The 212,319-nt window shown below is 40.2% G+C and overlaps 10 protein-coding genes across 17 annotated transcripts; 5 read left to right on the top strand and 5 right to left on the bottom strand.

Moving 5' to 3' along the window:
• Positions 1–2,795: 2,795 nt before the first annotated feature.
• dok4 (docking protein 4) lies at positions 2,796–35,071 on the bottom strand. 2 transcript variants are annotated; one of them, XM_041221441.1, is made up of 10 exons: positions 34,841–35,071; positions 26,736–26,790; positions 18,138–18,370; positions 8,311–8,418; positions 7,836–7,950; positions 6,985–7,104; positions 6,448–6,637; positions 5,079–5,217; positions 4,644–4,761; positions 2,796–4,166 (listed from the first exon to the last, which is right to left on the bottom strand). In XM_041221441.1, exons 3-10 carry the CDS (start codon positions 18,201–18,203, stop codon positions 4,036–4,038), a joined length of 987 nt encoding a protein of 328 aa, XP_041077375.1. In that variant the 5' UTR covers positions 18,204–18,370; positions 26,736–26,790; positions 34,841–35,071; the 3' UTR covers positions 2,796–4,035. The 2 variants fall into 2 exon arrangements, with proteins under 2 accessions (XP_041077375.1, XP_041077376.1); XM_041221442.1 differs by lacking the exon at positions 26,736–26,790.
• Positions 35,072–52,411: 17,340 nt separating this feature from the next.
• Positions 52,412–88,987, bottom strand: ccdc102a (coiled-coil domain containing 102A). 3 transcript variants are annotated; one of them, XM_041222102.1, is made up of 10 exons: positions 88,883–88,987; positions 74,716–74,749; positions 72,195–72,912; positions 70,977–71,197; positions 69,490–69,598; positions 68,328–68,444; positions 66,861–67,070; positions 59,609–59,779; positions 59,200–59,303; positions 52,412–55,619 (listed from the first exon to the last, which is right to left on the bottom strand). In XM_041222102.1, the coding sequence occupies exons 3-10, from the start codon at positions 72,834–72,836 to the stop codon at positions 55,493–55,495; spliced, it is 1,701 nt and encodes a 566-aa protein (XP_041078036.1). In that variant the 5' UTR covers positions 72,837–72,912; positions 74,716–74,749; positions 88,883–88,987; the 3' UTR covers positions 52,412–55,492. The 3 variants fall into 3 exon arrangements, with proteins under 3 accessions (XP_041078036.1, XP_041078037.1, XP_041078035.1); XM_041222103.1 differs by having other exon boundaries at positions 74,722–74,749; XM_041222101.1 differs by lacking the exon at positions 74,716–74,749.
• A 9,866-nt stretch (positions 88,988–98,853) lies between these two features.
• On the top strand, positions 98,854–117,254 carry LOC121296062 (adhesion G protein-coupled receptor G3-like). 2 transcript variants are annotated; one of them, XM_041221226.1, is made up of 14 exons: positions 98,854–98,968; positions 105,223–105,324; positions 107,373–107,813; positions 108,248–108,320; positions 109,152–109,278; positions 109,678–109,809; positions 110,368–110,481; positions 111,402–111,447; positions 111,927–112,027; positions 112,534–112,649; positions 112,949–113,214; positions 113,822–113,912; positions 114,995–115,263; positions 116,590–117,254. In XM_041221226.1, the coding sequence occupies exons 2-14, from the start codon at positions 105,261–105,263 to the stop codon at positions 116,721–116,723; spliced, it is 1,974 nt and encodes a 657-aa protein (XP_041077160.1). In that variant the 5' UTR covers positions 98,854–98,968; positions 105,223–105,260; the 3' UTR covers positions 116,724–117,254. The 2 variants fall into 2 exon arrangements, with proteins under 2 accessions (XP_041077160.1, XP_041077161.1); XM_041221227.1 differs by lacking the exon at positions 110,368–110,481.
• Positions 117,255–119,588: 2,334 nt separating this feature from the next.
• On the top strand, positions 119,589–130,759 carry si:dkey-181f22.4 (receptor-interacting serine/threonine-protein kinase 2). 2 transcript variants are annotated; one of them, XM_041222283.1, is made up of 12 exons: positions 119,589–119,724; positions 121,060–121,233; positions 122,635–122,788; positions 123,131–123,286; positions 123,620–123,768; positions 124,583–124,632; positions 124,945–125,106; positions 125,363–125,448; positions 126,633–126,701; positions 127,127–127,295; positions 127,458–127,622; positions 129,248–130,759. In XM_041222283.1, exons 2-12 carry the CDS (start codon positions 121,076–121,078, stop codon positions 129,520–129,522), a joined length of 1,593 nt encoding a protein of 530 aa, XP_041078217.1. In that variant the 5' UTR covers positions 119,589–119,724; positions 121,060–121,075; the 3' UTR covers positions 129,523–130,759. The 2 variants fall into 2 exon arrangements, with proteins under 2 accessions (XP_041078217.1, XP_041078219.1); XM_041222285.1 differs by having other exon boundaries at positions 119,589–119,744.
• A 1,187-nt stretch (positions 130,760–131,946) lies between these two features.
• Positions 131,947–141,317, top strand: LOC121296051 (Y+L amino acid transporter 2-like). 2 transcript variants are annotated; one of them, XM_041221210.1, is made up of 10 exons: positions 131,947–132,030; positions 134,896–135,488; positions 137,032–137,157; positions 137,407–137,551; positions 138,031–138,154; positions 138,474–138,577; positions 138,992–139,088; positions 139,306–139,455; positions 139,921–140,104; positions 140,650–141,317. In XM_041221210.1, exons 2-10 carry the CDS (start codon positions 134,954–134,956, stop codon positions 140,838–140,840), a joined length of 1,656 nt encoding a protein of 551 aa, XP_041077144.1. In that variant the 5' UTR covers positions 131,947–132,030; positions 134,896–134,953; the 3' UTR covers positions 140,841–141,317. The 2 variants fall into 2 exon arrangements, with proteins under 2 accessions (XP_041077144.1, XP_041077143.1); XM_041221209.1 differs by having other exon boundaries at positions 131,948–132,030; positions 134,885–135,488.
• A 1,075-nt stretch (positions 141,318–142,392) lies between these two features.
• Positions 142,393–145,920, bottom strand: slc7a6os (solute carrier family 7 member 6 opposite strand). The gene is made up of 5 exons (XM_041221147.1): positions 145,681–145,920; positions 144,218–144,547; positions 143,283–143,489; positions 143,073–143,190; positions 142,393–142,782 (listed from the first exon to the last, which is right to left on the bottom strand). The coding sequence occupies exons 1-5, from the start codon at positions 145,864–145,866 to the stop codon at positions 142,640–142,642; spliced, it is 984 nt and encodes a 327-aa protein (XP_041077081.1). The 5' UTR covers positions 145,867–145,920; the 3' UTR covers positions 142,393–142,639.
• Positions 145,921–146,103: 183 nt separating this feature from the next.
• On the top strand, positions 146,104–150,703 carry LOC121296653 (pancreatic secretory granule membrane major glycoprotein GP2-like). Its single transcript, XM_041222418.1, has 9 exons — positions 146,104–146,184; positions 146,583–146,631; positions 147,345–147,446; positions 147,546–147,754; positions 148,201–148,358; positions 148,587–148,832; positions 149,295–149,457; positions 149,978–150,086; positions 150,433–150,703. Exons 4-9 carry the CDS (start codon positions 147,554–147,556, stop codon positions 150,576–150,578), a joined length of 1,023 nt encoding a protein of 340 aa, XP_041078352.1. The 5' UTR covers positions 146,104–146,184; positions 146,583–146,631; positions 147,345–147,446; positions 147,546–147,553; the 3' UTR covers positions 150,579–150,703.
• A 100-nt stretch (positions 150,704–150,803) lies between these two features.
• On the bottom strand, positions 150,804–164,672 carry LOC121295993 (adhesion G-protein coupled receptor G6-like). Its single transcript, XM_041221107.1, has 14 exons — positions 164,548–164,672; positions 162,745–162,850; positions 161,628–161,897; positions 160,631–160,820; positions 159,744–159,888; positions 159,113–159,247; positions 158,503–158,625; positions 157,573–157,618; positions 156,248–156,351; positions 155,564–155,682; positions 154,881–155,149; positions 154,308–154,407; positions 153,590–153,873; positions 150,804–152,833 (listed from the first exon to the last, which is right to left on the bottom strand). The coding sequence occupies exons 2-14, from the start codon at positions 162,809–162,811 to the stop codon at positions 152,679–152,681; spliced, it is 2,007 nt and encodes a 668-aa protein (XP_041077041.1). The 5' UTR covers positions 162,812–162,850; positions 164,548–164,672; the 3' UTR covers positions 150,804–152,678.
• A 417-nt stretch (positions 164,673–165,089) lies between these two features.
• LOC121296153 (adhesion G-protein coupled receptor G2-like) lies at positions 165,090–176,685 on the bottom strand. Its single transcript, XM_041221406.1, has 13 exons — positions 176,604–176,685; positions 175,203–175,294; positions 174,315–174,447; positions 173,615–173,762; positions 173,230–173,358; positions 172,628–172,735; positions 172,319–172,358; positions 171,908–172,002; positions 171,291–171,406; positions 170,847–171,115; positions 170,398–170,500; positions 167,596–167,882; positions 165,090–167,273 (listed from the first exon to the last, which is right to left on the bottom strand). Exons 2-13 carry the CDS (start codon positions 175,249–175,251, stop codon positions 167,185–167,187), a joined length of 1,566 nt encoding a protein of 521 aa, XP_041077340.1. The 5' UTR covers positions 175,252–175,294; positions 176,604–176,685; the 3' UTR covers positions 165,090–167,184.
• A 4,257-nt stretch (positions 176,686–180,942) lies between these two features.
• Positions 180,943–202,083, top strand: LOC121296429 (matrix metalloproteinase-15-like). 2 transcript variants are annotated; one of them, XM_041221996.1, is made up of 11 exons: positions 180,943–181,030; positions 182,004–182,549; positions 189,042–189,190; positions 189,448–189,570; positions 189,922–190,229; positions 192,879–193,040; positions 193,398–193,645; positions 195,177–195,315; positions 196,225–196,375; positions 197,519–197,634; positions 198,521–202,083. In XM_041221996.1, exons 2-11 carry the CDS (start codon positions 182,427–182,429, stop codon positions 198,949–198,951), a joined length of 1,950 nt encoding a protein of 649 aa, XP_041077930.1. In that variant the 5' UTR covers positions 180,943–181,030; positions 182,004–182,426; the 3' UTR covers positions 198,952–202,083. The 2 variants fall into 2 exon arrangements, with proteins under 2 accessions (XP_041077930.1, XP_041077929.1); XM_041221995.1 differs by lacking the exon at positions 180,943–181,030 and adding an exon at positions 181,176–181,456.
• Positions 202,084–212,319: the final 10,236 nt, after the last annotated feature.

Raw genomic sequence — 212,319 nt, 5'->3', positions numbered from 1 at the left:
GCCCTGATAAAACAGGGGTTAGCTAGGGGAGATGGAGATGGGGAGTTAACTACAGTGGCTCTTGGGGTGGGCGATATCAACCTTATAGCATGCCTTTGAGAGGGCAGCCACCAGCCCAAAAGAGACCTTTTGACTGCAAATGGACAGACAGATAAATAGATAGGCACCCATCCTGATTTTATAATGCGTATTATACTGTATACCATATCTAACTATAATACATTTGAAATATAGTTAAATATCATTCATTAATATATATATATACACATACTGTACTGCACACACACATTTTGATTCGAATACAGCATTCCTCACTGCCAGCTCTGTTTCCTTTCCCCTCTTGCCTATCTATTTATACAGCTATCTGCTTATATATCTTCATAATAAATATTAAATAAGGGAGGGTGAAGCAAGCGCAATATAGGACATTGTTGAGCCTATCCAGTCCAATCAGACTTGAATATAACAAGTGCCTTAAAGGCCATTTCACAGACTGGCCAAACTGAAGCACGCCACCTCTACACAGCAAGGGGTGGAAAACCAAAACTATCAGAATAAAGGACTGCACTGTTCCCAACTCTCTGTTGAGCATCACTGTGCCACTGCGAGTTTATTTGTTTATCCTGATGTTGGGCAATACAAATCAATCTTTATTTAGATGGTATACAAAGGAAAGGCCTAGCTAACAGACAATACTAGCTGTGTATTAACCAGGAAACTTCCCCAGCCCCTCTTTCACCACCTTACTCAGTGAAAAACACAACCCTCCCAAAGAATATCAGAAAACCAAAAGAATTATCTGCATGAGTCAAACTGGAGATCAGCTTCAACAAAATCAAACACCTGGTTCCCCTTTCTCTGGAGAAACTGTAACGCCCCCTCCCTCCCTCCTCCCCCACCCCCCCTCTAAAAACAAACAAACAAACAGAAAACGGTCTTAAGGCAGAAATTCAAGTTCTAGAACAAACAGAAAGAGATCTTTATCTAGAGCAGGTGGATTCTAGGAAAGTCTTGACATGAAAATGCAAGCAACTCATTTTGTATTGGCTTTTCATTTAAAAAAAAAAAACCCACCGTTGTCTAGTTTGTCTGTTAGATAGCACTCTGGTTAGGCAGTGGAGTGTAGCGCAGATGGCAGAGCGAATTAAATCTAGGGTTAAAGGGCTGGGCAGAGAGTAACTTTAAACACTCCGTTATAAGATATAGAGAAGACTGTGCTAGACTATACTTACTCCAAATTATCATTAACACTTTTTTTCGTAAAGAAAAGAAACACAAATCACAATTCTAAAACAAGTAATAAATACCTTAAGACTACTTGAAAAGCATCTCATTAAATGTCTGAGATGTTCGGTAACCTTATCAGGTGAGTTTTGTCTTTTTGAAAAAGTGCCCATGAGTATTTAGAGTAGCTTGGAGAATCAAGCCTATTGCCTTCTCATTGAAACTGTTGTCTAATTTTATTACTAGGTTCCTTTCCTTCCAGGCGTTACCAGGGAGACATCAGAATGCTATCCATAGCCCCCACCCATCCATAAGAACGTTCCCTTGCCCCAGTGGGCACACTGACACATCAAGTGAAACAGATAGCACTATATACACACACGCCCTTGATGCTGAATTATTTACAGTTTACAGAGTGAAGAGATCTGTTCAACAAAAGCTTAGCCCTTCTGAAAGATGAAAGTGACACTGAGCATTAACTAGCCTTTAAAAATAAGGTGTTCCACTTTGCATACCAATAAGGGTCAGAGGTCAAGTAAATATGCAGAATTTCTTAATCATCTGTTCCTCAGTTAATTGTAACCTGCTGTCAATTAAATAGCTCATTTTCTCTAGCCTTTTCGCATGCCTGCTTTCATTTACTATGGGAATGTACAACGTGAAAATGTGCAATGTTGTGGAATATGATTTTTTTCAAATGTTATAAGCATAGCTGAATTGCAATAGGTAGCGGGTGTGAGTAACCTGCATTGCAGAAAGGTAGTATGTTTCAATACCTGGGTGGCTACAGAGATGGATTGCATTTCGGAAACTAATAGTTTAAAATGTGCATTCCTCAATGGATGAAGTCACCTCTTTCCTACAGTGATTCGGTACTGATGTGTCAAATTGCCTTGCCATTCTATCATAAATCTGCCAGCCAAAAAAATATCAATGAGTCAGTGTGACATTGCTATTAAAAATAATAGTTAGCTTATGCCTAATCGCACTTTAACGTCAATAAAAAAAAGGCATCCTACACGGTACACATGCATTGAAAACTGCATTGAAGAAACCCCACAATCTAATATACATCAACAACACTGAATAGAAAATGTTATTGTAATGTTATTGAAAACAGTCACTTGAAAATGGGACTGCTTTTGTTATCCTCTCTCACACTTAGTTCATCTTGTTCAGATATCTCTTGAAGTGGAACACCTTAGCTAGCTCTAAGTAAAGCATTTGGTCTATAGGTCTTCTATTCAGATAGCTGGGACATGCTGAGCCCTTGACACCCACAATGCAATGTGTTTATCTGCTCCCCAATACAGGCTGCAGGAGTTGTGCATATCACTCTTAGTAAGAAAGATGTTCAAACTATAAAGAAGTTTTCTCCTGAGTTGTCTAAACAGATTGCTTAAAATCCTTTCCAAGTGCAAATGTTACTTCAAGAACTCACAGGTCTCTAATCTGACCTAATATTAAAAAAAAAAAAAAAAAAACCAACAAATAATAATAACAAATAATAACATTAATATAATATAATAAGAAAATAAAACATAGAAATTCAAACCAAAACAGCCTTTTAAACACCTGGATTATCCTCTTCCTTGTAATGTGGAGCACAAATTATAACCGAGATAAAGCACACCCCTCGCCTGCTCCAGAATGCAATCCTGTTTCTTCAAACTGGTTTCAAATCGTCACCAATAAAATTACACCCAGTGAAGAGCGAGGGCGAGGAGACGGGTTCAGCACACAGTCTTCTCTGCCTCAGTTCTAAGATGATGTTGCTGGGCTCGGATTCAGAACCACATTCCACAGTTAGAATGGCCCTTTAAGTTCCTTTCTTCTGTTCTGACACATTCCCGGTTAGAAAAAAAAACAGGAATTAAAGAGAGCAACACATCTCCACTGCTACAAGATCATCTGTAGTAGAATAGTCCATTATAGAAAGCAGACTACCCTTATGTAACACAGCAGCACATCTAAAACCTTGTTCAGGTTCTCCGAGAGGAATGTGGGTGTGTTGTGCATACTCAGCAGTACAGACTCCTGCTCTACAGAGGGGTTTACAGGATATACAGCTGCAAGATTAATGGCTAAAAATAGTATCATGTGCTACTAATCCACTTGGCCTTGGCTGCTTCGTATGATGCTGTCCTTCTCTAGGTTGCCTGGGATCTTTCGAATCACATCAACTGTGAAACATAAGAATCTCCACTTAAATACGACAGCTAAAGGTGGGTCTGCAGTCCTGCCAGCCTATTCGTCAGTAATCTGCTGCCTGGTGACATCAAAGGTCAGGGGCAGGGCGAAATCCTCTGCTACAAGTGGTGCGTAAAGATTGTTACCATTCCTCCAAACATCAAAACAACTGAAGTACAGATTTCCACCAACCATGCAATGAGAGTTGCACTCTTTAGGAAGTGTCTAATAAAAAAAAACACACATTTTTGCAAGAAAATAAAAACGAAAATCTAGATGCTTAAAATCGTGAGCCGCCTTCTACTTTTTTAAAATCTCAAGTCTTCATCCTGTGTGCAGCTTATCAAATCTTCAAACCAAGAGGATTTGAATTCTCTTCTTCCGTCTCAGAGGGTCCCTTTATCTTGCTTCTGCTTTTAAGCTAAAGTTACCTCTGTGGGCTCCTCTTTTGTGAACGAATGTCCTGCAGAAATGCATAAGAATACTCTTCTCTCTGTCCTGACTCTTGCAGGACCACCTCCCTCTGTTTTGGGGGAGTAGGTGGGGTAGGGGGTGGTAGTCCAGTCCCAGCAGAGTTGAGGAGTTAAGAGGGAAAGAATGCAGGGAGACCACACCGGCCTGTCACTGACCTGGGTAGCTGGGGAACATGCCAGGGCGGCGGTCCATGAATGCAGGGCCGCGGGGCTCGAGGGGCAGGCGGGTGGGGTGCAGGTCTGCTTCAGGTTCCCCCTGGGAATCTACATACAGGTCACCTGGGTGAGAAGAGACAAGAATCAGGTCAGGCTGTGGCATTCCTCTTATAAAAGTTACCACTGTGTTTTTGCATGGTATTTTTGCACTTTTATCATGCTTTTCCCATGGTTATACTATGCATTTGCTAATGTTTACCCTGACATGACTGTTTTAAAATATGCTTTACCATACCTCTCTGTTAACTCTTCTATGCTTTACTATGACCACCTTTTAAAAGGGTCTTACACAATTCTTCATGTATAACCACACCAACACAATATATACACTTTTAAACTGCCTGATCTGATGTCAGAAGATACAAACAAATACTACCCTGTATGAATCAATATAAATATCAGAATATCTAACAGCCACAGTAAATGGTGATTCAATGCATAATTGATGCACTGAGCAGCTTTTATGAGCAATCAGATATTTCTGAGGCACTAAAGACCCGCTGAGTCCTTTCTTTGCACCTGTGGGGTGAGCTCACTCACCGTTGTCCATGTCTGTGCTGCTTTGGGTGCCAGTAATGTGCTGCCAGAAGGCGCTGCGTGGCAGGATAGCAGTGGGAGTGCAGGGGTAGGAGCCTGACTCTGAGCCTTTCGACAGCAGCTGGAACAGAGAAATAAAAACCTTTATTATACCAGAATTCACAATGCATTTGTTTATCAAAATACATAAGAACCACTCATTTATCTGTTATCTGTTCCTGGACCAATAAGTAGTCTGGATTAATGGGTGTTTTGGTATGAGGAGACGTACCGTATATAAATAATGGCATTTTGTTTTCCATAAACACTGCAAATAAGGTAATGCTTTCTCATCTATGCTCGGCACTCCTGCTGAGTTTCACAACTCTATCTGACTAGTCCTGGGACGACCCGTGCCCCCACAGTGTGAGAAGCCTGACAGATATATAAAGGCCTGACCCTGGCGTTCTTCTCCATCTCCAGCAGGACCCTCTTGTGCTGCTCTGCGATGGCGAGGGTGGCTGAGTGCACTCGTTGGTAGATCTGTTCCCCCTCCCGGGTCTGGAATGTGTAGAGCCCCTCTCCACTGTCACACATCCTGGAATACACACACAAGCTCCCGTCACAGGCTGCTGCACGACAGAAGAATACTTAGAACTCAGTCATGTTCCCTTGAGTGCTGAACAGAGAATCGGCAGGTGTGCTCCTTTACGTCTGCATGATTGTGAGAGAGCGCGAGATGCATGTGTGTGTTTAATTGTGTCTGCGTGTTTGTATGATTACATCCACTCTAGCCTTGTCCTTACTTAAAGTGTTAAGCAGGTGTGTGTGTGTGTGTGTGTTAGGGGTTGTATGTGGCCACAAGTGTGAGTGTGGGTTAAACTATGCAGCCAAAAAATAATCAGCATCATCATATTACCAAAACTTTAACTGGGGACTTAATCTAATTTGATGTAACCTATTACACACGCACCTTTCAAAGAAATTGAATACTGTTGGAACCACTTTCTTTACATTAAGACAGTGCGGTTTGCGACAGGAACATATTTTATGCAGATTAAACTGGCTAACACTTTGCTTCGTAATCACTTTCACGTATTGATTCCAGATCATAACTGTTCTTTAATTTTCTTCTTGCTACTTAAACAGCCTCATAAGCTACGTCTCATCACAACATCTGCTGGCAAGTGTTGGCATGAAAATGCTTACTCTCCCAGAAAATAATACCGCCCAATACCTTTCTGCTTTTTATGCTTGCCTAAACTTTACCCTGTAATGCTTTTCTTTTACTACCCTTCGTTAAGCTATAACAATGAAGTAACACAGGCAACTGTTAAAATAGATACCGTCGCTTTAAAGCAGATATTTAAATATGATTGCATTATTTACATTACATAAATACTTCAAAGACTTAAACAGCTGCCTCCAAGAATATGTCAGGCAGTTGCAAGGAGTGATACTGACATCAACAGACATAAAGTTTACCCTGTTGTTTTATTTATCTGGTATGGATTGAAAGCTTGTACAAACACAGCATTGCCCACATTCTGCAAAGCAGTACAATAAAGGACTGACTTTCTACCACTAGATGGCAGTCTTAATCAACTTAAAGGCAAAAGACTCCCACACTGTCTTTGCACTGTATTATTCTGTATTAGGATATCTCTGCTGTTTGCTATAAAGAATGGACTGGCCTTTGTCAGCATTTATAATATGAATTGCTGTACACATAATAATGATGTCAGGTAAGAGATTTGCTGTTGTAATTCTGTCTGTGTGAGGTGTCAGATTGTTGAAATGTTGCTTAGTCTCAGTCCTGGTCTCTCACCGGCCAGCCTCGAAGGTGAATCTCGTGACGTCCCGGCCGTAGCGCCGCAGCGAGCAGAGCGGCCATGTGACAAGCTTGGTGCGGGGGTTGTGAATGTCCCAGAGATAGATGTTCTCATGGGTTATCTGCATCATGCACTCGCCGTATATATCCAGGTTTGGGCAGGGCAGAAGGAACACGTTGAAGCGCTCTGTCAGGGGGAGAGAAGGTAGAAGCAGTGCTGTCACAGCACACAAGAACCTGAACTGAACGCATGGCAGTCAAACTGCAAACAGCAGCAGCGAGTGCTGTATGTTATTCTTGATTAAACTCAACACCATATTAATAAATCAGGGCTGAAAACAGAAAAAAAAAAAAAAAGTTTAGTGTAAGATAAACAGAAAAAAAACATGCTTTGGGCACTTTGTTGTAACTGTACAGATAAAACACGTTTCCTTGGGTTTCGATTCATTTTGACATTTTTATTATGCTCTATCAGACTCATGCCAGACAGCCTACAGTACTGCGAGTAGGCGCTACAGCCCAGGAGGCAATTACCTGTATGTTCACACTGAACTCCAGCTGCTAAGAGATCAGGCTCCCCCAGGCTGATGTCATTGAGTCTGGCTCCCAGGCACTCAATAGACAGGATCTTATACCACTCCTCAGCTTCCAGCTCTGTGGGAAAAACACAGCCAGAGGATCTCAAAGGCCTTAATTCTCAAGACATTTACTGGAAGCACAAGATTGCATTTGAGCAGGTAACTGAATGCTTTCCTGTGTACATGATCCTGAAAACCAAACCCACTGAGTTCTCTTAATAGTAGCTGGGTCTCAGATCTCAGGACTAAGGAAGGCTGTGTGGTTCAAACAGTTAACTTTAATTATGCAAAGACGGCTGTCAGGTTTGAAGCTTGACCGCTTCTCTGAATGTTTTTAGTGCTACATTTTCCAACTGCAATTGAGTTTGTGTCACCCTGACTCCTATATGAGCCTTTCTAAATCCATCTGTACAATGGATGCGGACTCTGCAGGTAAATAACTCGTGCCTCAGGGCAGTGGGTGAGTGGGTTTCTTTTTTCCATCATGCTAAATGCGTCACTCGCTCACAAACATGACGTTCACTGAATCCAATAAGACTGGCAGTCATAGTTATGCAAACAGCATTATTGCATTCCATATTCTCTAACACACTGATTGTCTTCTGTGTTCAAAATCAAATAACTGTAAAAGCTTACCATTTAAACCTTAAAAAAATAATCATAATATTTATAATGCTATTTGTCTATTCTGCTGATCCCTATGCTTCTGAATATGGTAATTGTGCTTAGCTTCACCAAGAAAGCTGAAAAATCAGGAATTGTGCAGGGCACTAGTGTAAAGTGATATAAAAGAAGCCGAAGTGTTACCTGACTCGCAGGTAAAGGTGCGGGACGTGTCGTCAGTGAAGACGATGGCTACTGCCTGTCTCTTGGTGTCCCGGGGCAACCTGGTCACATTCTTCACATTGCTGATCTCTGTTACCTGGGAAACACAGTGAGTGACACACAGGAGCGGATTGCTAACTTGTCTTGCTGATGCCGTACAGAGATGCCAGCAATAATAAGAAGTATTCACCTTTAATGTTGACTGGCACGGCCATTTTAAAGACACTAAATGGTCTCATGGGATTCTGTAGTGATAATATTGTAGGGCTCCAGATCCACGGGAACAGTTCTGCTTTTTCAACACCCAGGTACGTTTCTTTACTCTAGGAGATGCAGGACTACAAGTACCACAATGCACTGCGATACAATGCATTTAAAATGCATATTTCCACTCAGACTGCAAGTCTGTAAGTGAAACACTCTTGGGTTCAGAGCAGCTGGAAAGTGTTGATCATACCTTGGGGTACGCCCTGATGTAGGCGGACTTCTCGTCTGGGTATTTCTCCAGCCGTCGGGGTCCCTTGCTGGAAGATTTCTTAAACACCAGCCAGCATCGACGGTAAATCTGAAAGGAAATCAGATGGACATGAGCTCCACTGGCCATCATCTCATCTTTCCAGTCAGGTTTGTTTTTTTTGTTGAGACTCCATAGATCCCGCTGCTGCTCTTTGAATCTACTCTGACTCAGCTGTGCCGGCTGTCTGTGTCAGGTGAATGAAGTGAAAATGCGTCATCGGCATCCAGGCTTGGCACTGAGAGCTTGTGAATGCTTTGGTTTTTAACAGCCGACTTGCTTAATGTGTGCTGTATAATTCATTTTGTACCTTGATCTGACCACTGCGATATCATTTATCTGCATGCTACTGTAGTTCATCACAGCTGAAAGTATTGGGCTCAATGAAAGGCTACAGAGATTTATTCCTGTATGTAGCTATTGAACTCGCTGCCGTACAATGCAATCCAAAATCAATTGCCACGGTTTGTCTTCTACGTTTTGTTGGTGCACCTGTCTTTTTTTCTCTGTTTGTATTTTAACCGTAAAGACAGACTTCATTTGAAGTACATATTAGTATTAGTATTACTATTAACCCCTTCCCTCCAGAATAATTTCAATTTCTCAGGTTCAGCAAGTGAAAGAGACAATTGGATTGAAAGCGGGAACTTAGGTTGTCCATTTATTTGCCGTCTTCCTGCTCAGTACGTGGGATGCAGTGGAGAGCTGATGCTCGAGCTGGACATTTCAAATTAAAAAATACATGAGTGCAATTTTACTAACTTTTGATTGGAAATGCTTTTAAAATGGATCCTCATGTTAGCACCACCAGAGCTATGAATTTCTTGGTCATGATTTGTGAAGAACAGGTAACATTGCAGGGTACTTTGCATGCCTGCTTGAGCTATCTGTTGCCTCTGTGCAAATGACATTGTAGCTCTAAGGGCTGATTCCTGCACAACAATTTGTACAGCCGCTTGCAGAATGTTAATGTATTGTGCGTCTGAAACCAGTCAGACTGCTCCATCCATCCTCGGCAGGGTCTCCACAATCTAATCAGGAGCTGTTGAGAAGATAGCCACCCCCCAGGCATGCTAGGGGGTGCTTCAAGTGCCCAGGATTAAAATTAAATAAATTGATTGTTTTGGTTCCTTCGTCTGCTCTCCCAAGAGTAATAGTTTTATTTTATGTCCTAAAATATCACTTTCAGGGAGAAAATGATTAGGAAAAAACACACACACATATATATATATATATATATATATATATATATATATATATATATATATATATATATATATATACACACATAGAGAGAGAGAGAGAGAGAGAGAGAGAGAGAGAGAGAGAGAGAGGAGAGAGAGAGAGAGAGAGAAGCTCAAAATCGGCCAAGGGTTTCCCAACGTTTCGGTATGGAAACATCCCTTTGTCTAGGGAAAGCAGGAAAACAAACAATTTATATATATATATATATATATATATATATATATATATATATATATATATATATATATATATATATATAGATAGATAGATAGATAGATAGATAGATAGATATGAATTAAATATTGTAATTTACGTATATAAAACATTAAATACAACACTGAAGTTATTTAATTGAAATTGAAATAAACAGCAGAGGAATATAATTCAAGGGCTCTTAGGTATTCCTAAACTGCTTTTTTCTAGTCTAGTAACAAGAACAGATGTTTTTCTCGATTCAGAAGAAAAATATGTTGACATTTAATAGCTGCCCTATAGACCTTATAAAACAGCCTCTTTACACAAGTTTGTGCTGGATATTGCAGGTGTTCCATTTTGTTATCCTTGTTGTAAATACGGATCACCACATGCAAACACAAGAGGAAATTGAACTGGTAAACATCACCCTCTTTTATTTTGTTATAGCTGATCTGTCCTGACCTAAAACATACTGTATAATGAATACTCTTCAGGCAAATGAGAACTATGATTTATACTGTAAAAATATATTGGCAAGTAATCTGAACAGATACGGATTAATGACAGGTACTATCTTTGCCTGGTTTATTCATTTATGTTTTTGTCTGTTTTCAGCTATATTGCACTGTGCATGCATAGCAAAGCTACTTTTCACTACTTATGTGCTGTTCTTGTAACATTTCGAATTAGCTATGCTAATCAGGAATCATTTCCTGTAATACAAGGACTCTGCATTGTCATACACCCTCCCCTCTGACTCTGACCCAAAGTAGTTTCAGATATTTATCATAATAATGATATCTCGCACTCTTTTCCCATAAGCCCTTTCGCAATTATGAGCAAAAGCCATTTAATGGTGCCGGGCGCAAGAGTGGGTCCGGTACCTACACATTCTTTACTGTAGGTTAATCCAATTAATCAAACATCCTGTAAAACCAGCTCATTCAGGCATCGTATTATTGCAGGTTTAAAAAATGGGATGTAGAAAATCAAAGGGAAGCTCCATCGGTCTCCAACATTAAAGACCCACAGAGGTCAGTCTCACAGTAGAGGCCGCAGTAGTCTACTAATCTCTAAGAAAGTAACTTCACTCTGGCTGTTGGAGAATGGGGTAGGGAGTCTGGAACTGACACTGCCTGCAGTGTGCAAAGAGCAACCCTCCAATCTCTCTGTAGTGCTGCTGTACAGATATGGTTTAAAAAACCAGGGAACTTGAGTTCACATTGCAAAGAATCTAAACTACCTTAATGGCACCATCACATATTTTGGGATTGCACAAGGTGCAAGCAATGGTTACAATAATGTTAAATGCAGCATATGCAATGCATGCATTTCTGTGCTCATTAAAAAAAAACGACATGTTAGGAATCAAAGGGGTTCAATGAAAAATACATGTTAAAGCAAATGTCACTGCGACCAGCACTCAATGTTAAAAATCCTTTTACTATTCACACAACTTGACAAATTTGTCAGTCCTTGCTTGAGAGAAGGATCAGCGGGGATGGCAGGATTAAAGTGTTCTGAAATTCACTAATTTATGAAGAAAAAATATATAACAATAATTGGCGAGACAATATTCTACCAGTCTGAATGTTAAAGAGATGTGAATTATTAATAAACGCTATCATCAGTTGCTGTAACCCTTTGAAAAATATTCTGCAGCAGACAGTTGTTGTGGTTCTAGAATAAAAAAAATAAACTCTTCACAAAAATTAAACATATATTGATACCTTGTTATATTAATTCTGCTTCAGTGAAGGACCTCGATGATTGCATTTGCGGTCAGCTCAGCTGGTTTTGCATTCTCGCTAGCTAAATGGAGCTGCAGTAATTCTATTCCTGTATTGAGAATCTGAGGGAAAGTACAAAGGGAGTGGGGAGAAGCTGGATGTTGAACATTGTTTTCTTGACAGGGCTTCTGTTTACATTGTTTTGAAAGAAGATGCTTCTGTCTGGTTCAGTCCTCATTAGGGTGCATGCTGTACAGTGTATATTCCCGTGTGGGAAAGCTGAGATCAGTTGCAAAGATGGATTTGTTTTCAAAAACACACCGCCTTGAAAAAGTATACACCGAAATGTCTGCTATTGGTGCTAATATCTTGATGGCTTTAATCAGCTTTCACCCAATGAACAAGGACTGTGAACTGTGGAGGATGGTGGAGTGGAACCAGGCCATGCCTCGGCTGGGCTGCACACAGCTGGGAAGGGAACTGCTTTATTTACACAGTAAGGAGGGCAGCACTGCAGCATGCTGGTATCTCTCTAGTGAACTGAACTAATAAAATGCACATCTATATTAAACTAGTACATATATGTGATGTATTTCATTTAAAAGAGCTTTGTCAGAAACTCCTGTCCAGTTAACAGAACATTATTATTATTTATTTCTTAATAGATGCCCTTATCCAGTATGACTTACAGTTGTTACAAAGTATCACATTACAAAGTATCAGTTAAAAAATAAAAAGGCCAAAGCGCTTGTCACATAATACCAATGACTAGAGTGTGCATGGAGGCTAATTGGAGACAATATGCTCCCTGGACTCTGTTTCAGATTGTATCCTCTCCTTACACACACAATGCGCTCTGTTGTTAATGGTTAATACCAGTGTACACTGCATTGAATATATTGTACTCTGGATAGATGATTAGATAGATAAACATCAGACCTCTCTGAAGCAGCAATAGCAGGAGCATCTCCCACCAAAGGCTCTTTCCTCATTACTGTGGTAGTTTAATCTGGAATGCTCTGTGTGCCTGTCACTCTTCCCCGAGACCCCTCTGCTTGCAAATACACTCCCACACATGCACATACACACACACACACACACACACACACACACACACACACACACACACACACACACACATACCCACACATACCCACATACCCGCACACACACATATACATACACACATTTGAGGGTCAAAAACTCCACACAACTCCAAAGACACCACATTATTATTATTATTATTATTATTATTTATTATTATTATTATTATTATTATTATTATTATCAAGCAAGCTATAAATTACAGTGATAACATTTATAGGCTTAATGCTTCAAAAAATGACAAAATGTACATCAATGACAGTGGGGTTCAATATTTTAACGTGGAATTACTGGCCCCACAACAAAACATTCCTGTAGGAACAGCCGAATGCCAAAGGACTTATACAGTAGAGGTTGAAACCATTTACAAAGACTAATCCACTCTGGAATGACAGCACAGCCCACTCGGCACGTCTCTATAATCTACTCTGTAGGAAAGGCTCCAATCTCTGTGATCTAAATCATTACTCACAAACACAATCTTTTCAGAGATTACATTAACATACATATTAAACACACTATGGGGTTTCAGCATGTCTGCAGTGAATGTGGTTTCCCAGATCACTAAACACAGGCAATCGAATGTTTACGATCAATGAAGTTTAATGCTGCAACAAAAATATGTTTAACGACCAGAACCAGGACCTTCATATATACCTCAATAATGACTTTACTGTGATGCAAGTATTGTGATATAAATATTCTGTGACACTCCTGGAGTAGCTACAGAACCAGATATATTGTTCACAGTTGCCTTGGGTTGATTTTTAAATACATTTCTATTCACCTCTGTAACTTTCTATATGGGTTAACTTCTACTGTGGCCAAAGAGCTACCATTGATTGGTACAGAAAAAAACAAAAAATCTTCAGAATTCGGCTGTCTGTTTACTGCGCCACGGGATGAGCATACATTTAAAATGCCTTCACATTGTTTTGCCTTAAATCCTTAAAGAACCAACCTTCTTGCTCTTTGACTTACTGTTCCTGAAAGCCCTCCCCCCTCGGGCGAGGAGGGTTAATTATAGAACCCCTTGAAGGTCCTGTGCTGCGGAGTGTGGCGGCGCCCTTGAGGATTCTCCAAGATAATTAAACCCGCGCAGACTGACTGGAGAGTGGATTTCCGCTTAAAGGACCTGCTAGCAAGAACACAATAGCAAGCAGTCCAAACAGCTTCTTTTCTTTTGAGAGTTCGATTTCCATTCTCAACGTGCATTTACACAAAATCAGCCTTGCTAGCTTGAACCTTCTTATCAGGGGCCTTCAATGGGTAATCCATCAGACAACCTACATATCCACCTGCAATTCCGACTCACGGCTAATCAATTATTGGCTACTGATGGCTCGGCACAGGTTTACAGAAATTTCTTGTCTCTCTTTAAACATTGACATAAGTCTTGTTGCCCAGAGACAGACTATCACAGAGCCAGCTAGCAATTCCGAATATTAAAATACAAATATTAACATACAATAACTGACAGTGAAATCAATTATATCTCTTGCGTTGACAATAAGAAAGTATGCAGTGGGGGTGTGGGTGAAATCACTTGCCAGAAAGTGAATAAAGATGAGGATCATAGCTAACAGGGAGCCGCTACATCCATTCCTAAAGCACCCCTTAGGAAGTATTTTTTTAACTGACTGAGTCTCTCATCTTTCCAGACAATAAAGGTTTTCTTGACATGAAGCGGAATGTAACTGTGGTATAAGTGTGCAAAGCGCTGTGCTGCTTGCTGTCGGAAAGGCATTGTTTTCTGTGAAGTAGTCACTTGGGAAACCTAGCAAGTGTCTGCTCTTGGATGCGTGATGGCTGTTTCATGCCATTCCGGCACTGTACTGTACGTCTGATTCCATCTTGTAATGCCGGGAGAAGGGAAAACAGAAAGGTGATTTACAGAGCGGTTTTAAAAAACGTTTCTTAACTCGCTCTTAGTAATATCATTCCTTGTCAGCAGGGTTCACAATATCAGGGGAACCAGATCTCCTTTTTGTTCCTTGGTAGAGTATGGGCTCAGTACAAGGTTGCTGCTTGTCTGGGTTTGAAGATAAGCTGTCGGGAGGCAGGAAAGACCTAAGCAGGGAACTATTACATCTGTGGTTATTTCAAAAGCCTCCATTTTTAAAATAATTGTAGGGCAATAAATTAGCCTCTGTCTGATTGGCAAATGCCTTGGTTTTGGGGCAGATACATCAATCAGTCAATCTTTATTTCATATAGTGCCTTTCATAGTGGACCACCATTACAAAGCGCTTTACAAGATGCAGTAACAATAAGAAAACCCATAATACAGAGAAATGCATAACACATGACAGTAAAAAAAATGTATAACACATTAAATACATTGGAAAGTGCATAGTACATGATAGTAACATAATACATGAAACAGTAGCAGCAACACAGCAGCTAACAGCAGATATCAGGCTTAAAGAGCATGGAAAGCAAGAGAGAACAGGTGGGTCTTGAGAGCTGATTTAAAGCGAGCGAAGGTGGGAGCATCACGCACCAAAGCTGAGAGAGCGTTCCAAAGAGTCAGAGCCATGAAGCTAAACTAGCGTTCTCCAAGTGTGGTGCACTTTTGCTTGGAATGACCTGGCTCAACTTGTTTTTTGCATTTGCCTTATAATACACAACATTTTAAAATAACATCAATAACAACAAATCTTTTTTTTTTTTTTTTTTGTCAATGGAAAATAATATTTAGTGAATATCATGCCCACCCAATTCTCCAAAGCTTTTCTTATTCTGTTTCTAACAGCATATCTTGCATGCACTCTGGGCAACATTGGTTTAAACAGAGTGCAGTGTATTTTCGTCATAGATCTAAAACAAAAGGTAAGGTACAGCCTCAAGCCACTGTACTGAGTGTTACAATGGTAACAGAGAATGAGATGTTTATCATGTTAATTTTCCGGGATCAAACCTACCCTGTCCTGTAATGTTTGAGTTCTACTGCACTCTTTTCAGTATATCAATCCGCCACATGAGAAGAACGAGAGGGTAAAACAATAGAAAAAAAAGGACAGAAAACCAAACGTCATTTATCAAAGCCCAAGGAAACGACTCAGGGGCTTTTCATGATTCAGAAAAACAAAGTGGCTGAAAGGGGAAGCCTGTTTGAGGTTTAGATTGGGCCCTTTGACACTGTCGGGCTGCAGAAGTGGAATACTAATGTAATCACAGCTCATTCTTACTCGTTAGTGAGGAAGGGGAGCTGCGAGATCCTAGCGAGAGCACAAGACAATTACTGCCGACACTCAGCTTATCCTTGATTAGCGGCTTTTATAGAGCTTTCTCCGTCTTAATTAGAAACAGAGTGAGTCTGGAGCACTGGCACAATTAGCAAGGCTGATTCAACGCTGTGTGTCTTTTCAGACAGACAGATAGCAATGCATAATGACGGCTTTTGACCATCTACTAATTGACCCCCTATCACGGTTTACAACAAATACAGTACGTAGGGGACATAATGCATCCTGGCAGCTTATTTGCAATTTCTGTACCTGTGAACTGATCATGAATCTAGCCTGGAGTCATAGCACCTGGGTAAATAAAGGCTTATTCATGCAAGTGATCTAAATGCAATATTTTACAGTGTGACACTTACTGTGCGTCCCATTGAACTGAAGAAAATCTTTCTTTGGTTCTCTCATCGAAACTGACAGTACTGCTCAATGCTAATATCTCTATCCTATTACCACCCTGCTGTCCTACGCATTCGAGTGAACAAGAAGCTGTAACAATCTTACTATGTACTTAATTTCGCTCCTCTTTTAAATTACCTGCGCTATACATCATCTGTACATAGTATGCCTGGCGCTGACCCAGGAGAAATGTCCCAACAGGTGTTTGCATTTCATAATGCAGGACCAGAGTAGGGCTAATTAGCCAGGAATTGGATGGACATAGAGATAGAACAAGCCTGTCACTGCACCCCCCTGTTCTTATTCCCCTCGGCACACTGTAGAGGCATGTTGGCGGAGCACTGCTGTGTGCAGTGAAGCACAGCCCCGCAGATGCCTGCTCTGTGGATAAGCATGGTAATTAATCATGGACCTAATAAAATACCATATTCCTCTCCAGGACTGTAATTCGTGCCATCTTGACACCAGGCCACTGCAACTCGTCAACCCCACAATGAGAAAATGAAGGACTGAGAGTCTTTTAATTTCCCCAAATGCTTTCCTGTCTGGGACTGCGTGAAACTGCGGACAATAGGACATTGGTGGGAAACCTGCAGCCTCTTCTGTTCTAAAATAATAATTCATCAAAAAGAGGCAAGTGGTTATCTGCAATCAATGCCCAGTAATGACATGAGACAAACGGATACTGGAATGCTCTGAAAGGAAAAGTCTCTTCTTGCTTGCTGATAGACAGCAGTGGGGTGATTCAACATATTTATTTAAGCCGTGTTGTAATCAAATACTTCATATTTTGTCTGCCAGGGTCTATGATTATCTCTGAATCAAGTTTCATACAGCTAACTGTGTACCATTTAAACACACACACACACACACACACACACACACACACACACACACAAACACACACACACACACACACACACACATAGAAAAAAAAACAATTACAGGAACGGTCTAATGTGCTCAGACATCTGAGGTTTAAAAGTAGAGTAGCTTGTGGAGGTCTGGAGTAGCTTAATGGACTGAGGCAGCTTATTGTGTAGATCAGAGGAGCCACAGAGGAAAAGCACTGCTTCCAGGTAAGAATTTGAGCCAGCATCTACTGGCAGGTCCAAAGAGACAATTGCATCGAGGAGCTCCGAAGCAGCAACATAAAGAACTTGGCACCTGATTCTGAAAGCATTTATAGAGAATTATCAGCCAATGAAACAATCTCCTGTCGTCAAGATTGGCCTGTCAGGCTGTACAATGAGATGAAAACGCGATCCCATGCACTGAATAATAACCCCAGTCAATGAAGACTCAGTCCCACAGCTCTCCTGCTTGAGGGTAAACAAACACTGCCTATAGAATTAGCTCATAAAAACACGCACACACCCTTATAGATTTTTAAATGGAGAGAAGACGTTCGTCACCAGCAGTACAAGATAACTTCAGCAACACCGCTTCTGCATCGCTTGAACACGCCTTCCACTCTATCCACTGAGCTACTCAAAACTACTGCCTTCCACACTGCAGCCCTGCCTTCCACTCTAGCCCAGCACTCTACCACTGAGCTACTCAAAACTACTGCCTTCCACACTGCAGCCCAGCACTCTATCCACTGAGCTACTCAAAACTACTGCCTTCCACACTGCAGCCCAGCACTCTATCCACTGAGCTACTCAAAACTACTGCCTTCCACACTGCAGCCCAGCATTCTATCCACTGAGCTACTCAAACCCCCTGCCCTCCACTGAGCAGCCACTCAAGCCTGTTCAGCAGGTTTTGTGTGAAGACTTTTAAGGAACAGAAAAGGATGTCACAATAGCTGAAATTAGTTTTAGGAGTATAAATAAAATCTCACTTGACTCACCCCCAGTTTTCTGCTTCTCATCCGAACGTAACCTTGCTTGACAATATCATTGAAGTTCGAAGCCATCTCTCTGTCCCCTGGGTTTTTATAACCTTGCCTTCTCCAGTTTGTCCACTTTCACCTCTCTTACTTTCTCTGTGTCTCGGTCTCTCTCTTTCCTTCTTTGGCTTTCCACAGCAGACCCTCCTTCACTCTCTCTCCATCACGGCTCTTTCTTTCCTTCTTATTGCTCTCTGCAAAAGAGGAAAATGTCAGTGAGGCCATGAGCCAGTGAGAAGTGGAACAAGTGGGGGGGAGGAGGGGGAGGGAGGCAGTCAGATATTTATGCACATTATGCAGGCCCACACTTTTTTAGTGGGTTGACTACAGTAGCTAGGACTAAGACAGTTCCTGAGGTGAGAGAGACGGGTGTGTGATAGTAAGCTTTATATTGTACTGTGTTGACTTTAGGCTTTCATCTATCACATGTTTCAACCAAATATTTTTTTATTACCAAATATGGGTTAACAGTCAGAAAGACACCTGTGTCTTTGGAACATTGTGATACATCTTGGTAGCAATGTATTGAATTTGATTGAATTGCATAGCAAAGTCTCACTGTTTATTCAATATGTCGTAGAAAGTAAAAACAGGCCCAGTTCAAGCCATATTTTGTTGGTAATACAGTCCAACCGTGTTCACTATCTTTAGGCAGTACACTGCCAACCTACTGTTCTTGCTCAGCGTGGAACAACCCTAACCTTGTTTCTTCCATAGTCTGTACACTCTGATACAGCAGGGTCAATATTAGAATGGGAGTAAACGTCTGATAAAAATGTATCCTGAACCAAATGAAATTCCCTTTTTGTTCAGTGACTCCCACATAATGATATTCCCCGGCTGCTTTAAAGGATAATTAGGAATTACGAACTGTTCACCCAGCCCGAGGCTGGTGCAGAAGTAAGAAGCGATTTACAATATGTTTAAACCGATTTTGCATGATCATTTCATAACAGGCCCTGCCCAGAGGCTCTGTTGTCACCTGCTTAGGTTTCCACTGGTGTATTTGAAACAAGATGATTCATTAGTATCCATAAAACAACTGCATCTGAAGCAGGCATGGCTGCTAACAAGACTGGGAAGAATTGCTTTTACAGCTGATAAAACAGCACGTTTCAAAAGTTACATACAATTAACAACAAGCCTGACAAACTAGCCCTTTGTAGTCAGTTAATGGTGCCGAATGAGCATTACCTACTGGGAATATTGTGTACTGTTATACTGGCATAGTACTTTATTATTATTATTATTATTATTATTATTATTATTATTAAAACATTTTTTTTTTAAACTTTTACGTATAAAAAAAAAAAGGTTGAACTGAAAAATAAAAGTTTCTTCCTCATAGCTTGTGTCATATTAGGGTTACAAATGAGAAAGTGAACACAGAGCCACTACGTCTGTGGAGAAGGGTGAGGAGAAATGCAGCAGTAACACTGTGGAGGGGGAAGCTCGAGTCTGTGTAGTGTGCATTTTTTTAATTGTTGCATTAAGTTTGGAAAAGAGGGGTTCAATGTTAGAACATAACAAAAACAATTAGATTTTGCAGATTAGATTAGATTGTCCTGGGGAGAAAACACAGTTTGTATATGTGTATGTGTTTAAAGTATCCTTATAATATACAAACTTGTTTATTCAGCTAACATTGGAAGCTGAGGACGTAGCTCAGGAAAAATGTGGTCAAAACAGCGACATGTTTTATAATGAGAGAGATCTTTAACATCTTCCTACATCTGATTCACAGTGCAGCGACACAGTGATGAAAACACAATGAATCCGAACGGCTGAGACACGTGGCCAATTAAAGAATTGAAATATGGAAGGCTTATATTATCCTGAGGGTAACTGAAGTCAACAGCACAGGGAAAAAAATTCTGTTCGGCCTCGCTTTGGGAATTACAACCCACTGTCGCACACTTATTTGACAGTTGAGGCTACAGGCCTAGTTTTGCATGGTTGAGATGATAGTTTTGCATGTCTGAAAATACAGTACACTATACTACAGTAAGCAAAGGAGATACAATAGGATACCACCCCCACGCATTGTTATAGCTCCCTGATACAGGCAGCAGATCCAGGTTACTCATTAAACAACACAGACCGCCACACAAACTCGTAGCTACTCGATGGATTATGAAATGAGTAATCTTAAGACAAGATCACATCCTACGACTTCCTGAGTCAGAAAGGGAGGGACATTTATCACAATTCTATTTCATAGAGGAAAATAGAGCCAATATTTCTGTACCCTGGTGAGAAAAGAACGATTAAAGGTTGTGTCTTGACTGGAACAGGCTGACAGCGTGCTCCGGGCTGCTTCCAAGCAGCCTGAAGCTGAAAAGAAACCAATGAGAATCAAATAGATTCCAGAAAGAATGTCATTTTTCACGTCGCTTTCACAAATCGCGTTCGCTAGAGTTGTTAAACATAATGAGATCTACAGAAAATTTTCTTTTTGTAGAGCAGAAGGCTTTCTTAATGGAACTTTTTTGGCACAATAAAAGCGAGATTTATGCTGTTGCTGCTTTTTTTTTTTTAAATTATTACTCTCTTTTTTGTTTCTACTTGATGAATATAATACCATGATTTTTTTTTTTAAATAAGAATATTATTAAGCAAAACAAAAAGTTTTCCCATACTTATAAAATGCATACAAAAGAATTTTAGCTTCACCTTGCTTTCCTGGACTTCTCTATGGTAAACAGCAGTAAAAAACCTAAAATGACTGTAGTCCCTCCGCATACCAGCAGGTGGCGCTAGACTGCAGAATCGGTGGAATCCAACTGAGAAAACAATGAAGTGTTAGCTTTTTAAATGGTGTCTCGAAACGGAATAAAATGCAGAGGAGCAAGGACTCACATCAGAAGGGACCATTCCCTGTCTTGACAGGTGACGTCTGAATCGAATGATCTTCCAGTTCATTAATCTGACATAAAGAATTACATTTATTTTCTGCATGAAAAAGGAAACGAGAGACTGATTGTCAGTTTCGGGTCAATTTCATGACCCACTTCCCTCTAATTCTGAATGGTAGGGACGGGGGAAATCGTCTCTACTCTGAAGATTTCAGGGTCAGACTGCATTTCCAGCCTTGATCTCTGACCGAGCGGACTGAGTGACAGAAAATCTCTTAACTTTTTTTCTTTTTCCAGAACCTTAGCAATTACCAGCATGTTAGCAGCTCAGTGAGCAATGGATCAATGGCTGGTCTGTCTGTCTCACTAGGGCACGTCTGTGGAGAAGCAATGCACTAGAAGAACTACAGATGACTGGAAAAAGCTGGCTTAATCAAATAGACAGTGTTCATTGCATTGGGTAATTAATAATACATTTTAATATTGGATGCTAACTTGTAACGATTGTCAAAGGAAGTCAACAGTGGTAACCCATATATAATATATATGGCTACTATATAGATTCTAATATAGATTATATATATACAGATATATATATATGTACTGAATAAGTTGTTAATTTCTATCTTTTCATTGACCTCTTTCTGAATTTTAGAAACCGATCCCTTTCATACAAAACTAACTGAAGCTATTAGTGCACCAGAAGCTGCAGGTGCAGTGACTGTGGGGGAGCCTGTAACTGCTCCAGTCCCTGTCTCTCTGTCTCGCTCTCTCCCAGCTGCTAAGGCTTCAATGCAATGGCAAGAATGAGTCATACACCATGAAAGAAAAAAAAGCCCATAGACATTCTGTTAAAAAATAGAGGTCATTTAAGGTCAATTATTCATCACGGTAAGCCCAAAATAAATGGTTACAGTAGCTGCAGCAGCCATCAGATTTTCATCTTGTTGCAATTAACAGAGACTAATTAACAAAGTGCATGCGCCAGAGAGATTGGCATCCCAAAAGTTTCTACCCCCCCAAATCTGTGCGTAGTCCTCCCACCCAATTAATTCTCAGTGTCTCTGTCAATGATCCATCAGGGAGAGTCCAGTTGGAATGGGGAGGGTGGGGGGGTTCACCTACTGAATTAGGGTCTCTCTGACAGCGGCTACCTTTCAATAGCTCCAATGTTAGTCGAACTCAAGGGAATTGGCTTCTTAGCAGCCAATGAGAAGGTCTCACCAACAAAGGCATATAAAATTCTCCTAGGAATAAGTCAGGCGTGATTTCGTGCACCAGATCTTCAAAGCTTTTGTCCCAGTGTGAAGTCTGAATTAATGAATTGTTGTATTAAATTGATTCTACAGTATGTTCACCAACAGTATGTTGTTTCTTTGATAGTTATAATAAATGTTTATAAACACCAATTGTCTTTTACCTTTTGGAAAGTAATTTGTATCTGCACAGGGTTAGCACCTGAGAAATCTTCATTCATTTTCTTTTTTGTTTTTTTGTTTTTTTTTTAAGAACAAATGGGGGCGCACATTAAAAAAATATACAACTTACAGATATATTCCCTGAACACCTCGGAGTAATGGCTTACTGACTAGGTATCTACGAGAGCTATCTGGAAAGATGGAGAAGGAGAGAGAGAGCGAGGGAAATCGAGAGAGAGAGAGAGAGAGAGAGAGAGAGAGAGAGAGAGAGAGAGAGAGAGAGGGCTCAGCTGGCTGGGTTGCTGGTAGGATCATTAGTACATGTCTCTGTCAGAATCAGCAGGCTGGCATCCCACAATCCCAACCTGCCAACAACCGCTCCTGTGTGTGTGTCAGCCCCACAAGGAATAGAGCACATACAAAACAGCTAAACAAACAAACCAAAAAACAGACTACCATAGGTTTGCAGCAGCAAGCTCTTTTTGTTTGAAGAGATCCTTTTTTTTTTTTAAAGAAATTTTCAGCAGCTTTCTGAAATGCACGTCTTGATATGCTACGTCTTAATGTGCGTCAAGATATGCTGGCGCACTTTAAACTAAAATAGACACAACCTAGGTAATCTCCAGGCTGGTTGTCTTTTTTTCTTTTTCTTTTTCAGAGAGATTTACAAAAAGTAGTCTGAGAGAAGCAACGCCAACAATGTGGTGATTACAGAGGTAATGGTTTCAGTGCTACAAATACTGCATCACCTGAACTTCACACAGAAAGAAGTAAACACTTCTGAGAATATCAGATGAAAGCATCATGACAGTGATTGCTTGGGGGCCTAAATCAACCAACAGGCAACACAATGCTGTCCTACTTATGCCAGAATAAAGAGGACAGACATCTCTACTGTCTGCTCATTTAGATTTTGAATTATTCATTTTTTTCTAAAGTACTGGGCCTCTGATACTCTTAGGTATCAAATGTTATTTTGTTTGTATATTTTAAATCCAGTAGGGACGTACAGACCGACTGCCCTGTTCACAAAGCAGTTCCAATTAGCTATCTTGTTATAATGATAAACTAAGGGCTATCAAAGTAACAGTCTGTTTATGGCCACGTTCTGTACGTTGATGTCTTTATAAACATTTCCTTTTAAAGTGCTTTGAAAAAAAATGAGAATAAACTAATAAATTCTCTCTAAACTGCTGATAAGGGTTTCAGGAAATACAAACCTTTTAATTAATGAAAATAATTACAAAGAAATATATATTTTTATACAAAAATCGTTATCCCATTATAGCTTTAGAATTTGCCATCATGCTTAATGAACTTTTATGTTAACTACCGCTGATAATTACTTTGTGTTTACACTCTCATTAAATGCTAATGTTTGTTAAGTTGTGCTGTAACTTTACAAGGCCAGTAAGCATTGACAACGAGTCAATCGACAAAGACTTGGCCCATGCTCCGCTGACACACAGGAACCCTGCGCTGTTGAAAAGGGTTTGCACCAGGAGATTGAGGGTCCCTAGGAAAGCAACGGTGGGTTAAATGTATCAGACTCAAGGTCTGACAGCCGCTCCTGTCTGGAGAGCTTTATCTTTTTTCTAAAGGGAAGGAATCCAGTTTCTGTTGATACAGTAGGGGCAGAGAAAGATAACTATCTGTGACCCTTCTCTCACTCTCAAAACAAACAGGCATGTCATTACTGCCAAGCCCACGCACACACAGGGACCACTGGATATGGCCTGAAGTTACAGACGACTTTTGTGGGAGGAAATTATTTCCAGAGAACAGCCCAAAGGACTTTTCAGTGTCAGTGTGGCCCGCAACTTGTACCCAGCTAGAGAAGATAAATAATGTATAAAATGATTTCAATGTAATGCACTGTGCCAAGGGAGCTCTATTCCTAACCTCTAACAGGTAGGACATGCAGACTAATTCAGACGCTGGGTTAGTTACCTAGAAACGCCTTGAATACGATTCTGGGGCTCAACTATAAAGCAAATATAATACCTGACTCATTTTTCTTTTTTTAATTAATATTTTTGCGTAGTGCACATTGCCGCTGCTGGGGACTAACTGTTACAACAGAGCAGTTCCTGATTTTGCCTAAGCAAACAATACCACCAGGCAGCTAAATACAATTACTGCAAGGAATTTTAAAGTAAAGTCAAGTCCAAATGCACACTCAAGTATCCTTTCTTTGCATGCATTCTAACATTTGGGTTTTAGTTATGTTAATTGTTTGGCTTGGGGGGTGGGTTGGGTTGTAGGATATCATAGCTGCTCTTATAAAAGTTTACCATGGTATTTTTGCACAGTATGTTTGCACTTTTACTATCCTTTTCCTGTGGTTACACTACATTTACTATAGTTAACACCGATTTGCCATGATTTTTAATATGCTTTACCATATCTCTATGTGCTTTACAATGCTTTCACTGTGCTTTACAGTGCTTTCACTGTGCTTTACCATGTTTTCACTGTGCTTTACCGTGCTTTCACTGTGCTTTACCATGCCTTCACTGTGCTTTACCGTGCCTTAACGTCAATGGTACGAAAGTGGTACGAAAGTCACGCATGGTACGGAAGTGATTACGAAAATGGTACGAAAGTGCACGGAAGTGACACGAATTGGTACAAAAGTGCCACGAAATGGCACGATATGGTACGGAAGTATATGGTACGGAAGTGACACGATCTTTCACAAATGGTACGAAAAGTGACACGAAATGGCACGAAAGTGACACGAAATGGTACGAAAGTTACACGACCATGCACGGAAATGGTACGAAAGTGACACGAAATTCCACGTGCTTTGACACACGAAATGTGTGGTGCTTTACCATGCTTTCACTGTGCTTTACCGTGCTATACCGTGCCTTCACTATGCTTTACCATGCTTTCACTGTGCTTTACCATGCCTTTACCGTGCTTTACCATGCTTTCACTGTGCTTTACCATGCTTTCACTGTGCTTTACCATGCTTTCACTGTGCTTTACTATGCTTTCACTGTGCTTTACCATGCTTTCACTGTGCTTTAGGGTTGGAGAACTCTCTGTAAATACCAGCTCTTTAAAATGCTTCCCTATGCTTTACCATGCTTTCACTGTGCTTTACCGTGCCTTCACTGTGCTTTACCATGCTTTCACTGTGCTTTACCGTGCCTTCACTGTGCTTTACCGTGCTATATCATGCCTTCATGCTTTCACTATGCTTTACCATGCTTTCACTGTGCTTTACCATGCCTTCACTGTGCTTTACCATGCTTTCACTGTGCTTTAACGTGCTTTCAAACGAAAACTGTGACACGAAGTGCTTTCACTGTGCACGAAAGTGACACGAAATGGTGCTATAATCATGCCTGCACTTCGGAAGTGACACCGAAAGCACTTTCATGTACACAGTGAACACGAAAATGGTCATGGAATGTGACACGAAATGGTCCAAAATGTGACACGAAATTGCACGAAAGTGACGTTAATACGAAATTATACGAAAGTGACACAAAATGGTTCGAAAGTGACTACTTTCGAGACATGTCCTTTTACGGAATGACCTGTGCTTCACGAAATGTTACGAAAGTGACAGGAAAGCTTTTCAATGTTCACGCACGTAAGTGTTTACGACATAGCACTGCTTGTCTTATGCTTTACCATGCTTTCACTGTGCTTTACCGTGCTTTCACTGTGCTTTACCATGCTTTAGCACACTGTACTATGGGAAACTTTTATGTTTAATGTGCTCCCTCATGTCAACTTATTTACCAAAAGTAAATAAATATCTACAGTAATGAAATACATACTGTATATACAAAGTGATATATTACTAGGTAAATAAGAATGACTGCGGGACGCAATTACAAAGTGGAGAGGGTTGGAGAACTCTCTGTAAATACCAGCTCTTTAAAAAGTCAAGGCCTCTGAGAGCTGGGCTAGTGAAAACTCTTAATCGAACACGCCCCCCTCGGGGTCGGTGCAAAGGCAGCCCTGTCATACTGCCCTGGAGTGCACTTGGGAGAGGGGAGGTGGAGGTCCCACATGGGGTCGACTGCAAGCCTGTAGCTCAGAGTTCTAACTGGCTCCATTGCTCACCAAGTGTTACTGGTCCCCCGGTAGGAGCCTGCCTGACCCTTTGTATTAATCTCAAGGTCGGCTATAGGCGGCACTGAAGTGAAAGGATCGGCAAAGCTGTATTAGCAGAGTTCTGAGGTTCCAGCCCTTTATCTTTAGTTTAGAATGTTAACCCTTTCTCTGTCAATGACTTTTCTCCGCACACTGAGCCAGTGCCTTACCTGAATCATGTTCCGGTATTGTTGTTATGCCACATTGCTGCCAGTGGTTCTTTTTCTGAAAGGGTAAGCGACACAATTAATGCCATCTGCTAAGAGAGAAACAGAAAATCACTACCGTCTGAAGAGTGGAAAGAAATTTTCTAACATGTGAGTGGCTGTGTGTGTGGGTGTGCGAGAGAGAGAGAGAGAGAGAGAGAGAGAGAGAGAGAGAGTGTGTGTGTGTGTGTGTGTGTGTGTGTGTGTGTGTGTGTGTGTGTGGTGTGTTGGAATTAAGTGTATCTCATAAAGGCTCTATCTTTGGGGTAGTGTCTCATTTCTGACACAGTCCAGAGCAGTCCAGCCTAACTCCAGACTTAATCCCTCAAGGCTTTATTCTGAGTCTACCCAACAGCCAGCTTGGTTAGAGCTCGAAGCCCAATCTCCTTTCTTCTCCTGGGAGAGGGTTTCAGATTGCAGCATGCCTGTGGTCAAACCTCTCTCCACCACAATAACTGACATGGTTTGGCCTTCTAATGATACATCCCAAAACAAAGATGAACATACTGTATGATGGCAAAAGGAATTATGAAAATAAATTACACATCATCATATTTGTCAAATTCTTCATTCTGTTTAGACATAAAAAACTGTCATGTTTTATTCATAGTGTATGTTCGGAACGAGAACAGTGCAGTTTTGCATGTGGTTGGTTTCTGAGAGGACACTCGCGTTATATTTTTTCATTAATATTAGTGAGGAAGGGCCAACAGTAAAACAGTTTGTAGTAGTAGATTAAGCATGTAGAAGACGATATTGTAAGCTGATAAATGTACAGCCACCACAATACAATTCAGACAACTGCATTGATTTGAAGAAGCTTTTATGCTAACTATGATTGACAATCCTAGGAATGTTTTCAATCTAAAAGTCATCAAACTTAAATTCAACTCAAGGTAGTAAAAAAATAAAATAAATAATAATAATAATAATAATAATAATAATAATAATAATAATTCTTAGCAGAATAGAGACATGTGAAGTCTGAACTATGATACAAAGTGGAGTCTGCAACGATTCAGAAGAAGAATTATGATTAGAAAAAGCCGATCATGTGAGGATACCAGGGAGCGGGGCTAGTAAATGGCACCAATTACCACTGCGCTCTCTTTTTTATTTTCCACTTATTAATTCTCTTTTAAAGAATGAGAAGAGTTGAAATGGGAAGTTATTTCAGCTGGATAGCCTCCGTTCTGCTGTCTTCTGAGCCTGTTCTCGCAGTGAAGACTGCCCAGAAAATGATGAGGCAGACTCCAATCTCACATCAAGTTAAGCAACAGAACCCAGGAAATGTAACAAGGTCAGGTGGAGAGCTGATTGTGACAAAGTGAGATTGCAATCACGGGAAGGCATGTTTTCAGCAGAGTGCTTGCACACAATTGAACTGCTTTAGATTTTTGTCTGGCACTCTCTTTTACAATGCTGGGTAGATAAAGAGCTAGCAGCATTTCAAATTGAGTTTATATTGCCTGTATTAGCTATCTTCTCTTCAGCGTGGCTGACGGTATCGAATTAAAGTTACGCTGCTTGGACTATTGTCATAACCTCCTGTGACAGAGAAAGAATGAACCTTGGTTATAAATCTCCCTCCCAACCGGTGAGGGCACTGTGTAAAGGGAACAGAGTGCCCTCGACTGGATAGCCTGACAATTCATTCCAAGGGTTAGGTGGAAGTCGGCCATCTAGAAAGGGGGCAGAGCTACAGTACACCAAGTCATCGACCCGGAAGGGAAGCGATGTGGCAACCGAGGATTGGTAGAGAAACAATTGCTCTCACTAATAAGGGGGCGTGACTGACGGTACAAAAGGGGACATAACAAGGTGACCTATTATGGTAACGCTGAACCAGAAGGAGTACTGTGAAATTATCTTGAGTGTTTTGTTTGTTTTATCATCATTAAAAATCTACTTGTTTGTTATTATTAGACGGCTAACATGATGTGGAGCTGTCGCTACAGACCAGCACTAAACCAGGACAACACTGCACTTTGAATCACAAATAAATTGTAATTCACCACAAGCACAATAACAATCACTCTGGACTTGTGAACATGTGTCTTTGTGTGCGTTCTAACTACATCCATTATTTACGAAGTGTGTGTTATTATTTTCGAACTTCAACCCGTGTTTTGGAACAGTGCGATACACGTTGCTGTGTATTGCCTGGGATTATTCTTTGTGGTTGCCAGACCAGGATTATAAAAATAAAACCTGTTCGGATTGCGAACTTTATTGTCTGTCTTCTGCTACACAATCACATCATCACTACACCTGCGCACTGCAAACCACTTTGCCACACCTCCTTCGCCCTGGGTTGGAGCTAAGAAAGAGTTTGAGCATTGAACACCTTTTAACCCTGGAACCAAAGGGCATCACTATAGTACTTTAGCTCTTTAGCTCTCTCGTCTATGGCACTACTCAATAAAATTACCAAATCAAACATTCTCTAAACACATGCCTGCGATGGCAAAAAAAAAAAAGCAAAGTTTCTGTGCTAAGACATTCGATGGAGCCTTCATTTAAACCATGTATTCGGCATTTGCCTGAATCTGTACACTATGCGTTTAACCTAATGATTTTCACACGTGTAAACAGCTTGGCTTAAGAATGCTGCGACAGCATTTAGAAAATCAAGTGCTGTATCATCTATCCCCCTGGCAAGCTGTGATGATGTTAGGAGCCCCCAGAGAGTAATCAGCAGGCAAGAAGAACATCTGATCGGGTTTAATTGCTCATCCCCACAATGCTCTTCCAATTTTAGTAGTTAATTCAAGCCCTGTCACCCTTTTGCCAGGCTCCAAGTGATAGGCTTTGAACTCCTTGAAGAGCTTCCTGGGCTCAAACCCGTCAAGGCGTGCAAAGGGCATGTCTATCCCATGTTGACCCAGCTGTGTGAACAGGTACCTGGTGTAATAACAGCAGACTAGTCAGTGCCACTCAGACCTGTTCTTCTACATAGAGAAGAGTGCATGGTAGTACTGACCCATACTTAGGAAGGGGCATTAGTTTAGATGTACTTAAAGAGCATGGTGTGATAGGGAGAGTGCAGTAAGCCCTGCACCTTTATTGAGATATTATAAACCACATGTGCATTGACTTTATAAGTCAAGCACTTTTATTTAAACCAAGAAGTTCTTGAAACGATTTCATTGTGTTACAAATGAACAGGTTCTTTCTCTCAGTACGGTAGGTACCAGCAATGCTTCTAACAACGGTTTCAGCTCCAAGCCCACCATTCAAGCCACTTTATTTACATGTGCTTGCACCCTTGGCTTTAGTTCTTGCAGATCCCTGAATGAACTCTGTTGTATACGAGAACTGCCGTAAATAGGAACAGTATTTTAGTTTCCTCTGGTTTGTAGCAGGGGGATTGCAGCTTTGGATAGCCGGTGTCTGGTACAAGGAAATCACAATCTTACCGTACTGACAACAGAAAGAAGCGACGGCCAACGCTGTCAGCTCTATGAGACTCTCCAGACTGAACAAAAGAACTTCAGAGAGCAGAGGTCCTCTATCTCCAAAATCTAATGAAATAATCGCTTCATTCAAACAGCTCCGGAGAGACAGGAAACAATGCAATATTTTATCTGAAACCTTTTCAATCACTCCTTTGTTTTTTGTTTTTCAACATTATCTGTTTGGTTATCATAAGAACAAAAAAAAAAAGTTTACTGCTGTTCCGCTATGTCTTTAAAAGGAGAAAAAAAAAGACAGTTACAGTATCTAAATCCCAAGAGCCTTTGTATTTTCTTGGAAAGACTTTTGTTATAACGAATGAAAGCAGAAGCAATAAACTACGCAAAATATAAAGCACAAAACTACTGCTAGGCCGTTCTGCTTGGAGCCAGATAACTGGCTGTCTTTGTCATGTAACCTCACTGTAAATGATAAGCACTATACAGCATTTACCCAGAGAAGCTCCTAACACTTTGGGAATGAGAATGTATGCACAAAGGGGCTATCCTGTTATACATATATTACTTTATATATTACTTCATTCATAAATCCTAAACTAAGAAACTTTGAGACATATTTTCAAAGTCAACTGTTAATTTTCACTAGAACCAAATAGCTGATTTACATCTCCAATGTGTTTTTTTTTTTTTTTTTTTTTTTTCATTTTATAACATTAATATAATTTTTCATTAAGCTAATTAAAGAACGGGGGAATCGCTTAAAAAAAAAAACACATGGCCCTTAGGGACATATTTTCAAGTTGTTTTTTGCAGTCTAATTAACTTCGATTTTTTATTAACTCATTTTTTTAAAGGAAATAAATAAAGGCAAAGTAATATAAATCGAAGGTCTCACAAGCACCATCTGGTTATTTGCTTCAGTTTTGAAAATAGACTAATTTTCAGTGTATTATCTATCCCTTACCAACAGCAGGCTAGCCTTTCAATAATGTACTGCTAACCACTAATGCTGGCTACCAGATCCAGCCTTTGTGTGAGCAATAACGATTTGTTTACGTCAAAAATTGATTGTAGCACTTGGACTCCATCACAGACACAGGCTCAGTTTAATTGCTGCACACAGACATCAGTTAACAGGGCTTTTCAATGTCACCCACTTAGACTGACAGCTCTGCAAAAACGACAACCACAAAAAGTTCAGAAAGATCTAGTAAAAAAAAAATCAAGATGAAACTCCATCCAATACTCTCTTTCCAGCCTAGAACAAGAAAACGTTGTTGGTGAACCACAGAAATGCCAAAAACTGTTAAAACATTGGCTGACATATATTTCCTTTTGCGCTACCTCCCCATATTACAAGCACAACATGATACAATATTATAATAAAAAAAGAAGACTCAGCTTGGAATTCTACTGCTGTTTCCACACTGTGTGAGGATCAGTGATGTCAGCACAGGCTTCTATGCATCTCAATCATTCACAGGTACTCTTCGTTCTATTTATATTCGCTTTGCAGTTGAAAGAGCATGCTTTGTCAGGTAATGTGTTGTGTGTTTAAGCGTTATTGCAGACTGACAGCGCCGGGTGCACTGCTGAGATTTTAAATGGTATCCCAAAAAGAAGGACCATTTTTAAGTGTCAGCTCGCCCCTGTTTCTGTACCAGTCCTGTTTCTTCCTCTCCTCCCTCCCCCTAGGCTGTCACAGGAATGGGGTCTGACATCTCAGCCTCGCAGCTTCTAAAAAGTAATCAGCCATTACAGCTACTTTCCAGCCCCTTACAAAGTTCTGAATAGCCTTATGTAAGGATCTTTTTTAAAGAGAAAGAGAGGAAATTCCTGATATAATATATATTTTATTTAGGCACTGTATGCTCGTTCCTTGCTTAGTTATGTGACTGCAGTTCAGCATCTCCCTCTACTGAAAACCAGACTAGCTCAGTGAGGTTAACCACATTCACTTAAACACAATTAAACTGATCAGCCTCTGGAGAATGCATTCAGTTTTCCAATGAATCATTGTCTAATTCCTTTTGTGCTTAACCACGATATGTATACAAAACCCGGGCGTTTTCTACGCTGCTCGTCCAAAAAAAAGTCACATATTTTAGTTTTGTTTTTATTTACGCATTTGATCTTACCCCTGATCAGGAGAGTGGCACTTCCTTGAAAACGGACCCCCTCCCCCATACACTTAAGCACGGTACACGCTAATTGGGGTGTTGATGTATAAAGGCTATCAAGTTATTCTACAGATGACTATGAACTTGTGACCCCCTGGCCCAGAGGAGAGTGACCTGAGCCACTAACACTCATATCTGTCAATAAACAAGACTAGAACAAGAATACTGGCGAATTGCAAACTGGTGGTAAAGGCCAGGTAGTTCAGTTCACATAAATGTTTTCTGTGGTTGAACAAAATGCAGTACTGCATAGCTAAAGCATTGTTAAGCACATTAAAACACGCTGAAATCATAGTAAAGCATGGTAGATGCCTATTAATGTGTGGAAAACTACACTGCCAAGTTAATTAATAGAAACCTTTCTAGAGGAAAGGTCTAGCTCCAGGAAGATTCTCTTTAAATAAACAAGCATTAGCAGCGATCTGCTCGCCAGCCTGTCATTTGCCGAGCAGAGAACGCTGCAGAGAGTGCTAGGTGGTAATTAAAGGGTTTTCTCAGGGTGTGTGAGGGCAGTCTGGCTGCTTTCACTGAGCCAGTCAGCCAGAAACAGACAAGTCCCACAATCCTTTTCACAAACCTTTTTTCTGCTCTGCTGTAGATATTCATAGGGCTGCTTCACAATGGTTCTGCAAGCTTATAGCTGATACCCTGATTGTGTTCCAGGGCCTAGCGTTTCAAAACTTACTTCCTCCCATAGCCTAACCACTAAACCTATTATCTTTCACACTCAAACCACTGAGCTATTGAAAAACCCCTGCCTTCCACACTGCAGGCCAGCACTTTAACCACTGAGCTACTCAAACCCGCTACCTTCAACACTGCAGCAGTATGCATCAATCTTTTGCTGTGTGTTTCAACGTATAATGTAAACTCCTTATTCTCCAGTGGAAATCTAAACACAGACAACAAGGGAGTGTGCGCATGATGTTTATATATGAATCATTTAAAGCAAAACGCACATACAGATCCACCATTAAGAAAACGCTCCACAATTAATGCCCAATGGGATTGGAAACGTATTCCTGATTCACTGAACAACACTAGGTGCAGAACAATAGGGGGAAAATAACTTGTAATTGTGTGTGCAGTATTAATGAACGCATTGAAAAAAAAAAACACCTCCTTTCAGGTTTCAATTGAACGGACTGCTGTGGACAATAGCTATGTAGGCCTACCAGGCAAGTTTCGTTTTAATCACAGATTCTACTGAATACTGTCTAAAGATGGCAACTCAAGGGTGAAGATGTGGCTATTTTCCAGCCACTACACTCTTCAGACAGCAAGCACACTATGAATAACAGATCCTGCATTTACAGTCATGCAAACCCTGCTATTAGGGTATTACCTACATGGATTGCTGTATGCATAGGAATGAATGGCAGCTTTTGAAGTAGACTTTTTCTGTGTTTTCATGTTTGTATTCTTACCATTAGGCTTACAGAATAATATAGCCTTTTATTATTATTATTATTATTATTATTATTATATTATTATTATTATTATTATACTTGTATAGCTTGATAAAATGAATCATCTAATTTTTAGCTGGATTCAATCATAAATGAATAACACCACTGCATTATTCATACCTCAAAGAAAAATAATAATATTCTCCAGAATGAGGTATTGGATGAGAGGGAAACAGAAGATAAAAGCAAAACAGTCTCATAAAGCAAATAAACCCATGCATAAATGCATTCACTCTCAATTAAACAGACAGTCAACCCCTACAAAACATGTACCATAGTGAGGGGGCCTACAGTACAATAGTATGAGTCTGTCTGTAAAAATATTTGTCAGTGTTTCAGTGGAATGTTATTAGTAAAGAATTCATGTCCATGCTTGATTAGTTATCTTGTCAATTAAAATCTACAGTGAATTATACACTAGTTAGGCTATTGGAAGTGAGCAGGTCAGCAGTTGAACATACCTTGTGCCTGTTAAGAGGCTTAGCAAGATTTTTTTCTTTTTTCTGTTTTTGGTGTTATTCTTCTTCACACAGTACATGTTATATTGAATAAATTCATGACAACGATTGCTACAGTACTTATCTTGCAAAAAACATGGTTACATGTTTACGTATCCACAATTGTAAAAAAAAAAAATCATTTAATGGCATGTAAAAGACAAGTATATGTATGTATGTATGTAATGTAATGTATACACATACGTACTATTTTGTTTATTATTTGTATCATTTCTCAGCAGATTCATCAGAACAAGAGAATCCTGCTAAGCAGATACAATTGTGAAGGAACCATTTTTCTTCTAACAAACATACATTTCTCAAATACATGTACATTTATTAAAAATAAAATATATAAATAAAAAAAATAAAAAAATCAAGGCTAATACAACATCAAAAGATAGTTGTTTTAATAAATCCTCGAGATAAAACCCCCCTCGAGGTGTGCTGCGTTGAGCCAGCAGCCGAACCCCGTCTTCGAATTTACCACGAAAATTAGCCACTTACCCGGGTGACAGGCGGCTGCGGGCGCCGGTTGAAGAAAGCGACCCTCGGAGGTTCTGCGTTCCTATTCTGACCTTCAGGCGCAGAACATCTGCCGGGCTAGTACAGGGTGCGATGTGTACAATAATCCCATGAAAACGCAGACAGACCTGTGTTTCTGTGTGCGTGTTAGCAGAGAGCGCAGCCTTTGCCTGTATGCCGGCAGCAGGCTACAGTTTGATAGCTCGGAGCTGCATTCAGTGAAGCCTCACAGAACAAGCTATAATTTAGCGAGACACGTTTAAGCAGTCCCACTACACCGTATATAACAGAATAGACTGGGCGAGCTGAAGTTTAATTATTTATTTATGTACTGTATTTGTTTGTTTTAGTTTCTGCCCAACCCAGATTCAGTTGCGATGCTGTTCATTTTAATGGGTCAGTTCTAGAAGAGGTAAAAACCAATATATTTGTATAACACACATAGAATAATAAATGCATTAGAAATACGACAGCGTAGGAAGTAATACGAGCATGAGTGTTTGTTATACAGAGCAATATCGAACAGATTTGTGTAAATAGAATACAGATACAATGAGTATACCAACGCATTTATGGAAAATATGTACCAAGATTAAAAAAATAAATAAATAAGGTAACTCTTGTCACAATGTATGCAGGATACAGGATCATACGCTTAAAAATACATTTAGGAGATATATATATATAACCTATTTAATATCATATAGCACATACTAACTATTATTTGATCATAACTATATTTCATATACTGTATATGTATTTTTCATATAAGAGTCTGAAGCAGAATAAAAAGTGAATAGAAATGAAATTGATATGAAGCTCGATAAAACGGTTTTATTTCGAATACCCCCAGATAGATTTAACCTATACAGTCGTGAACAGCATATAAATCAGTATGATTATTGTATAACATACAGTAAAATGAATATAAGCATAGCGAAATAGATGGAAATCCTACAGAACGAATAAAACATGTAACAATGAATTTGTGCGTGTGTGTCTATCTATCTATCTATCTATCTATCTATCTATCTATCTATCTATATATATATATATATATATATATATATATATATATATATATATATATATATATATATGTGTGTGTGTGTGTGTGTGTGTGTGTCCATCATTGCTTTGGCATTAGTCATGCCAATAAAGCACTTGAAATTGGCATTTAGAGAGATTGAGAGTTACTGCAATGTCATTTCTCTATACCCACTCTGTTGTCATGTGTTTTATTTAAGTGTTGACAGCCTTATCCTCCTTATCCTGTGTTCTTGAGTAATGGAGAAACCAGTGTGCAGGCCTATTATTTAAACTGCTCATGCATGTCACACTGAAACTATCGCTGTCCTATATTACACAGCTCTTTCAGTCATTTTGAGTTTTGGGGGATTATGAACCACCAGGAAGATCAGCACCTGTGGATGTAAGAGCAGATATGGGAGAATTGGTGGGTTTGACAGGAATGATTGATGATTAACAGGAATGCAAGGAATGGTATCTGTGTGTTTCTGAAAAGACTCCTAACAGCCCATATCAAGTACAATGCTTTCAGAAGCAGTTTTGAATACCGTTGCAAATAATGCTCTATCGAGACACAATGGGTAGTCATAGAGAACAAGCATAGTTGGTATATTTGTGTAACAATCTCTATGGTATTCATTCTTTAATGTGAGTTAAGAAATGGACATGCCAGAATGCCTGTCTCAGCTGGGTTCGAGCTCATGTAAGAGTAATGAAATCTCTATATACAGCACAGGTATGTACATGTAAGCACGCCTGTCTTTATTGATCAGCTGGTGCTACATAGAAGGCAGTGTGGTCCAATGGTTAAAGTCCAGGGCTTGTAACCAGAAGGTCACCAGCTCAAATCCCACCTGTGTCACTGACTGACTCACTGTGTGACCCTGAGCAAGTCACTTAACCTCCTTGTGCTCCATCCTGCATACAAATTGTTAAATCAATGTCCTTATTGTGACTGCATATAATGCACAGTTCACAGCCTACCTCTGTAAAGTGCTTTGTGATGGTGGTCCACTATGAAAGGCACTACATAAAATATGGATATTATTATTATTATTATTATGATAGGACACCTCCAGCCAGGGTGTCACCTTAGTCCTGCTACTATTCTAAGGAGTATGGTAGAATGCTGGCTAGAGCTGTGGCTCCTCCACCTGAGTGTAATTATCTTCAGCAGGAGTGTTTGTGATAAAGACCAGCAGATATTTAAATGCACCCCTGGTAACTGGCTTGCCGGCACCAGTCAAAACTGGCAGGGTCCCAGAAGCTGGTTACCAAGGTTCATAAATGGGCTACCAAAATGCCCTGCAGGATTTAGTAGCCAGTTCAGCTGTTTAATATCAGAGCAGAAGGAAATAAACACCAGATAAATGGCTTAAAGGTTAGCATTACTATATGTGTCTTTACCTTGAATGGTCACGGGCTGATACAGGCCAGGTATGATGTGTGTAGGATATCCACCTGTCTAAAACTGAGGCAAATCATTGCATCGCTCAATCACAATCCCAAGAAAAAACAAATACTGCATGCTAACTAAGTCAAACAGACAAATGTTTCAGCTAGTGTCTTCACAGGTGCAAACTGCAGATGAAACATTTGTGTAAGTGGCTTTGTTTCTTATAGTTTTATCTTACACATGCAGATAAATCCAAGAGAAAAAAGCTGTGGACTTGCTGCACAGCTCTATAGCATTCCAATAAACAGATATAGATGTTTACCTCTATATTTTATTATACCATATACTTCAAATTCCCTCAGTCTGTATCAGAGTCCCTAACCCTCACATTCTTACCCCAGTCACCTACTGTAAGCCGTCAAAATGGACAGATCCATAGAATTGTCACACATATGGAGTAACAGGTTTGTTTGGCCCAATCTAGGCCTCAGACTAAACTAAAAGCTATAGAAGATGTTGAGAGCCCCAGGTAGACTAGAAACCAGTTGATGTGGTCACCATGCCTGGCCCCAAAGGGCAGAGACAGTTAGCAGGTGAAGTGAGATGGTAAACAGATACATACCTTTGTGTCTTCACTGTAAACCTGAAACAACATTACCAAAGAACAAGACAAATAAAAGACTATTGTCTTCAACTCAAGTCTTCAAAGACTACACATCGATTTGAATGATAACTCAGCTCTCCATTCTAGAAGTATTTCACTGTGTACCTTTTTAACATATTATAATTGGCCAGGCGATTCATTAGTCACCCACTTAATTATTAAACAATAGAAATGATTGAACACTATTTGAAAACGATTTGTGAAGGATACTGTAACACACACACACACACACACACACACACACACATATACATATATATATATATATATATATATATATATATATACACACACACACACACACACACACACACACTCACACACACATTAACTGCATTTGTTTTTATATTGTAGGCCTATGCAATGTTTTCTCTTTTTACTTACAGTTTTCCTAGTCATATTAAGTTATAATATTTCTTGATGGTGTTTGTAACGCTTTACTGTTTTAACTTTCTATCGTAATATTTCCATGCGCATATCCTTTAAAAATTCCAAGTACAATAACATTCAGGAGTCGTAGCCTCTCATGCATGCTGTTATATTAATGCAGAATGTGTTTTATTATGCCCTTTGAGATACTGACAGATTGACAGACAGAACGCAGCAGAACACGATTTCAGATCTCGCCCCCTGCTGGTCGCAGTGACACCTGACAGTAGCAGAAGCATGGAAGCACAGAGACGTGAAGCGCTCACCTCCCCTGAGTAGCGCAGGGGTGCCACTTCATCTTCACAGGGGGTGTGTTTAGGTAAAGCCAGCGATATGGCAAGTATTCCCTTCCTGATTGGAGGCTGCAGCCGACTGGGATTCTGTTTGACCTTTATAGTAAGACCATTATAGACAGTAGTTTATTTTTAAGTGTAATGAATTGCAATGTAATTAAAGGCATCAGTGTAAGCATGCCACTCCCCACTGCTGTTTATCTTTTTTTTTGTTTGTTTTTTTTTTTTTTGTTTTTTTTTTTTTTTTTTTTTTTTTTTTTTTTTTTTATTTTTTTGTAGCAGACATAATGACTAATGCCTTTAGTTCCAACTGTAATTTCTGTTCGCTCTCAACTCACAGCCTTCTGAGGCGCATTCGGTAGCTACAATATTCTGTTATCTGCGATTACGAATCCTGGCCCGTCACAAACGAAAGCATGTTTTTTCACTGTTTCAAAAAATCAAGTACTTTCAATTATATTTCTTTCACTTAAAAAAAAAAAAAAAAAAAAAAACGACCCCATTGTTCTCCTCATTCTGGATCCATTTAATCATACAGGTCATTGGCATTGTTGATTGGGTGGTCTGAGAACGTGCAATACCTAATAAATTACATAATAACTAATAAACTATGAGCATTACTACCGGTAGAACCAGTTGAAGCCATGTGTAGCAGGCTTGTTAAATTGACATAATAAATCTTGCCCAGGATCTCCAGACAGGGGTGTTTTCACAAGAGGACTGAGGAGCCAGAGTTCAGATAAGCTACTTTGTTAACGGAGACAGATGAGGTTGTTGTAGGACTGGGAGCAGACACCAAGAAAGGAAGAGGCAGGCAGGCAGACACACAGCATGGAAATAATAACATCGCTATGTGCATTGTCAGCCACACTGGGTGTGTAAATAACACTGGCGCTGTATGCATTGTCAGTCACACTGGGTGGGGAAATTTAGATGTAGTTTAGATGTAGTCTGGTCACACCTGCCCCTGTAAACTAATGTATTTCTGCCGGTGGTTTGTAAATAAAATGTGTTTTTGTTTGATTTATAAAGGAAAATGATTCATTTTGTCAAATAAAGTATGTGCTAGACGTGGCAGGGCTTGGAGGTTTGACAATGAATTAACTCTGGAAAGCCAGTCCTTTGTGCTGTGCTTTATTTACAAACTGAAAGCTTCATGAACATTTGTGTACATCGGTGCGAGTGACTCAACACAGAGGACCACCGCGTGTTTAATCGGGATCCTTAGGCCCATAGGCAGGGATTCATTTAGGGGATTTTACTCTCTCCTAAACTGATTTAGTTTATGCCGGGATAAGATTCCTGACGCGAGACCTCTTTTATAGGGGAAGCCGTGCTCGGCCTGAGTTTGGTTCAAAGCACATTTCGTTATTTGATGATATCACTTTACTCAAAGACCGAAAGACTGCCTGTTCTCTGTTTTGTTCTTTGCTTGCTTGGAAGGTTCCATTTTGCAATTTGAGCAAAATAATTTTTCATTTTGTTCCTTGATAAGCTGATTGACCAAATCTTAACTCTAAGCATAACATATACTGTATATATTTATTTTAAAACCTGGACGCCTGAGAGCCGTTTCAACTGCAAACCCGCGGTGTCTCTCTCGTTCTCTCGGATACTTATACGGTATATAACACCCCTGTTGCACCAGCTAGTCCAGGATTAAGAACCTTATGACAATTACATCTTTGACTCTAGTATTCAGCAATTGCATGGCAGTGTGTGCTAGGGAAATAATCATGGGTATCAAAGGTAAACAGAAACTAAGTGGACATGATTGTAGTTAGAACATTCACGTTTGCCCAGGAGCTGCGTGCTGCAGCTGTACATCTGCGTTCCTGCAGTAGATGGAAATGGATAAGCTACTGTAGGTTTACAATGCAGGTTTATTACCAGTTCTGTTTAAACCTCTACAGCTAGGCTAAGTACTGGTGAATGGAAGTGCATTTTGTCTTTTTGATTTTTCTTAATGGTAAAAAAGTCCCTATAATGGCACCAACTCACCTACTGACAGTGGAACTTCACATTGCCAAAGAAAAGGAGAACACTGCGCTGCAAACATACTGTCACAACTGTGTTGCAATGAAAGAAGATAATAACTGAAGACATTTCCATCACTAACATCCTCAAACCCTGGTTTTCATTGAAGTGTAAAGACACACAATGCTGAGCATGGCCGCTGAGCCAGTCAGAGCCTCCATTCCCCTGCTAATCTGTCACCGGGTCAGTGGATTCGTGAGGAGTCAGGGGTGGTTTGTGACCTGGGAATGCAGTTACCCAGTGGTGGTGACAAGCTGGTGAAATGAGCAGCATCTCTTCGCTGTCAGATGAGGCCGTGGAGAGGAGCTGTTGGAAGATATTTTTTGGCTGCCCTGCACTGTACCTTTGCGGCTGTAGACTTATTATCTCCTTTCCACATGCCAGCTGAAGCTGAAATTTGTTTTTTGATAGCCCACCAAGGAAGATTTTTCAAATGAAGTAGTGTTCATTCTTTAGAGAATGTAACAAAATAAAAAATGTAAAAAACACTGAAATGTTTTAAACTTGTATGAATGGCAGTGCAGAAGGAGCTGCACTGTATGCTGTTCATACAAGTTTAAAACATTTCAGTGTTTTTTACATTTTTTATTTTGTAACATTCTCTAAAGAATGAACAATACTTCATTTGAAAAATCTTCCTTGGTGGGCTTACAGTAATTTATATAATCAGCCTGTAGGCAAATTAAATAGTCACCAATTATAAAAATTCTAGTTATTCATCGTAATCCATTCTCTTTCCAGTCTTTGTAACTGTACAATTAAAATGGGTTATTTTGTGAAGTTATTTTGTGTTTAATTGATCAAATACAATTTTAATTTACGGTTGAATATATTTGCATATTTTTAAAAAAATAAGTAGCTTCAAATTATATATGCATTGTCTTTTTTTGTTTGTTTTTACTGCCGCTGTTTGCAATCATTCCTAGTTTTTATTAATACAAATAATTAAATAAATATACAAAAAACTGAGGTTCAGCTTCATTGTAGAAGAACGCATAAGATGTGTATATATAAAAATGATGCTGACACTGGACCCAGCTCTCACCAAGATAAGCACCAACTAAGACATAGCTGCATTTACTGTAAACTAATGTGAGCCATCTGCGTTTCCTTCCATTTGATGATATAGATATCCTTCTGCCTGGTGTTGATAGCTGACGTGTAATAATGGCTCCAGGGATCAGCCTACTTTGCCTCCCTGGTGCATCAGCACACACAACGGCTGCAATGCTGGCTCCAGGGATCAACTACAGTGCGGCCTCCCTAGCACATCCATAGGACAACAGTCTGGACTCTGCTGAGTAGGGTACTTCTCTGGGGTTTTCAAGTGGGCACCTTCCATCCTTGGTGTTTCGTCGACTAGGCCAGACCTTGAGGGTTCGACAGTGATTCTGGTGTCCCATCATCACCCCCCTATGTCCCTGACTAAGCTTACTTACCATCAATGTTTACATCAATGTTTTTTTTTTAATTATTATTTTGACTGTGCTTGTGGTCCCCAATCAGAATCTCTTCGTCTCAACCAGAGCCAGTTGCTGCTCCTCTCTGCTGCTTCAGATAAGTTCTTCACTATGCGTCGCAACTTTTGACCACTGAATCCAATGTCTCTGAGAAACCGGGTAGTGGAGTGTGTCACAAATCCTCAACAACCCACCTCCACTGGATAAACCCGGACTCTCCATCCTCACTGTTCCACTTCAGCAGCTAGTTGAGCGTACCAAAGTTTCTTCCTTTCGTACACCTCATCCACAGCATCCTCCTATGGCACGGTTAACTCTACCAGGTGAACAAGGCATGCTGATCCAGACCACGAGACAATATCAGGTTGAAAGTTAGTGGTGGCAATTTCAGATGGGAAAATAAGCTGTTGTCCAACATCTGCCAACATTTTCCAGTTTCTAGCAGCTTCCAGTTTTGGTTTTAATACCTTTTCTTGGAGGTTGCTCCCCTGAACGGAAGAATGTTGTTCTTCGTGTGTCATATATTGCTGGATTTGCTGCACTTGTCTTCTAATGCTAAGGCCAAACATCGCGGCACTGGTCATGATGCTAAGTAAACCGTCCTTGGCTAAGACCCACCTTACATCCTGTCAAAATGTGCCAATGTAGCTGGTGTTGAACACAAAGGACACCACAGATCCTCTCCTACCCATAGATTAAGGTTCTGTGGTGATGGGAGAACATCTTATGTTGACCTGATGAGGAAACTGATCCTGCTCCGTTCCACTGTCCATAGATCTCACCAGCCGATCTTGCGTTGTTCCACACTCTCCCATCTCGTCCATTCTCTCTGCTTGGCCTGGGAAACTGCCTTTATGCACCTCATCCTATCCTCCTGCTTTTGCACATCATTGACTACCAGCTTCCTCCATTCAGGTGGGGCTGCTTTGTGCCATGTAGGAGGAGCTGAACTGAGACCAAGGCCTTCTTTTCCATGCTGTACTTGCCCCATGATATCACCGATACAAAGGGCAGTTTTTGCATCTTCTGCAGCTTCCTTTGCTGCCCACTTTCTAGCAGTTTTCAACACATATAATGATATATATATATATATATATATATATATATATATATATATATATATATATATATATATATATATATATAGATATATATATATACACCACCCACTCAATATATCGCGGGTGTTGGGATCCAATATAAATCTGCTATATGCACAAACCCGCTGCATTGAAATATTCCATTCCCAACAACAACATAGGAGGCTTGTTGCTAGGGAGCTGACGTCACTGCCTTGTGACGTTTGCTAGTGCAATGCTGCCACATGTGAACACTTCGCTGACTAAATAAAACCTGCTTCAGCAAGTAGATATTTAATTTGCTTTGTGCTGTTGTGCAATGTGTGTGTGTGTATGATAACAGTACGATATTAATGTTTTTTTTTTATTGTTTTGTATATTGTTGCTTGTGATGTGTAATACAAAATAAAACAAACAGTAATTCTAAGTGCCTATGTACATTGCAGCTAAGGCATACATAGTTAGACAGTAAAAATGTATATATATATATATATATATATATATATATATAGAGAGAGAGAGAGAGAGAGAGAGAGAGAGAGAGAGAGAGAGAGAGAGAGAGAGATATGTAATTTTGAAATACATATTGCCTTTAGACCTGTCTCTTTAGCTCAAGGAGTCAGGTTGAAGTCTCAAATCTGTGTACACAGTCTATAATGCCGGCTGCCTGACAGTTTCAATGAATAAATAGGATGTATAGGAGGTACAGTGAGTCTGACTAGCCTTGCGTTGCAAAGTAGTTTGTGATGTGTAGCAATGCAAGAGCTTCAGACAGTTCCCCGCAGATGTAGCCCCACAGCTTTTGATATGAGAGCAAGGTGGCAGTTACTGTACTGTGTGCTGCGTGTGAGATTGTGAAACATCATGTTCCTGATGGTCACCCTGACTGACAGGCTGCAGAGGCTGGGGGGGGGGGGGGGGGCTAAAAAAAGCACTAGAATTGAGAGTGAACAAGGACTGTTTTTATAGACTGAGTCCTTTGCTGCCACAGCTACACAGCATTCATCTGATCTGCTCACATCATTATCATTGTTAAACAGGGTGTTGTCTTGCTTGATTACTTCATTGATAGATATATTGAGAAACTGAAGTATTGATTGAAACCTCTGGAGTGCATTTACACATTTGAGAAACCAATAGTAACTGACAATTGATCTGAGCTGAGAGTGATTGCCTGTGCTAGACAATGAAGTAACCAGCTCGGAAATCCTTTAGGTACAAAGCTGGATTCACCCCGATTAGTACTAATCTTGGACTACTCAATGTTAACTTAGGTAAGGTAGTCCAAGATTAGAACTAATCAGGGCCTGTGAAACTAGCCCGATCCCCCTTCATCTTCATAAGGTTTGAGGAAGAGGGGTAGGGGGACGATGCTGCAAGAGAGTTTTCCCATTCAATCCATTTCGAAACCATTTTGCTGTACCCCAATTTGAAGTATCTGGTTGGTTGGTTATAAACCTTTGGTGTTTTTCATTCTTTGACAAAGCAACATGACAAGCAGGGCAGGAAATAAAATAAGTTTTGTCTTGAATAGGTGGGCATTGTTTGATACCTCCCTTGCATGGCTATAATACAGTATGTAGGCATATTTAAAGGACTTTTACTAGGTCCTTGCGTTTAGGAACACAGTAGTGGTAAACAATGCACTGGCAGTATTCTAGAGCAGCACTAGTAGCAACAGCTCTTTGCTAGAGAGTAGTCCTGTAAAGAACTAAGGAGGTCTGTATTGTATATCCATCAGTGTCTTTATTTTATTGAATTTACTGGCACACAGATGCTTTTATGAATAACGGCCAGAGGGAATGGAAACAACAACAACAACAACAACAACATCATGAAAGTCCATTTCTGTGCTGGTCTGTGATTTCCAGGCCTGACGTTGTTCCCAAAGTATTTTCCATGTAGGATAATGAATGTTCAGAAACCTGTTAAAGTGCCAAGCTAATCTCACAAAGACTCGCTCCAGATGCTCACAGGAGACACTAGAGAGCTTCGACAAAACATTACAGGTTTAGCTCTTAGTTTATAATGTTTACTTAAGGGGGGGGGGGTCAAACACCACTTTATTAGATTACAAGAATGCTGAAAGTGAGAAAAGGCTGTTCATGATCTCTGATGTCCACAAAGGACTGTGGTTTAACATCTCATTCTGAGGAGGTAAAGGATTGTATATATGGCTCCTGTACATTATAGTATATCATGTAAATGATTGAGTGGGTTACTACCAGCTTCTACACTACAGCGATGACAAAATGTACTGCATATGTGATTCAAATGTATATAGAATTGTTATTATGCTGTTTGTTTTCAAACACACACTCCCTTGAGAAAGGTACTGTTACATTGGGCAGCACGTCTGAGAGTAATAGACTAAAATTGACTTCAATACTTTATTATTATACCAGGAGCAACAACAACCAATTGATATGTCATTTGGGCCTTGGAATTGTCTCGTTCCAATAAGGGCACGTGGCTCTGCACAGTTCTCGGTGTGGTTGGTGCAGTCAGCTTGGTAGATTGATGCCTTGCAATTGACTGACAACAATGAGAAATGATTAGAGGTTAAGGGGTAAACATCTAAGACACTGTAACTCTTACCAGGCTGTGTTCCTGTGGTGTGAGAACCAGCTGAGATCAGAAAAACATTTCATTTGTGACCTGAGCCCTAGATTTGAACTCAGCTCTCCTGTTCTCCAGGGATTAGCGGCAAGGCTGTTGGGACCACCGTGGACCAGGATTCCACCACTGTGTACCAGGATTCTGGATGAGAAGGAAAATTGCATGTTTGTGTGTGTGTGTGTGTGGAGGGGGGGGGGGGGGGGGGGGTGTATCCATAACAGAAGTAAACCTCCCTCCCACATACAAACAGAGAGCGCCTTAGGGGGGGTGAGGGGGTGGGGGGGGGGGGGGGGGGGGGCAGCTGACAACCCTGCTGCAAAAAACAAATGCAAATCGACACCAGCTGCCTGTAAAGTACAGAAGAAAAGACAGCAATAATTAAGTCAGGAATCCTATTTAAAGAGACAGTAAGGTGTGACGTGTTTAATGTACCAATGTACTGCTGTGCCAATAATATTGTTATTTGCAATGTACCTGCACTTCATTCTCATTTTCATCAAACTCTGTTTGAATGTGTTAGAAAATGTAGCAAATTCCATTTTTTAATTATTTTTCATATTTATTTTAAAATGTGTTCTAGGCAGTCTGCCTTGCAGGTTGGCTTATTTAATCTTTAATTATACCATGAAGAGAAACTCACATGCAAGGCTATTGCCAATGCCACAGGGCAACTAGATGCAACTGAAAGATGTATTTGTCGAGGTGATCAACCTCTAATTGCATTCTGTATTTGATGCATTTAGTTTTGTTTTAGACTTTTATGACATAAATTGATATTTAAATGAGATGCACACGCTTGGGTGCAGATGGGGTTTTGTTTATGCATTTAACTCTTTCATTAGCGATTTTCTAGAATGGAAGCAACAGACCATTCAAGACTATGAAGAAAAAAGAAATGAAAACAAATGCATATTACTTTCAAAATTGACCGAAATGTGAAATTGTCTATTGCCAATGCCTCTGGTGAGCAATCTGCATCTGGAATAAATTGTTTCCAGTATTGCTCCTCGCTTTAACTAATGCATACTGAGATATGTATGTATACTTAAGTTATGGTTCCTGTCAAATAAGTCAAAAATGTGAAAATTCTGATCTTCTGCTGAAAGAAGCTGGATATCACTGTCATTTATAAATGGGGGCACAATATATCCCTGCAATACAACACTCATATTTAACACAAGTCTACATTTGAATAGGAATAAAAATCTACCCTTTAATATGTTTAGGACGCACAACCTTCAAATATCATATATCATTTTAAACTATGGAAAAAATGAGCAGGCTAGAATACATTGGGGAATTTTAGCTGTGAAAAATATTTAGTGCCGACTTTGTGTTGGCTCAATATTTCAGAGATTGATTTACTTTTACTCGATCTAGTTCAATTTAATTTATACCCGCAGAAAACTCTTGAGATTATATAATCTAATTTACAAGATACGCCCTAGAAAGACAGCGGCAGCGCTCATTCAGACTGTCAAATAAAAGCAAAAACAGATCTGAAACAATGACAATGGCTGGCTTTTATAAGGTAACATGAACGTTTCAGTTAAAGGCTTAATAAGAAGATGATGCAGGCTAAGCCATATAACCAGGAGCTCAATGATTCGAATCCTGGCCGTGCCAAGTTGCTTATATCAGCTAAGGGCCCACAGGGAGTGCTGCATTATTACACTGATGAAGTTGCAGTTTACCACAGAATTAATGACTGAGGGTGGGGAAAAAAAATCATTCAAATGTAGAATAAGAGCAGAATGCAAGTTATCACCATAAACTCAATTCCAACAGGACCGGTTGAAGTATACTGGTCGCTAAATGCATTAACTAGCAAAGCCACTTTCAATCAACCCTTTGAGTCAACATTCATCACTGCCATGCAAATTAATTAATAGCGTTTGAGCAAAACTATATTGAAATGCATAGAATTCCTCAGGACGGGAGTAGTATAGAAATGGTGTTCCCTACAGAGTCTGTGGATATATACAGTGTGTTGATATATGAAATACAGCAGCCTGTATATATCAGGGACAGTGTTAGTACAGAAAGATTTAGAAACAGAGGCTTCAGAATGAGAACCTTTTACTCAGTGTTTCATGGCATGAGTCCAAAATAGAAAAACAAATGTCTGGATTCATCAAAAGTCAGCTAAGGTCATTTCCATATACCCAGATAGAGCACTCTGCACTGTGGACAAAAACATGAACTTGAAATGGGTTGAAAGAGACACAAACAATATAAGGGTGAAAATGAAAATACAATTTTTTTTGTTTTGGTTTTTTTTAAGTTTAGAATCACCAATTATATTTTTATTTTCTCCCCAATTTGAAATGTTTCAATTATTATTATTATTTTTATTTCAGCCCGGCTCACCGCTGCCACCCTCGCTCTGACTCGGGAGGGACGAAGACAGACACACGCGTCCTCCGAAATGTGTGCCATCAGCCGCCATCAGCCGTTCACTTCTTTTCACTATGCGGGCCCACCATGCAACCATCCCAGAGCTACAACATTGGAGGATCACACAGCTCTGGGTAGCTTACAGGCAGGCCCACAGGCGCCTGGCCAGTCTACAGGGGTAGCTGGTGCATGATGAGCCAAGGACACCCTTGCCAACCTAGACCCTCCCCACCTGGGTGGAGCTCGGCCCATATGGAGCTCGGCCAATTGTGTGCCACCCCTTGGGAACTCCCGTCCACAGTCGGCAGTGGAATAGCCTGGACTCAAACCAGCGACCTCCAGGCTATAGGGGGCATCCTATCCACGCAGAGCCTTTACCAGATGCGCTACTCGGGAGCCCCGCCCCCTGCCCCCCACAGACAGAATACGTAAAAATCTGCTTCGCAAAATCCGGGAACAATAAACTATAAAACAGGCAAGACATTAGATAAAGTGCGATTATCGCAGCATTTTGTTTGAACTTATTAAAAAGCACTGTGGAAAATGCCACATATATAACCAGCCCCTAAAATCTTCAGAGCCTTGTGTTGTATTGTCAGAAGCTGCAGTTGTAATGACAGTGGTGAGAAGGTGAGTTGTTATGGCCACCAAAGCTTCTCAATTGCGTCACTGGACTGGTCTGCAAGAGATGTGACATATTGGTATAAAGCCCTGTAATTATCCATGTGTGGCTATACAGTGTCTTCTTGGGAACAGCTGAACCCTTTCATCTCATTGGCAGCTTGCCACCATGTGACATTCCAGAGCATGTCTGGCTGTTGTTAGCCCTGAGTTTTGATTGCCATTAAGAATGTATCCTGTATTGCATCATCCCCCCTAACTACTGGGGGCAGATGGGGGCAATTTTGTTTTTTCTGGACTCAAAAAGGCAGCGGTTGTGGAATCCTGCTTGGAGATAACATTGGAGATTATAAACTGCTTCCAAACCTATCAGGATTTTCAGGTTCAGAAGCCGTGATTACCTTACGTTAACATTGAGCACACGGATTTTAGCAAAGAAAAGCTCTGAAAGAGCATCATTATAGTTTCCTTCAGGAACTGTCTCAGGGAAATGCCTTTAAATGCTATACAGTCAAACATACAAAATGTAACATTTAACAGAATTATCAAAATAAACAAGCAACTGAGATCTGATTTTAAGGAGATTGTTGGAGGATCTCATTAAAGCAGGAAGCGTGTACCAGGGTCAGACTCATATACCATAGCAAATCGAGTCAAAGGGATTCATACAGACCATTCTGTCAGCCCGATAACCTTCACATACTGCATTTGGAATTTCTATGGAAAATGTTGCCTGCAACGAGACTTCTGAGTTTAATTTTACGATATTATACTTGATATAATTATTGCACCCTCCAAATGAACGCACCTACGTACTTCCAGCTTCCACCCTGCCGCAGGGTTCATCAGAGGAGCTGCAGCCGATGGTCCTGTCTGCAGGGTTGTATGATCTTTATGTTACGTCTTTGTTTGTTGGTTTTATTTTGCAGCTCTGGGGATTGTTTTCTGAAGGATAGAGCTGCTGGCCAAAGGGCAATGTTTAAATAATACACATTGTATTAAATGCTACCGGCTGTAACTTTGAACAAATCTTATTCCCATAGTTTATTGTGGGTGTCTAGTTTCTGAAAAAATAATCTCCAGCTTAACCTAGCAGGCATTTGAGAAGCAGAGGTTACATCTGTTATGCGTAGATGGCAGGAGCAAGTCCTTACACATGCAAAACAGATTGCAAAATGAGTTGTCCGATAGTTACAGCCTCCGTATTGTTTGCATCCAATCTGTTTCTGCACTGTACTTGAACCCCCCAGAAGCCTTGAATAGCAATCAGATGTTCGCTCTTTATATAGAAACCCTGTTTGTCTGGAAAGAGCTGAAGTGTTCATCATCTGAAAACAGATACATAACTGCACAAAGAGTTAAAATTAGCACCTTAACAACAGGTGAATTGCCTGTGTACCTTTTGACTCCGGAAAGTGGTGTGAAATTAGATGAATCAGCTGCTCTGCATAGTTTTTGTTCACTGTGTACAGAACACTGCATTCATTTCAATCTGCAGTTTTAAGCTAAGTCATCTCAGACCAGAGGATCCAAGCTCTGAGCTCACAATCCCATGGCGTCAATGCAAACCACCACAATGCTGTTCCGTTAACAAAAAAAAATGGGAAAAAAGGGCCAGATAATTGACTTTCCTCCCTAGTCCGTGCACGCACACACACCCCTCTTTCAAGTGTCTGCTGGAGCTTTGCTCAGTCATTTTAGAGAAATGTAATTATTGATTACATTTGAGAAATGTAATTATGTAATTATTTGATTTCTGCGGCGTCGGCTCTCAGAGCATCAATTCTCCCCCACCTCCTCTCCCTTGCTGTGAAAGTTACACCCCAGACTTCAAGGCACCGGTCTGGAGAAAAATAGAGACAGGGACTGAGAATGATGAATAAAACTAGAATAGAAGGGATAGAGCTGGAATCAAAGAAAACAAAACCAGCAGCGAGAGAAAGAGAGAAACAGACAGACAGAATGGGGGGGGGGGGGGGGGGGGGGTGCTGGGGAAGGGAACTAGATTACAAAATATATTGAATTATAGGAAATATGAATAGACATGTGTTAATGATGTAGGGAAAGAGGAACAATGATAGAGAGAACCGAACCAGCAGAAATTAACAGAATGAGAACTCTAGGGAGTGAATGGAGGAGGAGGAGACAGTAACCAAGTAAAATAATAGATAGAATACTAAATCTGGGTGTACAGCCTCCCACTTCAGTTTTCCTTGGTAAAACACACCACAAAATAACAAAGCGGAGACTGCAGGAGACATTGATGAGTGGAGGGGCAGTAGCATTACTGTCTGTAGAAATACAGCTGGCTCTTTATCTGTTTGCATCAAATCTAGGTCCTAGCCGATAGTGAAGTTTTATTGTGTTTATATCGTGTATCTTTAAAATACGTGCCAAATTTGCTAAGGGTTTCAACTGTCAAATGACCTGATTTTTTTTTTGACTTTTTCCATTTGCACCTGATTAGGCCCACCTGCTTCATCCATGCAATGCGTTTCGCAATGTGAAAGCAAAAAGGGAGTTCCCTGGCCCACGGAGAAATTGACAAGTGTGCTAGAATTCCGGCACAATTCCACTCCCTTACTTAAGCACTAACAGGCTGATGCTGCGCTGACGACATCATGCATCTATCATGAGATACCCAAGGATCTGGATAACTGGTTCTGCTGTCCCCAGGAGAGCTGAACAGCTGGAGCTCACCTGAGGAACTCTTCTGATAGACAAGTCTTGTTTTTACATCACTGAACACAGCTCCAACAGATCAATTAGCATGCATGTCTAGGGTTTAGTGGGGCAAGGAGGAGAAAGTTAAACACCTCACTTGAGGAATCAGTTTGAGAACAGCAGCCACGCCTCAGTGTGCGTGAATATATTTAATTAAAGTCCACACTACAGTTTTACGTTACAATTTCTGATTTGAGTGTTTGAAGCTAGGGACAACTCACGTTAATATTGGAGTTTGTCATTTTCAGTGTCCAGATATACTGCATACAGGACCAGAAAATGAAAACACGCTGCCATGATGCCCTTGTCTTGTGTTATAGGGATGACAATAAGGGTCTGTTGCAGAAGAAACTGCGATAACCTGACTCCCAATGGGATCATTATTACCCCAGCCCCTGGCTTCAGTGGTCATGTGCTAGAGAAAAGGTTATTGCTTCACAGTTGGCGGACCCTCTAAAAACAAACTAACCTACAATACAATGCAAAAAATCTCTGCACTCTAATTTACTGTGGCAGTCGGTAATGAAATGTACCAGTTCCAGTGTGTATTAGTATTTTACCCCCAAAGCCAGGCTGCAAGATTTCAAATGCTTTGAGCTACGACTGGAGTTAATTAAAATTACTAAATAATTGATAGAAAAGGGCGACATGAACTCACTAGACTAGAGTGAACACATTTCCTATATATATATATATATATATATATATATATATATATATATATATATATATATATATATATATATATATATATATATTTTTTTTTTTTTTTTTTTTTTTTTTTTTTTAATGCAATAAATGCCGTATTATACTATAGTAAGGACCCCAATTGATGGGAAAGCTTGCTCTGTGCCTATGCTGTTGTACAGTATTTTTTTTTTCTCCAGCTCCAAAATACAAGCACTTAAATAGCCACAGCTCAACTTTTAGAATAAAAAGCGAGGCATACATTTAAGTTGTTCTCAGTGGCAGAAAAACAGCACTAATGGCATATCTGAAACATTTCCTCCATTCATAATACATGAAACAGGCTCCTCGTGTTTACTCAGTGGAGGATTATTGCTACCGTGGGTATATCATGTTGAAAACACAACAGAGCCCCAGACTGAAGGCTTTTCACCTTTATTCAAAAAGGATTTTTTTTTTTTTTTTTTTTTTTTTTTTTTCAGGGATTGGTACAAAACAGACAAAGATTTTTGTTTTTGTTTGTTTGTTTTTTACATCATGTAAAACAGTAAAAAATATATAATTACTTTTTAAGATACATAGCATGCATATAATACTCTGGATTAGTAGTGTTTAGTATCGTGTGTGTATGAGTTTTAAAGTAGAACAGCCAGTTCCAAGCACAGAAAATCAACTGGTACAGACAGAGAAGTAATCAAAGTCCTGGGTTTTCATTCTTTTTCCACCGGTGTACAGTTTACCTCCCAGTCAAAAAACAACGTTATAAAACTAGCAAGCAGCATTTGCTTTTTCTTTTTGCAAATGCAATCAGCACACAGTGAGCACCCCCAGGAAGCATAAGAAACAAACGAGATGCTACATAATCTTTGGTTGAAGACACAGTACGTAAAACCTATAAAAACAGAACTTAGTGACCTAGCACCCTTTCTTGGTAATATGTTATACATCAGCTCTTAATGTGAAACAAACAGTTACAACACTGGGCTGAAACAGATATACAACAACAATAAATAAACAGGAACTTATCTGAAAACGCAGTTCATTACTAGTAAGGGAGCCATTCAAATTAGAATACTGATTTACAATTAACACTACTTATATTAGCAATAGTAGTAGTAAATAATAATAATAATAATAATAATATACCAAAAAAAAAAAAAAATTTAAATCACCATTTCAGATGACAATCGCTGTCCTTCTGGGTCTTGGTTGTTGCAATAAAGCTGCTGCTAAAACGTAAAGCTTGCTTGTAGTGTATTACTGCAGTAATATGGATGGATGGGTTATCAAACACAAGGCAATAACTAGTACAAGGGACACCTTAACAATGCCGTCTACTGAAATGTCGGCAATGCTTTAAACTACATTTGTAGTTTCTCTGGAACATCCGTTGGGAAATGCAGTACCTAACGATTACGAGGGGCAGTCAACGGATGCTAGTGTTAAGCCGTAATAAACTTACTGGGATAATGGGTTATATCCCACTGCAGTTTACTGGGAGGGGGAAATGGTCTGGATGTCTGGGATCACGTAGCTCTCCTGTGGGCTCCAGTAGTCAGAGAGCTTGTGTTACTAATTGTAATACACCTTTCCAAGCCAGCCATTGTGGTTTATAGTAAAAGCTGTTCACAGAGCAAGTACATAGAGAAAGGCTTCAAAAAATCTATGAAACAACTGGTATAATGCGGCTAAAGACATCAGAATAAAGTGTATTATGGTGATGGTGTCTGCCAGAAGCTGATCTTAATTCAGATACATTTAAAAATGTAGCAATGATGTAAGCTATATCTGCGATCTGATTGGAGATTGCCATCTGAGGTCAACCTCCAGGGGAAGCTGGAAGCAATCTTGACTTTTTATCAGAACACATTTGTCGTTGACTATACTGTAGTGGACGACAACACAATACACCACCATCAAATAAGGGTTGGAATTAGAAATGAGCAAACCCATCTATAAATAACACTTGAGTATTTTAAATTAAATTAAAAACATACATATCCATTTCTCTCGCTCAAGAGTCACATTCCCTACAAGACCTGACTAGTTTCCGTGGTAACAGCTGTTGCTTGTGGGGGTGATCAATGATGACCTGACATGCCTGTAATCAGATAATAATGTCCTCATTTCCAATAAATGGACCAGGTAACCCCCTGTGTGTTCAAACATTTGGAAGCAAGCAGCTTGCAATTTCACTGCACTGATATTGTGTAAACATTCTGTATAGTTTTTCTGAAAGCCTTGCTCTATTATTGCTGAGACTTCATAAGATCTGTCAATGTAGAGATGACCTGCAGATGTAAAGAAACACTCAAGGGGGAATAAGAGGGTCAATGTTCATCCCTTCAAAATATACAACCTCAATTACAATGACCCAAGCGAAGAGGTGCATACACCACCCTAGAGCTCTGCAAAAACTGGATCCAAGTATTTATACAGGTATATAGAACAAGTAATAACAATCATTAAAAGTTAAATAACGTCCATTGTAACTGTGACAATAGCTTGGTCCCCTAATAGCGTCACTGTTTTTACACATACTTGAAGGTTTATTGCTTTTGAATGTCGTCTCCCAACACCCGTCGTTCCAGTTCAGCACAAACATCAGTTTCAGAGTTAAATCATTATGTACACACATCGGGCCGGACCAATGTTGCCGACATGCTGGGTGCCGGTTTCGAGGAGGCCGGTAGAAATTATCCACTGGTCACAGATGCATTTCAGATAACCCTCTCGGACAGCATTTGAATCCCAGTTTGAACCTGCAGGAGCGTTCTGAGCTGCGTGTAATCTCAGTACAGATGCCTCGAGCGTGGTTTAAACAGAACCAGCCCCCTGGGATTCCAACAAGGTAATTTATACCCTTTACAGTTTCACTAGCTGAGAAAAAAAAAAAGCCAGGATGAAGCTTTTTTTTTTTTCCCCCAAAGCAATATTGTAGAAGGAGATAAGCCAGTGACCTTGGTGGGCAAACAAATCTCAGAAGGACCTGATAAACAAAATGGGCGGCTGCCACAAAAAACATGTGCCATCCTCTCTCAGACATCCACAATACCAGCACTATAAGCAGGTCCACCAGTTTGTCAGCCACTGACGAGAGTAACAGAGCTCTTAGAAGGTCACCTGGCCCATGTATGTATGTGTGTCTGTGTATGTGGTGTGTGTGTGTGTGTTTGAGGTCTCACAGAGAGTCTGTCAACTAGGGAATCTGGATCTGCAGCTCCTCTTCCTCCTCGTCAGGATCGCTGGCCACCTCATTTGGGTCCTCGCTGAACCTGCTGTTCCGGATCTTATCAAACAGAGATGGGTTTTGTTGCCGACGCAGCCTAGGTGGAAAACAATTCATATATATATGTATTTTTTTTTAGATCAGACTGAATACATTATACACCTAGGCAAAGCAGTGGCAGGCAGTTAGTATTTATCTATATTTAACCTGATATTTACAATTGTTATTATCACAAGCTCTTTGAACATGCAAGTGACAAAGACAGAGGGGTAAGCGAAGATGCTGTGTACTAGGTGCACGCTTGGTTCCCTGTCCCAGTGACAGTGGCCAAAAGTATCTGTGCACTTCATACAATCTTTTGTAAAGATTACCTGCAGCAGGATACCCACCTGCCAAATAAAAAGCCGGTAGAGCGCAGTCAGACTTTCAACGGTCTCATGAACCAAGGTGCAGCAGTGCAGGTCTAACTCTTTATTTGATTAGGTCTAGTCTAATTTATTTAGCACAGAACATAATCCATTCTCCGTGGGCACTGGAGAACAAAGTGTAAAATCTGATCGCACAAGATGCCCAGTCTCAGCAAACCGTTTTACTGCACATAACTGTATATGACTGATGAAAAACTTAATCGAAAAAAAATGAAATAAACTCTCCCATTATTGCATCTGTAGAGATTATCTAGCTTGTATAGTGTTTTTGGAAATTGTGATACACAGAGAAGGCAACACATTTTAGAAGCTCATCCTATAAATAAGCACATGCACACATAACCAATGCATGCACATTAAAACACACATACCTATATTCTAACTAAACTTAGAAAAAGAAACACACATACACATTTTCAGCAGACTTTTTCTTTTGTTAGTCAAGTTGCAATCAAAAGAACAGTTGCAGATTCAGACTATGAATTGAATGGTTTTCTTTTTTTGTGAGAGTCAAGGGTTAATCTCCAGAAGGAGGTAGCTGCATCCGGCCCCATAGAAAGCCACCACAGTAACAAGACAAAGATGATCCCTTCACTCTCTGTGGGCGCTGGGAAACACTGACGAGAATTGTGAGCTTTTAATGGTGCTGAATTACATATAATGGTGTTTTGACCAGTCAACCACTTGCTAAAAGCTTTTAGATTGAGCCCAGACACTTAGCTGCATCATACTAAAGTGAGGGGCCATTAATCTCCTCCGTAGGCAGGCAGTGGAATACAAAAAAAAGTTTCTGAAGAGCTTACTCAACATGGGAATGGAAAGCAAGTACAACTAGCAGTTGCTTCTTCAGACCAAGAAAGAGATTTTCCGTTTGAATGGTAACCAGCAGTACCTCCACTTCAGCACTGCTGAACGAGGTGAAGGGAAGGCATTCCCTTCCAACGACAGCACCTGAACTCTGCTGCACTGCCACGGTGCTCAGACATGACCACAAGCCCACACTGTCTCACAATCCCTCAACCCCTCCTGCAACAGCCCAGGATAAATGTGATCTGCACTAACATACTGAATAGTTACCTGCTATAACGCTGTAGTCAGGACCACAATTCAAGTAGCCTTGCTATATGTAATGTACTCATATGAAGAGAATGAAAGTGTTAGTGACATTACATTATGGGGAAAATGGGAGTCGTTGCCACACAGCATTGTAGCTGGTCCCATGGTATAAAGGGACCCCACATGACATGGTAACGCTGTATTTTAGTTGCATTGGAAGCTTCCTGACTAAAGAAATGTTTGCGTGGGTTTTTGCTAATCTGTTGATCTTGTACCCACATAGCGTGTTCTTCGTATGAAAGAAAATGATTCATCTAAAAGCGTTTTCCTGGCATACTTGGGTATTTCCATGGCACACCCTAAACAAACTGAAGCACATGTGAATTGTGATGGAAAGAAAGTCTGTAAATGATTGTATTTAATTTGAAACAAATTAATCACATAAAAAACAACTTTGTTCTTGAGTCACATAAACAGTCATGTCGTTCTGTAAAGATACAACTAACTAAAACTAATGACCTTTAACTAATCAATAATGCGATTGGCACTTGGTTGGGTGGAGATAGAAGAGACAGAACTATCAAGTGATCCATGGATTTTACTGCTGTGGCTTTAAGCAATAACAAACAAACAAAAAAAAAGCCGATAAGTACTACCCAGTCCCAGCCTGTGTATCCCTTATCACAAGATGCAGAGCAATTTTATGAGGCTTTTAAAAAACTAACAAACTTAAATAATACAACAAAGTACTATCCCATGTGCCTCCTAAAGATGTAGACCTGGAGCCTTCCTTCAGGATCAACCACACACACTACACCCATAATACTCAAAAAAGTGAACATCAATTACAACCGAAGATGACAGTCAAGTTTTTTTTTTTTTTTTTTTTTTTAAATGGTCTTCAAATCACTGCTACCTCTACAACTTTACTAAGCGGGTAGGAAAAACAGGCTGATCTGTACGACACAGAAGACTGCTTGGCAGAACGCTTGTTTAAAAAAAAAAAAGAAGATAATCCTACTCCAGTCATAGTCGATATTGGATCGTTCTCTTTTACTAAACCGTGTTTAAAGAGGTACTTGACGGGAATAGTTTATCCTGTTTTCTGTAAATACGTCATCACACCCCCACCTAGTATTCTCATGCATTCTGCTGCAGTGATCATTATAATATTTGTTTTGAGTGTATGAATTAATTACATCTCTTGCTCTGCAGTAAAATAAATCCCTTGAAGTGTGTAGTCCAGAATTACTAACCCTAATATAATGCTTCACTCTTTTCATTGGCTTTCTTCTCATGTTTCTACCAACTGAATATCTTAAAAAAAAAAAAAAAAAAAAAAATTAATTGTCATATGTGCTTACTGTATATTTTAGTAACGTTGTTGATTAACGACTTTAATGAAAAGTGCTGCCGCCTGACAAAAGCAGCCTATGAAAATTAGATGTTACATCTCAGTGAGCACAATCCCCTGTGAACACTTTAACAAATAAATATATACCAGAATAATCAACCGTTAGTCACTAGACCACCTCTCTCGGCTCGGCTTCACCTGCTTCAACCCCTCACAGTGCAGTGAATTAGGGCAACTCGTCAGTTTCAAAAGAAGTGTGAAATTGCGTAGCCGACCCGCATGACATGGGCAGAGCATGTCAGTGTGAAAGGGGCTGCAGTAAAACATTTTCACCATTATGCTTCAAGTCGTTTTCATATGGTCAGCTATCATTGTAAAACTCGCAGGTGACAGCAAGACATGTAGAAATGACGTTATAAATCGGAAATAAGACAAGGAATTGGCTGACTACTTAAGAAAGAAGGCTGACAAACAGAGGCAGTATGACAGTAACTATGCTGGTCCATGGAGGACAAGGAGGAGAAAGGATGGAAGGAGGTTCCTCCAATAAACCCAGTGAGGGGAAGCCAGCACAGGAGGAAAGAACGGGGCAGAAGCACAATACGTGATCCAAAACACAGCACAATTCAAATAATGAAAGAAATGGGTTTGATTTTGTTAAAAAAAAAAAAAAAAAAAAAGGTAATCTTAAAACATCTGTAAGGTTAAAAGCCACTTAATATAACATCGATCACAACAGAAAAATAAAAGTGATGACGATGCAATACGTTTAACAAGTGTGGAAGGCAGGCTGCCTGTGCATTCCTCTGCAGCCTGACCGAGGCGTCAGCTCTATTTACCTGGATTGCAGGTGTTCGAGCTGCACCTGGGTGTTCTCCGACTGCTCGGTCTGCTCGTCCAGGGACCTCTGGAGCTTCCTGGTTTGGTTGTGAGCATCGTCAAGCTGAAAACAGACAAAACAGCAACGTGGAAATGTTAATGTAATACAGAGCGTGGGGTGGGGGTGGGGGGGGGTTAACTAATGCAGCTCTCTTACTTTTGGGCTGATCTGAAAAAAAGCAATCCTTCTGATATGACAACTGCAAACCTAGTTTTCATCCCAGAAATCTTGCCATCCTATGTTTCTAAATGTTGCTATAAAAAGGCCACTCCCTGTATTTTCCCGTTACATGACCCCACACTAGACCTCAATGGCAGCACCAGACTCCAACTCGCCAGCGCAGTCTCCACAGCCCCTCCGCGGCTCACCTCGTCCTCTGCCTGGGCCAGCTCCTTCTTGAGCTCCTCGACACGCAGTCGCAGTTTCTTCACCTCCCCCTCGTGCTGCTCCACTCTCCTGTTGGCGTGGGCCAGCTCTGCCATCTTCTCCTGGTATTGCTTTTTCAACTTGGAGTGGACATGCCGCATGTCTGACAGCTCCTGCAGGGAGCAATCACACAGACCCCTTTTAAAACTAACTCTTAACCACCAACCACGAGCTATAGAAGGCAGCTTTTCCATGTTAAATTCAATGACTTTGCATATACGCCAGCATGCATACACACAGCCAGGCTTGCACAGAGCAACAGTGGGCATGGTCAGGTTGGTTTGGTTAGCGCAGCTGGTGGAGCTCCCAATGACTACAGATCTACACAATTAACAGCTTAGATAAAGAAAGCTTTTCTACAACGTGACCAGTGATATCAACACATCAGTCTATCACACCACTATATCCCACCTGGGGTGGGTCCCAAAAAAAGTGCCAGGGCACTCTATCATCATGTGACACCCCAGTACAGTAGAATACGTTCCATTCACAAGAGGATGCACAGAAACGGCATCACAGGATTTGATTAACAAACTTTTACACTAATTAGGCGTGACAGGAAATTCTAAGAGATTCTTAGATAGCTGCCACTTCTGCTGACTTATGGTATCAACAGAAATAGACACTTTACTGTACGATTTATCAGAGTTAATAATTGATGGTCTGGTTAACTTGTTCAGTCAGTTTACTCCTGGAAGAAGGCAGCGTTATACATAATGAATGAAAAGTGGGAACTGAACCTGCAAATATCCAAGGGCAGCCCGACATGGCTCCGTATTTAAAGGAATACAGGTTCATGATTTCTCTGAAATGACTCGGAGGAGGCTGAACCGGGGTGTCACGGGTGCATGGGAGGAACAGCAGGTCATTAATAATGTGTAAAAGAATCTGGGATGAGCAGAGCATCTAATTCACCCCCAGGGTCACTTACATCTATTAATAATAAAGAGCAGCCTATCAGTGGTGCCAGAATCAGAAATAAAAAGTGAATCAAATTACCACTTCCTGTAATACAGCAGTACTAAAAGAGAACTTTGCTGGGGAGTCCGAAGGGGGCATCACATTGTCTCCAACGCTCCCAGGGGTGGGGGAAGGGAAACCGGCAGGGACTTATTCTCCTCATCGCACAACAGCGAACCCTACTGGCCAGACACTGAACATATTCAGAGTGGATATGTCTTCCAGGATCAGTAGCCCCACCGACCTCTGGTCTGGATTGCTTGATGTAAAAGCGATTCTGGCTTTAGGCTTGTGAGGACGCTCATACACCCTCAGAATGTCCGTGCTATGTGGTAAGGACATTTTTTTTTTTAAATTTGGACATTTCAAATTGGGGGAAAGTAAATACAAATAATAATAATAATGTCCATATATGATAACGTGACCACGACACAGATAAAGATCTGTTGTCGAAACGTTTGTCTAAATATCAGTTTAGTACTACTAAATATTTTACAATATAGTAGCAGAACTGTCCAGTTATATCATCTTTATTACTTTTCTCTGTGTGGTTGTGTGATTTGATCTGTTTAAATCAATGTCTGAGCTCAGGTAAACAAGGGCTCTCTCTAGATTAAAGAATACAAAGAAATAATAAAGAAAAAAATATGACAGTGTAACTCCCAACCCCAGTGTTTATTTTACTAACATCACTGAATATATTTTGTATACTTGTTATTTAACTGAAAAAAAATATAAAATATAAAACACAAATTAACGGGGAAACAAACCAAAATCTTGATATATAGGTTTTGTGACCATCTCCTAAACATTCTCCACTGTACAAAGCTGGGTATGTGAAATGGTTAATTGCCGTTTCAGGTGTTACATTATCACTGTATTTTTGAGGCTGTATCATGACAGACTTCACATGACAGCTGAGGCTTGCGTCTTTGACAGGCTGTAGTTCGTTTATCTTCAGATCTACACAAACATACTCCTAATACTACTGCTGTACATTCAACATTGTGTAAACTGCCTCGTTCTGAGGTTCAGAGGGGCTGGAAGCAGCACGAGATAGAACGCCTCCGGGCTAGACCCTGACAAGAGAGGCACTGCCAGATCAGAAGGGTGCTGCTCTCTCACTGACACAAGCTCTTTGCTCTAGACCACCACTGCTACAGCTTTGATTCGATACGACATGTTACACTTGAAATGGGGGGGGGGGTTAGGACCTTGTCCACCCCAATGACTACTACCTTAAGGAAAGGGGGTGGGGGGGGGGGGGGGGGGGGGAGAACAGGTTCGCTTGTAATATCTCTGTACTGTCAAATCTTTAGAAAGAACTGGAACAGGTGGGTTTGTATGAGCAGGGTAATACAAGTGATGCCAAAGTGAATGTTCAATGAAAAGAAAAGGCAACTCTTACTTACCTTTTCATATATAATATATATATATAATATATCTATATATATATAATATATATATATATATAATATATATATATGATATCGATCTATATATGGTAGAATGACAGGCTTTTATTGGTACAATAACACCAGGGGTCTGAAATCTTGTGCCCAATATACAAAAATAAATAAACAAATAAAAATTGAACGCTGCCCAGATTGTACATTCTGAAAGTGCTCCATAAAATAAATGCTATTTTCTTCTAGAAATCAGAGCCAGCATTAGGCTATTTGTTTTCTGTCTATGAAAGTAAAACATTAGAGATTTGTTTGTGTAAATACATACCGATCTGTAGGAAAAAAAAGAAGAAAAACTGGCAAGAAAAAGAAAACAGAAAACAAAATTCAGTTTACTCATCCTGTCCTGGTTAAATGTTTGTCAAATAAACACACAACAACATACACAAGGGGCCCAGGCGCACCTGCTAATGAAGCAGAGAGACAGAGAGACAGAGACAGAGAGACAGACCACAGGGGAGCCCTGTGGATCAGGGTGCCAGCTGGAGCGGTGCCTGGTTCTGCAGGCACTGCAAAGTGGAAATGTGGGTCAGAGAGGGAATCTCCGAGCAACAGACGGCACACAGACGGGATGCCTGACTGCCAGCAAGACAGTCAGCTCCTACACCGTGCCTTTAGCCCACTGAAGCATAATGCCTCACTTCTCTATGCCAGAGGTTTGAGTGTGTGTGTGTGAGTGACAATGTATGGTAAATAAAAAAAAAATCTACTTACATTGGCAATAACCATTACGTTTGTCTACAGTAAACAGAAATGCTTTGTTCACAGACACACACACACGCACTATATGAACACTGCCGTGTTCTTCTCTGTCACGCAAGGCTTGCTGTTAAATGTTTCCCCTTTTCCGGTTTCCCTATTCCTAACCATTCGCACTGAATGTAATACATGATACTGCTGTCTTGGAAAGGAAATCCATAAGAAGATGCTCACTCTCTCTCGTTTGCTTGCTCTCTCGCTCTTGCTCTCTCTCTCACTCTCTCTCAAAATTGAATTTTAAGTGATTAAAAAAATGGATAATCAGACAGGTATTAATAACAACCACTGTACCTTTACTAATGTATAGAATACAGTTAACATACACAAGTACTTCGTACACAAGAGGACTGTTAAGTAGGCAGAGTGAAAACAGATACACTTGGAGTACAGTTTTTTTTAATGATGTTTAATCAAGAAACCGCATTTGTTCAAATACAGGCAAATGAACAAAAAATAACAACTGAAAACAATGTTTCCTTCTATGCACTGTTCATAAAACAAATAACGAACCCAAAACCCAATGACTGAAAATGAAAAACTAAATAGATACACAATAATAATCGTACCAACTAAACAAAAACTGAAACTTCAATGAAATGCCGAAACTGAAAAACACTGATGTTAGAAAGGGAAATCTAGGATTCATTGTAGAATTTCTGTAGCTAGACAATTCTAGCATTAGCCAATATGGATCTCAGGGTAATTATCCAGCAGATCAGTACAGCATGTCAAATGAAATGATCCTGTGAATTTCAACGCTGAGCTCGACACAACAGGTCAAACTGTTTCCCCAATTAAGTCTTTTATAACAGGGGTACAGAACAGTACAAGTCATTTCAATTTCACCCCTCTCTGCTCCCTTGCTCGCCAGATATCTTGGTAACCCCGAATAGATGCACAAACTACATCTGCTATTAAAGCAAAAAGGATGACGGGACTTTATTTTGCATTATTCATTTTTTTCATCTCCCCCACCTCTTTACTCTCTGTCAATGAAATTTTGTTTCGGTCTCTTGCAAATCGAAGGCAACTTTATATATAATTGGTCTATTATGTTCTGCTGAAGCAGGTCTGTGACATCATCCATTGTTCTCCAAACAACGTTTTTTACAAATCCATAAACTAAAAGGGTCCGCCGATTCAACACACAATGAAATGGAAAGGCTTGTACACACATTGAAAAACAAATGTGCCCATTAGGAGCCTGCCTCCAGGTGTAGTGTTTGACTGATTAAAACCCAGATGCACTGGAAAAGAGGACTTGGTCGCGAAGGGGAACAGAGCATGATCACGTTGCATGCATGTTTCAAGTGTTTCAAGGTTTTCTATTGCTGTACCCTGTAGGGCACCTCTTAACCTTGCAGTGCACCAGTTTACAAAAGCCCTTGTTTAATCCATGCACAATGCTCTAGGGCCCACTATAGGGCACAAACTACATTACTGTCAGTGCATGTACACTGACAATGATCAGCAAATAAATAAAGCCCTCTCATGAACCCATGAATAATAGACCGCCTTCAGCTTTATGATATTTCCAGAAAAAAAGGATTGGTTACTTTTGCCCATTAGGGACTGTAATCCATCTCTATGTTAGTTCTACAGATGCATTATTTTACAATAAATCATTAAAAGAACATCGCTGCTATGTTTTGAATTGAAAAAAGACAATCTACAAGCATTTTTTTGTTTCTCTTCCCTCGGCTCGTTATGGAGAATGGCCTGGTTGGAAGTGTTGTGAACACTCATCAGCGAATCACAATGAAAATCGAGTGATCTGAATTATAAAGCTGGGTTTAATGGAATGGAAACAGTCCAGGGTACTGACAGCTTTTTATATCAACACAAAAAGACGAAAGGCTTTAAAACTTTTACCTAGAAGTCTGTTTTTTTATTTGTATTTATTTATATTTTTACATGGCACATATCCTTTAAGCATACCTCTTACTGGGGCTCCCAAGTGACACATCCAGTAAAGGTACTCCGCATGGAGTGCAGGATACATCACTGCCGACCGTAACCCGGGGTTCCTATGGGGCGCCGCCCAGGTAGGGAGGGCTTAGATCGGCAGGGAACACCTTTGGGTCTGCAGTGGAGCCATAAGATCTGTGCTGTCCTCCGGCACTACAGGTCTGGTGGCCTCGCTGTGGATCCGCAGTGCGAATAATGAGGGATTGGCAGGAGCACGTTTCGGAGAACATGTGTTCCAGCCTTCGTTTCCCCGAGTCGCCGGGGGGGTTGCAGCGGTGAACCGGGATACAAATAACAATTGGGCATTCCAAATTGGGGAGAAAAACAGGGTTAAAAAAAATTATAAAAAATTGGCGACGACTAAATATATTTAAAAAAAAAAAAGCATGCCTCTTACAAATAAAACACAAATGAAGTCACCAAAGCTATTGATCCGTAGTTGACCTGATGAGTTCTGTATAATTTGCTCATTACCAAGCACTCTGTACAGGATGGATCCCTTCAGTACTGCACTTCGGAATGTACTTTCACTGACTGTATAACAGACTCTCAGATCCCCAAACCTTGCTGGCTCTTTGTACCACAATGTTCATTACTGGATGTTAGGAAAATGTACAAGAATAAATACCACATGGGAATAACCTGCCCTTACAATCCAACAAAATACTGTTTTGATATGAAATGAGCAAGATCACAGGCATCCGACTATCAAACTGTAAACATGCACAGGCTATGTGATTGTGCTGTGATGTGAAACTAATTACGGCACTTAATCAAGTACAGTGGTTCAACAATGTATATTTAATTTACTGTACAGTAATTCACAGCTAGCGTAGGGCAACTGAAAGCAATCTATAGTTGGTGTATTAAATGTGCAAGCGCTGGAGCGAAACTGTATGGGCACTGCTGTAAATCTGTTTAGCAATGTGTTGCGAGTGCAGATTTCAAGGTCAAACTGCTAAGGAACAATTCCAGCTACTTCAAGCTGGTTAACCCTTTCTCATCTAGAATCGACCGTTTCAAAGGCATCCCGACGAAGTTAAAGTTAACAAACCCCTTCTCCAGACAGCTGTCACATGTTCTTCCCAGCACATACTGCACAGATGTCAAAACATCTGGGACTTGACCAGGCAAGAATGGCATTATTAAAGGCTCTGATTTGTTCATTTTACTTAAAAGCCATACTCACCAAGTTTTTATTTTAAATTTATTGGCACGATTCTTTACTAAGGTCCACCATCTCTAACTTGAAATGTAAGGCTGGGTCATCGTATGTAAACAGCACAGGTAACATTTTGCACTGGAGCAAAATCCAAATCAGCTGGGTCAAGTTATTTGCACAGTATGTAATAAACATGTTTTCATATCCCCATGTTGTGTTTTCTGCATAAAACCTCCTTATCTACTTAGGCACTACTGTATACAGTACTTTCATCTCATCTACCTATATATCTCTATAGGGTTACCCATATATGCACTGTATTTCTTCCACATTGCTTTACAGGGGTTCTATAGAAAACATGCAACGTGCAACTCTCCCCACACCCACAGGACTCTCCCATCACTGGGTACACTTCAAAGTCCTGCCGCACCCTGAGGGCTGTTCTGTGGCAATGCTTTAAGCCAACTCTATAAATCGTCAGTGTCTGAAGCAACTGAGCCCTTAATGGCCCTCATAAACTCTGGCAGTAAGGGATTTTTTTTATTTATTTATTTATTTATCTCCTAATAGATTTCTTTAGTAGTTTTTAATAAATGCAGACCTGCCCTGATATATTATATGACGACAGACAGACAGAGAATTACACACTGGACCTGGATGAACAGAGATGAACCGATCCATTCATCTCCCATGTTTATTTACACAGGTACACATTCCTACCCTTTCACACTAGAGGTAAATTGTTATACTTCATAACGGAATTTACTACGCAGCTGCTTGTAGATCTCCTGTCCCCCCTCATCTTCTCCATCCTTGTAGTAAAAGGAGGTCTGTGTCTTTCCCTCTGTGTCCTCACCGCTCCTGTACCTGCCCCCTCACCTTACTCCTTTCGAAGAGCTCACTCTGGATGCTCTTGAGGTCGGTGTCGAGGGCGCTGGCTGCCTGCCTGCGTTTGCGTGCCAGCTGCTCCTCCAGGTCCTCGATCTGCGTGCGCAGCTTCTTGTTGTCGCGCTCCAGCGTCAGCTTCTCCGTCTCCAGGCGCTCCCGACGCCCCCACTCCGCCGCGTTCTCTGCCTGCAGCCTCTCCATCTGAGAGAGGGCCATCCCATACAGGTTAGCATTACACATGGAACAGCTTTCCATAGGAGTTAACACAATGCCTCTACTCATTCTAGACTGCATCTTAATCTTGTAAAAAAAAAATCTCTGAGACTGGGTTTCGGATTGACATTGGTTTACCAAGATCGAAGCGCTTATACAACTGGGTTTCCTGTGTAGATTGAAAAAATAAATAAATAAAAAGGTAGGCTGCATATTTTAATAAAAGTACGATAAAGTGAATGACCTTGATCAGGTCCATATGAATGGACTGAGACTAGATGAAATGACTAGATGAATCCCACAGGAACCCAATTCTATTAACCTTTTCGCTGTGGAGATGCTGGGGGAATCATGCAATAAAACAGAGTGGATGAGGAGCATAATTCATTTGGATTCCATTCAATAAGTCACTGATTAAATCTTTATGAAATCTAAATTAATACTGCTCCATATATATTCAATTTATAGTACAATTACTCCCCCCACCCCTTATTTTCCCCCACAAATGATATCCATCACTCCAGTATATATATATATATATATATATATATATATATATATATATATATTGAATTGGGCTTGAGATTAAATAACCGAGATCAAATCCAGATGCAGGATAGAATGATCTTAATGATGTCGGCTCCAGCCTCGATGACCTGCTTCCAGTGCAGCGGGACAGGCTCCCTGCCTGTGTCAGAGGCAGTGAGGCGATGGGTCTATGTGACAGTGCCTGCCCCCTGGTCCCCAGCTGGCTGTGGTACAAGCAGCAGCCTGGAGCCCCGAGGCCAGCAGAGCCAGAGCCAGAGCTACAGCCAGAACTGCCCCCTCAGCTCACTGCTGGGGTTCTTTTTTTCACGGCTGTTTGTGTAAAAGGTTGTAATCCTCCCTGAGCTCACAGCAGCTTATCACGCCACACACAAAGAGATAGGCAGCCGAGCGTGACGGACAGGGCAGGGCGGGGGGCAAAGCGTTAAACGTCATTGCCTCATCCACCTCTGGCACCAAGCTTTCACCATTTCATACACAAACTCTTATTACACCCCACGGAGACAGGACAGCTGCTGCTGACGGTGCATGGTCTTGCACAATAAATGCAATAATTGCAAAGCACTATTACCAATTTAAGGTTTTATTACAATCTTAAATTTGCCACAGTGTACATTATAGCTAACAAGCTCAGGATGTGTCTACGTGGTTTTTAGATGAATAAAGCGAGGGGTTATTAGCCAACGCTCTTGTCCTCACCTCCCCTCGCAGCTCAGACAGTTTCTTGTCCATGCTGGAGCGAGCGCCCAACTCATCCTCCAGGACCTCTGACATGCGGCCCAGCTCGTCCTGGTGCACCTCCTTCAGCAGGTTCAGCTGGGCAGGGGGGCAGAGAGAGATCAACATGCTGGGGGGCTGAATCCCCGGGTTTGCTCATTTCCGATACATACCTGGAAGGGCATGTTTCTAGTACTGAACTACACTAATCTACACTGTTCACACAGTCTTGGTGTGGAAGGTAAATGCAAAAAGATCTGAAGATTGACAGCATTTGTTGGACATTAATGGGCTTTGCTTACTGGTCTTCTCTTGTGGCAGCATTAGTTTCCCCTCCTTTGTTTGTTAATCCTCTGTTTTAATGGGGAGTCTGTCTTTCTCTGCTGTGAATCCAGCCTGTAATTAGGGAGCCCTCTACTGGCCACATCGTTAAAACAAATTGACACAATGCTGAACAAATACTGGAATTAGGCTTAAGAAAATGGGTGGACTTTGTACAATTGGATGATGTATGATTTGGTATTTATCTAGTTAAGAGTCTCTAGGGTAGTAAATGAATATTTTATTCAAATATCAACCCAGTATGTATCTTACATTACATGCAGGGGAATCAATGAGCCGTTTCTCATTTGAACATTTGAATAACTTGAATATTTTAAATGAGTTGTGAACATTACAAGGATCAAGCCGATTCTCAGAAGCATCTATTAAACATGAAAAGTTTTTCTATTTTTTTTTTTTTTTTTTTTTTTTTTTAATGATCTTTAAAATGATCTGCAATGTTCCATGAATGGGAGGACATCAGCACACAGGATTCAATGTAACAGAATTCTGACATATATATGCAACAGCGACTTCTCATGCGCGATTTGAAACCCACCAATTTCCAATCACCTTTGTAGCAGATTATTTTAACTCTGAAGACAAACATACAGAGCTCACATGCCAAACTCACCCGGGTTGATCAATGCTTACAGATCTACAGTATGCACACTAAAACCCCACACCCGACTCTAGTGAGATACGGTTACATGCATTGACGGTTTTGCAACAGATTCCTCAGATAGGGATTCTGAACCGGATTAGATGCATACCAGAGAGACTCGGGCACCCCTCCTCTGTGGTATCCAGCTTAACCCCTCACCTGTTTGAGGGTCTCCTGCCTGGTCTTGTTGAGCTCCTCGTATTTGAGTTTCCACTGGCTGAGCTCAGCCTCCAACTTCTCGATGCTCTTACTGAGAGAAAGCTTGTCCCTGAGGTGGAGAAACACACAAGTCACCAGAGGGGCTGGGGAGCTCAGAGTGGAATGAAACAACAACAACGCCCTTAGGGACCAATGACAAGCACACTGCAAACAACCACACCGGGGAGCTTGCTTGGTTGTATTCAGTGCTCTGCATCGGTACACTGATGAACACAGCAGCCAAAACGCTTGTCCACTTGACTAGAGCTTCTAATAAGTTTAACCTTCGAATTGTGATTGCGCATTTTGAAGTTATGGATAGTAGACATTAGTACACAATGCTATAGAAATATTTCTTTTTAAAAATTCTGACATTTTTGGAGACCATTTCACTGATTTACCTCTGCCCAGATTGACAATTTATGAGCCCCCCCCCCCCCCAAAAGGCCTGCTTCACTTTATATGGTCCAAAACTAAAAAAGACTAATACTGCAACAACCACCAAGGAACAACATGTTTATAACAATATCTATTTCGCTTAGGCACCAAGTTATTATATTTCAGGTATCTCCGGCTTCAAACAGCCATTCCAAAATTGCCATCTTAATTTTTGACCCAATACCACTGAACCTGCTGCTGTAGCTCTTCGCTCCTGTGCATGCTTGCTCAAGTGTGTTACTGAAGAAGCACAGACAGCTGGGGAATGGCTGCAAAGATCTACTGTGTGTTTTAAACTTTCTACAATCAAAAGGAGCAATCTTTTACAGGATATATAAATGCCTCTCAGTCTGTTTTAAGTTAGCCTTTTATATGCTCGGGGCACACACAGCCATTGTTTTAGATGGGGTGTGTTTTAAGCACCTAATTATGTTGTGCTCTTATACTTCTGGCTTGTTTGCATATTTTAAATTATTGTCGTGCGAACGTACTGCTAGTAATGTCTCCAATCACCGTTCATTCAAGTTGTCCTTGTACAGCAAGTCATCTCAATGGACAACTCTAGCAGACAGCTGTAAATATAATTATACATTTAACACACTGTGCAATGGAGTCTGCAAAATACTAACATGATAGACAGCACTGGGGTCTCAACTGAAACCTTTTCCCTTACTCCTCTCTAATCATTCAGTCAATTTAATTATATTTATAATTTTACCTTGCGATCAAGGATATTTTTCAAGCGGATACTGGTGAGAGAATAGCAGTCACAACTAGTAAAAGAAAAGGAAACAACCCACAGAATACAATTTGAATGTGTCCCAAACAATCCCATCAATTTCAAAATCTCTGCCCGTTTAATTATCCTGCCCCTTCCCAGTTTAACTGTAGTCTAAGCTCCACCCTTTCGCATGACCCCTTCCCAGGTGAGGCACTCGCTAAGCCCCTCCCCCTTGTACAACCCTGTCCATTCCCAGGTGAGATACAGTCTACGCCCCTTCCCTCCTTACTCTCTCTCCTTGAGCAGGACTTTCTGTGATTCGTCGAGGCGCAGTTGGAGGGCGTTGACCTTGCTGGCGTCCTCCTCAATGATGGACACGTCGTCCCAGAGCAGCCGGCTGCGGTCCTGACGGCTGAGGGGCGAGCGGAGGCTGCCCGCACTGCGCCCCTCCCAGTTCTCTGGACCCTCGGCCACCTTTGCCCGCAGCAGGGACTCCAGCAGCTCCAGCTCCTGTGGGAAAGACACACAGACACTCAGACACGCCCCCGAACCGCAATCTACACCCTGCAAAGACTAAACTATTTCCCCCCATCTCTGCACAGTGAAGACTTCTTGTTGCCATTTTCCCCATGGGTTCTTGGTACGATGTGATTGCTAGCACATGTGTTGTGGATTACCCAAGTGTTGTAATGCCAAGACCTAAAAAAGGGTCTGACTTATTTCCGCACACACCACCGTTAGCCCACTCCCCATGACATCATCACACATCTCCAGGAAAATGGCAACCAGATCCACCAGCCTAACCACTTCTGAGGAGGAAACCCTTAAGACAAAATGGTTTTGAAGTCTGAATTATATAGGGAATACAGAAAAAGCATATTAATACTGCTGCAGGGCAGAGGAAATCCTTACAGGATACAACATATTATACCTCAAAACTTTTTATTATTATTAGTTTAATAATGCCTTTATTATGTGTGCCCTAACGAGTATTAATTCTACTCAAAAATTTAATATATTTGTATAATAGAAAACTATACAGCACTGATATCATCTTGCAAACCCAGGTGCCTGTCAAATGCCCTTTGCATGAGAATATACTACATAAACATCCAGTGTCTTCCACACCTGATCACCCGTTAGCAGAATGAGATCAAAGGAGATCCCTAATACATACAGACACAATGGAGCTCTAAGCCACTGTGATAGAGATATCACAATTATTGCATACAAGGTGCCTGCTGGGACATGTGTTACTATAGAGAACACTCAGAGCGGTATTATAGGTGGACTATATCAATGACAGGAAATGAAACAGGATAAGCGGGGGGGGGGGGGGGGGGGTCACTTTCACATTGCAGTATATATAACAAAGGTTCAGCCTTTCTTTTCAATCTGCTATATACAACAGCACTTTCACAAGTGGTTTCATGGTAATACTAGGTTCAAATATATATTCAGCTACAGTCAGACCTTGTGCATGGCCTTTCTGTGACAACAAACCCACCTTGTTGTTATCAGGTTTCTCTGTACCCACATCCCGCACGGGCTCCTGCTCAGGGGACCCCAGCCCTTCGGAGACCAGCTTGTTGTTGAGGGAGGGTGGGTTCAGAGCAAGGCAATGCTGGGCATTTGCAGTAGCGTCAGTGATGGTGGTGGGGGGTGTTCTATCATCACGAAGGCGTCCAGTCTCCTGCCTGAGCTGCTCGTTCTCATTGGCGAGCTCCTGCCTTTCTCTACGCACCGCTGTCAGCTCCTTGGTCAAGGTGTCCAGCCTCTGCCGCAGCTGCCGGACCTCGTCCCGGGCCTTGTTCCTCTCCGCCCTCACTTTGCTCCACTTCTCCCTCCAGTTGGCGGTGCAGTCTGACCACCAGCGCATCGTCTTCTCCATCTGGGCTGCCCGTGCGCGCGCCTCCTCCAACTCCCGCAGACGCAGCTCCTCCCGGCCCTCCCAGTCTCCCCCCTCACCTCCCCCGAACCCCGGGGACAGCAGTAGGGGCGGGCTGGAGTTCGGGGTTCCCCCTTTCGGGCTAGGGGTGGCCAGGCTGTCCGGTGAACGCATTCTGTCCGGAGAAGGGCCCAAGCTTGAGAGGAGGCTCCCGCCTGCTCTTGCAGAGTCTGTCACGTGGGAACTTGCCGTGTGATTCATTGAGGCTGCAGCGTTACTTGCGGGAACTGACTATGGTTAACAGCCCATCTTCTGAATCCGAGAGGAAATGGATTATCTAGCAGGAAGAGGGTGGATGGGATTTTAATTAATCCATCAATAGCTTCAAAAACACACAAATCAAATGACTGACAAAGCATGCCTTCATGAGTGTAAAATATGAATTCAAGAGTAAGGTGCAACAAAGCTACATCGTTTTTGATGCACAGAGTAACTTGCAGATAAAGCATAACTACAGTAGTGTCACCTGTTATAAACCTTTAAATCATTATTTAATTTCCAGACAGAGCTTTCACAAAAGGAGAACTTGATTGGGACCCAGAGTATCCAAAAAGGTACCAAAAAAAAAAAAACATTCAAACAGCTGATCCACCTGGAGACCTGTGTAAAGTGAACACTGTCTACAAGGTCACAGTTTGAGTCATTCCAGCTGGGCATGACCACTGAGCAGAGTCGGGTTAAGAATTCTGTCCACTAAGCCTTAATGGGAAAGAAACTGCTCATTCCAAGGCACGTAACGTCTACACTGCCTACAATCTTCTTGGCAGCTGAACACAAACACAAAACAAGCCTTTTATTGTGATACACGCCATCTGTCTTTGTCAATTTGAAACAACTCAAGGATAATATGCAAGATATCTGCATTCTGTTAATGATTTCATTGTGTGCGTGTATGTGTGTATGGGAGGCTGTGTGCATGTAGGTGTGCACTGGCAAGATAACGTTTCATAATGTGTGCTGGATTTCTTAAGAGTTAGGCTACAGTGTTAGAATGACTGTCCCTGCCTTGCAAGGAACCTTTTGAGAATGTTTCAATGAGCTTCTGTGCTTCCTGCCTTGAACTTTAACCTGACTTAATTGGTGATGCTAAGAAATGTGAGGTATTTAAGTCAGGAAGAGTGTATGTACACTGTAGGGGGACTATTTGTGTTGCTAGGCAGTAATGTCCACTTGATAAGACATCAAGCGAGTCCTGCTGCCCATTGAAGCAGCTTATCCAGGATTTCTCATTAACTACTGGGATTACTCAATTGATCTAAATGGTGGTGGAGGTGGTGGTGGTGGTGGTGGTAGGGGGCCAAAAAGCAGTGTTGTTTTAAAATCATTCCTTAAACAGCATTTTGCATATTTATACATACAGAATCACATTCAAGAGATTTCACTGTTAATGTAGGTCTGATTTCCATGCTTGACACACACAGCCCCCTGTTTTAATTATCCCAGTAGCGTTTATTATTACACAACGAATAGAGCCACTAGTTGGATGCTGAACAACACAACAATTTGCGAAGGTTCCACTCAGTCGTCCAGTTCACAAGCAAAGATACTAAAGGCACATTAAAGATACAGTATGTGTATGATAAAAATGTGCATGATAGAGATTACAGTATAAACAGCATATCCCTTTGCCATGAATGGGTATTAAATCATCAATATGTATTTGATGCTATTACACAGTGTATGCATCAGAATTTAAATTGCATATTAATACTACACAATGCAAGCCAATGTATAGAAAAATATATAAAATATATATATATATATATATAAATGAATGCCACATGAACGCAGCCTGGCTGCACTGCAGTTGGGTGCAATCTGATGCTAATGGCTGCGTATTAAACACGCCCCAGCAATGCCTTCCTGTTTTCTGCTGGCCTCTGCTGTTGCAGAGCTGCAAGCTACAGGACCACATCAAATGGAGCTACTGTACCAGCGCTTTGTGTTTTAATCAAACTCGCCTGTTCTTTTTCTTCTGAATAGTTATATTGGAAACTAGGTCTCCCTGGTCTTCAAAAATACATATAAAAGAAACTGGTTACATCTCCACAGTTACAAAAAAAGATATATATATACTCACACATACATGCTGTACGACTTAAACAAACTGCACGCTAGAAGAAAAGAAAAAAAAACTTTAACACAAACTTTTTTTAGAAACAGTGTATCGGATTATAGAAAAAACATGATCAGGTTTAAAGGATTAGGACACCAGGAGTCTAATACATTAATTTAGAGAAATTTAATTTTCTGAAGGCAGACTATATACAGTATACTGCTTGTTAACAATTATGCATTATAACATACTGTTCTTTATTTTTATTACTTTGGTAAAATAACAGCATTAATGCTATAATTACAAATAAATTGAAAACAACGGGAAAGACGCATTATCAGGTCATTGCTGTCTAGGATTCCTGGACACTCGCTTACTGTATACTATCCCATAAAGCAAATGAATAAGCAAGTACATAATCCTGACCTGGGAAATATATCCCTATAGCATCCTATAGCATTATTAAAAGGTAGAACATGCATGGAAAATAATGTAATGCTTGGCTGAGCACTTCTTCTGATACGGTGTCACTGCTTTAATACATTTTCATTGAGCAGCACCCGAGCAAACTGACAAAACAGCAAGTACACTACAAGGTTGGGGGAGGTATTAACGTCACAGGGAGCCTTGTATGACTCCTCGTCCCTTTCAATACTGCAGCTGAAAAAACAAGGCTGCAAAACATCAGCACTATCAGATTGATTCAGTTCTTTATGGGCAGTTCAGGGTTATTTTGTTTCCAGCTCACAGGGGACTTGTCCTTCCTGAATGTTAATGGCAACCCCTTCCAACTTCCCTTGGCCTAAAGAGTAATTTAAGGGTCCCCAGCTCAAGTGCAGTTCTATAAATTGAACCATACTGATGTGCATGAAGGGCTTTCTACTCACTCCAGAATAGACACACCCCCACCAAATCACATGACTGTACTGCTCTAGCATTTACTAACAGACAAAGCAAATATGGTCCTGACAGTCAGACCCAGCGCTTAAAAAGAACTACTTAAAAGTGACGGCTAGGAATTGTGCATTTTCCAGCCCCGGTTTCCGTGGGTACTGAAGTCACCGAGATATAATTAGCTACACTGTGGTTGTGGTGACAGGAGACACAGATTTCAGCCTCTACTGTATAAAACGCCAAACACCCTCATCCTCTACAACACACTCGCCCCCAAACACACACACAAAATAGCCCTGGTGGGGATAAAGCAAGAAACAAAACCAGAATGAATATTCCAGGCCCCCCCTTTAAGGAAAGACATGGTATCATCCAATACCCTGTTCATCTATGAAGATGGTATCAGCTAGTTCATTTGTTCATTCAAGCACAGGAATATCGCAGGAGGCTCGTTTGTAGCTTGGTGCTGGTGTAAACGTGGAAGAAAAACAGTTTTGTTTAAACTAGACTTTATTGTGGTTTCGATCTTACGGTTTAAGGCACAAAAGGTTAGACCCAAATGTCTTTTTTTTTTTTTTCTTACCTTTTTGAGTACCATAAATCAGATCGTGTATTGTTATTAATACATTCATTGGTTGAAGAAGACTGTAACACTAAATACTATGCCTCTAGACTTTTCAGTAATGTTTGTACAACCAGCATGCCAAGTTCAGCTCCTGCTGAAACCGTCTGGCTTGCACTTAGATCAGACCCCCAAAAAAGTAAGAGGTGAAACTGAAAACAGACAGATTCATGTCCATTACATAGAATACAAATTTCCCAGCAGTCTCTTTCAGTATAATTGACATAAAGGGTCAAACTGAATCAATGTTTAACCCTTTGTTACCTACGACACTCAAACATATACTGTATGTATGTCTTTCTTATCACTACAATGTCTTACATAAAGTTGATGACAAAATGGATCAGCTGAGAAAAAAAAAAATGTGTTGGGGAAATGACAAATTCCTGATGAATACAATCAGATATTGAACGGCATTCCCAAGCTATAAAGACTGGGATAGATCAGCGAGCGAGAGAGAGAGAGAGAGAGAGAGAGAGAGATTGTGCATCTTCTTAAGGATTTCCTTTCCAAGACATGGCTTAGTAAATGATTACAAAATAGCCTGTTTCCGCTAGGAAGTTTCCTTCCGCTATACAATACATCTGGTGAAATACAGACAGATTACAGGCACAGACAACGAGCAATGAACTTGGGAAACTGCCTTCATTCTCCCATTGCTGTTGTTCTCGGCAGCTACAACTATGCCAGCTCCTAAACGACGGAATTGTTTCAGTCCTCCACAACAGACATGCATCTGGAAACATGGCGAGCCCACACAAACACAAAGCAGCAGGACTTGCAACACACTGCCCCTTTTTATTCTTCTGACGTTAAAACAGTCCTCTGGGCAAAACTACAACTGTGGAAGGGCCTGGAGGGGTTCCAAAATAAAAAAAAAAAACATAAGCATTGACTTAATCTCAAGAAAATCAAGATAATCCTGCAATGTACTTTTGAATCTCGCTTTCTGGAAAACAGAGCATCCTTTATTCCGTAAATTTCAGCAGCCAGGAACACCGTGTTTCTGGGTTTACCCCACCCCCTAAAAAAATAAACATGCCTGTTAATGCCTTCATCATTTTAAGCACCAGCAGAACAAGGGAAACTATTCCCAACATTTTATCCTTTCTCCGAGTAATCGAAAGAGCCTGTGCTGTGCTAAACTAGAGTGTCTGCTGGTTTTCCACATTTTATTCAGAATGCTGAGACAGTTACAATATAAAACTAAAGGTATTGTACGCATGGGTACCCCTAAACTCAAGGGCCTGTCCGTTGTAAAAACGCCTATCTAGTGTCTTTTCCTGACCCTGCTATACTTCTTTTTTTTTTTTTTTTTTTTTTTTGAGCGCTCCAAAAGTTGAAAGTTTTGAAACATCACCAAATGAAACATCAACCACAGAGAACAGAACATTGACAATGAATCGCTGCTGTGTACCATCGTGCCAATTCAGAATTTCTACAAAGAACAGACATCAGCTTCTAAAAGTTCCGCCAGGCAAGATTCTTTTGGAATCAACATTGTATTTCCGTGGCCCGCTGGTAATTTCCATGACCCACTACACAGTAAAGCTATATGTGACAGAATTGCAAACATTCATTTTAAAATTATTTATTCTGTTGCAGCAAAATCTTATTTGCAGTTAAGATCCTGGTTGGAATAGTCTTTGTGGAAACTGGAAATCAAATTTTCCTTAGAGAATCTACACTTTTAAACAGTTATTCTCAAACATGCAGCACAATACAAAAACAAAACCTGTGTCCTCAAATTCCAGCCTCTTCATAGCATGCAAAAGTAGCTTTACATTTTCCAAAAAAAACACCCCGTGGTACTGAAAGCCTTTGCAAATTTGTGATGCAAGTACGTGTTTAACCTGCAGCCAACAGTGGGGAAGCAGATGGTAAGAAAGCAGTTGTGTTGTGCAGCACGGCACCGCCACAATACTGTAGGACTGAAAACAGGATTAATTCATTGCCAGGTGGAGTGGAAGGGGGCTCCAGGGCAGCTAGAGGTTGCAAGGTGACAGCACGGGCTAAACTGACATACCCAGGCAGAGTTACTATAACTGTGTCTCTGACCCTGGTCTGTGGGGATCAAACCCATTGAGTCCTGATTTAATGCTGCTTCAGTGAACTGCTGTAAAGTGGAGAGGACACGTCACAGGAAACCCAGAGGACGTAAGAGTGAGAACAGAAGTAAGAGAGTTAGCGAGGACCTACAGTACTGGCCCCCTAATTTTACCAACGTGCTACAGAAATTGCATGCAATATCACCTTTCTTCATCACAAAAAATTCCCCACGTGCCAAAAGAAAAGCAGGTGCAGCTTTAATGGTCGCACAGCCATGTTGCGTCTGTGAGTTCTGTAAAAGTCATTACTTGACACCGACCCTATTTTACTGGCCAACTCTGAATGAATTTGTTATTTAGAGAGCAGAGATGCTTCATTATAAAGCCAGTTCATGACAGAGAGGGATTACAACAGGGAGGACAGGAATGAGGAGGAGGCTGTAGAGGAGTGTGAGGGACAGAAAGTGAAGAGAACTACCTGTAAACGGTAAAGGCTGCTTAAAAGACGACTGAATGCATCGCTATGAAATGGTCATAAATCATTATGTCAAAAGGTTCCACTCACAAACATTCCAATAGGTTCTTTTTTTTTGTTGCTAACGGAGACACGTACTGTAAATCAAACACAAATATTGAGGGGTGGCAAACAGCAGAGATGCTACCATGAATCAATCAACTTATAATATGTTCTGGCCTTGGTCTTCCAGGACACTGTTAAAAAGGAGATGCAATATCTTGAGGAGTAATTCCTGTATTCCACCCATTGTTATAAAGTGTTGACTATATAAAGTTATAAAGTTAATAATAGGTGGACTGCAGTTTCGAACTTTGATTCTATTAATCCATTTCAGTCTAGAACTTTGTTCCAACCAGTTGCCTAGATGCACTGCTTTCCAGAATGTAGAAGAGGGAGACGAAGAAGAGGAAGACAAAGGGAGATAGTGAGAGAGAGAAAGAGACAGAAGACCAGAGGAGATAAAGGAAGTTGGGAAGTAAAAGGAGAAGGGAGAGGGAGGAGAAAAAAAGCTTACTGAGCACTCAGCAGATGGCAGAGGCAAAGACGCTATTGATCAAGCCCTTTGCTCGGTAAATAGAACAAGATATTTACAGCTGGAGGGGTAGCCTCCCACCCAGCACAGCGCAGCAACACTGGGACACATTTACAAAGTGCATCTCGTCATGTTGTCTGTATGGGTGAATACCACTTTGTGTCTGTCTGCGAGTTTACAAATTACAAGTTCGTGTGAGCTTGTCTGCTACTCCTCCAGATCCTTGAAGATTTCTCTTTGATAGAAATCAATCAAAAAAAAAAAACACACACACACACACACACACACACACACACACACACACACACACACGCACACACGCACTGACATATCACTGTTTGCTTCCAATGATTTTAGTAACGAAAAGCTTAGTTATCTGAAAAACTTGGGTGTGCCTCAGTATACTGGCACAAACATGCAAATGTGGATGAAGTTTTTTCAAAGTAGACCAAATCCTCACACTGCAAGTACTGAACTCATGTGCATGGACCAGACAATGAAAACCCGTGGTCCTCCACATGTCTCTTCTGCACGTCACTTAAGAGTGATGGATCAAAAACCTTGGAGAAACACTTCCCTTATTTCACAATCTGGTCTAATCTGCTTTTTGCAACATCAATAAAACACTCAAAAAACACATATAAACAGGTAGAGTAACCTGTCACATATCCGCCAGTCACATATCAGCCCTAACCATTTATCCACCATGATGAAGTTCTTCAGCAACATTAGTTTATTATTGAACAGAGATTAGTTCAGAGACTGGAGATCCCAAAGTTTTCCTACACTGTGTTGTGTGTGCTCCGTGCGCTGCCATTGCTGGGGGTGTCACGTGAGCTGTTCAGTGTGTTGATATGTAAATAAATCCTGTTCGCACAGCCAGCCTGCCCCGAGATGCTGTGATCAGACAAGCAGACTAAGGGACAGCACAGAGTCCAAACAAAGCTGCAGGAGCACAGCCAGCCTGCTCTGAGATGCTGTGATCAGACAAGCAGACTGAGGGACAGCACAGAGTCCAAGCAAAGCTGCAAAAGCACAGCCAGCCTGCCCGGAGATGCTGTGATCAGACAAGCATGCTGAGGGACAGCACAGAGTCCAAGCAAAGCTGCACAAGCATAGCCAGCCTGCCCTGAGATGCTGTGATCAGACAAGCAGGCTGAGGGACAGCAGAGAGTCCAAGCAAAGCTGCAGGAGCACAGCCAGCCTGCCCCGAGAGGCTGTGATCAGACAAGCAGACTGAGGGACAGCACAGAGTCCAAGCAAAACTGCACAAGCACAGCCAGCCTGCCCGGAGATGCTGTGATCAGCTACTTGACAAACAAGCAGCGCAGTTTCCATCCACACTCCTGCACCGCTGAGGATGCCCAGTGTCTTGTTAAAGATTCACCAGCAGAGCAACAGCTGCAAGGAGAGAGTGTTAGGAAAGAGAAAAGAAAGACACAGACCCAAAAGAAAGATAGAATGAATCTGAAATGCATATGTTTAGATTTAAACAGTCTTTTTCCAGCACACACCAAGGTATTGTACAAACCTCACTGTCGAGAACAAATGTTAGTGCAAAAAGAAAACCTCCACTATGCCTTCAAAGATGTCTACTGCTTTGGCTTCTCTGGTGTCACCAGTAGCATGTCCCACAGCCGCAGAGCGAGGAGAGTACAGTCAAAGACCTCATATCATACTGTCAAAGACAGACTGACAGACGATTAAAAGTTAGACAGAAATGTAGGACGCCTGGGAATCTGATCTGTTGCTTTCTTACCTTAATAATTCCCTGCCCTGAGTAGTAGTTCTTCTTTCCATTTAGGATGAATTCACAGCAGGCTGAGAGACAGGCTCCCACCCTATGAACCCCCCTTCCTCCCAGCACAAAGTCAGTGCCTCCCAATCCCTGACCCATAAACCAACTCCACACTGGGGCAATAAAGTCTTTGACAAGAACATCTGCTCAGGGGGCTCCACTCCCAGCCTGTATCTGCGAAGCGCTTTCTCTCCCTACATTCACTGACCCCTTTCACTGGTCGGCGAAAAGAATTGGCAATAAAATGAATGACACAACCATGATGTACTAGAGTATAGAAATCAGGAAAATAAATGCATATTGCTGTAACTTTCCATTTCCAGAACAACCCCCATCTATACACATCTGAGGAGAGCAAATTGTGGTAAACGAGAGAACGATCAAATATGTGAAAAGATTTGCAACCTCGAGTTCAACAATCAGCTAATTAACAAGAAATCTAATTGCATGCCACGTGTGCCGGTGGATCAGAGCAGCAATTGTGTCAGATGGAAAGGGAGGATTAGTATGCACAGACAGAGCCCCCTGCAGAAGTCATTTGTGAATATGGCATTACAGTACCAGCATGCACATTCTTATTCTTAATACAGCTGTCATTTACAAGGAGAAAAACAATACCCGTCACGAATGTATTTGTTGTCATTCTCAGCGGGTAAAGCTGAACTTCTTTCCAAATGATCACCTTCATTCCTTCATCTCCGACAGGTGGTGGGATCTTCCTCAGAGTCTCATCTAGTATAGCCACCTTCTCCTCTCTTTCACACATGAATACTTTATTACCGATAGTAGAGTTCACAAACACCAGACATGCATTAAAAAAAAGCAATGGATCTTTGTTGTCGGACAAAGTCTGGGAACTGAGCAGAATAAACAGGCATCCTGAGCAGTGATCTGTACCAGTCTCTCATCGAACATTATAAATGCCTCGGTATTGAAGACAGCTACTGCAGAGGATTACTATCCAGCTAATTGCAATTCCCCAGTCCTGTGCATGCCAGCCTGCTATCCATGCCACACTGGGAGCGATTCCCCCTCATCCTAGACTCTCGCTAGTCACCACTTGAGCTAAACACACAACTTAGAACACATATTAATACCATACTGCACAGTTTCCACTGGCTACACCACATAGAGTACCAGCTTTCGCTTGCCTCTGCACTGGACTGCTTTTATACAGCAGGAACTTGTTTGCCCAACACTAGATACCAACCAAGCAATGCATCAGTTGAGGTCAGTTACTGCACAGCAATTTCTAGGCTTGAACAGGCCCAGTCAATGGGGTTTTACCAGAAGTTCTGTACAGGAATCACCTACCAATTAAAAAGGAAACTTTGAGAGGCACCTCCAGATGGTCTTGAATTGAACCAACAGCAATCTATAGTGTGGATAATAACCCTGTACTTTCATGTATTTGTGCAGGTCAGCATTCTCAGGCATCCAGCATGGGGTTAGGGTTAGGGATAAGCATGCATATTGTCACTCTGACAAATATATAAATTAGCCATCTTAAAAGAATAACCATGCATACTTTCCATCTAAAAATTTAACAGATTGAAACCCACCGTTTTACTTTAGCGCCCCCTGAAGGCGTGTCAAAGACTCTGAGGTCGCGGGGAGAGAACGGAAACGATGGACTTCAAATTATTTGTGCACTTGATGATACTGATACAGATCTGCTGTTACAGCAAGCACAGTCTGTGCTGTAATGCTGAAGCAGGGAGGTGAAGGTACAGTGCTTATACAAGCTGACAGGAGGCCACAGCCTCTCAATAATAGGTGCTGATTGCTCAATACTGCTTGAGTGAAAGCTTGCAGTTTCTCTGGAGTGCCCTTTACAGCAGGAGCCACTGAAGATCATAATTAAAAGATTTCACACCTTATAGCGGACACCCAGGAAATTACAGTACCGCATTAGCCAGCATTCCAATCATTAGAATACATGTAGAATAGATACAGGAAAGCCAGGGAAATCATTTTATGCACTAATTTTCACCCGATAAATTCCTTTGAAAACAGATCTGCTTTTTAACTGGCTGACAGCACACACATCACAGCAAACACTGAACATTAGAGATAATTTGGCACTCATACAGTACTAGCAAAACTCAACTTTCCCTACTCCATAAAGACTGCAGCTGATAATATTTAATTTCCCCAAGCCTGCCAGTGTGATTCAAGAGATACTGTATCTCAACTGAATAATATTCATCCAACAGTCATTTCCTGTTATAAACTTGAGACTCGTCTTCAGGGCAAACTGCACAGTTTGCTTACAGTATAATCCTCGATGCCATTGGGGGGGGAGGTGGGGTGGGGGGGGACACTTCCTTTCCTGCCTATGGATCTCTTTAACTGAGACACAGATGGAAGGTCAGAACGCATTTGATCAGAATTCACGGCCAGGGGTGTCCCTTCTCGTATCCTGAGGATTCTTACAGTTTCTTACAGTGTATACCTGGTCCCTTAAAAACACACTCTAACCAGCGCATGCCATCACGGCACAGAGCTTGGCGCAGAGGGTGGATGTAGGGGACTTTGCAGATTGATTCTGGGTTTCGTCATCAGGAATCTACCGTAGAAAAAATTGATCCCCAAGAGATTTCCAGCCATCCTTGCTGATGAGACATTTTGATGCACGTGAGCACACGCAGCACACACTGCCTCCTACAGCATGCACCTGGAAGCTCAGCAGAGGTTTATTTGCATTGAACCTTTGATCTGTAGAGTACGGGGCAGGTAGTCAAAGTTGTACAAAACAGTTGAAGGGGTTAACAGAACTGGGTAAGTGACCACAGAGGCTCTGAAGAACTCATGCAGACAAACGGGTAAGAGTTTAAACAGCTGGCTTCAGCTTAATGCATCGCTGCCTGGGCTGGCAGGCACTACCAGGGTATTAGGGTCGCTACTCATTCACCATGGACAATTTAGCTAAACAGTTCCGGATTCTTACAGAGGCAAAGCCTTTGGAGAAGATGGGGCATTCCATTAGTTAGGATTTATGGTCACATCCCTGCCAAGCAAAACCTCAATGAACCCACTGTACAACCCTGCTGGCTGACCCATGTTTCTCTATGGTAAACCATCACTGAAAACTAAACAGATAATACAGATAAGACACTTGTCCTGTGTTTGTTCAATGCAATACCCCCGCAGCCCTACACCCTCCACGACAGCCCTGGCCCCAGCCCTCCTACTCTGCAAGGCTCCTCTCAGCTCAGTGTGCAATACGTTGTGGTGATCTCAATAGACATATGTGCTGTGATCTCACCAGGGTGATGGACCACTCTGCTACTACACCTCAGTATCTAGGAAGAGAATCGAAACCCTTACAAGCTTTGATCTGAACCACAATGGGCACTAATACCAATATTGTCTTTTTTTTTTCCTGACAGGTCTGCTGAACTTTTCTGTACATCATTACGTTTATTATTAGTAGTAGCAGCAATATTAATGAACTGTAACGATTTCTAAATCTCAGGGGACACTTAAATCACTGCCAAGAGATCCTAATGTTGTCCTTTATCCCACCTACAGTATTCATATGCAGTACTCTCTTGCAATTCAATCAAAAGCTGTTTTAGCATCTGCTATTTTGCTATGGATGTGTCAACACACCCACTCACCCCAGGGACCCCTTCATATTACCCTTCATACTGTACACACTATATACTACTGCTGCTGCTGTTAAACTCATTCTAAGGTGTATTGCTCCGATTACAGTATGTTTCCCAGGCTATGGGGGTCTGGCAGACCTAGTTTGGGTAGTGGACCCTTACACACTCCTCAGCTTTCCGGCAGTCTCTTGCTGTGATTTAGTCTTCAGTGTTGAGGATCTGATTATTGAAACACATATCCTATTTTATTGATGCCACGTTACGCTGTGCTGTGTTTCCTGCACTGCGCGGTGCACAGCCAGTAGTACCTCAATAGCACAATAGTGACTTCACTTCCAGTCTGGATGCTTTATTAGCGCCGACAGTGTGGTCTGAGTCGCGCTCTCTTTCTAGCTGACTTATAGACAGGAAGGAAACATGCAAGCAAGGCAAATATTAACACTGTAATGCCCAAGTTGTATTTTGCATGGAGAGAAGCTATTATATTTATGCAACTACAATAACTGCATATGAAATGTTTAGCTTTTGAGAACAGCCTGTAAACGCGCCCTGTTATAGAGGGTTGCGAAGTATTTTATCTCTCGTGATTCACACACATTGCAGGGGTGCTTTATAATTCATGTTTCATTTAGGTTTCTCAAATTACTTGCAAGAACGTCCCAGGCAGATGTATCCTGGAAAGCATGGTTTAATATGACTGTACTACCTGGCACTTGGAAAGTTCTCATGTGACTGTTGTAATAAGGAGTATCAAATTAAGGTTTTTACACAAAAGACCTTGGTAGGTATTTATACACCAAGGCCAAGCAGTGTTCCTCTGTATTGTACAAAGCTGACCCAGTTTATTCACAGTGGGTGCAGTTTCATGTAACGGGAACACTGCAGTAGCTAGTTGCCCAGTTCAAATCTGTCAAGCCCACTTGACCAAGAAAGAACATTCTGCATAGCAAATCCTCTTAGTGAACTGCCATAACAAGAAAAGCTTTCAAGACCTCAAAGGTCTCTTCTTCAGGTGAAAGTATGAAAGCCTTCTTTCTTTCACCTGAAGAGACCTTTGAGGTTTTGAAAGCTTGTGATTAATTATTGTTTAGTTAGTCCAATAAAAGGTATTGCACCTCCCTTCTCTTTGTCTATCATCTTTGGACCATTCATCTATCACAACACAAAGGCTGCAGTGACAACCTGGTTTAATCTCTTCAAAAGCAGCCAATTAAGTTAACACTTTACTAATCAGACAAAATCACTTAAGGAATTGCGGATTAGCACTACCACACAGAGCCTGCACTCTGAAACACAGCTAACGCGATACAGTCAAGCCCTTGAGTTTTACAATCAGAGCCACATGTTGAGCATATGGATTCTACCGTTTCTGTTTGAAAAATGAATGCATGATTGGTACCCTTTTATAGTGTATATAAAAAGTGTGAAGGAATCCAAGTCTCTTTCAATTGCCTTTTCAAACAAAAGAACCAATAAGCAACATCAGCGAGGTTTACAAAAACATTTAGCATACTTTACACTGAATCCAAACTTAACATCATTTTGGTATCTGTCCATTCTTTAAGCCAAGACAGAGCTGTTCTAAAGTTACATTTTAAAAGGTCTAAAAAAATGTCTGGGCTAGTCAATACAATTTAGACGCTGCAAAAGGCTACCATGGGCTAGAAGTAGCCAATTATTACTTCATCCTATACCAGTTACCAGCAGTGACACGCAAACACAATAATGTTAAGGTGAGTGAAAAGAACAGCAGAGTTGAAACTCTTACCCACAAATGATTCATGATCACATTTCTTCTGTTTTTTTGTTTGTTTTTTTCATTAATTTCATTAATTTTACAGTAGCTTGACTTTAAAGTCAAATGATAATTGTAATATATGTTTTTAAATGTGTCACTGACTGAGGCCTTGACAGATGGAAATCAAACCAACGAATGCACTGCAGATGTAAAAAGCATACTTCAATAATTGTGGAAAATTGCCCTGTTTGCATTGACTTTTGTTTAAAATGACCTTCTGTGAAGTTGCCTAAATGTTTTTTTTCTTTTGTTTTGTTTTCCAGTTGAATTCAGAAACTGAACCCTACCTTACACGTGCATTTATTTTGTAGTTTTGATTAACAGAAGATTGATTATCCAGAGAGAAGACCAAGACAGGAGAAAGGAAAGAAAAGTGAAAAGCAAATATTTCCGCATTTAGTTCAAATGCAATTATTACCGTATGTTTTAATAGACTTCTGGTTTCCAATTCCCCCCCCCCAAGTATTTTTCATGTGGTAACAAGATACCTCCTTTGCACAGTGAATGTCTGTGTCTGAGTGTTTTGGGGGGGGGAGGAGGGGGGGTGTAAATAATTAATAATACTTATGTATTATTTACTTATGAATTATGTTTCACTGGTACGACTTTTAAAATGTAACATATTTTTATATAAAAAGAAGCTGTGGGTGGGAAACAGCAGGCCAATTCACTTGGATCTCAGGCATTTCCCCTCTGGAGGCCTTGGTTAAATACAGTGCAGTTTCCCCATGGTGACGTCACAAACCACAAAACAATTAGACCCAATTTGGCACAATTAGGAAGTCTATGCTTGAGAGAAGCCCATACATTCAGGGGGTGTATGCTTCATAGATGTATAACTCGCATGCCAGCTTGGATTGCAATAGGGCTGTAGCAAAAGGGTTCTGAAGAAACCACACATCAAGCAGTTTGCTGTGTGCCTGCGTGCTGTCGGATGCCACTGTGCAAGCAAATTCTCTTTCATCATAATTAACTTTCTACTCGGATGTAGGCCAACCGGGCTTCATGGGTTCTATTAGATTTTTTATTTTTATTTTTTTAATATAATAAATGAAACCCATTTTATTTATATGTTTTTTTTTCCACATGCTCAGCAAGTGGATCCTGAGATGTAGGCGTTGTGACTGTAACTGCATGAAACAAAGTCAGATATAATTAGAAATGAGACACTGCCTCAGTGCCACATGAAGATCTGCGTACATTTTTATTAGCGAAAAGCAAGTTAGCGCGCAAGAAAATTGAACATAAAAGTCACTGCGGTTTCACTATTAGAGGGTTTAGGGCAGTCCCATATTTGTGCAGAGTGTCTATGTTTGTTTATCTTCCTTTATCTGAACTTTTTAATGCCTGTGTTATTACAGCTACACTGTCCCACAATCTTGTTAATTATAAACTAAACTTCTTGGTGTCTGTGCACCTTGTTGGCAGACCAGTTTGTTTACCTTATTTAAAGTAATTTTACACCAGCACCATCCCCTCTTTCAAAACCCGCTTGCAACTACAGTACAGCGCACCAAAAATAACTTGTACTTTAAAATAGCATTAACAAAACAAAGAAAGTCTTTTAAATTAAGTTAAAATTTGCAAAAGGCAAATCTGTGAGTGCTGATGTTGGTGTTTTACTACTCTCATCTCTGCCTGGTGCAGACTGCTCCATGACCGAAATCAGAAAGAAAAATAAAACTTTCTGATCCCGCCTACTGGGAAATCTGATTGGATAAACAGTTTCACAAACTTTCCAAGCTTTGCCTGCCCACTGGCTGACCTAGCCATCCATCTAAATAATTCCTGTCAAGTTTACTACCAACGCAACCTACCTGAAACTTCTGACAGCACTGGCATAAAACAATACGTTATAAAACCCAGTTTCCCAGTTTAAAAGTCAATGCAATTGCATATGCATAAGAGGACGCACAACGCCAAGAGCAATAACACCGCTCATTGGATTAGATCAGGTAATTGCATTCACTGGCGTTTTTCGAAACTTGTAACTGTCACTCAAACAAACCTTACCGAAGAAAATCGAGGAATTTGAAAGAAAAACAAAATAATTTGTTTTTATTTATTTTTTGTTGTTGATGTACAGTATTTAGAAAATACTGTATGCAAGACAAATTCCAAAAAAAAAAAAAAAAAATCAAATGCAAAAAAATATTTTGCGTCTTGCTGTACAGTACAAAACTTAAAAAGCCCGACTTCCTTGTGTATTGGATGCAGTGAGAAATCTCGTGTGAAATCGTACTGTAGCTTTTCCATTAATTTCACTGTTTTGTAACTGTACTGTAGCTATTCCGTTAATTTCACTGTTTTGTAACTATTATATATCTGTTTAAACCGCGCATTAAAATAAGTAAGTGGCTATACTGACCTTGTGGCGATGTATGTGAATGTTGTAAATAATTTATCAGCAGATACGCTCCCTTTTCCTGTGCACGTTTCTGTTCCCGTTCAGCTAGCAGGAATTCAATCAGGAGTCCAGGAGTAGGCTCGAAGAGGAGGGGCACCGGATGAAGGCGGGCCCCAGGAGAGAGCTGTGGATTTTCCCAACGAATCAGGACGCGGCAGTGCGAGAATATGGGCGGGTCCAAAAGCGGCGAAAGGGATTTGTTTTTTGCAGGAGAAGCCTCAATTTGGTTCCCTTGATACAAAGAGCTGTGTTTTTTTTTACAAGGTCAAACGAAATATTGCAATATATTTGTGGGCTGAAAGCTCTATACGTTTTGGAACCCTGGTAGACATGGCAATAATGGGGGCAGTGCTGGGGTTGGGTTACAGAGGGAGTTCTTACCGTCCTTTAAATATGTGCACAATGTTGTTTAGGGTCTGCTTCCACGCTGACCTGTAACAGTGGTGGATCAAGAACTTCCTTCTTTTTTTTTTTACTCACATTACATATTTTCTTACATATAATAACAGCATTACCGAATATATATATATATATATATATATATATATATATATATATATATATATTGTAGCATGCATGAGGGAAGACAGCAGCAGGACTGGTAGGTGACGTAATCACACAGAGACATGAGCCGGCTCTTTTGTACAGCGGTATTGGCACTATGCTTTAGTGTGAGAGGTCCTGGGTTTGCGCCTGCCCTCTGCCTGTGTGTGAATTGCCGTGCCCTGTGTGATGTGTCTGCCTGCGTTAACAGAGATCGCTACGTTCTCGTACCAGCCGTGCTGCTGCCTACCCCCGTGGAGTTACACTCTCCCCTGCCAGCCTCAAATCCGCCCTGGACTTGCTCAGTTTTGAGTTCGACCAGCAACTAGACACCAGACAAGCATTTTTGGGCCCAATGGCCTCCTCTTATTTATAAATAGCACTTCAGTCAACATATTTTACTGTAATCTATCATTTTTGTTTATTAGTCTGTATAGTTATTTATAAAGGCAGGTTCACAGAAACACATGTGGCTTGCTGACTGCGGCGGATTCGCTATATCAAAAGAATGAAATAAGATGCAACCAAACAAGACTAAAACTGTTCCAGGCTGAAAACAGCGGGCCAGGCTTAAGATTGATAGTTTGAAGGAAGATGAAACTGATCGGTCTTGGACTGAACCTGAAGAATTGAGTCCCAATCCTTGGCAAAAGCTTTGACCATTCTCCTCAAAGCCTGTCCGTCACTCCTGCCAACTGTAAATCGAACAGGCCCCGGCGTAGCTGAAAAGGGAGTATAATTGGAAACAGGGAGTGCAAGATCTTTGCCAGCACTAGGATATTGGTTTAATTAGGAGTGTTTGTATGTGTATGTAACTCAGGGGACGTGATGAGCAGTTTTAATGAGAGAAGACTTTGAAGTCTGGTCTTGGGTTCGTGGTTAACTCCAAAACAGAATAAATCCTGAAAATGAAATTCCTTGAAATAAGCATTTTCAGAAACAAAGGCGTGTTGATATAAACGATATTGGCGAGGACACGTAGGCCAGTCAAACAATCCCTGTGCTGGGGGTTCATACTGTGGGTCTGTTAAATTGTGACAGATCTTATTACTGACACCATCTAAATCTCTGTAGGCGGGGGACTTTGTGAAAAACAGTTTCTAACAGTCTGTGTGAGTATACAGTAAGTAAAAAGCCAGGTTTGATGCTATTTTTAATATTTAAATGGTTGGCAGTATTTATATGAGTTGAAATGACCCCAGTATCTTCAGCAGAATAAGTTACAATATAGATGTTTTGCGAGTGTTTTATTGTTCTTCCCAGAAGCAGCAAGTAATCCTCATTATTCTTGCTTTGTTTGTATAAAAAAGGAGCATTGCTCTTTCAACTTGTAGAGATCATCATAAACCATAAAAATGTGACAGCGAAATAAACCAAGAGGCTCCAGGTTAGCTCTGAGGTATTATTCAGTTTACTCCTGGGCATAAACAGATGGCTCAAGAAGCTTGAAATTCCCTGCCAGCCAGGTGATCTGCAGTGTGTCAGGACTAGTAATCCAGAGCTGTCTGTTTAGAGGGAGGGGTTCTGTCTGAACTGTGAATCAAAAGGAAGGAGTGCACTGCAGTGTTGAAATCTGTGTACCTTTCAGTGTCCATGCAAAATTCCTCACATATCTGAACAAACAGAGTTCACCCAAACGCTTATCCCATCACACGACGCATGCTTATATTCACCAGTGCATGTATCATATTTATTAACGAGATTAGCTTTTACTCTGGTTCACTTACCATAGGAAGTATTGTATTAATGTTGGGTTTTTTTTGGCAGAGTGTCAGCTGTACCCAGTTAAAAATATCCTTATTGTGTGTTACATTCTAGGACTAAATAGGAAATACACTACAATACCAGGCTAACATCTCGTTAAAAGAAGTTGGGCAAGGCAAAGGATTTCACTGAAGTGTATAACATTCTTAGAAGCAGCATGGTTTATTGAGGTAGCTGATCTGTTATACAGTAGATAACTTTAAATATGCATGTAAAAAGACATCGGGGCAAATACTCAAAGATCTAGCAAATTTTCTCAAATTTCTCACAACTGTTCTGTTGCGAATGTTTTGTGTTGCGAATGTTTTGTTGTTGCAGAGAAATTGCAATTGTTGCAGCACTGCGGAAATTAATAAATTAACATGAATTAATACAGGATATCAACCTCAACTCTCTCGAGGTATATAACCATCGCAACTTTTTGCAAAATGAAGATGCATTATTTGGGCTTGACAACGCATAACCCAAGCATCTCTTCAAAAGTTAAAAAATGTCATAAAATATTTTGCTTTCTTTTAAACTGAAACAGTGTTAGATTAGAATATGTGGTACATTCATTGTATTTACTTTTGTATATCACGAACCGTGCAGGTGGGTCGCACTTTATTTTGTCTGATGTTATTTAGATCTGAATCTGTTTAGATCAATTGAGTGGAAAAGTGTCAATCTAGACCAATAAGTTACCAGCTAAGTTCGTTGTTGCTGGGTTTATCCATACAAATGTATGAAAATGAACCTTTGCATTTGCTTCAAAATAAATAAATTCCTATTCGGCTTGTTAAAGCCTGGAAGGATTAATACAAACATCCAGATCTTGTGATCCCAAGAAACCGCTTTATCCATTGATCTGCTTGTTTCTCTGTCTGACAAGGCTGGTGTATCAATCCACCCCTGCCTCCTGTGTTTCTGTGATGTAGGAGTTTGTCTTTCCTTTCAGTTTCTCTCCTGTTGTTCTCCGCTCTGCATGCCCGGGAAGCTTCATAGCTCTCCCCTGCAGTCTTCAGCACTGAAGGCCACTCTCTGTTCCTCCTCCCAGGATTAGCAGACTGAGTTGAATCCCGGCTTCCTGGACCATCTGTAAGCTGCTGGAAATCCATTACCTCACCCAGTGCCCTTGGGCTAAACTTCTTTTTTTCCTTCCTTTTGTGTGTGATCTGTTCATAATTCTTAATAAAATTCATCTAGTTTTACCTAGTGCTGTTTTCTATCTGTATCTTTCTAACTTTGTAGTGCTGTTTCTAATAATTGTATAGGGCTTTGGGGTATTTCTTAACTGGTGCAAAGTGCTTTAAAAACTTCATTCTGTTGTTGGCTCATGCATATGGCAGACCTTGTTAAATGCACAATGCTAGCTATGCAATAATATTTCCCTCTCGCCAGCAGATGGAAGTACAGCCCCAGGGTTTATTTTTCTTTCTTGCATGCCCAGTACAGTACATTGTATTTTTTTCAAGGTTAAGAACATCACATCCAGTTTGTCCTTAATGTTTCCTAAAGGAAAATGTATCCCGCACCCAAACTACATGTTATCGACAGTTAAAATCGACTTCTTTATATCTTACAATACACAGGCAGAGAACCATCTTTACAGATAATGTTGTTAATGCTATTAAGAGCCTCATAACTTTATTAACAGTTGTTACTAGTCCAGATTTCTTTTTTAGTTTTATTCATCTTATTGCCTATATCAGAAGAATTGCATTTTTCTGAAGCAGGTTTAAAATGTATGCATTTCCCAGACACAAACAAAACCCTGCTATGGTTTATGGTTCTTCAGTACCAGGTTTGGATTGACCTGAACTTTGCAATAAACTTGTGATAGAGGATGGAAGAGACAGAGGTCAAAGATGCTAAAGTCTTTGTACATGTATCTTTCTGCACATGCAGCAACCACATAACAACCTGGTGTTATACGCTAGTACACACTTCACCCCCTGATCACAGAGAGACATTGAGAGAAAACAAGACAAAGGCAAGCAAACAGAGAGGAAGAAGAGACAGAGAAGCAAAAACACCACATACTGAACAGTGCAGATTAATCAGCTATTATATATATCTATATGTGTAGCCCTCTTAATGTCCAGGCATCTCAGGGCACTTCACAATTGAAATTAAACGATCACTAATGAGCCTGTGGTTATAATCGGTTCCTATGAAAAGGCACACTTAAACAAATACATCTTCAATCTGGACTAGTGAATTGTGTCAGCTTTCCTGAAATTAACTGGTAGAGAATTCTGCAGGCAGCGTGAATAAAAACTAAAAGCCCTTGCCCCTGCAGGATTTTAACCAACTTTTTGGAATCACCAACAGATCAGCATTCTGTGATATCAGTTAATGCCTAGGAAGATAGGGAATCAGCAAGATAAGAAGGACAGTAAATATAACAAGATAGGTATTGGGGGAAGATGCTGTAGACGCAATCCACTAGAATGAGAAAGGGTTTGCACAAGCAGTCCATTGGACTGTGTGATCCACGGCATTGGAGCGCATTGCACAGCTACCCTTCATTGTATTCTCATAACAGGGTCTGACTCTGAACACCACAACTGCATCTAATATGTAAAAATAAATAAATAAATCAAACGATTCACGAGCAGAGCACTTGTGTGTGCCGGTCAGAGCTGGCAGTTTTCAGCTGGTTGTGTAGGTTCAGGATGATTGAGAAGAGAAGAAGCTCATCCAAGAAAGAAATAGATCTATTCAAATCCCTTTACTGTTCAATTCTAATATTAAATGTTGTCTAACCCTTTTGCTATGGACCTTGTCTGGCATGTAATATACTTCCTTGTGGACCAGTAAGAGGTCAGTAAATATCTGTTTCCATTTACAACTCTTCGTTGATCACCAGCTCAACAGCAGTTGCTGTAAATTACAGCAGGGCAGCGCTCTGAGCTCTTCTGCTAATTTCAGTATCAGAACTGTATATGCTGTGAATGAGTGTAACAATGTATAGGCTGAGGTACACATGTGGTTTTTATAGATAAGCAAATTGAGTTATATATAACAGGTGAGAATTTGCTGCCCTAGTTTTCAATGTTACTATTTCCTTTAAAGTGCAGCAGAAGTGTGAGAGAGAGAGGAAAACAGAGATTGTATTTTATGTACAATATGGAAGTACTTTTTTGTTGACAGGTTCAACATAGGTCTTTTAATTTAGCCTATATTTATTTCTCAAATATTCTACATTAAACTCAGTGTTTGTGGTATGTGGTGTGGATTTTTATTTATTTACAAATGTTATTGAATCTCGCCAAAGAACAGTGAAATAAGGCAGTTTGGTTGTGAGGTTTAGTTTGGAAACCCGCTTGCTTACATGCACGCAATTGCATCCTCTAGGACAGTACTCTGTGTATAAACATTTGGACACACATGCTTGTCAGAGTTTAATCCCAGCTGAGAAAGCTTAATGAGTTGTGTAAGATGGTAGCTGTCTGTGGCTCAGAGCTGTAGAAACAAAAACAGGGAGGATAGAACAGTTTTCGTTTTGGTTTTATTTTCTTGTTTTATTTGTATACCCTTTTTGGGTTAAAGCTGCAGTACCGCTAATGCGTTATTTATTAAACCCAATCCTGTCAGGAATGGAAAATAAAGCAAGAAATATATTGACAGAAAAATAATCTAGAATTAGAAACAGCACCAAATTCAAACTCTGTGCTTAATATAATACAAAGCTGCTGCTGCCGGATAGACATTATCAAGATAGTGGTATACAAATGAATGTTATCACTGGAACCAAACGGGTGCTGTCAGTTAAATATAGTGTCTCGTCAACTAGGTTTTAAATTAGACACAGAGGAGAATAGAGAGCTGACTTCAAAAAGCATACACCCTGTATTATACACATCTCCACTAGTATTACACACAAATATTATTTTGGGCACAAATCTCATTGATTGCAGAAGTCTTTAGAAATATTGAAAGACACTTTGTAAATTCAATGACAAATGCTTTAACTAGTATACCAGTAAGTCTTCAGAGTTGCTGCCTCTTCAAAGATCTGACATGTTACAGTACATTTGTATTTGATTTTTTTATTGGTATTTTGTTCAGAGCTGATTGCTTCCTGCAGATAAGCCACTGCTCTGTTTCAGCGATGAAATCAGTACATTTTGAAAAAAATAGCATTGAAAAAGCAGGACCATAATGTGTGCATCGTTTTTACAGGAAAAAGTGAGGCCTACGAAATTGCAATCTAAATATTAGATTTATTGGACTTATTTTTGTTTGCTGTATCTATTATTTTGACTTAAGACCCAATTTGCATACATTTTCATGGCAAACCAGAACAAAGTGCACTTTCTACAGCAGAGCCTCGAGAAGCCCACTTTCCACCCCACTGTCTATCCTATTATGACTGTGCTATAGTTCATGGCTGGTGCATTAAAAGATGAATTCATTATGCATGCATCATTGTCTGTATTGCTCCACTGCATTTTCATTCTTTTCAGTGATGCATATTGAATTAGCTCAATGACTAATACAGAAAATATTGTATAATGCATTTGTTACCTCCCTGTGTTGTAATAGACGGAGAAGACCAGTTATTGTGAGAGTAATACAGATAATGGGAGTTTCAGAGACATCAACCGCAGGAAAAAAGTTTCTATAAATAATGAAAGTAACTCAGATGTTCTTGAACATCTGAAATTCAAATTGAGATGTATATCTTTTTGAGCCATACATCTCAAAACTTTGTCAAGTTGGGTCCTAAAGGATCCCAGTGATTCAGGTGGTTTCACATGGTTAGGTAACACATTCCATACCCACACCACTCTATCTGTCCTAAGTTTGTCTCCACTTTATTTTCAGCTGTTTCCTCTGGTGTTAGTTGCTGTGCTGCACTTAAAGTATTGGTCAGGGTTAATTATGTCAACCCCAATCAAGCCTCCCCTTATTCTTCTTTATTCTAATAAATTCAGTTTATTCAATGTAGTAATACTATTAATGCTACTACTACTGCTAATAATAATGCTAAGAAGAAGAAGAAGAATGACTGTTTCTGAAAGTAAAATGTTACATGCTATTATTTAAATTATTTAAAGTCTCATGTATTCTCCATGAGACTGTACATGCAAAACACACCATTAGTTTCATTCTGACTGTGCTGTTACATAGAAAAGGGGAAATGCCCAATAAGAAAGACATCCAGTTTTTTGCAGTTCACAGCCCTTATCAGAGCTGATCTGAGATAGCAGCATTGAAGCTTACAGACTGAGAGTTAATGTAATATATTCTATAACCGGTGCAGGTCTCTTTTAATGGGACCTGCATCACTCATTAATTCTGCACCTTGACAGCAGCACAAAGTCTGTGTTGTTAGTGAATACATACAGAGGACCTATTTTAATGATCTAAATATTGTACCACCATCCTTTAGCTTAAAATCCCATTGGTGTTTTCCCCACAGGTGGATTCATTGCCCTTCTTGATAACATCCCAAAATACAATACTAATGTACTCCAAAAGATCCTGATGGATGTATGGGTGCCTTCACAAGATACAGACAGCTCTTTAAATATCTGCCCATTCTCCTAATACCTCCACAAACAGTAAATGTTCAGCTGCTTCTTTATCACTAGGAATGTCTCCCGGCCATCACTCAGAGTATGTCGGCTTCTGCTTGCAGAACACTCTCAACTGGGAGAAATAATAATAGTAATCTTTAGTTTTATATAGCGCCTTTCATAGTGGACCACCATCACAAAGCGCTTTACAAGATATGAGACTAGGGCGTGTGAACTATGCATCACCAACATACAACATCTCACCCAAAAGACAGAGCACAAGGAGGTTATGTGACTTGCTCGGGGTCACACAATGAGTCAGTGGCTGAGCTGGGATTTGAAACACTGGACCACACAGCCTCCTATTATAAGGAGAAATATGCTTTTGTTGCTGTTGTTGGAGACGTAGGATGTTTTGTAATGTCTTTTGGCCAGTGCTTCAGTGGACGACTATATAAATACAGTGCCTGTAAAGCATGTTTGATTAAATGACTGGATTGGCTCAGCAGTTACTAGACCCAGATGCTGTTGCAATTCCAGTGTCTAAATCTGCACTAATGATGTCTTAATTGATTCCGATCACTAGAAATGCACAAAGATAATTTCTGAAGATGAAATACTCACATGTGGTTTGCTGTATTGGAATAAACCCTTTAGATCAGGGGCCTCCATTCCTGGTCCTGGAGGGCCAGTGTTCCTCCTGGTTTTTGTTCCAACTGTACCCTAAATTACTTAATTTGACCAATTACGTGCTTATTGGTTCAATTAATTAATTTATGGTACAGTTGGAAGAAGAACCAGGAGGGAACCTGGAGGGAACAGTGGGAACTGAGTGACGCTGATGCAAATCAGACATAAATATATAAAAAGTGCCCTGATAAAATCAACGTGTCAATTTCAAATAATAAAACATACAAGTGCCAAATAAGTAAGTGAAAGAGGGGTGCTTTTCCCTTTTGACCCTGTTACACAGTGGCGTCAGACGAGTCAATTTTGTAAAAGTGCTGCACTACAGTGCAGTGTCTGTTGTGTGAAGCTGAACTTACCACAAAGCAATGACACATTCATTCAAACACAAAGTATTGTACATGCTTCAGGAACAAACTGAAGAAACACACAATATATTATTATAATTGAATAGAATACCACAGGCAGTATTTTCAGTGTTTCCTGCAGTCTTTAATTAACTCCTAATACACATCACTTCATATATATGGCCCAGTAGTTAAAGAAAAGGGCTTGCTACCGGGAGGTTCCTGTTTCTAACCCCTGCTCAGCCACTGATAAACTGTGTGTGACCCTGAGCAAGTCATTTAACCTCCTTGTGCTCTGTCCTTCAGATGAGACGAAACCAAGGTCCTATTGTAAGTGACTTTGCAGTAGCAGTTGTGATGCATAGTTCACCTCGTAGTCTCTGTAAATTGCTTTGGATGAAAGAGTGTTAAATGACTTAATAATGCTAATAATAATATGGTGTAATGACCACAAATTTTTAAAAAGTTTTTATTGTGTTAATGCACAACTATTGCTGTTATACTTCACATTTCTGCACTGATCTACTCACACATTCCATCTTCAACACTGCAGCCCAACACGCTAACCACTGAGCTACTCAAATCCACTGCATTCCACATTCCACTGCAGCCTAGCATTCTAGCCACTGAACAACTGAAACCCTCAATCATCCACAATGTTGGCCGGCACTATACCCACTGAGCTGCTCAAAACTACTGCTTCCACACTGCAGTGATCAGGAAAATTAAAAGAATCTCATTCGGTATCTCACTTACCTCATTAACTCGGTTCCCACACACACCCACACAAGGGCAAGCATGCACACACACATTCATACAGTTACTTTCCCAGACCGCAGGAATACAGAAGTTGCCATGTGATTGTGCCACACTCTTGCCACACGCTTATGGTTGGGATTTTCTGTTGAATCCTACCTGCTTTGTTTCTTAAGAGCTGTATGCCCATGCAGTGTGCGGCAGGGACTCCCCCAGGCTAGCTTTAGCTCTGCTGCACTGCTGTGGGTGGAACTTTCCTGGTACTGAGGTAAAGGGGAGGTCCTCAGCAGCCAGCAGCTCGCTCACTCTCTTTAGAATTTGGGACAAACACAGCTCTACTGTTAATGAAAAGAGGCTCCTGGCTCCTTCCTGCCAGCACTGAATACCATTCAATTGTGAACACATCGCCAAAGAAGAGGGAAAGCCAAGGAGCTCTGCTAAAGGTACTGAATGTTGTGTCTATATATATATATATATATATATATATATATATATATATATATATATATATATATATATACACATACACACATATATATATATATATATATATATATATATATATATATATATATATATATATACACATATATATATATATATATATATATATATATATATATATATATATATATATATATATATATATACTATATATATACACTATATATATATATATATATATATATATATATATATATATATATATATATATATATATATATATAATATATATATATATATATATAGTGATGTTTTTTGATAGACTAATAATATAAACATTTATAGCAATTAATGAGGTAATATCCAGTGGGTTTTTTTTTCTGTTACAGTGTCATACATTTCATAGTATTTGGGTAAGGGAAAGGGGTACTGTATCTTACTGGTATTGGTGCACCTGCATTATAAAGCATTAGTAATACAATGTTGTATCTAATTTAAGATTGTCTCTGTTTAGTTGTTCAGTAAAGGAGAATACACTATTACCAGTCCCCATGTCAGATATACAGAGTGCAGTTTTATTTTGTTGACACGGGACTTTTATTTAAGCAGCGCTCACTCCTATAGATGAGAAAAAATGTGTCTTTGCTGCAGCAACAATAGAGCAAACACCTTGCAAACATATCTTTCCGTACTGGAAAGGGACTAACACTTTTCGAAATTCCTCAAAACATTTTAACGCGGTGCTAAGAACAAAACAAACAAAAAAAAAAAGCTCTAAAATCCTGATCCTATCAAAGCTTCAAATAAATAACTAAAATAATTAGAGGTCAATTTAGAAGCTCCTTCGTGCACAGCAGTTGTGGATATTTCTGTAACGTTAGCTGTTTGCTTTTCCTTTAACAAAACAAAGGACATGCTCTACATGTTTAGTTAAGCGATAGTCATTGGGAGTCTAAGCATTACCATGGAAATGAAGGTCAATCTGCCTTGCCCAGTTGCACAGGCAATTATGTATAATTCATTAGTGGCTGGATAAGCAGGTATGCTGTCGTTCTGTTAGTGTGCTGAAGAGATGGAGGGATCAGTGAACTCCTCCAACCTCCTTGGGTGGCTATGCATATATAAGTTTCACCTTTGTATAGGTGTTCATCTCAGACTGATGCAGGCTTCAACTTAGAGTTGACATTTCCCTGAACTGAAGATGTCATTAAAATAGACAGGAATGTCCATGTTGAGAATGGTTGGCACAGCTGTGGCATGGAGGAGATAAAACCCCTAAAACATTAGTTTAAATAACCTTGGTAGACAGAAGGCTCAACAGTATCTATGCTTGCGTACAGTTTAGAACAATTAAATTGAATTAACCCAGTGTGTAAATTTAAAACACTAAATGAAAAATTCAGAAATAAAAACTACTGTAGAGGAATCTTTTTGGCTGTTGCCTACATCACTTATCTTGATAAAGGCATAAGCCAAAACATGTGCTCTCTTCGCTCCATTTCTTTTCCTTATAGTTTACATAACTGTCGGTTATCTGTGAAGATTGAGGTTTCAAGAGATTTCTGTAACTGCACCTTCAATATCTGAAATCCCTTTCTCTGAACCCCCATCCTGTCCTTCAGCATGCAATGCACTCGAGAATATACTTTACTCCCAACATGAAAACGTTATTGAAGTCTTGCCTACATGCTCTTCTCAAAGCATTACCTATATAATCCATAGGGAGAAACAGGGCAAATCCAGACATGTTATGCAATAGCGTAGAATGTCTAGGCTTACAACAACAGCCCATTGTGCACTTCTCTTTTGTCTGACTGAGAGAAACCAAAATATCTTTTAAATGCATTCAAAACGGTGTGGTCTATAGACACAGGCAGGGTTGGGTTTTATAGTTTTCAGAATGCTTGGTTTGGTTCCTATTCAGAACAATATAATCCGATCTGCCATCCTCTAAACCTAGCCTTAACCCTTTTCTGATATAATTGTGTACTTCCATATATAGTTAAAAAAGATTTACACATTAAGCACATTGTAAGTGTGTGTAATAGCATTGTACTTATGTGTAAATGCACATGCATTTAAGTAACCAGACTGCAAAGTGTTGTCATTTGTTTTAGAATCAAACTACAGTGCTAGGTCCACAGTGCTAGTCACTATGTGTTGAAATGGCTTTGATGTTCTTTTGTTCTTTTTGCTGCAGAGGCAGTACTGTATCTTGACAAAACAAAGAATATACTGAATGCATGATAATGAGCATTAGACAGTATGACGATACCATGATAGAAAACATTTGCAAGCTTGCCCTGTTCTGCAGAGCAGTGTTAGATAATGAGTTCAAGAACAACAATTTAACATCATTTGCACCTACGTCATCTGTAAGTAACCTTTATATGGGCAGTGCTTCAACTATTAGGACAAAACACTTTTCATGTCTGCCTCAGTCTATCACAAGTAGTTCTTTTTGCATCACGGGTGTGCTTAGTTTGAATAATTTGAAGCACTACTGCAATAGAAAGCAGTCTCTATATCTTTGTCTGATAGGATTGGGAATTTCCGAACCGAGACCGCTGTCTTAAAGCACCTGCTTGATTACAAAAGGATTCTCTCAGAAACCTGCAGGTCTTTTTTTAACACGTGATCAGAGGCATCAGTTGGAAAGTCTGCATTATTCAATTTTTTTCTCGCTTACCATTAAAAGAACACCTCATTGCTTCTGTTGTTTTGAATTGTTGTGCATATAAAATTGTGATGCTGTAGATGTTTGTTCTGCAGTCATTCAGCAATACCAGATATAGTAGAGATCCTAGTATCGATGCATGTTATGCAATAGTGAACTAAATACAAGGATGGATTTTTGTAAAGATGTTACTAAGTGACTTCACTGTAACAACTAGAACAGATTTAGAAGCTCAGGTGTCTGCAAGGAGGATTTTAAAAGACAAAACATAAAAGCACACAACTTTTAAACTCTTCCAGTTAAGAAGTTGCTTCCCTTAGACTCAGGATAGGGTTCGGGTTAGGTTATAGCGCACAAAAATATGTATATTAAATAATAATATGAAATGTGAAACAAATAAAATGAAATGACTTTTTCTTTCTTTGCCTTTTGTTCAATGTGCAAAATTAAGGGACGAGAGTAGACCATTCATGGTTATTTTGGTTTGATGGTCTCCTTGATCGCCAGCTTTACAGGGTGTATTGTGATTAGAGAATATAAAGCCGGGGTAAAACTTTATTACACAGGACACTGTTTTAGTTTATTAACTGTATAGAACTCGTTTACTAACCTGTTTAAAGAATGTTGTTTATTTTGTGTTAACTACAGTATCTGTTAACAAAAATTGCCCATGATCTTGTTAACATGTTAGCAAGTGACCTATACAATAAAACATGACCAAAAAGTAAACTGAAAGGATTTTGTACACTATGTTTTATGTAAGGTATGTCCTGTAAGCTTTATTAATAATACAAAATGAAAGTAAAAGATAAAGCAAACAGTGTACTGGCTCATCCACCCATTCAGCCACTAGGTCCTGGTAGAGTGTTGCATGGGGACATGGTCATGGTTACACCAGTGTGCTAGCTGTATTTAGAGAGTGCTAGAGACCCCATTTGAAAACACAGGTGTGCTTTAACATTTTGAGTTTTAATGTCACCAGGATGTGATGATATACTGTAGTAGGGTTAAGACCACCCTTACAAAAGTTTACCACAGTATTTTTGCACTGTATTTTTTTACAGTTTCCACTTCCCCTATGCCTCTCCCATGGCTGTACTATCCATTTACCATAGCTCACCCTGGTTTGCATAGTTTATTAAAATGCTTTGCCTTAACTTGCAAGTTCTTTACACTGCTTACTTACACTTGGCATTGCTTTCACTGTGCTTTGCTACACTTATACTACAGTAACATCTTACAAGGGCAGTGTATGTCTTTTGGCTTGTTATCGTTTTGTTCCGGAGATTATTTTGGAATGATTATATTGTCTATTTACCTGAGTACTGCTTTACAAAACTAGGTGGTGGACCTTAACACACAGAGGGCCCTGCAACAGCAAAGACAGTTGGAAAAAAGATGAATAAAACAAAATTAATGAATTTTTAAACTTTTTTAAAGTAGTTTTTATTATTATTATTATTATTATTATTATTATTATTATTATTATTATTATTATTATTATTGTTGTTGTTGTTGTTGTTGTTGTTGTTTAATTTAAACGTTTAATTTACATTTTAAATTATTTTTTTAAAATGTTTTAAATTATATTTTTTGTAGCTATTTATCATTAATGACGCTCTCATACCTTGGGTGATTTTATTTTTGTTCGTCACTCATTTCAATTTGCAGCAGCCAATGACAGGAATGAGTTTCAACAAAAGTAAAAATTGGAACAATTCATATCTGAGGTTGTTTTTAGCTGTATGATTGACTCTTTGTTGACTGACCAAAGCTGTTTATGTTTATTTTTAAATACCAAGCAGTCATATACACACTGCTGGCTACAGCTTGAAACCTCAGTGTGACCTCGGTAGCTCTGGTTACTAGCTGGCTAATAACGCCTTTACTCCCTTTACCTTATCCGGCAGCTGCTGCCGAACTGTAGCATTCTGTAGTTCAACAGAGCGACCACACAAAATACGTGGTTTCCTTTTATTTTTCTGCTCATTTCTCAAGACACCACAGATATTTTCTTTAAACGCTGTTTTTCAGCAAAGAAAACAGCATACTCTGCTGCTTTGTATGCCAGCCACATTTCTGAGGTTGTGGTCAGAGCGCTTAAGACAGATTAACGGTAAGCAGCGATATAGTTGCCGTTGTATCTGGTTCTGTTCACCTGCTGCGGTGTGTATGGAGGCGGAGTGGGTGTCCCTATGTTCCCAGGGTCTCGGCACAATGGGCTGTATTCACAAAACTCTTGAGGGCTTTTTTAAGGATTTTTCTAACAGTGTTTATAAACATTATTTAAAACAGCTAAAACGTCACACTTCATTTAAACAGAAGCAGTCCTTAGTGTGACGTTGATTGAAATGCAGCTGAAAGCTTCGCTAAGTTTTATTTCCAGCTCAGTAAGCTGATAAAAAATAAATATGCATGGTATTTTAAAGTAGGAATATTTTAGGGAACAGTTTACATTACGTGTCTCTAATAGCTGTATTTTCATAATAGTTACTCAATGAATACATCTGTACTTACACATAATTAAAATGAAGTACAATGTACTTCAATATATCTCAGTACACAGTTCTATCAGAAAAGGGTTAGGGTTAGGGATATGTGTTTTGTGCAAAAAGAGTTACAGATTAAGTACAATAACTTTATTATTGTAAGTACATATGTATTTACTAAGTAACTATTATATAAAGACACAGTAATTAGAGACACAATGTAAAGTGCTACCATCAAACTTGTTCTCCGTATTTGTTAGTTCGCTACAAGAACCAGGTATTGTGCAAACTGAGTTCTTCTCAGTAGCCAGCCACATACCTCTGCGGTTTAGAAGGATGGAAAATTTCAGCCTCTTTTGCAAGTATGTATCAAAGGTTATAATACGAGCAGGGTGATAATCACTTGTTTAAGTTCCTCTTGTCAAAAGTTCACTTGAACTATAACTCTCTCAAGATATATGCCCAAGATAGATATATATATATATAAATAAGACTCCTATTGCATAGCAGTTTCACCCATTCCAGGTTTTACTATGAACGTGATTAGAAACAGTGTAGAGGTAAAAGCTCAGATATGTGTTTTATTAAACTCATAGTAAGACCAAGAATGGAACCAGAATCAAACTGCTATTGCTTATTTCCCTCTCTCTCTCTCTCTCTCTCTCTCTCTCTCTCTCTCTCTCTCTCTCTCTCTCTCTCTCTCTCTCTCTCTCTCTCTCTCTCTCTCTCTCTCTCTCTCTATATATATATATATATATATATATATATATATATATATATATATATATATATATATATATATATATATATCTATTATCGAGTATACATTGTTATCTGATCGAGCTCATAACTAAAAACCACTTTTGTATTTTCAATTGTAACATGGCTTACTTTACATAAACCATATTGATATAAAGAAAGAAAGGCGCTGTACAAAACATGATGTTGTGGTTGTGAGTATCACTTGGTATTTGGTGCCATTTAAAATGAGTTCACCATGGGTATTTATAACCCTTGGCATCACACTGAGATACATTACATCTAAATCCTGTAATAAATATTTCACAGCACATCGTTTGTGTTTCAGATTGTTGTGTGGAAGCTGGGGAGCCCTCAGGACAGATCATGTGCTCAGTGACATTGGGGCCGATTTGTACATTTCTACTTCTTGTTTGCTTTCTGAATGACGGTAAGATATAATCACCAATCTCTGCTGCACATGCAAGCATGCAGGGGAGCGGTCAGATACAAGGGGACAGGGGGTGGGGCAGGGGAGGTTAGAATTGTTTAAATACGTTTTAAGTTCATGAGTTTGTTGTAAAGTTGTTATCAGTATAGTTTTCATATAATAATGGTGAATCAATATTTTCTTTTTCTTGGTGTTAGTCACTTTTCACCACCTAAAACCAAATGTTTGCTGAATGCAGAATAAATAAACAAGAAAAATAAAAATAAAAGTGGTAGATTTCTCATGATTCTCATGTCACATTATTTATCAAATTTTCTTCTTTGAAAAGTCTATTGCTTTGCAAAAAATATATATTACAGGGATGGAAATAAGACTCCTATTGCAGAGCAGTTTGATCCATTCCTGGTTTTACTGTAAGTTTAATAAGACACACCTACACTTGTAGCTAATCAAGCTTGTATTAAAACCAGGAATGGGTGAAACTTCTATGCAACAGGAGCCTTATTTCCATCCCTGTATTATGGTAGGAACAGTCAAACCAAAATGTGATGAGGTTTTCAAAAGCTTCCACTAGGACTAACTGCATGTAGTTTTTGAGGTCAGTTACGTCATTAATGTGTTATGGGTCTACAGACACTTTTGGTACCATTGCTGAGTTATTTAAAGCCTGGAACGCTTGCAAGGCTACTGCAATTTTGCTTACTGTTCATGAACATTTGGGTGATTACCTTCCCTGACAACAGCAGTGCGCTAATCTCTCCTGAAGCAGCAGCTCTGCGATGTGTCAGCATTGTTCTAGTTGCATCGTAGGAGGGGTCGTGGGTGCAGAGTTGCGACTTCAGTAGGAGCAGAAACAGCAAAGTGACAGTCACATATTCACAGTGCACGAGAAAAATGTCTAACCAGATGCAAGGGGAATGTTTGTTGAATTCTTACATGATCTGGGTCGCACAGTAGGTTATTGTTGTGCTATTAAAATGTTATGCTTGTGTTGTATCATTATTTATACAGTAAAACTTTGCCTACTAGCCACCTCAGTACAAAGGACACCCCACATTTTTGCAGTCCTGTTTCTATTCATTGACTGCAATGTAAATATAATAGCAATATCCCGTTTGGTCACTGCGTATATAATTGCACCATCTTAAGTTTCTTACCTATGCTTGTGTCAAAAGTGGTTGGCAGTGCACAGGTGTAGGGGTGATGCAGCGCTCAAGACAATGACAGACAACAAAGTACTGGTGAAATGGGAATTTATTTTGTAATCCAAAGTTTGATGAATAAACAGTAAACAATAATGATAATAGACAATACATAGCATTTGCGTATTGTTCTGTTTAATCCACGGGTTGGCCCCGAAATAATAGTTCCGATATTTAAACACCCACAGTTAACACACACACGATCATAAGTCCACAGTGAGTGCTATAGTGCTCATGGTGCAAATACAGTTAATCGTGACACAAGTGAAATGTTGTCCGGGTTTAGCCATCTAATAACAACAAAGCACTCACGATTACAATACGGGTTTCCTTCCGGTTTAGCATTAACCATAACAAAGGAACAGATCACTTCGCTACATCCCCTTATATACTGTCAATCATGACCCCTTGGTTAACGACTGCAACCGCTCCTCCAATCCGAGGCTGCCACATTGTTTCTCTTCCAGGTCAATGACTTAGTGTACCATAGCTCTGCCCCTTTTCTAGATGGCCGACTTCCGCCTAACTCTGGGAATGACTTGTCTGGCCATCCAGTCCAGGGCACACTGTTCCCTTTACACAGCGCCCTCACAGGTTGGGGGGAGATTTATCATCTAAAATCATTCTGTCTTTGTCACAATACTATATACATTGATGTCAATGTGGCCTTGACTGGTGGCCTTTATTCTGCAGTGAAGTGAAGTTTCAATGTAAATTAGCAGATGTGAATCTTCTCGCAATTCATTAATAGAGAAGAAGAAAACATGAATATTGTAAAACAGGTACCATTCAAACACAACATCTTGTGTGAAAGAGCGTTTGGTTTGTTTGTTTTCATCTCACCAGGGAGATGCGAAAGAGACTTCCAATTCTGCGGTGTTAGAAAGCACAGCAGTGAGACTCAGAAGCTTCAGCTGAACGTGACGCAAGGCTGCTGCAGTCTGAGCATCTCAAGCACTGCGGATACCCTGTTCATCGGAGGAGAGATCACTGTCAGCTGTGTGAACACATCCAGCATCAGCCTGCCCCGGGGCTCAGGACTGGAGACCCCTTTTTGTGTGTACTGGGACGGGTTCCTGGATTTACTGCTGCTTGACTACAACACAACCAGAAATTATACTCTATGCGGTCCTTCGACTCCTCAGACCACCTGTTGCACAGACTTATCCTTACACAATAACAGTGGCAGTAAAGATACTGGCATTCTCAAAGGAAGTGTGCGTGGAGATATTATTGAAAATAATGCCCAGGAATTCTATATGTTCAGAGGGGAAAGCGGTCGATGTGGTAAGCCTACCTCACTAACACTTATACCAGCACACACGTCAGCACTGTAGTATTAGAAGACTGTTTAGCGTATATTTTCAGAACTTTTTACTTCAGTCTTTAATGGACTCCTATATTTTTACAAAACTTGCTGCAAATTGTCATTTTTTTTATTATTTGTTAATAACATAAACATAATAACATAAAAAAACTGTGTGGTTTAACATACTGTTCACACTCCAAGCAAGAGAGTGAGAATCTTAACTGCTATATATAATATCTAGAGTATGCATATGTTTGAAAAGTAACCTCAATCTTGACACTAGCTGTCCTTGTACACTTATCATTCGCATGCATCATATATCTAGGCTGAGCTATTTTTATCTTAAAGTTGCACCCTGTTGTAACTGGACTGAAACTGCTATCATGTTTTATGATTACTGTGTTTATTACAGACAAAGCGGTGTGTGATGACCTGTTAAACATCAGAAATGGACAAACGGCTATGAAACCGGGACGAGATGATGAGTAAGTTTGTTTGCAGTACAGTTTCATGTGGGTCACTCAACAACTATACATTTTTATCATCAAATATCATTGCTTCTCTTTATCAGTGTGAGGATAGATGTCGGGAGTCGATATCCAAATCAGGCCTTTGCAATTGGTAAGAAACAAGAGTAAAAAAAAAAAGATATATATATATATACCTGATTGCAATGTTTGCTCCCGGCTCCAGTCACTTGGTACTATTATTTATTTAAAAGTATTGTATCTGCTGTTTAGTACAGAATATCATTGTGTAGGTTTCTGTGCTTATCGTTCTCCTTATCAGAACCATAAGATATGGTCATATTATCTAAAGGTAGTTTTATCTATAGAGATACACATTCCACTACCAGCTTGTGTTTGGATTGTGAGATATGTTTAATAAAACAAAGTCTGAGTAAGGCCCCTATCAAAGAGTGCAAAATGCTAAGATAAGCACTACCCTTTATGAAATACTGAGGTTCATCAGCAAATGGGAAAAATTACCGCTGAGGCACAGAAAAGACTGTAAGAAGCAATGGGCAGGATTATACTGAGGGGCAGTGTTCAAATAGTGTCGAATAGTGGTGATGAAGAGACACTGTGAAAATACTGTTTGCTACGGGCACACTTGTTCCAATCGTTGTTACAGCAAAGAGGGTGGATCATATAAATATGTGGGAAACTAATTTGGGTTCAAATATGTGGGTCTCTCATGTTAAATCATTTTTTAAAGGTATTCAGGATTTGCATGGTGCTGTGGAAATGGAATATGAAATGAAGTGCTCGGTGTGCGTTCCAGCTCTTCAATCCTCTGTGTGTCTTACCCTTTAGGTTGGAGAGGCTAATGATGCAGTCAAAGTTCACAAGAGACATGTTGCACTTTGACCTGCCCTGCGGGATCCAATCAACAGCCTTTAAATTGGGACCTGAATTTAAGGGCAGTACCGTGGTGCGACGGGTAAGAGGGAATTTTCTAGATGCTAGCTTTATTATAGACGAAGAAGTGCAAGAAGGTTTACACGCCATGTCTCAGGGTGTGTTGCAATCATTGAGCAGGTAGCTCCTATAGTGCAGCCACCTTGCAACACAAAGTGCTATTTAGCAGAGTTTGTGATTAAATGTTTTTAGAGCTCCTGCTGACAACTTTCAAGCCAGTCTGAAGGTGATTCTTGGGTTTGTTGACAGTGCGTTTTTGTAAAGAACTTCTCAGTATCTTCAGCTGTGGAAAAAGCTATAGAAGCACAAGATTGTTGCTGTGCAACTCTTTGAACATCCTCCTGCTCAGGACGGGGAACATGTGTTCAGTCACACACTGGCATGAGTCGTACACAGTGATAACTGCCCCTCTCGTCTACAGGAAGGCAGGTTTCCTGGCATCAACAAGCAGCCCTCTGTCTACATCCCCCCCACTCTTCTGGGAAACAAAACCAGGGCACTGAAAACACCAAAAGTTGTCTGCTCATTTTATAACAACAACAGCCTTTTCCAGGTAATGTAGCTGCAGCCATCTCTTCTCCCCCAAATGCTATTGAATTCACAATACATTTATATAATTCTATCAGAGATGGAAATAAGACTCCCATTGAACAGCGGTTTGATCCACCCTTGGTTTTACTGTGTGTTTAATGGCGTGCTTGAGCTTGTTACCTATAGACAGTGGCTAAGCAAGCTCCTATTAAAACCTGGCATGGGTGAAACTGCTATGCAATAGCAATCTTATTTCCATCCCTGAAGTCTTTATAACTACTAATGTATGGTTATACATATACATATTATACATATTGCGCAAAATGTCTAGCCCTGTACCTAATCTCAGCGACAGATGGAAGTGACTATGCAACAAGTTCTTTCATTTTTCCAGTGGTGCGGTGGACATTTCACAGACTAACCGTACTTCTTCACTGTATTTCCCTCAGTTGTGTGTTCAGGCAGGAGAAGTCATAGTTCTCTAATAACTTGTAGCTTCTGGAGTTCCCATATTAGTAACGTATTGTAAATCACACCTATAAAGAATCTGCACTGAACCTCAACGCTCTACATGTTGCAGGACAAAAACAATATGATTTTAAACGGGGATGTGGTTGGACTGACGGTTGAAAATGAAGTCATCGCTGACCTTGTTGAGCCAGTGGTTTTTACCTTTTTTCACAAGAAGCAGCCAGTAAGTGCCCAACATTTTTAAATAAACCCTGCTGCCATGGTTTATAAATGGACTTCTTTCAATGGATCTGTAGACGGTGCAATTTAGGTTTTAAATGATCTTGCTTAGAAAGTCAAACGTGTAGTAAAGGGCTAGTGGAAGCAAGTCAATCAGAACCTCATCAGAAAGACAAGCACTGACCACCAGTGAGTGGCACTGTGTGCTAGGATTACATTGGAATAGGAATATGATCACTTGTTAAATAGCAGCGATTGCACATCTCCAAGTGCATTTCAAATACATAGAATATGAAACACCTACGAACTGTCTTGTCTGACATGGATACATATTTCCCACATCAGGAACTTTTACTTCCTACTACTGCAGCAGTATAGTCTTTGTAAACCACATAAAAGGCCCAGTATAATGTCAGGTCTATATAAAGAGATCTTTTTCTGTTTAGTGCAGCAATTCTGCTCTCAGTGGAAGGTTCTAACACAACAGTAGCGAGTACACTCACTGTAGGAGTCAGACTCAGAGTACTAGTCTCTCAATGGGTCCTCTCAGGGTACCAAGTTCAAGAAGACCAGCAGCCATTACCTGCAATTAACTTCAGCTCCAGACACTTACGCAACTGTTTTCCACTTCTAGGTATTCATTTACTACTTGAGCTTTGCTTTTCATTTCCACCAATGGTTCTTTTAAATCAATCAATTATTTATTTCAAAACTGTACCGTCTTGACATAGCAAAGGTAGAGAGCAGTCTCACCCTTTTTTGTGGCTCATGGGCGCTCCTCTTCATAGTGAAGATGAGATACAATCATTTGTAGCTCAATGGGGCCATCTAGACGGTCAGCAGAAGCATTGCAGTCAAAAACACTGATGAGGTGAAAAGCCTGTAATAGTGGTTAACGCTTTTTTCCCGCCATTTATTTTCTAGGCGAATATGACGAGAACATGTGTTTTCTGGGATGTGCTGCCAAATGGTAATTTTAAATAACTGTTACATGTATTTTAACCTCAAATGTAATGCCTGTGTAATGGTAGATAATGCGCTGTGTTTCTGTGCATTTACAACTGTGTGTCCTAAAGCTTTTTGAACATTCAGAATTAATAGTTTTTCGTCAAGAGTGTGTTTCCTGCGTCCGTGGAAAGATCGAATCGGTGCTAAATAAAAGGAAAAGATACATGTTGTTTAGGAAAATAAATAAATAAAACAATATGCTTACCGAATATGTTTTCAGTTTTCAAAGCCACATTGAAATTTACGCAAGGAAACACATTGCAAGTTGATTTTGACTAATTAGTTGTCCAACAAAAGGTTATAAAAAATAATCATCATTTTGTTTGTTTCTACAACATTAATAGTACAATTGGTGGTTAGTGTAACCAGCTTGTTAAATGACATGTAAGCTAAACGATATTAAAAAAACAATTCAATTAAAAAAACAAATCTTTGTTTCAGAAGGGAAAATGTTTTGGAATGAATCGGGTTGTAAAACTTTGAAGAATGACACTCAAACTGCATGCCATTGCAATCACTTGACCTATTTTGCAGTGCTGTTGGTAGGTATAATCATTTAGATTTTGTATTGGCACATTTATGCATCTGATAACCGTAGTAGCGTAGATGCAAGCTTCATTAGCAAAGTTTAATAAAGTTACTGTACCAAACAAGAATTAAACGACGCCGGGGCTTGGAAGTAGTTTTAAGTTTTTTTCTTATTTGTTTTAGAATTCTTAATTGTAATTTCCTTCCTGAAAGCAAAAACACTAATGTCAGTTTAGAGTAAACAGCTTTGAAAAGTGTGTGTCGGTGAATTGCGATGATTCGCCACACCAGGCAGATTGTGCTACACTGAGGTTAAAGAACATGCAGGGCAACAAGCTGCATTATCTAATGAATTATTATGTGGAAACTGTGCGGGTGACAGATCATCATCATCAGCAACTCAAGCAAAACCTGAAGCTACCACAAGTGGGCGCTGATGTTCAGTTTAATGATATCTTCCATCTGTGGTTAGAAGCTTTGCGAGTTTCATTTTGTTTTTGTTTGTTTTTTCCTACTGTAGCAAATTTCTAATAAGCCTGTGCACAATCTGGAAGCCCAGACAAACATCACCTACATCGGATGTGTGATCTCTGCCGTGTGCTGCGTCCTCACTATCTGCATGTTTTTGTGTCGGAGGTATTTGTTTTAATCCGTTTCAGTGCCAGGAGTCCACTGCAGCATTGCAAACTGTATGAAGCATTCCTTCTATAGAGAACAGAATCCAAGTTCATTTCCAAGGTGGTCTCTGATTTAATGCGGTTTAACTACACTAAATAGAGCGGCTGTTTATTGTTACCATGATATAGGTTTGTCACCTTTTTTATAAAGACTACAGCAAGGTTCAGAAGTTGCATGTTGCAGATTGAAATGATGTCACGACTTTCCTGCAAATTCAATTCCTTGCAAACTGCTGATACTTTCATTTTTTCCTGCAGGAAATGTATTTCTGACAAATCCAACTTGATCCACATGAACCTAGCTGTGGCTTTGCTCCTGCTGAACCTCAGCTTTCTTTTAAATGTGACTCTGGCTTCTCTCAGTAATGAAGGAGTGTGCACACTGCTGGCCCTCATGCTGCACTACTCCTTGCTCTGCTCCTTCACCTGGATGGGAATTGAAGCCTTCAATGTCTACAGGCTGCTGTGTCAGGTGTTCACCTACACGAGTCAATACATGCTCAAGCTCTGCATTGTGGGCTTTGGTAAGTAAAGAAGCAAGTGCATCTGAAAGAGAGAACACTACCCTTGTGCATGTTTCCCATAGTAAAAGCACAGCAAAGTGTAATAAAGCACAGTGAAAGCATTGTAAAGTCTAGGCAAGCATTGTAAAGCACAGAGAGGTATGGTAAAGCATATTAAAAACCAATGCAAACCAGGGTAAACTATGGTGAATGCATAGTATAATCATGGGGAAAGCATGGTGAAAGTGCACCAATACCATGCAAAACTACCCGGGTAAACTTGTATAAGGGTATTTACAGTATGAGTAGGTGCTGTAGTACTATGTGTAGATTGATGTTAAATTGCTGCAAGAGCTTCTGACTGTTATTCAAGACATTCCAAATTATTAAGGTATTGAGAACCAACTCCAGAGAGAAACCCAGTTCAAATAATAAACAGGTCTTCTTCTGTGTAAATGCATTGAGTAGACACCGTGTATTTCATTTCTTACCTGGCCAATGTGCAATATGTCTTCTGTAATGCTCTAATGGTGTTTACAGTGTGCATTTAGCAGTGTTTCCTACAAGGTATTTTATATTTTGGAGCTCGCCGTTTTTAAAAAGCATTTCTGCTTGTTTGCATTCACAGTGCTTCCAGCTGCTTTTGCCATTGGATTTGCTTCAAGGGGGTTTTATGGTTCGTATCGCATCCCATCCTCAACGGGCACTGAAACAACCATGTAAGTCCCACTCACCAGTGAGTTTGATATAAATAACTAACACTACAAGGACATGTGTAGCATATACCTTCGTACAGGTTTGCTATAGTAAAAGCAAACTGAAATAAAGACCAGTAGAAGCATGGTAAAGCATACAGCTATGGCCAGGCGTTTTGCATCACCCTATAGAATTAAAACAGCTTGCTGAGTAATGTTACATTAACAGATTGAATTACAGAACGCTTTGTAGTTTTCGATATACGTAACGAAATACTGACGAAAACTGAAAAATGTGACATTTCAAAACCTAACCCTAACATGAAATACTGTACTCCTAATATGGCTTCCAGTAGACTATTTTGCAATATCATTTTGTAGTTTATTGACTACATGATCTAAATTGTGTTCATATAGGGTTTTTTTTTTAATTGTCTCAATCCTAAAATTCTAGGTGAAGCAAAACATTTGGTCATAACTGTAGGCAAGCTTCGTAAAGCAAAGAGAGGTATATTAAAGCAAGTTTAAAAACATGGCAAACCACGGTAAATGATGGTAATTGCTTGGAAAGCCATGGCAAAATTCCTGTGTTCCTTTAATGAGGTAAACATTAATAAGGTTAACATCTCGTAAGAAACTTTGCTAATATTTTACATTGCATGGCATAAATTCATATTAAATAGATATGCAATTGCCATATTAAATTTACGTTTAATTATTCCTTGTTACTTTCCATTAACGTTTAAGTCAGATTAACTGTATTTTCTATTAAAAACATTTAAACAATGGGAAATGATTACATATTTTCAAGAGTGACAAAATGTAATATAAATGTACGTGATATGCAGTTACATTTTCAGTCAACATGTGGTTAACATTTAGCAAGAAACCAGCTATTGCATATTTATTAAATATTAATTTAACATGAATTTAATATGCAATTGCATATCTATTTAATATTAATTTATGCCACACAATATAAAATATTTACCGAAACTTCTCTACCTCACCGGCAGTCCCATCACACACGCAGTGGAAGAAAGATGCAAAAGAATGGACCGGCTCATTGATATGCTTGTGGATTTTTTATTTGTATTTTTGTACAGGTGCTGGATACTGCATCCGCTGGTCCATTACATCACAAATGTTGGGTACTTTGCCGTGATTTTCATCTTCAGTACCTCCATGTTGGTGGTTACAGCTGTTAAGATCAGAAATTCAATGAAACACAAATGCGCTCAGGAGAGGAGTTCCTGGAAGCTGGTCTTCTCAGTGCTGATGCTCACGTGTCTGTTTGGGACCACCTGGGGACTGAATTTCTCCTCCTTCACCTATACTGGACAGCTGTTATCCACCATCCTAAACTCCCTGCAAGGTGGGTACAGCATTTACATCAGCAAGTTCATTTTACTCGCCTCAGAACACAAGCTGTGTTTGTGTAGTCTGATAATTTACATTTAGACCTTTGCGGTTAACAAAAGTAAGAGTAAGTTATCATAGCAATAAAGATAAAGAGAAAATTACAATAACAGGTATAGGTGTCAGTTAAAAATGTGCCAAAAAAATGACAAAGAAGAACAGTAGAACTTAATGATTAATGATGACTGGTCTGATTTTATTTTTTTCATTTATTTTTATTTATTTGGAATTGGCAATTGTTTTTCTTTACCCCATTTTTGCCCCAATTTACCCAAAATACCCAATTTTTGTTGGCTCTCCACTGCAACTCCCGCGCTGACTTAGGAGGGACGAAGATGAGTCACACGCGTCCTCCGAAACGTGTGCCGTCAGTCGTCCGCTTCTTTTCACTCTGCAGGCCCGCCATGCAGCTACCTTCAGAGCTACAGCGTCGGAGGACCACGCAGCTCTGGGACACTTGCAGGCAGGCCCACAGGCACCCGGCCAGTCTGCCGTGAGCCGTGAGCCTTGACCCTCCCCACCCCAGACGGCACTCTGCCAATTGTGCGCCGCCCCCTGGGTACTAGGGAATAGCCTGGAGCCATACCGGCAATCTCCAGGCTATAGGGCACATCCTGCACTGTACTTTCATGTGGACTAAATACTGCTACAGTAATTGTATTTGTTTCACTTTTTAAACTGACTTAAATGCTGTATGAGGGGCTGCTCTTCAGTTCCAGGTGTCTGCCATAGACATGTGAAATGTTGGTTAGATCAACCAAGAGTCTTTATAAAAGTAAGAGCCAACAACAACTCGTGGTGTTGCACTTTAGATCAAGTTTCCATTTGTAGTGCACACCTGCACACTAGATGGCGCCAGTGCTTGCTAAGCAAATGACACTAGCCGATGTTATGTGTGTCTATGGCAGGAACAAGAACTGAAGAGGAGCTCCTGAGCTCATAGGCAAAGCACTTCACAGCCTTATCAAAAATTGTTTGAAAAAAAAAAACACACACACAGTAAGACTGCAACCCTCATACAAAGGTACAGGAACAAATGATATTTAAAGCTACTTAAGTTTTGAAGAATGAAATAAAGTATGATATTCTTGTCAACAGTTATAGACTGTTTGCTATGGAAGTTTCCTTTACACTTATTCTGTATAAACATACTGTACTTGTTCAGCATTGCTGTGCAGAGCCCATAATTAAGAAAGAGCCCTGTAGGAGAGCTGAGTACAGAGTCTATTCGGACATTCCCAATTCAAACACATTGATTTTCCCCATTATGTGTCTCTTGCAGGTTTCTTCCTTTGTGTGCGTTACTTCCTTATGAGACCCAAACAAGAGAGTGGATCCAAGTTAAGCAAGTTGTTGGGTTCTTCCAGAAGCACTTCATCCACTAATGCTGCAGAATCTAAATCGCTGAACTCTTAGTAGTATAAGCACACGTGCATCTTCAACAGAGATCATGCTACGCTGTGCAGCTGGTTCAAGAGAGCTATTCTGTGTTAAGTGCATCTGTTGCCACTACACGTACAATGGTAAATATGATTGCATTTGAATAGCAATACATTGTTAAACCCTTAAAACACACAAGCAGAAAATTCCAGAATTCCGACTGAAGAGATTCCGTGAAATTATTTAGAACAAAAAGCACACACAAACCGTACTATGGCCAGCAGGTGGCGCAGAATGTAAATAATAATGCTATCAGGGGATGCTGTTTCTCATTAAAGCAGCATTTGAAAGCTCTTTAGTCTGCAATGTGCTGAAGCCTTTTACTTCCCTTTTCTATCAGCGGTAGTCTGTTCTTAAGCTATCTAACATTCTATGTGCAATAAATGTTTTTGTTTAACTGTTTTTCAGTTATTGTTTGAATAAAATGGTTGTTGTCTTAATAATATATATATTTTTAATAAAGTTTATAAGTATGAAGCATGATGCTGTCCATGTATTATTCCAGAGAGATGTTCTTTCCAATGGGAACAGAGGAAAACACGCCTAACTGTATAGCAACTCAAAACAGCAAAGCCCATCCTGTATTGTCTGCACAACGGGCCCGTTTCACAAGGACTGTTTTTAGGAATATTTTCTTAAAGACTATTTTTTAAAGTATATTTAGAGTAGTTAAACTAAGTTCAGTGCAATTCAGGAATCCTGTTTCAGAAAAGGTTTATTAGTTGATTCTCCTGTTTCAAAGCACGGTTTAACCCTAAGAAATTGCTTCTAAACACCCTTTAAAGAAAACATTATAAAAAACAGTCTTCAAAGTCTAGTGTATGCATCACCTTTTTTGTGAATAAATATTAATTTGGTAAGATCAAATACTGACTATTACTTTTTGCAATTATATTACTTCAGTTTTCCTCTTCATATCACAGGTCCACAAACCTGAAATTTTAATCTTAAAGATCAGAGTAGTTTTCAACACAGTTTAAAAGGGAGAGCAGAACACCCAACTCAATAACTATATATATATATATATATATATATATATATATATATATATAATATATCAAGCCCTTTGTGAAAGGGTATACAGTTGGGATGTTGGCTGTACAGTACATTGAAACACTAGCATGTGTAGCGATCTCGGTTCCTGCAGGCAGGCGCATCACTCAGGACGAGGAAATCCACACACAGGAAGGGCGGGCGCGAACCTGGGACCTCTCGCACTGAAATTAGTGCAGATACCACTGTACAAAAGAGACAGCTCCTTTGCAAGGAGTGTATATCAATCATATGTCTCTGTATGTGATTACATGACCTACCAGCCCTGCTGCTGCCTTCCCCCGTGCATACTGCACACGCATACATTTTTCACATTAAACAGATTAAACTTGCTGAGTCACCTTTCCACTCGGGATCTGGAGTTCATAGAAAATTAACAGTTTTGTTTCTACACTGTGATGAGTCTTGGGAGAACTAAGGGGAGGTTTTTGAAGGAAAATTTCACAACATACAGCCTGTATTACCAAAGAGCTACTGTACTGTACTGGCGATCATTTCTTAATTTCTTTTTCCACAGGGTTTTGCTGTTCAGGGGTCACTATATATCCTGCTAGTATATATTGGGCCTTTATGTCATCTGCCTTTTCATAATATTTCCTTCCTTGTTAAATATCCCATGGTGCGTTTTCTCCATCCTACTTTATTGTTTAAATCAGTATTCTTGTTCCAGCAAAATATCAACTACTTTATTGCAGAGGGAGGAGGGGTGGGCTAGAATTTAGAAGATGCTTGTGGAAGAAGTTCTGTGAAGGGGAATCCTGGTGTCCCCTCCCCTGCACTTCCATGACGTTTCACTTCCCTTATCTATATTGCTGGATGACCTTCTCAAAAGCTCGAGCAACTCACCAGCATTCAAGACAGACAATAGAAAGGTCCTAATACTAACAACCAAACGAGCAAGATGGGCCGAATGGCCTCTACTCGTTTGTAAACTTTCTTATGTTCTTATGTTCTAATAGTGAGTCTACAGTACCAGACAATCCTCTAGTTCATATCAGTCAACAAACAACTTTTCCATTGAGGAATTAAAGCCTACAATAGGGATTGCTTCTTCAACAAAAAAGCAACACAAATAAAAACATGCTTGTCCACTTTTTGAAAGCCTGTTTCTCTTCTAAAACATAGTGGAACGCTGATGAAGCCTACGGGAGAAACACGTTTGTGACTGAGAATGTTTTTTTTTTTTTTTTTTTAATAAATTGTTTTTAATTTGAAATAAAGGAAATAATTGGATTTCTTTATAGTTTACGGTTTGTGCTACGCACTGGAACAAACAACTTTACAACGCACAGGGTTAATTGGATTTTTTCTTGTAAAATATAGTAAAATGCATTGTCCATGTGATGTTTAAAGTTCTGTATCAGTAGTTTTTCTCCACCTTTTATACTAACTTTATAATGAATATTTGTAATAAAGCCTTCTATCTTTTTGGTCACTGCTAAAAAGAAAAAAAAAATCTTGTTAGTTGAGTTAACAGACCCCAGAGAAATCTTGAGCCACAAGCACAAACAATGGATTATTATAATGGATTATATTAGACTTGGGTCACAGAGCAATCATATCCCAGTGGCTTAACAAACCTGTCCAACACTGTAGCTGGCTAGGTGTCAAAACCACCACATAAGTCTTCAACACTCCCCCCAACATGGCTATGAGAAAACTATAATAATAACTAACTGCGGATCGTAAATCCAGCTGGGGTTAATTTTGAAATACAGCTTGACATAACAACAACAAAAAAAGGGGAATTCTGAACTGAGTATGGCAGCCAATCGGAGAGAGGGTAAACACCGTGAATCAGCAGAATGGAAGGCGTGCTTTCTTTCCTCTTCAAACTTTACCAAGCAAAGCAGCAAGTGGTTGAAATTAACTTTGTATCACTGTGACTGCGGTACCGTTTGAGAAGAAGAAGGAAGCCCGACAGGTAAAAAGATACAACGCTAGGTAATAATAACTGCAGCAGATAAGAATACGAATGCAGATGTAAACGTTAGTTACATTATTTATTATTTCTTCTCGGGTTACGTAATTTGTATCTAATTATTATTTAACAAAACAATAATATAAAGATATGTTTCATTTTGCAGTGTCACGAAGTCTTTAATATACGGTTTAATTCGACGGTTTTTACTTGTTAAGTGTAGCTACTTCTGAGGTCCCATGTGATGCTGCGTACATAGGTCCTGTTAAAAAAACTCGTGATCTTGTCGGGCGGGGCAGGGTGTTATAGGGACTTTCTCAACCGCTGTGCGGTCTACTCTTACCAGTTGAAAAAAAAATTGCATTCAGTTTAACACTTTTATTTATTTTAAATTATCAACAATAACCAGTGATCTGTAGTCAGGCTTGAAATTAATGATCAATTCCAAGAAGTGCTTAGCCCTGGATCACATACGATGCCACAAAAAAAAAAAAAAAAAACTATATATATATATATATATATATATATATATATATATATATATATATATATATATATTTTTTTTGTTTGTTTGTTTGTTTGGTTTTTTTTTATTATTTTTTATTACTCCCTGGTAGTTGTGCGTGTTTTTATAACAAATGTCATTTGTTTATTGTTCAGTTGTTCATGTATGTTGCCTGCAAAAAAAAAAAAAAAGTTAAAAAATATGTCATTAAAATATATACTGTATCTATTTTTAATACCGGTAATACATACAAATACAAATTACCATCACATCTTTGATATATCTCAGCTGGCGCTAGATGCTAGTCCCATTATAGCAGGGGTCTCCAGCCCTGCTCCTGGAGAGCTGCAGTCCAGCAGGTTTTATAGGTGTCTTTACATCATTAGTGGCTAAAGGAACACTGGTTAATCTTAACTAATTAAGCCAATAATTGGTTCATTTAAGTAACTGACAAAAACCAGCAGCCACAGTAGCTCTCCAGGACCAGGGTTGGAGACCCCTGCATTACAGGGATGAGAAAAAGATTCCTATTGTGTAGCGGTTTCATCCATTCCAGGTTTTACTACACGCTTGATCTAGTTACACTGTGTATTGGTATAACAATCTTGAGTTTGTCTTATTAAACGCACAGTAAAATCTGCAGTGGCTCGAGCCATGCAATAAGTCTAATTTCTATCCCTGCATTGAAATAGTCAAGCTGATGGTGCACTTTAAGAGGGAGATATGATTAATCTGTTATAAAAATGTTCATCCCCCCCCCCCCCGTAATCATTAACATATCCATTGCAGCGCTAACGAGCATTTGAAAATCAACTACTCTGACGTCTTCCCAGGTCCTATCAATGTAGAATGGCCCAGCCCTGCTCTGTGCTCTCGATCCCCAGCCTGGATGTGGTGAACCATACCCTGATCAGGACCAGCTCCGGGGCCTGCCTGAGAGGTGAGCTCCGAGGTCACGGCCGTCAGGTGTCCATTAAAGTGCTGACTGTCCGACGCACTACAGAGAGGTGAGGCATTTCATTTTTTTTAATCTGTTTTTTCTGTCTATATGTTATGTGAATTTACTCTTATAAAAGTTTCTCATTGAAAAAACATAGTAAAAAGTAATAAGGCATAGTAAAAGTATGGATAGGCATTGGTAAGAACTGTAAAGCCTAGAGAGGTATGGTAAATTATATTTAAAAACATGGTATACCATGGCAAACTATGGTAAATGCATAGTATAACCATGGAAAAAACATGTGGAAACTAAATACTGTGCAAAAATACCATGCTAAACTTTTATAAGGGTATGATATGCATGCCAAAGGAGATCCAGAAACATTAGCAAGATGTTGTACAAGGTATGGGCCAGTCTTTTGTATGCGGTTCAGTCCTGACCTGAACAAGCACCCTTGAGTTTAGTATGGACAGACTGTCGAATGGGGGTAGTTTTGTGCTGTGGACTGCTGTCACCAAAGTATTCTTTGTATTGTGACCACAGCTGGAACGTCAGCCCAGGCTCCTAGTACTGAAAGGCCAATCCTCTGATTGCCCATTTCTTTGCCCAAACCTCTGGACCGTGTTTAGGAATCTGCTGTGCAAAATGAAGGATCCCACCAGACTGGCACTTCTTGGTACAGTACAGAGACAGTTTCAGGGACTGGCGAGTGTATTAGTGGGTGTGTTTTATAGATCTTTCTTTAATAAACGCATTCTGTGGTCACATTTTTTTGTAACGATTTCTTCTCGCCTTATCTACAAGGAAGCAAACTGGTGCCAAATTCAATATTATGCTCCATTTACAACAAATAGGAAGTGTTACTGAAACAGATTTCAGTAAAGGAAACCTCAGAGCACGTTATCTATGCTTTCCACTGTATTGCTACGATCATATATTTTGCATTTCTCTGTATTTAAAGTATTATGGATTTTCTTGTTGTTACTGCATCTTGTAAAGCACTTTGTGATGGTGGCCCACTATGAAAGGCGCTATATAAAATACAGATTGATTGATTGATTGATTCAATAGGTACATAGTATACCTAGTGTGTCACTGATTCGTGTTTATTGCAAACATAAAGACAAGTGCCAGCAGCCTCATGGAAAGAAGACGTGTTTGAGGGCCCTCTAGAGGCCACAGGGATGATGTAAACTTGGGAGTTTTAAAAAAAGTCACACGGATTTGCTGACAGAAACAGAAAATGATACCAAATTAACCCAAACAAGAAGAATACGTTGCTCACCAAATACAATCACTAAACTAAATAATAAATAAACAAGTATAGACATTTAATTAAGAGGGTTTTTTTCTTCTTCTCCTTTTAGACAAAAATAATAGTAATGTTGATTTGCAGTTAGTAGCCTTGGGAATCAGCCTCAGAGTTTCGTGAAGTTATATTTTCTACCCAGTGTCTTTCTGTCCACAGCGACTGGACTGAGCGTCTCAAGGAGATCGCACTGGTGTGCCGGGTCCGATCAGACCAGGTCATGGTTCCTCTCGGGATCTATCGCTCCAATCTCTTCCTGGGCTTGGTCTCTGAGTGGATGGGTAGTTGCTCGCTACACTCCCTCTTGCATGAGGTAATGCTCTCAAAATACATTTTAGAAAATAGGTGGAATTTCCCAGGAGCGTATTTTGTGCAGCATAAAAAAAATGATGATAAAAAGTGGTAAAAGCTCATTGTAAAGCTGCTATAGAAAAGGAAAGATTTTTTGAATTAGCTTTTCAAGCCTATGCAGTCTTTTATAATACTGCTAATAATACAGAAGTAAATATAAGTATTGATTTAGCTATTATATTTCCCTGTGTTTAAAATTTTGTCTCATAGTACAATGTGTGGGGTTTAGACAAAAGTTACCATCAAGTCTCATGTTGACACACAAGTATTAAAATAACAATACTTTTTTGTTTTATATTTTTAGTGCCAGCTATTTCCTGAGTTGCCCTTGCCACTTCTCCTCAGAATTCTATTGGATGTTGCTGAAGGGGTGTGTCACCTGCACAGCCTGACTCCGCCTCTTCTTCACCAGGCTCTTAAGTCTAGCAACGTCCTGCTCGACACTCAGAACCGGGCTAAGGTAAGAATACCAGGACAGCGAAACTACAGAACAACCTGGGCCTTATTGATTTGATCTAAATCAGTGGTTCTCAATTCCTTTTCCTGTCTTTTAACAGAACCAGAATTGCCATGCTGACATAAAATTCCTGTCTACTCTGCATCTGTTTTTGAGACAATAACAATCTGTTTATTATCTAACTGCTCATGTGTGTGAGAAAATAGAAATGATCAGTGCATGTCAATATCTTCGTTTTCCCCCGCTCAGAATGGAAATCGACAGGGCTTCTTTTGAGCATGTACAAAAAGATTTAACTAAACAAATAACCACCTCTCTCATTCCCTCGTTGTTTAGGTGTGCGACTATGGGCTGTCTCAGTGGAGAGCCTGGAATCTGCAGTCAGTCCCTGCAGACTACAGTGGTCTGTGCAGCCGTGACGTGGCCTATTTATCACCAGAGACCTTGCGAGGCGAGGCACCGTCTGCAGAGGGAGACGTATACAGGTGAGTCTTGAATATACAGGCATGGTATTCTAGAGACGCTCCTTAAACAGGAATAATACAGGCGCTACTAATTGCTGTGTGTATTAGCACGGGACACACTGAAAGTACCCAGTCTAGTTCCCTTCTTGAGGGAAAGCAGTTGGACTGTAAATGTTTTATTCAAGGTGAAATCAGCCATGGGTGTTAATCTGTACAAGGTTTTTAATTACTACAGAGGACAAGCTTCTGACCTCGCCTCTGCCTGAATACATTTAAACAAAAACAACAAAACAAGTGCACACCATCACATATACACATAAATCATAATAATTCATTAAAACAATAATAATAATAATACAAAACAAATATACTTAATAGGAGCAGGGCTTTGCCCTGCCCCCTTCTCCTGTACAGGGCTCCTGGCCCTGTTACACTCCTCCTGTTGCAAACTCTGAACAGAAAACAGACAGCTGGGCAGATGCAGAGTTCAGGAACAGAGTCCCTGCTTACATTTGAATCCAGTGTATGTGTGAAGAAACCAGATGAGACAACAGCTCCCTGTAAAATATACACCTTCAACATATCCCTCTTTTGAGACTGTAATTTATCCTACAGTATCCATATATACTTTTAAAAGATAGTTTAGTTCATGTTCTCCACTAGCTTTTGTATATGCATATCTATGTCGATATATATATATTTTTTAACATGCCCCAAAAGTTGGTTCCTGACTCACTAAGAAATTGATAGATGGTTTAAGTGTGTGATACCATCCAGCTATAAAGTGTAGAATACTCTGAGTATACTATAATGTCTCACCCCTCTTCCTCTGCAGTTTTGCCATTCTCATGTGGGAGACTCTCAGCAGGAGAAGGCCATATCAAGGTATGAGGTGAAACACTGAATTCAGCCTCAGAACACCAGGCTGAAGGGTTGTCCAAATCTCCAACCTTTTTTTTTTCCTGTAATAAAAGGGCCAGTTTTATCTGAATGAACAGAAACGCAATATTAAAGAATGTTATAAAGACAAAAGCAGGCATAGGAGCCCGCATCCGGAAAAACAAAAAGCAGTGAGTTTTTAGTCCCTCAGAAACGGTTAAGTGAATTTGAACGTGTCATGCTAAACGACAAAGCAAAAGTGAATCATAATTCGTACAATTAAAAAGTCAAGACTGTGTTTGTTTTTGTTCTTCCTAGATATTGGTCAGCCCCAGGATCTGGTCTCATCCGTCCAGGGTGGAGCGCGCCCCAATACTGGGGAGGCGTTTATACCAGGTGCCGTGCCTCAGCGAAACTCCCTGATCCAGCTGATGACACAGTGCTGGCACCCTGATCCACAAACCAGACCTCAGATCAGAGGTAAGGGCACATCTCAGTTTACATGCTGCCTTTATATAAGGAGATCTACCTCTTACATTTCAGGCATTCTTAACAAGCTGTATCGTCTTGCCGTAGTTGATATACTGGTTACATACGTTATTTCAGTGATGAATAAACAGTAGGAAGAGGTTACCTTTTGTTTCGATACACCCAGTGCCTGTATCTGTATAATTAGGGTTTTATGTGATGATGAATCATCCATGATACAATGTAACAAGGGTTTCTCCTCCCCCAGATTGTGTCCTGGAGCTGCGCAGAGTTGTGGAGACTTTTCACCCTGACACACTTTCACAGGCTGACCAGCAGCTGAAAGAAACGAAGGTAAAGAAGACTGGCACACAGAGCAGATCTGCTGGACAAAACACCTTGTTTATGCAGCTTTACAATGAGTCCCCAACCCAGACTCAATCCCAATCCAAACACCTTGTTTATACAGCTTTACAATGAGTCCCCAATCCAGACTCAATCCCAATCCAAACACCTTGTTTATACAGCTTTACAGTGAGTCCCCAACCCAGACTCAATCCCAATCCAAGCTCAAGTTGTTCCTTTTGCTCAAGTACAGTATACCAATTTCAGACAAGCAGGTTGTATACTACAGTAAACACTTAGGCAAGCAGGTTGTGTACCACAGTACAAAGATGCTTGAGAAATGAAGCAGGGTCAGGATAAGATTTCATGAATGCAGTGCCTCAGGAGGAAAACAAGATGTACAGCAGAATGCCAACAGTTGTGGTTATCAGTTTGGACGCTCACAAGTAGCTGCTAGCCTTTTGCAGAGAAGATAGGAACCCAGAGGGTTATATGGTCACTCCCACATCCGTCCTGTTGGAAAAGAAGCATGCACAGTTAACATTCTGATTGTGTTCTATGTGCTATACCCTGGCATATGAACTCGGGGCAAATTGTATTCAGCGTGAGGCTTGAAAACCACCCACTCGAATTATCGCAGGTGTCGGGGTCCAACATAAATCCTCTACGCAACCTACTTTTGCAAATTTTTCATACAAAAATCAGCACACTGTTTTAGTTTGCGCAGCGGAGGGTAATTGCTTCTCATTACCGTCAGTCTCCAATTGATTTCGTGAGCCTTCCTCTCATTTCTCAAATGCACAAACCCGCTCCATTGAAATAATCCATTCCCAACAACAACACGGGAGTCTTGTTGCTTATAAGCTGACATCACTGCCTTGTTTCTTTTGCTAGTGTATTACAAGTAGATATTTACTTTGCTTTGTGTTATTGTGCAATCCATGTGTATATGATAACAGTGCAATATTAATGTTTTTAATTGTTTTGTATATTGTTGCTTGTGATGTGCAGTACGAAATAAAACGAGCAGTAATTCTAAGTGCCTATGTATACTGCAGCCAAGGCATACGCAGTTAGACATTAAAAATAGGGAGCCAACTCCAGGACCGCGATATATTCGAATCCACAGAATAGCGAGGGGCGATATAACGAGGGGTGGGTGTATTTTTATTTTTTTCTTTATTTTTCCCCAGGAGAGGGTGCTAGAGGGCTGCAAGGACCAGTTGACCCACGTGATACAGGTTGAGATCAACAACCTGGAGGTCAGTGGTAGAGTTCTGTTCCACCAGGAGACGGGTCTGGGCGTATGATGCAATGTGACATGTTTTCATAATTATAGCCTGCATACGTTGCCCTTATTAACAAGTCCCTGCTTGCCTGTTAACAACAGCAGTACATGTTATAAGTGTGAACTAGTTGTGTTGCGTTTCGTAGTAACAATAAATGGGATCCACACTAGTGCAGCCCTGTTAATGTATATCAGCGTACGAGTCCTATTATTAGGTTTCAATACCAGTGTGTCACACTATAGATTAAACTTATGGAAATTATTAACACTGCAGAAGAAAATAAAGGGTGTTACCAGAAATATTTTAATGTGATTAACACTTTAGCTCCAGGACTGAGCTCAACTTTCTTAACAGGAATTCTACATGATGTAATTTACTACTGTTGCTGTTGTTGACAGATTTCCAGTAGGAATCCCAAGAATGCTGGAAACAAGTTCGTTCCCACGGAAACAGTACAGATGTTGACATCTGCACCAGTGGGCCCTGACCCTAACAGGACAAGCCCAAAAACTCTGACAGTCCCCCAGATGGGGCGACGCGCTCCATTGGAGGCTGTGCCCCAGAGAGGTGAGGACTGATACTCCTCTTTCACCTGGTTTCACAGAACACCAAACAGCCCTTATTCTGGACTTCCTTCCCTAAGGTAGCACTAGGTGGCACACAACAAGTGTCTGCCGTTCACAATCCTGTCTGTGGAAGTTTCAACTTGCTCTGTTTTTGCCTCCCCAGAGAGCTGTAGCTTTGCCAGTTCTTTGCCCAGCATGCCAGCCTGCCCCAGAGTTGATGGAGGGGAGCGACAGAGCAGCCCAGGCATTTGCTATGCTGTGCAGAGCCCTCCACCCCCACCCCTGCACCGAACAGGCTCCTTCAGCCAGCCTGATCAATGCACACTGGGTAAGGGGTCTGATTAGTGACAGTCCATCAGCATGAGGCCTGTAGACAAGTGCCACTCCGGAATAACCATAACCCTATGTAGGTAATGTGAGAAACAGCGAACTTAGGACGAGATTGTCAAAACTCTAAAATAAAGTTTCCAAACTACATGTAAACCTCTCTCATGCGTAGGTGCTTGTAAGAAATCTTGAAGAGTAAGTAGCGGGGTTCCGAAAAATACAGCGTTACACGTCCCCACGTGTTGCTACAACTGTTTAAATAAATAACGTACCTGTCATTGTTAACATCATGATAACTTTTTACACTTATCACTTTAAAGTCTGTTTTAAAGCTCTGTTTCAAATTGTCTGCTCTAGTGCACTGACAGTGTCAGGATTATTGCCCATACTGTCAAACAGGTAACACAGCAATAACGATCCATGATGTGGTACAGAACAGAAAAGCCAGAGCTGTTGCTGTTGTGCTTTGTTATTTTTTTAATTGCTTATCCTGTATAATGTATAATGAGGTTTAATGCTATATTTAGTAATTGTAATTAATTGGAGGTAAGGAATTAAGAGCCTCATTCACTGAACAGCGGTAAGGCTGGTTTTAAAATATCTATTTTGTCTGCTTGTTAGTTTTTTTGCGGCTGACACAGATCATTTTAATCGACTCTTGTTTCCAGTTTGTTTCATTTTTAAAGATTGTTGCAATAGCTTTAAAATATTCAAATGAAACTGTAAATGTCCAGTAAATGAATGTGCACAGAGTGGAGTTGAGGTGCAGTCATAAATACAAGCAATCAAACGGCATCTAATGTTAAAAAAATGATGTTTCGCCAAACACCTTTTGAAATGTATGTAATGTGCTGTGCTGACTTTTGATTAATATTACAAAATAAATTAGAGGGAGGTCCAGTTGAACAAATAAATATTTATTTGATTTGCAGACTTAAACATAAATGTTTCATTAACAATTACGTCCTCTGCTTTGACTGTCTCGCGGGATGCTGTGATTTGGGACAGGACCTCGTCCTCCTAGGCAGAGCATTTATTTAGTCCTTAATGTTTCATTGAAGTTAATGTTTTCACTGATTCAGCACCAAAATCCTTTCGTAATTCCACACCACTTCTTCTGCAAATACATTTAGCTCCTGGTCTGTAAACTTTAAATTCCTCGCTCTGTCCTCCTTGGTCGCTGTCATTGTAATACATTATATACTATAATAAAGTATGTAAACCTCTTGCACAATTCCACGTGTTGAATTTTGCATGCTGAATTCTCGCGTTGTGACAACTTGCAAATGAACCATTTAGTGTGCTTTATTTGTGCATATAATTTGCTTAGTGAATAGAGCGACCACTGGTTCATTTTTGCAAGCAGTGTGGCTTCCCCCTGCCATGCAGTAACTGCTCATTTACCACCATTTAGTGAATAAGTGTTTTCGATTATTTTTCTATTTTGTGAACATGTACAGTGAAACCTATGCATGAGCAGACAACAGATGTAAAGCTAGAATTCCCCCATAATAACCACTATCCCTAACCCTACTTTATTGACTGTAAAGGTATGATTATTATTGTTATGACTTTTTTTTTTTACTTAAATGAAAGGATGACAGCTGAACTTGCTCTTCTCCGCAGCGTGGTTTCCAGAGAGGAGCTGCTGCCGGATCCTGCAGGCCAGGCGGGGCTCCATCGTTCGTGGGATGACGGAGGGGAGGCTGAACTACGTGCTGGACAGGCTGCGTTCACGGCAGGCGCTGGCCCGAGAGGACTACGAGTACATCACGGCTGCCCTGACGCTGGCGGCCCGCACTCGCTGCCTTCTGGACACCTGCCTGTGCCTGGGAGAAGGGACGGCTCATCTGGTAGTGCAGGCCCTGGGCCTGGGCTCAGCCGGGGGGCTGTGCCAGTAAGAGGGTCGCTGGGCTGGGTGATTGAACTCGCAGGAGCAGGCTGTGTCGGGGAGGGGGGTGAATACACCCTGGGATTCAAACGTAAATGCAATCATGTGATATCCAAACTTGAATTGGAAAGTTCTCATTTATAACTATCATGAAATTGATCCTGGGATTCAAATCGAAATGCAGTCGTGCAATATCCAAACTTGTGATTGAAAGTTCTCAACAGTATAATGAAGCAGGCTATTGAAGAAACTATTTCAAATACATAATAGTACAAGTGTTGTAATCTGCACACACATTTACAGCAAAGGAAAGACAAAGAAACTCCTTAGGCAGAAGTGGGTATGTTTGGGTTCACTTGTCAAGGCGTTTTGTTTCGCAGAATTGAACGGTTTTTTGTCATGTTAATATATTTAAGTGTATTTGTTAAACCATCACAGTTTTAATAGTTTTTATAAAACGTTATACTTTGCTGTGTCATTTATAGTAGTTATATCTACTGGCAAGGCTGATGAGAGCCTCATCTCATGAATGTTTTGGTTCTGCTCTTTTCATGTTAAGGACCGTAGCCAAGGGGGCAGGAGTTTTATAGTCATTAACTTAAAATGTAATAAATATTCAATTATGTGCCAAGCACACTGCAGGAGGGGGGTTGCATTTCCCTTTTTTTATTGCATGTTACAAATATTAGCTGTTTCTAACCTGTGCAAGTCTGTGGTGCATGTAGTTGACCTATAAGGCATAATATTATAATTGGAGGTGGGTTTTATTTGGAGACAGTTTTCTGTTTATACACCTGACCTGTTTATTATACAGGTCAAGGTCACCCCTGCTGATATTCTTCTCTAAGGTTTGCGAGTGTGGTATATTATAGCATTTCCATATTAGTTACGCACTATGAAGTCATTATTCTGTGCTGTAAGCATGCTGCAGCAGTAATTCCAGAAATATGTAAAGCAGTAGAACAGAATCACACCCTAGGCATTCGTACATTTCAGTGCAGGATTTATATTGAAATTCCTGCACTCCCTGCTCACAAGACAACAGCTGTATTTAGCATGATTATATATCATTGTGTAGTACTGGGTATAAGTATCTTGAATCAAGAACAATGGATCAGCTAATATTGTTGCATTTGTTAGTTATTGTTTTTATTATAGTCATTGTTATGCTTCCTTGAGAGACATATGTACAACACATCAAAACTTAAATATTAATATAATAAAAATTAAATATTTGAAAATTTTAATTTGTGCATTTGTTGTTTTTTTTTTTCCCCATGGTCACGTATCAATCACACAGTTCCAACAAACAAATTTTTGTGCGCTGCATGTTTAGCCAACATTATGAAAGAACACAGAGGGGGAGCGAGACCCTATTCCAATCAGGCAGGGTGAACCATATATAAAATAGTCCTGTGGAATTCTGCAGCAGCAATACTGAAAACCCTGTGCATTCTCAGAACATCATACCTTGGTACCTCAATTGTGAATTTAATTCTTTCCTGATCACAATTGATGAAAATAGAAGTGCAACACCATGATAACAGATATTATTTATTCTTTTTAAATAATAAAGAATGGAAATGTGATCAATGATCTATTTTGTTGCACGTCTAATTCCAATGTTGGGACATTTGGGATACTGATCAAGTAAATGCATTATAAAATAGTTGGTGTGTGGTGTTAGCTGCTAATCCAGCACTGCAAACACCAAGCAAACTCACCACCTTTCACACTGCAATCCAGCAATCTACCCCTGGACAACTCAACCACTCTCTCTCTCTTTGCAGCCCAGCACTCATTATGAGAAGAGTTAGGAGATATGTTATTGTTTGCTAACATTGAAAAAAAAAAAAAAGGTGTGGTCCTGCAAGTGTAAGTGCTCTGTTTTGTCAGTCACACGAACACCTTAATATTACAACACAAATAATCCGGCATGGCTGTGTAATTTGGGTAACTAGGTTAGGTTTGTTTTTCATGTTTTTTGGTTTTATGAAAATAGCATGCAGGTCTGGTACAGCATTCATAATGATCATTGCTATTTAATCCAGTGTATGTGTTGTTCATTAGAACACTATAAATCCAATCTATGTGTATAATGTTGCATACATGTCAACTTTTGAAAATACAAAATTGGGAGTTTTTTTGTTTGTTTTTTTTTTTTGTTTGTTTTTTGGTCAATGGAAAAGATAAGCAAAACGAGGCGAGTGTGAAATTGTGTGCTGACGCCCTAAATAAACAAAATAAATAATACAGTACAAACTGTTTTATTTACGTATTTATTTATTATATTGTGCATTACAGTGTAGCAGGAAAATTTTACAGCAAAAGCCAGGAACACATCATAGGATTTTAGAAACTATCAGTGCCTGTGGAGACTGTCATGTGAAGCCGGTACCACGTGATTATATTTGGGCTGGTTGCCTGATTTACCTGAATCTCAGTGAGAGGAGAAAATTGTCTTATTCCAATGTTTGGCTGTCGCAAGCAGGTGCAGTGCAGTGGCAATCCCAGAGAGGTAAGGTTTCTATATTTTATGTCCCAAATGGGGTATTGTAGAAAATATATATTTTTAGAGAAACAAACTGAAAGACGACAAAGGGATATTTTGTAACGTCGTGTCATATCTTCTGGTATTAATGTTATTTTACCATCCTCAGAATTAAGAAAAAAAAAAATGATAATAGAGATGAGAAAAAAACTTGTAATTTAAAAACATTAAAAAATTTTTTTTTTAAAAAATGCTGAATAATGACGGGCATATCCTATACCGTAGAGGCTAGCTATAATTGTGCTCTATTTCCCTCAGCAGCAAAACAGATGCATATAGCAGTTTGTTTTTCTAAAGCTGTAGTTGAATACTTGGCTGCATTTAAGCTAATTAACATTTTTAACAGAGAAGTTGAATAGGGTGTCAGGTACCCTATTAATATTATACAGTTGTACCGGCGTGTTTGTATATTGTGTGTACACTGTGCATACATTAGCAAACACTACACTGTCTTTCAGCATTTAAAGAATTTAAAAATGACCCTCATTTTAATTTAGCACGTAATTATAAGCAAAGAAGCGGTTAAAGTTTACGAATAAGCTGCCTCTACTTGTTGTTGTTATTATTATTATTATTATTATTATTATTATTAATAATAATAATAATAATAATAATAATAATAATAATAATAATAATTAGTCTTGTAACATTCAATAGAGGTTACTATAAGGTGTTGACTGGAGCACAGTGTTAACTTTGTTAGGTTTTGTGTGTTTGCCACATGATTGAGGTGTTTTTTTGGGGGGGGGTAGTCTGTCCTAGTATTCTTGTTTTTCAAAATAACAAAGAACAAGAAGAAAAGCTTGTCAAAGAAAGAGATGGGAGGCTGGCAGGAAGGAGGGTGTTGTTTGTATTGCTGTATTATTGAGATTTTTTGTACTTGATTTTGTGCGTTATCATTTTAAACCAACTCCCAACTGAGCATTTTTGACAATTGTGTCATTCAAAATGTGCTTATAGCGAAGTACAGCAAGCCTAGTACAGTACATCTAACACACATTTAACTATAAAGTATCAAAAAGTAATACAAAAATATTTCAGATATCAAAATAATATCACGTTTATTTTTTATTCTGTCTATCTTGCTGTGCTGTCTTTACCAGAGGCAAAGTAACTAATGTCATTTTAGGTTTTTTTTTTTTTTTTTCCGCAAACTGCGTTGAAATTGACCCTAGTAAATCATAGCAAAGTGTAATAAAACACAGTGCAATCGTGGTAAACATAGGAAAACATTGTAAAGAATTGTAATAAACATTGCAAACATTGTGTGAGGTGTGAAAAGTCAAGTCTCCTAATTTGAGTCAGACTTGAAAGAGTTTGGTTAACTGTTTATTTTAGTTGCTCTGGGGCCATGTGAGTGTAAATAGACATATGTGACTGGTTTCATCTTTAGACGTGTAGGACAGAAACGCGCTAACACGGATAACCTCTTCATTATTTGGTTTTAGGGGACAGATTGTTACTGTCGGCCAGTACAGGTCAAAAAGCCCTTCCTCTCCACGGAATTTGTTTCAGTAAAACAAAGAGTATTCAGAGAACTGTTGGAATGTTATCCCAAGACCGACTGTTTGTTCCAATTAAGTTGAATAAACAGCCTGCTAATAGTCTATTAAAGGGCGTGCTTATGCAATGGCATGTGCTGCAGTGATAAAAGAATCCTCACGCACAGCCTGCTGGGTTCGCTGCTATAAACACAAAGCGTAAACAAATTAAAAGAGAAATCCAAAATGAATTAGGTTCCCTAACTCAGCAACAACAAAAAAATACAACTTACAACTAAATGTAAAACCATGTTCCATGCAGATCAGTCTCTAGATGTTTAGTTGTTATTTGAAACAAAGGGTTCTGGATTTTTGGGTAGGCAAACCAACTGTCCAGAGGGAGTAGGTATTGATCTGCTTCAGTTATAACAAATCACCATGGTGATGACCACAGTTTGCTTTCATGGCAGATGTTGCTAAGCAGGATAGGGATGTCTAAAACAGGGTGAGCCTATGGAAAATCAGCATGCAGAATGACAGAGAGCTCCACAGTTGCTGGCCTGCTACGAACGAACCAATGAGGACAAGGGGAGGAGGAGAGGCAACTGGATTGAAAAACACAAACAAAACAACCGCAAGGCTTAAACGTATTACCTATTGGCACTGTGCCAAAAAAAAAGGTTGTTTTGTTTGTTTTTTTATCTTTTATGTAATTTCAAAGTTGTTTTCAGCTATATAATACTAAGAAAAGGTGGATAGCCTAAATGTTTTTGTTTTTGTTTCTGATTTCTGCTGGTGGAGTACACACAAGGCCATACAATGGAAGAAGTAAACAAACACACAAGGAATTCTATTTTAGGTTTAAGTAAACATGAACTTGGGTCATTGCACAGGCCACAGCACAGCCAAAATATGGTGATAACATTTTTATTTTATTTTTTTAAAACACTGGGAATATTTTAAGGGACGTCCGTCTAATGTTCGCTAAGAAGGCTGTTGGATAGAAAAACATACAAGACCAGTAAAATTGAGCTCAGAGATGCCAAACATAATTTATCTGCAATTGTTCATCATCTTCCGTGACAAAGGCAGCATTATTGCCTAGAGCCAGGGTTCAAAAACATCAGCAGGAAGATTTGAAAATAATAATAATAAAATAATAATAATAATAATAAATAATAATAATAATAATAATAATAATAATAATAATGCTATGGAAATGTTACATTAGTTACATGGGCTAGCCCAAGAGGTTTTGATGATCAAACCTCTTTATATCGGGGCTTGGTATTAATTAGAGTGACATTAAGATCTTATCAGTGTAACATATTGTCATGAAGTGTTCTTGCAGACTGATTTGGAAGGTGATTGGAGGAAGAATTGGAAGGTGATTGGAGGAAGAATTGAAGATGGCGGCCAGAGGGATACAAGCAGAAGCGTCCGACGGCATTGCCAACGCTAGTTCAGGAGTACATGAACCAAGCAAGCCCTTGAATGAAGAGGCATCACAGCAGCAGCAAGGGGGCCAGGAGACCATGCAGATGAAGAAGGAGATCTCTCTCCTGAATGGGGTCAGTCTCATCGTGGGCAACATGATTGGCTCTGGGATCTTTGTGTCTCCGAAGGGGGTTCTGATCTACAGCGGTTCCTACGGCCTGTCCCTGGTGATCTGGGCAATCGGGGGAATGTTCTCTGTGGTGGGGGCGCTGTGCTACGCTGAGCTGGGCACCACCATCACCAAGTCCGGGGCCAGCTACGCTTACATCCTGGAGTCCTTTGGGGGCTTCATTGCCTTCATCCGGCTGTGGACCTCGCTGCTCATCATCGAGCCCACCAGCCAGGCTGTCATTGCCATCACCTTCGCCAACTACCTGGTGCAGCCTCTCTTCCCCACCTGCGAGCCGCCCTACTTGGCATCCAGACTCATTGCGGCCGCCTGCATCTGTGAGTACCCCTGCTGCTGCTGCCTGTGTAGAACTGTGCTGTGTTCCTCTGCTTGCTGTGCTGTCTTTCTGTGTGTGGAGATGCTTGCTGTGAGCAGGTAAGGTAGGTGGATTAGCATTGTGAAATTACAGCGAATTTCAGTTCTATATCATGACTGCTAAATCAGCTTGCATGAAACATGTCCTTCAGTTGTTTCATTCATTTTCAAAACAGAACATGAATGATACACAGTATAAGGTGATTCTATGCATTCTTAGGCAACACTTTTAAGAAACCTATGAGAAAGTTAACCAGTTAAAACCTGGAAGAGACTAGGGACCACACACACACAGAGCTGTGGTTATATACTGCAGTAGAAAAGTAACATGGGAGTGATTTCTTATAAATGTGTAAGAGTGAGAAAAGAAGATTCTGTTTGGTTGCCTGTACATTATCTAACCCTCCCTGATTTGAGTCTCTGCTCGACTCACTGTGTGAACTTAATAGGGCTAATTGCTTACTTCAGGAATACCGCACAGACGATCACTGTAATACCAGGCTCACTGCAAACAACTGTCGAGCACAGTTGCACTGAAGCCATGCTTGGCACAGGGTACCATCTTTTACAGCACCCCCTACTGGGAGAGAGACAGATGTTTTTAGAGTGGGTTTCAAATTTAAGGCTGCAAAGGTTTTAACTTTTAAAGTGCCGGTGGAATTAAATGTCAGAGTTTTATTATTAAAGAAAAACATTGCATTGATTTCAGACATTTATTCTAAATGTCTAATCGTTTACATATCGATCCATTATAAACCCATGCAATGAAATGCAGAAATCATTGTAAAATTTGAAAAGACCTTCAAAGTAAAATATTTAAAAAACTAAATCAAACCTACTTTTTCATTGAAATGTTCATAAGACGTTTAAATGGTAAACGTAGAATGTTTACAAACCTTTAATTCAGCCACCCTAACACACAGTTATAATCAGCTAGGTCTAGAATGCTGCTAGACCTAGAATGTTATGCTGCAAGCAAAAACACCCCTGCCAGTGTGCAAACGTTGCCTCTGGATAGCATACATCATCACAGCATTAGCAGTATTGCAACATCTGTTCTGCACGAGTGAAGTTTTCTTAGAATATCTGCAAATGTACATTGATGATTGAATATTAGCTTTCCCTCACAACCTCAGTAACATACGATAGCAGCTGTACAAACCTGTTTGACCTGTCAGGTTAGCTGTTTTTAATCATTGTTCTGTCCCCAGCAGTCTTTTAACATTCACTAAAATTCAAGCAGTAGACATAAATCTATAGGTGCAGTAAGAAAAAAAAAAAACTTAAGTATAGATACTTAGGCATGATTACGACATATCCTTCAACATTTATTCATAACACGAAGACACACTCGCCACTTCAAAGCCCAATTAAGATAGAAGTTTTAGTTTCGGTGTGCCGCGTGTTAATACAGTGCACTGTTTCTACATGGTAATATCAGTGTGAAAGGTGAATATGCTGGTTAGTGAAGCTCTGCTCTTCCACTGTTACTCTCTGCCTTTGCAGGTCTGTTAACCTTCATCAACTCTGCCTACGTGAAATGGGGCACGAGAGTTCAGGACGTGTTCACCTATGCCAAGGTGATCGCGCTGATTGTCATCATTGTCACAGGCCTCGTCAAGCTGTGCCAGGGTGAGTGCAAACTCCCTCCTCGTCACTCCATTTAGGGTTGTCAGCCTGCAAAACTGAATTTGCACTGTGCACAAAGCATTTCTCATTTTACAGTTTTAAAAATACACTCGGTGAGGAATCTACTTTTTAGGGTTTTGATTTGGGAAAGTGGTTAGTGTGTGTGTGGTAGTGAGAGTGTGTTGAAATACTGAGGTGGAAGGGCTGGAGTGGCCAGTGGGGCTGACCCCAGCGGTTGTCTCCTCTGGGCAGGGAACACACAGCACTTCGAGTCCTCCTTCAAAGGCTCGTCCTGGAACCCTGGGGACATCGCCCTGGCCACCTACTCCGCTCTCTTCTCTTACTCTGGCTGGGATACGCTCAACTTCGTCACAGAGGAGATCAAGAACCCTGAGAGGTACTGTGCCGAGGCCTGTCTAGATGTATTGTTGAATCTGTCTGTCTTTCTCTATGCAGTGAAATGAAGTGAGGAATATCATCTAGCACAGACCTTTCCATTATCCATACTCTCGAAGACTGGAAAGATGTTTCCCACTTAACACTTTAGGGCTCGGGGTGAACTTCAGATATTTAAATAGAAACATGTTGAGGCGTTCACTCAGTGATTTAATATTCAAGTGCTCAGTAAAAACAAGTAATCCAAGCAGATTTCGGTCATTGTGTCTCATCTATAAAGCGCGACTGCTAAAAATGTAAATGTTTTTCGACCTCAGAAATCCATGGCCACTCGGATTCGAGACGTTTCCTTTCTCAACACTGACTCTGCCAGCTGTCCGAGCCGAGACGTCCTCAGTCTGCACACACTCCATCCCAGCCTCTCGGTACCGTGGTCCTGGAGTTTTTATGATTTTTGAAGGCTTTTCTTTCCCTGCTCAGGAACCTGCCCCTGTCCATCGCGATCTCCATGCCGGTGGTGACTGTCATTTACATCCTGACGAACGTGGCCTACTACGCAGTGCTGGACATAAATGCCATCCTCTCGAGTGATGCGGTCGCCGTGGTGAGAAGGCTGCTTATTTAAATCAAGAGTTATGTTGCTCCAGTGGCAAATTTACATCACCAATTTTTCTGTTTTTTAAGAAATGAAAGACGTGGCAACCCTGCTACTTCCCTGTTCATTTTGTTTGTTAACAGCCTGTACATCCTTCTTAGTGCAGACTTTGCTCTGGAACAAAAACAGAGATGTTTGTTTCGCTTAATTTTCATTTTAATGATAAAACAGTATTTAGCTGGATCTGTATTTGCAGTTTGAGTGAGGCCGCTCTGTATCCACTGCATTTCAGAACGTAAAGCCCTTTCTCCCCCTCCTCTTTCCCTAGACCTTTGCTGACCAGACCCTGGGTGTGATGAGATGGTCCATCCCCATCGCTGTGGCCCTCTCCTGCTATGGAGGGTTGAACTCATCCGTCATCGCTGCCTCCAGGTGGGTCCCTCTTCTCCCCTGCCAGTGCCTGTATGTGAGGTCTGCCGTCAGCCGGGAGTGTCTATTTGGCTGTTTATATCTCTCTGTCCTGCAGTGCGGTCACTCCTGTTGTGTCACTGTGTTATAGCTTTTTATTTTTACCCTGACCCTGTAGGTATTTCATCCTTAACTATAAAACACTCAATGGTAGTTACATGTCTTAATACTAAAATAAAATACAAATTCTGACAATGTCTTTCTCTTCTAGCCAGTGTCTCGCATTGAGAAAGAATTATAGCAGAACTGGTTGTGAGTGAATTTAAGTATAACTACAAACCCTGAACATTTTTCAGTGCCTTTTTACTTTTACGTGTGGATGGATAGGGAGGCAGGTTGCTATGAAATTGATGTCTTCCTGTTGTTCCTTGCTGGCAGGCTGTTTTTTGTGGGGTCACGCGAAGGTCATCTCCCAGACGCCCTGTCCATGATCCACGTGGAGCGCTTCACTCCCATCCCCGCGCTCCTCTTCAATGTGAGTGTGCCCAGTCCTGACCCTCCCCATCCCTCCAGATCTATCTGCATGTTTAACCTGCAACCTGCAACTGACTTATTGGGATCCAGTTCAATTGATTTGAATTACAGTTCCTGTCTGAAGTGTTCTGTTGTCCAGTTACAGTATAGTGCTCCCTCCAGTGGCGAGTGGAAAGAAGTTCCTCCCTGGTTGTGTAATTTGCTTGATCTGTTCACAGTGTGGCATGGCCCTGATATACCTGGCTGTGGAGGATGTCTTCCAGCTCATTAACTACTACAGCTTCAGCTACTGGTTCTTCGTGGGGCTGTCGGTAGCTGGACAGATCTACCTGCGCTGGAAGGAACCAGACAGACACAGACCACTCAAGGTTTGAGACGGTTATGACTTCTTCAGGACAATCGATCTTTAAAAGCATTTGTTAAGCCAACAATATCTGTGCAGCCTTAAACAAAACCTCCCTGTGAATGTATAGCATAGTATGGTATGTCCTGACAAAGAAGGAAACAACTGAAGAACATGTTGTAAGCGGATCACAGCTTGCTGTTGTACTTTTTATTAAACGTTGCTTTCAGATAAAGCTTTTAATCTGACTTTCACGTTAGTGATGATCTATGACCACATGGAGTTTAGTATTGTTAATACAAAGTCTGCATAATGAGAGCTATACATTCACACATGTGTTTGCTTGAGGGAAAAATAATAAAGGTAAAAAAATATATTTTAGCTAATGCATTCAACATTGGAAGTTTTTCAACACATGGCTGGCTGTGAGCCTGGCAATAAACGTGAGCCAGCCTCTGCAAGCTTTAATCGTTGTTGTCTCTCCCTGCAGCTGAGCCTGTTTTTCCCCATCGTGTTCTGCCTGTGCTCAGTCTTCCTGGTGGCGGTGCCCCTCTACAGCGACACCCTCAACTCCCTCATCGGGATCGCCATCGCCCTGTCGGGGGTGCCCGTCTACCTGCTGGGAATCTACCTGCCCAAGTCCAAGCGACCACCCTGCGTCGGCAAGCTGCTGGGTAGGTACCCTTCCGGCTCTCCGCACAGATTTCCTGCTTATCAAGCTGTATCACATGAGAAGGGTGGGGAGCTGGGCATTGCAACACTGTGTAAGGGGGAAGTGGAAATGGAAAAGCATCTGTAATTAATGTACCAAGACTTCCAAAAAGGGAAACGGGGCAGAGAAATGTAAGAAACTTATGAGAATGTGCTTTATTTATTAGTAACTAGATATAAACACGGGTATTTAATTCAAGATAGTTTACATAAGTTAGGTTGTTTGCCTTTTGAAATAATTTAGTAGTTTGCACATCAGCCCCAACACTAATATCTGTTGTACATTTACTGTAGGCCAAAATGTTATGGAAAGACGTTTTGGGGGTGGGGGGGGGGGGGGGGGGGGGAGTAGCTGCTGTTTGCCAGCGTACAGTCAACCCTGCTTCTAAGAACCATTCTGTTAAATGATTTCTTTACATCTAGATTGTGCAAACTGTTTGAAATGGTTCTCCAATACAGGTGTGCACAGACTGGGTTTCAGTGTCTTTCTTTGTTTCCATCCTGACAGCGGTTCTGACCAGAGTCACACAGCTCATCTGTTTCTGTGTGCTCACAGAGATGGACGTCAGTGAACAGGGCAAGAGACCCCACCCCCATCCCAGTGCCTCTCAATCTGGTGGGGTGAGGGAAGGATTGGTGACACCGGCAGTGTCCCTAAACGGAGAACACCAAACTGAAGAAACACACAAAGACAGATAGACTCCATTAGGAAGGTTTCATGTAGACTCCTGAACCCTGCTTTCATTTAAGGTGGGGACTTTAACCACTGGCAGAAGTCGCACTATTTGAGGTTATTAACTTCTTACCAGCAGACAGGTGTTTCAAACACTGGGCCTGAATTCAAACCTCTCTGGTCAATGTCTTCTAATCCACAACACTTCAGCTACTGAGCTGCAGCTTTCAGGCGTGCTCTTTACAAACAAAAGTCCTCCGAACTTCTACATTCCACATTGTGCTGCCGCTGTCACTCACACTCAGTACTTACCACATTCCAGTCCAAAAGGAACAAAAAGAACCACCGTCCATGCTGCACCTATTTCAAGTGATGTTGGGGGTGGGGTTGCTGAACCACCTACTGACCTCACCACTTTAAATGCTCCATTTGTATTTCAGTTTTTATTTTTAATTAATTTTCTAGAATTTTTTTTTTCACTTGGAAGTTGTGGGGTAGGATATGTAGATAAATGAAAAAAAGAAATTATTTTAATTCCAGGCTATAAGGCAACAACAGGTGAACATTTTGAAAAGGGGGTGTAGACTTTCTATAGGCACTACATACATATAGATAGTAGAATATTGTATATTTAATATATCTATGCACAGCATATTTAGGCATGAGTTGATTTACAAAAATGGTTTTGAAACCTGATGGGACAATCACCAGGGAAGATGTACTGTACCTCACATCAGTCTTCCACTTTTAAGTTCCAGCACTGTTATGTATGACTGTTGATGTATGAATATGTAGGAAATGTGAATTAACTATAAAAGACGAGGAGTGGGTATTGCCTTATTTTACTTTTTCAAGGATGTTGATTTTAAAAAATAAATAAATAAATCTTCAAGTCGGTGTGTAAAAACTAAACCTGCAGTTTTTTCTTGAATTACGCAATAGCGAAAGGGTGCAATGAGTAAACAAGGCCCTAATATGTTTCAGAGTGGATCAAATCCCAGAGAAGCAAGAGAGACTGCCATCTTCTTGAATAGGCTATGTACTTACAGCTACCACATGACTCATGCTTCGCTCTCTTTAGGTCCTGGATTTATTATTTTAACGTTGGGTACATGCTACTTCTGTAAACCAGTAACTTCTGTTTTTACAAACAGAAACATGTTATCACAAGATAACATGGTTTGGAATCCCAATGAAAGTAATCATAGTTAGAATAATGGCTGGAACAACTGCTGTGAATTTCTCTAGGTGAACTAATCCAGGGTCTTCACAGCTAGCCCTATTTCAATGCAGTTCCACTTACGATTCTATTCAAATCTAGACACATTCTCACACCACGTGCAAGCAAAACCTTCCTGTCTTAAAGGTGCATTGAGTCATGAAGGCCACGTGATACATTTGTTATCCAAAAGGGTTCACGTCATCCTCTTCACCACCATGGTAATGGATCGTTAGTTGGCATCATGTTTCAGTGGGGGTTCATCTTCTTAGCAGTCAGTGGCAAAGCTGACAATCAACACTGCGTGGTCGGTCATCTATTCTAATCAAATCCTTTGAAATAAATACAGGAAGCCACAGTATTGATAAATAGCTTTACTAAAAAATATGTATTTACAGTCCAGGTTTTAATATATACAGTATAGCTATCTGTTCAGAAAAAACACCCCAAGAGCTTCCGGAGCAACAGGGCATCAATTTGCATGCATTTTGCAAAACAAGTGCCAAATCACCCCCTCCCCCCACCTACACAGGAGTGCAGTTTCCCCTCCAATCAAAACGCAGCAACTTCCCATGCTCGCACAGTTCGAATGATATTTCGGTGGAGTCAGTCAGAGTCAAAGTTCCCCATCTCGCCCTGGTAATCAAATTCCCGCAGGACGTCCTGCTGGTACTGGTCCCATGACCTCCTACCGTATCTCTGCACCCCTTCATATTCATCAGAGTCACCCTCACTTCTGTCGCTGTGCCCTGCAGGGGTAAGCATACACACCTAGTTAAGACTCACCAGAGCTTATAACCTATACACTGTGGCTAACCAAGCCTGTATTCATTTGCTGGTCAAACTACTATACAATAGGAGTCTTATTTCCTTCCCAGTAATATTAAAGTGCTAGATTTATCTTGCAACTTGTGCATAATGCAAGCTCAGCTGAACTATCCAATCTACAGTTTTTAAACTATTGTTCCCACTCAATTCAATCCTCAACCATACCCTGATCTTTACTGACGAAAGCCACCAAAACATAACTGTGACTTGCCTCTCTCCTCATCGTCGTCATCTTCCTCCTCGGGATACTCGTTCCTCCAGTTCCCTTCGTCATTCTCATCATCCTCATCCTCGTACACCTCCTGCCCTTGTGGATCCTCCTCAGGGACCTGGAGCAGAGCAGAAACTTAGCGAGGTGACCTCCCTAACCCACAGGGTCTCCAGAGCCATTGCGACTCTTCCCTCAAGCACTGCTACCTACCAGCTCGTTCTCCTGACAACAGGGTCTGACAGACAGGATATCCTGGATCCAGCCTGGCGTCGCAGTCTCCTGGTAGTAAATATCGTAAACGTACTGGCTCTCATTCTCGCGGTGCTCCGCCCCGGCTCCGTAGTCCGACACAGTCAGCTTCTCCCGGATCAGCTTCACAGAGTTACACAGGATCGTCTCGGGGTCAGAGGGCACTGGCTAGGAAACAAGAAACAATTGGTCAAAGGATGTTCTTTTGCGAGGGGATGTGTGAACATCAAAAAAATAGCCAGAAAGAACTTAGAACTCTACTATCTGTTTAATATTTGTTGTCGAGTTGTTTTTTTGGTTTCTCTCTTACATGCATCGACACATTCTGATTCTAAATGATATGTGAAAGTTCAGGTTTGTTTAAATTCCGATGCACTCTTACTTTTAGGACTACAAGCATCAAAATTAATTGTAATAAATTAAAGTGCCCTTAGTTTAGAAACAGCTGAGGTGTTTTTTTTTTTTGCAAAAATCATTGGGAGAAATAACAAGTGAAATTAACAACACACCACTCACAGTCCTACTGAACCCAGAAGATTACCTTAAAATATTAAGCAGAGGAAAAAAAACACTTTCAACCTTAAATGGCAGCATAGTAGTGGTTTAAAAAAAAAAAAAAAAACTTCAGACCTGGACAGCAACATTCAAGTTGTAGTGTTTTTTTACAGGGCTGGTGCCTATCTGAAAGCCATAAGGTAGTAGGCTTCTGGCAAGTCAGTGATTATACACTGCCGCACAAAAAGCAAAAAAGCAGTGATAGTAGCTTTGAGGTTAGCATGCTGGACAGTGAATTTAATATATTGTCGAGTTTCTTCAAGCTGCAGAGTGAAGCTTGTGGTTTTAAATAAGCCCATTCTATTTACCCATAGAAGGGGAGTTAAGGTAAGCATACTTACATTTGCAGTGTCTGTCTCTTCCTCTTCCTGAACGATGTCAAAGACCTGGAACTCCCCGCGGTCCAGCGCAAGAGTGGAACCCTGTGCACCGTCGCCCTGCGGTTGTGCATCCGCACTGCTGCCCTCTTCGCCAGGGGACGCTGGCATCTCTCTGGCAATGCCGGCCCGATGGCTAGACAGCACGCGATAGCGGCCCTCCTGCCTGCTCTCCCTCTTGGCTGCGCGCAGCTCTCCCAGAATCCTTTTGGAGCTCCCAGATGAGGGCCGCAGGGCCTGGATGGCACGGTCTCTTGACAAAGCCTCCCGGACGTGCTTCTGCACCGGAGCATCCTGCAAGGAGAGTCAAGACACAGTCTTACTAACTATAAAGGGCCAGAATTAGCTACAGAGAACCTTACAGATGAGTGGTAAGCCTATTCTTTTGGAAGATAAAATGTAAGCACCGAGGATGGGCATGCAAACGAAACGTTGGCATTGAGCACTTTTTGCACTATATCACTGTCTGTCCTTCAACAAAGACAACTTTCACATCATTTTGATTTTGTAGTGTTTTATTGCCACTTCAAATAGCAGTATGTTGATATTTTGGACTTTTAATAACAGTCTGAAATTGAACTGGCTGTTGATTAGTTTTTAAAAAAAAATAATAAATGGGTACAGAAATGTGTGTTTGTATAAAGCACTAGGATCTGATAGTAAACAGACTCTCAATTCTGATGTTTCATCGCCAAGCCTAATGCATAATTGCAGGCTAGCAGAAATCAATCTTTCCAACAGACACCCACTGCGAACTTCACTTACCGAGCGTTAACAAGAGGCAATCTTTAATCTCTGGACTGCAAAGAAAATGATTAACAAAACTGAATTGTAGTACCAGGGAAATAGTTTTACTAGGTTAATTTATGAACTGCAGCTGTACAATAGAGGCACAACACACCGTACAAGCGGTCTTTACCCATTTTGTAATGTCTGGGTGCAAGCTGGACTGCAGGTTGGGCAGGCAGCCCCAGTTTGAAATCAAACCAAGATGTGGTTTCATTGTTCAGGTGGCATTAACTTGCACTGCCCTGGCGCCCCGCGTGCTGTTTTCTAACAGACCCCGAGCGAAAATTCAGTTGCCTTACCCATAAAAGAAAAAATTAAAAAACACCTAGGCTCTTAAATAAATAAAACAATAAATAAATACAAAAAAAAAAACACGAGTGACGATGGAATTGGCCTAACCTCACTCCAATCCCAAATGTAAATAAAGCGTTTTGTCATTAAATGTCTTAAATGGCTGCTTATAAAATTAAACACCGCTAAAAGAAATAAAAATTAACCAAAAAAAAACAAAAAAAAAAAAAAAACACAACCCTTAAATAATGTCGACTCATTGCTTCCCCAACCTCGTCTCGATATATCTCTCTCACTCCCCGCATCCCTCTGCACTCGGAAACGAGGCTTCACTGCGCGGCCCTTACCTGCGATGAGACAGTAGCGGCGAGTTTAAAGACAGAACTGTGTATCTGGGGGTCCCCGGTTTGGGCAGCTGGTTCCTCGGCTTTCTCTGATCCCTGTTCAGGTCTTAGACGCTTGCAAGCCAGCAAGAGTGCATCGGCAGGGTCAAGCCCTCGCTTCCTCTTCACCCTCAAAACAGTCGCAGCCATGCTCCAGATACATACATCTACACAACGCAGCACCAGAGCCGGGGCCGGGGCGTTACTAACAGGGCAGGGGCGGGAACAGGTCAGGTAGGTTTGGCATCAAGACCCAGAATAGAAATACAATTGGTTATTAGGCGTGGTTAGCCTTGCTGGTGGGTGGATTTATTGTTAAACAGTCAAATCCCCAAATACCCTGCCAATGAAACAAGCTGAATGCAATCATTCTTAATTGAATTGCATAAAAAAAGGTGCGCTTCAAAACGTGCCTGTGTCTGTAATCACTTCTTAATTAGCAACAGCTTGGTTGTCTGAACGACTTGGGTATGTAGGGCAATTGAAAACGCGAGTTTCTAATTGTCGAAAAGGTTTATAATGCTTCTCAGCCGGCCGACGTAGATGTAATAGTTTACTTTTTAAAGTTTGGCAACGATTGAGAAATATATGTATATTTGTTGTCTACTGTAATGCAAAATGGGAAAATCGGTACGTGCAAGTATTTATCGCTATTGGGATGCATATTTGATTAAAGTCGAGAATTAAAAAAAATAAAGAACTATCCTACAAAACGTAAATGCTACAGAATAAGTTTTACTTGTTGTTATTTTCATAATTAATTTTTGCAAAAAGAACAAGACGCAGTTCATAGCATCGAAGGTATTATTGGTAATATTTATTTTCTGGCGTTCTTTCTGATGCAGTTTATTTTTGTTCGTTTGTAGTGCCTTATCGGTGTGTTACTTCTTTGCTGCTCATTCGACTATGGGCTAGGTAAGTGTTACCAAGCGTTTTAGTTGGCTAATAAATTCAGTGTTGTCTTGCATGGCTTTAGTTTAGGCCTGTGCTCTAAACGACTGTCCGTTTTAGCGTTACATTAGTTTAATAATTCAAACTCCATTCGAATTGTAGTTTTTTGCCCCTTTTTTTTCTCCAGAAAATAGCAACACGTTTCACAGATCACACCTGTCTCCTCTTTTCAGAATTCTCCGCGCTTGTGACTGCGCGAACATGCAGTTTGATAACTGAATCTGGTTTTATAGATATACAGACAAAACCCGTTTGATTCTGTTCTCGGTGTATTATGAATAGGAAATGTACTGATATATTAAGTAAATGCATCATGTAACAGGTAGTCTATTGCATTCCTGGAAGAGAAATGAACCAGGCCTCCGAGTGTCTACATACAAACTATTCCACTGGTTCACCCATCCTGGTCCTGGGGACCCCCTGCTGGTATTAATTTCAACGAGCTCTTTACTAGACCTTTCATTGAACGGATTGCTTGCTTAATTAAAACGTTTAATTGTTGCTAACTTAATTTGCAACTCAAAGTTGAAAACAAGTAAAAATGTAACTGAGCCAGTTCAGTTAAGGGTTCTAGTTAAGTAATTGGGAGATCAGTTGGAAAGAACCAGCAGACGCAGTGGTTCCCCAGGACCAGGATTGGGAACCACTGACCTATACTAAAGATTCTTCTTTGGCAGGTTGTGATCCCAGTGTGTGTGTGGATCCTGGTACTTGTGAATTGGACTCGGTCAGCGGTAATTGCTCCTGTGTAGCTGGCTTCTATGGAAACGCATGTGACCGTAAGGCACTAAACCAATTCATCTGTTTTGGGCAAATTCATTAAGTTTATCAAAGCCTATGCTTTTGTTCTCATGCACTCCCCTTTGCATTCCCCCCAGAGCTGCGTATGGAGGTGATCTGTGAGATGGACTTATTTAAAGTGATGGTGGTGAAGGAGTTTTTTGATTACAATAATGTCAGTCTGAGCATGCTGCACCTGCTGAATATGAACTGCACTGCCATTGAGGAAGAGCTGAACGGAATACTATACTACACTGCTGCCATGAATAATGAGAACTACACCATGTGTGGAGGGCTGACACCGCAGGTAAGTGTGGCAGGAGAATTTCTGAACCATCCCGGAGTGGAAAGCATGTTGGTGGCTAAAACCAATTGGTAAGGTGCAGACTTCAGTTCAATTAGAATTCCAATTGCAGCAGAGTTGTTTGCCATTAGTTCCAATTATGCTCCAGTAATTCAATAAGTGCAAGTTGTAAAGTAGTATAAACTATACATGAATGTTTACTGTATTCTAAATAACAAAGCTGTAATCCCAGGTACAAATACAGAAATCTACTACTGGTATGTAACAGGTCTGATGAGATGAAGGGAAGATAGTGGAGGAAGATGACAGCATGTTGGGGAAAATGTGTAAATCCAGTTTGCTGCCCTGCTAAATTGTCTTATTTGAAAATGGAAATCATGTGATGCCTAACAGGAAACTGCTAAAGTAGTCAGTCCAGGTCCATGAATGACGATACTGTTTGTCTCTAGGTTAATAAGACCCATATCGTTTATGCAAATGTGCTGAGTTCTGGAGTCTGGCCAACAGCAGTTATAGTGAGGCAACGGCAGGTGGATGTGACGTTCCATTGCGTGTATCCTTACGACAGGACTGTTAGCTTCCCAATCGCCATCCGTCCTTCAAAGAGGTGAGTTTCTACAAGTGGTCTCTTTCAATGCAGGGTATCCTGTCGCCTTAAAGGAAAACTTGCCTTTAAGTTGAATTAACTGGGCCTGTGTTTAGAAGTGGTGTCATTGAGCACAGTGCAGAATAAATTCAGAGGGACATTCTGAGGTGCACATCATTACTTTGTACACTGGTTTATAGACTTGTTTTTTTGCTGCCTTTTGGCTGAGGAACTGTCTTTTCTAATCAGTGACTCGCTGATTCGAATGAACCAGAAAGAGGCCACAGTTGGAATTGACATCTACAAGGACGGTACCTACAAAGAGCCTTACACCACGGTGCCCATCCTGAAGCTCCAAAGCAGAGTCTACATACAGATCGGGATCCTTGAGGATGATGGCTTCTTCCGGGTCCGTGTCATTGACTGCTGGGCGTCGCAATCCGATGACCCCAAAGCTGGACTTGTGGGCCCCAATCAGACTCTCGTCTCAGATGGGTAAGCCACTGGGTTAGTCATGCTCTGTGGAATGTACTGGGATTGGTGAAATGTTGGATTTGTTTCATTTGAACTTGCTGGGATAACTTGGGGTGATGTATATGCATGAGATCTGCAAAGAAGCTTGACTCTCTTTTTTTAAAGGAGGAACGAGTCAATATTAATTTTGGCCTGTAGTCCCCATCGATCATCTATAAAAGACTGAGTAGAATTGTACCGATGGTTCCTAGTCCCATCGTTCCCCTTACAAGGGGCTCCTGGAAGTGCCATCTATCCTTATGTTCTTAATGTCTAGTTTTAACTTAACCCTAGTAAGTGCTATATAATACTTCGGTGAAGCTTAGAAACAAGTTCTAATTGGTGTCACTTGCCCGAATCTGACTACGTTCCCCAATTGGGGCTGTAAGATTTGTGAAACCAGTCAAACTGTGCTGTCATTTGCCTGGGCATTTATTTTTGCAGATGCAAAGCAGATCCAACGCTGACGTTCCATAATACTAATGGACGAGATGGCTTTGTCCAGTTAAGCTTTGAAATGTTCAGATTTGTGGTCTATCCCTTTGAGTGGTACATGCACTGTAGAGTGCGTCTCTGTGTACCAGCAAGCGAGGATGCCTGTGTAGCGGTGAGTACAGACTCCCAGTTTAGCTCTTCTATTGCCTACTTTGCCCTATAGAGCTTTAACCAGAAATGAGCTGATGCATGGTGCTGTAGCATGTCTCGGAAGAACAAGCCCATATAGGGGTCCCAAACACTGTCTATATGCTGGGAGTGCTTTGTGTTATGATAATACAGTAAATATGCTTGTGTGGGAAAGTTCCACCACCGTGCCTCCCAGTCCTTTGTCTTGACCAGAAATGGACAATGTTGGCCCTTCAAGGCTTTTTTCTAATTAACTATTTAACCTCCATTCAGGTTTTTGAAGTAGCAAATAGTTTTGTTTTACATGTTAAACCTGTTCTAGAGTGGTCAGAAATGTGGCAACCCCTGATCTTGATTCAGAAGGACAGGGTCCAAATCTTTGTTCCAAACATGTCTTAATTATGCAATTGAACTAACAAAAGACCTGATCATGACTTAAATTTGTGTTTTTTTTTTTTTTTTTTTTTTTTTTTTTTTTTTAAAACCATGTCCTATTTCACTAGATCTGCCACACTAAGAGACGGGACCAAAGGGATGCTTCAGAGAGCGAGGGCCAGGGATTGCTGTCATACGGTCCCATTAAAGTCAAAATGCCAGAGGAACAAAGACTCAGTAATTGTTACCTACTTGTGATGAGCGGATCATGCATGGGGGTCTTATTTTTCTTTCTAATTTATCAACATTAATTTTTATATTAAATTGTCATGTGCATTAGTTCTATATGTGCTCAATGTAGCTACTTCATAATTTTTGTATATACACATCCACAATTAGTGGAAGACTAAGAACTGCAGGCTCGAAACCTGGCCTTTCAAACATTTATTTTGCAGAAATACACCAAATGTGGATTGCAAAACTAGAATGCCTGCCAAATTTTCTCCGACTTCATATCCAAGCAGTGTTTTAAGTCTTCAAATTTATTTTTCCATTCACGTGCATCTATTTGATTTCTCCCCAGACCTGCTGTTGGTGGCAGCATTCCCTGCTGGTGCTGTGGTTCTGATCATCGTGTTCATCTTCATTCTGATCGCGATCGCCAAAGCTACCAATAAGAGAGCATCACAGCTGACTATGAAGATAAAGTCCTTTAGAAATGTTGCATAAAAGGGGGGAATATGACTATCCTGGGGTTTTCTTGTAATGCAGAGCAGTCTATATGGGTCAGTTCTGACTTTACAAATCAGAGGAAACAGCTTGTTGGGTTGGAGACTTTTTTTTTTTTTTTTTTTTTTTGTTTTTTTTTTTTTTTTTTTTTTTTTTTTTTTTTTTTTTTTTTTTTTTAAATAAAGTAGAAATGTAGAATCTTACCACTTGTCACCTTTCACTATGTGATAGAAATTGAGTAGCACAGTGTACCTCTTAAATCACTTTTGCTTCATAATTTATTTAGGATCACAACATTAATCCTGAAAATATAAATTGGCTTTTTTTTTCTACCCAATTTGATTTATTGATTATAACTCAGGTGTTTGCAGGACTGCAGATGAAACATTACAATGGCTTTCCAGGCTGCGAGTAACAGCAAAACTTTTTTTTTTTTTCTCTCCCCTCTTCCACCAGATGGGTTTCTGTGCTATTGCAGGATAAGGATTTTGACTGATCACCTTTGTCACCAAACAATATTTCCCTGTAATTGCCAGAATAAACTTAAATGCATATTTGATCAATAGTTCAGATCTATTTTTGCATTCCAGATAGATTCTCTCCTCAAGGCTTATTACAATATTCATATCTTGATTCTTTTCTTCCCCTTTATTTGCATACTAAATTTGTATAATGGCTTTTTTACAATGCAAACAAATGAGCTAAAATGAAGTCTAATTGATACAAGCCAGTTTAATGTCTTGCTGAGTCAGTAGTGGTGATTTTACCTTTGTGTCTGCACCTTTTAGTTTTTTCTCTGTTAATTCAAGTATTGTTCCAACTGCTGTGCAAGTAGTCTATTGCAGTATGTAGTCTATCATAATGAGCACACTAGTTACAGTGAACATTACAGAATAATCTTAACTTTTTTTTTTTTTTTGGACACAAAATACAGGTTAGAAATCCATTTCACATACCGATACAGGAAATGTCATTTATGGAAGTCCTCGAGTCTTAAAATTGTAATCAATTATACAAACCGTTTCTAAATATCCTTGTACTCTTTCTGCTAATAATCCAATGAAGCACAGTGTTTCACAGTAGCGTTGTGCAAGAAAAATACAGTTGGTACTTGAATACCCATTCATTTTTTCAGAGACAGATTTGCAGGAGCTTTTTGACCAGGTTTTGGTGTGTTTTTTAGAGCAGAAAACAATGATTCAAATCTACTTAAAACACAGATTGAAATAGGATTGCCAGTTAGTGCCAGCACAGCTCCATAAACGGATGCCACATTTTCACCTGCATCTTAAAACAAATATTTAAAACGATGTGTGTGTTGCCCCTTTATACAGCAGAGCCAGTTACAAGATGATACGGCAATGACATTGTCATTCAAAGGAGTGTTAGCGCAACCTTGTAACACAGTGGTGTTCCTGATAGAATTTTGTTTTGAATACAAAAGCATAGATGCAGTGCAGTAACCGTGCGGATAATTTGCCTGTTTTGCAATAAACATGGTAACAGTCTTGTTTCAGAAAAAATAACATTGCCAACTTTACAATGACACTGAAGTTTAGTAAACCTGCCACGTGGATTATTACATTGTTACAATCAAATTATAATGACAAACAAGAACTACAGAAAAAAACTACGCTGTTACATTACAAGCAGAACACGCAACTGTGTAATAATTAAATGAAACATTGGCTAAGGCTGCTACACTTAGAAATATTAAACAAGTAATCCATAAGCTTTATTTTTATATAATACATTTGCTGAGCACACTGATACAGTTTAATACATGCATAAAATTTGAATACAATATAGCAAAACTGGGTTGACAACAATTACTGTTACTGTTGGACAAGAAATGAAGGCTGAAAAGTGTGACAATCCCAGTTTACTCAGGACATCTGGTAACCCTTCCCTATACTGGCAATAAAATGGTTAAACATAGTGTTAGTCTTTTTTGATTTATTTGGCACAACAGTTTGCGTTGATGGCAGGCAGACTCTTCTTTTTGGCATATTGCTTGTATTTATATTAATAATAATAATGCACGATAGAAATCATACATGAGGTCAATCGGACAATGATCCTTGCCACCAAGAGGCCTAGCTACTGGTACGTGCTGATTTGGATTCCTGGGTAAATGCATGTCTCCTGATTTGAGAGAGAGCTTAGCTCCCCGCCTATATTGGTGTTCTTGGTCTCAGGGTTTTTCAGCTTCTTTGATCTACTTGATGCGCAGGTCCACATAAATATGAAAAATCCTGCCACAAAAAACAAGATTTTAATAGATATTCAGTAACAGTACTTTATCACTTTCATTACCAGCCTCACCACTGCTTCCCTGTATGACCTTATTCATATATGGGGGATGAATTAAATGTTTTAAGTAACACACTATTTATTCCCCTGGTACATTTATTATGTAGCTTCCTGGCAACACAAAACTCGTCTCGTTCTATTGTTATATGAAGGAGGGGTTGTGAAATGCAAAGGGGACCCATCAATTAATCTAAAAGGTACCTCTGCCATTTAACAGAAGACTTTGACATTACTAACAGAGTGGTGTATGTGAGTCTCTTTCTGTCTTGTGCTGTCAGTAAAATCCCAGGTTTGTGGCGTAAACTCGCTATTTTAATATTAACCACATTAACAAAAGGAACACATTGCTCACTGCTGCCCTCTAGAAGAATCAAACTGCTACAACCACACCTGTAGGCTTTGCATATGCTTATAAAAGCTTATAATTGTGAAGTTTTTCCATGGCTTTACTGTGCAAGCAATCAAGCAATCAAGCAATCAAGCAATCAAACAATTTTTATCACGTCAAAAAAAAAAGAAAAAGGCCAAACAATATTTACCATGGTTGTCATGTTTCTACTTGAATATTATTTGCCTATGCTTTCCCTGTGCTTTATAACCACTATAAGTGGTTAAGCTTGCGGTGGGTATGATGGGCAGGATTGCACGTAGCCCCTGCCCTGTTGCACATGATGTTTGCAGACATGACAATCGCTTACCCTGCAGGGAGTTGAAGATGCTGAAGAGGTATAGGACGGGAATGGTGAAAATCCCGAATCCAAGGAAAGCCAGCCCCCAGGTTGTCCCCAACAAGCAGGACATCCCAAACACGGTGAAGACGTCTTTCCAGACGGCTCTTCTGTTCTGGAGTGAGCTTCCAAACCTCCGCAGCTGAGCGATCTTTGCTGCCACCGTGATGAGTATGCCCGTGTTGAACAGAAATATAATTGCAAAATAGCAGAGATTTAAAGCATAGAAAAAGGTTTGGTTGACTATCCAGCATCTGAAAAAAAAACAACCAAGTGTGTGTAAAATACACCTTCCCCACATAAAAAAAAAAAAAGATTGTCAATATGAGTTCAAACATTAATAGTTATTATGTGCAATAATAAATGACCTAAAATGAATTCCTAAAAAAATATATACTGAAGAAGATATTGCAAATATGAAACGTATAACCATGCTGGATAAACCGCCCTCATATACCCTGAGGGCTAGCAGTTCTCTAGATAAATGTAAGTGAGACATGCATCACAACAGGACGAGCGGATGTCTTGATATTTGCAAACCCTACATGCCGAATATTCTGCCCAGCTATTTACAGTATAAGGCAAGTTTCACAAATGTCAATATCAGCAATGGTCAGTATGTGCTGTAATGCTGCAGGAAGGCAGTAGATGAATTGCACTGTGCTAACAAAAAACACCATCCACTTACATTTTACTGTCTTGGTTGGTTGAGTGGATTGTCACTCCGATGGACCCGTAGAAGTCGTTTCTGACACAAACGCTAATCCCAATTATTAGGACTGGGATTCCTGCAATTGGAAAGAGATTTTAACGGAGTTGTGTTGAATTACGTCTGATCATTTTTAAATGGATAACTAAGAGGTATTGGGAGAAACATTTACCACTGTGCTAAGCGCTGATGTCAAAAAGATTCACAAATAAATAACACAAGAGACTCATTTAGGAGCTCCTGCCACATGCACATAAGTTATATATTTTTTATTTGCCAGATCTGTAACATACAAGTTTGAGTTCTGCTCTGGAAAAGCACAGCAAAGTATAATAAATCACAGTGAAAGAATAGTAAATAACAGAGAGGTAAAGCATATTATAAAAAAAAAAATTACAAACTATAGTAAATACATCTCAATATAATCATGGAAAAAGCATGGGAAATATTGCAAAATCACTGTGCAAGGGAACACACATGTTTATTTTTGTTGCCTGTACTTCTTTACCTACAAAATAGTCATGCTGTAATTCAGGTCATCTGTACTCTTACCCCAGCCCAGGAGTGATAACTTGGCGATGTAGTGGCGGATGTAGGTGTTAAAGACCTTGACCATGAGGAAGTACAGATGAATGGCCTCGACGGCCATCCAGCTGAAGCAGCAGAGGAGGAAGTAATGCATGAGGATGGCAATGGCTTTGCAGATGGCGTCTTGGTTCATGCTGGCCAGCCACTCATTGAGCAGGAAGCTCATGTTGAGAAGGTAGAGGGCAGCGCTCAGGCACACATGGATTGTGGTCGAATGATCCTGTTTGGGGTTCCTAGCAAAAAAAAATAATTCATTAAAGCCCTATCCAGCCAAAAAGAAATACAGTTTCATGACTGAGGTTATCTCCTTAACTGGGGAACTAAAAAAAACATAGAACTTGTAAGAACTTCCAGGGAAACAAAATAACGCATTCACAGCCACTTATAAAAGTTTATGATGATATTTTGTCATGTTTTTCCCATGGATATACTGTGTATTTACCATAGTTTACCCTGGATTTCCACATTTATTAATGTGCTTTACCATACCTCACTGGTCTTTTTACCAATGCTTTGCCATGCTTTCACTATGCTTTACAACACTTTGCTATGCTTTTTCTATGGTAAACTTGTAACAGGAGAAGTTGGAGTTTGTGTGAGCCACAGAGGTGTAAAATGAGAGCAATAACAAGTGAAAAGGAACCCACCTGATTATAAAGTACATGAGCACAGAGATTGCTGTAAAAGCTGCAGAGAGTCCACTGCCAATGTATGAAATAACTGACAGTATTTCCCAGTTCTTCGAATCTATGCCTTTTATTGGAACCTGTGAAATATGATGCAGGGTACACATTCATTTAGATAATATTTAGATTGTGTCGCCAGGCTAAAATGCCATGGACCCTTTTCCAAGGAAACTAAAGCAAGTAGACAAACACATTAGAAGCCATTACCTGAAATCTCAGTCTAGTTTGATCTTTAGACATTATTATTGATCAAACTGCAGAATAACACTTCAGAAACAGCCAGGACAGGGTTTATTAATTTTAAATACAAACAAGGATTTCTAAAAGGAAGAAAAAAGCTTGAAGTGTTAGAACTCTATGATCAATGGGGGCCCAGTCTGACATATTTTTTGATAACGGTATATTCTCAAAACCTTATGAATAATTAAATAAAGTTTGCAATGCGCAAATACTTTTTTTGGGGGAGACGTTTCTCATTAGTTTAACAAAGTGAACTTTAATAACAACAGTCCTATAAAAAATAGTCTTTAAAAAAACAATATTCCTTAAAACACTCTTTAAAGTTTTGTCAGTATTTTCTTTTATGAATATCTGGGTAAAACAGAAACAGAAAAAGACATAAAGATCAAACTGAGCATGCAGTACCATGAGCACAGCAAAGGCAGTCATGTGGTTGCAGGTACAGACGGTTATTGTATCTGTTTCATTGGCCTTTTGACATCCTTCGTCACTCCACAGTGGACTATCAGCTGCATAGAGAGGGTAATTAACATGGGAAACTAAACAGAATCAAGGGCTATACTCACAAAGCTTTAACTCAGGTGTTTAAAGGAGGTTTTCTTTTTTTGTTTTTTTCTGACTACAATTCATTATGAACAGCATTGTGAATAGAGCCCAGGTACTCATTTGTCTTCTCTTCAGTGTAATATACCATACACCCCCATTCAAGCAGTCTTTCATAAGCATGCTTTCAGTCCGTGAGGAATAAGTGCATTTCCTTTTGTTTTAAAACTAGGAAATTCAATGTTAATGCTACAAAATTATAAACAAGCAACTATACAGTGCTTAAGAGACCATCTTCTATAACTTCAAAACACTTAATCCAGCTACTTATCTTCGTTTCTTATAGTTTGGGCTTAAGCAACCAAACTGAGTGGGTTGGTTCTAGTTTTAAGCATTAATGTCTTTTTCTCCTTTCAGAAACGGAGTCACTGGAGGCTGCAGTAAACACATTGAAAACATGGCCCATTCCTGTGTGACTAGACCCTTCCAAATAAAAAATATATACCGTGTCACAGAATATTTGTTCCCACCCTACGAATATCCGAACCCCCTGGAAACCAATATTCTGAATATTAGTACCCCTTTATTTTTTGGTAACAAAGTTAGCTTTCTTTGCATACAAGTCTTTATCCATGCATTTTCAACTAGGGACACTTTCCCTAACCCTAACCCAAACCCTTACCCTAACCCTAAACTTGTACCATCCACTCCCCTCTGACCTACAATGTCCCTTCTCACCTACAATAATACATGATAACAGCCTGCAAACATTGCTCCAATTTACCATCATTATACATGCTAAATGTACATTAAAATAGGAGAAATAACAAACATGCATGTAGGGGGAAACTAATATTTGTTTACACCAGCAAACCACACTTTGCTTTAACCAGCCTCCTGCTCTCATTTTAAGAGATGCAGCCCCAAGCTGGCCTCTTCATGTTACCTTTCGAAACAGTGACCTATGACAGTTTCACTGTGCTTTTTGCAGTTTTTTCATGCTTTTCCCTTTATCATAGCTTAACCTGGTTTGCCATGCTTTAACATGCCTCGCTATTCCTTACAATGCTTACCTATTCTTTACCATGCTTTCACTATGCTTTAGTACATGCTTGGTATATGCTTTTGCTATGGGAAATTTTTGTAAGGATCTGTTATGAAAATAAAAAAAAAAACATTAAATGTACCTGTTGATTCGTTATAAAACAAGCAATCTGTTTTTTGGTTCTGAAACTGGGGGGAAAAGGAAGGGAAAGGGAGAATTGAGACAACTAAACTGAACAAGGAGGACAAACAAAAAATCACACGAAACATGCGCCCGCACGCACACACGCACGCACACACGTCCGCAAGCACACTTACACGCACGTACACACTCACGCACGCACACTCGCTCGCACGCACACACGCACGCACACACGTCCGCAAGCACACTTACACGCACGTACACACTCACGCACGCACACTCGCTCGCAAACACGTCCGCAAGCACACTTACACGCACGCACACACTCACGCACGCACACTCGCTCGCACGCACACACGCACGCACACACGTCCGCAAGCACACTTACACGCACGCACACACTCACGCACGCACACTCGCATGCACACACACTCACACACACGCACACACGTCCGCAAGCACACTCGCACGCACGTACACACGCACGCACACTCGCATGCACACTTGCACGCACACTTGCACGCACGCACACTCGCTCGCACACACTCACGGACACTCGCATGCACGCACGCACACACGCACGCACGCACACACGCATGCACACTCGTACGCACGCACGCACACACACAGTTGTTTATAGTCTTTATGAGGACTTTGCATTGACCCCCATACAGTAGATTTCTTCAAGTCTGGATGGGTGACGAAACAATAATACAATAATGAAAGTTACAGGGGCTAAAGGTAATACTGCTACATAGTTTTTGTTTGAAATATCTGTTTAAACATTACAGGGCCTTGGCCTGTGTCCTCATAGGGTCGGTTTTGTCAGAGTTTCCTTCCAAGAGGGGACTTTTTTCTAATCAGCAAGCACTCTTAACGAGCCCCCACACACACACACACACACACCTGCATACCACACGTACACATTTACCTTTGAAATATTATAGAGTGGGAAATACATTTTAACTGGAGTTGTCAAGTTTGAGATGATGCTCTGTGGGTCAACAACCTGAATACGAATCACCAAACTCACAATCGTCTTGTTCTGTGAAGTCTGTGCAAAAAGGAAGAGAGAGAAATTTCAGTTGGCTTGACAAACACAGACAAAATGATGCCTACAGCAACAGGGTCAGACTCTTTCACAACAGCTAGACTATGTGCCTCCCAAAGGTAACATTGAGAAGGAGAGGAGAAAGTGGAGAAAGTGGAGACAGTGCCTTAGTTAAGAACTCATTGCCTTCTCCCATTGGAGAAGAGTTTTGGTCAATAAAGACTAATTTGTATAGCTTAGCCTGATTTGCAAATATAATTGTTTTTAATCAATTTTATTTGTTTATTTTTGTAATCTTGTGTTTTATCATTCTTATTAATTTCCTGTTTTATTTAGTTGTTTTATTTAGATTGTATTATTATTATTATTATTATTATTATTATTATTATTACTACTACTACTTTTTAATTGTACTACTTTTTGATATATTAATAAATTAATTGAAGTTGACATTGAAATACCATCTATTTCTGCACAAGGTGAGTCTTACCTCAAACTGGGTAGATGAATTGTAAAGTATGACAGCAACCCTCCTGTACCCATCATCCATCTGCCGGCCCTTCCGTATTGCTTCGGTCGGCAGGATTATTTTTGGTGTGAAGTTCCTCTGCTCCTCAGAGGAAAACTGCATACAAAAAGAATGAAGCTAAAATATGCAAGTGTTATTGTACAACGTAAGAGCTAGCTGACAGTAAAGTATCCTCAGCTCAGTCTCTCCTCTATAAGAGAAGAGCAGCTTGCATGCTGCCAAATCTCTTGAACAAAAAGACACACCCTGGACCATATATTAACTTATTACAAATTATAAACACAGATCTAATTGTACTCATATTTAGGTTACATGTTATATTAGTATTGACATGTTTTTTGTATATCCCTTTCATGCAGAAATGTGTAATTTTTTTAAATACTGTATACAGTTTGTGTGATCTCTATGGAGTTCAAAAAGTTGCCCTGCCATAACTTTGAATAAAACATATATGCATTATAAAATAGACACATAGATAGGAAACTTAGTATGGTGCAATGGTGCACCTAGGGACTGCAGGGGGTATTTTAATTGGAGAGTGATATATACACTGAAACAGTAGCATTCATCTAATGTGCATTTCTTAAATTACCATTGGCACAGGAATTTCCATTTCCACTTCTTCAGAAACATTTATTTTATTCACAGACAATATTATTATATCATTAAAGTTGTAGTCTTGTCTCATGCCTTTAAAATTTCCATCATATAAATCCATTAAAATAGAGGTTTGCAGTCTGTAAGAGAAAATAAAAACAGGTGAGGATTAAGCCTATTAAAAATTGGCTGATTGCATGCTTTTCCTATTGACAAATATTCACAAATCTACAGAATTTATTCAGGTGTTGTTGTGTGTAGGCTTGTATTGAAACATCAGACCAATATACAATAAACTCCTTTTTAATTTTGTTAAAGGTTTGATGATATAAAAACAGTAGATTTCCAAACCTCAAAAGTCTCTTCTCCAGATGTAAGTGGAAATTTAAAGAATCAGGTGTCATTTTATGTTTACATTTGCATATATTGCATATAATGTTTACATTTTTGCTACACAGATGTAAAAAATACCCTTTTCTTTGAATTTTCATTTACACCAAAAGAAGGGGCTTTTAGTGATTTCACATCATAGCAAATCTAATAAACAGTATCAGATTCTCAAATCTGTTATCACCATAACATTGATCAACACATGGAAAAAAACTGCTGGTTCCTTGATTTAAAAAAAAAAAATCAGTGTTTCTTTTGTACTGTAGAGTCGGTGTGACCAGCTAGCACAGGACAGAGCAGCCACAGTCATTACTGGAACTTTCAACTGAGATCACTGTACATAGCAAGCAGATTGCATGGTATGATTGACACCTTCAAAAAAAAACAGGACGATATTAACAATGGATTTACGCATTTAAAATGTACAAATGTACAATATTTCCTCTGAAATGAAGACAATGAAAAGGATTGCAATTGATGCTCTTAACTTACTGGGTATAGATGTACATCAATTGACAATGTTCTAACTGCCGCGGGCAATCTTTTTCTATAAGTGTCAGATCCCATAATCTATTCCATGGCTCTCCTGATTCATTCTTCAGATTTTCAAGCTTGTTGTCAATGTAGGTACACCCGCATAATGTTATTTCACATGTAGAGGAGAAAGATGCTCTAGAAGACACTAACCACGGAAGACAGTCAGTCAGCAATCAAAAATACAAATATTCAGTTCAGTAAAATCAGACAGACAAGGAGACACAAAAACGTTGTATAATGACCTGCAAACACAGATGTTGTTGTTGTTCTGTAGGTCAAACCCATCTCACAGTACAGTATACAGCCATTACCTTCAATTGTGATCATCCACTTAAAGATTTGATTACTTGTTTTGCTACACTAAGCTACAAGTGAGCATGCAAATTACATTAACCAAACTGTCAACACATTGTTAATTATATTATTAATAATGCAGTTATATGGTAATCAGGAATAGTAACACTGAATGAAAATAACTTACACTTCTATTTGCAATTCTTTTTTAAAATCAATACCCAATTCCAGTGGTGTGATTGTTCAACTGCTTTCATTTGAAGACGATTTTTAATTGACTAACAGTGACTTCAACTGAAGTCATTTGTTGCCACGACGAGAAGCTCATTTTCATGGAATGCAGCTAATTGCAATGTTGATCAATGATGTGTTGGAATTGATTACAAGGGAACGGGAACTGGAATTGGGAATTGCTTTGAAAAAGGAATTGGGATTGAAAACCAGGAACTGACCTCAACGCTGGTGCTAGCTGTGAACAAATAACACTGCCTTTGATCGGAAAGATGCATCACTGTAACACGAATGACACAGGCATCGATGCAAAGGGTTAAACAGCGTCAGAATGAAGTGGGCTCCTATGTTGTAGCTGCACTCTACACATATCCCACCAGCAGAGGTCAGAAGCATATCATGCGAAATAAAAAAGTGCAATGCTTACAGGATGAAAGAGACACGTTGAATTTCAAACTGGATCCTGAGAATTCAACATAAGTTTCCATGTTGGTAATATTAGAAATAGATGTTTTATAAGGTAACTGAGTGCAATTTATAGAACAGCTATCATTTCTATAGGCGCACACTGGGGGGTCATTCCTTAGCACATTGTCAAACACGTCTATGCTAGAGCCGTTCCAGATTGTTTGCAACTTTGTTCCATTTTGTTTCCCATATGTACTTATGGTGACATTAATGGTGTCGTTCTCCTGTTCTGTAAAAAGAAAAAGAGACACTTTTGATGTTTCAGTAAAAAAAAAAAAAACAGTACAATATCCTTATTGGCATTAATCTATTAATCACGCTTTTAGGGTGACATGCAGCTCTCCGTTATTAATGAGTGATGCATGCTTAATACATGCCTTTTGAATGCTTAGCTGATCCTGAAAACTTCCTGCCATGGTACTCATGTATTATAGAGGGTGTTCTTAGCTTCCTGCCATGCTGTTCATGTGTTATAGAGGGTGTTCTTAATTCCTTGCTGCAGTTAATATGTTGCTATAGCCTGTCACAGTTATAATAACTGACCATGTAAAGAATACTATGTGTGCATTATAATTGTAAAGCTATAACTCGCTTTGTTGGGTTTTTTCCCCAGACAGCTGTATTATATCTCTAACATAAACATTTCACCAAATATTTTGTAGTGTGATTGTTATCAATGCTAACAGCAGTGTCATGTGTTTGTTAATCCAGTAATTAAATGTAGTCAGACTAGTTCTGCAGCAATGCTGATTACTTGTACTGATAAGAGTATCATTCATTTGCATGTACTATAAGTTTCATGGACGTACTGTTCTTTAAATATGTGGGGACTGCTGCAGGAACTTACATGGGTATCAATCTGATTGAGTCTCACCTGTTAAAATCCTTTGTCATTTTATTTGAATAAAGATATTTAATGGCGTTTATGAATAGAAGGGAGCAGGGGAGGAAATATATTACATTATTACCTAAATATGAAACCCATATATTAACATAATTGTTTTTCAAACCTTCAGTTTTATATCATTGTTATTTTCCCATCAGATTAAAAAAAAGTGCAACAATATTTACAATACCTGTGCGCTTCACTAAACTGAATACAAAGAGACAAATAGACATCTTCGTTAGAATTGTGCAAAGCATTGTGTGTCACTAAGTGTACACTGCCCTCCAAATGTGATTCTGAAAAAAACAGAAATTATATAATATATATATATATATATATATATATATATATATATATATATATATATATAATATACACAAACACAAAAGAAAATCTGCAGCTGAAATGGAAATCAAGAATCCAAGACATCAAAAGACATCAAAACAGAATTTATGCAGAGCTGCATTAACCTTGTTAATATTACAATATTTATTTTCAAGGTATTCCTTATAGCTTTTTTCACCTACAAATGTAGTTTTTCATGATATGCTTTTGCACTGCACACTGCAGCTTTAAAGTTTAATGTTTGTTTTGTAAGAAGATGAAGAATATGAAATGACAAAACAGCAGTCATACTGCAACAACGCTGAATTGTATCTCACCAGTCATTAAATATGTGAACTGCACTTCTTGATTCTTAGTGTGACTGTGTGCTGTGCTCTACCTTTGAATCTTAAGCATGCCTATTTGTAAACGTAATCTATCTACCTAATATTAAAAATACTCCCTCTGCAATCATGCCTGTAATTTAGCCCCGGCCTGAGTCAATGCCCCTACCCCCTACCCACTACCCCACACACATCTTTGCCTTAACGATAACTTTACGTCCCCCTGGATGATGACTCGGCAGAATCCGGTATATATGTTGTGACAAAATGTCAGGCAGCCAAGGCTGGTCTGTGGCGAAAATAGCACACGCAGATGCAGTTCAGCGCTTTTGCACACTTTTATTTACAAACAAAACAAAACTTGGGAACAAAGCAAAATTTAAACAAAACAGCACCCAAGCCCAGCTGACACAATGCATGCTTTCTTTGTTTCTTACTGTTTTGGCTTGGTAGCACCGTCCCTGAACACTTTCCCTTCCTCTCTCTCGCTCCAGTCACTCACCACACAAACATGCTTGTTTCTTTTTCATAGGGAGTGACCATTCAATTACCACCTGGCCACATTCCACACTTTTCAATAACCTTGTATAAAGACCACCAATTAAGGCCACTTTTTCACAGCCTCAATTTACTCCTGTACATCAATGTCCAGACTCCTTCAATATTAAGGACACTCATGCCAGCATCAGCAATTCCAGACATATCAAGCCTCTTAAAAGATCAACATGCTGTAAACAGACTCTCCAAAAACGTAACTCAATTGATTTAGATTAAACTAAAACAGGTAATTAGAGTAGTTTGCATTATAGAGTTAAATAAAAACCATCTATGGCTGGTTTCACAGATCCTGATTAGCACAAATGTTGGTCCAGGTACGGGCATCTACAGATGCTGATAACCGGGTTCTGTGAAACCAGCTGCTAGAAAAGAATAAAGATGCTCAATAAAATGTTAAAAAGTTACATAAATTGGCTAAACTAAGAGCTTTTAAAAAAAAATCTAAAATCTATAATATTCTTTTTTTTCCCCACCATAAACTCTATGTCATATATTGTATTATGTATGTATACAAAAATACTTCCAGGTCATTACACATTAACATTGTACTTTATTAGTTAACTCACTATTTTTGTAAAAAGAAAATCTATTGGACATGAAGCTAACTTTCTGTTTATCTCTTATCTTATTACTTTTTTTTTTTACTTTCTAACATTTCACCTTTTAATCGGTATTTCAACTCTTCCAACTATTGATCACCTTGATGGGGTGAGCAAAGAACTACGGCCCCATTTGGGTCTTTATTTCTAGCATGACATACATCTTACCTCTTTTCTGGGCTGGCTCCAGTGTTAATGACAGTGTCCACGTGCACTGAATCCTGCTCAGTGTTAGCTGTGTGTCCTTTTCAAAACCATAAACAGCAGAACTGAGCGTCAGTATGCTCCACAATTTGCATTCAGTGATGGAAATTCAGGGAGGGCTGCGACACCCAGTCCACAGTTATCTGTTATCCTTGTCTATCCATGCCTTTGTATACTGATAAACTCCATGCAAATTTGGGAAAAGGGCAGGAAAGCTAATGCTATCCCACTGAGCTCAGAACAAATATTAGTCACACCTTAAGCCCATCAGATGAACTAAATATATAATTCCCCAGCTCATTCTTTTGTTTAATGCAAATCTACACCCACAAACTGCCCTTGATGTTTCTGTTAAAGATTGGGCTGTGCTATTTGACAGTACTGTTGAACTGAGCAAAGCAAAGACCTGCTTGACGGTATTGGAGGGTGTTAGCTCTGCAGCGTACCTTTCCGAAAAATATTTCTAACTGGAACTGTGGTTAATATATTTGTACAACACAAAGGGTTTTGAAAAACAGATTTTATTTTCGGTAAAGCAAATTTAAAAGTGAACTAACAGGCATTCAGATGGTCAAGATTCACAAAAATCTATCTTTATGCAACTATCCAGGAGGTTAGATTTGAGTATTCTTAATTCCTCATGTACAATATCCCCTTCAGTGACTGTGTGCATAATTGGACCATGTTAAGTTTCCTATCTATGTATCTATTTTACACTACATCATTTTTTTTTTTTTGTTTTTTTTTTTCAAAGTTTTGTCTGGGCAATTCTCAAACTGCATAGAGCTCACACAAACTGTTTTAACATTTCTTAAAATGTAATCAAAAATAGTGACCTAGGGAGATAAACAAACTTAATACCCTAGTTTATGAATGTAATATGCACAAACTTGCTATCCTTATTCAAGTAAATAATATAAGCAAACTGTGTGAGTTTAAAACAAACAGGGATAACATTAAAAAAAAGACATTGTGCAAAAAAAAAAAAGAAAGAAATACACATTCTATACTTTGGTGCAAATAAATCAAAAGTGCAAACACAATGCAAAATAGAAAATATTATTCAAATACTCCTCTAAACAGTGACGAGGTCTGGACTACAATGCATGCTACTGGTTATTCACTAGGCAGCTTTGCAAATATATTTTATGTACTTTATTTAACTGCAGCCCCTCCTCCCACCACTTCCACTACAGGCGGTACTACACCCTGTTTTATTTTTCCACTTAGCTACAATGTATCTATAAAAGTGTTATAAAGGATGCTACAAACAATAATACACAGTTAATAATGCGAACAGCCGTAGCAATGCAGCGTAATAAGAACATTGCCTATGATATGAAGATTTATACAATGTTATTAAAACAAAATGTTATCCCTGGTTAATAATTATCAAAACCTTTAACAACACAGAGATTTTATAAACTTAAGCAAGACCGAGTGATTGGTATTTTCTCTTAGTATTTTGAGAAAGCGTTAAAAGTGAAAAGGTCCATTTTCGCAGAGGAATAAAATCATTTTGACAGCATTAAACTAAGCTGGGTTTATTGTTTTTTTGACTTACTCTCTTGGGATTGCTACAGTGTTTATTTTGCCAACTATTTTGTTATACATAAATGAAAAGAAACACATAATATAACAAAATAGTATTTATTGCCAATGCATGTTCTCCAAAAAGCAGTATTTCTGAAGTGGCACCTGGTATACCAATGCATTTGCTGGGATGGATTGTTCTATATAAGATATTCTCTGAGCAAAGGGCCTGACTAATACAGTAAATATACTGTAGAAGTCCCCCCCCCCCTCACTTTACACACAGTCCCTCCAGCACAGTCACAAAAACATGGGCCTTTTCTGCTGTTCTGCTTCCTCTATCTGCCATCATAGATAAGCAGCACAGTGTCTGGACTTCACTTGGGGGAAGTAATCCATAAGCCACATGAACAAAATTGTAACCAGTTACAATAATTTACCTGCATTACTTTGAAAATGTTACAATCACATGTGTAAACAGTTCACTCCCCCGACACCCTTTTCTAGTAAAAACCTAGAAAAGCCTTTTCAAAACTTTTTTTAACCAAATGTAACTTATTTTTCCTGTCTGAAAAATGAACCACTACAGTTACAAGTTACTGAAAAATGTAATCAGAATACAGTAATGTAATCTGTTACTCTCCAACATTGGCTTAGGGCTAGAGACTACATAATGCTTTTTCAATGTGGTCAAAACTGCCTGTGGTAAGGACAGTGTCACTGGTAAGGCATGTTACTACCAGGAAGCAGACCCAGCTACAGAAGCTGCAGTTCAAGTACTAGAGCGCATGTTTATTTACAGGAACATACAACTAACAAACACACAAAACAAACAACTTACAACCACAAACAAGAACAAAACAAATAGGCACAGTGGCCAAATAAACGGTTTGAGGCAAACAACAAAACTACTACACATTCGCTCATTTTCCCAACACTGCATATCTCCCCTGGCTCCACTCACCTAAATATCAAACAATACCGTACTGATCTACCGTGTCAGCATTTATTCACAGCACAGCACAGCACTCCTCCCACACTGAACTGTCATTCAGCTGTAACTGGTCTTCATGACTTGATGCTGTGAGTGTCACTGCTGGTAGAACTTTTGCTGGCTTTTTGTCTCGAAGCGCAGAACCACAGAAATACAAAGAACCCTGTGCCGGGGGAAAACGAAAACAAGACGTTATACTTATCCTGTGACCGGTAACCGTGAAGTTAATATCACATAGCCCAAAAAAAACCCATCTGTTTTGTTCTAAAGATTTTGTTTTTTGTTTTGTTTTTTTGTCCCCTCAAGCATCGCAGTACATGTAATTAGTGGTAGGGTCCCAAGCGTTTGAGCTCTATAATAGCTCAATTGTGTGTAGCTCTATATTTCCTTATGCTCTTCCAGGGCTAGACAATGTGTACAAGCACTATTCACCCCCCCCCCCCCCCCCCCCCCGTGCTTGCTGTATTGTGTAAATCAATACTGACCTTGCAGTGAGTTTAAGACACAGAAGATATACAGTCCAGGCAGGCTCAGGGGCCCAAAGGTGAAGAAAGCCAGTCCCCAGGTGGTCCCCAGCAGGCTGCTGAGCCCCAGAACAGTGCAGATGTCCTTCCAGGCTCTTCTCTTCTCAGTGGGGCTGCTGGTCGATCTCATACTGATGATCTTAACCACAGTGACACCCAGCATGGAGATATTAAAAACGAGGACCACAGCAAGGTAGCCCATGTTTGTGATGTAGTGCAAGGTGTTGTATTCATTAGTGACGTAACACCTGGAAGTCAGGAAGTACATTTTTTCAATACAGGACGTTATTATAATGCTAAAGCACTGTTGAAGGCACTCAGTGTGCAACGGAATAACGTCTATGCGGTGTGTCTTGTAAAGATATATATGCTGCATAGTATATGCAATGGAGCTGGAGAGAGATAGTGTGTAATTAAAACACTGGCTGAAAGCACAGGTTGAGGGAACAGCCACACACAAACTGTACAACACATAGAAAAAAAAGGTTATTGTGATTCTACACAACAAGAACAAAAGTTAATATAACTATGATATCTCACACCCCTACCCAAGTGATCTGTCAGGGGTTCAGGATTTGTGCACACAAAGCACACCCATCCATCCTCTGCTTTTTACTTGGTCTGACCAGGAACAGAAATTTGACAGAATTCCCAACCCCATTAATGAGCCTGGATTTTTTTTTCTGGTTTAATTTGTTTACTTATGTGATAGCTACCCTTATTAAAGTTTGGCACAATATTTCTGCACCTTTTTTTATTATTATTTAGAGTGACCGGTTTTTATTTTTATTTATTTTCCCCCAATTTGGAATGTCCACTTTTGTTTTTTTGTCCTCACCGCAGCAGGTCCCCACACAGCACAGACGGTCTACGTCCTCTGATCTCACAAGCCTAAAGCCAGAATCGCTTTTATGCAGAGGTGGCCAGGCTACCGATCATGGAGAACAGAGACCAGCTTCTTATCCACTCTGAATATGCTCAGTTTCTGGCCAGTAGGGTTCGCTGTTGCATGATGAGGAGAAGGAGTCCCTGCTGGTCCCACCCCCAGGAGCGTCATAGCCAATGTGACGCCACCTTCGGAGTCCACAGCAAAATTCGGCCTCTTTGCACAGCCTCGACGCGAACCAGTGGCGTCGGAGCTGTGTGACTCATCCTGTGCTCCTAATGGCAGAGCTTCAACTGGATGAGCCACTTGGGGACACCAAGATTTGTACATTTTACCATCCTTTTTCAATGGTTTATACTGTGCATTTATCGTAGTTTAGCCTAGTTTGATTTTAAGATTATTTTACTCATGTGCAAAGACTGAATAATCTAGAACCAGCCTATTTAAAATAATTTTTAATTTTCCGTGCCGCTGTATGTTCTTTAAGATCTGGGGACCAAAAATTGCTGGTTGTTCCAAAGACTAAGGTGTGAACAGTTGTTGATCGGGCGAGCACCAGTTACGCGCCTCTTTGGAATGTGCTTCCTCTCGCAAGAAGGGAAGCTCCAGATATTTTTTCAATCTCTTTTAAAAACACATCTTTTTACTATGGCTTTTTAAAATTGCTTTTAGTTCTGTTTGTGTTTTTATCTGTTTATATTTTCATTCTTGTAATTTTCTTGTAGTGCTGCTTTATTGCTGCTTTTATTATTTTTGATTATTGTCATTTATGTATGTAAAGTGCTTTGTGATCAACGAAAGGCGCTATATAAAATCAATAATTATTATTATTATTATTATTATTATTATTATTATTATTATTATTATTATTATTATTGTTGTTGTTGTTTTTTATTTTTATTTAATGCCTATGCTTTACCATGCTTTCACTTTGCTTTGTTACACTTTGCTATGCTTTTACTATGGGAAACTTTTATAAGGTAGGGTTGTGCTGCTCCATGTAATTGATAAAAACCCCAATAAAACCTCTTTTATATAAAAGACAAACTGAACTGTCGCTTCGTTAAAGAGAAAAGAAGCAGTACCCTTGAGCAAGATATGAAAGCACTTCATTATCACCAAGAATCATTTCCTGTTCAGATCATTTGAATAAATAAGGACTGCAAACGCAATGATTTCCCTTGCACTAGCAGCTAAAGCCAATTACGTGTTCTCTTAGCACTGCATTCTAAATCAGCCAGCTGGTTTCACACAGGGTATGCATTGTTGTGATATGCACTTATCAATCAATCTGTTATAGCAGCAACTTCCTTTCTTCTTCTGAAATGTGAAATTCAGAACACTACAGACATCCAATAACAACACTATAATATAGCTATGGCTAAAAGTTTAGCATCGCCTAGACTTGTTTGGATATATTTTAAAAGTATATGAACACAATAGTAGTGTTGCACAGAATAACCATTGGAAAAGTATTCCCTCCCTGTAATGATGTATCCCAGAACTATCACTGTAGCATCTGATAATATAAACAGGCATGCAAAATAAAGGTACATTCTTTACCATGCAAGCTGTGGAAAGTATACTGCCCCTTTGTGGAGAGCAAAAAAAACGTGCATGTAACAAGCTGCATATACAGTATGGAGTGAATAGGCTCTTAAGTGTTCAATTGTAGCTGGGTGAAGGTAGATTGCCTTATTCATCTGTTAATTCATCTGTTATACAGTATACATTGTTCTTTTCTGAAGAGGCATTGCATGCTCAATCCATCTCTTCTATCTCGCAAGGTGTGTATTAAAGTTGAACTCTTCGCTGGTTCACAAAGTTGGTTTTGATCTACTGTAGGGAAGGCAGAGCAGTTCTGGATTAGCACTTACATGGTAATGTTTTTGTAGTTGGCCTCTATCGCAGGAATGATTCTAAGCCCATAAGCGTCTTTCCAAACGGCGATGATCAAACTCACAACAATGACAGGAAGACCTGTGATGAGCAGAAGAGCAGAAATACTGATCTGAGTATAACTGGAGGCACAGAGCGGCAGCCATATCCTTTGACCCTACCGGCACAGCTCTGCCATTTCTAGCAGAAATTTCTGGTGGAGGCTTTGTCACATTGAACTGAAGACCTTTTCTCTTCTGCTGTTCTAGAATGAAGGTGCCCTTGTTTAACACACAATAGCAAATGTCCTATTCTATTATACACTACAAGTCACATACAGAGTGGTGTACATTTTGTTAATGTTCATTTATTTTTAGTATTTAAAGAGATTTTACATATTATGGAGGTGTAACGGTACAAACACAAGATGCATTGCTTGTGCCCTTACCCCAGCCTGCCAGACAGAGCTTGAGAATGTAGCGACTCGTGTAGGTGTTGAAAACCTTACACAACAACCTGTACAGGTGGAAAGCTTCGATTCCCATCCAGCTGAAGGAGCAGAGCAGGGAGTAATGCAGCATCAGGGCCAGGAATCCGCAGAGGGTGTTATTTTTGAAAGAAGCCAAATTCTCATTGGGCAGAAAAAACAGATTCAACAAGAACAGGGCCGCAGCAAGGTTGATATGGATCTGTGTGGAATGGTCATTCGATATTTTCCTGCAAGAAACAGTTGTGTCAATTGAAACAGGTTGCAATACCCTCAATCATTTCTTTTTGGTGGTGCCCAGGGGACAGTACTCTACATTACACGGACACAGCACAGAGAAGAGAGTAGGACTCTGGAATGAAGTGTGCTGTGTCTGTGGCCGTGCTATTGGAACACTGAACCCACCTGCAGGCAACATACACAACGAGGGTTATAGTCAAACAAGCCAGGGAGATTCCACTGCCAATAAGGGATATTGTGGACAATATCTTTAAATGAGGTTCAGAAACAGCTGAAGGATTCTGGAAAGGAATAAACAAGACATTTATTTTAGACAAGTGTTATACAAAAAGTCTATTGTGTTGTATTGTATTGCATTGTATTGTATTGCATTGATCCTCTTTCCCTCTGCACCGGGAACAATACCACACTAAAACACAGTGTTGAAATCTTGAAAAATGTAACAAATATATTAACACAGCCTCACATCCAATAGTCCATGTTTAATTACATTACAATTGTAAGTTTATTTTGGTAATTGGTAATGAAATTGGACCCCTCACATTCATGTAAAGTCTTTATTATTTGTATAATTATAGCCTTGTATTGTTTGACAAGCATTTATAAAAGCAATCTTTGGGTTTTTCTGTTGATGTTGTACGAATCAGCAACACGCAGTAACTAGACTCCAAAAACTGTGAACGCAGTTACTAAAAAAAGCCACCAACACACACACTTCAGATAGCTTACTTATTAAAACCGACATCTTACAAAACACAGATAAAGCAATACAGAATACATACCAACAACACAGCGAAATAGGTCATGTGGTTACACCGGCAGTGTATCTGGCCACCTATCAGTGTGGTTTCACATCCTGAACTGTTCCAACTACTTGCTACAAACAGAGAAAAAATATATATTTAAAACAATATTTCTTAAATGTAAACCTTTACAGCTTCTGTTTCTCTAGTTCGCTTTCTTACAATTTTTAACCTCTCTGGTTACAAAGCACATTTTTAATGATGTCATAAAAATATATATTTTTGCTTTTAACTTGATGTTATATAAAATGTGTTTTGTTAAATGGCTTTGGGCTGGATCAGACCCAGCATACCCTGTTAATACAAAAAGAACCAACTTAATGTATTTGCCTGAAGCAAATGTTTCATTTTATTACACTCTGAAAGTATAGTATATGCATGCTTACGTACTGGTTAAATCCCAAAACACACACTTTGCTGTTTCATTTGGCTGAAAGAACAAAAGAAGAACATTCTTGTTATACTCTTGTGTGGTTCCTAAAATAATAAATTGCACAGAGCACTTCGTTATAGTCCCAATGTGCTCATATTGATGGCATTGTAAAGTAACCTTCAGTATAAAGCCTCTCATGATTGCTGGAATTTGAGATAGGCAAGCACAGGACTCAGTGCATATTGGATTCGCATATCGCTCATTCGATTGGTTTTCAGAACTTGGAGGATGGACAATAATGCAAACAGAGAAACCGCTGTACTTACACTAAGTGGTTGTTTTAGAGAAAACTTGATATTTATTGGGTTTGCAAGGTTAGTGATCTTAGTTTGAGACACTGACACTCCAACAACTTGATCATTAAGAACGACCTTCTGCAAAGAAAAATAAAAAAATGACACTGAAAGAAGTAAATGTATGCCATACAGTATATCTGGAACACTGTGAATAAATTACTGCGACACTGCACACAGGATCATGCTTGATGGGGCAATCTATGGTTTTCTCAACTGGCATGCACATGTCAGAAATACCAGCACTTAAATCCATCTCACATCGGAAAAGGGTCCCACTTCCAGAGCCCATCATCTCCTATATCATACCCCTTAAGGGTCGGAGCGCTGTCTCTCCTTCTACACATGCTCACTGCCAGACTGCATACAGTCACTCAACAGGCCGGAGCTGAAATACATCATGTGGGGTGGCATCTTGCTAGTGCTGAATTGTTACACACACACAGCAGCAGATACAACGTAAGATCCAAGACTTACACATTTGTTTAAATTGCTGAAGCACATATATTTGTTGATTGACTGACGATGAGCAGACAATTACAGTATATCTACTGACTTAGTAAAAACAATCTTACCTTAAAAAGCTTGTTCGTTTTGTACATGCAGAAAACAACCACTGTGTTGCTGGCAACATTTGCAAGAATTTCTTTCGGTAATACCACATGGACAGTGCTGTTCACGACTGCACTGTGATCTGAAGAGACCTAAAAAGTAGAAAGGACAGTTTAATGCACAGCTAGATTGTGTGTGGGGCTTTATAGTTTCCTTAAACTATAGGTTTCCTACGAATACCACAGTTTATTTAACTACTCAAGACAGGGTCCAAAATAAACTGCTCGGCTTATATGGCAGTGCTGCTTGCCTTAAAAAAGGACTAGGTCTCGGAGTCTAATTTTTATTTGAGCTCCTGTCTATGGTCCTTCAAAGGGGTGAAGTAGTACAATTGGATAGCTGACTTACTTTATTTAAATTGGCATATATCTCTAATCCATCAAAATGGACAGGATCTACATTGCTGAGATGCCCAATGAGATATTTGGAAGTAAAATTAATATGGGTTCCATTTAATTTCACGACCTCAAGTATTTTTTCCATATTTTCAATTATCCTGTAAAAAAAGAAAAAAAAAAATACACTTGCTCTGTTGTAATAGAACCTGCTAGAATATTATGTTGTAAGTGTCAGTAAGTCTGCACCACATCCATTGCTCAACCTGTGCACCAAACAGTGTCGGACTACAATGCAATATGGGGATTGTCACTGTGCAATCTCCCACTGACACAGTGTACAAACTTGGAAAAAGTTCCACACATTATATACTTAAGATTCGATAATCTATTTTAGTCCATGTATCAAATATCAGATCAACATTTAAATTAACCCTGTAATACATATGCCTCTATCACACCTGACAAGGCTGAGCCGCCCCTTTGTATTATTATTTTTGAAATCCAGCCTCGCAAGCCAGAATTTTTCATTTGCAATGCGTTACGTGTTGCCGGACAGGGACAAAAAAAAAAAAAAGGGTTTTGCACAGAAAACACGCATGTGGTATAAAGTAGCTTTTCCTATTTCAAGAATACTTGGGCATTACAGGGTTAACATGCAGGAGAACACAACTGCTAAATGGCATGTAGTCTGGGTTTCAAAAAATACTTACATATTATTACTGTTAACATCCGCACCGTTATCAATTATAGAGTCCACAGTGCTTGCACAGACATTGACGTAGTCTGCACCAATTGAATTAGGTATGTCCCCATTTTTTAACTGTCCTTCACAATGACTCCAACCTGTCCAAAAGGATATGTATATATAACAACTATATAACAAATATATACTTCAGATTATTAATTAAATGATTAATACTAGCAAACAGGGTTAGGTGTTTATCGTGTTGGATTATGTTTATTTAAAGTACAAGCGTTAATATACTTTTTTTTTTTAGATTAATATAAAGTGCTGGTATTGCATGGAGTCAATATAATACTACATCTGTATGAAGCACAAAGGCTAGCATCCAAATGTGAATGTATATTTGACTAGGGTACTGCAGCTGGATCTGGAACCAGAATGAGCCCCAGTGAGCTTCGGTACCCTGTGTTAATGAATGCTCACACCAAGGCTTCTACCAGTGGGGCAAATCTAATATGTAAGTCCCTGACCATGTCCAATAAACCCCCCACTGACAGTATTAATGAGGTAGTATTTGGGAAGCATTCAGGGGCAGGCTCACCACTTTGATTTCTGACCATGAAAACCCCAGTTGTGGTATGGAAATGGTATAGCAATGAATAATTGCATTTGTTGGCATGAAATTGTGTTTCCATTATTTTGTGATTATACCCGTGTCATTGGATCACATTCTTCACAGTCAAACCTCAATAGTCAAAGTTCTTTGGCTGATCTTCAAGTGTAGTTATACGAGCCACAGTCCAGTTATAAAACATCAGGGTCAATTCCTTCAACATGTTCTCACGATCAATATATTGTTAATGCATTGGACACAAACACAGCCCCTGTCCGCTCCTCTAATGGAAATCCTTACCTGCATTAGCATCGACTGCCATCAGCAGAATGAATAGCGCCAGCCACATTGTTAACGGCCAGTAAGTGACTTCTTCTACCGCACTGCTAATGCTAGAAAAAATAAGGTGGAGAGTATCATGCAAGAGCAAGCTTCGAATGACATTTTCCTCGTTGGGGTAACACTTTACATTGTGTCTGTAATTACTGTGTATTTACATAGTAGTTACTTCATACAAGCATGTGTACCTACACATAATTACAGTGTTATTACGCATAGTTACAATATACTTCATTTATAAATCTTTTTGCACAATATAACCCTAAACCTAATCACATGATATTGTGTACTTATATTGTGCAAAAACATTTGCAAATGAAGCACAATAACATGGGTAATACACCATCCAGTACATGTCTTATATACAGTAGATGAATGTATGCATTTTTAAATACATATGAAAAAAAGTTTACCATAATACAAGCAGAGCAACATGTACTAAAGCATAGTGAAGGCATGGTAAAGCCCAGAATGGTATGGTAAAGCATATTAAAAAGCATGGGAAGCCATGGGAATAAGGCAGAGTATAACAATGTGAAAAACATGGAAATACTGCAAATCACCAAGAAAATTTACTGTGGTGCTTTTAGAAGGGAATCCATTCTTATTACAACCAAAAATGATGAAATAGTGAAAAACTGATAAGAATCTGTCATGAAAGAGGCTCCAAAACTATGCAAATTAGCAAATTAGTCAAATAATGTCTGCCCTTCAAGGTTTTTAGTTTTCTATTTTGATTTTACTTTCATGAAGGTTATAGTAGTCTGCATTATTTGCTATGGTCATTGTAGTTTAATGTCGTATTTAAAAACATGCAAACCTACAATGGTAAATATTCGTATTTACTCTAGATTTCTGCAATAAATACAGTAACCATAGAAAATGCTTCCTTATGCTGTAACCACCTTACACTATTTACAACAGTGAACTGCAGCATACAATACATACAATTATTTACAGTAGAATATTGAGATAAATTATAGTATATTTGTAAGAGTAAGGATAAAGGCACCATAATTGCAAAATCAATTCCAGACTTAGTTATGAAAAGGCAACCGAATATTTTTTAAATGTGTTAGTTTAGAGAAGGGTTCAAAGTTAAAGTTAGTTTACACCTTTTCTTAACAAATAATACCCTAAACCAAGTGTTTCCTGAAAACTGAAGAGTTACTTTTAAACAGAACATTCAGAACGTTTCAGACAGAAATCGATCTAAAACATTGAGTCCAGCAAGCTAAAACCAAATGAAAGTGACATTTTCTGTGTGCTTGCCAGACCTCAAATGAACTAAAATAAGATATGTATTACCTCTGAAGATAATAAGATATGTATTACCTCTGAAGATAATAAGATATGTATTACCTCTGAAGATAATGAGATGTGTATTGCCTCTGAAGATAGCAGGAGAGGTCATCTATGTTCAAAGCCTTCAGCACAGTGAACAAAGTACTCAGACTGTGCTCTTTCTAAGTACACACCCTTTTTTGAGCAGTTAAGTGAAGCCAGCTATACTGTTATCAGCATTTCAGGAAGTTGCATATTGCAATATATATTCAAATGCTAGTCTCACCAGAATATTGTATTCTTTTGTATTCCAATACCAGAATTTGCATTCTGTTTTCCTTCATAAAAGTTTACATTAAAATGTTTACATACAGATAATTAGACAGACAGTGGAAAATTCCATATACTGTAAAATACTAATACCCTAAGAACATTTAATTGGACAAGTGGTTACTTTAGCTATAGTCACTATACAATGGCATACAGAAAGACAGTCAGAAAGCCAGACAACCAGACTCTGTAAGCCTCCATGATGTGTTTTTGGGGCTGTGAGATGTTTAAATTATACAAAGACATATGAGGGCAGGCCTGTGAAAAGAGAAGTGTGTTTTTCTAATATGCTGCTATGATTTGTCTGTGTTTCCTTAAACTTAATGTAAAAGCAAGTTGGTGGAAAGCTACTGATAAGGGAACATGTCTTATCTGCGTGTGCAGGTTATTGGTGTCTGGAACTCTTCTGTTTTAATCTCTTGCAGTGACATATCTCTCACAGGTTATGTGTGTTAAATGCATGAATTGTGAGCATGTTTATTAGAAGGATCAAGGGGATAGGGGGATCCCGAGTGGCGCATCCAGCAAAAGCGCTCTGCGTGAGTGCAGAATGCGTCCTATAGCCTGGACGTTGCCAGTTCGAGTCTGGGCTATTCCACAGCAGACCGTGGACGGGAGTTCCCAGGAGGCAGCATCCAATTGGCTGAGCGTCACCGGGGGGTCCTCGGCTCACCGCTCACCAGCAACCCCTGTAGTCTGGCCGGGCAACTGCGGGCTTGCCTGTTAGCTGCCCAGGAGCTGCGTTGTCCTCCAATGCTGTAGCTCCTGGGAGGGTGCATGGTGAATCGGGGAGGATACCACAGCTGCGATGGAGAAAAGTTACAAAACGAATGACGAATACCGAAAAGGTACCAAGCTATAAACAGTTGCACAACAAAGAACTGGTAAAGAGCCAGTAACACCTGTTATATATATATATATATATATATATATATATATATATATATATATATATAAATTAAACATTAAAAACATTGGCTTATTAGTGAAGGTCCCTTATACAGTGTGCTACACGAAATGTACAATATATTGTGACCTACTTTCAACATGCTGCTTCTGGAAACCAATTTGCATCTGCAACCATAGACTCCAACAATCGTTTGATGAACTAATTTCCTACAGAGTTCCCTGTCTGAATGATTACAGTTTCTAACCCAGTGCAGTTTATCTTAAGCATTTCAGTGCATAATGCACATATGAAAGTTTGTCCCTTGTTAAAATACATAAGCTTTTACAGGACCTTTTTGCTGATTTCAGAATGGAATTTCCTATGTTCTATGTATTGCATTTAAATTGCTTTGTTTAGCTCTTAAAGCTGCACTACAATGTTTCCTGCAGAAGTGTCTCGGAACACAAGGTAGTGTCTGCAAAGTGGTTCAAAGATGAATGTCTTACCATTCAACTAAAGAACAAGTCAGTGCTCCAGGAGGAGATCCGTTACAACATACTCCACGTGGCATTATCAGAAGCTGGATCAAGAAAGACATTACTCTTTGAAATAAGGGTGTTGGCAATGTTATTCAGTTTACTGTGTTATGTTAATATAAATAATTATCCACTAGGTGGAGCTGTGGTCTCTTTTTTCTTGAAGTGGCTATCTGTGTTTCCCTATTCATGAACTTCATTACCTACGTCAAAAAGCAAGCAGGTACAGGCCTGCAAGTTGGATGAAATTATTGAAATAATGTTTTGCTGTTGTTGTTAAAAGATTGGATTGCATCACTCATAGTATTTAAAATAGAAAGCAAAAAACAGTCTGAACACATGATATGTAGGTTTTTCTACTTTACAGGGTACCCATGACGGTTTGTGGAACAAAGGGAATTGGAGGGTGCAATGCAAGGTACTGGAGGGGCTCTTAATGGAGAGCTTGCAGAGCAGTGTGAATGGAGAGTGACTCTTTACAGGCTGTCAGAAAGAAGGGAGTTCATTGTCAGTTCAGCTCTGGGTCTGATCCAGACGAGAACAAAAAAATTAGGGGAAATCATTGAGTATTATAATTCTCATCTCTACCTGTATGGTTGACATTCAGAGGAGGAACAGCGTACCAAAATTTACAGGGTGAAGTCAAAGCACAGCACGATTACAGACACCTAGCAAAAAAAAGACTTTGCCCTCACTTTCTGCAAGCCAGGTCCTGGTAATTGGGAAACAGCGCCCTCTAGTGATGTACCCCAGAACTAAAGTTGTTACAGCTGACACAGCAGCAACTCCCTCTTCGCACAATGCGCATGAAAGACATATTTTTATTATTTGTATTTTATTTTATTTATGTAGTTGCAGCATTTATTTGTGATCACTTTCTGGAGACTTCCTAATAAAATGTGGCTTTCCATAAAAGATTGCATGATGACTGCAGTACCTTGTAAAACATATTCTGGGAGATTCCAAATAGGGGCACTAAAGCTGCCAATATGAAGGCATGCAGTGTGAAATATGATCAAATCATTAAAGACTAATAATCCCCATCTGCTGTTAAGTACAGATTCCACAGGGAGTTTTGTTTTCTATCTTTAATCTGAGTAATACTCCTTGTATACAAAACTATAACCCCTGCTTTATGACTATTTAAAGCCAGTTCAGAAAATTAAATAAGGTTTGATATTCATTAAACCAAACCAAGACTGGAGTTTATACTTATGTATGCCAACCACATAAAACCGAGATTGTATTGGAAAAGTTTATAAGAGGCTGTGCGCGCATGGTAAAAGCTTGATGTAATTTGGTACAAAACCAATGCAGTTAACGTGATCACTGTAGTGTGACTGAGAGACACATAGACAGACATAAGGGCCCCTCAGCAATCTGTGCTGTATGTATGGCTAGTGAATACTATAGGACAGTTCGGTCCAGGTACCTTTCATTAAATATTCTAAAAGGGGACCCCGCAACAATATAGGCTCTTCATTATAGCAAGATGGCAGTCCAGGTGGCCACACTATTCTTACCCCAGGGGACAATCTGCTGCCTCTTGCCATGAACCCTTAAGGGTGAGGGCTGAGCCTCCCTCCTGCAGTCTGTTGCTGCTTCATTAACCAGAGAATACCCTGAGAACCATTTTCAAATGCACCTCTTTCACATTTCTCTATATTGGATTATGGAATACTGTATTCTGATGTATGGCTACATTTGCAAGAGCAGTATTAGATTACATAACTCACTCATGTTCCCTGTGCAACTTCCCACATATACCACACAACCCTTTACAAAAGCATACACTGCAATACTGAAGGTTTTTTTTTTTTTTTTTTTTTTTTTTTTGGGGGGGGGGGGGGGGGGGGGGGGGGGGGGTATGGGAAGTGATATAGTGTCAAATAACAACAGCAACTTTGTAGGCTTCTAAGCTTTTACCATATCTGGCTATGCTGCCTGTACCATGTTTGCATGACTCATCAGCTGACTTTAATGATTGCACTTTTCTTGTATATAAGTCATTCAAAACATATTTAGCAGTTTCAAAGGGGTTTCAGATGCTTCAATTATAGGCTCCAAATTGGAATCATCTTGAGAAGTAATGGGGCTTTTTGGAGCCCAGTACATATAAAAATGGTTCTTTATTGAACCCAAACAAAATAAGGGTTCTGCACAAAGATGCTATATAGAACGCCTGAGTACTCAGTTTGATCACATTTATGTCCTATCATTTAACATGACTTGTCTGTACTGTACCAATATTTCACTTATTGCTTATTGTGTTACACTTCAGTAAACTGGAAGAGGGATCTTACAATGAACTAACGGCCAGGGGGATTATTACCTTTGAGGTGTAACTGAGAGCAAACTCTGTTGACATGACAACAGCCCTGTTACTCTGATGTCAGCGTTTGCGCCATGAATAACCTGATCAGATCCAGTCATGTACAGTATGTGATGCAAGCAAGACTTAATTAGTTTGTGCTGTGGATTTTTTTCCTGCGCTAATTAGCTACCATGTTGTGTGGGAGTAAATTATAGATTGTTTGAGGTCACTCATATCTGACCAATGACGTATTCCACACTGATTCATATTCAGCACAGATTAGATGCGCGCGTTCTTGAACTCATTTTAAAGAGTGCAGTAAAGGACGCTAACCCTTAACCTTGCTGTCCCTACGCTTGATCTATGCTGTCCAGAGTATCCCCAGTGGAATAAAGACTCGGAGTGGAGCACTATCCCCGTTGCGGTTATTGATAAGGTATGCAAAAGCGATCAACACATATATATTAAGGGTATCTCAGTTCTCTCCAGTCTCGGTCTGCCTGCCTCCTCCTGCTTGCTTCCCTCGCTCTCTCACGCGAATGGAGCTCTGGATAGGGGGCGCTAGGCGCTGTCAGGGGAGCTTTATTTTAAATTTTAGATTTTAACTTACAAAACAAGGGCACCGGAGCCGAGTCAGCGCCACTCACGCAGATAAGAGCGCGTTATAGACACACAGCCCGGGGGAGCGCTAAGAGCGGAGCGAGTGGATAGATTCCAGGAATACGGCGAGAAAACCTGGCTATTAAACCGGGCAGAAAGGAGCACATAAAATGTAATAGGAGCTTCTCCTGAGGCTTAATGAGGCGTCACTGATCTGGCAGCCGGGAAAGCAGGGCTGTGTGTACATTCGATTTGTGTAATGGTATGAACTTTGCTTCTTTCCGATGTGCAGAATAAATTATCCCGGTTTGCAAATACTAGCATGGTGTGGAGCCGATGAGTGTAACATATGATTTAGAAAAACGTTTTTCGAGTTGAGTTGCACGGAAATAATAGTAATAGCTATTGCATTACTATAAGTGCGAGAACTCTGTTTCAGTTATTTAAAAAACCAAAGTAAACGGACTGTAGGTGTGCGTTACTGTAATGTAATGGCATTATACTAGCCGGCTGTACATTCACTGGAACTTTTTTTTTTTTTTTATCGGAAACTGCGGTTAGGAAGTGTTCTTTAATTGAACAATTACTGTACGTTTGCTCTTTGTCAATTTTTCAGATCGCCGGTGCTGGCACGGAATCTGAAAATTAACCATCGTAATAATAATAATAATAATAATAATAATAATAATAATAATAATAATAATAATAATAATTCGAAAGCCTGGCACGTTTGCGGGTTTTGAATCTCGTGGAACTTGCTTGGCTGGGGTGCAGTGTTTAATTGGTCTCTTTTTTTTTCCTTTGTGCAGTGGTACTGGAAATTGAAGTCACTCAGAAAGAAGAAGACAGAGGCTGGTCACATTCTAAGACAGCATGTTTACATTATTTTGACACAGGAAAAGTCCGAATGAAAAGGCGACCTCCGCTGCTGTGCTGGAACTGCAGCCAGCTTTGTTAAATGAGTTACTGGGCACAGTTACAGCAGAATTTGCAATTGCTTCCCCGTTATAGTTATAAAACATCATTTTGTTTTAAATCGTTTTCGTGAGGGCATATCACAAATCCATGCTTTTGTAAATAAAATTAAAAAGTTACACCTATTGCCGCTTACAAACCATACCTCCTTTCGTTAGTAAGAGGAGGGTCGACAATCTAAGCTGAAGAAACAACCGCCTATATTGCTTCCTTGCTTCGTGGAAGCGCACTGACGGGACGGGCTCTGCTGTGGAAGGATGGGGGTCGCCTGGAGGAGCCGGACACTGATGACGGGCTGGGATCTGAAGCTTGTTATTCTCCTGGTTCTAGTCTGCAGTACCAGAACTGTATTGACTGAAGAGGACAGATTCAGCGCAGAGGTGATTATTATTATTATTATTATTATTATTATTATTATTATTATTATTATTATTATTATTATTATACTGAATGCTTACCAATATACAGGGTTCATGATTTAAATCACTTGATTTTTTTAAATCATTGATTTAAATAATTGTTTCATTTACTACCTATTTTATATAGTTTATCATGACAGGAAACAGTATGTTTTTTAAAAAAAAATTATTAAGACAAACATCTTAAACTCTTCCTGACTATAAACTAAAACTCTTTTAGGGCTGTATTCTGATCACAGCTCAAACGCGAGTTTATTCGGAAGATGTGCCTTGTTTTGCCCTGTTGTAGAGCGCCTGCCCCATCATTAACATATTCGCCCAAGCGATTCTGAGGACAGTGCAATGGGGTCCCAAACTGTGTCAAGACCCGCTGAAACCAGGTTTATTTAGTGGCGCAATCAGGAACTTTAACAATTTAACACACTATAAAAAGCACAGTAGTCCTAAGTAACAACTGAGGTTTTTTTTTTTCTCTGGCATACTGCATCGATAAATTCTAGTAGTTCACATTTAGAGGATGCCACAATGATAAATTGCTTTATTTATGTATTCGTTTGAGATTGAGTAATTTAGTTTGGTATGTATCTATTCACAAACCACCATTTCCAACATCCTTAAATTTACAGTTTGGAAGCAGTATATAGCTAGAACTAGGATACTACTACAAAAAATCACATAATGATTTAAATCAAACAAATCCGATTAAAAAAAAATTAACAGGATGACTGCATGATTCATTGCTATAGTAGTACACTAAGAAATGAGGAACATTGGTTTAAGAAGCACCCCTCTGAGGTCCTTGCCACACTTGAAAGAAGTTTGCAATGCCGTTGTCCTTGGCTGTGTAGAATGTCTTGTCCTTCTCTCACTGGGATGGGTCACATCGGCTGGTCCCTCCCGCAGAGAGAATTGAGTTGTGAATCAAGCTCATCCAGGCTTCCACATATAGGACAGCTTTTAGTAGCACTTGCCAGCAGCGATGGTTTTCAGCCAAACATCTTGTTCTAACTGTATTTTATTGGAGTGGTACCCAAACTGGGGACCGGGGATTTCTGGAGAGCTGTGAGGTGATTTCAGAGGAGCTGCAGCACACGCAGAAATGACCCCGGACAAAGCAGTGCTTGCCAGGGTGCCAGGCTTCAGTTTGTTTACATGAGCGCTGCCCTTCGGTGCATGGGGGATGTTGTTTTAATGATACACTTACTACCTTGACGACAGCTCTATCATGCATTTGTAATCTTTACACAATGCCCACACTTACAGACTGTGCCATTATTTAACTAACACTTCTAGGGTTTGATTCGGAAGGTCATGACAAGCCCTTGTATTCACTATATGTTTAAAACTCACAGCCTACACCACTGATAGTAATCTCTTATTAGCCATCTCTGTCTGAGCCTGTCTGTCCTCTAGTTGACCCATCTTCAGTCTTATTATGAACTCCCTTTTCTATCTAGTCTGCATGTCTGTCTGCTTCTCTCTTTATCCATCTGCCTGTATAGCTACTTCTTTAAAGCTAAATGTTGGAAACTAGATCAGCTGATTAATTTGATGGCACGCTAAGGCTTTCAAGGTCAGCCATTGCATTTGATTGCAACAATAGCAGGCTGCCTTAGCTGTGCTCTCCAGGGCTAGCTCAACTGCCCAGGGAAGACAACCAGCCAAAATACACACGCTCACTTACACACATTAAACATGCATGGACACGCTAATCCATATTCTTCAACACACTTTATACACATGAACATACATGTGCAAACAGAAACCTAGGCCACTGTCACCATAACCTAAATAGAAGTGCAAAAACATGCAAAACAAAAAAAAGCCTAGAGATGAGGTTTCTAAATAGTATTATTGTTTTGAAGTAAATGAGCCAATATTACTGTTACCATTGGCACAGCTAGTTAGCATTGTGGCGTACAGTACATCTTCCAAGTTCTAATTTCTGTGTTCCAAGTTGTGCAATCTGTATTCTGTTCCATGAAACATGAACATGGGGTAGAGATAAGGGATCTTACTGGATTGGCCTGCTGCACATCTTGTTTTAAACAGCTCCAGTTGGACAAGCCTCAAAAACATACCAGAGATGAAAGACATGAGAAGCACACGGTGGAGTTCTGTTGAGAAATATAACACCCCCCCTACCCACACCCCTCCTCCCTTTGCTGGCAGAGGGCCAGCAAATCAGGTGGCCACCCCTGGGCTAAAAATAGCTACAGTTTCATATGTAGCTCTGAGCCTGCCCCATGCCTGCCTTTGCAAGATATAGTCTGGGGAAATGAGCTCTCATCTGTACCTGACTGTGGAAGCCCTCTTTGATTGTAATGCTTAAGCTATTGAGGTTATTCTGGGATAAAGCACAGGACACCCGGTAGCTGTTGTTCTAGAGGCTGTACCTTCGTTTCCCATTTGAACTGAATAGTAGAATTTACTTCTAATGTTCCAAATCTATTGATCACATGTCAATGCAGAATGATGATATAGAGTGATTCATGTGAGTCAAGTGTAATGTGCTGCATGTCCAGCAGATGGCTTTAGCATATATACATGTGCTTATATACCTAGTTTTATGATGCTTTCATGCAGCCAGGAGGTGAGGGGTTATTGGTATTAGAAGTAGTCAGAATAGGGCCTTGAGTTCCAGAGTGTTGTCAGTGCTTCCTCTTTCGTGAGTAATCGATTACGTGTTCCCAGTGAAGGTATTTCTATTCATAATGAAAGAAATAATTAAGCCACACTGTTGATAAGGTCTCTGCTTTGATCAATGAGCAAACAATCTCAGTCCTTTTCAAGGTTGCATTACAAGGTTACAGGTTATTAGGTAATTAAACTAAATGAGGTATAGCATGTAGGAGAAGCTTGATTCGTTCTTTGAAAATATACAGATGTATGTGATACGATTTGGTGTTAGAAATACTTTAAAAAGAAGCACAGAATTTTTCTATATATATATATATATAATAATATTATAATATATTATATAATATATATATATTATTAATATAATATTACTAATACTGAAAAATATCAAACACTCAAAGATGTGTGTTTTGTTTCCAATTCATTTCCATGCACGCCCTGGAAAAAACCCTTAGACATTAGTAATAGAAGCATGTACTGCAGAAACAACCTTCCAGAGCCAGTCTAGATATGGGCGGACTCTGCCTTTCATTGGCTGTCTGTAAACAGCAGGTCTGCAAGGTTAGCGGGTGGAAGTGAGTGATCCACATATAAAAGCGCCCTGACCGATGGGTGGTACTGCACCCTGTGTGGGCTTGTCTCTTTCTTGGCACTCTGCAATTATAAAAGGAGAGAGAGAGAGAGAGAGAGAGAGAGAGAGAGAGAGAGAGAGAACTTGAGAACTTCTGGAGAAATAAAACTTTTATTATTAATATTATTAACCTACCCTTGAGTCCATGACTTAATTATTATTATTATTATTATTATTATTATTATTATTATTATTATTATTATTATTGGCAGTTAGAGTACTTATGAGTTTGCAGTTATGGTAGAAAGCCAATACTGCTTCTGGATAATTCCATTGTTTTCTGTTCGGTGATTCCTTTGTACAGGAGGAAGTTGGGAATACTGTGTATGCATTATTTCTGTTTTAAACCTCAATAGCTAATCTTAATATTAAATATTAATATACAAAGGGCGGCACGGTGGCGTGGTAGTTAGCTCTGCTGCCTCACAGCTCCAAGGTCCTGGGATCAATTCTGGTCTCAGGGGTCTGTCTGTGTGGAGTTTGCATGTTCTCCCCGTGTTCACATGGGTTTTCTCCAGGTACTCCGGTTTCCTCCTACAGTCCAAAGACATGCTGACTAGGTGGATTGGACTCTCTAAATTGCCCCTTAGTTGGCATCCCATCCAGGGTGTGTAGTCTCACCTTCCATCCTGAGTCTGCCAGGTTAGGCTCTGGCTCACTGCAACCCTCTGTAGGATTAAGCAGTTACAGATGATGGATGGATGGATATTAATATACAGAAATTGCAGGTCTGCAGATAGTTTTGGGTGTAACAGAGCATGCTAGAATTGTTGAGCCTTCTACTGTAGGAAGATGCACGGAAATATAGAAAAAAGATGTATTTATTTTCAAAATTTAAATAAAAGAAATCTGCACAGCAGCCCATTGCTCAAGTTAACTGTTTGGTTGCTGGAGGTCTTGATATTTGATATTCCTCCCTTGATTCTAAATTTCCCAGCTTGTGAAGTCATCCTCCTCTTTGCGCTGGACAACAGGGGACCATGAAAGGCACCCAGCCCGCCCCTGTGGTCTGAGGTTAGCCTGCCGTGGGAGGCTAGACGTGCCTGTCCAGGTGTGAGCCTGCTGTGACAGCTGTCCAGTGGAGGCGGCTGGTGTGTCCTGTCAGAGAGAGAAAAGGGATATGTGCTCATGTGTGGGTTTCCTGGTGCAGGATGTGTGCGTATCATGCAAAATAGGGGCCATTGCAGTTCTTAGTCAGTGCTTCAGTGGTATTCATTCACAACCACTTCTGTGAAAGGTAAAACTAGAAAGCTTGTTTCCTCTGTTAACTCAGGGCAAGCATCATTAGGACGGCCAGCTCCCGCGCAGGAGCTCGCGTCAGGGGCTGGCATCACGGCACATTTGAACACAATTTCCTTTATGGACATTCCCTCAGCCACTATTAGTGCATGCTGGTAATGTTTGACAGCCCCCAGTTCTGACCTCAAAGCAGACTACACTGGCTCCCATTCCTCAGATGTATCCTGTATGCCACACCACAGCCCAGTGCTGCACTCTAAGAGCTAAGCAACACTGCCTCCCAGATGTATCTCCAACTGCATGGCAACCTCCCAGCCTGCAGCTCTAACCCCTCGCCCTGCCTATGTTCCAATCCAAGACATAAACTACCTACAGGCCCTGCCTGCAATCCAGCTCTCATGGCAGGGCCACTGTGTGCGGTATGTGATTGACAAATGCGGCAGCTGTTTTCTGTCCTGGTTTCCAAACAAGAGATAAATAGAGAGGGCTTCAGGACTCCCAGGCAGGGAAGGGGCAACAACGAGGCCTCTTTTCTGAAAGTGGCTGTATCAGAGATTTGCAGAGGGATGTGGTGATGGGGGGAGGTTATAATAGACTAGAAAACCCAGCGCTGGCTGTAAGGTTTCCTGAAACCCTATCTCTCCAGATCTTAACCCTTCCTTATCCAAAAAGAAGCCAGTCCTCTGAATTCCACGTTCCAATAGAACGCAGCCTGACCTCTGAGCTCTGCTTTGGGAATTTGGGAACTTAGGCTTCCTGCTGTGAAATAGTTAAATGCATTAGATGCGTTAGAGACCTGTGCTGCAGGACTATATGCAGTCTTATTTGGGGGGGGGGGGGGCTGCAGTTTATTCTCTCCCCTTGTTCTGTATAACAGACCCTCAGTGCAGACATGAAAAGCATATCCTAGCTATTACCATCCCGGCAAGCTTTGTGTTTGACTCACATACAAGCAGGAGACTCATTTTACACTGTTTTATTGCCCGTGTCTTCTTAGCCTCAGAAATGCCAGTAAATTGTTTAGCCCTAGCAGAAGGTTCTTAGTAAGTAAAAATAAAAGGACAATTATACCTGACCATATATATATATATACACACAAAGAGGCTGCATTTCCCATTTTTTATTTGAAACTGCCAGTAACTAACTCTGTGTCCAATGCTCATTTTCAAAACTGCCGCTAATGCAAACATCGAATCTGGTAAAATATGGATCAGCTAAGATAGAATGATTTGACATTACTCGAGCGTGGTGGTAGTAAAACGTTAAAGGGAAGCAAATGAATATGCAAAGAGTGGCCCCCAAATCGAGAAAGCCCAGGGCCCCCGTTAAACTTAATCTGGCCCTGGCTGTTACAGAGGTCAGCTGCCGACAGGGCACTTCAAGCCCCATATGAGTGTGATGTTCTGGGCCCTCTTGAAACCACCTAGAGCAGAGAGACATACCTTGTTTTCCTTTTTTAATGGAGGCTGGTTAATTCCACCTCTTAAATCTACCACTTCAAAAAGAGCTTTCGAAAAGAGCTGCCATGCTGTCGACGAACCACCACTGAAAACTGTCTTCCCAGTATTAAGTACTGTAATCAAGGACTGAATTGTAAGGCTGTGTTTATTCTTATATATGCCACACAGCCTCTTGTGGTATCTTCAGTCTTACTGAATCAGTTAGTGGTGGAGTGCTGACATCAAAGCTGTCAATACGTCAGTGATCATTGTTACAGCTGTCAACCGATACAAAGTAAATACGGAACTTCCTGTTGTCTGTCAGCTTTTACAGAGATGCCTGTCTTCCTGAACTCATTACTTCATTACTAGACAGCGGTCCAAACTGAACAATCTGTTTTTAACAGCTTTGTTTCCCTCTCTCTCTCTCTCTCTCTCTCTCTCTCTCTCTCTCTCTCTCTCTCTCTCTCTCTCTCTCTCTCTCTCTCTTACTCTGTCGGGCAGTCTTGGCTGCGGATGTATGGCTACCTCCCCCAGGCCAGCAAGCAGATGTCCACCATGCGGTCAGCGCAGATCTTGTCCAGTGCCATCGCAGACATGCAGCGATTTTATGGGCTGACAGTGACTGGAGAGATGGACGATGAAACACGAACGTACGTCTGGTTTTATAGTTTTCAACCAGTTCTGCCACGGTTGTCATACCCACCCCATGTGAAAGGCTCATGCATGAACCCGCTGCACAGCCTACTGTTACAAGTTTCGTTGTTTTCAATACACTGTTTTCTGATCGGGCTTTCTATAGGGCTTTTTTCACGACACCTAGATACCTCCCTGCATCCAATTAAACATCCAGAGTCTATGAAAAACATTATTTTATCTGTATTTTAATTTTAATTTACCCCCCCTCCAGTTCAATGAAGAGACCCCGGTGTGGCGTCCCTGACAAGTTCGGAGGTCAAATCAAAGCAAACGTACGCAGGAAGCGTTTTGCTCTGACAGGGCACAAGTGGAATAAGATCCTGCTGTCCTTTAGGTAAGAAAGGAGGAGACGAAACACACCCAGGACAGCAGCAGCTGCTTTTTGTTTTAAATAAATCCATTCATTAATGTGTTGATTTCAAAACAAGAAAGTATGCCCTTCCCCCACCTTTACAACTGACTACAACAGTGGAAATGTCAGCACCCCTAATAAGAGGAAAATTCGCTTCCAATCGCCTTTCAGTACACAAGTTAAGGGAAAAACAGCAGTTCTTGTTTTGAAATCAACACTTTTTTTTTTTTCCCAAGGTTCACATGACTTCATCCATTAAATCAAAATATTTTATAAGATAGGGGAGAATCGGAGTCTTAACACAGCCGCCCCGTGCTTCTCTCATGTGCGCAGCATCCAGAACTACACCCCCAAGATCGGCGAGTACGAGTCATACCAGGCAATCCGTCAGGCCTTCAAGGTGTGGGAGAGCGTGACGCCGCTGCGCTTCGAGGAGATCCCCTACCACGACGTCAAGTACGGCCGCCGCAAGGAGCCCGACATCATGATCTTCTTCGCCTCTGGTTTCCACGGCGACAGCTCCCCCTTCGATGGCGAGGGGGGCTTCCTGGCCCACGCCTACTTCCCCGGACCCGGGATGGGGGGCGACACCCACTTCGATTCAGACGAGCCCTGGACCATTGGCAACACTGACCTCAGCGGTAAGGAACATGGTGCACAGCAAATATCTCCCCCGCTGGTAAGGAATTTAATTAAATGGGTGGCAAGCCGTTTGGATTTGCACACCTGCTTCCACAGTCTTGTCTTATTCAAATGTCAATATTTAGACTAAAAGCTTATTTTCACAACGGTCTGCTTCCATGTTGGAGTGGAGAAGGTCAGGTGCAGTGCAGTATTCAGTTTAGTCCTTTGAGCACCAATTTTGGCAGAGGTCTTGCCCCCAGGCTGTAGTATATTGACTGGTTAATTGACTGACTGATTAAATAATTGATTAGTTGATTGAGGGACTGATTCCTTCATTGATTCATTATTATATTAGCTGTATGTTTAGGGAATGTCATCCGAGAAAGAGATACCAGAAACCAGTTTCCTGCTGTCAGCTGGCAGCATCATCACATGTTTCCTAGGCTCTAAATAATGAATGCCAGAAGACAAGAGAGCTGCAGGTGAAGTGAGAAGAACAGTTCCTGGCTATACTGTTCAGTAGGTCCAGCTAGGTCACTATCTACCTGCGCAAGCAGTCACTGATGCAGCTCCAAAAAACGATTGGACCTCGTCCTGGAGTGGGGAAGAAATCCTGTAATTTCCTGAGTTAAACCAGAGACAGATGGCAAGCCAGTCACTTACGTGGTTGGCAGTGGGTTGGGGGTGCGTTACGATGAAGTCTTATGGCAGCGTTTGTGTTGAGGTAATGGCACAGCATGACTTGTGTTTTATAGACCTGGAGGTGAACATGTACTTTTTTATGTAGACTCCAGGGTTTATATATCAAAAAGAATTAAAAAAAAACACAGCATGTTAATTCTGATTGGATGCTGGAACATAAGCTGGTATAATGCTAAGCCAGTGGGATTTTGTGTGGCCCACCGTAAACACAGCAGCCTTCATCTGTACAGTGATTTATTAATTGCAACTGCCATACAGCTTTCATTCAGTCCATTTCACTGCTGTTAATCTGGTGTGTGTGGCTTGCATTCTTATTACATCTCTTGCCTGCATTTCCTTGCCTGCAGGCCCTAAATCACTTAATCAATAAAATGAACCTAATAAGCTTAGAATGGATCAGCACTCCACGACAAGAGTTGCCTACCCCTGGCAAATCTCTTGACATGAAAGCCACTGGTCTTTATGGTGTCTGCTACGGAGAGTGGCACAGACTTGCATGGTCGATACTGGGTCAATTGGATAGGCAGGTTTTTGAAACATCTATTTCTATGTTCTCTGAGCACCGATTCCTGAGGGAGGAGGTCAGTTTAATTGAGCAGCGTATATACCAGATGTGAATCGGTGAGCATTGTTTATGTCCTGTATGATGGTCCTTTCATGATTTTGCCTGAGCGATAGCTATTTTTAGAAACTGCCTCTACAAACATATGCAGTACAGATAAAGATAAAAAAAATTTAAAAAAACCCTGAGAATTACAGTTAATCTTTGTATGTCTCTCGTTCACTGTGCTGCGCTTTGCATGATAGTAGAGACTTCCCCTGCTTTGTAAAACTGCTTTTGAAATTAACAATACCATAAAATAAGGAGAAATAAAAGCTAGTGGTTGAAATTAAGAATTCATAAAACGAAGACCGTGTTGCAGGCACAAAACCTGTCTTTTAAGCAGACAGCAACTGTTGATATTTTAATGTAGATGTAAATGTTGCTAGAGTAACTGCAGGCTGGAGAACTTCAGTATGCTAGCAGCATTGTATACAGAGCAGTTGTTAACAATAAACAGACATGAGAGTGGAAGTACAGAAGAACACAAAGAAACGTGGAACTGCTTCCCAAGCGAGGAGAAATGAAGGCTTTTTTTGATTACATTTACAAGACATGGAAAAATAATTGCTGAAATTATTTGGATAGAATTACACAAGGGAACATGATCTTTTTTATATAGGCAGTTGTTTTAAAGGGGTACAAGACTAAAGCATAGCGTATACGCTGCCCTGTACAGTATATTATAAACACTGATACTGAAAAGTATTTTATCCGCACGTAGAGGTGGCTGAGTGGAGATGTTTATATAGGGGAGAATGTTTCATGAGAGGCTTTGCAACCTCTGAGAGCCTGGAAAGGCACACCTTTGAGGAACAAACTGGTGTGATGTGCCCCAGACCTCAAGATTGTGTTTCCACTTCCCTGAGCCTCATTATGGACACTGCTTTCAATGAACACACTGTTCCAGCGATTTTCCTCCCCACCTGCCTCAGGCTGGTTCATTCAGTTCTGCGAAATAAGAATGATTGCTCAAACTACTCAGATAAAGGAGAGGTTGAAAATTATTACTTGTTTTTAGGGGGGTGTTAAACAGTCCGGTTGTCGACAGGAACAAATTTGAAGCATGTACTGTAGCTGAGCACAATAACCTGCGTCAGTGAAGCTTTAGTGAGTATTTATTATTAGTTATTGTCCCCTGCTGGGGATGCATGTAGCATGTAGCACAATGTATAGAGTGTAAAGTAACCTGGGGATTAATGGAGCTGCAGCTGTCTGTCTGTCCAACCCTACACCTTTTTACAAATATCTTGAGAAACGCTTATTTAATTGTGAAGCATCTTGATTGGGACTGGCTCTAATTGTGTGGTGAGGGGTGGTTATCATTGGCATGCTTGTTCAACCCGTATCTCTCCTGCTGTAGGCAATGACTTGTTCCTGGTGGCTGTCCATGAATTGGGTCATGCCCTCGGGCTGGAGCATTCCAACAACCCTTCTGCCATCATGGCCCCTTTCTACCAGTGGATGGACACGGAGAACTTTGAACTTCCAGAGGATGACCGCAGAGGAGTCCAGCAGATCTACGGTGAGCCCAGCAGACATTCTGTATTCCTTGTAGATGGGCAGGGAACACATTTAATCCTAGGAATCAGGGAGCTCGTAAGTGAATGGGCCCACACACGCAGCACCATTCTTCACAACTACCAGGGGATTGCGTAATAAAAATACCATTCTTGCAAATCATTTATTTTGAAAACTGCTAAACTGTTAAAGTTTTTTTTTTTTGTTTTGTAGATATTCTTGCTTAAGGATGATTTGCAATAGCTGAGAAACCTGCCAGATATTCAATAGTGTAACATAGCGGACTGTATCGCTGCTGTCTGTTAACCAGAAGCCTGTTGTTGTAAATGTCACATGGATTCCTTATTGTTGCTTCCCCCAGGACCACCGGACAGTGACCCCAAACCCACCAAAACCCTTCCCACTGTCACCCCTCGCCGGCCCTCCAAACCTGAACCCAAACCGCCACAGCCACCCAGAACCCCACCTGGCGGCAAACCAGACAAGCCCAGGAACCCCGATCTGGACAGGCCACGCACCACTGACCGGCCAGACCACTACGGACCCAATGTGTGTGACGGGAATTTCGATGTAGTCACAGTCCTGCGAGGGGAAATGTTTGTCTTCAAGGTACTTTGAGACTAAAGGCTTGACAATACGCTAAAACCACAATGGATCAAGATTCAATATTACTATCAACTGAGATAAATCCACGAAAACACAGGTTTAGAAAGTTTAAGGTGAAACCTCTCGGCAGAATAAAAGTAGCTGCACACTGTAGGGCTTTTGGTAATGCACGCTGTGTGATGACACAGATTAATTTATCAATAGAACATGATCATTACGCAGAACAGAAACATGGTCTTCATCCGGCATTCATTTCCTGGAGAATTGCTTGTGCATGTCACTACGCTGAAACTTCCAGCATGAAAAGATGTGCATTTGTTTCAGATTCAGAAGTGTGTTTTCAGAATTAGATCACTTTGGAGAATAAATCAAATCTGTGTCCACAGCTCTAAATTGCAGATCCTCCTACAACAACAGTTTAGGGGGCTTCCTAAAAGTTTATTGTTTATACTGGAGCTTTTATTTCACTTTATGTTTTGCCTTCTGCTCCAAGTACGATAAAAACCACCCATCAAATCTTAGAATCCTTCTCTCTGGTCATTAAAGATGTGTGATCCCAACGTGAAGTCTGTCCAAATACTCCAGCGCTTCCTCATAGGCTTCCCATCCCCACCCATCTGAAACTCCCACAGCTTCTGAATTTCAGTTCTAATTTTTAATTTTAGGATTTAGTATAAACAGTACTTTTGTCTGGTTAAGATCAGTATTAAAATTGCATAAATCTAATTTTACAAGCAAGTCATTTTAAACGTGACAAAACTAATATACAGTGCCATGTGTGGCACCTTTCCAAGCTGCTGGATTGGCCAGGCATCACTCAGTCTCGGGGCTCATTGAAGAGACGATCCTGGTGTGTCACAAGGATGGAGGCACTCAAAGCTGCCACCAGCAATGCCCACGGCTGTCTGATCACTTTTGGCAGTGTTGTCTCCCAGCACACCCGGTACAGCATTGCTCTTAAGTTACAGAAAAACCAAGAAGCAACATAGCCACATAGATGTGTTGCGTCAGCAATAAAAAAAATCTGTTTAGATGGTTGACGAAAACAGCACGTCATAATCTTGATAACAATATAGGGTTATTAGGTTTTATTTGTAATTGTTTGTGGCTTCTCTCAAATACCAGCACATCTGCCAAGAGTAATAACACATTGAGGTTATAGCAAAGCAAGCCCTGGCTTCAGGGATGCTGTTGCACAAGCCATCCGTTCTGGAAAATCAACACAGCTCAGGAAAAATGACCCGACAGGCAATCAATCCTGCTGCCAAAGACCCTTTGATTTAATTTGTTAGATGAAGTAGCTCTAAGGTTTTATGACTGTACAGGTGTGTAGGACTAAAACGCTGCAATGTGATTAGGTGAAATGCACGATGGTGTGTACTGCAACAGATGTACACAAGCAGAGAAAACCTATTAAATGAATAATTCATATGGATGCATATTACAATGGAGTCTGTTGAAGCTCTGAAGCAGAGAAATGCTTACCGGATCTGGGCTATTGATGGGTGACACTTGTCCAATGTCTTCTGTTTAGGGGAGCTGGTTCTGGAGAGTACGACACAACCGGGTGCTGGACAATTACCCCATGCCTATCGGTCACTTCTGGAGGGGGCTTCCTGGGGACATTGACGCAGCTTACGAGAGGCATGACGGGAAATTCGTCTTTTTTAAAGGTATTTCTCTCTGCAAAATTAGATCTTGTTGCTTTAGCCGATTCTGCTGCCTCGTTTTCCATCTTCAGTAAGGATTCAAGCAGAGGTTTCAGCGCACTGCTGGTTTTTTGTCTTTACCATTTGTATGTGAACCAATATTCAGGATGAAAACCCATTCTAATTGATGGTACTGTTCCTCTGCCTTCAGAAACGCCCTGTGTATCCCATACAGAAACGCCCTGTGTATCCCAAATATATGGGAATAAATGAATGTCTGTAAAGCAGAAGTGTTTTTGCCACCTGAGCACCCAGTCCGTTGCCAGATCCTTTGAGAGGTTGATACAAGAAGCAGATTATGTTTCAGATGGGAGCGAATGAGCGATCAGATCTCTCCGCAGCGCTAAGCCTGCTTGACGTCTTGCTGTTTCCAGTTGTCAAGCGTAGAAACGGGTTCTTTTTGAAAAGCGCTAACTTGCATTTTGTTAAATGGAAGCATGCATCTTTAAGACAGCTGGCTCCACAGTTGTTAATTTCTATTGGCTGAATGATGTCACTTGCAAAAGATTCAGAAATTTGGATATCAGCCATGGAAACAAAACAAAAACAAAAACTGGAAAGAAACATCTGGCTGATGTGAAATTGTGTATTACATCAGTCTGTGGTTTCCAGATGCTGAGCGATGAGGTTTATGTCAATGGGATGAAATAGTATAATGGGGATTAAGAAGCATATCCAGGCTCTCTTATTGGCCCAAACACTTGGGCATCCAGTTCCCCATTCCTTAGCACAATTGAGCAACATTTCCACATATTGATGCTGTCAAACCCACGCCCTCGCTATAGCTGCAGAATGATGTTACAGAGATCAAAGCTGCTTCCCCTGTGTTCAAAGGCAGTGTGATGGATGGCTGTATTTTTCCTTGATTTCCAGGCAGTAATTTCTGGCTGTTTCGGGAGGCCAACCTGGAAGCAGGTTACCCCCAGGAGCTGGTGGAGTACGGACAGGGCATCCCCTACGACAAGATAGAAACAGCCATTTGGTGGGAACCCACGGGGTTCACTTACTTCTTCAATGGAGACAGGTAAAAACACTGCCAAAAATAACATAGAGCCTGCGAGCCTGGTTCGAAAAGAGCCGAGAACATTGACCTAGTGACTTAGATTAAGGTGAATTCCATGATGTTTTATGGCTTGATTGAAAATTAGTTGTGCTTTAAAAAAAGTTTACGAAGCTCCGTAAATAGCTGTGGCAATGAGCCACAGCCACAGCGTGGTTCCTAGTTGAAACTCTGTAAAAGAATTACAGGAAGTTCATATGGAACAGACCCATATGATCCAAACTCCTGGAGAGATGAAAGCAGGAGACCTCAGCCCAGCCAGTGTGTGAGAGTCAGGGCGCCTTACAGTCATTACAAAGAATCACATTACACAATAACGTCTTACAGATAAGAGCAGTTATTAAGTACAATAAAATCAGTAGAAAAATAAGATCAAATTCAAATAAGAGCAAAAGAAAGAATCCAGTAAATAATGACCTTTAAGAGTTCACTGAGAGCAGTTAAACTTATAGTAAAAACATTTGCTTATACGAGTAAATTGCATTAGGAGCAAGTAGTAAGATATGGTTTGCAAACAAGGCCTACTCCGCTAGCAGCTACACTTTGAATAACAGTCTCGGCTCATCATGTGTCTGCTGGTAATTCATGACTACCCGATTATGACTAGTGCTACATTATTGTGTATAATGATAATGTTTAACCCTATAATGCCCATTTCTGTATCACATCTGATACCATCCTTAGCCACCCCTCTAGTTTGTAAATCCAGCCTCACAAGACAGAATTCATCCTGTGTAGAATACTACGTGTTGCCGGACAGGGACAATAAAATTGTGTTTGGTACAAGAAACGGAATACATAAATAAAGAAGCGTTTCTCATTTTTTAAAAAATGCTTGGGCTTTACAGGGTTAAAATCAGTAGGTGACCAAAATGCTTAAAACCAGTTGTTTTATGCAACAAACTGAAGCTTGCGTATCGCACCTATTAAAAACTTTTTGCGTCAGCCTGTCTTGCATTTGGGATGGTGCCCAGAAAGACCTACACTTTAACATATAGAAAATAAAGCTGCCGAATTTTAGGTACTCATCGAGAAAGGCACTCCTAGAGAATATTACTGTTAAGATCATGTTGGGCTTCTATCTCCTTGCTTTCCCTTGTCCCTCAGGTACTGGCGGTTCAGCGAGGAATCGCGTGCCGTCGACAAGGATTACCCGAAGCCGATCAGTGTGTGGGGGGGCATCCCGTCCTCTCCCAAGGGAGCCTTCCTGAGTGACGACGGAGGTGAGTGAGCGGAGGGAAGGGCGGCCAGGAAAAGTAATGAAGGAGGGGAAAAAAGGGATGTGAGAGGTTAGGGAATTCGAGCTGCAAGGAAAAAATTATTTCACTTTTGACCTGATGGAGAACTGCATTTAATTTTTTTATTTTTTTTTATTTGTTTTTTTTTTCTTGCTTAGCTTTTTTCCAAGCCGGTCTTCCAAACTGCACTGTTGGGCTCGTATGTGTAATTAACTGGGATTGCTTTGGCTATTTCACGCACAGTCTCTCTTTGCTTTGCTGTTCTGGCATAAACTTAGCAGTTTGTTGCCTTGGTTGCCAGGTCTCATTTGCTTGATTAGGTGAGCGTCTCTGTGGAAGATCTCTTACTGTTTTACTCAGGATTGTGTAAACGTGGTGCAGAGTCCTGCTTATAATAACCATGGGTTTGTGTTTGAGATTGTATTGCTCCCAGTGCTAAATTCTAGGCCTGAAGCTGCACTGTGCTCAGCTGCCTCTTCCCCTCCTCCACCTGGGACTTTCAAAGGGTTCTCAGCAGAGTGCTTTTTTTTTTTTTTGGAAGGTCTGGAATCTGTCTGAGATGCCTGACTCAGCTCTTGGTTTAATTTCATTCCTACCATCTGCATATCGTAGCGTTATTCATCACAGTGTCTTACTCCAGTGGTCAGGTTGACTCATTAAGACCACGTTTTTTATATATATATAATATATATTATATATATATAAGATATATATATATATTATATAGAATATAGACTAGTTACAGATACATTTTGATTGAATCACACCTTATATGAATAAGGTAACTGAATCACTTTGTATGTATAGTCATTGCTAGCAGTGAATGTATATATGAATAAGAAAGAATAACACATATTGTATTTTTTCCCAGCCTATACCTATTTCTACAAAGGCACCAAGTACTGGAAGTTCGATAACCAGAGGATGAAGAACGAGCCAGGCTATCCCAAATCCATCCTGCGGGATTTCATGGGCTGCCATGATGACCTGGACCGGGATAAGGATGTGGGCCGTAAGTGGCCCGATGTGGACCAGACACCATTTAACCCTGATGCTGGTACAGATGGCAGTGACGGCACAAATGAAGTCGATTACAAAGATGAGGACAAAACTGACAACGACGTGGACATTGTGCTCAAAATCGACGAGTACACACGTACCATGAACATCGTCATGGTGATTGTGCCTTTAATCCTGGTGCTGTGCATTTTGGGATTGATTTACATCATCATCCAGATGCAGAGGAAAGGGGCGCCCCGTCTTCTGGTCCACTGCAAACGGTCTCTGCAGGAGTGGGTTTGACCTTTCACCTTTGACACTTTCCCCATCCCTCCCCGCCCCTCCTGACCCAACACAACCTTCCCATGGTGCTACCAAATCTGTAGAGTGACATCAAAAAGTTTGCACATCGAGTTTTGAACAAGGACGTTTTTTTTGGAATTATTTTTCCTTTTATTTCTATATGATCTGCAGTATGCCTTCGCTTTGTGCAACACTGTCGTCTTGGAACCGAGAATAGAGAGACCGTCCGTTTAACAGGTTGGATTTGATTCATTTAAACAAATGTACTGATAAATTTGCGTACCATGTTACACCCAATGCCTTGGAGCAGCTGGACTCACCTAGAAAGAAGAAACAGCCACAGATGCCATCCCAGGACAAGGACTTAACTCTAGTGTGTGTTATGATTCCTTTTCGGTTCTTTTTTTCTCAACTGCTTTTTTATGTGGTGTTGGTGATATCATTTTTTTTATCCTTTCAAACATTTTAAAGGCAATCTGATTCCGAGATTGTGAGGAGCCATAGAAAATATAAAAAAAAAAAAAACCTTATCTGATGAGTGTGTGGAATGGCTGAGAGTAAATTAATATTGACCAGGCCTGATGCCTGGGCCCCACTGACACAACCATAGATAATGGTTTGTGTGCAAGGCAAAGGTGCTTCAGACTTCACACATTGCTGTGATTCTGGAGAGCTGTTTTCGTTGAGGGTCCAATTCAGCTGCACTCAAGAGAATGGAGTGTTTTAGTTCTGCTGAATGCAAGGCAGATAAAAAAAAAAAAAAGCCCTGTATCTTCTACCTAGGCTGATAAATCAGTAGACCTGATGCTGAGTAAAAGATTGTGGTTTACAGAGGCCAGACAATAAATTATTTAGAAGTGCAGCTTTTTAGAAGTCAATTTGATCCAATAATATAATCGCTTTTCAGCCAAACTGTAAAGGTTTAAGTGGGGAAAGTGATGAACACTTTTATAAATATTGATATGGATAGCAGGCCGGTATTCATCTTTGCCATCTTATGATGAATTTGTTCGATCCAGTTGCTTGGCTCAGTGGGCTCCCATCTCCTCTCCTTGTTAGTCCCAGAGAGGTCTGGAGTTGGGCTCATTAGAGTTAAAAGCCCTTCTATTGTCTGACAGCTAGATGAATGATCTCAGCACCAATAGGAGAGGTAGAAGAATATTGTGTCAGGAATGGTCTTAGGAGGCTCCAGTTTGCTGTATCTGTGTGACTGTGTACAGTATGTGTGAAAATATGTGCAGAAGTGTATCTGCTTGTATGTATGTCTGTGCTGTTCAATCTCTTTAATCAAATTCTTCATTCATCATACAGCCTGCTTTAAACAGACGGGTGATAAGGAGAGTAAATCGTTAAACTCACATTTCAAGTAGTTTAGTTGTAGCTGCAATTGCTGTAGTTTTCATTATTATCTGTGAACACAATTAAACATGACAACTGGGGACAATAATGCCACTAGCGCTGCCAATCACAGGATTTCACTTTCGTACATTTTATGCATGTGAGTTTGTCAGTACCTGAGCGCGCACGCGCGTGTGTGTGTGTGTGTGTGTGTGTGTGCGTGCGCGCGTGCGTGAGTGCGTGCGTGCGTGTGTGTGCATGACTATACAAAGGAAATCAGACCTACTGCACACAGTAGGTGTAGCCTTTTTGAGTATTCTATGCCAGTAGCCCTGGTTCTGAGCTGGATTCCCTCCCAGTTCCTCCCTGCTCCCATGGTTACACAAAGCCTCTGCTCCTGAGGGACACGTACAGTAACTCTCATACAATACATTTCCTCCATTTTATTGCTGTAGTGCAGGAAGAGAAGCAGGGAATTTTCCCAAGGGCTGGGCAGGCCAGTTGCTCGCAGTGAGGGGGGGTCCCACCTGGGAAGCACTCCTTCTCAAGCCTTTGCTGGCTGACAAAGCTGAGGGGAGAGCCGTGTACACAGTGCTCCTGTAGCATCCAGACTGAAGAGGGTACGTCCCCTAAAGAGAGAAAACTCAAGGGGCTGCATATTAAATGGATCCAAAAGTGATAGACAGGGTTTATTTTTATTCTTTAATGAGTTTACACTGGAAGTAGTAAGCCTGGACAGGTGCTGATAGCTGTGAAAATCAGCTAGTCTATTCTCGTCTTCAGTGTAGTTCCTAGCTGTGCCAAGCCCCTCAGATGCCCTTCACTTGTGCCTATCTTGTATTTGCCCCTGAGCCTGCTTTTGGATGCTAGTTATTGCGGGCATTCTGTCTAATGCACATCCTTGTCCAATTGAGTCTATCAGCTTGCAGTTACCCCAGAAGCCTTTATCAAACAGTTCCTCATCTACCCCCATGTTTGCTTCATGGCCTGTACTCTTATATCAAGGACATTATAGTCAAGGTGACCACTAGAAACATATACTGTAAGTCATCTTTAGTGATAAATCATCTAGTGAAAAGCAGAGGGTATGTATGTTGTTTTACCATTTTTTGCCAGTTGATTTTTCTCAGTGTATGAGTACCACACTCAACGCTTTCATTACAGCAAATTAAGATGTACTGGAATGTATGGGGACCTGGCAGGTTTTTTTCTGTGGGCTTTATATAGAAATCAAATTGAATATTTTCTCCCAGCGTTGTGTTGGCGAGGGTTAATGAAGCTAACCTCTAGCACATCTGTCCTTGACAAAAGTGGCCTGTTGATGAAGCACTTTGCAGAGCCCTGCTGCCTGTCCAGAACAACCGAGCAGCAAAGAAGCGTGCTCTCTAGAGCCGACAAAGGACACGCTACCAGTTCGATTCCTGTGCTGTGTGTTTAAGTCCTCATTCAGGGAGGCAATTAACAAACGACTGGCCTGCTAATAGAACTGTGGAGCATGCATCACTACTCAGAGCCTAAACCTAAACACTATTAAAAAGAAAGACATGCAATTTATAAACAACTTCCTTCAAACCAAGGAATCTATAGATTGATAGGCTTAAGAATGTTGTTTTTGGTTTTATTGTTCAATGTGTAAATATGTGTTTAAGAAGCGAACACTATGGTATTTGTTCCACTTTTTTTTGTCAATAACATTCCATTTCTACCTTAGTTCCAGACAGACGATTTTATACATTTTTTTTGTGTGTTCACTTCCTGTTGTGTGTTTAGTGGTCCATGCTGGACATGTGTAACTATTACACAATAAATGCTATAAAAACAAAATTGCTTTGTTGTTTTTTTGTGAGACAGATGAGCAGTGTTCGGAATAGGGTGCCAGTTTCTTGAGTGCATTTATGACTCTTCTCATCAACAGCGGGTGACTATTTTATCATAAGCCTTTGATGGTAACTGATGCTGAATTGTTTTCCTTTCAAGGGCAGAAGCAAGTCTGTGGAAACTAGTGAAACAGAAAGTTCATCAGCAAAATGTCCTTGGAGAGCATCAGGGGAGAAAACTATTTAGTGGAACAATTGAAGGGAAGTCAAATCTCTACTAGGGATAGAAAGGTATAAAATTTGCACAGCATGATAACTGTTAAAAAGAAAATACAGTGGTAACATATACAGTACATCATGCAAGTTATAAAATATAGGCTTACCAAAAATGAAGAAAGGCTAATGCAAATCACTTTAATTACTGTAATTCACAAAAGTAAAACCAACAAATCACACTTCCTTTCATTGAATGATTTAAACATTGGCATTTTGTAATTTACCACGCCAAAAATAACAATTTGGTGTTTTTTTTTTTGTGTGTTTTCATTTGGGTTTTTCAGAATCAGAATTTTTTAAAGAACACCCTGAAGTCATACATTCTATGTTATACTACAACAGTGTTAAGATCTATTATTTGCTCAAAAGTGTTGCGGTTTATTAGAACATTTTCACCTATAAAACAAAATAAATAAATACTTTGTTCAGCCTATGATAAACAGAATTAGGGAATGATCTTATTGGATAAAACACAAACATACTAATACAGGTTACAGGTGAGTTTTTTATTTTTTGCACTGGATATATATATATATATATATATATATATATATATATATATATATATATATATATATAGATAGATAGATAGATAGATAGATATATGCATATTATATATACAACACCATTAAAAATGTATTTTAATACTAAACTTGTGATTGGATTTATAGCTGCACGTCACATGACACGGGACAAGTCAGCTTCCAATACGGTTTTGTTACAATGATTATTTATTACACATGTGGAGTTTGTACAAAAAAAGACTTCTTCTCTTACCTAAGAAAATTTAAATACTGCAAATAACAAGTTCAAACAAAATTACTTTGATAATAAGTAGGCTATCCCGCTGCAGTCTTTGCTCATTTGAATTAAGTCATTGAAGCGTGTATTTGGTGTCGTTAAACGTTCCCTTTAAACCGTTATCAAAATACAGTATCAGTTCACAAAAAGATCTCAGGCACTTTGCTAAGGTTGCAAGTACCATCGCTTGATTTAGAAGAAGCACGTTTGCAGTTGAAAAATGTGTTAATCAATACTACAGTTGTCTATAGCCTGCTTTTGCAAAAGCATGTCCTAAAAATCTACTTTTGGAATGGCTTAATGGGCGTCGGACACCAAACCTGATGACTGAACGCAGATCTAAGTGTTTTTCCCTCGAGCTCTGTGCAAACACACACAGCTCCCTGGAGGCCTGCGTTTCCTTCTCAACGGGAAGTCAGATATGAGCGCTCAGGGAACCCGCTGTCCATTTAGAGGATGTTAAAACAATGCCGGTGCCCCTGGAGCAGCCATTAGCCCCCCAAAGGTTTCTAAACTACAGAAGCACTATCAAGTTTTTCTTTTTGTTATCTTATTGTTGTAACAGGTGCTGTTTGGGGCGAAAGGACCACAAAGCAAAGCTGAGCTGCTCAAACTGTAAAAATATGATGATACACCCTACACACGACGTATTTACTTATTACAAATCGCAAAACCTACCATCAACATAAAAGGTATTTACCTTAGAACTCTATTTGATCCAGCACAATCCAGATTAAGATTTGCAGCACCAAAGCTGAAAAAGCTCTTCACCTGCACGCACTTTCTTAAATAAATATAATCCCTTACCTTTCTCCCCCGAGAGCTGTCAAGTTGCACTGAGCATGGCAATTAAAATCCACCTGTTTCATTACATGCAGCTCCAGACTGGGGTTTGTGGTTTCTGTGACAAGGTTGGCACCTGTGAAATGGGTCATATATAGTTTACAAACAAATTAAATACTGCAGCATTTTACATTCACAACATTTCAGCGCTGTAGCAATGAAAATTCACACCTGCACTCTCTTAAATAAACGAGACTCCTTGCTCCTCTCATGAGAGCTAGTAAGTTGGTTTCTATTGCAAAAGGCCTGTTTTAAAAACCTGTTGTTTATTTATTCCTTTTCCAAATTGGGTGTTTTGATTGTGCGCATGATTTCAGCACTTGAGGGCAGTGCCAGGTTGCAGGCAATGATTTACATCTTCGACAAAAACATCTGGACAAAATCATATCTGTTCCTGTGCCTGCTTTCTCATCTGAACTCACTTCGCTTGATTCCCCAGAGAACTGTCACAGTATCCTCAGCTGACCCCCAGGACCTTTCCCATAATTACAGAGTGCCTTAAGATGAAACAAACAAAGCCATTAGATTATCAGCACTCACATTCTGTAATTAATCTCAAAAAACAAAAGTTAACCCCATACTAGAAAAAAGTCATGGATACTGGTGTAAACAAACATTGGCCACCCCGAATGTTCAGGATCAGATCACCTAGTATTGCACACTTCATAAGATTAGTTGAATATCCCTTGTGATGGGTGAATAGACCTCACAGTGTAAAAACAGAATCCAGGGCTGCTTAAAAATGCATGTCCCTTGTAAAAAGTGTGCATGTAAAAGCACCATATAAATGGTTTTGTACATGCAAGATTGTTGGAAATATTTGTAAGTATGACATTTAACTTTTGATCTGGCAGAAAAAGGGTTACAAATAGATTTGACTTCCTTCTCTCCCTTCTGTAGCAGCAAGTCCTAATTGCCAAACAAGTCCAATTTGCACACAAAGAAACCAGTTCCACTACGCTGCTGGAACACCTGTGCTAAAACAATGAGCTTCAGGAATAGAGGGAGGGAATTAATTTAGGTTAAGTGTGTGAATAACCAATCAGCACTTAAAAGAGTGATTGGTTGGCTACTTGAATTGCCATAGTATAAAGCAGGAATGAGAGGAAAGATTGGGAGAGTCATTCAAAGCTGGAATTGCTTGGTAACAAAGGCTCTGGCATGCGTCTGACAAACCCTGAGCTGCATGTTCTACTTTGCTCAGAGAGAGAGAGAGAGACATTTTTGTTTGCTGTTCCTTGAACCTAAAATCACTTGTGTCCCAGCTCTGTGAAAACACATCTGATAACCTTGGCATTCCACATCCCCCTACACCACCAACCACAATGACCCCATGAAGGAGCTGCCTTCAGAAGATGCTGAGCTGTGTGTAAAGTTACAGAAGCTGAACTATCCCATTTTTCGTGCAGAACATGGACAGCATGTATCAGCGCTGAGCATGTGCACTGACAGCTGGAGTGGATCTCAGATCAGCTGCAGTAATCTGTAGATGCCAACAGATCAGACTGACAAGAGACTACGGTGGTGGGCATCCCTTGTTTGTCTAGCCTGGCAACATACTTCAGTAAGTATAGAGAAAGCAAGTCATACCACACTTCTCTGGTTCACCAGCTGTGGAGTTAATCGAATGGGTGAGGTCGCAGAGGCTCAAATATCCTGGAAAAATCAGGAAGTAACTATCCTGGGAGTATTGGTACTCTAAAACAGGAACGGACCTCAGGGGACCAAATGGCCTCTTTCCATTCTCATAACCTTGTGTCTGGTGTCTTACTGTAAGAGACAGTGGTCCCGTAGCACTTGTGTAAACAGATGTTACAGCAATGTTAAATGGAGGTTGACATTACAATGGTGGCAGTCCTAAACTGCTGTACTATTGCAACAGCCAGGGTAGAAACCAACATTTTTGTGGCTGCTGTTTCCCAAACTGTCTAGTTGCAAGCCTTGCTGGTGCATTTCTTAAACTTTTCAAATCAATTTGAAAAGGCATTCCCTGACCAGTTTCAGTGTGCTCTGCACTTACTCTGTGGACTGTTAGCATCTGGACTGCAGAGTACCTGCTCCTGTAGAGTAAAATACTAAAACCCTTTAGAGACAGACAGGAGGCAGTCAGATTTTCCACGGTCTTATAAATCAAGATACAGCAGTTCTGATTTAGCTCTTTATTTGGTTAAGGTCCAACCTAATTTATATAACGCAGAACAGTAATGCTTCCTCTCTGTAGATGACTGAGAAAGAAACTCAACCTCACTTAGCTAATTTTGCATCATAAGTTTGTGTTTTATATTTAGAATAAGTGGGGTAGTCAAATACCCCAGCACTATTTATCTATTTTTCATGTTGAAAAAGGCATTTTTTTCCCCTTCAGCACTTCCTGTAAACAGAAAATGCCCGCTAGACACAACTTCTCATGGGCTGGATGTTTTTTTTTTTTTTTAATGCTGACTTTTCTTTTATGTAACACAGCTGGCATCATTGATATGAAGGGGATCCAGTCATTGCAGAAAAACTCTTTCTCTTTGCTTCACGAGGAGCTGCTGTGTAGTGTGCCGTTGCACGCATTCCATTCATGATTCCAACCAATTAATTGAATGGTTTCGTTGTCATTGTAAGGGTTACAGGGTATGTGCCATTGGTAGAACAGCTGCACACAGACGCATGTGGAGTCCAGTAAGAAAGCAGTTTTACTGCACTGCTCTGTTTAAGCAAACTCTGCAGTATCAGTCCCATGTTTCGGGTCCTAATGCAATCACTTTGTCTGTCTGCGCCTGTCTGTCTGGTGAACATGATAACTGCATTAAATTTGCACTGACTTTCTCCAAGCATACACTCCCATCCTCCGATAGACAACACAATACTGTTGGTTTTCTACAAAATATTGTAATTATCTGTGCATTCTAAGAGCTTCCATTGAAACTGCAGTTTAATGTACATTAGCTGGAATGCCCTCCATCAACAAGAACAAGTCAGATTAAAGGAACGCTGTGCGTGTGTGTTCACTGGTAAAAATCGCATTGGCTGACTTTGAAGTTGCTTTACCAATATAATTGATTTCCTAGATCTTTTTTTTTCTTGAAAAGTATTCTAGAAGATTGTCAATGCATTGAAACACTGCTCAAATGTTTATATGACTGTTGACAAAACCAAGCTGAGCCACGCCTTGTATTCAGCTTCTCCCATCAACTATGGAGACCAATCTCCCTATTAGTTCTGCATGCTGTTATTTTAGGACTATGTGGCTATGTGCAAATGCTTCAGCAGTACTGGATATCTGTGCACACATGGATGAACAAAAGAAACTGGTCAAAAAACAATTACTTTTGAGGAACTAGTCTCAGCATGGCTTGGATCCAATCCTGCAGAAACAGGTAAATAAATGTTGCATCTCAGCCAGTGTAAGCCAAAGTTATTGAAAAAAAAACCTTTTTCAATACCAGTAATGAAGACAAAGCCTTAAATTAGATATCCAATTCCAGCAGAAAAAAAAACACAAAAAAATCAAAGTGGAGTAGTCATCTTCTAATTCAGTAGCAATGGAAATTACATTCACAGATCAAATTAGGGCAAATTTTTTTTTTTTAAAAAAGAAACTTAAATACTGTACAAGAGTATTGCATCAGCTGCCGGAAACTTAGACGGGAGGGAGGGAGGGAGAAGTGGGGGTGGGAATTCCAGTCAGCAATTGAAGCAGTGTTCCAGAATTCAAATAAGGAGTCAACTCAGAACTGAGCAGCACACAAATAAAACAGTGTTTGTATTGTTGAGGACTCTTTTCCTGGATGTCCTGAGCATGGCCTGGGCTCCACAACAAAACAGGGCTCTTTATATGGGGCTGCCTGGATTGTTTGGACTGAGCTGTAGCTCAGCAGTAGGAGGCCGGCGCTCTTTCCCGGAGGCATAACATGAGGCTTTGGGAATGCTCAGTCCTGTACAGAGTTGCATTTTTATTCTGATTAGTTTAAACTGCTTGCAAATTATACTTCCTTAAATCTTTGATTTAGCATCGAAAACCTCGCTGTTTTTCTCACCCCTGGCCTCTGTGCACTCCGTCCTGGCAGGACAGGGTGGACCACACATGGAGAGATGAGTGTCCAGCTGCTGTTTTCAGGACAGAGTGGATGCAGTGCAACCAGACTACTTTTCCAGCTGATTATTCAGCACACAGGAATGGGATCCAAAGTCCAGCCATGTCTGCTGTTTTGTATTGTCTGTCATTAAATCAGCTGACTACATTGCAGCGCCAGGAGCATGGACTTTCTACTCTTGTTTGAAACATGCACTATGCACTCTGGTATAGATATATATTTTGCCTGCAGTTTACATGATGTGAGGTGGTTGCTTATTCAAGACTTCTATTTCACTTTATGATATCTTTTTAAGCAAATCCTCTATATATAGGAATCATTCATTAAGGGCTTCTCATTACATGTAAAATAATGCATTCTGTCATACTACTTTACATAGATGCTTTAGTTTTTCCAATTTGTATAATGCAAGTAAGTGTTTTTCAATTTTAAGAAAAAAGGACAATTTTCCACAGAGTGCCTTTAACTGTGTTTTGTTTCCCAGGTCCCAGGACCCCCTTGAGGTTTCCTGAAACAGGACCCCTTCTTTTAACAACCCCTCGGCTGAAGAAACACTACACCCCCTGACAGCCCAGGGTCTAGTTGCAGAACTAGAACAGCGCATGTAAAAATCTGTGCAAATATTTTATCAAAGAAATATCTTAAACAGAACTTTCAATCAAGGTGGTTGTTTTTTTATTGGTTCCAGTTGCAGGCCCACAAAACTGTTTCCCCTTTTACCAGAGATCTCTGCTTAACCAATTGATGCTGTCAGTTTTACAGACTGGAAAGATTTCTCTTCTTTGTACACATGTATTTATTTAAGAAGGGTAGAACCTTTGAGATATATATCTCATTTCAAGGGGGTCCTGGTAAGCGAAGGTGACAAGAAATAACAGTATAAAATAAATGGCAAAAAGAGACAAATCATTCAAACAGGACAAAAAAACTTCAAACAATATTCTCTCTTCGCCCCGACCATCTTACAGCATTGTTGTTAACTGTACGGATCTGTCCTTGTCGCCTTTTATACAAAAGCTGTGCATCTTCTCTCTGGGTTAATTTATATTACCAGCAAGGTCCTTCTCTTCTCAAGTGAAGTTATGTAGGAACAGGACCTGCATGGAAACAGTTGTACAGTGACAAGTCTGCTCTGCATTAAAGTGCTCAAATCAATAATAAATAAGTTCCAGAGCCTGGATTTCATAATAAAAGCTAAATACTAATAAACTTAGATATGGCAAGGCAAAGACAAAGGCTTATTGAATGCAGAGCTGTTTCACGACGGCAGTAGAAATGAGGTTACGATAACCTTCCTTTAGGAACTTCATTAGCTGAGAGAGGCAGGGAGAACTGATTTATTGACCCGGAACGTTTGAAGGCAGAAAGCTTTACTGTCTGCCTGACTGCTGGATTGGGAATCAAAATCGCTCACTGTCAATCTGCTCTGTAGACACTTTATGGCATGTCACATGGAGATCAGTGGTTAGAGTGCCGGGCTGCAGTGTGGAAGGCAGAGTGTTTGATTAGCTCAGTGGCTAGAGTGCCAGGCTGCAGAGTGGTAGGTAATGGGTTTGAGTAGCTCAGTGGTTAGCATGCCTGGCTGCAGTGTGGAAAACAATGGGTTTGATTAGCTCAGTGGCTAGAGTGCCAGGTTGCAGAGTGGTAGGTAATGGGTTTGAGTAGCTCAGTGGTTAGAGTGCTGGGAATGCAGTGTGGAAGACAGTGGGTTTGCGTTACTTACGGCTACAGTGAAAAGCATTGATGCATGATGATAGACAACTGTAGAATCCATCTATTTAATAATAGAAAAATATTGCTGCTGGAGTTCTGCTGGAGCTGCAAGTCGGCACATTTCAGAACCTTGAGTAAAGGGCCTCCCGGGGACAGAGGCTGCTTTTCTCCTCATTAAAAGCTCTCCATTGTTTGAGCGTCTTGGAACAGCGAGACTTGTCCCTGGAGCCCAATCAAAGCGATCCCTGAAAAATCATTTTTCAAAAAAATAATAAAATAAAGAGAGAGGAATGATGTCAAAGGTCATATCCTGCTACTGCCTAATGCATTAATGAATACAGACTGGTGGCTGTTTGAACAATGACAGCATGATGTAATGCCTAAACCAAATTGACATCTGACACAATGAGTGAAGAATGCAACAGATTGAGAAGCTTCCGCTGGACATGTGACGGACCCTCTCATGTTCTTTTCATGCTTTGAAGGCTTATTCTTTTCCTTTTTTCTTCTTATCCCGTTGTCAATGACCTAACAGCTAAAGTAAAGTTACTACAATGCACAGTAATTACTGTATAAAATAAATGCACAGTGTAACCAGTTAGACATTGCATGCTCCAGTTAAAATGTAGGCCTTTTCCCTCTAATTACCATGATATTCCAAATGTAAAGCACGCCCTTTAACAAAAATTGGGGTGACTTCTATGTGTATGAGTATTCTACATCGGACACTGTGGTGTTTTTGATAGGACAGTTCACTAGAGGTTTGTGTCATACAAGAGGTGTGTATTATAGAAGAGATTCATCCCAAGGATGCTCATCCATGTGCATTATACATGGGTAGGTGTGCATTATTACAGAGGGTGTGCTTTATACATATGGGGGTGCATTATTACACAGTGTATGCATTATACACAGGGTGTGCATTATTATACAGGGTGTGCATTATACACAGGGTGTGCCTTATATACAGGGTGTGCATTATTACACAGTGTATGCATCATACACAGGGTGTGCTTTATACACGGGATGGGTGTTATATTGAATTGAGTAATATCTGGATTTTAAGAAATCATTTATGGCCGTTTCTTACCTGTTTAGCCTTCCCCATATCGGGACCACTTTCTTCAAGTATTGCTAATGCATCCTGCAGATATGCTGTACTTGGCTTGAGTGACAGGAAGCAAACACTGCTAGATTCACACTGGGAGCACTTGCTAAAATCAGTTTTCTCAAACTCGTAGCTTTCTCTGTTTTTGATGAAGGGAAACGGTATTCCATAACCAAAATAAACATTTACCGCTACCTAGTTTGTTTTTGTTCTTCCTGTTGTCTTTCAATATGGTGCCACACCTCCGATTCTCTTTGCTTTACAGCAAGAATCAATACAGGTTTCCAACCTGACCAATTTAGTAGAAGCACAGTTATTAAATCTCACCCTGTCTAATGTCTAGGAAATCTAATCTGGAGCCTACAGGAGCCATCCTGGTCCAATCCACTGATTTAAATAACACTATACTTAATTTGCTGCAAGCACAGATTGAGTGTATGCATGTGTGTTGAGTGGAGGGGGTATGTGTGTGCACATGTATGTACAGTATAATGTGTGTCCACGTGTGTATGTGCGTGTAAACATTTGCCTGTGTCTGCTTCTATGCATGCATACATATGTAAGGGCAGTGTTGTGTGACACACTACCATCCCCAGGAGTCTAGCCTGGATCTAGTGTTTAATGCGGTCGCCAAGCTGGCCTCCACCCTGTTACCTGAATTTGTGTGTCTGTATTTGTTTGCATGCTGTACCTGGTGTGTTAAATTCTCTGTGCTCCAGTTGCAATCCACATCCTCGCTCAGTATTGCGCTGAGGGGGTGGAATGGTATTTTTCCTGCTCTCAGATTGTGCGTAGGGCTCCATGCTACAATGGCACCAGTGTTTTATAAGAGCCTAACGCACAGCACTAAAAACAAAAAAAAAAAAGAAATCTCACAGAACTCATGTGTCCTTCCATTCGTTAAAAGAAAAAAAATAACCTATTGGCAACATACAGAGTGTTTTGTTTCCAAAAGGGGCATTTCTGAATATCAAAACTGTTAGCACATCTGAACATAGCCCTGGTCCTTAGGAGGTCAGCTAATGGACTGTCTGCAGTAGTTTCATTGCTCTGTGTTTAGACTGTATGTTCCCGTCTGCCTACCCCATTGAAAACACAAAGGAGCATTAAACTGGGATGAATCATTGAGTCCTGTTAATCACTAGGGCTGTCCTAACAATCGCTGCTTAAGTGATGCACACTGTACTGTAGCTACAAAAACAAATAATACCAAGCTTGAGCCGCAGCTACAATAAAGTAATTGTTCAAACTGACTGCAATTACAGTGAGATCACTTTAATTGATCATGCATGTCACTTATACAGCAATATGGAGTACAGTCACAGCAATCTGTATATTATTGAATGCTATGCCATTGTTAAAAGGTAGTGAATAGCAGTGCTAGCTATCA

Source organism: Polyodon spathula, chromosome 21, assembly GCF_017654505.1.
Source record: "Polyodon spathula isolate WHYD16114869_AA chromosome 21, ASM1765450v1, whole genome shotgun sequence".
NCBI classification, from domain to species: Eukaryota; Metazoa; Chordata; class Actinopteri; order Acipenseriformes; family Polyodontidae; genus Polyodon; species Polyodon spathula.
This window is presented reverse-complemented; position numbering and strand designations above follow the sequence as displayed.

Coding starts and splice junctions, on each gene's coding strand:
- dok4 (XM_041221441.1), bottom strand. CDS start 18,203: ATGGCTTCGAACTTCAATGATATTGTCAAGCAAGGTTACGTTCGGATG. Junction 7,105..7,835: donor CACCTTTACCTGCGAGTCAG/GTAACACTTCGG, acceptor TTTTTCCCACAG/AGCTGGAAGCTGAGGAGTGG. Junction 4,762..5,078: donor AGATGGAGAAGAACGCCAGG/GTCAGGCCTTTA, acceptor TCTCTGTTCCAG/CTGCTGTCGAAAGGCTCAGA.
- ccdc102a (XM_041222102.1), bottom strand. CDS start 72,836: ATGAATCACACGGCAAGTTCCCACGTGACAGACTCTGCAAGAGCAGGC. Junction 59,780..66,860: donor AGCTCTTCGAAAGGAGTAAG/GTGAGGGGGCAG, acceptor TGCTCCCTGCAG/GAGCTGTCAGACATGCGGCA. Junction 55,620..59,199: donor CTCGAACACCTGCAATCCAG/GTAAATAGAGCT, acceptor TTTTCCACCTAG/GCTGCGTCGGCAACAAAACC.
- LOC121296062 (XM_041221226.1), top strand. CDS start 105,261: ATGTGCTCAGTGACATTGGGGCCGATTTGTACATTTCTACTTCTTGTT. Junction 109,279..109,677: donor GCAGTACCGTGGTGCGACGG/GTAAGAGGGAAT, acceptor TCTCGTCTACAG/GAAGGCAGGTTTCCTGGCAT. Junction 115,264..116,589: donor CATCCTAAACTCCCTGCAAG/GTGGGTACAGCA, acceptor TGTCTCTTGCAG/GTTTCTTCCTTTGTGTGCGT.
- si:dkey-181f22.4 (XM_041222283.1), top strand. CDS start 121,076: ATGGCCCAGCCCTGCTCTGTGCTCTCGATCCCCAGCCTGGATGTGGTG. Junction 121,234..122,634: donor GTCCGACGCACTACAGAGAG/GTGAGGCATTTC, acceptor TTCTGTCCACAG/CGACTGGACTGAGCGTCTCA. Junction 127,623..129,247: donor GCCTGATCAATGCACACTGG/GTAAGGGGTCTG, acceptor TCTTCTCCGCAG/CGTGGTTTCCAGAGAGGAGC.
- LOC121296051 (XM_041221210.1), top strand. CDS start 134,954: ATGGCGGCCAGAGGGATACAAGCAGAAGCGTCCGACGGCATTGCCAAC. Junction 138,155..138,473: donor CGAGTGATGCGGTCGCCGTG/GTGAGAAGGCTG, acceptor CTCTTTCCCTAG/ACCTTTGCTGACCAGACCCT. Junction 139,089..139,305: donor TCCCCGCGCTCCTCTTCAAT/GTGAGTGTGCCC, acceptor ATCTGTTCACAG/TGTGGCATGGCCCTGATATA.
- slc7a6os (XM_041221147.1), bottom strand. CDS start 145,866: ATGGCTGCGACTGTTTTGAGGGTGAAGAGGAAGCGAGGGCTTGACCCT. Junction 144,548..145,680: donor CCGCTACTGTCTCATCGCAG/GTAAGGGCCGCG, acceptor CTCTCCTTGCAG/GATGCTCCGGTGCAGAAGCA. Junction 142,783..143,072: donor TGACGACGATGAGGAGAGAG/GCAAGTCACAGT, acceptor TTACCCCTGCAG/GGCACAGCGACAGAAGTGAG.
- LOC121296653 (XM_041222418.1), top strand. CDS start 147,554: ATGGAGGTGATCTGTGAGATGGACTTATTTAAAGTGATGGTGGTGAAG. Junction 148,359..148,586: donor GCCATCCGTCCTTCAAAGAG/GTGAGTTTCTAC, acceptor TTTTCTAATCAG/TGACTCGCTGATTCGAATGA. Junction 149,458..149,977: donor GCGAGGATGCCTGTGTAGCG/GTGAGTACAGAC, acceptor CTATTTCACTAG/ATCTGCCACACTAAGAGACG.
- LOC121295993 (XM_041221107.1), bottom strand. CDS start 162,811: ATGCTTTGCACAATTCTAACGAAGATGTCTATTTGTCTCTTTGTATTC. Junction 156,352..157,572: donor GTTTTATAACGAATCAACAG/GTACATTTAATG, acceptor CTCTCTATGCAG/CTGATAGTCCACTGTGGAGT. Junction 155,150..155,563: donor CTCATGTACTTTATAATCAG/GTGGGTTCCTTT, acceptor TTTTTTTGCTAG/GAACCCCAAACAGGATCATT.
- LOC121296153 (XM_041221406.1), bottom strand. CDS start 175,251: ATGTGGCTGGCGCTATTCATTCTGCTGATGGCAGTCGATGCTAATGCA. Junction 172,359..172,627: donor CTCTAAAACAACCACTTAGT/GTAAGTACAGCG, acceptor TTGTTCTTTCAG/CCAAATGAAACAGCAAAGTG. Junction 171,407..171,907: donor CCTATTTCGCTGTGTTGTTG/GTATGTATTCTG, acceptor ATTCCTTTCCAG/AATCCTTCAGCTGTTTCTGA.
- LOC121296429 (XM_041221996.1), top strand. CDS start 182,427: ATGGGGGTCGCCTGGAGGAGCCGGACACTGATGACGGGCTGGGATCTG. Junction 193,041..193,397: donor AGGAGTCCAGCAGATCTACG/GTGAGCCCAGCA, acceptor TGCTTCCCCCAG/GACCACCGGACAGTGACCCC. Junction 193,646..195,176: donor GGGAAATGTTTGTCTTCAAG/GTACTTTGAGAC, acceptor TCTTCTGTTTAG/GGGAGCTGGTTCTGGAGAGT.